The 243,793-nt window shown below is 41.9% G+C and overlaps 4 protein-coding genes across 10 annotated transcripts; 1 reads left to right on the top strand and 3 right to left on the bottom strand.

Annotated features, from left to right (window-relative positions):
- Positions 1-3,768: 3,768 nt before the first annotated feature.
- Positions 3,769-39,028, top strand: PPP2R1B (protein phosphatase 2 scaffold subunit Abeta). 3 transcript variants are annotated; one of them, XM_052653073.1, is made up of 17 exons: positions 3,769-3,901; positions 4,766-4,856; positions 5,289-5,389; positions 8,549-8,781; positions 9,072-9,219; positions 13,683-13,838; positions 14,499-14,613; positions 15,034-15,104; positions 15,450-15,584; positions 16,305-16,478; positions 19,448-19,508; positions 23,501-23,655; positions 24,017-24,159; positions 24,549-24,640; positions 28,688-28,809; positions 37,960-38,040; positions 38,900-39,028. In XM_052653073.1, the coding sequence occupies exons 1-17, from the start codon at positions 3,788-3,790 to the stop codon at positions 39,005-39,007; spliced, it is 2,100 nt and encodes a 699-aa protein (XP_052509033.1). In that variant the 5' UTR covers positions 3,769-3,787; the 3' UTR covers positions 39,008-39,028. The 3 variants fall into 3 exon arrangements, with proteins under 3 accessions (XP_052509033.1, XP_052509034.1, XP_052509035.1); XM_052653074.1 differs by lacking the exon at positions 37,960-38,040; XM_052653075.1 differs by lacking the exons at positions 28,688-28,809; positions 37,960-38,040; positions 38,900-39,028 and adding an exon at positions 25,047-27,351.
- On the bottom strand, positions 35,958-169,950 carry SIK2 (salt inducible kinase 2). 3 transcript variants are annotated; one of them, XM_052653070.1, is made up of 15 exons: positions 169,808-169,950; positions 154,253-154,369; positions 150,871-150,934; positions 78,971-79,132; positions 63,639-63,763; positions 63,104-63,227; positions 61,547-61,767; positions 59,641-59,793; positions 52,802-52,966; positions 46,510-46,738; positions 45,730-46,014; positions 45,430-45,593; positions 44,354-44,467; positions 43,100-43,191; positions 35,958-42,198 (listed from the first exon to the last, which is right to left on the bottom strand). In XM_052653070.1, exons 1-15 carry the CDS (start codon positions 169,940-169,942, stop codon positions 41,619-41,621), a joined length of 2,730 nt encoding a protein of 909 aa, XP_052509030.1. In that variant the 5' UTR covers positions 169,943-169,950; the 3' UTR covers positions 35,958-41,618. The 3 variants fall into 3 exon arrangements, with proteins under 3 accessions (XP_052509030.1, XP_052509032.1, XP_052509031.1); XM_052653072.1 differs by having other exon boundaries at positions 42,088-42,302; XM_052653071.1 differs by having other exon boundaries at positions 42,088-42,298.
- LOC128060695 (KATNB1-like protein 1) lies at positions 159,256-160,421 on the bottom strand. Its single transcript, XM_052653076.1, has one exon. The coding sequence runs from the start codon at positions 160,419-160,421 to the stop codon at positions 159,507-159,509; it is 915 nt and encodes a 304-aa protein (XP_052509036.1). The 3' UTR covers positions 159,256-159,506.
- Positions 169,951-214,806: 44,856 nt separating the features above from the next.
- On the bottom strand, positions 214,807-238,637 carry LAYN (layilin). Of its 3 annotated transcripts, XM_052652562.1 has the most exons (8): positions 238,553-238,637; positions 237,567-237,590; positions 234,218-234,515; positions 223,593-223,750; positions 219,015-219,047; positions 218,358-218,441; positions 217,274-217,373; positions 214,807-215,418 (listed from the first exon to the last, which is right to left on the bottom strand). In XM_052652562.1, the coding sequence occupies exons 1-8, from the start codon at positions 238,635-238,637 to the stop codon at positions 215,055-215,057; spliced, it is 1,146 nt and encodes a 381-aa protein (XP_052508522.1). In that variant the 3' UTR covers positions 214,807-215,054. The 3 variants fall into 3 exon arrangements, with proteins under 3 accessions (XP_052508522.1, XP_052508524.1, XP_052508523.1); XM_052652564.1 differs by lacking the exon at positions 219,015-219,047; XM_052652563.1 differs by lacking the exon at positions 237,567-237,590.
- Between the last annotated feature and the right edge of the window lie 5,156 nt (positions 238,638-243,793).

Below are 243,793 nucleotides of genomic sequence, written 5' to 3'. Positions count from 1 at the left end.
CTGGCATATTGAGTGCAGCACTTTCACAGCATCATCTTTCAGGATTTGAAATACCTCAGCTGGAATTCCATCACCTCCACTAGCTTTGTTCGTAGTGATGTTTTCTAAGGCCCACTTGACTTCACATTCCAGGATGTCTGGCTCTAGATGAGTGATCACACCATCATGATTATCTTGGTCGTGAAGATCTTTTTTGTACAGTTCTTCCATGTATTCTTGCCACCTCTTCTTAATATCTTCTGCTTCTGTTAGGTCCATACTATTTCTGTTCTTTATCGAGCCCATCTTTGCATGAAATGTTCCCTTGGTATCTCTAATATTCTTGAAGAGATTCTAGTCTTTCCCATTCTGTTGTTTTCCTCTATTTCTTTGCATTGATCGCTGAGGAAGGCTTTCTTATCTCTTGCTATTCTTTGCTATTCTCTGCATTCAGATGCTTATATCTTTTTTTTCCTTCTTTGCTTTTCGCTTCTCTTCTTTTCACAGCTATTTGTAAGGCCTCCTCAGACAGCTATTTTGCTTTTTTGCATTTCTTTTCCACGGGGAGGGTCTTGATCCCTGTCTCCTGTACAATGTCACAAACCTCTGCCCGTAGTTCATCAGGCATTCTATCTATCAGATCTAGTCGGTTAAATCTATTTCTCACTTCCACTGCATAATCATAAGGGATTTGATTTAGGTCATACCAACCTAGATAGCATACTCAAAAGCAGAGACATTACTTTGCTGACTAAGGTCCGTCTAGTCAAGGCTATGGATTTTCCTGTGGTCATGTATGGATGTGAGAGTTGGATTGTGGAGAAGGCTGAGACCCAAAGAATTGATGCTTTTGAACTGCGGTGTTGGAGAAGACTCTTGAGAGTCCCTTGGACTGCAAGGAGATCCAACCAATCCATTCTGAAGGAGATCAGCCCTGGGATTTCTTTGGAAGGAATGATGCTAAAGCTGAAACTCCAGTACTTTGGCCACCTCATGTGAAGAGTTGACTCATTGGAAAAGACTCTGATGCTGGGAGGGATTGGGGGCAGGAGGAGAAGGGGACGACAGTGGATGAGATGGCTGGTTGGCATCACTGACTCGATGGGCGTGAGTGAGTGAACTCCGGGAGATGGTGATGGACAGGGAGGCCTGGCGTGCTGCGATTCATGGAGTCGCAAAGAGTCGGACACAACTGAGCAACTGAACTGAACTGACTGAATGGTGTAGTGGTTTTCCCTACTTTCTTCAGTTTAAGTCTGAATTTGGCAATAAGGAGTTCATGATCTGGGCCACAGTCAGCTCCTGGTCTTGTTTTTGTTGACTATATAGAGCTTCTCCATCTTTGGCTGCAAAGAATATAATCAGTTTGATTTCGGTGGTGACCATCTGGTGATGTCCATGTGTAGAGTCTTCTCTTGTGTTGTTGGAAGAGGGTGTTCGCTATGACCAGTGCATTTTCTTGGCAAAACTCTATTAGTCTTTGCCCTGCTTCATTCCATATTCCAAGGCCAAATTTGCCTGTTACTCCAGGTGTTTCTTGACTTCCTGGATCATCAAAAAAGCAAGAGAGTTCCAGAAAAACATCTATTTCTGCTTTATTGACTATGCCAAAGCCTTTGACTGTGTGGATCACAATAAAATGTGGAAAATTCTGAGAGAGATGGGAATACCAGACCACCTGACCTGCCTCTTGAGAAACCTATATGCAGGTCAGGAAGCAATAGTTAGAACTGGACATGGAACAACAGACTGGTTCAAAATAGGAAAAGGAGGACGTCAAGGCTGTATATTGTCACCCTGCTTATTTAACTTCTATGCAGAGTACATCATGAGAAACGCTGGGCTGGAAGAAGCACAGGCTGGAATCAAGATTTCCGGGAAAAATATCAATCACCTCAGATATGCAGATGACACCACCCTTATGGCAGAAAGTGAAAAGGAACTAAAAAGCCTCTTGATGCAAGTGAAAGAGGAGAGTAGAAAAGTTGGCTTAAAGCTCAACATTCAGAAAACGACGATCATGGCATCTGGTTCCATCACTTCATGGGAAATAGATGGGGAAACAGTGGAAATAGTGTCAGACTTAATTTTTTTGGGCTCCAAAATCTCTGCAGATGGTGATTGCAGCCATGAAATTAACAGACGTTTACTCCTTGGAAGAAAAGTTATGACCTACCTAGATAGCATATTGAAAAGCAGAGACATTACTTTGCCAACTAAGGTCCGTCTAGTCAAGGCTATGGTTTTCCCAGTGGTCATGTATGGATGTGAGAGTTGGACTGTGAAGAAGGCTGAGTGCCGAAGAATTGATGCTTTTGAACTGTGGTGTTGGAGAAGACTCTTGAGAGTCCCTTGGACTGCAAGGAGATCCAACCAGGCCATTCTGAAGATCAGCCCTGGGATTTCTTTGGAAGGAATGATGCTAAAGCTGAAACTCCAGTACTTTGGCCACCTCATGTGAAGAGCTGACTCATTGGAAAAGACTCTGATGCTGGGAGGGATTGGGGGCAGGAGGAGAAGGGGACGACAGAGGATGAGATGGCTGGATGGCATCACTGACTCGATGGACGTGAGTCTGAGTGAATTCCAGGAGTTAGTGATGGACAGGGAGGCCTGGCGTGCTGCAATTCATGGGGTCGCAAGGAGTCAGACACAACTGACCAACTGAACTGAATTAAAATTAGCTTTATTGATAATTTTCCTTTTTTATTCATCAGACACATAAAATTACCATTTCAGACCTTGTGATCACCACAGGTAGCTATCACTCTAAGCCGCTTTTAGTCCAAAACAAAAAAAGACAGGACATTCTAGTTATTCCGTGCTGCCTGCACAAGGGTAAATGGAAACTTCCTACTAAACTTTGCAAGAACTCTTATACCTTCGGACCTCCTCCCACCGCTGCCTTTGAGGACTCTTGGAGTTCTAGAGAGTTCAAGTTAGCCTTTCTTGTACAAGCAAAGTAGCCGCTTCACCCAATTTGGAAGGATTAAAGCTTGTCCTAGTTTTGCTTGATTGTTGTACTTCTAGCATGCTAAAGACCTAAAAAATAAGAGAAAGAAAATACAACAGAAGGCAGCATTCCAGTACCAAACTGAAAAGAAACACAACAACAAGAGAGCAGCATGTTTTTAACAGCTTGCATGGAGAAAGCGGAAAAAATATTGACTGGGGAGTTTGGATAGCACTGTTCATTTTCTCTCACCGCCCGCGGTATTTGTCTTACGGAGCAGGAGCCAGATACAATTCTGGCGCACAGGCCGGAGGAAGGGGTGGAGGGGTTCTGTGGAAGCTTGTGTAAATGCCTGAGGATATAGCGGGGGAAATTAGGGCTGGAGACCCAGATGGCTCCGGGCCAGGATGAAGTCGGGGGAGGGAGGCGCTAAGTCTTTTTTCCTCCTGGCCTCGAGCATCCTCTTGGTCCCCTGAGTCCTAAGAGGGCACAGCACACGTCACTCAGGTAGGTTTCCGACGCCTTCAGATCAGCACGAGCAGGATGAATCCCTGCCCCTATTTCTTTCTCCTGGGAAAAGGACACGGGGGCTCCTTTCGCCTTCTAAGCCCACCTGTGTTTTGGAGTTCAGACCTACAGCTCCGGAAAAGGGGACCGGGCGGGGGTCTCCACCTGCTCTGCAGGCGCTCAGTTCCCGGACTCCTGCTCCCGCCGAGCCCCGGCCTTAGCCCCGCCTATCAGGGCGCGGGGCGGGGCCAGGGCGCGGGGCGGGGCCAGGGCGCGGGGCGGGGCCAGGGCGCGGGGCGGGGCCAGGGCGCGCAGCGGGCGGCGGTAACCCGGCGGAGGAGGAAGAACATGGCGGGTGCGGCGGGGCCTGCCACCGGCTCAGGGGCAGCCGGCGGAGATGGAGACGATTCGCTCTACCCCATCGCGGTCTTAATCGACGAGCTCCGCAATGAGGACGTCCAGGTATTGGAGTCGCGCCCGGCAGCGGACGCGGGCTTGGCTGGGCGCGTGGGAGGGAAGGGGGCCAGCCGGCCCCCGAGGTTGGGGGAGGCCCGGGGTTTGAAAGCCGGGACTCTGAGCGGAAACTTGACGGGGAGGAGAGGAGAGACACACGAGAGACCCATGAGGACCCGGCGGCCCCGGAGCCTGCCCCGCACGCCTTGTTCTGACCCGCTGAGGCGGCGGCCCGGCGTCCCACCTGGTCCTGGGTGCTTGTGGGGGAACCGGCTTGCCGCCCGGGCGCTCTTTCTGGGCCTGGCGGTGAGGACGCCGCGTCCAGCCCGGGGCTGGCAGCGCCCGTAGCGGGGCGAGCGGGAGGCGGGCGGCGCGGGGCCTCGAGGGGCTGCGGGACGCCGAGGCGCCCTGTGAAATGCAGGGGAATGACTGCCTTCCTCGCGGCCTACTGGAAACTGGCCCGGCTTGAGTGGAAATTAGAAATTAGGTGGGGTGGCTAAAGTAACCGAGGCGGGATGTCAGCTCTGATGGAACTTTTCTTTGAAAAGCCTGGGGTGGTACTCAGCCATCTCGCCTGCTTTACCACTGCTACAGTTCTCTCTTTAAAATTGTCTCGCTTTTCCAGATGTTGTATTTTCTTTCATTTCTTTAATGGGCCCGTCAGAGGGTTTCTCCTGAGAAATCTTACTTTAGCTAAAGAAGGCGTGTTCCCTTGTTTTTGAGGTTCCTCATAGAATAAAGTGTAAATTAAAGGTTTTTTTCCCTTCTTATCTGTATGCCATTACCTCACCTGTTTGCAGCTACTCTCTTTTGGTCTAAATCACAAGTGCTTCTTTACTTCATTCTTCTTTCTACCTTTTTTTTGTTTTAAAGCTCCGTCTCAATAGTATTAAGAAATTATCAACCATTGCCCTAGCGCTTGGAGTAGAAAGGACACGAACTGAACTGCTGCCATTTCTTACAGGTATGTGACTGTTTGAGGAAAGGCCTGGGCATTTCTGTTTTCCAATGGCTTTCAAAACTTGGACTGTTTCGAATTTGTTGCCCATAGTATTAGTAAGTACTAAACTGAGCCTGTTGTTTCTACTGTGAAGAAACAGGACAGAGCATACATTGTAATGTTGTGGCCGGACATATTCAGATATTAACTATTTGCCGGACATATTCAGATATTAACTATTTAGCTAATAGAAAAGTAATTGATGTGCAATTATGAATTTCTAGTTCCTTCTGTAAAACAAATCCATGAAGACACTTGATTGGGAAGGAGGAAAAGGCTGTTAGGATGGCGGCAGATCGTCTACTTACATATGGAGTCTCTTCCTAGTTTTGTATGAGTGTCCAGCTTTGGGCCAGCTATCCTTGTTGATGAGTACTGGGTTCTTGTCATTTCCAGATACAATTTATGATGAAGATGAGGTACTGTTAGCTCTTGCTGAGCAGCTGGGAAATTTCACTGGCCTGGTGGGAGGTCCTGACTTTGCCCACTGTTTGCTGGTGAGTATATTCTGCCTGCTCTCCTTCTAGAACTTTTGCAGTATAAATAGTACATTGTTTGGTGATAGGCACAGTGCAGCCTTTTTTTATGCAGATCTTTTTAGGGATAGTCACAGTGTTAGCTATTGAGAGAACAAATAAATGTAGGCATTTTGGACTCAACCTTTCTTATTTTTTCTGGTTGTGAATGTGGGAACTTTCTCTTTTCTGACTTGTTACTTTAGCAGTTAGGAGAAAAAGGACTGGATTGTTTCTGTTCATGATTTTTTCCCCTCTTATGGTGGAAATCTTAATTCTCATCTAACAATGCTGTGGCTTTGGAAATGTTTATTAGTTTTGTCTTTAATTTTAAGTGTAACTTTTGATTCTGACTTCCTTTGTGAATTTCATTTGAGAACCTTCTATATCAGTCACTGAAGTTACAATGTTCATGTTAAAGATGAGCATTGGGCGTTTGGGAGTGTAATAAGGCCTCTGTCCTTTTGTGTCAACAAGTAATTACTATGTGTTAGATGGAAAAATTTGAAGCACATAAAAGAGAAAGGGATTAACCCAGGGTGATGGGGAAGATCTCTTTGGGAGAGAATGTCTGAACTAGGGTGTGAAAGATGACTAGGAATTTGACAGCTGCGCAGGATGATGGGGTTGTATGCTTCAAGGCTTCAATATGGGCTGTATTATATTGCTGACTCTCATGACTTCTGTCTTTACCTCTGACCTTTCCATGGAGCTCCAGATATAGATATATGTAGAAAGATATAAATATCTGTGTTATATATATCTGCTATGGTTTTTCTACTTGGGTGTCAAACAGGCATTTCAAATTTAGTATGTCTAAAACAGAATGCAGTTTTTTCCCCAAAATGTATCCTAATTAGTTGTCCCATTGCAGTAAATGGCATCACCATCTACCCAGTTAGTTGCACAGCCAAAACCTGGAAGACATTCTTGAATCCATTTCCCCTCACTTCCCACATCGAATCCGTCAGTCACTCCTGTAGATTCTGCATGTATTCCAAATCAGTTCTCTTTCTTCCATCTCTACTACCACTTAGCTCATCTTTCCACTGGTCTTTCTAGACCACGTGGTCTTTCCTCTAGATTATTGCAGTAATCTAGTTGCTTTTCACTCATGCTTTCTGCCCACCACTCCAGTTCACTCTTCACCCAGAGATGGATCACTCACTCCCTTCCATGGTTCTTAGAAAATTCATAATTTCTACCTTAGTTTGAACCTTAGTTTATAAAATTTGCCCCTATGAGCCTATCTCATATCATATTCCCTCTTAATAACCTCATTCCATTCACAATAGTCTTCCTTCTGTTCTTTGAATATACCAAGCTTACTGCCCTGGATAGTCCCTATAATAACATGTGTTTTTGAGCTTCCTGTGACTGGCTCCTTATCATTTAGATGCCAGCTTTAATGTGTCTCAGCAATGCCTTCCCTGGCCTCTCAACCTGAAATTTCTTCCCCACTCATCCCTTACCACATCATCCTTGTTTTTACCCCCTGTTTGACTGCACCACATAGCTTGTGGAATCTTAGTTCCCCAACCAGCGGTTGAACTCTGGTCCTCAGCAGTGAAAGCACAGAGTCCTAACCATTGGGCCACCAAGGAATTCCCCCTGTTCTCTTTACAGAGCATTCAACACCATCTAGTTATTGCCCTGATGAGTTGTTATCTTTCTCCATTAGAATATAAAACTGTATTCAATGTCCTGTGATAAAACGATAATGGAAAAGAATATATATGTATAACTGAATCAGTTTGCTGTGCAGCAGAAATTAACATTGTAAGACCACTGTACTTGAATAAGTAAATCTTTAAAAAATTAAGAAAAGTCAAAAGACACCCCCCCTCCTAAAAGTAAACTAGCGCAAAGAAATCATGGCCTTATTTCTTCCCTCTCCTCAGTGCTAGAATTTAAAAGTAATTATCATTTTAAAAGAGTTTAGGAGCCTTGGAAGTGTGAAACTGGTTGATTGCAGTATAAAGTGTTGGTGCTAGAGTAGGCGGAAGTGGTGGTCCCAGGGCTGTGGGAAAAGGTCATGGAGAAATAGGCCAAATTTTAATCAAGAGACAGGAGCTTGCTCTTCCATAGTAGTGATAGAGATTATCAATGATACTGCATGAGAGGAGGTCAGAGAAGGCAGTGGACAGAACATGAAAGGCCTTTGCTTTTAAGAAAACAGTATCTTTTCAGAGGGCTTCTGAAATTTCCCTTAGGAAAGCTGAGTACCTTGTATCAAATAATTTTTGAAATGTATTATGTAGACTCCCTTGTTTCCTTTGACTCATAATTCTGTTTCACTCTCCTGGTCAGTTCTACATGTGGCTTTTGTCTTTAACATTGGCACTTCATGCTGTATCCTGAATCTGCCCGGACCAAGTGCAAACCCAGAAGAGCAGCAGTTCAGAGGATCCGCCCTCTGTACTTTTCCCTGTCTGTGCCCTGCTCACTCACTGATCCTAGTCAGGGCCAACCCCTTTGGTCTCTACTGTTTCTAAAGCTGCAGGCAAGGTTTCCTGCTGTCTCTGTACCTTTACCTTAATTGTTCTCTCATAACGTCCCACTCTGTGTCTGGCTCATGGAAAAATTCTGGGTGTATTCTGAGGAAAGTAATTTTGCACTCAGCCTTTAATAGTTTGGAAAAGTCAGTGGTGTGGAGTGAATTGACAGAGGTAGCTTCCACCTCCAGGAATGGTAGAATGATACTCCGGACGCCGTGCACTCGGTGTCCTGATGCGGGGTCCTCCTGTAATTGTGGTGCCCAGTGGTGGTCATGTTTCTGCACTCACTCTTGAGGAAGTACACATGGTTCTGTCGAATTTGGCTACACAACCTTTAAATTGAGTGATTCAGTTCACAGTGATATTAATATCGTGTCAGGTCTCTTCCACCATGTCATTCATAGACACCATCTGGGAATTGCCATCTGGGACAGGAAACCTTGGCTGTCCTACAGAAATCGTGTCTTCAGGTTGGACACAGCATATGCCATCACAGTGTGAACTGAGAGTAACTGTTTGGTGTGATGTAGCTAACATTCTGGTTGCTTGTCCCACCTCCTTTCAGTCACTTTAAAAGATGATAATCTGTATCTAACCTGATTGAGTAAGTTTTCTCTCTGGCTTTCCATTTTGGTCTATCCAGCCTCCTCTGGAAAGCCTGGCAACTGTGGAAGAGACTGTGGTTCGAGACAAGGCTGTGGAGTCCCTGAGGCAGATCTCACAGGAGCACACGCCAGTGGCTCTGGAGGCTCACTTCGTACCTCTGGTGAAACGCTTAGCGAGTGGGGATTGGTTCACCTCTCGCACATCCGCATGTGGTTTGTTCAGCGTTTGCTATCCCAGGGCTTCCATTGCTGTCAAAGGAGAAATTAGACAGTAAGATATGGTATTTTTTAGTTATTTGGGGTTATTGGGAGCTCACAGCTGACAGGATACACACTACCCTGTTACCAGTGAGTGGCTGGTATCAGGGTAATCAGATTGATGACAACAGTTACCAATGTCCAGGTGAAGGTACCAGTGGGTTTTCCTTTGTTACTTCTGTGAGTAGAAGTCTAATGCCTGATGTTGGTAGGAGAAAACCTCTGAAATTTCTGTATGTGTTGTGGGGATGCTTAATCAGTGGCATGTAACAGGAAATACCTTCATTATTTTATTTGCTGCAGGTACTTCCGTTCCTTGTGCTCAGACGACACACCAATGGTACGCCGTGCTGCTGCTTCCAAATTGGGTGAATTTGCAAAAGTTTTGGAATTAGACAGTGTGAAAAGTGAAATCGTTCCTTTGTTTACTAATCTAGCTTCAGATGAACAGGTAGGTTAACTCTTAGTAATTAAAGTACACAAATATGCTCTTACATTTGAAGAATTTCTTTGGATGTTTTGGTTCTCATGTTAGGATCACTTTTTTTTCAGAATTATTACTTAATTCTGGCCTGGCTAAAGTTTAAGATTACCCATCCCAGTGTCCTTATAGTTCTTTCTTAGCCAAACTGTGATTTCCTTTTCCATTTAGCATCTGTTGAAGGGGAGTTGAGGAATTGGGAGCCATAATTAGGAAGGAAGACCAAAGCCACATTAAAGAGTAGCTATACCTTTGGGTACTGCAGGCTGAGTTATTGTGGGACAGTAATGTTCCCTGGAATTTTGGCATTCAGGTAAACAAGCATAGCATGTATTGGGAAGGCCCTTTGACCCTCTGCATCCTCTCTATGAGTGTATGGAATAACTTTGTATGAGGGCAGTTATAAATCCAAGAATCTCCATCTCATCAGTGTAGAAATTAGCAATAATAATGGGTTTCCCTGGTGACTCAGTGCTAGTAAAGAATCCATCTGCCAATGCAGGAGATGTGGGTTCAATCCTTGGTTTGGGAAGATCCTCCGGAGAAGGAAATGGCAACCCCCTTCAGTGTTCATTCTTGCCTGGGAAATCTCACTGGAGAGGAGACTGGCAGGCTACAGTCCATGGGGTGGCAAAAGAGTCAGACATGACTTAGCGACTAAATAACAACAAAAAGCAATAATAATACGCTAGTAAGCACCCAAATGAATCTTTTTCAGCCTGGTTAAGTGGTTTACATATGTGAAGTAATTCAGCCCTTACAACAGCCCCATGAGGTCATTACTTCCATTTTACATATTTGGAAACAGGCACAGGAAATTGGAGCAAGTTGCTCATGGTTGCATAGTGAGCAGTGTTGGAGTGCAGACTTGAGTCTAGGCAGCTTAGCTCCAGAGTTGTGACCTTCATTGCTGAGCTGTAGTGCTCTTCTTATGGTGCTTTGGAGAATCAGCCCCCTGAGTTCCTGGACTCTAGAAGAACAGTTTACCTAGTTCTGCCCTCAGATCACTGTATGTGTACAGGATCCAGAGCAGCAGATACATACCTTGAATCTCATGTTCAGATTCTAGATCTGAAGATGATAAATCTTTCAAAATAATTTTTTAAATTTGTTAAAATAATATATACAAAGCAGTACAAAGTGAATATGCATCTTAAGTAATACAAGGCATGTTATCCTGTAACTTTCATCTATGAAAGGATACAGAACTTTGATAGCCATTATCCAGGAAGCCCAGCATGATCTGCCTCCCAAACACACTTCCCTCCCAGTTCCTACTCCCTACCCCCTTAAGACTGTAACACTGTATCTTGATTTTTGTGGTAACCACCTCCTTACTTTTCTTTGCATTTTTACTATTCATAAAGTATGGTTTAAAACAACACTATCTAACAGAAATACAACGTAAGCTACCTGTTAATTTGAAGTTTCACCGTAGCCATAGTTTAAAAAGTGAAAAGCAGGTGAAGTTGATTTTAGTAATGTCTTTTATTAACCCAGTATATCCAGAGTAACTGCCACTAGAATGTGTGGCGCTAGTTGCGTTTCAGGCGCTCAGAAGTAGGGAGTAAGTAGGGTAATGGTTGTCACACTGGAGAGCACAGGTGTAGACTCCTTATTTGAGATTTTGTTGATTACATTTCCCATGGTATAACTCGATGTTTTCTTTTGTCCTGGAAAATTGGTAGTTGAATCTAGAGTGGAGATTTGTGAATTTTTTCTGTAAAGGGCCCCATAGTAAATATTTGAGGCTTTGTGGACCAGACAGTCTCTGTTGTAACTACAGAGCTCTGCTGTTGTGTGTCACACACTGTCACATGCAGACTAACGGGCATGGTGCTGTTCCGGGAAAATTTTATTTACAGAAACTAGCTGCTTTCCATATTTGGCCAGTATTTGCCTCGGCCCTGATCTAGAGGCTTAATGAGAGCTGATTTGATATTTTGGGGGCAGTAAGATCACTTTGTTAGATGGAGGCTGCTTTTCATCAAGAGGCATGTCTCGTTGTGGTATTAACAGCAATGGATGCTGAAAGAATTATTTGTTTAGTTGTAACGTGTGTGTGTGTGTTCACTGTGACCACTGATAGAATTGCTGCTCCTTTCTTAGTCATTCACTGAGAAAGTATTTATTGAGAACATTCTATGAATCAGGCACTATTCTTCATGCTGGCTTTCAGTGTTAAATGAGGGACCGTGCTGTTGTGCCCTTTATATTTTAATGAAAGAAAGCACAATAAACAGATAAAATATTAGGGATCAAAACGATGATGGAGGGACTTCCCTGGTGGCTGGGAACCTGCCTTGTAATGCAGGGGACATAGATTTGATCCTTGGTCAAGGAACTAAGATCCAACATGCTTGGATCAGCTGTGGAGCAGCTAAGCCTTCCTGCCACAGCTGCTGTGCCCTTGTGCTACAACTAGAGAGTTGGTGCACTGTATCAAAAGATCCTACATGCTGCAGCTAAGACCCCAGTGCAGCCAAATAAACGTAAAAACTGATGGGAATTGGATAGGGTACCATAGTGGTGGGGCGTGATTATAAGCATTCTTTTAGACTGGCCAGTCAGAGAACGGCCATGAAGAGGTGCCATAAACTGAAACCTGAACAGAAAAATGCCGGCGACGCCCTTTCCACGTGTGTTAGAGCTCTAGGAAAAGAGAATTCCAAGAGGAGAGGACATTTAGTGTATGTAAAGATCCTGTGCTTGGAGCATAGTGGGTGAAAAGGACTCTGATAAGAATTTGGATAAGATAATCGGCTACCCACTCCAGTATTCTGTCCTGGAGAATCCCATGGACTGCACAGTCTGGGGGGTTGCAAAGAGTTGGACACGACTGAGCGACTTTCACTTTTCAATCAGGGCCCAGATTGTGGGGGACCTTTAAACAGTGTGTTGCTTTGGGGTTTTCTTTTCTAGGTGTAATGAGAACACACAAAGATTTTAATCAGGGATGTTATTTGATGTAACTTAAAATTTTAAAAGATTGTTCTGGCTTGTAGGTGGAAAACTAAATTGTAAGGTGAGGGGTGAGAATAGAAACATGAAGACAAGTTAGGCGACTTTTACAACAATCCTGACAAGAGACAGTGGTAAACTAGGGTGGCATGGTGAAGAGGGAAAGAATCTGGTGATCGGTTTGGAGGTGGTCAGTAGAACTGTGATTGAATTGGAAGAAGGGAAGACGCATCAAGATTTCTTGATTTTACTTGAGAAATTGGGTGGATACTGCTGTCACTGCTAAGATGGAGAAGATTCTGGAAGGAGTAGCAGATACAGGGAAGAAAATCAGGAGTTGTGGGAGAAGAGTAGTTGATTAGTTGAAAAAGTATTGATGGGTGTGTGTATTTACATCGATGAAAGAGCTCCTTGATTCAGCATAGTTTTTGGAATCTGAAAATAGGTGTATGACCAGTACCAAAGATAAAGTTCTGCCTTGTTTAGCCTGTTCATTTAGATAGGGTAGTGAGTATCTTGGGCGTGTAGTGGGTTATTGTTGATCTATAATTTTTAAAACATATAATATTTTGGAAAGCTGGAGGCACTGTTGCCTCTTGTGTGCTTGCGTGTGCACAGATACACACGTATAAGTATGTTACATACTTTTACAGTTTTTGTCGTTTCATCTGGGGGCTCAGATGTTTATGTATTTTCACTTCCTACTAATATATTTATGATTCCCCAATCTGTAGTCTCAATTCCTGATTTTTCATTGATCTATCTATTTGTATATTAACTACTTTTACAAAGGATATATAGATACTAGGTTGGTACTTAGCAGTTTACATTTGGGAAATTGAATTCATTAATCCCTTAACTTTCTAATTTTTTCTGCTGGGTTTTCTAGGGTTGGCTATCTCAAAAGTTATTCTGTCCTTGATCATCAGCATTTAATTTAATGTTTTTTAAAAATTACTTAAAATTTTTGTTTTTCTGTGTATTTTTCCGAGTCATTATCTCATGCCCAAACTCGCATTATTGCCATCCTAAACTGAGTGTTTTGAAAACTGAGCTTCCTAAGGAACTCCCTTACCCTTATCCCCTTTCTCTTCCTGTTCTGATCTTCTATAAACAACTGGTGCAAGCATGGTTTTCATTTTTAATGCTCAGCTTCCTAGAGTGAGGATTTAGAGACATCATTAAAATGTTCTTTTTTCACATAATCTTTACATTTTTACTTCATTTTCCTTACTAAAAATTCTGTATTCTAACCAACGTCGTTAACTTTGCTGTTCACTCAGAGAACAGTCATTTCTGCCTTTATGGCTTTGACATGCCTGCCATTTCAGCTATTTCAAGACATAAAGACATGAACTGCTTATAATGTGTGTTTTTTTTTTAAGGACACCCAAGCACTACCACAACCACACACTGCCTCATGGCTCTCAGTAAATACTGTCTGACTAACAGAAAGGAATTTTGTTCATTAGGATTCAGTGCGCCTGCTAGCTGTGGAAGCCTGTGTCAGTATTGCCCAGTTACTGTCTCAGGATGACATTGAGGCTTTGGTGATGCCTACACTTCGACAAGCAGCAGAAGATAAATCTTGGCGAGTTCGCTATATGGTAGCTGACAAATTTTCAGAGGTAAAGTAGTGCACTGACATTTTTTTAAGTACTAAAAGGAAGAAAACCCTCAGAAACCCACAGATTTGCTGTCATAACCAAAAGTTTCTGAATTGGAAGTGCTTGAGGCAGAAATATACATAGACCTTCCTGGATTCATGATGGGGTTATGTCCTGAGAAACCCACTGCAGTTGAAAGTGCATTTAATGGACCTAACCTGCTGAACAGCATAGCTTAGCCTCGCCTACTTTAAACTTTTAAAGGACACTTATATTAGCCTACAGTTGGGCAGAATACTCTAACAGAAAACCTGTTTTATAATAAAATGTGGAATAGCTCATGTAATTTATTCAATACTGGTACTTAAAGTGAAAAACAGAGTGGTTTTAAGTGTATTGGTTGTTCCCCCTTGTGATTCCACGGCTGACGGGAAGCTCTGGCCTCCCCACTCTGCCCAGCATCACAGGGGGTGGTGCTACATAGCACTAGCCCAGGAAAGGATCAAAATTCAAAACGTGAAATTTGGTTTCTAGTCAACGTGTATTGCTTTCACAACATCCTAAAGTTGAAGAATCTTAAGTTGAACAATCATAAGTTGGAGACTGTACTTGACGATTGCATTGTGCTTGTTAAGTTATTTTGATTAGAGTGCATTAAAACCTGTACAAATTCTTTTATAGCTCCAGAAAGCTGTGGGTCCCAAAATCACCCTAAATGACCTCATCCCCGCCTTTCAGAACCTACTCAAAGACTGTGAAGCTGAAGTCCGAGCAGCTGCTGCCCATAAAGTAAAAGGTTAAGGTGTCAGTTTATGTTGTAACTAGATCACTTGGGTGCATTTTTTGATGTCAGTGAATTTTGTATTTATTTTTTTTGGTCTTAGATTATGTTTTCAGATAAATAGTGATGATTTTAATGTGTTGAAATGTTAACATTGTCACATAAAGCTACTCCCTTATATATTTAAAACCAAATAACTTCTGTTTAAAAAAAAAGTATCCAATCCAGATTGGATTGGTGTGGTACACAGTGGCATATAGATTGACCAAAAGGTGCATTTAAAAGCAGCCATTTTTCTTCCTTGGAACTTATTTGCTTAAACATATGATTTGATTTAACTTGAAACTTGATAAATCTGGTTAAATTTCTTCATATGGCTCCTTGTAAATGGCTCTACATAAGCTTTTTTTTTTTCTTTTTCTTTGTATATTTTAGAACTTTGTGAGAACTTGCCTATGGAAGGTAGAGAGACCATAATTATGAATCAAATTCTGCCTTATATAAAGGTAAACCTAACTATTTTTTGTTTCACTTTGCCCTGTGTGAAGGTAAACCTGACCTCAATTTTTGTTTGTATTACCTTAAAGCTCTTTGAATTTAAACGTGGACCAGGGATGAATGGGACAGTTATATTAATGTGTGACACTGTTATTTATTACTTATTAATATTTTGTAAGTACAAAATGCTCTTTTTTGCATAGGTTTATTTTATCTGACAGATGGTCTGAGGAAACTATTGACTAATCAGTATTGAAAGAGCACTGTCTTTTAAAATTCCTTGAGAAGTCATTTGGAAGTTTCTGTTGTCTTGCAAAAAAAACTAAAGGCTTTTAATTTTTACTTTATTCTAGGAATTAGTGTCTGATACAAATCAACATGTCAAGGCGGCTCTAGCTTCTGTAATTATGGGGTTGTCTACCATTTTGGGCAAAGAGAATACTATTGAACATCTTCTACCTCTCTTTTTGGCTCAGTTAAAGGATGAGGTGAGTCTGGCTGTACATTTTGTTGTCTTTTGATAGTCGGTGATTTGGTTTGGTTTTTGTTTGGGGTGTCACTGAAAAAGTAACTTATTTTAAACCACTGATGGCATTTGGGCACAGAGTTACAAGTTCCCGAGAAAATGGGCCACTGATACAGACGTAAAAATGGCTGTCCATCTTCTCTAATTCCTGATTATATTCATTGTTTTTTTCTTATCTTTAAACTTACTGGATCTTTATTTGAAAAGTTTCATTTAAATTTAGATATAATATTATAAAAATTATCTTGTTTGCCAGGTGTGATCATCAGTGCTTTGCATGTGTTATCATTATGTGTAATTTTCACAGCAATCTTATTTTTGAGGGTTGGTCTTACTATTATTCCCATTTTACAGATGAAGAAGGTGAGGCACAGATGTAAAATAAGCCACCTGAAGTTTCAGCTGTGGTCGATATGGGATTTGAATACATGTAATTTGATTTCATAGCTTATGTGCTCTTTACATTTTATAGACTTTTCATTGAGAGTTTTAAGTCAATTAAATTTTGCACTTTGAATTATTTGTGTACTCAGTATTAAGTATTTCTTCCAAGACAATAGTTTTTTCATCCACGTCAACACTTTCGCATTTTAAAATGTATCTGCTCATCATGGTGGTAGGAGAATATTGATCAGAGAACTTGATCTTTATATGTGCTCTTTTGGGTCTTGTGTATTTGCAGTGTCCTGAAGTTCGTTTGAACATCATCTCCAATTTGGACTGTGTAAATGAAGTGATTGGGATCCGGCAGCTCTCCCAGTCACTCCTCCCTGCCATAGTGGAGCTGGCTGAAGATGCCAAATGGAGGGTCCGGCTGGCCATCATCGAGTATATGCCACTGTTGGCGGGCCAGCTGGTGAGTGTGGGCACTCTTGTGAGCTGAAGGATAGCATCACATAGTGGAGCAGACTCCCCAGGGCCAGCAGGAGGCCCACATGGCTCTTGCGGTTATGTTCATTTAGAGGCATGAGAAAGTATGGTCTCTGTCAGTTGCCTGTAGAGTGGTTTTCATTTTCATCAGTGCATTTGCATCTAACAAAAATGTATTATAAAAACACATTTCACCTCCCCACCATCTGAAAGCAAAGCCACAGAAGAATATATAATTTCTTGATATATGTCACATAGATTTTGTGATACTTAATGACTCTGTGACTTAAGGAATATTTATCTGAGAAGAAAGGGGAGTATGGTTTCGAGATTTGACTTTTGCTCAGGGAAGCTTCCCTCTCTGCCTATACTCTGAGCAAATGTCTCTGGTTACCACTTTTCTTGCATTCTGGTTAAAGGGAGTTGAGGACTCCCCGTATGAAAAAGGAGTGTTGAAGTTTGTAATGCTAATATTTTGGCCAGAGTTTGTATTATCACATTATCTGTTACTGTTTGAGATTTATGAATAGTTTTATTGATAACAAGTTAATTAAAATTTCAGTGCTGGGTTTTATAGTCACATCCTTTCCTTTCTTTTATAGCAGGTGCCCTAGTCAGTTCTGAGTTTGATGTGATGTGCCCTCATCATGGTGGCTGCACTTTACTATTAACTGTTAAAATCTAGATGAGGAGATAGACAACTGATCTCTTTTTGGGCAGGGCTGTGTTCAGTGTTTTATTTCCAGGGCCTCCCATAGTGCCTGGCATTAATCAGGCACTTAACATTTGTTGATTGTTGAGAGAAATGAATACTTCACTAGTTTTTGAGAAAGCTCACAATGTGTCAGTTTATAGCCAGTATTACTGCAATTTGTTTCGCCTCTTTTACTTTTATTCCTTTCATATCATAGCATATGAGATTTATTTTTTCTTTTCTTGGACTACTGAATTTGTGTTGTTATTTTGGTGTACTTAGTTTATGAAATTTGTGCATGTCTGTGGGATCATGTTTTATAAAACTTGAAGTGTCCCATTCTCCATAATAGATGCCAGAGATAGCAGTGTACTGGTTTCCCCACTGTCTGAAAGTAGAGCATCCCTAAGAGCGCTTTTGCAAGCTGAAGATGGTGTAAAGCAAAGAAGCAGTTACCTTAGGACACATCCTGCTAACAGATACATGAAATAGATCTAGAAAAAGCACAGATGCCCACAGACACAGTTTGGAGCAGTGGCGGCCTGATGCTGAAATGAGATGTTGAGTGTAGTGCTCAGGGAGGGAGCTTGGCTGTGCCACGCTTGCTGCTTCCTGTCTAAGGGTTCATTGGCTTCTTGCAAAATGAACACTGAACACTGTTTTCACTTTTTTTCATTAAAGGAGAAATCCAATTTAGATTTCTCTCAGTTAGTGAAGACATGTACTCTTTTACAGCTCTTTTGTAAAAGTGAAGTGATATAAAGTGAACTTTCAAAAAGTAGAGGATACCTAATGGGGTCAGACAAAGTCATCCAGTCAGTTTTCTCCCCCACTGTTGTTGCTCTTCAGTTGCTAAGTCGTGTCCGACTCTTTGTGGCCACGGACTGCAGCACGCCAGGCTCCCATGTCCTCCACTGTCTCCCAGAGTTGTTCTGCCATTCCCAAGTACTGAGTGTCATCTTCTGTTCTTAAGTGTTGGCTATCATGACTCAGAGTGGAAAGCAGCAGTGGTTAACTGGTTTGCTGAAGGTTGAAGTAACTGTCTAGAGGGGAGGGTGAATTTCAGTACCGTTTCTTTTAACCTCTGTTCCTTGGAAACAGACACTTGGTGACTTTGCTTCATGCTTGCCTAGCAGGGGTGGCATGCATCAGTCAGAAGCGTTTTGTTATACAGCTTCAACATCTGTTAGTATTATGTATTTTATTCTTTAAAAAAAAAATCCATAAAGACTTTTATTTCAGGTAGTCAATTTATAAAATTCCTTCAAGACTTTATGTATGGCCTGATTTATGGACCATAGTGAGTAAATATAAGGCTAAATCACAAGAATCAGGAAATAAAAGTTAATTAGGACTCAGAGAAATCCATGACCTGAAATGAAAAATAAATCTTTGAGAGCAGACATGGTAATCCAAGTGTATGCTAAAGCCTGTTCATAACCTGTTATTATGAAGCCATTTTATTATATTTTGAAAGCACTTGTATAACATTTCTTTATTTAAAATATATGGTCACTGGTCAGAAACTTCTTAGGTTCCAAAGAAGCTGAAGAGTGTAAACATGTAGGCATCAAGAGAGAGGTGCGGGGAAAGCCATCTCCCACACGATGTGAAGTCCACGGTGCTGGGTCTGTGTAAACCAGCTTAAGGAGCTCGTTCGTGGCCTGTGCTGGTTTGGCCACCGGTGATGGGGAGAACTGGGATGGGTCTGCCTCACCTGTAGTCCTGTATCTGCTTATTCTCTCTCTGCTTTCTCCCGTGGATCCCGGGGTGCTCTCTGTAATTGGGGAGGAGTCTATTTCTTGATGTCAAGTTCTTTATCTTTAAGGATTTATTAAGATATTAACCAAAAAAAAAGAGATATTAACCAAAGAGGGGAAAATTTGAGAATTATTAGTATTTCTTACTGGTGTTTTCCTGATGGTTCATTTTCACAGATATTCCGTGGAGATCTTTTGGCAGAGTGTCCATTCTGCATTCTTTCTGCAGTGTAGTGTCTGGTTCCAGGCCACTCTCTTCTCTCCCACTTAGCAGTCCCTGGGCCATCTCATTTACCTTTTCTTTATGATTTCTATCCAATAAAGTAGTTTTATAGATTGTAAATCAGACCTCATGGTATTATTTTTTCTGGCTGGTCCATGAATTCAGCTTATTTGGAAATAAGTGATTTTTTAGCTTTCAGGTCACTTTGGTGTAATATAATTAGACCTTGATTTTTAAACTTTGGAGACATGTATTAATGGAATCTTCTGTATCCATAGGGTGTGGAATTCTTTGATGAAAAGCTGAATTCTTTATGTATGGCCTGGCTTGTGGACCATGGTAAGTAAGTAAGTTAATGGGAGTCCTGTGTTTTTGCAAACATCCCGTTTTGTTTGTGTATTTCCTTTTCAGAAAGGAACCCTAGTCTGACCATATTTTGTTTTACCAGTGTAGGGAGGAAGACAGACTTCCATTAAAGTCCAGTTAGCTTGTTCTGATCAAAAGTTTGACATTTCTGTTTTCTACCAATTTTTCTACCTTAAACTTTATTTTCTTCATTGAACAATCTCTTTGTTCTATTTCTCACTCTTTCCCTTACATTGTTTTTAAACTTTCTCTTTCATACATGTACTCATTCCTTTCTTATCCAGAGGTCTTCTGTTCCACCATCTTTTGCCATCTTTGTGTCTTCAGCCACTGTAGACTGAGTTGGACAGGGATTGGAATCAGAAGAAAGACCTGGGGGAAGAAATGGCTCGTGGGCTCCTTTGAGGTGACATAGAGAAGCAGGTGTGCAGTGGTGCAGCACATGTGTCAGGGCATGGAAGGAAGACACCGCATGTCACCTGGGATAGAGAGGGCCCCAGTTTCTGGTTTGGGTGAGAGGCTCGCTATCTTTTCTGTGCATTTATAGCATAACTCATTTCAGCAATCAGAGAATCTTTTTCCTCTAGTGCCACATACTGTGTTACAAAAAAAAGCTGAAACTGCTGCTTATCAAAATACACAGTTGATGTTTTATATAAAACTACTTTATGTGTTCACTTGTTAGCAGTTGACTTTTGAACAAGGTTTCAGGTCTGGATGTCTGTGCTTGTCTGCTGGGCAGCGATGGGTCGGAGAGGGCCTCTCTGTACCAGTGAGGTCCAGTGTTAGCCTCCTGTCCAGACCTGGCAGCTTCCATGTGGTCTGAGATCTGTGCAGATGAGGGCCCTGAGGACTTGGAATGTTTTGTGAGCTTTGGTTCCATATTTTGGTGATTATGATGGGTATCTTGCTTCAGTTCCACAGCACCTTAGTATATACTTTAGCATATCTCTGAGGGTGTCTCTGAGACCCTCCTTTGGGAGTAGTGGGGATATTGTGTCTGCTTCTGCAGCTAGGTGGTTTTAAGGGTCAAAACAAACAAACGAAAAGAAAAAACCCAGCTCTCCTGAGTGATTTAAAAGAATACCTCCAGCGTAAAGCACAGGACTTGGTGTAGTGGGTGTTAAATAACTGTGCTGAACTGAAGCTGAATCAGTGGACAGAAATGCTAACGTCCCGGATGAAGCATCACACATTGCAAGATGTCAATCCTTGCCAAACTGATTTTTTTTGAAGAAAGTGAAAGTGAAGTTGCTCAGTCACGTCCGACTCTTTGCAACTCCATGGACTGTAGCCTACTAGGCTCCTCCGTCCATGGAATTTTCCAGGCAAGACTACTGGAGTGGGTTGCCAGTTGGATCATATGGTTAAAAAAGTGAAGAGGAGAGGTGCAAAAAATGTAAATTTCTTAAAGACATGTAAATGTAGATAATCTCATTGTTTTCAAACTAGATTGCAAAGATTTTATTTCTCTCTTTCTTGTCCTCTAAAGTTGTCTCTGTATGGCTTCATTTTTTTTCTTCTTAAACGAAACTAAGGTTTGGTGAAATCATGGGAAAGATAATCTTCTCTATTTAGAAATAAAGTGTTCATATTATTTCTGATAAATATTAATGTTAGTGAGTCCCAGCAGATTGGTCCATACTTTCTTTGAAAGCTAGTATTCTACACTTAATTTTGAGATACTTTTAAAATCCTGTTGTTCCACAAATAATTGAATTCCTGACATCTTTTCTATATAGAATTCACCCGTCAATGCAGGTTAATTAATGCTTTCTTTTTTCTCTGATTTTTTGTCTTCCGGTTTAGGAGCAGAAGAGACCCGTGTGTCTTTTTCTGCAGCAGCATACTTAAGTGGCCTTTGCAAGCATTCTTTGAACCAATGAAATGTCAGCTCTGAAATTGTTCGAGGTTTTGTTTTTGCATTTTAGATAACTGCCATGTAGTGATCAGTGATCTGTTCAATTTTTAGAAACTTTTTTTGCTTATTAAAGTACTAAGAGGATATTGTGAAAAAGTACAGAGAACTAGAAGCAAGACGGTATCACTTACCCTCTTTTCCCATGGTTGAGTGGATAGTGTTGATCAGAGAGAGGAATTTAGAAGGGGAATTTATTTTTTATATGAGGAAGGAAAAAGTACCAAAGTTAGAAATACACCACATATACACCACATATAGAGTGTTTTAGAAATTCAGAGGAACACCAGCCAGACCTTGAGGGGAGAGGGAAGAAGAAGGAGGGAGAGAGACAAATCAAGCAGAGAGGAGAGGCAGAACCGTGGAGTGGTTTGTTTGCATTCTTTTCACAGCAAAACTGAGAGGAGCCAAGAACATAGTAGGCGTCTGGCCAAGCGGAGTTGAGTGCAGTTAAGGTCTGGGTCAAGGCCGAGCGCTAGTCTCTGGTTACTCTGGCAATGAGATCCCTTCCCTATGGCAGTGGCATTAGGATGAGAAGAATCTCAAGCAAATAAACAACGAGGGGAGAAGACACAGATGGGAAGAAGTTGGTGGGGGACAGTGTGCTCAAAACAAAGACTGCTGGTGAAGGGAGGGAGTTTTTGTTAGAGTGGAACAGGTGACTTGAGCGTGTTCCTTCGAGAGTGCTGCTGAATATCCCTCCCAGGCGGCTGCTCCCACGCTCCGGTCAGGTTGCACGCTGCTAACAATCTAGCCTCTTGGCTCAGGTGTCTGGCCTGTGCTCACCAGTGGCGTCGCCTGAGAGGCTCTGTAGCCTGGGAAGAACCGGCCGTTTCCTGGCTGGGAGCTGAGTGTCAGTCTTCTGGGCTCAGAGCTGTGGCCTGGGTGCCTGTCACTCCCAGCTGTCAGCCGGGAGCGTTGGGCACCCCTGGAGGGAGGAGTAGAAGAAGGAGTCGGCACTGACCTTCCACTTGTTACCTAAGGCCAAACTTTGAGTGTATTGGGCGTGTAAGATGAAGCGTTGCCATACCTGTCTTTGTTGGCTGTTGTATGTAGTAACTAGTTGTTGAGAAGATGTGGCTCAGGCCTTTATTATCTAGATTTATGATGTCTTTGCTAAATGACCTTGTAGGGAATTACGATATTAAAGCAGGCACGTATATTCACAGAAGGCGTTTGATGTGTTGCCTCAACAGAAACATTTTTAAGGGGAGAAAAGGCAAGTCAGTCTAAGGTTTTTATTTGCTGTTGTGTAGACGACGACAGTGGCCTCTGACTAGCCTCCTTGCTGCTGTTCTCAGCTGTTCTTGCTGCTGCTGAAATAATCTTGCTAAAATACCACATTGGTCATAGGGCCACATCTTTGCTTTAAAAACCCACCATTGGTTTCCTTACAGTCTAAATTTAGCTTTCATGAAGCTCGGTCTGACTCCACCCTAACTGTTCAACCTTACAGTCTCACAGATTCCAGTTTTTCCTTTGTGCCCTGGGTAGCTTTTTTTGTCCTTTCTAGGAATTCGTCCCCTCTTCTCTCCACTTACACAAACCCTCCATGATCTTTAAGGCCCAGTGCAAGGCCTGTGTTTCCCACAGCCTTCCCAGACCTCCCTGCTCTCTGTCCTCTAAACTCCTACGCCCTCAGGGCCCTTACTGTTGCATGCTTTATTATAATGCGTCCTAGACCCCATGACTTCTCAGAACGCATGATTTTTCATTTCTCTGCTTGAGTATGTGGTCTTTGGGGGCAAGTAACTTATGCATTCTTTCTGTGACACATAGCATGTAGTTGGCACTCATATTTGCTAATTAATGATGCCTGTAATGAGCTCCTTACTTCCCTTTTCCTTGGACATTTTGAAACTATAGTCAGACCACATCAGCATATTAGAAGTCATAGCTGAGCATGCTTGCCATCGCAGTCTGACTAAATTTGGAGTGTTTACAGTTTTATTTTTGGCCCACCTTTGACGATGGCGTAAGGAAAAGTAAACCAGGTTACGCTCGTGATGTGAGCAGCATGCCAAAATCTTCTTCACCTCTTCTGCAGTGTATGCCATCCGGGAAGCTGCCACCAATAACCTCATGAAACTAGTTCAGAAGTTTGGTACAGAGTGGGCCCAAAATACCATCGTTCCCAAAGTGTTAGTAATGGCGAATGATCCTAATTACCTGCATAGAATGACCACTTTATTCTGCATTAATGTAAGTATTACATAGCTGTTTTGTTAAGCTCTGGTGTTAAACCAGTTATTCAGGACTGTATTTCTGAATCCTGAATATGTTGTCCTCTGTTTGGACTATATTTCTTAATACTGATTAAGTTGGATATTTAGGAGATGAGAGAAAACTGTCAATTTTTCAATTGGTGTTAAACTCTACAGTCAAGTCAGTTTTGAATTCTGGTCTAATTCTGGGATTCTGTTCTACCTTGTATCTTTCATCACATGCTTACACTAGAAACATTTTCCTGGCGGCCAGTTACTTTCTTAGCTCTTTAGATTTGGGGACACTTTTTTTTTTAAAAAAGGTGTATTTTAATGTGCTGTCTTATTTCTTTTTCAAGGCACTGTCTGAAGCCTGTGGTCAGGAAATAACCACTAAGCAGATGCTGCCGATTGTATTGAAAATGGCAGGAGACCAAGTAGCAAATGTCCGCTTTAATGTGGCCAAATCTCTACAGAAAATTGGACCAATTCTAGATACTGAGTAAGATTTTTAATATTCTTTTTTAAAAAGTAGATTTAAGTTTTCACCCCATGCAGGCAGAAATAGCTATAATTAGATTTGGTGATTTTCACATCACCTGAGATGTGGGTTAGGTTAAAGAAAGTAATAAAGTAATTCAATAACCAATTTTGAGGGCGTCTGCTTTATATTTAAGCTCTGTACTTGTGTAGATCATTGTCCAAAGCTAATTCTGCAGAGACTTAGAGAAATTATTTAGTACTTGTCAAGTTAATATTATAGGTGTTTTAAAATATTTAAAAAATTTTAAACTGTGAAAATTACCATAGAGTATAATATATATTACGTACCATAAAGCATTTCTCTGGCTCAGAAGACTGCCTTTCACAAAGCATACTGTTGGATTTTAGTGCTTTGCAGGAGGAAGTTAAGCCGGTACTACAGAAGCTAGGCCAAGATGAAGACATGGATGTCAAGTATTTCGCACAGGAAGCCATAAGTGGTATGTCTGTTTCTGCCTTCCAGCTTTGGCCTGGGCTCACAGAATGTGAGTGGTGTTAAGTGGGCCAGGCGATGAACACCTGGGCATGGGTGGGGGTGAGCTCCTGAAACACCGTCTCCTCTTCGAGTAGAACCTTCTTGACCCACCACCAGGCAGGCCATTTTCTCAATTCCATATCTAAGGGCTGGGTAGGGAAATGATTCTTACTGGTAGGAACAGTGTTTTGTTTGGATTTTAATCAGTTTTTCAAGTTTTAACTTTGGATTAGCCTGACAGTAAAGAAGCTGACCACTGTGAGAAGCTCTTAGTCTTGCGCTTTGGGATCATTGCTGCTGCGCTGAATATTTGCATACATAGTTCATGTACTTTCTGTACCACTAACTTGATTTTGTTTGGAATTTTCTAGTGCTTGCACTGGCATAACGTGGAACGAGGGGAAAGACTTTACTAAATTCTTGTCACAGATTTCTAGTCAATGTGTTCTTGAACTGGGTGGAGAGAAAAAAAATGGAAAACCTTCAAGACCTCATCCGAGCAAATGGCAGCAACTTACAAGAAATCAAATTTCAGTGACTTGATTCTTTCTAAAGATGAAATGGCGTTGTTTTTCACTTGTCTTCCTTGTTGGGATAATTTAAACTGTTCTTATTGTTTGACCAATCTCTGATACTTGACACAGTCATTTCTTGACTGTCTCCTAATGATTTACTTAGCCCCGCCTGGGCTCCTGCATCGTCATCGTTTAATCAGGTCCCAGCCTCTTTGATATTCCACCAAGCCTGGACGGGCTTTGGACCCAGACGTGGAACAGAGTGATTCTTTGGATGTTTACATGTATCTGTGTGTCTCCATTCCAAAGTTAAATGTACATGGTTTAGAATAACTTATTTTATAAGCACTCCACTTGGGAGACACACTGAGATTTAACTGTAGTGAAAGCCATATTCTCCTGGATAATGATGGGCCGTGTCAGTGCCTCACGCGAAAGAGGAATGTGGATGCTCAGGGTTCATGTGTTGGTTGTTTTGGTTTTTATTTGCTCAATTGTGGCTGTAATCATGTCATTCAGAAACCTGAAATGCAGATGCATCTCGCTCCTAATGTGTCGTGTTGAAACCTAACTCCATTTCTGCAGCTCCCCACTGTGACTGCATTCAAAAATACTCCTCTTTCTCCCTGCTGAGATGCTTAGTGCCTCTGAATAAGCTGTGGTTCCCCTGTATGATTGTAGACTGCAGTTGCATTTCTAATGAGTAAAGGAACCAGTGGGACAACACTGAGGATTTCCTGTTCCTTACCTGTTTCTGCTTCCAACTGGGTGAACGTTTGGTTCTCGCTATATTGTACAGTAATAGCTTTCCAAACTGAAGGTTCATTATTTTTTTGGTATGGGTGATGCTGGAATCTTATCATTTGAAATGTTATTTTACTTTTACAGTAAAACCTCGTTAATTCCTCCTGGAATTGATAATGACTTAAAGCTGAAGGGTTTGCTGAAGCAAATTAATTGTACGTAAGGAAGCCTGATGTTTCTGAACTACTTAAACGCTCTTTAAAAAGCACCCTTTTCCCACTTGATATGCCTAGTTTCTAATCACTCTCATCAATTATATTAAAGTACCGTCCATGAGGATCTTTATCCGGCCACACCTTTATTTAGATACATTGAGTTTGCTCTTTATACCTGATAGATATACACACATATTTAATGGAGGATTTACATATTTTTTCTTTTAAATTTATGAATATTTTTCACCAAATCAAACTTGCCCTGCCCTAATGACTTTTTAATTAATGAGGTTTTATTGTAGCTTATTCTTCTCTCAGTGCATCTTGCTGAGTCTGAGTCTTGCTGTAGTCTGCTTGTTTCCATTTTGGTTTTCAAATAGTTTCTTTCATTTATAGTCTCTTAAAGCCAGTGAGCCCTGTTCTGTTTCGTGAAGACACAAAGACTTCTAGGAAGCTTTGTACATTAAACCATTTCAGAAAACCAAGTTTGACCAAATATTTTAAAGTTTGTTTTACCTTAGAAAAGCAGAACATTTAAAATCAAAATTATCTGAGTGCACTTAAAACTGCCAAATGATAGTAATTTTCTGTTTTATTACTTCTGGGCTAAGGATTAAATATTTTCTTAGGCAAAAATCTTTTCTTTCCCTTAAGAAATCATTAATTATTATGCTGTAAACCATTTTTGTTTCATAGTTCTTTTTGTTTTTTTATTACCTGTAGTTAACGCTCCTCTTCATTGAATTTCATATTTGAGAGACTATTGTCTTGATTGAAACGAATTTACACAACCATTGCTTGCCTCTGGTTTGGGGGCAGACTCTTTACTGGCCTTGCGGCCCTCCTGGGGAGCACTGAAGATGTGGCACAGGGGAGACTGTGAGCCCTTTCTTTCTCAGGCTTGGGGCAGGGAGCTCAGCAGGGACCTGTGTTTTTGGGTCACCCTGTAGGGACTTCATTGTTTCTTCTGACTTCAACAATGGGGATCCACTTTGTTACTCTTCAGAGGAACTGATCTTTGGCCCATAACGTGTCCTTTTCTCCACGTATTAGTTTTCTTGCCTTAATTTCGCAGGAATGTAAGCGCCAGGAGCTCTGTAAGGGCTGGGGTTATGTTTTGTCTTCTGCTGTAACTGTACCACCAGCATCTGGGTCAGTGTCTGGTGTACATAGTAGGTGCTCAATAAAAATGTGTTCAATGAATTTCTAAAACCTGTCTTCTGTTGTGTTGTGTGTGTGGAACAAGTCACCCAAGGCACCAGACTATTCTCATTCTCCTCTTGACACAATAAAAGTCTTATCAGGAGTGGAATTCACCTTAGTGTTGTGGGGTTTAACTTTCACAGGTTTAAGAGACAAGATCTTGTTTCTCTGTCTATGCTGTCACGAAGATACGAACCTGAAGTGCATTTGGTTTCGTAAGCATAAACAGGTTAATGTATGGTTTCCAACGTGACTGTTTCCAGTCATGTTGGCGCCCTCAGGTCACAGAAATAGCGCAGCTTGGCCACTGTGATTCTAGGCCCTGGGGGTCTTTGCTGGACATCACGTCCTGAATCAACAGAGATGGCAGCCTGACCTTTGAGCAGTCTTCTCCAAGCGGCCAAGATACTGCGTGGACCTCCAGGGGAGTCAGGTCATTCCTGACCCAGTGGTTGGGCTGTGGTAACCCTGGCTTGTTGGCAGTGTTGCTAATCGCTGTGTTGTCATGGAGTTAAAAATCTGGTTCTTCCCTGAGGAAATCACACTGGTCCCTTTGCCCTGGGATCCCAGGGCAGAGTGGCCCAGCAAGTTGGATGCTTGTCTCTCACCTTTCACTTAAATTCCTCTGACGCTTGTTTTTCCTTTCTGGCCTTCTGGTCTTAAAGCCTCCTTTCTAAGCACTGCCTGGTTACAGACTGGAGGGGGAAGGAGCGGTCACCTTGTTCTCTCCAGTTAACAATGAAGAGATTGTGGCCTGATGTTATGTAATTGCTTCTCTGGGATTCTCTCATACTCCTGTTTTCCGTCCAGCTCCGTGCTCGTCCTTCCTGTTCACTCACATGTCTCCAGTCTTTTTTTGTACCTAGAACAGTCTCACTATTCCGTTTGCCTCCACGAGCCTGCTTTTTCCAGGAAATTACATAATGTTCAGTTGAGATGGAAATCTTTCTGAAGGATGAAGAGATTTTAATTACTCATTGGGTAGAAAAGCCAAGTCATTTCTTTCTTCAGCGTTGTTGTCTTAAATTGATGTCATCAGTTTTGCAAGGAGCCAAGTCTCTCCTGTCTGGCTGGGCTTCTGTAGGCTGTCAGTGACCCAGAGGTGAGGGAGTACCCGGCTGGCACCGTAGGCCCAGTGGGGTGGCACTTCCCGTGGCCCTTGAGGAAAAGGCACCTTCAGTCAGGTGCAGGGGTGGACCAGCTCCGTGCCTGGAGGCCTGTGCGCATCCCGGTCGCAGGGCTGGCGCACCTGAGGGCCCTGGTGAGGAGGCGCAGGGGAGCTCCCGGGGACGCGGCCTGGTGGGGTCCGTTACCGTCTGCTGTCTGTGTCTCTAGCGGTGGCCCAAAGGCTGAGGAAGCTAGATTTTCCTGTGACGGACGGTGAAGAGCCCAGCGCCCCTGGGGCTGACAAGAACCACTTTCTGAGACCCAGAGGGCCTGGAGAGGACACGGGGAAGGTAAGCGCCCTCACGCCGCGGGCCCGGGCCCCTCCGTCACCTGGGCTGAGGTGTGGGTGGAGGGCAGCCGGCGGCCTGGGGCTGCTGCAGAGCTTTGAGCTCTCTCCCTGAGAGGACAGCGGAGTTCCGGGGACGAGGGAAGTCTGCTTTTATATATATTACATATATTTTTTGACCTTCATTCTGGGAATGCCTTCTGAAGGGTGGGGTGGGCTTGCCAGCACCCTGCCACCCCACCCCCGACGCAGAGGAGAGAGGTGGTTTGGTAAAGGGTTGCTTATTGAAGCAGGCTATGTCTGCATACCTCCCAGAAGAGACTGTTCTTACTTGCTACAATTTGTCTCAGGTAGTCACTTCCATTCAAGGAAAAAACCATTTACCATTTTACTGGGTAATAGCCTGAATGTTTTACTAGGGACTGCCCCCCGCCCCCGCCCCGCCCCGCCCCTTGACACCACTCTGAAGGACATGTGCCAAGTTCAAGTTCAGCGAAGTTGGGGCCAGCCAGTGCCCTGGGGCTCTTTGTTCGGAGGGTGGCGTATGACTCACAGGCTCCTTCAGAAAAGCAGCGCAGAGGGGCTGGTTGCCGCGTGCTGATGCCAGGCTGCATTAGTTTATTGGGAAGGTGATGGTATTTTGTACCCACTCCAGTGCGTTTGCTTGGTGACAGTTCTAACATCAAAACGTTTGTCTTAGAAATCTTTATGCCCTTTCCTTCATGTTTTGTGAACCGGGGCCCTGAGAATCTTCTGCTCTGGCCCAGGCCCTGAGCTGCAGCCTTATGTTCGAACGTTCTCCCCTTCGTGCCCTGTGCTCCGCTCTCCCAGGGCCAGCAGCTCAGCTCTCCCTGCAGTGACTGCCTCCGCCCCGGAGGAAGGGCTGGGGTGACAGCACCCTCAGCCTCAGCAGCCTTTGGTCCTTGCCTCTGTTTCACTGAACTTGGCCTCAGGGAAAATACCACGTCTGAACAACAGTTTCGCATTTTTAAGCCTAAGCCACAGACTTCCTTGGGAAGTCCTACACATTCAGTCAGGGGCCACTGACTGTGCCATTAAATGCATGGTTTGCCTGAGATCTGCTCGAGGACTAGTTGAGATGACCCCTCTGTGGCAGACTTGCGGTCTGGAGGTGGCCCTGATGGCCACAAGCTGGGGAAACAGCATCTGCTGCCATGTCCTGAACCCCAAAACTTGGTAACTATAGACAGCTTGTCAGGCTCCCAGCAAAATCTCCCTTCGTCCTCGCAGCAGCCTTGTGTGGTGGGTGCTGGTGGCTCTGTTTCTCGGGCCGAGAACCTCCCCCCAACCCTGTCCTGTCTACCGGGGCCTCTTTTCCAGCACCCGGAGGCCCAGCTGTGTTCGGCTTCTGAGGCTACAAATCAGTCAGCCCGGTAAAACCCCTTGTCCTGACTCAGGGAGCCTTCCCTGCGTCTGTTTGACTTAAGGAAAAGGACTCGGGGTGAGATGGAAAGGGAATTGGCTGTTGCCAGGCAAGAGCCCTGTGTGTCAGGGGCCAGCAGCCAAGTGAGTGATCCAGGAAGTCATCCAGTTGCAAACCAGAAATTGTTCTTAACCCCTCACTCACTGTCGGCGGCGTGTAGCAGATTGGCCATCTGCCCCAGCGGGGTTGGGGTGAACCCCGGCTATTGAGAACCCTGGGAACTGCCTCCAGCATCCACTGGCCTCTGGGCCCTGCGGGAACCGTTCGACAACCCGGGGCTCGGTCTGCCTTTTGACCCAAGACAGGATGGCCCCGCGGGACGAGGGCCAGTTCCTGCGCTGACGGGTGCCTGCTCGGGGCCTCCCAGACTGGCCCCTGGTGGCTGCTCTCTGCTGACAGAGCTGCCGACGGGCCTCTGTCAGGCGAGGGTTAACAGAGGATTTGTTTATTGAATCGCGAAGTAGCTGTCACATGATTTTAATCAAAACACCATTTCCCTGACAACAGTGATGTCAGTCTTGTTATTGCAGGAAGGAGCAGCTGTGAGGGACAGTCAGGCTCCACGCTGAGCCCAGGTCCAGAGACTCAGAGCAAGTCAACTTGAAGCGTCATCTGTAGGGGTCGCAGGCAGCCCCCGCCCCGCGCCGCCCCGCGCCCCCGCCCCGCGCCGCCGCCCCGCCGGAACCTGCTGTCGGTCTCCTTCTGACTCGACAGCCTGTGCCCTGCAGATGCTGGCCAGGGCCCGGCCACCCCATCTCCACTGACACTGCCCCTTCTGCGCCCATTCTTCCTTCTTTGTTTTCCCTTCTGGTTTTTCCAGTTCTCCTTATTTTCCCCAAGCTCAGCGTGTCATTCATTTGGGCCCCTAGGATCTCTGACCTCTGCCTCTGGCACCTGTCTCCCCTCTGTATTTTAAATCAGCAGTTCTCGCCAGCTTGAGGTGGGGCCCTCCTGCCACTCGGGAATCTTGGCTCTCTTTGGAGCCTGCTTCCTGGAGGAGAGGGGCATCTTGGCCTGTCCTTTTCTCTCCCGAGAGCAGGTAGGGGGGCCTGGGTGCTGCCTGAGGGTCTCCAGGGCAGTTCTGAGGAGCTCGGCTGTGGACGTCTAAAGGGGAGGAGCTCCTCAAGAAAGGGCCAACCTTAGGGTAGGAGGTTGGTTCTCTTGAGCCCAGAATGACAAGAGGAGGCCTGCATCCAATCCGGAGATCAGGGCCCAGGGAGAGGGCAGCAGACCATTGCCAGGGTCCGCGGAGCAGTGTCCTCAGGGCCTGCCGCCTCTCCACACCTTCTCTCTCAGGGGTGGGGACCGAGCAGCCGTCTCTGCAGAGAAAGACTGCAAGCCCTCCAGCCCTGCTGTATCCTGAAGCTCAGTCTTAAAAATTGGAGACGGATGAGAAAAGCCTTCTAAGTGGGACATGGATTCTCACAGCTGTTCTTTTATCTGTGGTACCCATGCCTACAATTCATCACTGAAAGAAGAAATCCTAGGCAAAGTTCTTGGTTCTTTGTATTTTTTTGTTTGTTTGTTTAGTTATTTTTGGCTGTGCTGGGTCTTTGTTGCTGCGTGAGCTTTTCTCTAGTAGCGACGAGTGGAGGTTACTTTTCGTTGCGGTGCACGGGCATCTCATTGCCGTGGCTTCCTTTGTGAGGTACGGCTTCTGGGGCCTGGGGGCTCAGTAGTCACGGCTCCCGGGCTCTAGAGCACGGGCTCAGCAAGTCGTGAGGCCCTGCTTAGCTGCTCCACGGCACGTTGGATCTTCCCAGACCAGGGATCAAGCCCACGTCTCCTGCATTGGCAGGCAGATTGTTTACCCCTGAGCTACCAGGGAAGCCCTGTTCTTGGGTCTTAACCTGGAGCAGGTGCTCGGAATAGGGCAGCCACCTTAAATCTGTGACGAGATTTCATCGGCACCAAACAACTATTTTCTATGTTGAGTGCTGGGATGATCAGGAGTTAAATGAAAACAAGAGAGGTAGAAGTGACAAGCCATTGAAGGGATCTGGGAGTCTTCTGAGTGCTTCCTTGTTGGAGGGCAGGGCTAGGCCAGGCTGCACTCGAACCTCACAGTAAAGTGGTTGTTGACTCAGCTCATCTGTGTTCCCGAGTCACCATTGGGATAATGAGCCTTGGCAGTGATTTGCCCAGGTTAGCAGTAGGGCTGGGAGTAGTTCCAGGGGCCAAGTACCCAGCCAGGGGACCTTTGCTGCCTCCCAAGCTGTCCCTGGCAAAGAATGGATAGGTTCCACCCGACTGGAGGGCCTTAGTGGCCAAGTGACCGCTCCAGGGAGTGGGCGGGGAGGCTGGACTCCGTTCTCCCACACTTGCTCCTGGCTGGGCCCTCCTTGCCCAGCTCTTTCATCCCCGGAGCCTCCTCCAGCTGCTTGCCTGACCTTGGGCCCTCTCTTGGCTGGCGCAGGGGCCTGCTGAACATCGGTGCTTCTTTAGTGACTGGGGGGCAGTTCTAGTAGGCCTTGGACTGGAACCTGAGCCGCCGGCTGGTCTGTGAACTTGGGGTCCCACAGTGGGGCAATGCTTCAGGGAGAGGCCTGGGGGGCTTTCCCTCAGTTCAGTTGCATCCCACCCCTGCCCCCTAACTGTGTGGGTAATCCCGGCGTGGTGACGCGCTTCCTCCTCAGGGTCAGGGCTCCCAGTCAGGCCCCCTTTTGGTATCTCAGGCCCCGTTTATTCTCTCATCTCTGGGGCGTGAAGAGAAAGACTGAGTCAGAAGCTTTCAGAGTCTGCCTGACAGGGAGGCCGACAGCATCTCCCTCTGAGAGGCTGGATCCCCGACAACTCTTTCTTGGGGCCCAGACTTCCTGAGCTCTCCGCACAACCAGCTCGCGGGGCCACGGCTGCAGTGGGGCGTCCGCCCCTCCCGGGCATGCCGTCTCCTGCACCCGGGTTCCTCACTCAGCAGCTCAGCCCGGCACCGGCTTCTCCTGGGCAGCAGACCAGCTCTGAGTCAGCGTACCTAGGAAAGTCCCCTGGAAATTTATACAAAGGGAGCTTTCAGTGCTCCCTCGGTATTTGCAACTGTCAGTCCAGAGGAGCTCAGTTGGGCCAGCGGACTGGCACACCTGTGGCAGAAAGGCGTGTCAGGTGAGCGGCTGGAAGCACGCGCCAGCTTCGCGCTCTGCTGACCTGGCTTTGGGGCATGGCCTCGGTCGTCTGCTGCTGATGTCTGAGGTGACATCCCCCTTGCTTCAGTTGAGACCTACATGTTTCTCCCAAGGGACCCTCCAAACGATAAGCCGTGAACAATATCCCATCCATCCAGAGCTGTTCCACCCTGTCATTTCAGTTTTTAAAAGATTCTTACTAGAGTGCAGAGGATTTCTCTTTAGCTCGAACAGTAAAGAATCTACCTGCAGTGCAGGAGACCCGGGTTCAATCCCTGGCTTGGAAAGCTCCTCTGGAGAAGGGAATGGCAGTTCACTCCAGAGTTCTTGCCTGGAGAATCCCTTGGACAGAGGAGCCTGGAGGGGTACACTCTATGGGGTCAGAGAGTCAGACACGACTGAACGTTGCGTGCCAGATGTGCCCATTGGTTTGCAATGTTGTGTTAGTTTCACACGTACTGTCATTTCTGTGAAGTGGTATCACTGGGACCAAATGAAAAGGGCAGAGTGGCTGTCACCTGTGCAGGTGACACGTGTCTTGTAGCGGTGTGGTACTCAGGGCTTAGTGCATAAAGCCCAGAACTTCCTCCCGTGGTGCCCTGGGGCTGCGGGCAGGGCAGGGGGCGCTCTTGCTTTCGGGATCCACCCAGGGAGGGGTGGGAACACTCAGAAGTGTGAACCCTGCTGCTGCCGAGTCGCTTCAGTCGTGTCTGACTCTTTGTGACCCCATGGACTGCAGCCCGCCAGGCTCTTCTGTCCATGGGATTCTCTAGGCAAGAATACTGGAGTGGGTTGCCATTTCCTCCTCCAGGGGATCTTCTTGACCCAGGGGTTGAACCCAGGTCTCCCGCACTGCAGGCAGATTCTTTACCACTGAGCCACTACCAGGAGGGTAACTGAGGAGTGTTAAGGGTTGCAGACAGAGATGCTAGTGCTCTAAGTTGGGGGTTAGAAACCCCTCCAGCCCCACAAACAGGCCTCAGTGGGTCCAGGAAGCAACTCCTCCCCTGAAATTGTCTGTCTCAAGTTGTGTATATGTAGGTTTGCTCGTTGCTCAGAAGAGGATCCAGAGCCTTTTATCAGCATGTCAGAGGCATCTGTGAAACCTGTTTAAGAACTAGTGGAGTAGAAAGGAACAGATGGTCAACAGAACCCTGGGTGGGACCCTGACTGGCCGTGATGGAGATGGACTCTGGTGAGGAGCATTGCAGATGCTGCATTGCTTTGGAGGTGGGAGCACTCTTGACAAGCTCTGGACCCCAGAGGTCCTGCGTCTGGAGCTCAGGGCACCCTTGCCCCTTGCACTGAGCTTCTGGCTCACAAAGGCCATCGAACCAAGATTCTGCCTGTGAAGGTCAAGGGCTTGACCTGGGGCTAGAGTTCCGGCCAGTCTCTGCTGGCAGGGCTGTTATTTTTGCCTGTACCCTGGACACTGGGGTTGTTTTTGGCAACACAAGATCAAGATGATGGAGAAATTTGGTGGGAAAGGGTAAAGTTTGCAAAACATTGTTGCTGAAATTGAGTGCTTTCCTTCAAAAAAGAAAAAAAAAAAAAAGGCAGCTGAAAGAGTGTTACTGGATTCTCGGGCAGCCAGACAGAGATTAAGAGCTATCTGGAAGCAGGACCGAGTGCCTGTAGGTGGTGCTGGGACAGCAGGGTGGTCGGCGGGCAGGCTCTGCTCTCTTTCCGCCCCTGGCTGTCTCCTCCAGGCCTCCCCCCGCCCCCCACCAGGGCCAGCGGGTGACCCCTCAGTTTGGGAGCTGTCTCAGTGCTGTAGCATGGCTCAACTGGAATGGTCTGAGTGAAACCAAATCTTAAATTTGCTGCCAGAAAGTAGGATATATTTTTTTTCCCTTTTAATTTGGCCACACCTCACACAAGTGGGATCTTAGTTTCCTGACCAAGGGATCAACCCTGTGCCCCCTGCATGGAGTCTTAGCCACTGAACGGCCAGGGAAATCCCCAGAAAGTGGGATTTAATACTGCCCTTTCACTTGGGGTCCAGCACTGAAACAAGTGCCGAGTGAATGAGAGTGCCCCAGATGCCTCAGCAAATGGGTTCTCCAGCTCCGTGGGTACTGAGCTGGTGGTTCCCATCAGGAGGGGGCCATAGCCTGGTGCATCTGGTCCCATGGGCAGGAGGACCACAGTGCGTGTGTTCTGTAGATATGTGCCATCCTGAGGAAGTGCCAGTGTCCCCTTGGCCTGCAGCTTGCTTGTCCTGGGGCGGGGGGAGCCCGAGCTCCCCCTCCCGCTGCAGAGACCCTCGCCCGGCTCCCTCTCTGAGTCCACGAGTGAGTGCCGGCGGCAGCATCGCCCCCCTGCTCCCCAACCTGTGTGCAGACTGCGGTCAGCTGTGCTCTGGCCAGCGTTCTCCAGCACTGCCGTGTGCTCGGGTGACTTTAGAGCAAGGTATTATTTACCCTGCTGACGTCAATGAGAACACATCCAGTGTCCTTCTCTGCAGCGTGAAATGAGCACCAGAGCTCAGGGAACACAGCCACCATCAATATTTCTCAAAATTCCACCCAAGGCCTGACAAGGGAATGGCCCTGCTTCACCCGCCTGCCATTCAGATCACCCGGGCTCTTAGAAAACAAGTTGTTTTTATTTTAATTCAAGAGGGTTGGAAAGGTAGAAACAATACATTTTCCTTGCAGAAAATTACCCCATTTAAATTATGCTTGATACAAAGATCATTTATTAAACTGTATTTTAAGCCATTTTCTAACATTGAGTGACAGGTTACATTTTGATTTTTTTCACATTGGAGCTATTATGATTTGCACTCAAAATACCAAAGCTATTGAACTCACCATTTTTTCTTAGTAATTAAAAAAAAAGCACACGGAAAAAAATAACTACAATTAGATTAATTTTATCAAAAGTAACTCTTTCACAAACCAAACATCCAGCAAAGACCACCCTCCTCCCTTCAGAAATAAGCAAATAATCTTGCCCTTTCTACAAAGTGCAAATAGCTCTATCACTTTTGTTTCCTAAATTGCAAACCCCAAAGAGAAGCAAACCTCCTTTCTCTGTGGTTCTTTTGCCTTCAGAGATTTTGGTGGAGGCAGATTTCTTTTGCCATCAATAGTGGGATGGTATCACCACGTGAATTTCCTTGACTGAGCAAATCTTGAACAGATAAGCATCTCACAGCCCCTAGCAAGGCCCAGTTATCTGTATTTGCTAATGTAACATTATTCCAATCTGGGGTCACATTTTTCCAGGATGTTATTTTGTACTTCTATTTTTAAAGCTCCTCCCTACCCACCCACTTTGCCTCTGAAGACAAAAGTATTCAAAGTATGTTATTTTTTTAACTCTATGGGCCTTCACTGTAAATACACTCCACCCCCCTCCTCAGGACTGTACTGAGCTCCTGATTCTTTCCTAAGCAGGACCCTTTCTTGGGGTTGAGTCTGCTCGTCTGCAATGGTAGTTAAGCTGTGCAACTGGACCCCTTGGCATCAAGAAAGGGTGTGTGCTATTACCAGCTTCTGCAGGAAATTGTTTTATTGTGGGAGATGGAGAAACGCAGCATCTCTGGCATGAGCCTGAGCATCTGCGGTTAACTGGACACTGAGAGACGGCTCCTGTGGGCTCTGTGGCTCCCCCGGGCCTCACTCATGCACTGCTGTTACCTGGACGGCAGCTCTTCCACCAAAGCCAGGCAGCAGTCGATTTGGAACAAGGTTTTGGGGACAATGTTTATCCAGCGCTTAACCAACATGGGGGCTTTGCTTATATAGCTGTTTACTCGTGAGATGCCTCAACTGCTACTGAGGAGGGAAGAGCATCCCGAGAGCCTCCCTCAGCTCCTCTACTCCTGAGCTCTGTGGCTTGGAGAGCTCAGAGCTTTGGTTTCCTCAGCCGTAAAAAATGAGGACTAACTGCTCAACTAATTTCATAGTACTGCTGTGAGGAGTTAGCAGAGATCGCTTGTGAAAGTGCTGGGTAAATCAATGTGCGGATAGAAGCTACTGCTCCTTTTGGACAGATGAGCCGAGTGCCTGGCAGGAACCAGCTAACCTACCCTGGCTGCAGGCAGTGCTGCTGCGCCTTTCTCAATCTCTGCAACAGCAGGTGCACGCCTCTGCCCGGTGTGTTGAAATCTGCGTAAGAGACGTGGGCAAGACGGTGGTATAACTGGGGCGGCTGTGAGTCTTCTGGAATCAGCCAGGCTACCTTCACGGGGAGGAGCAGTGAAACAAAGATGGGAGGGGCACTGTGAGGCCAGGGTCTCGGGGTCCAGAGTCTGGGGGGTGTTGGGGACGGCCAGCTTGGGTCCCCTCACGCCTTCCAGGGGCCATGGGCTGACAGTGCTCCGTCATCAGCCTCCTCCCTGGGACCACAGGCCAGGGAGCGCCGAACTACCAAACCTGTCAGAAGGGATACGCGCATTTGTTCAATTCTTTTGGTCCCAGTTTAGAAAGAGAGGCAGATGACACCGTTCTTGTCTTTCACACATCACTCTGTAGACAAGTTCTAGAAAAATCTCCAGAAGCAATAAAATGATCAAAGATCCCTGTCTGTACAGTGACTCCAACTTACTACCTGTTCTCCAGGTTTTACCTTTGATTTCTAGGCACAAAGAGACCGAGTGGCTCCAGTGGCTTCCAAGGAGGCAGCAGAGACAGCCCAGTTTAGGGGTCCAGGTACAGCCAAGGTCAGCCCCGAACAGACTCCGCCACTGCTCGTGGGACCAATGTTGTCAAAAGGCCCTACGTATTGTCTCAAAGGAGAACAAATGTGAAAAATTAGCTGGAGTGAGATTTCTCTCAAGCCAACTGAAGTGTGACTCCTCATACAGGCTTTTAAATGCAATCGTGGCTGGAAAATTCTGACCCCAACACAGAACCCAGTATTAACCTGGGGCTTGACTGCGGCTGGGAGGACCCTGCCAGGGAAAGCATTCACTTCCTCATGTCCACATGTGTGAACTGCCCGCACCTGAGCAGGGCCTCGTCTTGACCACTATGCACTTGGACCTCTGACCGGCCAGAGCGAAGGCGGCTGCTTCTTACCTTCCTTTCGTATCTGGTTGGCCAGCCAGTCATGCTTCAGCTGTGATCACACCCTTCTTCCCAACTCTGGCAATTAGGCAGATTTCATTTCCCTAAGACCCACCCTTTCAGGCAGAGAGGAGACGGCCAGTGCCGCCACGAGAGGGCGCCACTGCCTCCCCGGCAGGGCGCGGGCCCCCGTCCCTCGGCGGCTCCGGCCAGCCCCAGCAGACTGGCTCAGGTCGCAGCTCCAACGCTGAGGGAGAGAGGGACGCCGACTGTCTGTCCTTGGAGGCGAGGTCTGACGCGGGGAGGGAGGAGCCCTTCAGCTCCGTCTCCTCGTCCTCCTGACGGGCCCCTCATGTGGAGACTGGAGGATGGCTGGCGTGGAGAACCTTCCTCCTCCTCCTCTGCTCCTAAGGCGGCAGCAAGGTGGCGGGAGGGTGGCGGGCGTCCGCGTGGCCGTTTCGGGGGGACCCGCCACCCCGCCTGCTGTGCTAACGTGCTTTGTTTGCCTTACAGGGACCAGCATATCAGCTGCACGTAAATACTAGAGACACACTTCCCCAACTGGACACTGCAGAGATGGTGCTTTTTCTCCCAAAGCATAGACTAATATCCCGGATTTAAAAGAGAAAGCATAAACGAAAATAAAGTACCACACATATTGCACTTTTTGCTGAATGAAGTTTTTACCTCACGTTCGTCTCACCAAAGTGTCTTCAGAGGAGCCCGGTTTACAAGAGGGTGATGCTAACGGTTATCATACAGTAGTGTACACACACTGGTGTGAGACAGACTGCAAAGGCGTCATTTTAGAGTACCTCTCTTATAAAAAGAGTAGTACAAGCCTTCTTAGTGTTACTTTAGTATTTGTGAAGAGAAAACAGCTTGGAGGCTCACACAGGTCACTAGTCAGGGGACAGAGCAAAGGAGATGGTCAGATGGGGGTGGGAAAATGCCTGACTGAACAACAGAACCAGCCTCCTCTCACCAGCTTACATTTCAGAGAATACAGATCGTTATGGAATTTATTGATTTCTGCTTGAAATAAATGAGAAAAGCAAACAGGAGCTTACAACACAGTCCAGCAGGACGGGTCATGCTCCTCGCGCGCGGTCTGCGGTCTGAACAGACCCGGGCACTGCTGGGTGCTCCCCAGGGGCCACCTCTGGGGCCGTGACACTCCCACAGCCTCTGCTGCCTCATCCGTCAGCCCAGTGGTCCTGGGCTCAGCGGCTCATGGCCTGGCCTGCAACTCTGCCATCCTAGGGACTCTGAAATGAGCGGCCCCCGTCTTCAATCTGGAAGGCATTTAATTTCATAAATATTATAGCACTTCTGTAGAACATTTTGGGAAAACATCCTTCAGTCTAAACAAATCAAGCTTGTTTTACAACTGGCTTATTTTGCAAAAACTTAGAACAGATTAGAGATCTTAACGAAAGGATCTCTTAAACGATGTTGCCTGTTTCACAAAATCATCCATCTTAAGCATGAGGAGGAATAAACAATTCGTAGAAGGAGCCTACTTCCTTCTTGGGTTTCTGCTGCGTCTTATCCAATCACAAAAACAAGTCCTCCACACCGCCCTCCCGTGCTCACACTGAGTGCAGCCCCGAGCAGAGTGCCTGCGGAGCCTCGCCGTCACAGAACCCCGCGACCCTGCGCGCTTCTCCTCGCCTGCCGGGACTCGCGCTAGAGGAAAGGCACCTTAAGGGTGTTTTCTAGATGCAGCATCAGTGCAGTCTCTCTCTTCTCTGTGCTTTAAGGGAGATGCTTTGTGCTTACGCATTCATCTGCTCACAGGACAAGCCATTCTAAGGGACAGAGACGAGAGTCTTTGTAAATAATACTGAATTTGTATCACTTGGATCTTACTGTCCCAATGACAGATTACTCATTATTTCTAGGTTACACAGTCAACTAGCTGTGGCATCTTTTTTCACGTAGTCTGAAGACTGAATTGTAAGGGTTCAGTTGTACGAGTAATATATCATATGTTTGGCAGATGAATCTGCTCAAATGGTTAACACATCTGTGGTCTTCTGAATATTGCTGTAATACTTGAACATTTCATTACACGTCAAAATTCTAAGGAAATTAAGGATGTGATTCCCACATGGTGGAAAACAAATTCTGAAGTGACTTTGGATTTAGCGTTGACATAAATGGAAAACTGTTGGTTTCTACAGAAAAGAAATTGTTAAAGCGTGATCTGGGGGAGGGGAAAGGCACAGCACTACCACTTCACATAGGAGATAAAGTTCATTTTTCCTCGTCCTTAAAATTTCTAAGCCCTATATGAAACTGTCCAAATATACAAAGCTCAATAAACAACTAGCAACACCTAGTGTAAAGTCAAAGTAGTTATTACATTTTTAAAAGAGACACAAGGTCCTCTACAGACCAACTGCCCCAAACCGGAAGTCTCCACAGAAGACCGTGCGGGAAAAGCCCGTCTTCCCCAGCCCGGGGCTGCTGCTCTTGACCGATTCTTGACTTTCCCGCCCCTGGTCTCCACTGCCGGGTGTCTCTTGGTTCCACAGGTGGCATCTTTGGGAGCTCTCAGGACACTCTGACACTCTGGAACCCAGCGACCTTCTGAGGAGGTGTGTCACCCATGCTCAGACGGAGGTGACTGCTGGTCTCAGGGGTCAGTATCCGCTGTTACTCAGTGGATCCTGAAACAGAGCTCACGCTCTACCGTTTTGAGTGGTCTCGGGAACACCATGCATCAGCAGCTCAGAACTTAACGATTCAGCGACAAAGTACAACTTTATTTCTTGTGCATCAGTTTCAATATGTATTCTTGATTTGCCTTTGAGGAACATGCTGTTGCTTGTTTCAGTGAAAAATATATTGCCTTTTTTTTTTCCTGCTTTCACCGAGGTTTCCCTTGATGAACTGATGTAGTTCTGTGTAAAACCTAGGTCTGGATGTCTTTTTCTTATGAAACTTTTCTTGGTGCCTCCGCTGAGAGCTCGCTCCACTTGACCTAAGGGCATGAGCTGCAGCCGACAACCACGTTCCAGCACTTGCCACAGAAAACCACGGTGGGACAGAGCCAGCAGGAGGTGACACCTGGCTGGCCGGCCCTCCAATTCCAGTTGGGTGACTTGACTTCTTCCGCATCAGGGAGAGGGCGGGAAAACGAGCTTTTAAATTTAAAAGGCTGGAATGAAAATAGAAAGACAACACTCTTTTCACCCAACCCGCCTCACTTCCTGTGAAGCTGAGGTTAATTTACCAGGACGTAGCCGCTGTGCTGTGGGTCCACGGCTTCCAGCATTTCACAATCAAAGAGTCCGGGGAACTCGGAGAGCGCCAGAGGGTCGTAGCCGGACGGGGCCTCCTGCAGTCCTGAGCTCCTGGGACAGTCCGGTCCATCCATGCTACTCTGCGGGGTTCCATCCGCCGGGTACTGACCGGGAGTGGGGTGCTCGGGCTCCGGGGGGCCCGCGCCTGGCAGCTCACAAGTCTGATAGAACTGTAAGGGAGCCGGGGTGCCCCCCGACTGCGGCGGCGGCGGTGGCGGCGGGGGCGGCGGGGACCCATGGGCCCCTGGCGAGGCGGGCAGCGGCTGCAGCCGCATCTCGGGGTACGGGCTGAGGAAGGGGCTGAACGGCATGTGCTCGGAAGCCGGCTCCAGAACGGGGCTCAGGGGCTGGGTCAGGCTGAAAGGCGGCGGCGGCTGGGAGGGCGGCGGCGTCTCCTGGTGGGGAAGGGGCTGTGGGTACGAGCTCTCTGCTATCTGCATCTGATTAAAATATGCCTGCAGCTGGGACTGTTTCTGGAGGAAGAGCCGCTTCTGCTGGAGTCTAAGTTGGCAATACCAAAAGAAAGAAGTTTAGGTCTTCTTCAGTGACGGCAATTCTAATGTAAATCCAGTATCAGTCATTAGCGTCCGTCCTCCCACTTCTCTCTTTCCCAAGGCAGGAAAAAAAAAACAAAAAAACAAACAAAAAAAACGGGAGTAGGAACCAGTCATGTTTGGTTTCTTAAACCCAGTCTTATTTTTTGTCTCTCAATTCTGGCTGATCCCTCAGCGCTCAAGTGAACACAGTGAATTTCTTTTCTCTAAGACCCTTGGGTTTTTCCTCCCTTTGAAGCAAGGGGCACATTCCCCATCCTCGGGTTCTGAGGCGGGGGTGGGCCTCTGGAGGACCATGGATTGGGGGACATCTACCTTGCTCAGCTGGTAAAGAATCTGCCTGCAGTCTGGGAGATCTGGGTTCGATCCCTGGGCTGGGAAAGATTCCCTGGAGAAGGGAATGACAACCCACTCCAGTACTCTGGCCTGGAGAATTCCATGGACTGTGTAGTCCATGGGGTCGCAAAGAGTCAGACATGACTGAGCGACTTTTACTTTCACCTTGGCCGAGATGCTTCTACTAGGGAGGCTGGACAGCACCTATTACTACTAGGGAGGCTGGAGGCCTTCTTTCTAGTAAAACCCACTTAAACTGCATTAGCCCCCAGGTCCTGAATGCTTAGGTTTATTCACAGACCAGAGAGGAAACACCAGGAGAAAATGAAAACAAAGCAGGCTTAGGGCTGCTCTTCTCTGACAGGCCTATATTCCACGGACAGTGGAATATCCGTGTTAGCATATGGAAACCTGTTGTCCTGGTACAGGGAAACTTGAGAGGGAAGGACAACGCACCCAGCTGAAGTCAGCCACAAAGAAAGTGACCTCTCTGGCTGACCACTGTCTCTCACCTATGTTCTTGCAGCTGCTGTTCCAGGCTCCGTGGCGGTTCTTTGCAATAAAGCTGACAGGTGTTCTGGGCTTTTGACAGAAGGCTGGGCTTCTAGAAGAGCAGAAAAAATACAAGCATGACATGCTGTCATCTAGGACACAGTCATCAGCCTATACTTCTGCCTGGAGGATGAACGCACGTGAGTCCTCCAGGAGCTGCAGGCTGCAGGGACTGACACTTGCTCACTGAGAGCCTGGGAGAGCCTTGGGTCAGCAGGCCTGGGAGAGCCTGGGTCAGGAGGCCTGGGAGAGCCTTGGGTCAGCAGGCCTGGGAGAGCCTGGGTCAGCAGGCCTGGGAGAGCACTGGGCCAGCAGGCCTGGGAGAGCCCTGGGTCAGCAGGCCTAGGAGAGCCTTGGGTCAGCAGGCCTGGGAGAGCCCTGGGTCAGCAGGCCTAGGAGAGCCTGGGAGAGCCCTGGGTCAGCAGGCCTGGGAGAGCCTAGGAGAGCACTGGGTCAGCAGGCCTGGGAGAGCCTGGGTCAGCAGGCCTGGGCTGTCTCAGTTCCAACCTGCTTCACTTTCCTGTCTCTAAAGTCCTCCAGGACCAGGAGGTTCATGGAGACTAAGAACAATGAGAAAAGTAGAGTTAAATCTCTAGCAAAGGCACCTACTGAATGAGCAAATGATTCATTCTTTATGGGATCTAATATTTTCAGGCACGAACAGAGAGCTTATGGTACCTGTTTGCTAAGTATTAAGAGGCATAAGGGCTTCCTAGGTGGCACCAGCAGTGAAGAAACTGCCGGCCAATGCAGGAGAGACCGAAGAGATCCGGGTCGATCCCTGGATCAGGAAGATCCCCTGGAGGAGGGCATGGCAACCCTATCCAGCATTCTTGCCTGGAGAATCCCATGGACAGAGGAGTCTAGTGGTCCAGGGTCACAATGAGTCGTGACTGAAACAACTCAGTATGCACGCAAGAGGTGTAAAACAGAAGCAAAGAAGCCAGAGTTCCCTTCCCTGCTGCTCAGTGGAAGTACCCTTTCCAGGGGTCTGAGGACAAGTCTTTTTCTGCTGCCAAGATAGAGCATAAGGCTAAGTCTGAACATGTTTCTAGAAACTACAAATGCAGAGTCAGACCTGCTTGCCTATAAAGGAATTAAGCAGCTACCCAAAATAAATACCAAGCAAACTAGGTTCCTGCTGTGCAGAGAGGCAGAGTGGGGATGATCACGGTGAGCCTGAGCCGGAGCGACAAGGGGGAGGAGGATCCCACCTGGAGTCGGTGCTGTAGGTACTGGGCCTCCAGGCTGTGGCGCTGGGAGAGCTGCGGGTGTGCGCTGCCCCCGGGGAGCGCAGACACGCTCTTCTGCTGCGGAGGCGCTTCCTCCTGGGGGGCGAGGGGGAGGGGACACACTTTCAGTTTCCCACGTGGGAGAAAATTTCAAATCTGAGTGGAAGCACCTTGGCAAACGTCCAAGGGGAACTCCAACTCTGTTAAGACTTAATCCTCAAGGCTTTTACGTAACTAGTAGGCTGAGGGTCAATCACTTTGCAGAAGAGGAATATGAGCTTCCCCAGATGGCTTGGTGGTAAAGAATCCACCTGCCGATGCAGGAAATGTAGGTTTAGTCCCTGGGTCGGGAAGATCCCCTGAAGGAGGAAGTGGCAACCCACTCCAGTATTCTTGCCTGGAGAATCCCATGGACAGAGCAGCCTGGTGGGCTACAGCCCACGGGGTCGCAAAGAGTCAGACCCGACTGGGCAACTGAACAACAGGACGAATGCGTGCTGTTTACCCGCAGTAAACGATGATCGAGTCACCAGCAGCTTATTCCCTTCATGTGGCATCAAATGCTCTAATACTCCTGATGTACTGAACATGGGCTCACAGAAAATGAATTACATCAACAGCCATTCTTTTTGTACTTTTAGCACAAATAACTCACAATATTTAATGATGTGATATCACATCAAAAATAAATGGCCATAAGCTTCTCATTTATGTTATTACTGGTAATCTGTGTGGGTATGTGCGTGTACACCTGCATGGTCGGGGGAGGGAGTTCCAGGGAGACTAAGAGGGAATCCATATAGAATCTGTGCGATGAGCTGAGCAAAGAGTGAGTGTCTAGGCTTCCACGTGGTACTGACCACCTGGGCCAGTGGGGGTGGGCCTACCCAGCCTGTCGGGCAAACAACAGCAACACAGAAAGCTTTCAGGCTGCGGGCTTTCCAAAGGGACATGTCTGCTCCAGGAGGAGGAAATCCTCTGAATGAGGTGACACACCTTCAGGACAGACTCATGCCTCGTTCTCACACAGCCGCGGGGGTAGGGCCCAGAGCACCCACCTGCGGGCAACTGCTGGCCAGGTCCTGGCGCTGAGCGGCGGGAGAGGCCAAGCTGGGGTCTGCCTCTGGGCCCATCTGCTCGTAGAGCAGCTGCACTTTGTTCAGCTCTAGGATGCCTTTGGTTCTGGCCAGATTCTGAAGATGCTGTCTAAATGCTACAATTCCTGAAAGAAAGAGCAGTGGCCAAATGGTTTAAATGAAATACAAGGCCTTTCAAGTGAGCACAGGTATGAAACCAACATGGCAATGGACCCCAGGGAGTCCTACAACAGAAGCGCCTAGGGCCCGCGGAGAGCGCACCTTGGGTGAGGGAGGTATCTGACGCCCGGCGGCCCTCTCTGAAGCTCACTGGAGACCTGTTGTGGGCCTCGCGCTTCTGGGCACTCAGGGCCTGCATGGTGGGGTTGGCAGGTCTCAGGCTCACGAAGGGAGACGTCATGCGGGGTGAGGGCGGGTTGGCTAACATCATGTCCTTGAGGGAAGGGTTGTCCTCAAGAAAGTGCAGGTCCCTCTGAACAGACCCCATATCATACTCAGAGTCCACACTGTCAAGGGAGGGGTTGTCACTCATGGAGAAAATTTTCCCTTGAAGAGAAAAAAACAAAACAAAACACCAAGATCACCACCAATAAACAGCATCTTCTTGGAACATGGAATACCAAGCATGGCCAGTGTGAGTTTCCACGAAGACCATGTCTTCAACCTCCAGCCAGAACGTTTTTTCAAAACTTTTTTACATGTCAACTGAATCACTTTGAATCTTGTGGGGGAAAACACTTCCAGAATTTGGGACCGTACGATCTTTGCCATTCCAGAAGAGCCAGAGTCCTTGATGCATTACGTAGCTCTCGGATGAGTCCCGGGAGTTGGGTGTGGGGGGTGGGGGGACACTCACAGACATTCCAGTTTAATCTCCGTGAGTTGCTGAGCAGGCCTAATCTCAACTCCTGCTGAAGTGCTGTCCACAAAGGAATAGGAGACAAACAACATTCCAGGAACTGGCTGGTATCACGACTGTCTCTTGCAGCAGACGACACAGATGCTGCAGAGACTCAGCCCGGTGCTTGCTAGAAATCCTACCTGAACCAGGCACCACGACCAGCTGATTGGTCACTTCCGACAGCGTGTGCCGCCTCTGCCCGCTGCGTGTGGACTGGAAGGCGTCGAAGGCCTGACTGGGCTCTTCCTCGGCTTCGCCTTCGGTCTCCAGCCCTTCATCGATGGAGGTTTCCATCATGTTGCTTGGCAGGGACTGGCACCCCTTCCTCGCCAGGACGGGAGGCACAGGGTCCAGGAGACAGCCGTTTACCTAAATGTCAGGGGCAGAGGGACGTGAGAGGAACCATCAGTTGCTGCGACATTTGAAAAATCCACAAAGGCAAAAATGTCAAGAGGCCTGAGGCCAATCAGAAATTAAGTAAAATATTAAAAATGTCCACATTTGCTACCAGTGATAACTGTGTAGACCAGAAGTTACGGCAAGTCGACTGCAGCACTGAGAGACGCAAGCCCGTTATGTCCCAAACCGGCCCTGCCTCCCAGGTCTCTGAGTCATCATTATTACAATCAACAATTTTTTTAGTGGTTTCCAGATGAATAGGGCATATTAGCTTGAAGCCTACCAGTTATTATTATTTTTAAGAAGGGAAATGAAGAGGGGGAAGATGAGATTAAAAAACATCCTACTGCATGGCTGGTTGGTAAGAAAAGAGGAGTCTTCAGCATTCTTCTAATTTCCAACCACAAAACATACAAGAAGGCTCCAGATATTTATGTTTATAATCTAAGTACCTGCACATTTGATTTAGTCTTCTTCACCTGGCTCTAGGGACCCCAGGAATGGAAAAAAGAATTCTTTAAAGATGTACATAACACAAAAAGGAGTGAAAAAAAAAAAAAAAACCCAAATGGCAACCGGCCAAAGCCTTCCATTATAGAATAACAAATGACTCACAGGCCCGGAATTCCAGCAGAGGTTAACGAGCACCAAGGCTCCGAATTCTCTTTCCCCCAGCAATATACCCGGTATCCACACTTCCTACCCCAAGGGGAAGAGCTCGGCACAGCTCCTGAGTGAGAACTCGGCCTGCCCCTGCAGTTGCCAAGCAAACCACCTCGACGCGGGCAGGAATGGCACACAGAGGAGAGTTGTGGTTTCAGTTCTGGCTGTAAAAGCCCCAGTGAGGAGGCAATTATTTACCTCATTACCTTAACCATTCCCCTGTGGACACCAATCCAGCTTTCTCCTATGAATAGCTGCTCAGGAGCAGCCAGGCGCGACACTGCGTTCCCAGCAGCACTTTCACCTGGAATACACCCGCGAGAGCTATTGTTTCCTCTGGAAGCAGGAGAGGCTCATGTATGTGAGAGGGGACGTGGAATTGACCGTGCCAGACGCAGGCAACTTTCCTCTTATGGCAACCACTCTGGAGGCGCTGCGAAGCCCTTTATTTGGAGAGGGAGACTTGGGTGACTCAGATGGCTGTTTGCTTGGGGGAGGGGACAGTTATTCCATAAAAAACTGTTCTGGGGCTGGAGCCATTACTAGGATAAGGCGGCTAATGCACTACAAGGTTTTAAAGTGACAAGTGGTCGTTCAAAGTGAAGGAAGACGGATGCTCTTTTCCTAGACCGAGATGGATCATGGCACCAGGAAACAACAGCTCTGAATGCTGGCCAGCAGCAGTCAGGCCCCCCTTCCCTCTTCCCCAGATGAGTGTTTCCTTTTGAGGACAGGACTTCAAAACACAGTGTGAGTGAAAGGTACATTTTCCAATAAAGAGCTTTTGCCTTTCCTTAAACTCGATCAATCACCTCACTTCTGATAAGAGACCTCACATGCAGTAGGCAGCATACACGTAGGAGGTCAGACCCTCAGAAACTCTACCCGTAACTAATAACACCCCTGAGCTTACCACAGATACAAGATTCTAGTACAGGAGATTGGTAGACTGCTACAGACTGAATGTTTGCATCTCCCCTTAAACTCACACACTGAAGCCGTAACCCCAGGGTGACTGTATTTGGAGATGGAGTCTCTAGAGAAATGTAATTAAATCAGGTCTTAAGGGTGGGGCCCTGATCTGGTAGGATTAGTGTCCTTACACAAAGAGACCCTAGAAAACTCTTTCTATATATATGAGAGCACAGAGGAAAGCCCACGGAAGGACATGAGAAGGCGGCCCTCTACCAGCCAGGAAGAGCCCTTACCAGAAATCATACTGGCCACAACCTTGATCCTGGACTTCCAGCCTCCAAGAACTATTACGAAAATAAATTTCTGTTGTCTAAGCCACCCAGCTTGTAGCATTTTGCATGGCAGCCTGTGCTAACACAGCAGACTAACGCATAGTACTAGCCAGTGAGTCTGGAGGCTGGAACATGCCTTATTTAATTCATATCTTAAGTGCCTGGCAAGTTTGGCATATATTGAAGAGGATTAAACCTCAGCTCTTATTAGGAAAGTTGCTTAACTTCTATAAGGCTCATTTTTTTCCCACTTGTAAAATGAGAGTAAAGTTTTCCAGGAGGGATAACTAAAGCATTGTATATATTATCATCATTTCTTGACTGAAGATAATACTTTATAACAATAAAATTGTTTAAAGCATGAGAATAAAGCAATATTTTCTTTTAAAGCATTTTTACCATCTTGAGGCAAATTAAAATAAACAAATAACCAGGTAAGGAAGGAAAGAACTGGATAACCCCAATTCTGGAAATTTATCCTCAGGAAATAATCAAAGCTAGTCAAAAATTTAGACACAAGGATATTCATATCCCTGAAGCATATATAAGGCAGCAAAAAAAAAATTAAAGTACTTGGTGTCTAAAAATAGGCAAGTAGTTAAATAAGGGTACATCTAATATAAGGCAGTTGTTAAATATAACCCATGCTTTCAAAGATGATTTCATGGTATGGAAAAAAAAATGCCCATGATATTTTATGTAAAGGCAGGTTTGAAATTATATATAATAGAATAAGATTTTGTTTTAACAAGACTACCTACGTGCTGAGTCACCCTATACTCATCCACCTACCCATCCATCTATCTATCCATCTATAACATACTCTAAGGAAACATGTCAAAAATGGGCTTACCTTTGTTTTGGGTAGGGGGATTATGAGTAAGTTAATTTTTTCCTTTATCCCTCTCTGAATTTTCTGTTTGTGATTCTGATTGATGTTTTTTCATTATAAATTAAAAAGTTCAAATTCAGAGTAATTTCTCCCCTTGACTAAGTCTTAGAGGTTAAAACTATTAAAGGTTTTTGACGATCCTTTTTAGACTCTGCCTTTCGTGTGCTACCTTTATAATTAAAATATTTAAAATGTCAATAGAGGTGGAACAGCTCTACTTCACAGTTTCACAGTTTCCTTCCACTCTCCAGCTATGAAGATGGTAACCTGGAAAATTCTTTTATTATAACCTCTAATAAAATGTTAAAAGTATCTGTGGGTGTGTGTGTGTAAAGTCCGTTATCCCCCAAAAACTCTCAAAAGAGAAAGACTAACCCTTCAGACTTGCTCTGCCCCTGTATGGGCCTCTGTGCTTCCCGGGAGTCGTGGTGACTGCTCAGAGTTGCATGACTATCTCAGAAAGGTGCTATCTTTTGCAGCAATCCCAAACCCATGCTTCCACACAGACTCCATGAAGGATTTTACTGACAGTTTTAAGGTGAAGTTGAAAACTTCCGGGAGGGAAAGAGAGGTGAAACCTCTGAGAGGCACAGTGCCTGCCACCAACTGTGAGCAGAAATGACAGGGCAACACATCAGTTACTCGGCATCTTCGAGACGACAAACAGGCACTAGAGTGAGGGATGCGAAGCCAGACCAGCAACAAAGGGCCGGTATCCGTCGGAAGGTTTTGCGTGTGTGCTTATTTATGGGCCCAGAGAGAGAGGTGCTAGGGAGGCAAGAGGCACAGAGAGCACCGCTGACATAGCTGAAACGCTCCACGAATAAGACAGCAGAAGGCTACGGCCTGGCCGGGCGCCAGGGTGGCCCTGTCAGTGTGGGTGGCCAGTTCCAGCGTGGCACTGCTCTTCCTACAAATGCAAATATGCCATCTAGCTTCTGTCTATATCTTTCACAAAATCATTCATTTCCTGTCTGTTTCCTGGTTACGGTAACAATCACAAGCTTTAAAAATAGCCTGCCCTATATAATACGGCAGACAGTGCCCAATCTGTGTTTCGGGCCTGATGCCCTTACAGCCAAGCTTTCAGCACACTGCATTTTAATTTTTTCAAGGGAATTAGATTTTAAAAAATAAATGAATCATGTTGTCCCAATTTATGTCTAAATTTCCGGGTGGGAATGTAACAGCAGTTTATGAGGATCTGAACATGCTAGGCAACCGCAGGCAGAGGAAACAGACTGTCCACAGGAAGCGGCCTTGTCCTCCGGGACACAGACGCTAACTCCTCGCGGTCGGGAACCCAGCAGCCTAGCTTCAGGCTGCCTTGATTTCGCTCTAGCTGAACCCATTACTTAACTTCCGAATCAGCTCTACCTCTGTTTCTGAAAATGGCATTCACCTTCCTGGTCCTCAGGGCTCATAATGCTGGCCTTGGTTTGGACTTCTACCAGTCTATCAGTTTTATCTGTGCAATCTCGTTTCTACCATCGCCTCCTGTCCAGTTTCACGGGCACCGTGTAGCGCAGCCTCTTATCAACCTCCCCCGACACATGCTCTAGCCTTCCACTGTCCTTGTCACCAGAATCTCTCCCACTCAAGGTAGGCTATGGACATTTCCAAGGTTATTTCTGAAGTATAACATGGATCATGGTGCTTCCTTATCAAAAAATCTTCAGTTGTTTCCTGGAGAAGTCCATCTGAGAAAAACTCTCCTGATAGTACTGAAACACGTCCCCATGCTGAGAGCCTCAGACTAGAGAGAGTCTATCCCTCGGCTTTGCCATTCAAGGCAGGCTATTTGTCTTTATTTTGTACGACTCCCCTTCATAGGCCCGCTCCCTCAGCCATGCTGAGCTCCGGCTCTGACCTGCAGGGACGGGGCTTTCCTGACATTTCCCCTCCGCCGAGAGAGCCAGCACACCCTCGTTGCCATCTATCCTGATTTTGTCTCTTAATTCCCAGCTCTGACAGTTAAACCAAAGACATTATTGATCAAACTGGAACTGTCTCCTAGTCTTGCAGCATTTTGATTTTTGTCTCTCTAAGGGACCGGTTATGTATCAATTTATTCAGTTCTCGGCATCACTGCTGTTAGTTATGCATCATGTCTCTTCTGCTAGACTACAGGCTTTGAGGCAGAATTAATGTCTGAGTCATCTTTTTATTACCTAATGAGGCTAAAAGACAGGAAACCAATATTTATTGAGTATCTACAATTTGCCTAGACTCTCATACACATTCTCTAAATTAATCCTCACAACAGTCTCATAAAGTTGGTATCCTCGTTTTACAAGAGAGAATGTAAGTTCAAAGAAATCAGTCATTTTGTCCAAGTTCACACAGCCAGAGAAGAAACGAGTCTATTTTAAACATGCTCTAAGACCTGCCCATTAATGTGATCCTCAGTATATCACTTGATGCTAAGTATATAAAACAAATAAGAAGTGGAATAAATATCCACTGGGCTTCCCAGCTGGCTCAGTGCTAAAGAATCTATCTACCAAGCCCGAGACCAGGGTTTGATCCCTGGGTCGGGTAGGTCCCCTGGAGAAGGAAATGGCATCCCACTCCACTATTCTTGCCTGGGAAATTCCATGGACAGAGAAGCCTGGCGGGCTACAGTCCAAGGGGTCACAAAGGAGACAGGACACGACTTAGCAACTAAACAACAACAAACATCCATGAAATGAGAGAAGCCATCATTGTCCATATACTAAAGGCCAACTTTATACAGCACACCAGAATAAACTTATCTCCTTTAGGTATGTTCAAACTGGACACAAAGAGATATTTAGTTGAACAAAAAAGGCTCATCATTTTGTAGCTGCAGCATAGCACATGCAAAAAAAGGGCCATAGTAACAGGCAAAGCCCAAGTCAGCACAATAGTTACGTTTTTGTTTTCAGAATTACAGTTGGCTTAAAAAAATTCAAAACCTATGAGGGATCTAGAACTTGTGAGAAGAGACTGGTTAAGGAAACAGAAGGAAGAAAGATTCTGAAAAGTACACGTGAGATCTGACGAGTTACATAATCGTGGTGAAGACAAGATGGAGAGGGAGCCGAGGTCCTCTCTGAACACGTTCCTCAGGTCTTCCGCACAAAAACAACACTCCTGAGTGCCTTGAAGAAATGACAAAGTTCAGCTAAGCCAAAGTACAATGTCTGCGGACCCAGCTGCCAGCTCCAGCCAACCTGCAAGCTTGGAGTCTCTCAAACACGTGCGTACCTTTGGAGTGTCGACACACTCTTCCTCCATGAACGCTGCCTCTGCCTGACAGCCAGATGCGGGAAACGCGAAGGCGTCCACGGCGGATGCCTGTGGGAGAAGGGCAGATCGCATCGCTCGCACGCTGGGTGAATGAACGGTCACTGGGAGCCCCACAGTCTGGGCCTGTAAATAGGGCAAGAATGGAAAGTTCGGGAACATTAATCCTCTCTCTATATACATAAATGTACAAATCCCTTGAGATAAGACGATTCTTCCTGGTGCAATGAAAGGATAACCAGTGATTTGTTGGAAACTCCAGAAAAGGTATGATGAAGTATGTACAGGTAGAGGTATCCGTCTGAAGCAGTCTCTGCCATCATTCTGAGACAGGCTGTACAGAAGTTCGTTCCTGTTCCACGGCGAGGTGCATAAGTTTCACAGATATGACAAGAAAGCTACTCTTTTCAAGGAAGGTAAGGATGTTCTTTTTTTTCCAATTCAACAAACATGTATCGTCCGTATCCTTAAATATATTACTCTGGAAAGATACAAAGAAGCATAGAACAGCCCCAGTTTCAAGGAGCAGGAGCTCAAAATGGAACCAGAGATAGATAGGCACACAACTAACTGTAACACAAAGTACACTGTAATAAGGGCTATCTACCTGCATCTTTCTGTTTTTTGGGTGGGGTGTGGGGTGAGATGGTACATATTTCTTGGCAAGGATGTGTGTTAAGAGGAAGAAGAGAGAAGCAGCAGCTACTTGGCCGGGGCAGGAATTTCCTTCTCTGAAGGAGACGTGCAGACTAAACACAGCCTGTTTGTCCAGCAGAAACAGAGATGCTTACTGCTGAGCAAGTTACGTTCATAAAGTCAGCCTACTCTAGAAAGTCCATTCTCCATGTCTCCTCCATTAAACCCTCTAAGTAAACAAGTATTACAAACTCTTCCTTTGAAAAATCATTTAAAAGAGATTTTCCTTTATGACAATGGTACGGAATGACTGGGAAGATGACACTGTTGGGTAATCCTTTCCTCCCCATCTCTTTAAAACTGGCAGAATAATTTCTTAGATCTCTTTTGAACATAACAGACATTGCAAAACATCGGAGGGAACAATCATCATACCAGTTTCTAAAAGGCAGAGGAATGGCCTCTATTTTTTCTGCCATTATCACTCCAGGAGATACAGGATGGTGAGTTTTAAATTCAAACAAATGAAAAGGAACAGAATGGTACGGTGCTAGCTTTTCCTTTCCCAAGACCTGGGTTTGATTTCTGGCTCCATCACTTACTAATTGTGTGAACTTAATCAGTTACCTAAACTCTTTTAATCTTATTTTCTTCACCTCCTGAAAAGGGCATAATATCTACTACACAGTGAAGTCAGGATTTTAACAGGCAACGTGTAAAGTACTTCACTCAGTAACGTTGATTCCTCCTTTCTCCTTCTTTCTAAAGTCTTAGATGACGACACAATTTAATATAGGAATTAGACTGCAAAATGAATATACACTTTTGTTCTCAGATACTACCTAACGGTTCTCAGTTAAAATTTCAGACTGATGGTTTTCAATAATGGGGAGTATGTTAGAAATATACTTTATCCTTGAATATACTTTGAATATAGAGTATTCTTTATATTCCAACATTAACATCATTAGATATACTGCATGAAATAAAGAATAAAATATAGCAATAGTAAAGTGTTGGTATTATATGGATGCTAAAAAAAAAAAAAAAAAGAAAATGCACTATATACATTCTGAGCATGATAAAGAAACAGCTTTTCTTCTATCACTGCTCCTCAGGTCACTTTTGAAACTAAACATTTTTTCCCCCCTTTCCAGCATTACTAATTTAAATTAACTGTTTTAGCCACAATGTAAAAATTAAACTTCCTAATAAAGTCTATTTGATATATTCTACCTGTTCTTATCATTGTCTTTTAAATCAAAGGATAAAGCTAAACTTTTGATTTCTGTTTCCTAAATTTACTTGACTGCTCCTTCTTATTAGGGCAAAGCATTACCTATAGACACTGAGCTGGAAATGAGACCCCAACATGACAACTAGGATAGGGTGTTCTTCTCACTTCCTGCCTCTTGTTAGCTGTGACTTTTTAAATGGCAGGATTGTGCTGGGCCAGGTCAAGCATAGCACATTTTTCTTGGCAACTTAAACATCCAACCTGGACTACAACAGCTTACCGTGAACTTGGTAAGGACAGAAACGTAACACATTTTATTGTGATAATCACTTCATAGGAAATACAATGACAGATTTAGAGGTCTGCTATTTAGGATTCTTGGAATCATGGAATTAAATAAATCTTTTTGGTACAAGTTATAGTATAAGTATTCAAACAGCATGCCCAACACTAAGAAGTGAACTAAATAATATGCTATTATAATAAATAGATGGTTGATTAATATCTCAAGCAAGCAGATATTACCCATTTCTTCAAGAGTGGCCATAAACACGATTGGCACATGAAAAGATTAATTATTAGAGAAATGCAAATGAAAACTACAAGGAGATGCCACTTCACACTGGTCAGAACTGGCTGTCATTAAAAAGTCTTCTCTGGTGGCTCAGACAGTAAAGAACCTGCCTGCAATGCAGGAGACCAGGGTTTGATCCCTGGATCAGGACGATCCCTTGGAGAAGGAAATGGCAACCCACTCCAGTATTCTTGCCTGGAAATCCCATGGACAGAGGGGCCTGGTGGGCTACAGTCCATAACGCTGCAGAGTTGGACACGACTGAGTGACTAACACAAACAAAAAGTCTACAAATAAATGCTGGAGAGAGTGCAGAGAAAAAGGAATCGTCATATACTATTGGTGGGAGAGTAAGCTGGTGCAGCCACTATGGAAAACAGTGTGGAAGTTCCTCAGAAAACTAAAAATAGTATTACCATATGATCCCGCAATCCCACTTCTGGGTGTATATCCAAAAAAGAAAAAAAATAAAAAACAACTATAATTCAAAAAGATACACACACCTCTATGTTCACAGCAGCACCACATACAACAACCAAGACATGGAGACATTCTAAATGTCCACTGACAGACAGATGGATAAAGAAGATGTTACATACACACAGTGGAATACTACTCAGCCATAAAAAGAGTGAAATAATGCCATGTGCAGCAACGTGGATGCAACTGGAGATTATCATGATAAAGTGAAGGAAGCTAGAAAGAGAAAGACAAACACCGTGTGACATCACTTATACGTGGAATCTAAAACACGGCACAAATGAAGCTATCTAGGAAACGGAGAGAGGCTCAGACGCACAGGACAGACTTGTGGTTATTACGGGAGAGGGGTTTGCAGGAGGGGTGGGCTGGGAGTGTGCAGACTGCAGATGCAAACTCTTACATTCAGAATGGATAAATAACAAGGGAACTAGGTTCAATATCCTAGGATAAACCACAAGGGAAAGGAATATATGTGTATAACTGAGTCACTTTTCTGTATAGCAGAAATTCACACAACATTGTAAGTCAATTATACTGTAATAAATTTTTTTAAAAAGAGTGGTCATAAATAATGACCAGGTCCACTAACTGCAATAACTTTTTAGATCACATATTTATTATCTTGAATCTCTTTCTGATTTTATGCTTTCCAGCACCATTAAAATGAAAATGCTTTCTCCCATGGGAAAAAGTCTTTAGTGCTCCTGAAGGACGGCTGAAAACTAGTAGAGAGAATTCACAATAAAAAGGCATGTTTTTAAACAGTCAATTAGATGTCATGTTTCCTGTATATTATGTGGCAAATATAAGTACCCTCAATCCATCTAAGATGGGAATCTCACTGTTTTCTAAGTAGTAATCATGGGCTATTTATCACTACACCATAAATTCACAGAGACTGTTTTCTGGGCACCTATGAAACCAGGATGGGCTGGCACTGCGTCTGGCACATAAGTGTTCTATCTGAACAGAACCGCTGGAATCAATTAACCAAGTTCATCTTTGTAGGAAACTTGTGAAGTAAGTAGGTACTGCTGTTTTCATTCTATAGTTAAGGACACTGGAGCTCAGAGATGCTGACTTGCTGACGTCACTCAGCTCGGTATGGAGCCCAAGCTCTGCCTGACTGCACCGCTCACGTGACCTCTGCAATGGGATCCTGTGACCTCCACAGTTTCTATTGCTCCATCAAGTAATACTCGATCTGCCACTTCTTTAAAAAGAGAGCAGAACATCAAAGAATTCAAGGGGATAGGCTCTACGAAAACTTTAAGCATATTTATATTCACCAAAACAGAGAAACCTATTTTTTAACAAGTTCAACACTAAACATGAGAACGCAGTCTCATAGGAAAGGGAGAACTTCAACCTAGTGCCTGCTGCTCAGCACTCAGACAGGACTCATACTCTTTAGATACATTTCAAGTCACAGGAAATAGCTTTCTATGATAATTTAGGTCAATGTATACAATGAAAAGAACTCATGGGGTGCTCGGAAATAAAAAGTAATTATCAAATAGAAGAAGCTATGCTAATACATCTGAACCTCAAGCCAAATGAAATACAACTTGAGATCGAAGGAACTTGCGTCAAATTTAGCTGCGAAAAGGAAGTCATGTGCAATAACAGACGCGTGTGCTTGGAGGGGTCGTTTATGTAACCCTCACTTGTGTAACATCTCGGAAGAACAGAGGCCTGGGAGGGCAGCTGCTCAGTGTGGGGCTTCCCTGCTTCTTATTTTCCTGCTGCAGCGTTCTCAAGAGGGAAGGGTCACCTCCATTTCCCTATTGCTGCCCCAAATTTGGAATTCTCATTTCGTCCCTGCCTCTATCTTGAAGGCAATACTGCTCCACTTTGAAGGATTACAAGTGCTCAGAGATACTTCAACCCAAATATCTGGAACTTTGGTGATACATGATTTTACTCACGTTAGTCTCAATATTCACATTATTTGAGTTATTAAAGTATGTATAACAAAGCATATCATTTGCCTATTAAAATCAAGAAGATTTCAATTTCCTTGGGTTTCTTTTTCACATACTCTGGAGAAGTCAATGCAAGATTCTATTATAATTCTATAAATTTTGTAGGACTGCCAAACAAGAAATACAAAGTGAAACCTCTTTTGTTCTTACTCCCACTTTAAACACGGTACTCACAGAAGTAGATGGAAATCCTGAAAGAGCATGTGAATGATCTGCATAGGGCATCTCCCAGTTCTCCCAGTTTGAGCGCCAGCCTCTCTCTGGGGACCCAGGTCCATTCTTCCCCATCAGCTGAGTCACCACCACTGTGACTCCCTCAGCCTTGGGCTCAACAATGGAGCCGCCTCTCCTTGTCCCTTCCTCCCCTACATTATTTATTACTATGTGCTGAACAATTACTCACTAATTTAAATGTCCCAGCATCTTATAATTATTCCCATTTTAAAGCTTGAGAAACCGAGGCACAGAAAGACCTCAGGTAACTTTTTTAAGGTGCACTGTAGGAAATTGCAGAATCTGGGATGTGTTCCAGAGACCACCATGCTGGGCTGCCTCTCCAGACCAGGGCTGAGTTCAGCCAGGGCCCACCTGGGAGTGCTCCTTATGCTCGCCCTTCCTGCCTACTTCCACTGGCATCACGTTAAGTTGGGTCTTCAGTATTTCTCATCAACTATAATCATCTAACAGCGTGCTCCAAATTTCTTCTCTCCCCCATCCAGTCTGTCCTTCACAATGTTAGCAGATTGCTTAGCTTAAAGTGCAATATAATTTTATCACTTTTTTTGCTTAATAGTCTTCAGCAGTTCCTCATTTCTTCCTGAATTATTAGTAAACTGAAGCTGAAGCACCAAATACTTTGGCCACCTGATGAGAAGAGCCGACTCATTAGAAAAGACCCTGATGCTGGGAAAGATTGAGGGCAGGAGGAGAGGGGACGACAGAGGATGAGATGGTTGGATGGCATCACCGACTCAATGGATGTGAGTTTGAGCAAGCTCTGGGAGTTGGTGAAGGACAAGGAAGCCTGGAGTGCTGCAGTCCACGGGGTCGCAAAGAGTTGGACACAACTGAGGGACTGAACAACAACTCTGTCCTGTACCTTGGCATTCAATCCTTTCACAGCATGGCTTCAACTTAACCACTCCGACTCTTTCATTTCCCTATTCTTCAATTCAAGTGAATTAATCGGGACAAGTCTACACTGGCCCACTCGAGTACTTCTGCTCACACTGCTTCTGTCTACGTGTAATGCCTCTAGCTACTGCCTCTCCTGAACAGCTGTGAGGCTCTATCTTAAATGCCGTCTCTCCCACAAAGCCTTGCCCGATCAGATGTATCTCTCTCCCCTTTGCCCTTTTTCTAAAAAACGTTCTATCACACATCTACACAAGTTCAAAATGATGACATTCATAGCATCTTCTAAATTTTGCCTTTTCATTATTTTTGAAGGATTGCTAGTCATGATGTTGTCTTATTTTGCTTCTATAATGTAATGACTCTGAGGGCACGTTTATACATCCTGAGGGTACGTTTTATACATCTTCCCTGTAGTGCCTAATAAGTGAAGCTTTCACAGTAAATCTGCAATAAAAATTTATTAAGTGAAATTGAATGTACAGACTAGTTACATGAATTCTCAACATAAATGAATGGTTTTTAAAAAGAGAGAGAAGCCTCTTAAAGAAAAAAAACCTGTCTGAAATAAAATTAAACCCTTACAAATAGGAAGATGGTAAATGAACCTAGTAAATGACAGACAGAAACTTTACAGAGAAACAAGGTGGAGAGGATGAAATCCTAGCCCTTTGTACTACACCTCGGAAAACGTGTCAAACGTCTGAACAGGCATTCGCACCGATAAGACTACTGGCTAATAGGCTGTTACCTTGGCAACTGTTTGTTCGGCGATGGTGCTCGGCCTCCGCTGGCGGGCATCAAGTCTCTGCTCCACAGGAAAACTGCTCCTGTGTGATTTCAGGCGCTCCACCAACAAGTAATAAATGGCAGCAAAGTGGTTATAGCTCTTGTTCTGCAAAGCCTGCAAGAGAAAACCAGTGCCAAAGGCAGAGAACCGTAAAAACCAATTCAGTGATTTACACCTTTCTAAAAAAGGAGGGGAAAACACAACATTAGAAATCAACTAATCTTCAATAAAATAAAAAACATAAGGGAATATATGTATACCTATGGCTGATTCATGTTGAGGTTTGACAGAAAACAACAAAATTCTGTAAAGCAATTATCCTTCAATAAAAAAATAAACTAATTAAAAAACAGAATGCAAGGAGTCTGGCTAAAATAAGTAAATAAATAAATAAATACGGGAGGGAAGATATCATGTGTTCTTAAAAAAAAAAAAAAGAGTAACAAGCAAAGTATGACTCAAAATGAAAGGTATTCCAGAATTCAGAATAGAAGACAGATAACTTCATTAATTGTATAAAGGGTGATACCTCTGAATGACTTGACTGGTCCTTTTACATTAATTGGATCCATTTATTTTTCTGCATTCAGAGAAAACGCCATCACTGTCTCATGCAGACATTCCCCAGCGCTGTCACTGTGGTCCCATCTCATGGCTGTAACTAGGCTCTAAGGTTGGTTAGCAACCTGAGCCCACAGGCTCTAATTCCACAGCCTCGACACAAGCCCAAGCATTGCTAACCCTGAAGTCAATGATTAAAGTCTTTGGGGAAATTTCTGGTGATTATTTTGGGCTGGAGAATGACATTTGGACACTAGGTTGAGAGACGCTGTGTCTCCATTCTTAGGTAATTTTTTCCTCTTGTTTTTGCAGTCCCACCCTCGTGAAACCTTGAAAATAAAGTTGCTTCCCAATTTTTCACATCCCTGGCTGGCCAGCTCTCCAACGATGCTAATGGAAAAGAAAAACAGAGGCTCCTTTGGCTTCTAGTTCCACGTGACAGGCTGCATAGGTGCTGTGCAGGGATGCTCGCATGCAGAGCACGGGCAGCAAACATCACAGGCCAAGGGAACTGTGCTCACAGCTGCCGTCACGGGCAAGGACACACAGGCCTCGCTGAGCACGTGATGTGCAAAAGCAGCGCAGTGTGGTTTCACTTATGGCTACAGCGAAGGAAAGGCGGCACAGGCCACAGGACTCTGTCTTCACCGGGGCGCGTTTTAAATTCTTGTTAGGCTTCATTCTTAAAAACACGGTTTTTGACTGCTGTGGAGGTATTAAAAATATGTATATCCTATGAATATGCTAACTATTAAAGGACAGAAAAAAGCTGATGAGCAATTTCCCAGGTTCATGACCTTCTCAGATCTGTGACCCATAAAACTTCCAAATCAGGAATCCACCTGTTGTTGCCTTCTGAGTTTCTTCAGCTCACAACTAAATCCCACTGGTTTTCCTAAACCTGATGTCTTCCCTTTTTCCTTCATGTTCAGCTCTTGCCTTGTTCTGTATCTGCACACTTATGTCCCATATAAACTAGCTTATTACCTATAAGAGTTTATGTTTCATCTTAGAAGAAACTTTCTACTTTTTATTTGTCAAGTTTCCATCACTGTCTTTCCTCAAACATACATAACGCTTCCTTTTGAATTTTTTGGCCGATGGGTAAAGGCAAGAATTTACATATTGATTAAAAGCAAACAAAAATAGAGTGTGATGAAATCTCCAGGGAACACTGAACTGCACGCTGAGGTGCTGGCTTGGCCAGAAGACCAGGATGACAAGTATAAGAATGAAATTATAAGTTACTAAGTATTGATACAACCGAGTCCTGAAATGTCTTTAGTCACATCTCCAGTCCCTTTACCTCAACGGTTTTCTGTTGATCTATTCCAAGGCCGTGCATTAATCGCAGAACCTGCTCATTAAACTCCCCGATGGACGGCTCATTTTCTTGCCCTTGTGGGTAGAGAACAGGCCTCTGAACGGGAACTTCCACGAGCATCCACTTATGCTCTTTGATTTGTGCTATGGTCAGTCGTTTGGCCGGGTCCAGGACCAACATCCTTCGAATAAGGTGCTCACAATCTACAGAAAACACAGTGTTACAGAAGTCATGTGATTCTCCTTGCACTTCGGCGTATTTACCTGACCCGTGACTTTGTACAGTGGTGATAATCTTTGTATCCTCCACAGTGCCCACTGGAAAGCAAAAGGTCAAATGAGTAACTAAAACCTGAAGGCTATTTGTATTCGTCAAGTTCACACCATGAGTGCTGACACGTTAAATTAACCATCTCCGTGAATGAATACTTAAGAAAAACAAGAGGGTATAGGTCTATTCAAATCTGTACTAAACAAACCCTTCTACTGAATGACTCAATTGAAAATATCTAGACACAGACTTAGATTTCCACTAAAGAAAAGAGGGGAAAAAAAGGCTTTTTCCTAGAACAAGCAAATAGTAATGGATCCTTCTGGTCACTTCTGAGGCTGATATACTAAGGTTGTGTGAGGCAAGAGCCCTCCAAGGGACTGTTGTTATTCTCCATATCAGTGCAACTGAGAAAAATGTAGGTGCAATAGCAGTTACTTCTGATGACACTAAGTAAACTGCACTGCTGCAATTCTGGGCACTTGCTTATCCTCTGAGCTGGCAGCACCCTCTTTACTACCCTGCCTAAGCTCACCACGCTAAGAGCTCTACACAGATGAATTTAATTAATACCTCAACACCCCTATTAGGAACTATTGTTATTTCCATTTTATAGAGTGAGGACACTGAAGCACAGAAATATAACTTGCCAAGGTCAGACCGCCAGTAAGTGGTGGACTCAGGAATAAACCAGGTGGTCTGGCTCCAAAATCCACTTTCTTAAGTACTAGAACATTACTTCTGTTACTAGGAACTGCTAAGTTGAGAATGATAAACAAAATCTAAACTGAGTGAACTTAACTGCTGCCTATGCAGCAACTCAGTACAACACTGGAAGGGACTATAGCACTTCATCTTAATTCAGTTGTTTTGCTAGTTGGTTTTAAGTTTAAATAAAAAGCTTACTTTTGTAACCTCCCACCAGAAGATATGGGAAAATCCATTTCATACTTAGAGTGACATGGTTGTAAATCTGTATCTACAAAGTGCTTCTCAAAGGCTAAAATAAATACCTAGGACATTCACAGATGAGGGCAAATGGGAAGATTTACTGTTCTTAATCTGGGACACTTTCTGTTCCAGTTACAAGTAGGAAGGCTGGAATTTCTCTCACCTACATAGAGGGGGTTGCTTATTTGTATGACTTTTAAAGTGACTCGGTCACTTTATTTGGCACCCAAACTCTTAGAAAAAGAGAAGCCTTTCTTTAGGCATTCATTTGGAGAAAAAATTCTGTAAAGCACAGTTTTAAGATAAACAGGTTGTTACCTTCTGACATGAAATATGGAATCCGGAATCTTCCTTCTAAAACTCTCTGCCTCAAAATTGGAAGAGTTGGTCCATCAAAAGGTAGAGCTCCACAGACAAGGACGTAAAGAACCACTCCCATGCTCTGTGGAAGAAAAAAAGGCTGTCATTTTTCTGCTGAGAACTTTGAACACGCTTTGTTTTCCTAAAATATCCTCAAGCTCTTAAAATTATATGGACTGAAAATTCCTGTTTGAATTTACTACTGTCTCAGAAAAAAAAAAGCTGAAATGCTGACCACTGCAATAAAGCATCCTATAATAAATACCAAAAGAACTAAACTTAATCATTTTGATTACTAAACTTTAAATCACTGCTGATAACATCTTCCCCTAGAAATTCTTTCCTAGAATCTCTACTCTGACTAATTACAGGCCAGTGGACAGGAAAGGCATGAACTACTATCTATGTGTTAGGTACCAAGAGCTTCAGAATGGGCCAGAGTACCCAGTATTATCATGACAGATGCATTTAACACAGCAAAGCAAAGAAATACCCAAATATCCAGCTGTGGTCCTTCATACTGCTGCCCTTCAAAGACTTCTGGGGCTGCATAAGGGGGGCTGCCACACCACGTTGCCAGCAGTTCACCACTTTTAAAGAAATTTCCAAAACCGAAATCTAGTGGGATGGAAATAAACGTTACTTTCATCTATGCTCTCAAACTATACTGAATTTCTCATACTAATTTTATAATATGCAGTATCGACACTACTACTACTAATTCATTCTGAGCATGGGGTGGCATGTAACTTGTGATGTTTCCTTAGCATTTAGCACAATGAATAGCAAATATTAAGCATTCAATAAATATTTCTTGAATGAATGTGTTAATGAATTAAGTTTTCTTCTCAAAGAGAATGAGTGAGAGGCTGGAAAAAAGACTTCAAATCATTTATTTTTAAGGCTGAAAAGAAAAATTCCACTGATAAGGACAACCAGCTTGAATTTGATAATTTTAGAATTTCAATGACTCCATGATTAAGAGCTCTTGAGCTTATATGGTCTCTAAAGAAACAAACAAATGAGTAAAACTCTAAGATATTTACCTAAACACAACCAAGGGACTGGCTGCTCTCACAGCCATTACTCCAAGGTAGCAAGAGGACCTTTTAAGGCAACTGAGGACAGTGTTTCCTAAGTAACAACTCTGAAGTGTTGGCTCCCACATCCTGAATAGACAGATACTCATCTGAATAGCTCATTAACATGTGATGGCTCTGCAGCTCGACCACAGGCCACTTATCATCATTATCACTTATTTACTCATTTATGTAATGTGGTAGCATTATACTTCTCAACAGTTAATGGTCTTCCCCTTATGATATCAGTCATACCGAATCTGCAGCTTTGATATATAGCATGCACTCTGGAAGCACTGTACTCAGAGGCCTTGAATACACGTGAAAGTTGCCACGGGAGACAAATGCAGTGAGCACTCTGGTGTAGATGCAAGCGTGTGCCCTTGTGCTAAGCCCTCACACAGCCTCATGTTCTCAGCAGAGGAGCAAACTCCTGTTATTTTGTAAGTTACAGCCATACTGTCTTCATGCTGCAACAGACTCCTGACTGAGGGACATGCCTCAGTGATGAGAACTGGCTCTCCTCTGGCCAGTGTCTGCGCTGCATGGAGGGTGAGCTTTCAGAGGTGCCTCCAGGGGGCTGGAGCAAGTCTCCTGCACCAGACTGACTGTGGAACACAGGCTCGGTCTTCCTGAGCCTCCAGCTCCACAGCTGTAATAGAGAAACGTGTAGCCAGCAGGTTGACGTGCAGATCCAGCAACTCACAGAAACTTAACAGAAACTCACGCTCTACTCACACCTTGAGACTATGGCGCACGTCTCTACTTATTTTTACTTTGGGCTGGGCTGGATCTCTGATGCTGTGCTTGGGCTTTCTCTAGTTGCGGGGAGGGGGTCTACTCTCTAGTTGCAGTGCATGGGTTTCTCACTGTGGTGACTTTTCTCTTACTGCAGAGCACAAGCTCCTGGCCGTGCAGGCTTCAGTAGCTGTCTAGTAATTAAAGTTATTTAACTTCCCTGAACCTTCCTTTCTGTACCTATAAGTATGGGGATAATTTGCCTACCCAGATAGGATGCTATGAGGAGTAAATGAGATTAAGAATGCAAGATTCTTGATTCCTGGAGCACAGGAGATGTGAAGTGTCAGCTCCCTTCTCTGTAAGTGAAGTCATCATTACCAATGACTGCCCTTCACAGAAATGGGTCCTGAGAAAGTACACTGGAAGGGTAAACAAGGTGTGGAGAGGGACTTTCCTGGTGGTCCAACGGCTAAGACTCCAGGCTCCCAGTGCATGGGGCCTGGGTTCAATCCCTGGTCAGAGAACTGGATTCCACATGATGCAACTGAAAGACTCCGTGTGCTGCAGTGAAGACAGAAGATTCCACATGCCTCAACTGAGACTTGGCACAATCAAATAAACAAGGAAACAAATAAATACTAGAAAGAAAAAGAGCCATGGAGAAGCTTAAGGGTTCAGAAGAGAAAAGATGGTACACATAGGGAGAGGGATGCTGTGTCTAAACCTGGAGGAACAGCGGTGTGGCCCATCCTTGGTGTCCAGAAACGCAAGGCAATGAGAACGCCGCCCTCCATCACGTGCCTGCAGTTCAGTCCTACACTTTGCTTCCCAAACTGACTCTCAGCCCCACTCTAAACCTAACAATTTACACCCCATCACAATCCGTGTGTTCATATTGACAGGTGTTTCTCACTTTCTAAAAAACTACACTCAAACCAGCCAAAGACAAGATGGTCAAACAATATCTAAAGAGGAATATGTTAATTTCAGTCACATGGAGAAGCACAAGAAGCTCTGGGATGTGTGTTTGGAGATCCTGAAATAGGTCCAATAATTGCTGTCCTTTAAACCATAATCACAGGATGAGTTTCAGCACATGTAAGTTGAGGATACTCTCCAAATAGCACTGTAACATTTTAATGTCTCAAAGAGCCATTCTCAATCCCTTCAATCTGAAACCCTTCCCCCCCATCCTGCCCCGACTCCTGTAAAGAGGGACTTGGCTGGGACTCCACTCCTCTCAGCACCCTCACTGGACGCTTCATTAGCAGGAAGACAGAAAAACTAGGAGAGCACCATGGCGCCTAGTGGCCTAGACTCAACCTCGGCTGTACCCATCTGGGACAAAGAAAGCCACCTGCTACCTTAGAAGAAGAGGGGTACTACCCAGATGTTACCTCTGTTTCCTGTAGGTATGAAGAAAACAGGAACTTGAGCCTGCAGGCACATTCAAAGAAGCACTGCAACACTATCAGGCGCATTAGAATTATTATAATAGCATTTAGGTAGATGTTGTCTATAACCCCGTCAAAGGATTAAATATTTTATTTGTAATCATGCAATCTATGGGTTAAGGAAGGCTTTGGAGTCAGGTGAATCTTGGGTTTTCCGCTTAGCTGTGTGATCTTGGGCAAATTACTTGATTTCTCAGTCTTGGTTTCCTCACTTGCAAAATAGAGACGATGTCTATGCTCCACAAAGTGACTATGAGCAGTATATGATGAGTATATGTAGGTATGTACACTTAAAGTAGATAATATATAATGCTTTAGGTATGCTATCGAAACACAGCAGGTGCTCAATAAACAGTAGCTGCTGAGTAAGCTACTCAATACGAGGGAAGAACAGCAATTCTTTCTGTTTTACTTCTCTGTCTTCCTTATCAGACTAGACTCCTTGAGAGTGCAGAAGGGGGACTGTAACCCCAGACTCAGCACATTGACAGCCGTTCAGTGAAGGATTGCTGAATGAATACATTGTCATCATCTCTTTTAAAAGTGCCAGAAGCTGATCTAAGCTTTCCTAAGATGATTTCTTCTTAATAACCCCATGAGGTATCCTTATTCTAGGAGGAAGTGAGGGTAGGATGTTAAGGACCTTGCTAGAAATTATACTAAGCTGCAGACTTGCAAGAGGAACCAAATCTGACTACAGAGCATTCACTGTTAACCACCTTTATGTCCTTCTCTGGCCCAGTGATATGTAGCTATTTTTTGAACAAGTTAATAATTATCAGGTTTAAGAAGTGGCAATGGGAAGACACTTAAAAGTCTTTTTATTTCTTACTGGAATCTGGACAACTTGCTTTGTTCACAGTCTGCAGCTTTCTGCTTAAAGGCAGATAGTGAAATAAGGGGTGAGCAAGAGGGATGAAATATGAAAACAGCAGAGCTATGCAGGATTTTTTATCGTTATTTATTCATATGGAATGGGTTAATGTTTCAGCACATCAAATTCTTTCCTTCATCAAACATCTGAGTGCATACATGTGTCAACCATTCTACAAACAAAGAAAGATAGTCTCCCAACAATAGCAAAAAATCAAAGACCCCACATTATTACCTGACTTTTGAAAAGCATGAACAGTAATGTGGGCATTCCTCTCTAAACCAGACCGAGACCCAACCCCTGTCCTGCTGGAAAGGAAACCTCCTTTTAGTTTAATGTGTTCTCTGATGCTCCGATCTGCAAGTGAATACCTCAAAGATGGCTGCTATTTCCTCAGACACTTTTTTTGACTCTTGTTTCTCTGTCATAGAATGTATGCCATGTTATGATGGATTCATTTTGATATTATTTAACTTTTAATTCTGAAATAAATTTAGATTTACTGAGGAGTGGCCACACTAAAGTAAGAAGAACTCCCTCTGTCCTTCATGCAACTCGCTCCTCTAGTATTAACATTCCATATAACTATAAATAATCAAAACCAAGGAGAATACCGATGCAACACTGTTAATTAAAACATGGACTTCATTAAGATTTCTCCAGTGGTTTCACTAATGTCCCTTCTCAATGCAGGATTCCACATTGCACTTAGTTGTCATGACTTCTTTGTTGCTGTTTAGTTGCTAAGTCGTGTCTGACTCTGCCCATGGACTGCAGCCCACCAGGCTTAGTCTTCTCTAATTTGCAACATCTCCTCAGACTTTCCTTGTCTGTCTTGACTGTGACCAGGGCAGGTCACATATTTTGTGGACTGTCTCTCAGTCTGGGTTTGCCAGGTGTTTTCTCACGATTAGATTAAGATGATTACTTTTAGAGAAGAACATCACAGAAGTGATGTATTCTTCTCAGGGCCTCATATCAGGGCGAGTGGGTATTATGCCTTAATTACAGGTGGTGTTAATCTTGATCTCTTGATTAAGGTGGTATCTGCTGGGTTACTCCATTATAAAATTATTTTTCCCTTTGAAATTAATAAATATTTTAGAGAAGATACATTGGCACTATATATACCCCTTTCTCCTTAAACTTTCACCTATTACTTTAGCACTCATTGGCAGATCTTGACTGTAGCAATGATCACTGTGGTGGTCTAATGGGAAGCTTTTGTTTCCTGTTCTTTCTACAGTATTAATTATAACTTTTCAAGAGTTGTCCCTTCTTCCCCTTTATTTATTGGTTAGATAATTTCTTTATTTTTTCCAACACTGTCAATTATGTTCATCATAAGTATTTATTTTATTCTTTGGATTATAATTCAATACTGAAAGAAGAAAGTGAAAGTTTAATAGCTCAGTCATGTTCAACTCTTTGCAGCCTCATGGACTGTAGCCTGCCAGGCTCCTCTGTCCATGAAATTCTCCAGGCAAGAATACTGGAGTGGATTACCATTCTCTTCTTCAGGGGATCTTCCCAATCCAGGGATTGAACCTGGGTCTCCCACATGGCAGGCAGATTCTTTACCATCTGAGACACCTTCTGATGCTTAAATAGTTCCAGCTTTGGCCACTAGGAGATAATTCAGGTTGGCTCCTGTATCCTTTCGACATGCCCCCATCTTTTAAAAATTTCTTTTTATTTTAAATATTTCCTTATCTTTTGGTACCAGAAGATGTAGCAGGCTCATCTTGTACTTTCCTGTCCCATCCCAGGAATCAACCACTTTTCCAAGGAGCCCTGGTTTCTTTTACAGAGAAATGGTATTCAAGAACCAAGACTAAGGCCTCAATGTACTCACTGCAGCTGGGCTGTCATCAAACAGAAGAAACATATGTATGAATGCTTATAGGTGTACACACACCCACACCCTATATTTATGTTGATTCCTTTTGATATGGATATGTATTAAGAAGAAATGTTAACCTATGAGTTCATATTGATACTTCTTACTCCAAATCAGGGTGCAGACTAGCATTATTTTGATATTCTTTTTATTCATACTTGATTGACTAAACAACTCGACAGAATTTTGAAGGTATAAAGTGTTTTTCCTCGAGGTAATCTGTTATTTGTGTGGGAGTAATTGCTTGAACTCTCACTCATAACATACCTTGAACTTGTCAGATCAATCAAGATTTTCAACATTTCCTGAGCATAGTAGGGAAAAGACAAATCTTTCTCAAAGAACTCTTAGCTTCAAAATTTTAAGATATGAAAGCATACGTTTTTGAAGCAAAATGACAACTAGTCTTTCAACATGGCATATGAGTTATAATCAAATCCAAAAATCATTTACATCTTGCCTACTTTGGACTAGGCATTACATACTTGGTATTTTTGTATATATTATCTCAATCATGAATGCCCTTACCTTACAAAGGGGGAAACTGAAGCTGAAAGTGGTTAATTGAGTTGCCCAAACTATCTACAAGTGGCTTAACCAGTATTCAAATACAGGTCCTTTGAACTCCAAGCCAGGTGGGGTTTTTTGTTTTTTATTTTTAACTGTATCACCATCACTCTTCAGAGAAGTTTAACACAACTTAAAAATGGATGTAAGGCTATTATAAAACCTGGGGAAAATTCTTTACATTGTACAGAGACAAGAGATTTTCTAATTTATCCTTCTGCTAGCAGAACTTGACAAGTGAGGGCTTTCTCGTCTCTACAATATTGAATGCTTTGTTAAAGGCATCCATAACAAATGAATGGGAATAATTAGGATGTTTACAAAGCAAATCTCAAATATACACCTACATTCATTTTAGAAATCCATATTTATTTTAAGAATGCATGACATGTTAAAATAGACACATCTTGCCCTTTTCATATGAAGATGAGTTATGGCATCTTATACTCTGAGGTATATACTCCAAGGTTTTACTGTGACGTTAGCTTTGGGATTTCCTGCTATATCCATATTTTCTCACTTGATTTTCATGTCACATAAAGGTCAATAAAGAAAGCATTTGAGGTAGAGTTTCTAACTACAGAGCAGATTAATTACTGTTGACTAGTTCGCTCAGAAATCAACTTGGCCTCACAAACTGAGTCCTCTAATTATTTATTATCTAACTAACCACTAACAGACCATGGATATATTTGAAAACAGTATTAGAACTGCTATAATTGTTTTCTGTTTTATATTTTTAAAGTAATTGATTGACCCAAATCTTCCTGATAAGAAAAAACAACGATTATTACTGTTATCACTAAGTTACATAAATTTTCATTGCCCAAACACCATTAGCAAAGGGCTAATGTTTTAGGAATAACAAGGCCTTACAAAGAGTAAGCAACCTGACATCTGGTCCCATCACTTCATGGCAAATAGATGAGGAAACAGTGGAAACAGTGACAGACTTTATTTTTCTGGGCTCCAAAATCACTGCATATGGTGACTGCAGCCATGAAATTCAAAGACGCTTGCTCCTTGGAAGAAAGGTTATGACCAACCTAGGCAGCATATTAAAAAGCAGAGACGTTACTTTGCCAACAAAGGTCCGTCTAGTCAAAGCTTTGGTTTTTCCAGTGGTCATGTATGGATGTGAGAGTTGTACTATCAAGAAAGCTGAGTGCTGAAAAACTGATGCTTTTGAACTGTGGTGTTGGAGAAGACTCTTGAGAGTCCCTTGGACTGCAAGGTGATCCAACCAGTCCATCCTAAAGGAAATCAGTCCTGAATATTCACTGGAAAGACTGATGCTGAAGCTGAAATTCCAATACTTTGGCTACCTGATGTGAAGAACTGACTCATTTGAAAAGACCCTGATGCTGGGAATGATTGAAGGTGGGAGGAGAAGGGGATGACAGAGGATGAGATGGTTGGATGGCATCACCGACTCAATGGACTGAGTTTGAATAAGCTCCAGGAGCTGGTGATGGACAGGGAGGCCTGGCGTGCTGCAGTCCATGGGGTCGCAAAGAGTCAGACACGACTAAGTGACTGAACTGAACAAAGAGTAAATAAGCTGATCCTGATGATTACTGTCTGATGGGAACAAAGCACATTAGTGAATACTGTCAGAGTGAAACAGATCAAATATTAGCATGCATACAAATCACCTGGGGAACTGCTGAAATGTGGTTCTGATTCAGGGCCTGGGGTAGGGGAGTTCAAGAGTCTGTAGTCCTAACAGGCTCCAAAGTGATGCTAAAGAATAAAACAGAGGTCGTGAAAAAGATACAGAAGATGTTGAACAGCTTGTCACTGTTTATTGTTGTGAAACAGAATTACTAAATACTTTCAGGATTTAACATTTACATGACAAAGACTAATAGAAGTCCTTAGGTAAACTATTTCAAGTCATTTTTTTAAAAAAGAAAAAAAGTAACCAAAACATTGAAAACCAGTCTTCAAGCTAAGAAAAAAGTAAATGATTTCCAGGAATCAACACAACCCAGGCAACTTTTAATCTCCAATAGTGTGTTATAATGTCTAATTTATAATTTTAAAAATCCTCCTACAGAGAAGCAGATGGCTTTAGTGTTAAATTTATCCTTGTTTCTAAAATTGCCAGTAGAATTCAGATATCCAGTCTTGCTGAAGAGTTACATGTCTTTTGCAGTTATTATAACAGGAGAGAAGAAGACAATTATGAGGAAATGAAAGCTGACAAATGAAAGGTAGTAGAGTGTGAAGCCAGACCGGACCCACTGCACAAACTGAATGCCAATCAGCCGTCGCTGACGTCAACGTGTATTTTGTTGCCCACCGGCAAGAGAAGGCCAGCTGCACAGTTCACTTCCAAACATCAGTCACCCCCTCCCTACCTGACAGGAGGACACAAGAACAATCATCACAGCTGACATGAAACGTGATCCTGCTGACCGTGGTGAGGCGTCTATTCGTCCAGTGAGAGAGTTTAGTGAGCTGGGAAGTGAATTAAATGCTCTTCCTCTGCCCAAAATGGAGTGGGGAGGAGGAAGGAAATGAAGAGCGGAGAAATAAGACAAAAGGAAACAGAAGCCTTTGAGCCACCTTCCATGTTCCAGGCTTAACGCGTGGCCAGGGCTAAGCAGGCTTGAAGGATAAAGCCAAGGCCTCACTCTGTTTGCTGATGCAAAGCTCTCTGCACATTTTACATAATACTAGGGGCAGGAGGATAACAAATGGAAGACTTTTAATAAAGACTTTCTAACAGAACCTGTTTCAGCCTATCCCACCCTCTTTTGGTTCCAGGGCAGAAAACTAGAATTATATATACAGAAATCGGATCTCCAGTTCTTCCAGTAAGCAGGAAGATTGCTAGAAGCAATCAGGAGAGACGATGGGCTACTTACAGATTACAGGTCAGTTCAGAAGGGAAGTATTCCTCTTGGGTGAAAGACAAGAGACCTGTGACGCACAGGTTAGATTTATCACGCTTATTACACACAACTAATTACACTGAAGGTCCCTCTTAGGAAAATATATTAATTTGCATCAAGCAGAAACAATTTAGAATATAAATGATAAACCTTCCTTGTACCTCTGGATTTGTATTGATAAGACTTTAAGTCTTGGTAATTAAAAAGATATGGTGGGGGTGGTACATGACTATCAATTTTTAAGATTTGTTTTCACATGGAATCAATTATACATTGAATACAAATACCTTTTACTGTTTACATGCTGCCAGGAATTTTAATTAACAATTTATTTAACAAACACTTAACTAGTACTAACTATGTACCAGGCACTGTTCTTAGAAGTATGCAAATATTAACTAATAACCACTATGAGATATGAACTTCCATCACTCCCTTTTAACTGATAAAGAAACTGAGGACAGAGAGATTAAGTAACATGTCCAAGGTCATGCAGCTAGTAAAGTGCAGAGCCAGGGTTCAAACCCAGGTAGCCTGGCTTCAGAGCCCATAATCTTACCTACAAGCTCCCTGTGTTTAACATTATCACTAATCCTTACAATGTTCCTGACAAACAGATTAATCTCTGTTTAATAGATTTGGAAACCCAGGCTCGGTGAAGTTAAATAATCAGCCCAAGATCACACAGCTAACAAATGGCACAGCTAGAATTCGCACCAGTACCGTCTGATATCAAACTCCACATGCTTTATGTGACGGCTTGTCTGACTGCTGATATTTTTTGAAAACTTTCTCTGAGTAATTCATACATATTAATTCTTATCTGAGTATTCATTGTAAGCATTTCAGATTAGGAAAGTTGAAAAATAAAACTAAGTGTTTTTCCTCAATTTATTCTCAAGTTAATGCCTGCAAGAGTCATAGCCGAAATAGCATGGAGGAAACAGTACTGCAATTATTAAAACTAATGAAAGCCAAAATTTCTTTGCATTCTGCCTCTGATTCTGAATGTCTCAACACTCGTGTTCTGTGAAGGCTGGAGGTCTCATAATTGAGGTGATGAGTATATACAGGTGTGGGTGAATCCAGGGCTCACCAGTACCTGAAGTCTTTTACCCCTTCAGTTCCGTTCAGTTCAGTTCAGTTCAGTCGCTCAGTCGTGTCTGACTCTTTGCGACCCCATGAATCACAGCAAGCCAGGCCTCCCTGTCCATCATCAGCTCCGGGAGTTCACTCAGACTCACGTCCATTGAGTCAGTGATGCCATCCAGCCATCTCATCCTCTGTCGTCCCCTTCTCCTCCTGCCCCCAATCCCTCCCAGCATCAGAGTCTTTTCCACTGAGCCAACTCTTCACATGAGGTGGCGAAAGTACTGGAGTTTCAGCTTTAGCATCATTCCTTCCAAAGAAATCCCAGGGCTGATATCCTTCAGAATGGACTGGTTGGATATCCTTGCAGTCCAAGGGACTCTCAAGAGTCTTTTCCAACACCATACTTCAAAAGCATCAATTCTTTGGCGCTCAGCTTTCTTCACAGTCCAACTCTCACATCCATACATGACCCCTGGAAAAACCATAGCCTTGACTAGACGGACCTTTGTTGGCAAAGTAATGTCTTTGCTTTTCAATATGCTATCTAGGTTGGTCATAACTTTTCTTCCAAGGAGTAAGTGTCTTTTAATTTCATGGCTGCAGTCACCATCTGCAGTGATTTTAGAGCCCCCCAAAATAAACCCTGACACTGTTTCCACTGTTTCCCCATCTATTTCCCATGAAGTGATGGGACCAGATGCCATGATCTTCGTTTTCTGAATGTTGAGCTTTAAGCCAACTTTTTCACTCTCCTCTTTCACTTTCATCAAGAGCTTTTTTAGTTCCTCTTCACTTTCTGCCATAAGGGTGGTGTCATCTGCATATCTGAGGTTATTGATATTTCTCCTGGCAATCTTGATTCCAGCTTGTGCTTCTTCCAGCCCACCGTTTCCTCATGATGTACTCTGCATAGAAGTTAAATAGGCAGGGTGACAATATACAGCCTTGACATACTCCTTTTCCCATTTGGAACCAGTCTGTTGTTTCATGTCCAGTTCTAACTGTTGCTTCCTGACCTGCATATAGGTTTCTCAAGAGGCAGGTCAGGTGGTCTGGTATTCCCATCTCTTGAAGAATTTTCCACATTTTATTGTGATCCACACAGTCAAAGGCTTTGGCATAGTCAATAGATGTTTTTCTGGAACTCTCTTGCTTTTTCGATGATCCAGTGGATGTTGGCAATTTGATCTCTTTAGAGAAGCATAAAAGAGAATCTGATTTGAAAGCCAAGATTCTGTATTTATTAAAATAAACCATGTTTGATATTTCTATTCCATTTTCTGTCTTATAAACAGAGGCAAATATTTTAATTTAAACCTAGTTTTGGTTTACACTTCTCTTTAACTTCACTGTGTGTGTGTCTGTGTGTGTGTGCACGTGCACATCAGTATGTGCTCAGGCATGTCCAACTCTGCGACCCCATGGACTGTAGCCCCTCAGGCTTCTCCGTCTATAGAATTTTCTAGGCAAGAATACTGGAGTGGGTTGCCATTTCCCACACCAGAGGATCTTTCCAACCCAGGGATCAAACCCACACCTCCTGTGTCTCCCGCATTGACAAGCAGATTCTTTACCACTAGCACCACCAGCAAAGTCCAATTTCAACATACAGCATGGCTAAAACAGTTTATTTATTCGGCCCATTTAGTAAGAGATGTTCATCAGAATAAACACAGAATGTATAACTTGAGGGAATAATTTTTTGGTATTTTATTCTGAGGTTCTGTAATTTTTCCACGGAGCCCCATCTTTCCTACATGTGTTAGGAACACATCTACACATCTGAGGGTGTGTGGAATCCTTCATGATCCCGCATGGCTACCTGTCCAGGCTCTTTTCCTATCACTCCTCACTGACGCTTCCTCTCCACTAGCTCTTGTCTGCAGCTTCCCTTCACACTGAGTTCTCTGGCCTGCCTGCCTCTGCCTGAAGCTGCCATCCCTACCTCACCTCCTCAGCTAACTCTCTTCCTTTCTCCTTCTCCCTGCCAATCCCACCACAAATGCCTCCCTCCTTAATAAAGTCTTACTAATGCCTTTCCTCATTCTTCCAGGCACAATCTTCTAGCCTCGTGGGTTGTATGACAATTATCTTTTTGTGCTGTATTCATTTAAAGGTCTGGTTCTGAACAGATTAACTCCTTGAGGTAAGAGCAGAGTTGAGCTTTTTTGTACTGCTGTTGTTTTTGCCTCGAAACACCTGAATTTCTAGGACTTAGCTGAGGAGCATAGTAGATGCTTAGTAAACATTTGCTGAAATTTGGGGTCAATGGTGGTGAGGGTGACAGAGAAAAAAATGTGGGCAGGGAGGAAATCAGAATGCTTAGCTAAACTGCATGTACATGTATGTGTGTGTATCCACTTGTGAGACACAGAATCAAGGACACTAAATCTATGAATACGGAATGAGAGAATCCAAAATTCAGTCAGTGAGCACTCCCTCAGGAATAACTGACACACCGAGCTGGTGAGCTGTAAGAAGCGCTGATACCGTGGTCAGAGAGACCAGGCTTGAACCCCAGGGCTGCTGCTTATTATCTGAGGTACCTTGGCAAGTGACTTAATCTCTCCTGTGTTTCAGCTTTTCGTCTAAAAACTGGCAATAGGTACGTAGCTCCTAGGGTTGCTGTGAAGGTTAAATGACACAAATACATAGCAGGGTGCCTAAAGATAGTGAAGGCTCAGTAAACGTTAGCTGTTACACTAGCTTCACCAGAGAAAACAACTGTAAGTTTCTGACATTTTACCTGTCTTCCAGATGAAAAGGAGAGGATTTTGAAGTTCTAGTATTCAAAAATAAAAATAGCAAAAACAAACAAATAACTAGATTTCACATAATGATAGAAATACTAAGTTTATCTACCGACAGGTGAGAATTACCAAAGACATTATTGTAGCCAGGCAAAACTTGGTATAACCTTAATGGAATATTTTGCATATTCTGTTTGCAAGTTTCTTTGGTGCTCTATTTTGACGTCTTGGTGACAGAGCACTTTGTAATTCCTATAATATATGACTCCTACCTCTAACATTTCTTTCTCTGTGTGAAATGACTCCCAGAACTCCTTTAATAAAGGTATTGTTTTCTATAGAGTAAAGAACCGCCCCCTCAAAAAAAACCCAAAAAAACCCAAGAGCCTTCTCTGACAAGGACAACTTTGGGGCAGCTGATGTTTTCAAAGAGAAGTAAACAAAAAATTCCAGTGGTGTGCACTACAGAAGGTTTGCAAAAAAAAGTGAAATGAATGGGACCAAAGGAAGGGCCACAAGAAAACGAAAAGTGGGAGAAATGAATATACATTATAAATTACAGAACCACTAATATTGCTTTTAAATTACATGAACACTAATACTACATTTTTAAAACAAAAAGACAAATCAATACAAATCTTTATATATATAATGGGAATGTAGCAAATTAATGTAAAAACGCTGTCTTATTTAGGTAATTCTATTAGAGGAAAAAAAAAATCAAAGACTACAGAATGAAAAATCCATTATTCCTCGAAACATACATAACAGTGGCATTTAATATGAATTATTAAAATTAAAATACAACAAGTAAAAAAAGTAAGTAAAATTAATTTGTTTGCCTTCCCTACATGCCTAAGACAAAAACTGATGATAAATGGCATAGAAATAGGCCAGCTAAATGCATGAATCAGAGGCTTCTCGCTTCTATTTTATACCATGATGCAGCAAATTAAGGCATTTGCTTTGTCCCTAAACTTAGTCCAGTGGGTACCCACCCAAGTTAGTCATCCATTTCTTGCTCAGCTTCTCTCGTGTGGATGTCTGTCCCTTTTTAATAAACCTAGGACAAATCGCCACCTCTTGTAACTCTGCTAAACTTTTGCTTTGTGCCCTTGATGCTCTTCCAAACTCTAACCGAAACAAACCTCTCTACTTCCCACACCTGCAGACTCTGCTGTTGCTTCTCTGGTGCACGCCCACATTTTCTTAACTGGACAAATGCATCAGATTCCTGATTTAGTCTCCTGCCCAGCCTCACCCACATCTGCCACCTGTCCGCACTCCGTGGCAGAGTGAGACATCCTTCCAAAACGCAAATCTGGTCATCTTATCCAGTCCTGCTCCACCCCCACCCCACCCGAAAAGCTCCAACAGGTTAGCTGCAGAATAAACTCTACTGTCTTTTACATGGTCTTCAAGACTTTTCATATTCTGACCGTTGCCGACCTGCTCTTCCTGTATCAACCCCCTCATGCCTACAGATTTTATATTTACCTAATAGTGAGCAATCATTCCCCACCATTTCAATCTCAATCTTTCTCTCTCTTTTACCTGTGATATTTACACAGTTGGCCTGCCTGTCTGTAATATCCTACTTCTGTTTATCTCCCTGGCAAGCTTCTGACTCATCTCTCAAGCTTGAATTCAGGTAGTTCCTTCTCTGTGCAGCTTCTTGATTTCTCAGGTAGACTGATGTTCTGACACCTGTACTTCTATTGCAGTCTGTATTACAGTTTTGGGCACGTATCATGTTGTATTTTCATTATTCTTACTTCCCCACTAGGCTTTTAAGATCACAAGAAATGACTCTTTGATTTGTATCCTTAGTACCTAGCACAGCACAGTACCTGACACACAAATACTGACTGAATGAGAGTTTTGACCATGTGAATAAGTAAACTTGGAATATAAACTATAAAAGTCTTTGTTAATTGTGAAAAGGGTAAGAGGAAAAACTAGCAAAAATAATCTTATTCTCCATGGTGTAAGTCAAAACCCTACTGTATCAGAAGGTGGCAAGATGCTTCTGTGTCCCCAGCACTCTCATTCTCCTGCGGTCACCTCCGTTGTCTTATTTCTGTCTGCGACCTCTCTCCAGCCACCAGTCATACTGAAGACAGCAGGGCAAAGCGCCGCAACCTTCGCTGCTCCTGCAGCCCCCTCGGCCTCTCCAAACACTCACACTCTCAGCGGAGCACCACAGAGGGGACTGAGCACAAACCAGACTGAGAATGCAGATCAGAGCCCAGTCGGAGTCCTGCCACGCTGCGTGTTGAGCTTAGTTCCCTTTTCTTTTTTCCCTTACTTTTCATTACACGCAGGACTAAGGAACAGATAAAATACTCTGAGAGGGGGTGACGTCCCAGGTGGGAGCACTCCTGAACCTCTGCCTGCAGGTCTGTTTGCGCACCCCGAGCGCTGCGGCTCATGCCTGACCGCGTCAGAGCCAGCAGTGTCCCAGTTACCTGCTATCTTGATATTCATGTTGTTGTCCAGCAGGAGATTTTCAGCCTTGAGGTCACGGTGCACAATCTGCCGACCGTGACAGTAATCAACAGCAGACAGGATTTGCCAGAATTTGCGCCTGGCCTCAGACTCATTTAACCGGCCATGGTTAGCAAGGTAGTCTGTAAAAGGAGAAAGAATTTAGAATTACTCACACACACCCAAACAAAAAAAAAACAACCCACTGTTAGGATCAGGATTTTTTTTTCCCCTCAAAAACTTCTTTTAATAATGAGAGTTAGGGTTGAAGTAAAACAGTTTCCAAGTTCCTTGTCCTGAGAAAAATAACTCCAATCACATTTCACTGGAGTCTGGATAAGTGGACAGAACCCAAGACCAGACAACAGCAACTGGCATAATACAGCATAATTCAAAAAGCTTCTTTAGGTTAAGAGGTACAAACTAATATGTACAAAATCAATAAGCAACAAGGATATATTTACTGTACAGCACAGGAAAATACAGCCAATGTTTTACAATAATTTTAAATGGGGTATAATCTATAAAAATATGGAATCAATATGTTGTACACCTGAAACTAACAATATTGCAAATCAGCTAGACTTCAGTAACATAACACCGTAAATCAACTAAACTCCAATAAAAATTAAAAATTAAAAACTGTACTTCCATTTTTTAAAAATGCGTTTTAAAGTCTCAACATTCTCTTTGCTCTTTGTAATAAATTTTGAATACTTTTCCTAACCATCTTTTAAAAATAAAATTTATTTAAAACAAAGAACATAAATAAATTCTTGGACTTCTCATCAGACAAGGGATATTCTTCCTTTAAACAACCATTTGTGAAGTTATTGGACAAACCATCTGTAATAGCAGATACAACAGTCCCTGGAAGTAGCTTAAATAATTCACACCTTGTTATCTTGTTCAGGGGAGCAATGCTGATCTACCCTAAAACATGCAGACTTGTTCTCAAAACCACGTCCTCTAAACAAGTATACTTTGCAAGATACATTAGCTCTTTCTGTGCAATATTATAATATCTATTAAAGTGTTTTATTTGAAAATTAATTCTATATGAGTTCAATAGAACTAAACATTACAATTTATTCAAGTTTCACCTGAAGATCTGACAGGCCTCTGACATGATCTTTTCAGGAAAATGGGGTCAACATCAAACCTGAAAGGCTTTTCAGTTTAAGATTTTTTCTGAAGTTAGGAACTGTATGAGTGCATTAATATTCACAGTCATCGTCACGTATTTTCTGCTCTAGGCTTTGTGGTTTTACTGGTTTTCTAATTCCATCTTTTTGGCTAATGCCATCCTCAACATTTACTATAAAGTTTACTAACATTTGTATAGCACTTTACAGTTTATCAAGCATGTTCATATCATAGTATCTCACTTAATCTTCCTAAAAGTCCTCTATGATAACTATTACTCTAATTCCCGTTTTGTAGATGAGGAAACTCAAGGCACCAAGTGATCTGGCTGAATTCAGACAATTGGTAAGTACATGGTTGCTCTGGTACTAGAACCTTTGAAAAACATTTTTTAAAAACTGTATCAAACTTCTTTATTAGACTCCTGCTAAAGTCCTAAATATCCTTTCAACACCCTGCTCAAACGCCACCTTGTCCTGAAAGAGTCCCTCATCTCTCAAGTGAAAAAGTGAAGTGAAGTCGCTTAGTCATGTCTGACTCTTTGTGACCCCATGGACTGTAGCCTACCAGGCTCCATCCATGAGATTTTCCAGGCAAGCATACTGGAGTGAGTTGCCATTTCCTTCTCCAGGGGATCTTCCCGACCCAGGGATCGAACCCGGCTCTCCCGCACTGCAGGCAGACGCTTTACCGTCTGAGCCATCTCTTAGGTAGTATTTAATAATCGCTCTCCTCTGGACTCCTTCTCATTTATAACACACTGGCTCGTACTTTCATTATTTGTATGTATAGCATAAACATCTAACGTGCAGACACATGCAGCCCTTATTCTAATACTCTGTGCATTAGAAAATATAAAAGATCCCTTCATTTAAGCTTCTTGAAGATAGACCCATATCATTCTCTTCTGTACTTCCCACACTGTTTATAGCACTATGCACAAAATAGCAGAGGTCAAATACTGAATACACAGCTGACTAAGGTCTTAATACAGATGGTATCATGAAACATTCCAAAAACAATACGATGAAAGTATGGAGCAGGAGTGCTCTACTCTATACGTTACAGGCTTTAAATGTGAGTGAACTTTTATATATTTTTATACATGTACTCTTAACAGACTGAGATGAGTCTGTCACAACTCCCTTTTGCCTTTACAGAGCACACAGTAGCCATTCATACTTGTAAGAGGGGAAAAAGGATCACTTAAGAACCAATCTGTAGACTTTTCAGCCAAAATGTCCAAACTATCATCAGAGTGACTCTAAATACATTGGCAAGTGAACAATGTGCTTTCTATTCATAATAGTAAACTGGAGCCTCATTTCTCTGGATGAGCAGGGACATAGGTTAATTAAGGGCAAATGCAAATTTCCAAGGGGAATGCAGTATGTTTTATGTAAGGGATTATCTTTTGACTAGTTAGTTATAACCTTCCTAAGAGTCTAGATAAATGCTACTTAAACTGAATCACTAAATGAGACAATCTTTCCACAGACAAATGACTGACTTTTCCAAACAGAATTTTTTCCTGTTGAAAATTCTGAGTCAATGTTGGATCAATGGAAAGTTTTTTTTGAGATTTCTGACAACACAGAGAAACTTAACAGATGCAATATGAATAAGTACATGTAAATATATGTAGAAAAATAACCCAAACTATTGCCTACAAAATGAGTCCTGGGACGCACAATAGAATCGACAGTAACTGATGGTTTTTGAAGTGATCAGTCCAAACTGGAACTACTATAGCCAAGGGTGTTAAAAAGCTTTGTAGCTTGGCAGGAAGGGATTGTCTGTAAAACAAAGTAGGGGTATGTCTGAAGCTACAGTCATCACATGTCAATAAACCTATAACACTGTGAGAAAAATGAGAACATTCATGTTCCAGAGAGTAAGACACCATTTACAGAGGTGGAATTTTCACTTCTTAAGCAAAAATCCCAGCAAGTATTTCAGCATATCTATGTTCTTCCCTACTCTTTATGATTTCTGCAGTGCAGACTACCCCCAGAACTAACCCCCAGAGATCAGAAAATAACCAAGGTAAAAACCTGGGACTGCAAATGATCATCCCCATGAGGGGCACTGTTATCAATCCAACTCAAATTAATGCACAAGGTTTAAAGATAACATTCAAAAAGCATGCATTTCAGATTAAAAAAATACTTAATTACGGTTACAGAAAAAACTTATAAGTGAAATAGGAATTCTCTATACGAACTACCTATGTATTTTTGATGAAGGGATAGTTCTAAAAAATTCGTTCCTAGGTTTACATTTGTTCTTGATTGTTAATTTTATGTTTTTTGGTGTTAATAACGAAACTTTAAAAGGACTTATGTATTTGGCTGCACTATGCCTTAGTTGTGGCACGTGCAGTCTTCGGTCTTTCAGCAGCAGCAGCATGCAGGATCTTTAGCTGCAGCCTGTGAGACCTAGATCCCTGACCAGAGACTGAACCTGTGCCCCCTGAGCGGGGAACGAGGAGTCTTAGCTACTGGACTGCCAGGGAAGTCCCAACAAGCCTTTTTAAGGCTATATTTTGTACGTGTGAAAGTGTTAGTCGCTCGGTCATGTTGGACTCTTTGTGACTCCTTGGACTGTAGCCCACCAGGCTCCTCTGTCCACGGGATTCTCCAGGCAAGAATACTGGAGTGGGTTGCCATTCCCTTCTCCAGGGCATCTTACCAACCCAGGGATCAAATCTTGGTCTCCCACATTGCAGGCAGATTCTTTACCATTGGAGCCACCAGACAAGCCCTATATTTTGTATGTCCTTCCCCCCAGTTTTGCTCTTATGATTGATTTTTATCGTATTTTGATAAACATCACGGTCTGTGACAGATTGGCCAATCAAAAAACACTGGTCTTTCAATACTGACAATTTGAGAAATACTGGTACAGACAAGTAAAGAGGCAATTACAATAAACTGTGGTAAAGGCTGGGCTTCGCTGGTGGCTCAGTGGTAAGGAATCCGCCTGCAATGCAGAAGCCACAGGAGATGCAAGTTCAATCCCCGGGTCAGGAAGATCCCCTAGAGGAGGGCATGGCAACCCACTCCAGTATTCTTGCTTGGAGAATCCCATGGACAGAGGAGCCTGGCAGGCTACAGTCCATGGGGTCGCAAAGAGTTGGACACGACTGAAGTGACTTAGCATGCGTGCACCTGATAAAGGCTAACACAGGAATAAATGTATCCTAGTAAGTATGTTTGGAGAAGGCAATGGCACCCCACTCCAGTACTTTGCCTGGAAAATCCCATGGACGGAGGAGCCTGGTAGGCTTCAGTCCATGGGATCGCGAAGAGTCAGACACGACTGAGCAACTTCCCTTTCACTTTTCACTTTCATGCACTGGAGAAGGAAAAGGCAACCCACTCCAGTGTTCTTGCCTGGAGAATCCCAGGGACGGGGGAGCCTGGTGGGCTGCTGTCTATGGAGTCGCACAGAGTCGGACACGACTGAAATGACTTAGCAGCAGTAGCAGCAGCAGCAGTGAGTATTTTTGCATTTGAAATTTAATTTTTTTTATTACAGAAGTTTCAAACATACATGAAAGTGGGGAAAACAGTATAATTCTCCAGATTGAAAAGTTATCAACATTTTGCCTTATTTGCTTCACTTATCCTTTTTTTCCTTCCTTTATTCTTCCTTGTGAAAGTGAAAGTGTTAGTCACTAAGTTGTGTTCAACTCTTTTTGATCCCAGGACTAGCCCACAAGGCTCCTCTGTCAATGGGATTCTCCAGGCAAGAACACTGGAGTGGGTAGCCATTTCCTTCTCCAGGGCATCTTTCTAACCCAGGGATCAAATCTTGGTCTCCCACACTGCAGGCAGATTCTTTACCATCGGAGCCACCAGGAAAGCTATTCTTCCCTGTGATATGGTTTATTTCACACTCCATCAACACTGCTTTAATGTCCCTGGAAACTTTCTCAGTTCTCATCTCTTATGACCTTTCAATTATTAGTTTATACTTAATTGGTTCTCAAAATAAACATCTCTTCCTGTTGATTCTGTGTTTGTCTGGTTTTTCTCCATCTCTTTCACTAATTGTCTCTACTTTCTCTTCAATCACATAAGACTACCATAGTATAGTTCTGGCCTTTTGCTGTTCTTTTCCTGTGCTCCTTCCCTCATAGAATTAATCTAAACTCTTACCTTTGTAGGGATAATCTTTGATCTGCTTCATTCTTTCTTTCTTTTTTTTAAAAATATATTTGGCTGCGCTGAGTCTTAGGTGTGCGATGAGATCTCTTAGTTGTGGCATGTGGGATTTAGTTCCCCAACCAGGGATCAAACCTGGGACCCCTGCATTGGGAGCAAGGAGTCTTAGCCACTGGACTACCAGGGAAGTCCTGGTCTGCTTTATTCTTAACTGGATGATTTTAGTTTTCTTTTACATGCTTCTCATTTATTGCCAGTCTCGGGGGCACTTCTTCAGTCACTTCAGTCACAATATGTTGTAACATCTGACCTGGAACTTTCTGGTCACAAATTCTATTGAGAATCTAATGAAAACTATACTTACATACAAAGACACATGTAAAATTTTATGTGCAATTTCAAGGGGGTCTATAAAATCTTAATTTATTCAAAGTTAGGAAATTCTTCCTTAAGGGATTTCATTCCCTGATTAGAACTTCCTCTAGATCTAGCAAGGGGCTTCTCTTGTGGCTCAGCGGGTAAAGAATTTGCCTGCAATGTGGGAGACCTGGGTTCGATCCCTGTGTTGGGAAGATCCCCTGAAGAAGGGAAATGCTACCCACTCCAGTATTCTGGCCTGGAGAATTCATGGACTATACAGTCCATGGGGTGGCAAAGAGTCAGACATGGCTGAGTGACTTTCACTAGATCTAGCAAGCACATTTAACCTTTCAATAACTAACACAATTGAGGACCTACATGGATTTTTTTTCTGCTACTGTGGTGTTATCAAGACTGAGTTCATTTTTCTTTTTATAAACTTCACTACCACCTTCTAAGTCACTATAACTATCATCTTACAGTCACTCAACCTCAAAATTTCAAGCATCATCTTCTACCAACCCCTGAATTAAGTATAGCTAAAGCCCCAATTGGGCTTCCCAGATTGTTCAGTGGTAAAGAATCCGCCTGCAATGCAGGAGCAGCAGATGTGGGTTTGATCCCTGGGCTGGAGAAAATCCCCTAGTGGAGGAAATGGCAACCCACACCAGTATTCTTGCCTGGAACATCCCATGGACAGAGGAACCTGGCAGGCTACAGTCCATGGAGTTGCAAAGAGTCAGACACAACTGAGCAACTGGACACGTGTGAACACAAAGCCCCAAAAAGTAGGTTTCAAGATTTAAGTCTTATATGGTATAATTAATGAAAGTTTTCACCTTGCTTTTATAGGAGTCTAGATTTCATAGCACAGTGCATGACTGTGCTCATATCTGCTCAGTAAATCTTAGCTGCTACCATCACCATGGTTGTCCTCCTCATCACCACCACCACCCCACGCGGCACCCCTTGTCTTTCCCCTGGGATAAGGAGCAGCTTTCCAAGGCTCTTATTAAAGTGGAGAAACCCAGTCAGGTGACTCTTCTCAAATTTCAGGAGTGTCAGACTCTTTGAATGACTAACATAAAGGTTAACGTTCTTCCCCCAGAAATTATTAGTATTCCTTAAAGCTGGAGCTGCGTAATAGATGAAAAGATTAATACTTTACGCAATTACATACTTAATATTATGCTAAAAGGATTTAATTTGTAATTTCATCAATCTGTAATCTGGGAGTAAAGTAAAAATGTTGATGCCAATTTAATATTCTATGGTGAAATAGCCTTTAAAAAAAAAAAAGACAAAAAACCAAATGACCTCAGATGATTAAATCCTGGTCAGACATTCCTAACCCACAAATTTACAAAGACTAAATCTGAAGACAGATAGTGTTTTATGGAATCTGACCATTATGAATCCTGAAGCTCTAACAAGGTAATCAAAATTGGTTCATTTATTCTCTTCAAAATACTCTGAAGATCCATTATCTTCAAGCCCCATATTCAAATCTTTATTCATCTTTTCCTCTAACATTCCTTTCCTTTAATCAGTACAAAGTATCACTATAAAATAAAACCATCTCACTATAAATTAGGACTCTGGTCTTTGTCAATGTAGTCTGTGCTGGTTCTAACCAATCACTCTTGGATAAAATATAATTAAGAAAGGGAGGTCCATTAAACAAAAACCCGAAAATCAGTTTTTAGCACGTTAATACTTGTACCACCTTACACTTGTAAACACGAACAGAAAATAGATTAGTCGTATGATCTGTACTGAATTAGGATAACGAGGGTTATCCTAATTTAAAATACTAGACTATAATATTATTTATACTATTAAACTACATTAAACTTTTAATGTAGACACATTTATGAATATGAAACTATAGATTTTTAAAATGTTTTGCTTTTCTCTGTTTGTTTCTGTAAGTACATAATCATTTCAAATTGGGAGTTTGTCAAAAATTAAAGGAAATTGTTGCTTGTGGTATACTCTGGCAATTTAATTGTGCTTTCAGCAATTTCCCTACATTAGACTGTTTGCATCTGTTCTTCAAGCTATGTGTAACTACTGAAACAAACCACAGTCTTCTGAGAAGATGAGCTTTTAGTTACAGAGCTGAAAGTTTTAAAGATTATTTACAGTCAACTTCTTTGACTATACATTTAAGTTTTCAGGGACGATTAAAAGCAAATATGGTCAAACTTTTCTAATGTTATTTGTAAACCCCACAGAGAAGCCAACAGATTGTGATATCTGATGACAGTAACGGACACAAGCAGATGACTTCAAAAATTGTCATATCTTTAGAAAAATACTTAAGTAAAATAAATTTCTGATTTCCTTGTACATAGGAAGACATCAATACAGCAGAAAAAGTTATGGAATCAGACAGCCCTGATTATGAATGCTGTTTCTACTTTTCACTGCTGAGTAACATTGGACAAGTTATTTAGGCCCCTGTCTACCCTGACTTTTCAGTAATAAACCTCAAATTTGTTCTTTGTGGGAATGTCCTACCTTACCTGCTCCTCAGATGAAGTCTAACTTTATTGCATAGAACCTTTTTAAGAGTATTTTATTTCCATATCTATTCTAGTCTATTGATTTCCATCTATACACAGCAATTTTTATCCTGTTGTATGAAAACATCATACTCTCTGCTGTGTCTGATATAAGTCTAGTAGTTATGACACAAAATAAGCATTAGAAAAAAATTATATTTCCAGTTTTGAAATATTTAATAGAAAAATCAAGAAAGAAGACTTGTAAAAATAAATATATACAAAGAACATGATTTGAGGTCCAGTTTCCATATATGTGTACAGATCTTCAAAAAGCACACATATACATCTCAATTATGAATCAGAATAAATTCAATCGCAAAGAATAATGAAAAGTCAAAACTGTTAGTTGCTTAACTGTGTCCAATTCTCTGTGATCCCATGGGCTGTAACCAGCCAGGCTCTTCTGTTCATGGGATTTCCAAAGCAAGAATACTGGAGTGGGTAACCATTCCCTTCTCCAGGGGATCTTCACAATCCAGGGATCAAACCTGGGTTTCCTGCATTGCAGGCAGATTCTTTATTGTCTGAGCCAGCAGGGAAGCCCAGGAATAACAAGCATAGTAGCATATGATGACATGGGCCCTCAATCATACTGATTCTTTTCAGATCAGTCTTGAAGCACAATGCTTTCTCTCTCATGGAATCAAATTAAGGAAGAAAGTCACACTTTATTGTGAGTTTAAAGTAAACAGTCATCTGTTTATTCACTCATTCAACAAACACCTTAATGACCTCTTTGTGTCAGCCACTACGTTGGCATTTTGACCTCACGAAACTTTTATTTGGGTGGAGTAAACAACAATAAATAAGGAGATAGAAATTATAATCATGAAGTATAATAAATGCCAGAGAAATAGGGTGACCCTCTGGAAAGTATCTGGGAGAGGCTACTTTATACAGAGTGATCAGGAGAGGCCTTTACGAGAAGGTACTATTTCAACTCGGGAGAAAAGCATTCAAGAACAGAAGAAACCAATCCAAGGCTAAGTCATAAAGATCAAAGAAAAGGGGGAGGCATAGGAGGAAACTGAAAAAGCAAGGTCAATAAACAACAAGATCCTACTGTACGGCACAGGAACTCTGCTCAATGTTATGTGGCAGCCTGGATGGGAGGGGAGTTTGGGGCAGAATGGATACATGTATATATTCCCTTTGCTGTCCACCTGAAACTATCACAACATTGCTAATCAGCTATATTCTAATATAAAATAAGAAGTTTAAGAACACAACAAAAAAGAAAAAAGAAACAAAAAGAAACAAGGTCAAACTCAGCAAGAATTTAGAAGCCTAAAGAGGGAGTCTATATTTAAAATATTGGGAAATTTGTAAACGGTTTTAAGTAGGTGAGAGACCTGACCTAACTCACAATTTAGAAGCACTTAAAAATAATCTGAAACTGAACTCTATGTTAATAAGCAATACAGTTCCATCAAGTAAAAAGTCAAATAAAAAATTTAAGCACTCCTATGGGAACGATCCTGATGGCTGATGCGAGAGCCAGAAAGAAATAAAACTCAGTCCCTAATAATGCAAACAAATTTACAATACACATGAGAAAAGAAGGTTAAATAATAAAAACTAGCTCTTCAAGACAATGGATGTCATGAAGTAATACTGGCTTACAGATGTTAAGATGAGATATTGTATAAAACATTATAAAGACTCTTAATATAATTTTAGAGCAATAGCTGGTTTTCTTACTGATTTTGATATATGTAGTAACATTTCATTAACTGTACCAGAACTGCTTTTAAGATTTTATTTTTTTTTAATGTCAACTGAATAGCCTAGGAAAGTGCCCAGACTCATATTTAATACTACCAGATGATGATGTCATCTCAATGGCATTAAACATTCCAGACAATTCCTTAAATAGGTATTTTCATCTCACCTATTTTTATCATCTTTACATGGCCTCAAGGTCTGTTGTGAATTATTTCTGAGTAATGAATATCACTGGACTGATAAATGAGTCACTCTAAACTGAACTACTGATGTTGTATGCTATTTACTCAATTTATGGTAGTGTTACAATAATATTTATAAATGCAATCTGGTCACACTTCTAACACATTCTTTACATAGATAAATACATCCAGATAACTAGTTTGATATGCGATTATTTCTTAAGAAGGAAAGAAATACAGGCTAAAGAACAGGCTGTGGTTTACCAAACCATGCAATTTTTAGGAATTAGGATTTAAAAGCCAAACAAACAGAATAAGATGCAGATGAGGAAGGGAAAAAACATGTTAATTTTAATATTTTGGTTTCTGTATATACATACTCTAAAGACACAAGGTTAGCACATACTTGAGATCTAAGATATTGTTGTCATTCACTTCATAAATCAAACAGCAAATATATTTATTTTTTTTTCATTGACTTCTTTGGGTGAATTGTGAGTGGAAAACAATGAAGCCAGGCTGGATGGGTTCATTCAGAAATGTACACAGAGAACTCAAGACTGTAGCTTAAACTGTGCTGGGAAAGAACAATTTTTCAAGGAATCTCTCTCAATAAAGTTAGTTACAGAGCAGACCAAGTTTCTTGGGTAAACAAGTTCAGGAAAAGTCAAGCCCCTTAATTTATCATCCAGTGGCTTGACTATAATGTATGTTTCCTGGGGCTCTACACAGGTAAGAATGACATTGTGAAGTCATTTGTCAAAGTGGAGAAAGGAGAACAGTGAAAGGGAAGAACTATCTGGAAAAAATAAGACCCTAGGCACTTGCTCAACTACTCAGAAAATCAAAGAGGACGGTTAATTCAGTAACAAACTGACATTACAAAGGTGAAATATTTCTGTGGCAGATTTTTGTTCCCGTATTTTTACTTCACCCCTGTAAAAAGATTATATGTATCTATCCTCTCTGCTGTATGGTTCCCAGTAGAATAGATGGTATATATCCTCACCCTATGGCCTTTGTGCTTGGTCACGGGAAAAGTGTGTGGTCTGACTTGATCCCATGTGTTTCTACCGAGTGTCATGAGAAAAGCATGCCTCAGAATGAGAGACATTAAAGCAGACCGAATCCAACCTACAGCCTGAAATAAAGTGATCCCAGCTGACCCACAGACAAAAAACAACTGTTGACGTAAATCACTGAGTTGTGGAGTTAGTAACATTATTATAGGAAAAATATGACTGATAAAGTTCCCAGTATTAGAAAACAGAAGTTTGCTCAGCTATAAAATGAACTATAATTATACAAAGAAATCTTTTGAATACTTTTGCCACAGAATTTATGCAGTATTTCGTGTTTCCTATTATATGTACACCTGTATTATTTTTACACATCTGAATGATTTTTTAGATATCAAAACCAATTTGATTCCCCCTGAAGAACAACTACTCACGTAGACTGTATTAGTTATTGGCTCTATTATATAAGATGATGCAAAACAGACTAGTCTGGTTTCCTGGCAGAAGCATGTCACATGATCATGTTTTCCAAGCCAGTTTGTCCATTATCAGCACCCAGCCTTGCCCACTGCCTCCTCCTTCCAGGTTCAGCGCTGGGTAAGGGGGACAACTGATTAGACATGGTTCTGAAGAACCAATTATGATTCAATTCTAAAGGAAGATAAAACAGACAGAGGGGTTAGTTAGGGCTATTCCTAAGTCAAGGAAGTAATTAAAGATATAGCGCCAAAATGGACATGCACTAATATTGAAAACACTGGACTCTATTCTCAGCTCTTATGCAAATCACTTAATCTTTCTAGGTCTCAGTTTTAAACATACTTAATACACAAAATAATTTCTAGGGCTGCTTTTTATTTTGTTTCCAGTTTTATTAAGACAGAATTGATATTCATTACTGTATAAGTTTAAGGTATATAGCGTAATGATCTGACTTAAAAACATCATGAAACAATTATCAAAATGAACATCCATCATCTCATATAGATACAAAATAAAAGAAAAAAATAGTTTTTTCCTTGTGATGTGAACTCAGGATTCACTCTTAACAACTTTCATATATAACATACAGCAGTGTTAATTATATTTATCATGTTGTACATTGCACCCCTAGTACTATTTACTTCATAACTGCAAGTTTGTATCTTTTGACTGCCTCTAAGGCTGCTTTTTAATTCAATATTAATACTGCAGTAGATATCAACTTTGTGTAAAAACGTGACTTCAAATTTCCCCGTTTTATTTATTAAAAAAACTTTTTTGTGGTAAAATACACATAACAAAAAGTATTGTCTTAACCAGTTTTAAGTGTACAGTCCTCTTGATTTTTAAAAAAAAATTTTTAATTGGAGGACAATTGCTTTACAATGTTGTGCTGGTTTTTGCTGTAAAACAATGTGAATCAGCTGTAAGTAATGCCCTTGGTTTATTTTTATTAAATCTTTTTCCTTGTAATTGATGGTATAAAAATCCTGAGGACACCTGTTTTAGGGCTGGAGAGAAGTTAGATGTATCAGGAATGTGGAAAGGACAGAATCCTAAGTGGAGATGATACCAAAAAAACAGATCAAATCCAAGACGCTCACAGGAAAGATAAAAGGTAAATGGTTAAGGTTTGGGCAGTATTCAGGGGTCTAATATAGTCAGGAAAGCTTGGATCCTTACTTCTGATAGTTTCAGATAACAATATCTGACATTTCATAAAGCTGGTAGTAGTTTGATCCCTGGGTTGGGAAGATCCCCTGGAGGTGGGCATGGCAACCCACTCCAGTATTCTTGCCTGGAGAATCCCATGAACAGAGGAGCCTGGTGGGCTACAGTCCACAGGGCTGCAAAGAGTCAGACATGACTGAAGCAACTTAGCATGCACGCAGTGTGCCAAAAAAGAGTACTCAGAGTGACAAAAAACAATTAAGGCCTCTAATCACATAGCTAATTAATAAATGGTTCTTTTTAACAAGAGACAAGAAGCTGTAAATGCTTGTGAAACTTACTGGTTTTAAGAATGTAGTGGTAAAGATCCTGAATAACAAAGGAATAGGAATAGTCTTGAGCAAAGTTCTCTCCTGTGGCCTTTGAAAGATTAATATTCCACAAGGGACATGACTTCATACAGTTGGGTGTGCAGATTCAACTCTAACATTTAATGATGTCTCCAGGTGGTTTAAGTGGCTAGCCTTGTGTTACAGGTGTGGCTAACCATAAAAGAGATCAGCATGGGTTTCTAATCATTACTATTAGGAAAACCAAACATAGTATTATCATGAACTGCTGACATACAAAAGTTTAAGCACTCTAAGATACAACTTGGTACCATTCTCACTAATCCAAAAATTTTTATTACAGTCAGAGTTTAAACTAATGATGGTCAGATCTACAGAGTTTAGAAGAGTCTGCACTCTTCTCAAAGCTCCATATCCACTAAAGTTAGAACATGGTCCCATGACTTGAAAAACATTAAAAGTCCTTGTATTCGCTCATAGGTGGTGTACATGCCTTTCAGAGCAAGAGTTTTCTGACTACCTTATTGTTGTTTAGTTAGCAGTTTCTCAACAGTCTCTGACCTATCTCTCCAATCAATCTTTTAGATCCTCTTATTCCTTTCTCTTTGAACAAAGGAAAAAAAATTAATAGTAAGCCCATTTTACTTTCTAGGAATTTGTTAAGGCACACTAAATCTAATCAGCTAGCCAATTATTACAAGAACATTAGCAATTTAGAAAGTAGATTCCCTTAATAATTCTGAATTTAAAAATTGCTACTCTGAGGTTTACTGAACATTCTAGGAACAGTCAAAGAATATCCTATTGGAGTTTAACATGTCTCATAATACTATGGACTTTTAGAGCTGTGTAACCCTGAGAGGAGCTGAAGCTAAAGCCTTGGAGAAATTGTGAGCTTGCTCTATTTTTAAAGTCCATCATGTGCTAGTATTACCAACAGTTCAAATAGGATAGATTATGTACTATTCAAATATTTGTGAACCATTAAGCTTTTGTATAAATAAGGATGTCTATTAACCAAACAAATTGGAAAAAAACAGTGAGATCTGTCAATGACCTTGGATTTGATCCTTTGAAATCTACAGGATTAAGCAATCAGTGCCAGCATGTGAGTTGCCTAAAGAAAATTTCATCACGAGGATAAATGACAAATACTAGACTGGCAACCTTTTGAACTACTATAATTAAGTTGCAGTTCATGCCATGAGAAGAATGAGGCTTTATCAAATCTGCGTATCCCCGTAACATACAGATAAAAGGCAGTAAAGATACCTTGGAAACAGAGAACGCAGAGTAGAGTTAGGAAATGTAGTCTATAGTCCGTAAGAAAAGGATAGCCAAGATCATAGAGGATGGTAGGGGAGTAAAGAAATGACGCATTCAAAAGGCAAACCAAAGGTGAGGTCTAATGACCATGAAGTCATTATGGCTGGGTGAATGACCATAGCCAGTACGCCACAAAGTGATTAATATCTTAAGTGCTAAGAAGTTTTCCAACTCAGCTTATTAGGGATTCCTGTGGGAAAACATTTTTAATTTAACATGCAAGTCAAAATGAAAAGAGGTTTTCTTTATAATCATTTTGATAAAGCAATTTCACAAAGACAGAATATGTAAAATTATTAATAGTAACTTTTTCTGAGGACCGTCATATCTTACATACAGGTAGATTCGGAGAGACATATACATATACAAATGTATTCTCCCCCCTTTTACCTCTCCAATCTATTACCAGTTTAATTCAATTCCATTCAAAACAAGACCTACTTACAAGCAGAGAGAAAAGGACAGTGTATGTGAGTCGTAATAAAGCAGTTAACTGTAATTCTGGTTCTCTTTTAAACTTTATCCATTTCCTTCCTAATTTACCTATCCATGATTTAATAAATCATTCATTAATAAAATATTGACCATGCTAATCACTAGTCTCACCTCTTAACTGCCTACTCACCAACCCACATGGATAACTAATAAGCATTTCATACTTAACATGCCCCAAATAGAATTCTTGATCATTTCTACTAAGCATGGACCTTTCCCAGTCCTCTTAAGAAGGGCTAGAACTTTCATCTGACAGTTAATATAGAGACCCCTGACAATCTGTTAGAAAATCAAGTCAACTCTAACTTTAACAAATGTCTGGAATCCTATCATTTTTCTTTATCATTTCCCCTTCAGTCCAAGTCATCATTATCTCCCACCTGAACTACTACAGTGGCTTCTTAACTAGTTTTTCTACTTCTGTCCTTGCTTCTCTATCTTTTATTCTTGACACAATAGCCAGAGTGATCTTTAGAAATACTTTTATATATCATGTCAGTCCTCTGCCCAAAATCCACTCATGGTTTCCCATATAGATGGCTTTACCTAGGGTAAACGCCAAAGTTTCACCATGGCTGAAAAAAGGCCCTAACTGACCTGAAACTGAAAAGATCTATGATTTAATCAATACAGCAGACTCAAAAATTATACAGTAAATGAAGTATGATTGGTCATAACTCAGCCCTAAGGTGAATGCTCAAATCTGTCAAAGCTATTGAAACCAAGGTCTAACCTTTGACACAGAATTACATTCACAAGTTTGCAAGGATATATGCACAAGTATGTTCAGTGGAGTATTATTTGAAATAGCCAAAATCAAGCAACAATTTAAATACCCATTAATATAGGAATGATTAAATAATTTATGGCATATAATCATACTGTGAAATACCACGAAGCTTTTAAAACCTGTGGTGAACCTTTATGTATTAACAGGAGAGAATTTCTCTCCCTCTCTGACACACAACCCTCACTTTAGTAATTCCAAACTGAGTGCAGTTCCCGACATCTGTCTGCCATTGCATCGGCTGCTGCCTCTGAATTTGTCTACAAGACTCACTGAACTAATTTCTGCACATATGTCAAGACATATCACAGTAGCACCTCCTTAAGGAAGCAGTTCCTGATGTCTCCAGTTGGGCAGGACAGGTGCTCAGGGTTTGTTGACGAGATTAAAAGGAAAGTATCTACTGATATATTTTCTCTATTCTAAAAACTAGCTTGAAACATTATTCTAAAAATTAAGTGGTATCTGTTCTCTCTTTCTCTCAAATACAATATGTTTTATAATTTATTTGTGTGTCACACATTCTACCACTGATACAGAACTATGGTCTTTCCCTAGAGATCTTAACAGCTACTCAGAAATGTGTGCAGTGAGGAATAATTTTTGTAACAGCTTTACTGAGATACAATTAGCACAAACATGTAATTTAACCATTCAAATCACACAATTCAATATTTCCTAGTATATTCACAGGGAGAATTATTATTTTTTTAACAACACTAAAAGCACTCTTTGAGTTTGGAAACAATCAATTGTGATTATCCTAAGATGTAACACAGGGGTGGTAAAAACAGAAAAAAAAGAAGCAATTTTTACATCTATGTAATCCATTTTGGGACCACATTATTGAGCTTACAGGAGTAGGAAAGAAACCTGTACTACTTTCAGTCTCATGAAATGTTTAAAAAAAAAAATCTCTCAATTCAGTTCAGTCGCTCAGTCGTGTCCGACTCTTTGCGACCCCATGAATCACAGCACGCCAGGCCTCCCTGTCCATCACCAACTCCCAGAGTTCACTCAGACTCACGTCCATTGAGTCAGTGATGCCATCCAGCCATCTCATCCTCTGTCGTCCCCTTCTCCTCCTGCCCCCAATCCCTCCCAGCGTCAGAGTCTTTTCCAAAAATCTCTAGGGCTTGATAAATATTTGTTAAATAAAATTTCCAACTATCTACTAAATATACTAGATACCATACCAGTCCTCATATTCAACACATTCTGAATGGAACTCATTACTAACTGGTTTTCTTTGTAAACTGTTAACTCCTGTTAATGGCACCAGTATTTCCTTCATAGTCAGTCTGTGACAGCTGGCTCTCCTTCACCCTGTCACAGTCTGTAGTTTTTACTTGTAAGGTCACATCTGCAAATTCACACTCAGGACATAATTCCCCCAACTACCCAGTCCACCTGAAAACTTTCCAGCTACTAGCCTCTTAATGTTTTTTTTTTTTTTTTAATTAATTTTTATTCGGTATAGTTGCTTTACAATGTTCTATTAATTTCTATTGTACAACAAAATGAATAAGCCATACATATACATATATTCCCTCCCTTTTGGATTTCCTTCCCATTCAGGTCACCACAATGCATTAAGTAGAGTTCCCTGGCCTATACAGTATGTTCTCATTAGTTATCTATATTTTACATAGTACAAATACTGAGCCTCTTGATGTGTTTGATGTGAACCACACATTTAGGTCTCAGTCCAAACTCAGTTCACTACCACAAGTATGGTCTACTGTATCATAGAACAAAATAATACTCTTTAATTAAGATAACCAACAATAGCCATTAGCAAGGGTTTTAAAAGATGCCTCTTGAAGGAGACACAAATCTCTGGTATAATCTTGTCTCTTTCTCCCTAATACTTATTATTGTTATCCATAACTAAATCTTTCTTTTTTTACTCTCCAAAATCTGATTAGAATGCTCATGTGATCCTAGAGACTCACTTTCAATAACACACATTATAGAGACTGTACTTATTTTTGGTATTGCAAATCAGTTAGCTATTTAGGAATTAGCTCTAACTCTCCTGTTCTCTCAGGCAGTACAAAAAAACAATGAACACATCTCAGAACTGTAACAGAGCATAAAAATATCATATAGTTTATTCTCTGCAATAAGTCCTAGATTCATAAGATTTTCTGCCCTTAACTATTACTGTCACCAGGAATTACTAGTTGGGTGTTTCTGGAAATTTATATTCAAGTTCATATTTTTAGCTAAATATGGCATCATAAATGTAGATTGTTTTAGAAAGAAAGATTGTTAAAGTTAAGTGAAGCTTTAATTGAAGCATTAGAAATTTATTAATCTGATGTGAAAATCATGAACATGCCCTAAAACTGAGAAAAAAGAGAACAATGGAAATAGAAATGTTTGGAATATTTAGTGCCCTAAAAAGAAACAATAAACAAACCAGATTACTGAAATTAGGAGTCTAGTCAGCCTTCAAGTTATACTGCAAAATTTGGTTGTTGCTGCCAATAGATTGAATTACTTCAGCTTTTATAAATCACCTCTAATACACAGAGTATCTTTTTTATTTTTCAGTTTCAAACATAAATGCCTATCAGAAAGCAACTTTTAGGCAAAACTATCCTCCCAACCCCACAGAGGATTTTGATTAATTTCACAGTAGATCAGTAAATAACACAGAGAAGCAATATGATTCCCTGGGACAGTCCTTAAAGAGAATGAACAGGTATCTGAAAGCCCATGTCCTTTTCATAACATCAGCATTTAATGAAAATCCCATTGCCACAGTGATGGCTTTATGCTTGTTCCACAAGATGGACTGAAATCTCTAGCTCCACCAAGATACCCATGAGGTTGTGGAGCGGCAGAGGCACCAGACCTTTAAATCTTGGAGATACAAACAGAAAGCAAACAAGAGTGTTGCTTCAGCACTGGTTGTTATGAGTCTTCATCCCGTCTAGTACATGCCAATGCAATAGTTATAGTCATATTTCTGCTCCGCTCAGTTTGGAACTCTCCAAGGTTCTGACCCTTAATGGTGGTCGGCTAACCTGGAGCACTTGGAAAACCAAAGTCCAGGCAAAATGGAACTATAGGCTCAGTGGTCCTCTGCCATTTCTAAATATTGATTCTAATATGTCACACCCACTTTGGCCTTACCCTGATCACTTCATCCCACTCTAGATGTACACCTGCCTTGCAGCACCCTGATATATCGCCAAACTCTATGAAGTTCCAAGAGCTGGAACAGATTCGACCAAGAGACACAGGTTCAATCCCTGGGTCATGAAGATCCCTTGGAGGAGGAAATGGCAACCCACTCCAGTGTTCCTGCCTGGAGAATCCCATGGACAGAGGAGTCTGGCGGGCTACAGTCCTTGGGGTCGCAAAGAGTTGAACATGACTAAAGTGACTTAGCACCAACGCACCGGATCTACTCCCTTCTTCCCGGCTTCGAACATTCTCCCAAGTCCAGTATTTTAGAAACTGGGTTCAGTGGACTGTGGAAGAAGGGTCAGCTTTAATTTAGCCTTGATTTGTTTGGTTAGATTAGAGACAAAGCAGTTGGAGAAAAGTATTTCTCTCAACATTTTAACTATTTCACTCCACTCATTTCTTGTTGGTTGGTTTCTCAGGGAAGCCGGATATACCGGGTTGGCCAAAGAGTTCCTTCAGTTTTTAAGTAAAAATAAAAGACACATTTTCATTTTTGCCAAGAGCTTTATTGAACAACGTATTCACCATTTTGTTCCATTACCTTCTGCCATCTTTTCAGGCAACTTCATAATTCCATCTTCCCAAAACTTTTTATCTTTTTGGGCAAAGAACTGTCCCAGGTGCCTTTTATAGTCTTCCAGAAAATTGAAATTTTTCCCATTTAGAGAATTTTGTAAAGACTGAAATAAATGGAAATCCGAAGGTGTGATGTCTGGTGAATGTGGGGGATGAATCAGAACGTCCTAGCCAAGCTATAACAGTTTTTGCCTGGTCCTCAAAGATACATGCTGTCTTGTGTTATCCTGGTGGAAGATTATGAAATTTTCTGTTGACTAATTCCAGATGCTTTTCGTTGAGTGCTGCTTTCAGTTGGTCTAACTGGGAGGGGTACTTGCTGGAATTTAATAGTCTGGTTTTCTGCAAGGAGCTTATAATAGAAAACTCCCTTCTAATCTCACCATATATACAACCTCACATTCTTTGGATACAGACAGCCTTTGGTGTGGTTGGTGGTGGCTCATTTCAGTTGCCCCACGAGCCCTTCCTTTCTACATTATTGTACAGTATACACTTTTCATCTCCCATCACAGTTTGTTTTAAAAATGGAACATTTTTGTTACATTTAAGTAGAGAATTTCATGTGGAAATAGGGTCAGAAATAGGGTAAAGAAGTTTGTTTTTTTTTTTTTTTTGCTTAATTTATGTAGAATCCAAATATCAAAGCCATTAACATAACCAAGTTGGTGCAAATAATTTTCAATGCTTGATTTGGATATTTTGAGTCTATCAGCTATCTCCCATGTGGTATAAACATTCTGAATTAATGTCCCTATTTGATCACTATCAACTTCAACTGGTCTACCAGACCATGGAGCATTGTCCAGTAAGAAATCTCTAGTATGAAACTTTGCAGACTTCTGCTACATTCAATCAGTCACAGCACCTTCTCCATATACTGCACAAATCTTTGTGTTTCAGTTGTTTTTACTTTTCTTGAAATAATAAAGCATAATATGATGAAATAATGACATATAATATACCATTGCTTTTTATCTTCCATCTTCACCAATTTTGATAAACTTTTTAAAAAGGCAGGCTGACGTGATGGCTGTCATGATACTACCTAACAAGACTGAAGATGAAGTTAAAGACAACTAAGTGCTAATACAGACATCTTAGAGAAAAAACTGAATGAACTTTTATTGCCAGCCTAATAGTTCTCATCTTTTTTCCTTTATAGGTGAGTCCTCTCCCTCAACCCTATGGCCTCCTTTGAAGTTTTTTTTTTTTTTTTTTAACTTTATCTTTGATTTTCTGCTGTTTGGATACAATATGCCTAGGTATAGCTTTTCTAACATTTATGCACTTTGGTGTTCTGAGCTCCCTGGATCTGTAATTTGGTGTCTAACATTAATTTGGGGGAAATTCTCAGTTACTGTTGCTGTTGCTTCAAATACTGTTTCTGTCCCTTTCTTTCTTCTCCTCCTTTCTAATTCAGTTCAGTTCAGTTTAGTCGCTCAGTCGTGTCCGACTCTTTGCGACCCCATGAATCACAGCACGCCAGGCCTCCCTGTTTATCATCATCTCCCAGAGTTCACTCAGACTCATGTCCATCGAGTCCGTGATGCCATCCAGACATCTCATCCTCTGTCGTCCCCTTCCCCTCCTGCCCCCAATCCCTCCCAGCATCAGAGTCTTTTCCAATGAGTCAACTCTTCACATGAGGTGGCCAAAGTACTGGAGTTTCAGCTTGAGCATCATTCCCTCCAAAGAAATCCCAGGGTAGATCTCTTTCACAATGGACTGGTTGGATCTCCTTGCAGTCCAAGGGACTCTCAAGAGTCTTCTCCAACACCACACTTCAAAAGCATCAATTCTTCGGCGCTCAGCCTTCTTCACAGTCCAATTCTCACATCCATACATGACCCCTGGAAAAACCATAGCCTTGACTAGACGGACCTTAGTCGACAAAGTAATGTCTCTGCTTTTGAATATGCTATCTAGGTTGGTCATAGCTTTTCTTCCAAGGAGGAAGTGTCTTTTAATTTCATGGCTGCAATCACCATCTGCGGTGATTTTGGAGCCCCCCAAAATAAAGCCTGACACTGTTTCCACTGTTTCCCCATCTATTTCCCATGAAGTGATGGGACTGGATGCCATGATCTTCATTTTCTGAATGTTGAGCTTGAAGTCAACTTTTTCACTCTCCTCTTTCACTTTCATCAAGAGGCTTTTTAGTTCCTCTTCACTTTCTGCCATAAGGGTGGTGTCATCTGCATATCTGACGTTATTTATATTTCTCCCAGCAAATCTTGATTCCACCTTGTGTTTCTTCCAGTCCAGCGTTTCTCATGATGTACTCTACATAGAAGTTAAATAAGCAGGGTGACAATATACAGCTTTGACATACTCCTTTTCCTATCTGGAACCAGTCTGTTGTTCCATGTCCAGTTCTAACTGTTGCTTCCTGACCTGCATACAGATTTCTCAAGAGGCAGGTTAGGTGGTCTGGTATTCCCATCTCTCAGAATTTTCCACAGTTTATTGTGATCCACACAGTCAAAGGCTTTGGCATAGTCAATAAGGCAGAAATAGATGTTTTTCTGGAACTCTCTTGCTTTTTCCATGATCCAGCGGATGTTGGCAATTTGATCTCTTGGTTCCTCTGCCTTTTCTAAAGCCAGTTTGAACATCAGGGAGTTCACGGTTCATGTACTGCTGAAGCCTGGCTTGGAGAATTTCGAGCATTACTTTACTAGCATGTGAGATGAGTGCAATTGTGCAGTAGTTTGAGCATTCTTTGGCATTGCCTTTCTTTGGGATTGGAATGAAAACTGACCTTTTCCAGTCCTGTGCCCACTGCTGAGTTCTCCAAATTTGCTGGCATATTGAGTGCAGCACTTTCACAGCATCATCTTTCAAGATTTGAAATAGCTCAACTGGAATGCCATCACCTCCACTAGCTTTGTTCATAGTGATGCTTTCTAAGGCTCACTTGATTTCACATTCCAGGATGTCTGGCTCTAGATGAGTGATCACACCATCATGATTATCTTGGTCGTGAAGATCTTTTTTGTACAGTTCTTCCATGTACTCTTGCCACCTCTTCTTAATATCTTCTGCTTCTGTTAGGTCCATACCATTTCTGTCCTTTATCGAGCTCATCTTTGCATGCAATGTTCCCTTGGTATCTCTCATTTTCTTGAAGAGATCTCTAGTCGTTCCCATTCTGTTGTTTTCCTCTATTTCTTTGCATTGATCCCTGAAGAAGGCTTTCTTATTTCTTCTTGCTATTCTTTGGAACTCTGCATTCAGATGCCTATATCTTTCCTTTTCTCCTTTGCTTTTTGCCTCTCTCCTTTTCACAGCTATTTGTAAGGCCTCCCCAGACAGCCATTTTGCTTTTTTGCATTTCTTTTCCATGGGGATGGTCTTGCACCCTGTCTCCTGTACAATGTCACGAACCTCATTCCATAGTTCATCAGGCACTCTTATCTATCAGATCTAGGCCCTTAAATCTATTTCTCACTTCCACTGTATAACCATAAGGGATTTGATTTAGGTCATACCTGAATGGTCTAGCATTTTCTCTACTTTCTTCAATTTCAGTCTGAATTTGGTAATAAGTTCATGATCTGAGCCACAGTCAGCTCCTGGTCTTGTTTTTGTTGACTGTATAGAGCTTCTCCATCTTTGGCTGCAAAGAATATAATCAATCTGATTTCGGTGTTGACCATCTGGTGATGTCCATGTGTAGAGTCTTCTCGTGTTGTTGGAAGAGGGTGTTTGCTATGACCAGTGCGTTTTCTTGGCAAAACTCTATTAGTCCTTGCCCTGCTTCATTCTGCATTCCGGGGCCGGCTGGCGCACTAAGTGCGGCCGAGAGGAGCTACCCCACGTCCGAGGTCGGGGCAGCGGCCTAGAGTGCCAGACTGCTACGGCGCAGGAACGGCCGAGAGGAGCTACCCTGCGTCCGAGGTCAGGGGCGGCGGCCAGGAGGAGACACCCCGCGTCCGAGGTCAGGGGCGGCTGGGAGGAGCCACCTCTCACCCGTGGCCAGGGGCGGTTACCCTGAGGAGCCACCCCGAGCCCAAGGCCAGGGGCGGCAGCTGGGAGGAGCCACCCACACCTGATGCCAGGGCCAGCGGCCGGGAGGAGCAACCCGGGAGCGGTGGCTGCGCAGGCACAGGAAGGCCTAGAGGAGCTATCCCACGCTGAAGGTCAGGAACGGTGGTGGTAAGGAGATACCCCCTCGTCCAAGGTAAGGAGCAGCGGCTGTGCTTTGCTGGAGCAGCCGTGAAGAGATACTCCACCCCCAAGGTAAGAGAAACCCAAGTAAGATGGTAGGTGTTGCAAGAGGGCATCAGAGGGCAGACACACTGAAACCATACTCACAGAAAACTAGTCAATCTAATCACACTAGGACCACAGCCTTGTCTAACTCAATGAAACCAAGCCATGCCTGCAGGGCAACCCAAGACGGGCGGGTCATGGTGGAGAGGTCTGACAGAACATGGTCCACTGGAGAAGGGAATGGCAAGCCACTTCAGTATTCTTGCCTTGAGAACCCCATGAACAGCATGAAAAGGCAAAATGATAGGATACCAAAAGAGGAACTCCTCAGGTTATTAGGTGCCCAATATGCTACTGGAGATCAGTGGAGAAATAACTCCAGAAAGAATGAAGGGATGGAGCCAAAGCAAAAACAGTACCCAGCTGTGCATGTGACTGGTGATAGAAGCAAGATCCGATGCTGTAAAGAGCAATATTGCATAGGAACCTGGAATGTCAGGTCCATGAATCAAGGCAAATTGGAAGTGGTCAAACAAGAGATGGCAACGGTGAATGTCGACATTCTAGGAATCCGTGAACTAAAATGGACTGGAATGGGTGAATTTAACTCAGATGACCATTATATCTACTACTGCGGGCAGGAATCCCTCAGAAGAAATGGAGTAGCCATTATGGTCAACAAAAGAGTCCGAAATGCAGTACTTGGATGCAGTCTCAAAAACGACAGAATGATCTCTGTTTGTCTCCAAGGCAAACCATTCAATATCACAGTTATCCAAGTCTATGCCCCAACCAGTAATGCTGAAGAAGCTGAAGTTGAATGCTTTTATGAAGACCTACAAGGCCTTTTAGAACTAACACCCAAAAAAGATGTCCTTTTCATTATAGGGGACTGGAATGCAAAAGTAGGACGTCAAGAAACACCTGGAAAAACAGGCAAATTTGGCCTTCCTAATTACTCATCTTATACCCTTTGTAGTTTTCCTACAGATTTTGGATATTCTGTTCCATTAAAATTTTATTTTCTCTTTGCTTTTTGGTTTGGAAGATTCTGTTGCTATATCCTCAAGCTTAAGAGGGTTTTCCTCAGTTGTGGCCAGTCTACTAATCAGTCCATCAAAGACATTCTTCATTTTTGTTACAGTGTGTTTTTACAAATGTGTTTTTTAAAAAATATGTATTTCTTTGGCTGTGCCAGGTCTTAGTTGCAGCAGGTGGAATCTTTAGTGCGGCATGAGGTTTTTAGCTGAGGTATGCGGGAGCTCTTAGTTAAAGCAGGTGGTATTTAGTTCCCTGACCAGGGATCAAACCCCGGGCTCCCCTGCATTGGGAGTGTGGAGGCAGCCCCTAGACTACCAGACAAGTCCTCTTGTTTTTGATAGCTACTATTTATTTTTAATTCTTTCTCAGAATTTCCATTTCTCTACTTGTATTATTCCTCTGCTCTTACATGTTGTCTACTTTTCCAGTAGAATTTTTAGCATATTAATTATAGTTGTTTAATTTCCAGTTTGATAATCCCAACATCCCTCTTATATTTGAGTCTGGTCTGATGTTTGCTCTGCTTCTTCAAACTGTGTTTTTTGCCTTTTGATATGCCTTGTGATTTTTAAAAGGAGCTCCAGTAAGTAGGTTGTAGCTGTGTGGTGGGAAGATGTGGGGGAAGGGGAAGCATTCTAGAATTCTAAAACTCTGAGAAGTGTGGAGTCCCCCACCCTGCCCCCTGAAGTTCTGAACTGTCAGACTTGTCTACACTGACCTTCCAGCTATTCACCATTCAGACTTTCCTACCCCAGTACTGGCTCCTTCAGAGGTTTCTGACTGTAGACTTCCACTCTGGTTAAGGTGTGGTTCCTTCAGAGGTTTCTGACTGTAGACTTCCACTCTGGTTAAGGTGTGGCTCCTTCAGAGGTTTCTGACTGTAGACTTCCACTCTGGTTAAGGTGTGGTTCTTCGCATTTGCCTGTCTGCTTCACTTTCGCGGAGGTGGGGTGGGGGGAGTGGGAGGTGGCGGGGTGGGGAGGAGGGCACAGGACAGTCATTTGCCTGGTGTTGATTTTTCAGTTTGTTCAGATTTTTACTTGTTGTTAGGATGATGTGATGACTTCTGAGCTCCTCAGATGCCAGATCAGAAAGCAGAAGAAAATGTTTCAAATATGTGAATTCCTAAGACTGCCTCCTCCCTCCCAGAAAGGTCTCTGAAGCCCTCAAGCAAAGGAGAAAAAAGGAAAAGGTAAGAGTAAGATGATGATCAGTAATAAGAGTTCTCCTGTTTCAATCATCAGAATCACTCTAAGTAGTCTGGCCCCTGGAGGTGAGCTGGAAACAACAGGCAGTTTACAACATCCTGACAGCTATCCCATCTCTCTAACAGAAGGGGTGTGCGGGGAGGGGATGTTTCAAAGAACTGTCAAAATTAACCCCAAAGAACACCTGGAATCTTATCTCACTCTCTCCCACACTCCAGTCTGCCCAGCACCAGTTTATGCTGCCCCAACCTTTTCCTGTGGTAAAAATAAAAAGTCAAAAAAACATGATTTCCCCTGAGACACTCTGAAAGTCTTTCAAAAATAGTTCCACAGAAAAACAAGGAAAAGGAAAAGGCTGTGAAAAATTAGCTCAAACATTTTGTAAGCAGATTAAAGAAAAACTGATTTTATTTCTAATGAAGTGTACATATATTCAGTTCAGTTCAGTCGCTCAGTCATGTCTGACTCTCTGCAACCCCATGAACCACAGCACGCCAGGCCTCCCTGTCCATCACCAACTCCCAGAGTCTACTCAAACCCATGTCCATCGAGTCGATGATGCCATCCAACCATCTCATCATCTGTCATCCCCTTCTCCTCCTGCCCTCAACCTTTCCCAGCATCAGGGTCTTTTCAAATGAGTCAGCTCTTCCCGTCAGGTGGCCAAAGTATTGGAGTTTCAGCTTCAACATCAGTCCTTCCCATGAACACCCAGGACCGATCTCCTTTAGGATGGACTGGTTGGATCTCTTTGCAGTCCAAGGGACTCTCAAGAGTCTTCTCCAACACCACAGTTCAAAAGCATCAATTCTTTGGCACTCGGCTTTCTTTACAGTCCAACTCTCACATCCATACATGACTACTGGAAAAACCATAGCCTTGACTAGACGGACTTTTGTTGGCAAAGTAATGTCTCTGCTTTTTAATATGCTGTCTAGGTTGGTCATAACTTTCCTTCCAAGGAGTAAGCGTCTTTGAATTTCATGGCTGCAGTCACCATCTGCAGTGATTTTGGAGCCCAGAAAAATAAAGTCTGACACTGTTTCCACTGTTTCCCCATCTATTTGCCATGAATGATGGGACTGGATGCCATGATCTTAGTTTTCTGAATGTTGAGCTTTAAGCCAACTTTTTCACTCTCCTCTTTCACTTTCATCAAGAAGCTCTTTAGTTCTTCTTCACTTTTTGCCATATATTGGGTGAAGATAAAAGGCACTGACCCAAGCAAGGTTTTCCTAATTCCTCCCTAGAGAGGGTAGGGGCCATGGGGACAGAATGACTTAATAGAGCACAGTGAAAGTCGCTCAGTCTTTCCATAGGAAAGTCTATCCATAGGAAAAGGATAGATTTTTCCTGAACCTATGTAAATAATACCATGGTCATGAAAATGTAAAGTAAAAGTAAATGGCACTTTGTGTGATAATCATTGTTCTGTATAGTTTTACAGACAAAGCCCGTCAGTATGTGTTACTATTTTCCTCAGAATCACTTTTCTTAGTTATTGTTTGCAACTTATACAAATATGAAATCATTATGTTGTACATCCGAAACTAAGCAAAAGGCGCTCAGTCGTGTCTGACTCTTTGCAACCCCATGGACTATAGTCCATGGAATTCTCCAGGCCAGGATACTGGTGAGTGGGTAACCTTTCCCTTCTCCAGGGCATCTTCCCAACCCAGGTTTCCCGCATTGCAGGCGGATTCTTTACCAGATGAGCCACAAGGGAAGCCCACAGGCTCTGGAGTTAAGATGCCTGGGTGCAAAACCCAGCGCCACCAAGGAAGAGCTACAGGGCCCTGGGCAAGCTACTCTTCTGTGCCTTGGTTCTCTGAGTTGTAAAACAGAGATAACAACTGTACCTACCTCACAGGTTTTTTATGAAGATTAAATAATTTGGGTTAAACACTTAAAACCTGGTGCATGGTATCATCAACAGAAACTCTTGTCAACTATTAACTTTAAAACTTGTCTTTAAGCCAACTTTTCAGCTCTCCTCTTTCACTTTCATCAAGAGGCTTTTTAGTTCCTCTTCACTTTCTGCCATAAGGGTGGTGTCATCTGCATATCTGAGGTGATTGATATTTCTCCCAGCAACCTTGATTCCAGCTTGTGCTTCTTCCAGCCCAGCATTTCTCATGATGTACTCTGCATAGAAGTTAAATAAGCCGGATGACAATATACAGCCTTGACGCACTCCTTTTCCTATTTGGAACCAGTCTGTTGTTCCATGTCCAGTTCTAACTGTTGCTTCCTGACCTGCATATAGGTTTCTCAAGAGGCAGGTCAGGTGGTCTGGCATTCCCATCTCTTTCAGAATCGTCCACAGTTTATTGTGATCCACACAAAGCCAAAGGCTTTGGCATAGTCAGTAAAGCAGAAATAGAAGTTTTTCTGGAACTCTCTTGCTTTTTCCATGATCCAGCGGATATTGGCAATTTGATCTCTGGTTCCTCTGCCTTTTCTAAGTCCAGCTTGAACATCTGGAAGTTCACAGTTCACGTATTGCTGAAGCCTGGCTTGGAGAATTTTGAGCATTACTTTACTAGCGTCTGAGATGAGTGCAATTGTGTGGTAGTTTGAGCATTCTTTGGCATTGCCTTTCTTTGGGATTCGAATGAAACCTGACCTTTTCCAGTCCTGTGGCCACTGCTGAGTTTTCCAAATTTGCTGGCATATTGAGTGCAGCACTTTCATAGCATCATCCTTCAGGATTTGAAACAGCAATTCATCTTAGGTATCATTAGAACATTCTTTTTTTTTTTCTTATACAAAGGCTTTCAACTTTATTTTTAACAAACATACATGGGACTCGATAAAGGTTACTAACTGAATGAGCTCTAACAGACAGGTTCTCTGTGGCTTTGACACACTCAGCTTCTAAATGATCAGCTAGCTAGTTAGGATTGTACACTTGGTACTTTTTGCTGTTGTTCAGTCATTCAGTCATGTTCAGCTCTTTGCCACCTCATGGACTGTAGCCCACAAGGCTCCTCTGTCCATGGGATTTCCTAGGCAAGATTATTAGATCATTCTTACTAAAACTTTGCTTTCATGTTATTTCTCTGCTCAAGAACACTCCTCTCTGACCTCAGCAGTTCTTCAATAAGCTCGGTGAGACGTTAATAGATGCTGTATCACAAGAAGGACTTGGTCATTAAGAAAGTGTGGAAAATATAGGGAGGAATTTATGTTCTTTCTCAGAGTCTTTAATATACTAATGTGCATTATAAATCTCCTGGAGAAAGATTTGACATTTCCAACTGTTTGTGACTGCAGAATGAATTCTTTTCAGGGAGCAGGTCAAGGACCAACTTTGTGAAAGATGCTGCAAGTACCTATGGCCATTTTCAGAACAGGTCATCAGGGCTCTAGGTTAAAAGGTGAAGAACACAGTTATCTTCGTTGCTTTCCTAATTCCTTTCCCCACATCCCTCTTCCACATTCTATGGGTCCTCTTTCTTACTAACAGAACTTATTAAGGGAAAAAACTCATCTCAAACCACAGATATGTGTATTGGCAAATATGTCTGAAAAGAAGAGCCTTTCTGGGCTTCTAACCTACTTTAGTTTTCATTTTGATCCATAAATAATCTTGTTCTTCAATGAACATATGTTATATTTTGAATCTTTTGCTTGCATACGGTATCAAGCAGAGCGTCTGATAGTAGATACTCAGTATTTTTAGATTCATTAGTATGCACAAATTCAGCAAGATACAGGCCATGCAAAGTGTGACACTCCATACTAAAAATTAAATCTGAAAATCATATTAGGCAACACAGCTTGGATAGTAAATCTATTAGGTTCAGGTTTTGGCAAGAATGTCTCTACTGGTACTATACTCATACTGAATGCTCATTGTGAACAAGGGACTTTCTTTAAATTATATTCCATATTCCAGACTTTGCAACAATTTTATGGGACTGAACATTTTTTTATGACAATAGTAAAAAGCACTGTTTCACTGAAATCAATGTATTCATTACTGAAAATCTCCCAGGAAGGACTGTATCTGTAAGAAATCAGAAAATGGATCCCAAAGAGGTAAAGACCTCATGTATTTCAGGGTTCTTGTCTGCCATGTCCTTTTGGGAAAGCCCTCACTCATAGTATAAAGGGGTTTTGTTTCATACTGTATATATTCTATATACTATGCCTCTCTCTCCAGGCCACTGGCTAACTGGGAAAGCGGTATATACCTCACCCAAAATAACTGTATAAACTGTCTTTCATCCTGATAGCACTTCAACTTTCTTTAGGTAAAATTTCCACAGTAAATCTCGTTTTTAAAAGAGGAGTTTATGTGTCCGTGTACCTGGACATACACCCATGTATGAAGAGACGTACACCCATGACGAGAAGGACTTTTATGGGTTTCCATCGATGGACTGTCATTCCTTTCCACTCTCCAAATTCAAGGCTTCATTTAGCACAGAGAAAAGTGACTTCTATTCCAACTCCAGAGATGGGCCTAATTTAGTCTCTGGGTGATCACGTTCCCCTTGTTAGTGATGGGGCAGGAATGATACAGTCTCACCATTTCTGTTTCTTATTAACAGAGCTTATTAACTCAAACAGATCTCTAACTGCAAATTTGGTCAATGAGACATGAGGAAAAATCTGCTCATTTCCAGAGCAGATTTTACGAAAAATTTCCTCACTCCTAAGAAAAAGCCACAGGAAGAAATGGCAACCTCCTCTTCTGAATGTTGTGTCTGGATGTGATGCCTAGAATGGTAGGAGCTATCTTACTAAGGTTAAAGCCAATCCTAAGGATGGTAGAGTAGAAGCATGAAGAGAACTCAGGGTTCTTGAGAACACTGTTGAGTCTTCAATCAACCAAATCTAAAGGCAAATTCCTTCCTCGGAACTTCCTATTATAGAAGATAATGCAGTTCCTCATTTTCAGCCAAATTAAGTCAGGTTTTTATTACTTGTGTTGGCTCATTGGTCTAGGAGTATGACTCTTGCTCAGGGTGAGAGCAGTCCCGGGTTCATACCCCAGATAAGCCCGGCCTTTAAGTTTGGGCTTCCCTGTGGCTTAGCCAGTAAAGAGAAGGGAATGGCTACCCACTCCAGTATTCTTGCCTGAAGAACTCCGTGGACAGAGGAACCTGGAGGCTACAGTCCACAGGGTCACAGAGTCAGACAAGACTGAGCAACTAATACTAATTAGCTTTATCACTTGTAGCTGAATGATTGCTGGATCAGAAAGGATATGATGACTAGGACTGAGTGAGCTGGGTGAATCAGGTTCACCTCTCTTGGGAAATACAAGAATTAAGAGACAAAGAGGGAAGCTGCCAGTTGTGAGGAACTGAACAAGTGTATAAAAAGTTGAACTTAACCAAGCCATTATAAAAGGAGTAAGGAGACAGAGGAAGCCAGCTAGCAGAGAAAGAGAACTGGAATACAGAGATGTGTAGCAATAAGCAGAGAAGCCATTAGAAAGAGTGAGACTGCTCCTTCAAGAAAAAGACGTTCTTTTCGCTTTCTAGTTCCCTTGGGGCCTACCTAAGCTTTCCATAGCTCTGAATTACCATGACATCCCTCTGACCTGACGGTGCACTAGCCTGCAGGAGTTAGTTAGGTTGAGTGTGTTCTCTGCTACTTAATAAGCCCTGTCCAAGGACACATGAGGGTTGAGGGAGAGGGGAAAATCAAATTAGACTAAAATTGTTAACTAAAAAGGGCCACAAATGAAGGACACTCAGACAAAAAATGGATGCAATGACAGCAAAAACCTAACAAATAAGATTATAAAAGAAAATTAAAAGAACAAAATTATCACACAATCAGTATCAAATAAACTGGCCACCAAAAGAGAAAAAGATCATGGGTCAAAGATATTTTATACACAGCAGAAAGGTACCCAAGACCCAGCATTAGATTCTCAAATCCTTTCCTGACACATTTTTACCTTTCATGTATTCTTATGCTTTGGAAAAGAATGCCCGGGCTTGACATTTCCTCTCCATCACCTTTCTCCCATCTGGTGCCTCTTTCTTCCACTCCCCACACCAACTGAGTTCCGCTGATATTGCCTCATATTGGTCCTTATCACAGTTCACTTGGATTATTGTAATACTGGGATTCCCTGGTGGCTCAGTGGTAAAGAATCTCCGGCAGTGCAGGAGATGGAGTTTCGATCCCTGGGTTGGGAAGATCCCCTGGAGGAGGGAATGGCAACCCACTCCAGTATTCTTGCCTGGGAAATCCCATGGACACAGGAGCCTGGTGAGCTACAGTCCATGGGGTTGCAAAGAGTTGGACACGACTGAGGACTAAACAGCAACAAACTGTAATACTTGTCAAGTACTCACCATAGCTCTGGAGTCTCCCAATTCCAATACAAAGGAATCTTTCTAGAGCAGAACTGTCATGTCATTCTTTTTAAAAATTCTCAGTAGCTTTTCCATGTTTATGGCTTTAATTAATCCCATATTACTTCTTAGCCTGCTTAGTATACAGAACCTCCATAATATACAGTTTCATCCCATTTTTACACCTTTACTATTTCCCCCTACTCTCCATCTTTCCTCCCCTATTTGCTCCAGTCAATCTGAACTGCTCTGTTCTCCAAATAAACCTTATATTTTTTTAATTTTGTACCTTAGCTCATGGTAAGAAGATTCACCTTCATCTGAATCTTACCTCCCCCCACTCTAATTCTCTTCTGCCCTTGAAGGCAGCACAAAGGAGTAATAGATTTTTAGGGATAGCAGCATAGTCTAATGAATAAAATTAGCATATGAATGGATCAGAGTAGATATACACAAAATCAATCTAAGGACTACCAAATCAGTAACCCTTTACTGAAACAGAAAGACAGAATGCAGCCAGAATGGGGTTTTGTCAGCAAGGGCAGCAGCGATCTAAGTGCTACCCAAAGGCATTAGTCAGAGAAACTAGATCCTTTCAACAGTCCTTCAAATTCCAACTCAAATGCCACCTTATTAAAGAAAAACTCCTGCCTTGCTCTTTAAGCTTTGTCATTGTTATAGGAATAAGTCTCATTTATTCCAACAGACTTGAAAAGGGAAAACCACATCTTATTCAATTTGTAGTCCACAGCACTAAGAACAATGACTTATAAGCAACAGATGTTCAATAAATATTTGCATAAATTTATTCTTAGGCTATTGGAGAACAAAAGAGACACTGAGGTTTCCTTTTCTATTGGCAGGTAAAAATATTGAAGGAACGACCTTTTAAAGGGTTCCTACTTCTCTCTCAAGGAGAATTTGAGTTAGCCAAACATCTTGTTTAAAGTATAAAAACAATGAAAATGTGTGATGATATTACACTGAGGGAGGAATAGAAGTTTTTAAGAAAAATCAAGTAAAAAATTGAATGAGAACTGAATCGGACAACAAGCTTACTAGCAACTCAATTCAGAGTTTAATAGCACAATTATTTTACTTGGAATGTCAAAATCATTAACAGTAAAGATTAAATAATACATGTAAGGAATAACACAAAACAAAATCTCAGCTCAGACATTTCAAAAATGTTAACATGCATTTCAGAATCAAATTGAATTGGTTATTTTACATTATGAGTAACTTCTGTTTCTTTCCATTAAAGAGTTTCTCTAAAAAAGAGATAAAAGGTGGTGATAATTAGTATGTCAATTATCCTCACAGAGTGGTAAAATACAAATTGGTGAGTTACACACATGGAGAATGGGTAACAAACTTGAAGTCATTTAATAACCAGGACAAAGTATCCTTATGTTAAAGGCTTATTAGCATTTGACTATACTCTGCCAACAAAGGTCCGTATAGTCAAGGTTATGGTCTTCCCAGTGGTTATGTATGGTTGTGAGAGCTGGACTGTAAAGAAGGCTTAGAGCCAAAGAAATTGATGCCTTTGAACCTGTGGTGCTGGAGAAGACTCCTGAGAGTCCCCTGAACAGCACAGAGATCAAACTAGTCAATCTTAAGGAAGATCAACCCTGAATATTCATTGGAAGGACTGAGGCTTAAGCTGAAGCTCCAGTATTTTGGTCACCTGATGCGAACAGCTGACCCACTGGAAAAGTCCCTGATGCTGGGAAAGATTAAGGGCAGAAGAAGAGGGTGTCAGAGGCCCAGTGGCCCAGTGGTTAAGACCCTGTGCTGCCAATGTGGGAGGTGCAGGTTCGATCCCTGGTCGGGGAACTAAGATCCCACATGCTCTGTGCGCAGCCAAAAGATAAAAAAATAATAAAAGTGGAGGAAATTACATAAACAAATAAGTAAAACACATCTGTGCCCCCAAGGAGTTCGAGTTGGCAGAGGAGGCAGATCTAGAAGCATGTAATTATAAAATGGCAGGTAGAGCATCTCGACGCACAGGCCATTGTGGGAGCACAGAGAAGAGACCTCTGCCTAACCTGCCTAGGGAGTCAGGAGAGGCTTTTCACACCCCTGTCCTTTCAGTAACTCCTATCACCCATCAGTCTATCACCACTATCACGATCATCATCAAAAGTCTCTATACACACCAAAAAAGCAAGCGGTAGATTCCCCACAGATTTTAAGCAAGAGCTTCCAAATGGCATAATGGTGAAGAATCCACCTGCCAATGCAGGAGACACGGGTTTGATCCTTGGGTCAGGAAGACCCTCTGGAGTAGGAAGTGGCAACCCACTCCAGTATTGTTCCCTGAGAAATCACATGGACAGAGGAGCCTGGCAGGCTATAGCCCATGGGGTCACAAAGAGTCAGACATGACTGACTGAGCACGTTATAAAAAACAGAAATGAAAAAATTACTGACATCCATTACATTTAAGATGTCAGACTTTACTAGTAGATAAAGTGACCAAAGGCAAGAAAAAAATTTTTAATTAAGAAATCTGTTATAAAAAAAAAAGGATTGGAAGAGTAAGGTAAATTGAAAAAAAAATCTATTATATATGGTAAATATGTCTAGATATGAAGGATCTGCTGATAAATCTAATAAATTGTTTGCTACATTGCACAATAATGTTTTAAATACTCTAACTTTTTCCTCAAGGGAATGTATATTCTGAAATCAGATTTCATACTCATAGTTATCTCCTAAAGGATCTGCATCTATGTGAAAAATAAAATCAGTCCTTACCTGGGAAGGGAAATTTCACCTCACATAAAAACATAAAGTCATATTCTCCATGAAGCTTTTATACTGTACTCCTCTAAAACTGTGAAGCTGATGAGTGTACAGATTCTTAATAAGACACAACAGATGGACATGGTTAGTGAAACATGGTTGAGACTGAGGAGAAGAAGCAGTTGATGACAAGCAGAAAAATGTACAATTCTCACTTGAATTTAGGTGTGGGGAACTAATTTAAAAGCTATTTGAGATGCCTGTCTTAGACTTGTAAAACAACACTTCAAAAAGTTATTTTATACTGATTCAACACAGCACAATATTAAAGAATCTATATTTCCCTTCAGTTGGGTTCTTATATAGATAGAATTATGAACAGAGTACTAAGTGACATATCATACAACTAAGTCAAGAGATAAGAAAGAGGCAGGTAAATAATACTTCTTTTGGCTCAACAAGCTGACAATGGTCAAATACTGTTTGAGTATTAAATCTTGACTTAAATCTTGGAGCATTCTATGCTACAGAGAATACAAACCTGCAGACAAGAGATTTCCAACAATCAGAGATTTCAACAAGCAAATGAAATGTGTGGCACAGAAAAGGAAATCAGCTACTCTAACCCTGATTTCTACGTTGTTTTTCCCAAAAGGATTCATCCCATTATTGGAGCTTCTCTAAGACTTTTTCCGTGTTTAATCTGCACTGAAAAACATTGAAATAACAAAGCAGAAATTCCTTTAAGAGGGAATAACAAGATCTCATGGAGCAAAAAATATTTATTAACATAGTCTTTATCATAATCATGTTTTACCTAAACAACTTTGCTTTCACCACAGTTTTCTGTTTCAAATTCTTAACAATGGACCACATCTTACAACTGACTACAGAATTCTAAAATACATGTACACGTGCCAAAGAACGGCTAGTCAATAAAAAGGAATAAAGCAAAGTGAAATCAGGAAGGTGTTCAACCTACACAGATAACCTGTAAACTGCAAATAACAAGGATGGGGATGAAAGACAGAACTGAGAAGGATTAAAGACAATCTGCACCCCAGAGACCTCCCAGCTTGCCACACAGCAACTCTAAAACCACGGGTGGAACATTTTAGCACTGGCTCTGAAATTCGATCGAGTCTACTTCCTGATATGATTCTCTGGCATAATTCTGCATCCTGTTGCTACAGCTGACCATACCTCATTGTTTTAAGTTCTTAGAAAGCTTCCGTGCAAGTCAGTATGTACATTCATGTCTGTATGTAATCTGATAGCCATCCGATGAGGAAGACAAGCCTTCATTATACCAGTGTTAGTTAGAAGCCTCTCTCTGAAAATGTCAATTCCCTTTCCCAGTGCCCTTCTATTAATATTTGAATTGTCTCTTCTCTTTCCTGCTGTTGGAACAATTCTTCTAGCGCAGAGGAAGGATGGAACAAGGGCTGAGGATCAAGTCACTGAGCATTTCAGAGCTACAGAGGAAGAACAAGAGGCTGCTTTCCTCATTCTAAGCGTCCCAGGATGACTCCAGAAATGACAACACTCAAATTCAAATCTGAAGTTCTTTTTATAATGTATACTGTGACTAAAGGATCTCCAACTAAACTGTCTTTTCAGAATTGAAGTAACAATGCGTTTTCCTATTACCTCTGTTGTTGAATATTCTCCCGTCTGTCCTGCTCTTGGGGTCACCCTTCTGGTGGAGGGGAAAGATAGCGGGTCCCACAGCCGAGGGTCAGGTTACCCAGCCCCTCTGTCAGTACTGCTGAGCAGAGGGAAGACAGACTGCTGAGACTTCCTGGAAATTTTCCTCTTGGGGCATCTGGAAAGGCTCGGGGCTCAAGCTTGGGTTAAACTTCAATAGTTGGTTCATACAAGCCAAGTCACAGTTTGAAGCTCCTGCTTGGATCTGTGGGTCTAGACAGGGAAGTGATATTTAAGGTTCTCAAATTTCTAAAAGTTGGCCCAGAAAGGATTCCAGCCCACTTGGGGCCTCCCAAAAGTTCTAAAAGAAAAAAAAAAAAGTGAGACAATCTGACATTTATTAGGGACCTGTATGTACTTGGAACTAGGTGAAGCGATGGGGACACAACAGTGAATAAAACAGAATATCTAGTCTGAAGGATACAGGTGTGAGCAAAGTGTTAAAGAAGCAGAAAATGTTGGCATCCAACTCTATTCAATCTACCGGGAACTTCCTTCTTTTCTAAAGCACTGTCCTAACCTTTAACTTAGAGTTCAAAATCCTTCAAGTCCTCTATACAAAAACAATCTATATTTTCCAGTGTTACAAATATTGCGAGTCCATATGGAGCTTATTCACATGTTCAATACCTCTTAAGTGTCATTTCTAACGTCAGAAGTATCCTTCATCCTCCTACTCACCAGTCCTTATCATCTGCATATTCAAACTTCGTACCAGTATAGTATAGAATAGTGGGTCTCACACTTTAGTGTTCGTAAGAACCATATTGGGAAGGTTGTTAAAAATGCTGAGCCCTGGTTGCCACACTCAAGAAATCTGATTCAGCAGACCTGGTAAAGGACCTAGAAATCTTCTTATATAGTTAACCAATATAATTTTTATATATTACATATAAATATATATATAGCATTAAAATATATATAACTCTGATGCCTGTTGTCAACAAAACATACTTTGAGAAAGTATGACTGTTAAAACGGTTAAAACCCCGAGTTTTTTTAAGTCAAGACACATCTGCATTTGAATCCTACCCTTTTCACCTATATTAACTGTATCACCATGGGCAAATTTTACTTTACCACTGAGTCTTCCTTTCTTCACCTATGAGGATAATGATAACATTCACCTATGTGAAGTTTAAATGAGACAAGACATACAAAGTGATTAGCAGAGTGCTTGGTGCATGGTAATGATTCAATAGATGTCAATTATTATTATTAGCATTATTAACAATCATTTCAAATCAGCTTTTCTAATCAAGGCCATCTGAATCTGGTTAGTTCTGCCTTTTTAAGTATTTACAGTAGTTAGATGCCCTGTTATACAAATTCAAGCTACTTTCATTCATACCTAAGTGATCTGTGTTTTTCATGACAATCTGTTTAAAACTAAAGTGGTGAGCCAAAGGCAGCCCACAGCTCCAAGAAGATATTAATGACATACTGTCTACCACTAGGATTCTAGGCAAAATTGTAAACTAAGTGATTTGATTTTGATGTTCCATCAATTTCTGTCATTTCCCCCTCCCTCCAGCCCTACACCATCCCACATAGGTGTGACACCCTTGACTATAAAAGGTGTTTAAAAGTCAGAGAGATGAATTTTAGTTACAGTTTCCTAGCCACCGAAAACCCCATGGACGGAGGAGCCTGGTAGGCCGAAGTCCATGGGGTTGCGAAGAGTCGGACACGACTGAGTGACTTCACTTTCACTTTTCACTTTCATACATTGGAGAAGGAAATAGCAACCCACTCCAGTGTTCTTGCCTGGAGAATCCCAGGGATGGCGGAGCCTGGTGGCCTGCCATCTATGGGGTCGCACAGAGTCGGATACGACTGAAGCAACTTAGCAGCAGCAGCCACCAATTTCCAATAGATCTACTGAATCTAATGGCAAGATTTAAAGTTACATGTGTTTTCTGCGTGAATTCAGGATTTGATTACATTGTTTTTATATACATAAAACAGTGTCATATATTTATACACACTGTTATATATACATATTCATGTTTATATACATATACACTTAGATACACCTATATATAAATAATTATCCATTTTATTACTGTGTGTTTTTCAGTGTATACTCCATAAATTTGACAGATTTATCAAGAAACGTCTAGATGAGATCTTACAAACACCCATGCATCATCTTCAATCACAAAGTTATATGGGATACATATTTGTATAAAGAGCATCTGATATTCGCTCCTTGATATAGCTAACAATTGATATAGCTAACAATTACTCTTTATGTAGTATTTATACAATACTTTTGAAGTAGCGAATTACTTCCGTTAAAATTATCCACCTACCAGATGCTACAGAGCCGCAAAGTCATCCTGGCCAGAGTAATATATTTGTCATCGATAAAGCCAAAACCATAACTTATTACACTGAAACAAATTAATCAAACTGAAGTGCCTGCCTTATTGTAGGTGTTCACTGCATATCTATTGAATGAATGAATGTACAAACAATGGTTACGTTTGTACACATGTACTGGACAAAAAAGAAATAAACATATTATTTTATCTTTAAAAAAAAAGGCACTAAAACTAAAAAGAGCAAGTTTCCCATCAGATCTCAGTTAAAGCCTATCTAACTCCTACAGAATTGAACTGGGCTTCCCAGGTAGTGCTAGTGGTAAAGAACCTGCTTGCCAATGCAGGAGACATAAGAGATGCGGGTTCAATCCCTGAGTTGGGAAGATCCTCTGGAGAAGGAGACGGCAACCCAATCCAGTACTCTTGTCTGGAAAATCCCATGGACAGAGGATCTTGGTGGGCTACAGTCCATGGGGTCGCAAAGAGTCGGACATGACTGGAGCAACTCAGCCCAGCTCCTGCAGATCACTACATTCATAACTCAAATTTAAATTACCTTTAATTTTACTTTATTCTAGTGAATTAAAAGCCAATCTTCCTTGTATGATATATGAAATATTAAGCATTTCAGCAAAGATAATATATCTTGAGGCAACTTAATATTATCAATCTAACTTGCAGAGGTGCTCTTCACTAAAGACTTACAAGATATTCAATAAAAGCAGTACAAATAAATTCCTTTTTTATACATAACATCAAAGGTAGAAAACACAACTTTTCCTCTCTGCTGAAAGTCAAAACGAAACAGTACTATTTCTAGAAAATGCATGCCTACTCAGACCAGCCATATTATTAGGTAAACATAAAAGTAGAGTTCACTTTGGTTTTAGCTTTATTGAATACAGCCTTTCTTTAAGCTTATTATTGCTACTTTCACTTACTTTGTACAGTTTTATAAAAAAGTATTTTTCTAATTTTAAACATAAAATAACATAGGGGAAAACAAGCAACATAATCAATTCAAAGAATGTATATTTTACTATTTGAATTACCAGTGGTCTGAATAGAAAAAATAGAAGAGGTTAAGAATGATTTACATGAGCTCAACATGTAAATGTTTATAATATTTTTATATATTGATGCCAAGCCTTTACTTTCCCTAAACTAATAATTATTCCAAAGATTTTATAACTTTACTAGGGTATTATATTATTATAATTTCTACAATAGGTATAAAGAAGTATTTTAGAAATAAATAAGAAGACTTTCTACTTTTTAGGGGAATACTATTTTCGTAAGAGTTTTTTTCTTATTGACTTTCAATACAGAGATCAAAATTCTTTGAACAAAGTCTTAAAGAACAGCCAGTAGAATATATAACAACTGATAATTAAAGTCATGTATTTCTACACAGATCAGAGATTTTTTTCTACTTGTTCAGTTCATAACAGAGATAGTTGAACTAAGTCATGAGTTGAAATTTAGTTACTTAGAAAAGTCAAAGAAAAGGAGAATTAATTGCTAAAGAGAATATTTAAAATATATCTAAATGAAGGCTATTAAGCAATATTTTAGTCAGACACGACTGAGTGACTGTTTGTGACCCCATGGACTGTAGCCCCACCAGGATCCTCTGTCCATGGGCCTTTCCAGGCAAGAATACTGGAGCGGGTTGCCGTTTCCTTCTCCAGGGGATCTTCCCAACCCAGGTATCAAACCTGTGACTCCTGCATCTCCTGCATTGCAGGCGATATTTTAACTGGTCAGCATACTGACATAAAGTGATACATCTACTAACTCAGTGTTTTATGAGGGAAGAAATCTACAGAATCACAGTCAAGCAATAAAGCTTTGGGGGCTAATGAACTATTTATAGTCAATGCTGAGAAGGTACGACTGTATTTGCATATACCTTGAATATGTGTTTATTAGGAAACCACTAAATGGTTATTTGTCAGCCTCTCTTCACTTCCTTTTTGCATTTTTGGACGTGCAAAGACTTATGAATGCTTCTGTGAAAGTGTTACATGCTCAGTCATGTCTGATTCTTTGTGATCCCATGGACTGTAACCCGCCAGGCCCTCTCTGTCCAGGGAATTCTCCAGGCAAGAATACTGGAGTGGGTGGCCATTCCCTTCTCCAGGGATCTTCCTGACCCAGGGACTGAACCTGGGTCTCCTGCATTGCAGGCAGATTCTTTACCATCTGAGCCATGAGTGCTCCTAGAACAGTGAAAATTGTTTTAAAAATCAAAGACCTATTCTGGAGAAAAGATCTTGTCTGCTGCAGCAGTATCTTCCTTCCACACACCCAGCACCCCCACCAGCTGTGCCATCACAGGGACTCCCACACAACAGCAAAAGCAGATGTCAGTGTCAGAACCACATCTGCACTGTCCTTACCATTTACAAAACGCTCTCGCATATATTATACTGCTTAATCCTCATGAATGACTGAATGTGAATTCCTTGTTAAGTTACCTCAACAGACAAGTGTTACTAGCCCCAAGTAGATGACATACCTTATTAAATACATCATAGAGTTAGAAATAATTACATGGGACCCTTGGTATCTAGTTAAATGACTTAGCCATTGTAGAATTATAAACATCGAGTATTCAAATACCTTCATTTGGTTACCTGGGGTTATCTTGTAGATGCTAACTGACACGAGGGCAAAAATGTGCTACATACTTGTAATAAGAATGTATTATTTTAGAACACAGTGGTCACCAGCTAAAGTGTGTACTATATGATTAACAGATTCAAAGTCAAGAGTATAGACAGATACATGCAGTATGTGCAAGGATCAACAAAATACTGTACTCACAGATGGAGAGACAAATGCGCAGAAAAAAACCCCAACTATGCGACACTCCTCTAACCAGCTGCAGTGTGCTGAATTATAATAGGCGCTGGAACACTGCAACTGACAGGCTACACAGCATATCAATTATAAAATATGTGTAGTCTGGCAGAATTTAGAGAAAGTAAAAAGTATATATTTTGCTGACTAACAATTCAAGAATACAAACACTGGCTGGGAGGCCATAACTGATAAACAAGACATATATTCCAGCAATAGGATATACTTGTCATAGCCTTCATCCAGTTGGACCATCTCCAAAAGATCTACATTCCAAAATGTCTTCTGAGCTTAACTGCAGAGCTGTCTCATACTTTTCCAAACAAAAATATACTTAATTTTTTCCCAACAGTGAAAGCTGTACATATTCATTGTGAAAAAATTTTAAACACAGAAACACACAAAGTACAAATGAAAGCCTCCCATAATCTCATACTTTTCAGCTCAAATCAAATTATCTGAATTTTGTCCTTTGTTTTGAAAATACATATATATAATGAAATAAATGTATTGTGTAAATATACTTCTTATATGCTTCATATCAATATGAAATATATAATAATATAAACCACTTTAAATAAATAATGTTAAGTAATATATATTTGAAAACCTAAATGCAAGTATTGGAGAAGGAAATGGCAACCCACTCCAGTATTCTTGCCTAGAGAATCCCATGGACAGAGAAGCCTGGTGAGCTACAGTCCATAGGGTTGCAAACAGCTGGATAGGATTGAGCGACTAACACACAAATGCAAGTATACTATATATGGTGGTTTAATTACTAAGTCGTGTCCAACTTTTGAGACCCCATGGACTGTAGCCCACCAGGCTCCTCTGTTTATGGGGATTCTCCAGGCAAGAATACTGGAGTGGGTTGCCATTTCCTTCTCCAACCATATATACTATTCTACAATTTATTTTTTTAATCTCTTAACAATTTACTGCTTAACTTTAGAGATTAACTCATTCCAAGGGTAATTGTTTTATAGCCACATTTGATTCAGACAGAAATTTAATTAACTATATGAAACAAATAAACCACTTTTAAGATTCTAGACTTATTTTCACCTATATATCTTAAAGAAAGTGAAAGAAAAGTACTTCATTACACAAAAGGAATATTTTGATGAACTGTATCTAATATATAGTTTTGACTAACTATATCTGACATAAATTTAGTATTCAAATTTAAAAATCTGATGAAGATTTAATTTGTCATGTCTAGAAGGCAATCTGTAACAAAAGCTTGAATGTCTGGCTAAGCAATTTCAATTCTAGTCCTTTATCTTAAAGAAACAATTTAGAATATATTCAAAGATTTAGTTTCAGGGACATTCGTGGTAACGTTTTTTATGATAGTGGAAAAAAATCTAAATGTCCATCTACAAAGAATTGGTTAAATACATTATATTATGTTTAACTGATGAATTACTACAAAGTGACTTACAATAATTTTATATGAATATATTTATTGATTTGAAAATATCTTCATAAGATATTAGGAGGGTACATAGGTATATTTCTTAGAAAGTTAAATATATTCCCAGCATATGATCTAGTCATTCCATCCCCTGGTATTTAACCAAGAGAAAAGTTAAGTGTATATCTATATACAGATTTGTACATGGATATTTATAGCAATTTTATTTGCAATAGCCAGAAACTGGAAACAATCCAAGAATCCATCAACAGGTGAATGGATAAACAAATTGTGGTATATCCAGACGAGGGGCTACAGATCAGCATTAAAAGGAACGAACTACTGACACACGCAACAACATGGATGAATCTCAAAATAATGCTGAGTGGTTAAATGAGACAAAAATAAAAGTGTGTGTGTGTGTATGTGTGTGTGTGTATGTTTCCATTTATATCAAATTCTAAAAGGCTCATCTACAGTGACAGAAAGCAAATCAGTGGTTGCCTAGGGGTAGGGGGTTAGGAGGAGAAACAGATGAGAGGGAAGGATTATAAAGGGATATTGGGAAACTTTGGGGGCTGGTGGACCCATTCTTTATCTTGACTGTGGTGATGGTTTCATGGGTTAATACATATGCTCAGATTTTTCCATTTTTAAATGTACATTTTTAAATGTACATTTTATTTTATGTCAATTACACCTCAATAAAGCTGTCAAATAACACAAACACACAGCACACACACTGTGCTTATGCTATCATCCCATTGCTTTGTTTGAAATCCTAAATACAAATGGCAAAGTGCTTAAAGCATGTAGTTTAATGAATTATCAATACCTGCATAAGCACCAGGGCTTCCCTGGTGGCTCAGACGGTAAAGCATCCGCCTGCAATGTGGGAGACCCGGGTTTGATCCCTGGGTCAGGAAGATCCCCTGGAGAAGGAAATGGCAACCCACTCCAGTACTCTTGCCTGCAGAATTCCATGGCTGGAGGAGCCTGGTGGGCTATAGTCCATGGGGTCACAAAGAGTCAGACACGACTGAGCAACTTCACTTTCACTTTCACAGAAGCACCACTAAGGTCAAGCAACAGAACACTTCCAGCACACCAGAAACACCTCCTCACACTTTTCTCTTCCTAATCACAACTTCCTCCCTCTCCTCAGGGGTAATCCTGACTTTTACAGCAATCACTTCTTTTAAAAAAAAAACAAACCTTTTTTACTATTTCAGTATGTATCCTCAATATAGCTTAGTTTCTACATATTTGGGGATTTTATGTAAATACAAAGAATGTATTCTTCTGTGTCTGTTTTCTTTCCCACAACAATATGTTTTTAAGAATCATATATAGTGGAGCACATTGGTTTTTACTGCTGTATAGTATTCTGTTGTATGAATATACTATAATGTATTTATCTGTCCTACAGCTACTGGACTTTTGGGTGCTTCCAGTTTGGGACTATTAAGGTAGGACTGTTATAAACATTCTTTTTGGTGCATTCTGGTTTATATGTACATGAAACAATAAAATTTCTGCCCGGATGCTCAAAGTAGCACTATTTACAATGCCAAGACATTAAAGCAACCCAAGTACCCATCAGCAAATGACTGGGTTAAGAAGATGGGGCGCGCGCACACGCACACACACACACACATAAATACAGATTAAAATGGAATATTACTCAGCCATAAAAGGGCAAAATACTGCCATCTGCAACAACGTGAAGAGTCCAAGAGAGTATTTAGTGAAATAAGCTGGATAAAGACAAATATCACTTATACATGAAATGTGAAAAAAAACCCAACACACACATGAGTGTGTATGCAAACAGAAACGGATTCACAGATATAGAAAACGAACTTGCAGTTATCAAAGAGGAGAGCAAAGGGGTGAGGGACAAGTTAGGAATATAGGACTAACAGATACAAACTATTACATGTTAACTAGATAAGCAATAAGAATAAATTATACAGCACAGATAATTATATCCATTATCTTGTAATAATCTATAATCTGCAAAAATTCTGAACCACTATGCTGTACACCTGAAACTAACACAATATTGCAAATCAACTATATGTCAATTAAGAAAAGAGACCCTCCCCACAGAAGAAATTTCTGGGTCACAGAGTATTTTTTACTTCATAATTTACACACTACCAAGAGCATGATGTCATGTAGCTTCATATCCATGTATTATCTTCATAGCACTTACTGCTGCCTGAAGATTTGTTTACTTTTGTTTGTTTAATATTCGTCTTCCCCCAGTGTAGACTGTAAACTCCAGGAGAGTGGGGACTTGGTCTGTCTTGTGTACTCCTCTACTCCTAGTACCTAGAACAGTGACTAGATCGGCGACACGCAACAGGGGCTGAACAAATATGTGCATTACTAAATTAATATGCAAAAATTCTAGCCCATTAGCAATTTCATCTGGGACTAAACAGAAGGACAACTGGCCTTGCTCAGCAACTTATATGTTATACAATAAAAATAATTATATGCTATACAATAAAACATAGATATATAATAACTTAAATAACATGATTCTAACTATTAAAAACTATGTGTATATACAGAGAATAAAAGTTGAAGGAAACAAACCAAAGCTTAGGAATATTTGTCTTGGAACACTGAAGGGTCTTTTTCTCTCTTTGCCCCCACCCCACCCTTACGTTTCATGTTTTTCCAAAATTTCTTCAATAAATGTATTATTCTGGTGAAAAAGGTAAATTTAAAAGAATGAACTACTGACACATATAGTAATATGAATGAATCTCACAGACATAGCTTCAGTAGAAGAAGCAGACATAAAAGAGTATTATTTTATTTATCTGAAATTAAAAACAGGTAAAACTAATCTATGTGACAGAGATCAAGCTAATGCTTATGCTGTGGGGATACTGACTGTGGGGAAGGAACACGAGAGAGCTTTCTAGGGTGATGGAATATTCCGTATCCTGTCTGAGGAGATGTCTACCTAAGGCAAACCAGAAGTAGAAAATTCATCAAGCTATAAACTTAAGATTTGTGCACTTTATTGTGCATAAATTATACTTCAATTTTTTTTTTTTTGGCTGCACCGCATGGCTTATGGGATCTCAGTTTCTGGACCAGGGACCAAATTCAGGCCCTGGCAGTGGAAGCACCAAGTCCTAACCACTGGACCTCCAGGTAATTCCTAATATACCTCAATTTTAAAAAAAGGAAAATATGCAAAAGAAGAATGTCTGGGTGGGAACAAAAAAATGGAAATGGGTTTTATGGTTTTCTGTAACCATCTCTTCTAATTAAAATAAATAACAGAGGTCCAAAAAGCTTTTCAGTATGTTAGTCAAGAAAGTAGTATTAGATTTGTAAATCAAACTCCTTAAACCATGGAGAAGCAAAACCTTCCTATGACAGTTTATGAGTCTTTTAGTTTTCCCTTTTCTGTGGATTCCTTCAGTTTTTGCAGCATAAGACATACTGTACATTTAGAATATATGTTTGGAAATAAACAAGTGAATGTGTAGCAGAACTTTTCTCACTCCAAAACCCTGAATTTTCCAAAATCAATGACAATAACACCACTCTCAAGAGTAGAAGTCCTGAGAGCAGTCACCTAAAAAGGGAGATACATGCCAAGTGGCTAATATGTTATGAAAAATGCCTCCTTTTTTCTCAGTTCCTTTTGGGAAAACAAGATGTTTACATTTGTTTGACAATGGCAGATGTTAAATACTCTGTCTTACTATAATGCCAATTGATGGGTTTTTTCCTATTTTATTTTCCTATTTTGTTTCTCAAGGTACTGCCTACTTTTCATGAATCAGTAAAATCAATATTCAAGAATTATTAGTCTATTATCAAAAAGTTGCTATTGAAAAATAAAACCTATTCATACATTTGTAATGACAGCCTGACTACTCTACACTTTAAAAATGGAATATACCTTAAAACCAAAACAAGCCCTACCCCATTCATTTACCTACTGAGTGCCTGCTATGCCTCAGACACTTTACCAGGTGCTGAGGACACAGAAAATGAATAGATATTGATCCTGCCCTCAAGAAAATCAGAGTGGAGTAGAAGAAAGATACATAAACTGCAATGGTACTTTACAACAGACAAAACCATATGTGAATGAATTAGTTTTAGATTAAACTGGCAACTAACTGTGTACAGGACAGATTGGAAAGGGAAATACTAGATCGAGAGAGCACTTGGAATGCTAATCATAAGCTGGAGGCGAGTTAATGAGAGACGAAATGAAGGTTAAGGCAATAGAAATACACACTAAAGAGCAGAAATGAGAAATACTTTAAAGAAAAAATCTGTAAGACTCAGCAACTAAATAGATAATAACATAAAGAAGTGTGAGTCAAAGATACAGAGTGGTGATAAGATGGTGAAACTGATGAGAGAATTTGGACACAGGAAGAGCTTATTTAGAAGAGGAGGTAATATGCTCAGTTTTTAAATTTATTCTCCAGATATCAAGGTAAAAAGCAAGGATTTGGAGGTAAGGCTAATGAAAAGGCTCAGATCTAAAATCTGAGAATCATCTTGGAGGCACTGAAGGCTTCAGAAGAGAGGAGTTCACAGTAAGAGAATGTACAGAAGCCCTCCTCTTAGGGAGTAGGAAAACGAGACAGGTAGACAGGTCTTGAGCAGGAAAAGAAACCTGTCCCAGAAAAGAATTTCCAAGAAAAAGAGAGTGCTTGCTAAGTGTCAAACTGCTGCAGTGAAGACAAAGAATGAGGACTAAAAAGAAGCAAGTATATTTGGCCATGAGGTCATGTGTGCATGCATATTAAGTTGCTTTAGTCGTGTCCGACTCTGTGCAACTTATGGACTGTGGCCTACCACGCTCCTCTGTCCATGGGATTCTCCAGGGAAGAATACTGGAGTGGGTTGCCATGCCCTCCTCTAGCGGATCTTCCCAACCTAGGGATAGAACCTGCATCTCTTAGGTCTTCTGCATTGGCAGGCAGGTTCTTTACTACTAGTCCCACCTGGGAAGCTGAGGTCAAGGAGGCCAAGAGATCAGTCACTGGTAAACCCTTTCCAAATTACCAGCAGGTTGGTGCAAAAGTAATTCCGGTGTTGCATTATTGAACTTTGCCACTTGATATTGGAATATATTCTTAAGTAAACATGGTTATGTTATACATTATTTTAATACACGTTTCTCACTTTATTTTACTTTTTTGCTACTGACATTACTTGCTGTATATTTTATATTTATTTTAGACTAGGGAAATGTTTAGGCAAAAAGCAAATTTGAGAGATTTTCTTATTCAAGTTCAAAATGGGTCATAAAAGCAGCAGAGACAACTCGTAACATCAGCAATGCATTTGGCCCAGGAACTATTAATAAATATACAGTACAGTGATAGTTCAAGAAGTTTTCCAAAGGAGATGAGAGGCTTGAAGATGAAGAGTGCAGGGGCCAGCCATTGGAAGTTGACAATGACCAATTATAGGATCACTGAAGCTGATCCTCTTACAACTACACAAGAAGTTGCCAAAAAACTCAAAGTCAACCATTCTACAGTTGTTTGGCATCTGAAGCAAACTGGAAAGGTGTAAAAGCTCAATAAGCAGGTGCCTCGTGAGTTGGGCAAAAATAAAAAATATCATCATTTTTAAGTGTCAACTGGTGGCTCAGATGGTAAAGAATCTGACTGCAACACAGGAGACCACGATTTGATCCCTGGGTCAGGAAAATCCCCTGGAGAAGGGAATGGCAACCCACGCCAGTATTCTGGCCTGGAGAATCCTATGGAGAGAGGAGCCGGGCGGGCTGCAGTCCATGGGGTCACAAAGAGTCAGACATGACTGAGTGACTAACACTCTCTTTCTTTACTAGTTCTATGAAACAACAAAGAACTATTTCTCAATCAGATTGTGATGCGTGATGAGAAGTGGATTTTATACAACAATCAGAGACAACCAGCTCAGTTGTTGGACCAAGAAGAAGCTCCTTTAAAGCACTTCCCAAAGCTAAACTTGCACCAAAAAAACGTCGTGGTCACTGTTTGGTGATCTGTCGCACAGCTGATCCACTACAACTTTCTGAATCCTGGAGAAACCATTACATCTGGGAAGTATGCTCAGCAAATGGATGAGATGCATCAAAAATTGCAAGGCCTGCAGCTGGCATTGGTCAACTGCTGCTGCTGCTAAGTCGCTTCAGTCATGTCCGACTCTGTACGACCCCATAGATGGCAGCTCACCAGGCTCCCCTGTCCCTGGGATTCTCCAGGCAAGAACCCTGGAGTGGGTTGCCATTTCCTTCTCCAATGCATGAAAGTGAAAAGTGAAAGTCAAGTCGGTCAGTCATGTCTCACGCTTAGCGACCCCATGGACTGCAGCCCACCAGACTCCTCCGTCCATGGGATTTTCCAGGCAAGAGTACTGGAGTGGGGTGCCATTGCCTTCTCCAGCATTGGTCAACAGAAAGGCCTAATCCTTCTTCACAATGCCTGATCTCACAGTCAACGCTTCAAAAGTTGGACAAACTGGGCTGTGAAGATTTGCCTCATCCTCCATATTTACCTGACCCCTCATCAACAGACTACTGCTTACTTCTTCAAGTATCTTGACAACTTTTTGCAAGAAAAATGCTTCCACAGCCAGCAGGAGGTGGAAAATGCTTCCACAACCAGCAGGAGGCAGAAAATGCTTTCCAGAGTTTGTTGAAGCCCGAGGCAAAGATTTTTATGCTACAGGAATAAACAAACTTATTTCTCATTGGTAAAAATGTGTTGATTGTAATGGGTTCTATTTTGATTAATAAAGATGTGTTTGGAACCTAGTTATAATGATTTAAAATTCACGATCTGAAACTGCAGTTACGTTTGCACCAACCTAATATATGGTTACCAAGTTTAACTCCTCACGCTGCAAATATTGTCCTTGCTTGTTATGACTGCTTTGCCCTGACTTTCTACAGAACTTTTCTTGTACTTACTAATAGCACTTATCACATACCATATTCTTGCATAGCTGTATCTTTAATTCTCTCTTTAGGCAGTACCCTCTCCCTCAAATATCTAGGTAAGACATCTGATAATTATTTCTTAAGTGAAAGTTACTCGGCTGAGTCCAACTCTTTGTGACCCCATGGACTATACAGTCCATGGAATTCTCCAGGCCAGAATACTAGAGTTGGGTAGCCTTTCCCTTCTCCAGGGGATCTTCCTGACCTAGGAATCGAACTGGGGTCTCCTGTATTGCAGGCAGATTCTTTACCAACTGAGCTATCAGGGAAGCCTAATTATTTCTTAATCGACAGCCAAATAAATGGCCCAAAATAGGACAAAGAAGAAAAGAAAAAATGTTATAAGACTCATTGCTTACTTTGCTAATAGTGAACTGACATACTTTGTTTTTAAAATCCTGATATTTAATGAAAAGCAAGTCTATTAAAAATTATTGAACACAGGACGAAAAGAGATTATTCTACTGGCTTCAGGACGGTAAACTGAGAACTGGCCAGTTTCCCCTTCCTACATCAAATCCTGGAAATGAAAAAAAAAATTAATTAGTGGTTAATTGAAGAGTTAGAAACTGGAAATATTCTGTGATTGACAACAGACTAAATCAAATTAAAAAGAAAAATCAAGGGTAAGATCAATATGGATCTTCAAAGGTAACAGAGACACGAACAGCCACAGAATTATCAGTGTGCCATGCCCAAAGGTGGAATATAGGAATAGAAGAGGCCAAGGGACCATCAACAGCATTATGAGCTGGAATACTACAGTGGGAATACAACAGCCTGTATTCCTGTGCATTGTGTTCCTCTGTATTCCCCTGGCAGTGACAGAGGGTATACGACCCCACAAGGGAGTAATCTGTATAAGATCTTAAAGAGACAGGGCAGTGTCCTGGGAGAATGGTGATATCTAGAAAGAAAATGAAGTGTTCATTCCCAGTAGATCAGCCACAAGGATATTTAGTCCAGAAATATTCTATCCACTCCTTAACTCTCACAGAAAATTGGGTGAAAATTCCCAACGGCAGATTTTAGCCCTTTTCTCAAGCAAGCTGTGTAAACAGAGGCAGAAAAGAATCTAACAAGGAATTTCAATGATAAAAATACATATGCAATCAAAGAATGAGCAAATGCATGAGGAATTTAAATCTCATTTAAGATATAAAACAAGCTCAATGAACACACCTAAAGAAAGAGTTAAAAATATAATCGGAATAGAATTTTAAAATAAATACATTTACTTTTGCTTCTAGCCATAAAAAAATAACAGGGACCAGATGTACCCTTTATTTATAACAACTAGAAAATCGGTCAAAACATATAAAACAACTGTGTTCAGACACAGGACTACAGGCAACGTAAGCCTATGATTCCTAAGAGGGGAAGCAAACGAGCTAAGGCCAAACATCTTCTAACTTTCTGTGTGGAGGTACACACTGAACTTCACAGCAGGGGCAGACATCCCAAGCAGAGCATGGATGTCTTGCAGAGTAGAGGAGACAGAAATGAGAATTCAAGAAGTCTCAGGTTTCTGGAAGATGCAGGGTTCAGTTCTGGAGAGAAGGGAGTGATGCAGAAGAAAAAAGAAAAAATGCTCACAAATCTGCTATTATGTCTTTGTTAAATTCTAAGATATGTGTGTACAGGATGAAATTCTACAAGGTTGGGCAAGGAATGCCTGGGGTACTGTGAGCTAAATAGTTCCCAGAGCCACATAGGGCTGAGAATCATTCAAATTCCCAATAGCCGAAGTGGAGAGTTCTCACTGATCATTCAAGGCATTCAACTAGGGACCTTAGTCATTAGGCTAAACTGTCTCTGGCAAAAAGGTTATATTCTAAAACCCACTCTTAACAAAACTTGGAAAGAGCAAAGAGAACTGTAACTAACATAGTTGTTGTCCAGTCACATAGCTGGGTCTGACTCTTTGTGACCCAATGGACTGTAACATGCCAGGCCTCCCTGTCCCTCACCATATCCTAACGTTTCCCCAAGTTCATGTCCATTGTATCAGCAATGCCATCCAGCCATCCTCAGATGCCCTCTTCTTCTTCTGCCCTCAATCTCTCCGAGCCCTGGGGACTTTTCCAATGAGTCTACTGTTCGCATCAGTTCAGTTCAGTCGCTCAGTCGTGTCCGACTCTTTGCGACCACATGGACTGCAGCCTGCCAGGCCTCCCTGTCCATCACCAACTCCCAGAGTTTACTCAAACTCATGTCCATTGAGTCAGTGATGCCATCCAACCATCTCATCCTCTGTCATCCCCTTCTCCCGCCTTCAATCTTTCAAAGGGTCTTTTCAAATGAGTCAGATCTTCACACCAGGTGGCCAAAGTATTGGAGTTTCAGCTTCGGCATCAGTCCTTCCAATGAACACTCAGGACTGATCTCTTTTAGGATGGACTGGTTGGATCTCCTTGCAGTCCAAGGGACTCTCAAGGGCCTTTTCGGTTCAAAAGCATCAATTCTTCGGCACTCAGCTTTCTTTATAGTCCAACTCTCACATCCATATATGACTACTGGAAAAACCATAGCTTTAACTAGACAGATCTTTGTTGGCAAAGTAATATCTCTGCTTTTGAATATGCTGTCTAGGTTGGTCATAACTTTTCTTCTAAGGAGTAAGCATCTTTTAATTTCATGGCTGTAGTCACCATCTGCAGTGATTTTGGAGCCCCAAAAAATAAAGTCTGTCACTGTTTCCATTGCTTCCCCATCTATTTGCCATGAGGTGATGGGACCGGATGCCATGATCTTAGTTTTCTGAATGCTCAGTCTGAAGCCAACTTTTTCAGCCTCTTCTTTCACTTTCATCAAGAGGCTCTTTAGTTCTTCGTTGCTTTCTGCCATAAGGGTGGTGTCATCTGCATATCTGAGGTTATTGATATATCTCCCAGCAATCTTAATTCCAGCTTGTGCTTCATCCGGCCTGGTATTTCACATGATGTACTCTGCATATAAGTTAAATAAGCAGGGTGACAATATACAGCCTTGATGTACTCCTTTCCCAATTTGGATCCAGTCTGTTGTTCTATGTCCAGTTCTAACTGTTGCTTCCTGACCTGCATACAAATTTCTCAGGAGGCAGGTTAGGTGATCTGGTATTCCCATCTCTTTAAGAATTTTCCACAGTTTGTTGTGATCCACACAAAGCCTTTGGGATAGTCAATAAAGCAGAAGTAGATGTTTTTCTGGAACTCTCTTGCTTTTTTGATGATCCAACAGGTAACTAAAATACTGGAGCTTCTACTTCATTATCAGTCCTTTCAGTGAGTATTCAGGGCTGATTTTCCTTAAGACTGACTAGTTAGATCTCCTTGCTGTCCAAAGGACTTTCAGGAGTCTTCTCCAACACCACAGTGCAAAGGCATAAATTCTTTGGCATTCTGCCTTCTTTATGATCCAGCTCTCACAACCATACATGACCACTGGGAAGACCACAGCCTTGACTAACGTAATTGTCTACCAAATCTCAGCACACTTTTAAAAAAAAGAAAACAAAATTCAGAAAATAGATAATGTAAAGTTCACAATGTCTAGCATCCAATAGAAGAAAAAAAAAAAAAGCATTAGACATAACAAAAAGCAGGAAAATGCAACCTATAGCCAAGAGAAAAACATGAGAGAAAACAGACCCAGAAGTGATATAAATGATGGAATTATCAAACAGTAACAATAAAAGGGTTATTTTAATTTGCTCAGGTATTTAAAGGAAAACATAGTGATGAGAAAAAAAGTAACACTGAGAGGAAAGTATATAGGTTTAAAATCTTTCCAGACATAAGGCAATAAATCACATCTAAGAAAAAAGAATCGGAGATGGGGAAAAGAACCCATTATATTAATAGAACTTGGAAACAAAAAGTCTAATTGTTGAATTACAAACCTCCACTGACTGGAGACACCTGAAACCTCAGCAATGGAAAACACCTTGAATGAATATAACTGACCCATAAGAATTCCCCCCAAATTCTTGAACTGATGGCACAAGGAACTCTGAAAGTTGGTGTGAGTGAAGCTGAAACAAAGGTGATCAGTTGAAGATGTTTTAAGAAGCAATTCAATCCCCAAATCTTCTCATTCTCTACTCCAGTAGAAATCTAGAGGCTTAGTCTCTTAAAAGACTAAAACAGAGGGCTCCTAACTGTAAGGATCCTAGGCCTAGCTGAGGACAGGGATACCACATTGCGAATGTGGTGGTCCTTTAGTCACTAAGTCACGGCCAACTCTTGCGATCCCACGGACTGTACTGTAGCCTGCCAGGCTCCTCTGTCCATGGGATTTCCAGAGTACTAAATAAACAGATGACCACTGGATACTGACAGGCCTTAGACTTCCTTACCCATGAGGTAACCAGGTTTTTACCTTGTGGGTAAAAGACTGGAAGAATCTTCTCATGGGACGCTGTCAACTCAGGAGTGAAAATATAAACATCGGGTATCTCCAATAAACGACACATACAGAGACTGGAGAAAAACTCGTAACTGACAAACCCCATCCACTGGCTTAGTTTCCAGTCAGCCTCTTAGTTCCTTGTTCTTGTCAGGAATTGACAACTAAGTATGTCTAGTAATCATCTAGAAAAAGTTTCCTAACATCAAATATATAGACCAAAACTTACAAACCAACAGAAGAAAGTCAACTTAAGGGAAAAAAGAAGAAAATACACTAAAATTATTGTTGCCCTCAGAGATCTGAGGCATTGCAAAATCATCAAATAAGAAATAGGTGTTCTTTTTAAAAAACAATCAGGGAAAGAAATAAACATAAAGACATTAAAAATATGACAGCAAAGGAAGAGTTGGAAGAAAACGTGTAAAATCTCCCAGAATGCAGAGCAAAAAGGACAAAAACATTAGTTTTGGGAGAATAAAAAAAAAGCCAAGGGCCAGTTCAGAAGGATTAATATCTGATTAACAGGCAATTGTGAGAGAGAAAATCAGGGAAGAAAATTATCAACTAAGTAATTCAGAGCAATTTCCTAGAACCCAAAGCATATGAGTTTTCAGGTTAAAAGGGCCCACCAATAGCCCAATACTAAGAAGTGGGCTTCCCTTGTGGCTCAGGCAGTAAAGAATCTGCCTGCAATGCAGGAGACTCAGGTTTGATTCCTGGGTCGGTAAGTCCCCTGGAGAAGGGAATGGCAACCCACTCCAGTACTCTTGCCTGGAGAATTCCATGGACAGAGGAGCCTGGTGGGCTACAGTCTATGAGGTCGCAAAGACTCAGGCGTGACTTAGCAACTAACACATGAAGTAACACAGACTTACACTAGGGCGCATCAATGTGAAATTTCGGAAGACTAGGGGTCAAGAGAAGTCTTACAAGCTCACAGACAGAAAACAAAAATTCTCAACAAAGTATCAGGAATTGGATCACTCAAAGTTTTTCAAAAGCAATCCTGGAAACTACAAGATAATGGAACCATGCCCTCATTACTCTGAAGGGAAAGTATTTAATTCTATTCCAAGACAAACTATTAAAAATTATGGCAGACATGCAAAATCTCAAGGCAAGTAAAGTGAAAGTCACTCAGCTGCGTCAAGCTCATGCGACCCCATGGACTATACACAGTCCATGGAATTCTCCACGCCGGAATCCTGGAATGAGGAGCTGATTCCTTCTCCAGGGGATCTTCCCAACCCAGGGATCAAGCCCAGTTCTCCCACATTGTAGGTGGGTTCTTTACCAGCTGAGCCAGGCATGTATGGTTTCAAACAATTTACTATACACTCTTTCTTTAGGTTTCCGCTCAAATATGTATCAGAGAGGGTTTCCTGGACCACCTTTCATAAAAGAACAAATCTAACCCTAACCCTATGCACCTTACCTTCTCTCCCAACCTGAAACACTCTCAGTAAAATATAAGGTTCAAGAGGGCAAGGACTATATGTTCACTGATGTGTTCTGAGCACTTAGAACTCCATCTGATATACAACAGACTCTCTCTAAATAATATATTGCTCTGACAGAAACAAAAAAATAAATTTTCAGAAGTGGACAATAGAGCAACAGCAGTCAGACTACCTATTCATATAAGAGGATAAAACGTAGGCATTTTCAGAAATACAAGGTCTCAGTGGTCTCTTTCAGCGACCTCTTTCTGAAAGCAGAAAGATGTTCTCCAAAAGGGGAAGGGAATATCACTCTCTACGTAGACTACGGTTTCCCCATTTATCCTAAGTAGGAAATCTCTCTCTCTTTCCTCCTAATCAGCAAATAAATCTACTTCTAATGTGAAGTGTTACTCACTCAGTCGTGCCCGACTCTGCGACCCCATGGACTGCAGCCCACCTCTGACCATGGGATTTTCCAGGCAAGGATACTGGAGTGGGTTGCCATTTCCTACCCCAGGGGATCGTCCCGACCCAGGGATTGAACCCGGGTCTTCTGCACTGCAGGCAGATTCTTTACCATGTGAGCTATGAGGGAAGCCACCAAATCTCTCTCTGGTTCTCCCCTTTTACAAACAGCTTTCTCTGAATTAATTCAATCTTATTGAAATTCCTGAAAACAACGATTCCCACTTAAAAGAAATTCATGCTTAAAGAAACAGAAAACACAGACTGCCAAAAGCCTCACATTAACAGGAATGGGCTGGGTATGGTTCTGGCCAAGATCAGGACAGCCGATGCTTCTCTCTCCCTGCACTGCACTGTAGCTGAGCTGCGGCCACAGCTGCCAGGCATGAGCGAAGCTCACTGCTCACGACACAGAAGGTCAGCTTTGAGCCATAACTAAAGGCAAGCTGCCAATAATCAGCAGGAGATAGCTGAAATTAATATAGAAGTTAACAGGAAAACTGGACTGCTTTTCAGAAACTCGTCTATTCAATTAAGGCCTGTTACACTTCTATTTCCAAATATACGAAGCTTAAAAGCAATTTACTTAATCATCTCTGACAAATCCATTTCATTCATTAAATGCTCTGAAAACTGTTTCTTAAGATTCACAGACATCAGGTTTTAGACCCAGAAAAATGACTGTTCACTCTACTGCAGTGGTCAAGGCACTTATTTCTTTTTTCTTTTTCAATTCCCTGGACAAGTTACAGTACTGAGCATGCAGCACTTGGTAAACACACACAATCCCCTCATTTCTGGATGACGCCGAGTTTCTGAAATGTTACATGGCTTGCTCCACGATGTTTATATTGCAAGTTAGACCTGGGATTAGCACACAGACCTCACTTGGGATTTTTCTTTTAATGTCTGACCAAATTTTAAAAAGGTGATGGGAGACAAACAGCAACTTTTTGAATTATGAATCATGCTGACTCTTTCATGCAGTTAGTAGTTCCTAAAAGTTAACTAGAAAAATGTACAAGTAATCCAATTAGATAAGGTAACTATGTTACATGAATCAAATAAAAATCCAAAAGAAAATATCCTAAGTTTTATATCCAAGGACAGGCTAACTTTATCTGTCTGAACTTAACATTTGCATACCCCTTCTGAACTGTATATTGGTTTAATATCTTTCTACACTGACATCTACCATCCTCAGGTACATGAAAGCAACATTTGCCTATACATCTGCATAATAGAGTATGTCCAGTTAATTAAGCTCATAAAACACATGATGAGCTGCGACTGCAAAGGCAGACAGGGGGCTAAATCATTATATCAATTCTATATGAACTCTTGATTTTACACACTGAAGGCAATGGGGAAGAACAGAACTATTTTAAGCAGAAAACTGACAAGGATCAGATCTGCATTTTAGAAAGATCATTCTGACAGCAACATGGAAGATGGATTAGAAGAGGGACAGATTTGGAGGCGAAGAGACTTTAGGCTGCTCAAGTTATTAAAGTGAGAAATGATGAAGGTCAAAAGTAAAGCCCTGATGGAAGACACTGGAGAGGTTAAGGACACATTTAAGCACTACTGCACCTGGGACCGTAGTTAATAATTTTAAAACCCAAAGAATGAAAACTTAAATTCTGGAATTATAAAGTAAGGAAAACCTTCACAATTTATTTAAACCTATAATAAAAGGCAAATGAACAATTTGTAAAACATTACCTTTATGCTGTTAAGATAACCAAAGGCTGCAAAAATTGTCACTTAGGGTATCTGAGTAATCACGTGTCTAAAGGTATTTTGGCTAAAACAAAGCCCCCTTTCAGTCACCAGAGCCAGGATCCTAATACATATCCACTGAAAGGGAAAGACAGGAAATGAATCAATAAAGCTCAGGCATATGCTTGGCCTAGAAAGATACAGAATACCAAGGAGCAGAAATCTGAAAACAAACGCCCTGAATAATTTAATTGCTGCTGCTGCTAAGTCACTTCAGTCGTGTCCGACTCTGTGCGATCCCATAGACGGCAGCCCACCAGGCTCCCCCGTCCCTGGGATTCTCCAGGCAAGAACACTGGAGTGGGCTGCCATTTCCTTCTCCAATGCATGAAAGTGAAAAGTGAAAGTCAAGTCGCTCAGTCGTATCCGACTCTTAGCGACCCCATGGGCTGCAGCCTACCAGGCTCCTCCGCCCATGGGATTTTCCAGGCAAGAGTACTGGAGGAATAATTTAATTACCAGGCCATAATCTGCTGACTGCTGGTCTAATTGTTTGAACAGTGCCCAAAGTGTCCGACAAGGTGACCACCCTAAGATTTTGCACCTTTTTCTGCGGATGAACAAATGGACAAACATGAGAAACAGTTCTGAAGAATGCAGGAATCTTGAATAACTTTCATTAATCACACACATAATTCCAAAGGAAAATTTCAGAGTCAAAACTTTATATTTATAAATAACTCTAAGCTCTTTTCAGCAAATTCATTTGCCATTACATACTTCACCCTGCTAGATTAAGAAAATAATATCCTTCAGAGGTGTGCACTAACTGCTATATAAAAATTACTCAGATTAAATTTTTTAGCTCTTATCATTTTACTCCCAAATGGGTTATTTTAGGGACGTGGGAGTTGGAAGAAAGAATGTAACTGTGGGGTGGCAACTACCAGTAAGCACTCAAAAACTGCTCAGTACACTAGAGGAAGCCAATTTTCTCCCTTGATTCAGTTAGCATTTCCTCATTCATGTTTATCTCTTAAAGAGTAGTCCAACAGCAAACTTCTTTCAAAATCTGAACAAAGAAGTACCTTCAGACTACTTCACCTGGCAGTGTTCTCCTGTTGGCTGCACTGAGTAAATAAGGTGTATAAGGTCAAAGTAGACTATTACAACATTCATCCGACAGGTGTTTATAGAATGCTGGGTATTGTGCTAAGTCCTCAACAGGAGCTCACAATCTAGCAGAGATAAAAAGATACACAAGAACTCCTGAATAATAATGAAAGGCAGTATGTAGGCAAATTTTAAAGTGAGTTATACAGGAAAGAGAATGAAATGCTTTCAAAAGAGGAAATCAGTATGGAATTTCAACTAGGCCTTTAAAAAAGACAAGACTTGAATATATAGAGTGAAAAGAATGTTCCTGGGCTCCAGATCAGCAAGAACACAGATCTGGAATCAGAAATTCACACGTTCTGAGAATCAAAATGAAGATTAGCCTAGTTATGGGTTTTGTGGTCATTAGATTAGATTTGGTCATTAGAGCTGGTAAGAAGTCCACCAGCCAGTTTTCCAAAGTACTGAAGACAAGGGTTCAAATTCTTCCTACTTCCATTAAAGGCAAGGAGGGAAGATGGGACCAGAACAACACAGAAGCTCGATCAAGGAGAACAGTTCCATACACTATTGTGGACAAACTGTTACACGCTTTGCCTGTTTCTAGTTTTAACGATCATTTAATTAATTATGATTAAATCAATTATATCCTTCAAGATTCAATTAATTGACATGCTTAAGGGGATGAGGGGGAGGGCTCAGAATCCTTCAGGCAGAAGAAACAGTAATGTGCAATGACACTGTGACAGAAGAAGCTTGTTAAATTCAAAAAACTTTCAGCAGGCACATAACCAGTTAGCACAGTGGGGTCATTCACAGCCCAGCCTCTGAAGTCAGGCTCCGTCTTCAAGCCTTGGTTATATTGGTTATTTGCTCGTGTGCTGTGTGACTTGGGCAAACTGTGTAACCTGTTTCTCAGTCTCCTCTATCGTAAGATGGAAATATTCGCGGTCCCTATCTGATAAGGTTTTTGCGAGGACAAAGTGACACAGTAAATGGACAGCAGAATGTCCAACACATGGCAAGTGTTCAAGGAACGATAGTCTTTGTTGTGAATGTTCTTAAGGCCCAGACAAATCATCTTTACGGGCCTTGTTCAAGTTCCTGCACTTTATTCCAAAAACAATGGAAGCCTCTGAAAAGTTTTATCAGTTCTAATCGGATTTTGGTTTTAAAAAGATGGCTTACTTAGTACCCGCTATTAGAAACCTCAAAGGAAAATTTTATTCTAGAATTTATTACTGAGAAAACGGTTTTCTTTCTTTAAAGAATAGGCATCTTTTTCTTAGATAAAATTCTGTAGATGGCTACATCTTCTTTTCATTTGACAGCCAGAAAGCTTAGAGCCTAACCTGAAGCTCTTAGGCCCTTACTGCTTCTGTGTTCTCTTCCTTCACTTTCCATAGCTGTTTTCTACTCTTATATGTATTCTCTGATTCAGTCCTTTATTCTTGCTTCTATTTTAGAATGATTATTTTTGTATTATTTTCATTTAAAGCTTTTTCAATCATCTGCAGAATAAGGTGCAATCTAATCAACCAAACAAAAATTAAGGGCATAAAGACCGTAGCCTCATAATGCAGGAATCATGCACTGTAGATGCATTCTCAGCATGCCACCAAAATCACTCTTTTGGCCTAAACCTAGTCAGATGAAGCAAGAAAACCAGATGGCGCAGGAAACCTCTCTCTATGCAAAGGAGTGGGTGAGGAGAGATGAAGACCCGAGGCCTTTCCTGAATGAGCAGGGCACAGTCAGGGCAGTCAGCACCAGAAGCACAGGGAACCTGCAAGCGGCGAGGTGTAGCAAGCTACGCACAGACTCAAGGTTAGAGTTTTAATTTTTCATATATGCATGGTTTTTTCCCAAAGTACTTCACCCTCGTCTTAACCTTCAGCTGCTCCACTGCTGTTTCTCGGCTCCTGAGACTCCTTTGTTGCTTCACTCATCTCGCTCCTGAACTCGGATCTCACGGTTAGCCACCACTGGAACGTGTGCGGGCCTCTGTCCTCGTCCCCTCCCAGCATCCAGCCTGGCTCATTCACGGTGTCCACTGTTTCCCCTCCTGGGTTGGAAAGCACTGCTCATTGGGAGTCTACCATGAATGCCCTCCCACAGAGCTAATGATCGATGCTTTCATTCATATGAACACCACCAGCTGCTCTGAACCCTTCCCCACACCACAGTGTCTAATGGATCATTCTTTCCCTGATGCCTCACTTGCTACACTACAGAATTAAGTCTGTTCTATACAAACAAACTCATCTTCCTTCTATGTCCCCCAAAGTGCCTTTGTAGCCATGTCCTTGGCCCAAGCTTTAATTCTCACTGAGCGTGCACCCCTGCACACCTTCTCAGAGAAGGAGGAATTCCTCCCCTCTAAGCCGACCATTCCCTCTGTGCTCCTGATCCCGCTGTTTCTTGTCTAACCTTGGACCTTGTTTCACCAACTGTTTCTTCTTTCCTATCTATATTCTTTTCTTTCCTAGCATCTTCAAACACTAAGACCACCACCACAAACCGTGACACATACTGAATTCCACAGACCCCAATTTACCCCTCAGTTTTTTCCTTCTCTCCTTTCTACCTTAAAAAAGCCTCAAAATAAGTTTCATAATACCTTTCTCCCTTTTCTCACCATCTATAAGCCCATAACCTTTTGAAATTTGGCTTTATTTCCCAATTTATTGAAAAGTACTCTCTTCAAAGCACTGATGATCTCTCTTTTCCCGTTTTTGACCAAAAACATTTTACAAAATTGGCTTTCATCTTCATCCTTTCAAACTTATGCCAAGTAAAAACTAAACATCACACACACATAGATTAGTTTTTCCCAGCTTTGCTGTTGTTGTTGTTTAGTTGCTAAGTCATGTCTGACTCTCTTGCGATCCCCTGGACTCTAGCCCCCAAGGTGTCCACGGGATTTTCCAGGTAAGAATACTGGAGTAGCTTGCCATTTCTTTTTCCAACTGATGATCTCTTAATGACCAAACATATTCCTCTTCATTCTAAACTTCTCTCTTGTCTAATAAGGACAGAAGCTATCCTTCACCAAGTCCTTTTTGCCAACTTGCCTTCATAATCAAAACTCAATTTTTAGCTGCCTTCTCTCTGAGGTCTCATTATTAATTAAAGCTTCGCTCATACTTCTATAGATAATTCTCAAATATATACCTATGTTACTAAACCCCCCCCTTTTTTTTTGAGAGAAAATGATTTAGTGAGGTATAATCTGCATTACAACAAAGTGTAAATTCTTAGAAAGTGATTTAGATGAGTTCTGATCATGGTATACTCTGTATAACCACTACTCAAAACAAAAATCAACATTTCCACTACTCGAGACGGTGGCCTCTTACCCCTTTCTAGTCGATTTTCCCCTCTCCCCAGAAACAATGAAAAGAGACAACCACTTTTCAACCTCATTAACATTGATTAGTGTTGCCTGTTCTAGAACTTCACATGAGGAGGACCATAACAGTATAAACTCTTTTCTGTCTAGCTTCTTTTGCTCAGCATAACGTAGGATTTGTTTATGTTGCTGCATGTATAAGCAGTTCATTCCTTTTTATTGCTGTGTCATCACCCACTGTATTCCTATACATAATTTGTTTTGGATACATTTTCTTCTAGATGGACATTTGGGTTGCTCCTGTTTGTGAAAAAGGTTGCTATGAATATTCTTGTACAAGTCATTTTACGAACATTTGTTTTCATTTTTCTAGAGTAAATACCTAGGAACGGAATGGTTCAGTAACAGGGTAGATATATGCTTAATTTCTAAAAAACCGAGAAATAGTTATTCTGATTTGCTATACATCACATTAGACTCTCATTGCCAATATATGAGAATATTAGCTCCTTCATATTCTCACTAGTGGCTGATTTTATTTTTTGGAGCTCCAAAATCACTGCAGATGGTGACTGCAGCCATGAAATTAAAATATGCTTGCTCCTTAAGAAAAGTATGACCAACCTAGATAGCATATTAAAAAGCAAAGACATTAACTTGCCAACAAAGGTCCGTCTAATAAAGGCTATGGTTTTTCCAGTGGTCATGTATGGATGTGAGAGTTGAACTATAAAGAAAGCTGAGCGCCAAAGAATTGATGCTTTTGAACTGTGGTGTTGGAGAAGACTCTTAAGAGTCCTGTGGACTGCAAGGAGGTCCAACCAGTCCATCCTAAAAGAGATCAGTCCTGAGTATTCATTGGAAGGACTGATGTTGAAGCTGAAATTCCAATACTTTGGCCACCTGATGCCAAGAGCTGATTCATTGGAAGAGACCCTGATGATGGGAAAGATTGCAGGCAGGAGGAGAAGGGGATGACAGAGGATGAGATGGTTGGATGGCATCACCGACTCAAAGGACATGAGTTTGGGTGGACTCCGGGAGTTGGAGATGGAGAGGGAGGCCTGGCGTGCTGCAGTCAATAGGGTTGCAAAGAGTCGGACATGACTGAGGGACTGAACTGAATTGAACTGATTCTCACTAACATTTACTATAATCTTTAAAATGTAAGACATTCTAGTTGATATGTAATGTTATCTCACTGTGACTTTTAATTTGCATTTCTCTGGTGACTAAATTATGTTGAGAAATTTTTCATGTGCTTATTGACCATTAATATATCTTCTTTTGTGAAGCGCTTGGTTCTAGTCTTTTGCACATTGTTAAATTGGGTTGTTTGTCTTTTTTCTGTTGAATTTAAGCTCTCTTTTGAATGTCATTTGCTTCTATATCTTCAACTGCCAACAGCTCACATCAAACTAGATGTCCTGATGTTATCTCTGACAGCACATTTAAAATCTAATTTGTAATTTTCTAGTTGGGAATCAGGTCTCTCTGTTGCTGTCATCCACACCACAAATATTCTTCAATTATATCTGCTTTAAATCGTAACTCTCTCTATTTTCCTCTCTTGTGAACTGACAGATTATAATTATTAATGTACAGACTCAGGAACTGCATGGTTCAAATTCAGACTTCCCCACATATTTGCTGTGTGACTTTGGAAAAATTACTGAATCTTTCAGTGCCTATCTTATTATAAAAGGTTTTTGTGAGGCTTAAATAAATAAATCATATAAAGTACTTTAAATAGCACCCAACGAAAAGGAGTACTCAATAAACGCTGTTATTTAGGAAATATCTCTTGCCTAAAATCTTTTCTCAAGAATCTGACAGTTCAGTTCAGTTCAGTCACTCAGTCGTGTCCAACTCTTTGCGACCCCATGAACTGCAGCATGCCAGGCTTCCCTGTCCATTAGCATGCCAGGCTTCCCTGTCCATTATACTCAAGTCCATTGAGTCGGTGATGCCATCCAACCACCTCATCTTCTGTCGTCCCCTTCTCCTCCTGCCTTCAATCTTTCCCAGCATCAGAGTCTTTTCCAATGAGTCAGTTCTTTGCATCAAGTGGCCAAAGTATTGGAGCTTCAGCTTCAGCATCAGTCCTTCCAATGAATATTCAGAATTGATTTTCTTTAGGATTGACTGGTTGGATCTCCTTGCAGTCCAAGGGACTCTCAAGAGTCTTCTCCAACACCACAGTTCAAAAGCATTAATTCTTCAGCGCTCAGCTTTCTTTATAGTACAACTCTTACATCCATACATGGCTACTGGAAAAACCATAGCTTTGACTAGACAGACCTTTGTTGGCAGAGTAATGTCTCTGCTTTTTAATATGCAATCTAGGTTGGTCATAACTTTTCTTCCAAGGAGCAAGCATATTTTAATTTCATGGCTGCAGTCTGCAGTGATTTTGGAGCCCCCCAAAATAAAGTCTGCCACTGTTTCCACCGTTTCCCCATCTACTTGCCATGAAGGGATGGGACTAGATGCCATGATCTTAGTTTTATGAATGTTGAGCTTTAAGCCAACTTCTTCATTCTCCTCTTTCACTTTCATCAAGAGGCTCTTTAGTTTTTCTTCATTTTCTGCCATAAGGGTGGTGTCATCTGCATATCTGAGATTATTGATATTTCTCCTAGCAATCTTGATTCCAGCTTGTGCTTCATCCAGCCTGGCATTTCGCACGATGTACTCTGCATATAAGTTCTGCATATAAGAATCTGACAATTAACATCTTAATCTAGGCATTCAGCCTCCTATCTCTAGACAATAAAATAATCTCCTAAATCGCTTCTTTCCTCCGTTACTTTACACTACATACCCTTGTTGGATTTATCTTCCTAACCAAGTCCTCACAAAGATAATTACCTTTTGGCTCATCTTCACCTTTTGGCTCACAGACGCCCACTCTAACAAATCATCCTAAGCCTTTATCAAAACACTCAAGGTTTTTCACAACTGACTCTACACACCTCTCTAACATATGCTACTTACTTATAGGAGTAGGTAAAGAATTCAAGAAGTATTCAAAAAACTGTGCCTTAAACAGAAAAAGCCAGAAGCTGCAATATAATCATATTACTTAGGAAAATGGAAGCAAATCTGAATTAACCAGCTGAAAGAAGTACAAGTGGCAGCCCCTGTGAAAGGGAAATAGGGGTGGGGAAGAGGATGGGAAACTGGCATTTTTTGGTAACAAATCTGGCAGAATTGTTTAACTTCTTACCCAAGTACATGTTTAACTTTTGTAAAAATAAAAACTTGTAAGATAGAAAGATACAGACCAAGAAAGATGGAAAGAAAGAGACTGAAGAAGGGAGGAAGGGAAGAAGGAAAGAAGACTAATTATTAACTGAGGCAACTGGTTATCCATAACTAAGGATCATCTGTGGACCTATGTAAGGAATAATTGGGCACATTCATTTACTTAGTGGAGCACCCTATTTGCAGACTGAAGTTTGAATTTTATCCAGTAAGTAATACGAAGGTAAGTAAAGGTTAATGAACACAGTGGTAATATAATAAAAATAATAGTTGGGAAAGATTAAATAGGAAATATATCAGAAATGTACTTGACTGGAAAAGAAATAGAGGTGGTAAAATATGAGGTTTTCATAATTGAGATGAGGTGATGAAAGTCTAGATAAAGGTGATGACTGTGGAAAACAGGATTTAATTTTCAAGTTATTTTCCAAGAACACAAAGTATGACTTGCTGATAACCTAAACTAAAGGAATGGGGAAAAAAAAAAGGTGTGTGCTGGGGGGAGGACACAGGGACTTCCCTGGTGGTACAGTGGTTAGAATTTACCTTCCAATGCAAAGGATGTGGGTTCGTTTTCTGGTCATGCAACTAAGATCCCACATACTGCAGGACAACTAAGCCCGTGTCCCACAACTAGGGAAAGCCTATAGGCCCCAATGAAGACCCATCAACAGCCAAAACAAAGGAAAAAAAACCCCACAATGCCCTCCAGCACAGAGGAGGCACTAAAGGTATTTGTAAAGAGTAACCTCAATAATATAAACATGAACAATAGATTTTAACATATAGTTCTTAATACATAGTTGAACATTACATTTGTGTCATCTAAAACAGACTGAAAAGATTTGCAGCTCAGAATCTACTTGGAATGTTACATATACATTTTCACTACTTGATTAATATTCTGTGCACTTCATCTTCTCACTTTCTATTTTACTGTCCTTGTGGTTACCACATCAGAAATTGGCTTTGCTTGCAACTACTTAAATCTACAGCTTACTGTGTCTTATCTTCCACATTTACTCTGGCCGTTTTATAGTCAAAATAAACTTTTTATATTAAAAATCTCAAAATTATGCTTCAATTTATATAAAACAATGTGACCCAACTTTAATCATCAAAGGTCTTAGCAAGAAGGAGTAACAGAATTTTCCATTTTCATAAAAATGACATCTAACACATAATAGCCATTTCTCTCTAGTTTATCGATAAAATTGCAGCCTGAAGCTTGAAAAAGTATTCCAATGAATAAAGACTTCAAAGGCCTTCCCCTGACCCCACTGCCCTTCTCAACTACCTTACCCCCCCTTTTTTCCCCTCTCTTTGTGAAGAAGAAATCCTTTTAAGAGCTGTGTATTTGGCTCTCTCTGGTTTTCTTCTCTCATTTGCTCTTGAACATAGCTTTGGCCAATTCACTCCACCAAAACTGCTCTTACCAAGGGCCAGATACAATGGTTAAACGTCGCTCCTCATCCTTCTTGACTACCAGCAGCATCTGCTACAGACGCTCACCCTGTCCTTCTGAAAACACTTTCTTCATGTGTTGGTTTTCAGGACACTGCATTCTTTTGGTTTTCTTCTCTTCTTCTTTGCTGGTTCTTCCAAGTTTTAAATGTTTGACTGCCTCAGGGATGAGACATTGGTCTCTTTCCTAATATTCAATATTTGGGTGGTTTTCATCTGTCAAGAAATCCTACTGATTCTACTCATCCAAAACATACCATTAGCATACTTAGCACCATGCGCACTTCTGCTACCCTGGTCTGAGCCATCATTCTCTCTCCTACCTGGGCTCCCATTTCCATCCTTGCTCACTATCATCTATTGCTCACTACTATCTCTTCATCGCAGCCAGTGATGCTCTAAAAATATTAACTTAGGGACTTCCATGGTGGTCCAGTGGCTAAGACTACGTGCTTCCAATGAGGGGGCATGGATTTGATACCTGGTTGGGGAACTAAATCCTATAAGCTCTTGTTGTTGTTCAGTTGCTCAGTCATGTCTGACTCTTTGAGACCCCATGGACTGCAGCATGCCAGACTTCCCTGTCCTTCACCATCTCCCACAGCTTGCTCAAACTGATGTCCGTTGAGTCAGTGATGCCACCCAACCATCTCATCCTCTGTTGTCCCCTTCTCCTCCTGCCCTCAATCTTTCCCAGCATCAGGTCTTTTCAAATGAGTCAGCTCTTTGCATCAGGTTGCCATAATACTGGAGTTTCAGCTTTAGCATCACTCCTTCCAAAGAACACCCAGGGCTGATCTCCTTTAGAATGGACTGGTTGGATCTCCTTGCAGTCCAAGGAACTCTCAAGAGTCTTCTCCAACACCACAGTTCAAAAGCATCAATTCTTTGGCACTCAGCTTTCTGTATAGTCCAACTCTCACATCCACACATGACTACTGGAAAAACCACAGCTTTGACTATACAGATCTTTGTTGGGCCATAAGCTCTGGGATGCAGCATTAAAAAAATATATGTGTGTGTGTGTGCATATATATATAGATTAGATGCAATCACTTCTTTGCTCAAATACCTCTCTAATGGTTCTCTAATTTTGTTGAAGGGAAGAATCACATTCCTTACGTGGTCTGCAAAGCCCCCAAATCTGCCCCACTGCTGCCTCACCTCTACCTTTCTGATCTTGTCTGACCTTTCTACTGTTCCTCCTTGCTGGCTCTTCCCTGTTGCTTGCTTCTTTCCAGTTGCACTGGCCTCCCTGCTACGCCTTGAACATGCCAAGCACACTGCTGCCTCAGTACCTTTGCATTTACTCTTTCCTCTACTGGGATCACTCTCATTTCCCTACATCTTCCACTCTGCTTTCAAGTCTTGGTGCAAATGTCAGCAAGGCCTTTCCTGACCACTCTGTGTCAGACCACAAACAACTCTCCCACTCCACATGCCCCCTTCCTTTCTTTCTTATTTTTATAGCATGTACTGCCACCTAGTATACTATATACAATTTACTTATTTTGCATATTGTCTCTCTCCCCACAATAAAACCTAAGGTTCCTGAGATAAGGAATTTTTGTCTGTTTTTCTTATTGAGGAATTCTTCCCACACAGAAAAGTCTGCGGTATACAATCAGTTTTCAATAAAGATTTCTTGAAAGACAATTAACATGGGGTAGCCAGCATTGTAAACTAGACTTTTTTGGCTTCAAGCCCACACAATTCTACTAAAACATCAGTTAAGAAGCCTCTAGTTGAAACAAATAGCTAAAGAATTTAAATAACTTGAAGACACAGAAATAATAATAGCTATCCAAAATGAAATGCAGAGAGAAAGAGGAATTTTCTAAATTAGAATCAGTGAGCAGTGGGAGGACTTCAAAGAGCCTAATATATGTGTAATTGGAGTCTCTGAAGAAAAGGCCAGAAGTATAATGGCTGAAATTTTTCTGAATTTCACGAAAACTTAACATTCACAAATTTAAGAAGCAACAAACAGCAAACCTAAGAATCATGAAGAAAACCATACAAAGGCACATCATAATCAAACTGTTAAAAACAGTGATAAACAGAAAATCTTAGGAGCAGCCAGGGAAAAAAGGGCACTTTATATACGATATATAAAGGAAAAAGATGACAGCAGATTTCTTGTCAGAAATAATGCAAAAGAGAAGACAGTGGAGCAATATCTTTAAAGCACTGAAGGAAAAAAGTCAACCTAGAATTACATATCCAGTACAAGTGTCATTGAAGAATAGACAAAATAAGGATTATTTTAGATACACAAAAGCTTAAAGATTTCATCATCAACAGACCCGCTCTGTAAGAAATGCTAAATGAAGTCCTTCAGGCAGAAGAAAAATGATGCCAGATAAAAGTATGTTTCCAAATAAAAGAATAAAGATGAGAAAACAGGCATCCACATATAGGGATATGTCAACGGTAACTCCACTAGTAAATGCATGAATTTTAAAAATAATGAAATCTCTTTAAAACATAATTAACTTTTTAAACAAAAAGAACAACACTGCATTTTGTGTTTCATAAAACAGGTATAAATAAAATGTATGACAAGACAATAAAGGCAAGGAGGCGTTAAACAGAAGTATATCATCAAGGACTTCTCTGGTGATCCAGTGATTAAGAACTTGCCTTGCAATGCAGGGGGTATAGCTTCGATCCCTGGTCCAACTAAGATTCCACCTGCCATGGGACAACTAAGTTTGTGTGCACAACTACTGAGTCCACGTGCCCACATGACACAATGAAGATCTCAGGTGACACAACAAAGACCTGACACAGCCAAAGTAATTAACTCATTAAAAAAAAACAAGTATATTATTTTAAGGTTCTTGCTAGTGGTAAAGAACCCGTCTGCCAATGCAGGAGATGCAAGGGATATGGGTTCAACCCCTGGATCAGGAAGATCTCCTGGAGGAGGAAACAGCAACCCACTCCAATATTCTTGCCTGAAAATCTCATCAACACAGGAGCCTGACAGGCTATAGTCCATGAGGTCACAAAGAGTTGGACAGGACTGAGCGACTGAGCATAGTAATATATACTATATGTTAAGTGGTGAATATTATTTGAAGGTAGTCTCTAAGTTAAAGACTTACACATGAATGTTCACAGCAATTCGTGTGTAGTAGCCAAAAACTGCAGCCAACTGAAATGTCCATCCACACACAAATGGATAAGCAACCTGGGGTATATTTACAAAATTATATACAACCTACAATAAAATGAAATGATACGCTGGTATGTCCAACTAAATGGAAGGATCTTAAAATAATTATACTGAGAGAAAACAGCCAGATGAAGAAAAGGTACAGACTACATGAGTACCTTTAAACTGCCGAAGAAATAATCTATAGTGACAGAAAACACATCAGTGCTTGCCTAGTGGTGAAGTGGGGCAAGAGAGATTACAAAGGGTTATGAAGAAACTTTGGGAAGTGATGGTTATCTTGATGGCAGTGATGGTTTCTTTCACACGTGTGTCTGAAAACTTATTAAACTGTTCACATTAAGTACACACAATTTATTGTATGTGAAGTCCTCAATAAAGCTGTTTCAAAAACAATTTTGGACTTAGGTTAAAAAACAAAATATTTAGACTATTTATGGTGTTCTTATTCCATAAAGTAACAATAAAATAGATGAAAGCTAGAACCAATAAAATAGTTATAATTTTTAAGAGTTAGAATAGATCATATAAACCAATTAATCAAATATTTTTTATTAAGAAATAAAGAAACTGAGAGTCCCAGAGAGGTTTAGCAACTTCCCAGAGATCTACAGCTAAAGTTAACAGCGTACTAAACCGTAAAATCCACAACAGCAGGGACTGTTATTTAGGTCACCACTGTATCCCCTACACCTAGTACAATGTCTGAGACATAGTACAAGCTCAATAAATATTTGTTGACTTATCTTTTACCCTGTAAAAAGAGTAAAAAGGAAGATTAAAAGAATCTCCTTTGCAGTATGACTGAAAGTTTCCCGCAACTTTGATTTTCCAATCTCTTCAACACAGATGAGAGACTTAAGCAATAGCTTTAATATCATAAATATAAGAGAACAAATTATATTCTATCTTTTTAGCTTACTGTATATTTTATTATAATATAATACTTTAAAATTTCTAATTCACATTAGCAACTTTTAAGCAAGCAGGAGAATTAATAGAAAATACTCTATTCAAAAAGCTTACTGACATTTTTCAAATTAAAATATTAAAAGAAATGTGCTTACCAAAAATTTCTCCATTTTTGGCATATTCTGTCACAAGGTACAACATGCTTTTGGTCTCCATTACCTATTGATAAGTAATTCCATATTAGTTTGACAGGAAAAGATTGCTATTTACTACAACATTCTGTGATATTGTTGTTGTTTAGTCACTAAATCATGTCCAACTTTGTGACTCCATGAACTGTAGCTCGCCAGGCTACTCTGTCCATAGGATTTTCCAGGCAAGAATAATGGAATGGGTTGCCATTTCCTTATCTAGGGGATCTTCCTGACCCACAGACTGAACCTGCGTCTCCTGCATTGGCAGGTGGATTCTTTACTACTGAGCCACCAGGCAAGACCTCTATGGAATTACCTAAATTAAAACAACTAATAAAAGTGTCAAGTTATGGACGATTCAGAAGCTGGTGATGTTTATAAGACTGACAATATCCTTATCCTAATACCTTTGTGAAAACTCTAGATTATGCGTCTTCCCAACGTGGTTTACAACCAGCAGCAGCAGCACTGCCCCAGACGCCTGTTAGAAGCGTAAACTCTCAGACCCCACGCCAGATCTACTGACACAGATTTACACTTTCACCACACCTTCAGCAGACTACCATTCTTATTCAAGTTTGAAAAATACGGATATAGGTAATAGGAGTTTTGAAGAACAACTTTTTAACCTCCTCAGTGACTTTTCTAGCTGTGTTATATGGTAGATTCTGATTAAGAAATGAATAATAGAGCTGTTAATCTGGCCTGTAACCTAGCTAATCTGTCACAGTGTGGTAATCCTCTTACTACACTTTCATATTTTTACAAAGTACTGTTATTTTAAAACATTGTTCAAAATCTTCTTCCACAGTTCCACTGCAATACATTTTTATTTAAATTAGTTTTTCTAAATCTAGAAAGGAACATACATACTGGCACATGCTAGTAAATGTAATATTTAACTACTATCTACTGAAAGGCTAAAAACCAATTCTGCTCTAACATTCAGATTTAAGACTGTTCTAAAACATGCTAGAAAACTAAGGGCTACCTACAATTTGGGTCTAAACAAGTCAAAGAGTAAGTCAATGTAACTGATTACTGGAGTTCAAATAAGCACAGAATTATCATGTGAATCATGGCAGCTTTTGGTTTGTTTGCTTTGTTTATTAACTGAAGTATAGTTGAAGAATCAGGAGAAGGCAATGGCACCCCACTCCAGTACTCTTGCCTGGAAAATCCCATGGATGGAGGAGCCTGGTAGGCTGTAGTCCATGGGGTCGCTAAGAGTCAGACACGACTGAGCGACTTCACTTTCACCTTTCACTTTCATGCCTTGGAGAAGGCAATGGCACCCCACTCCAGTACTCTTGCCTGGAAAATCCCATGGATGGAGGAGCCTGGTAGGCTGTAGTCCATGGGGTCGCTAAGAGTCAGACACGACTGAGCGACTTCACTTTCACCTTTCACTTTCATGCCTTGGAGAAGGCAATGGCACCCCACTCCAGTACTCTTGCCTGGAAAATCCCATGGATGGAGGAGCCTGGTAGGCTGTAGTCCATGGGGTCGCTAAGAGTCAGACACGACTGAGCGACTTCACTTTCACCTTTCACTTTCATGCCTTGGAGAAGGAAATGGCAACCCACTCCAGTGTTCTTGCCTGAAGAATCCCAGGGACGGGGGAGCCTGGTGGGCTGCCATCTCTGGGGTCACACAGAGTTGGACACGACTGAAGTGACTTAGCAGCAGCAGCAGCTGAAGAATCACGGTAGTTTTAACCTCACTTTGGGCTATGGTTCATCAGACTTCTAAGCATGTGATTAGTTTATTACAAGCATCCTCTTTAGGGGAAAAAAAAAAGCTTAAAGGGAGAAGTACTCTGATATAAATTTGATCTAAGAGGCCCTCCACAGTTTTAGAACCTTAGGAATTGTTTTGAGTGGCACATACACCGAGTCTCTCATTCTCAGCTAACGGAAATGCTCTCCAACAGTCTCCACAAGGTTTAAACTAAAAATCTCTCTCAATAATGCCAAATATGTATGTATATGTATGTATACATGTAAATGTATACATACACACATATGTAGATGTGTTTATGAATACATACATGCAGAGACACAAACTGTATACTTGTGCCATTTTATAAATACATACATTATAAAATGAACACAAGAAGATAAACAAAAAAGATAAACAGACTTGGAAGTTCTAATTTTTTTTTACTATATCCCGAGGGACACTTGTGCTAACCAATCTGAGCGCACAGAGTAGTGTTCTGGACTTCCAAGGGGGTGCTAGTGGTAAAGAACACACCTGCCAATGCAGACGTAAGAGACGTGGGTTCCATCCCTGGGTCAGAAAGATCCCCTGGAGGAGGGCACGGCAACCCACTCCAGTATTCTTGCCTGGAGAATCCCATGGACAGGGGAGTCTGGCAGGCTACAGCCCATAGGGTCACACAGAGTCAGATGTGACTGAAGTGACTTAGCATGCATGCATACAACAGCGTGCTAGCTCCAGCTCACTGAGGGAGGGAGAAAACGGCTCTGACTTTTAAACCAATTTCTGCAGAGTAAAAATACTCCTACCATCACTGATTTTGAGCTATTAGCATGTTAACTGACTCACAAAACTTCTGAAAATTTGACAATCAGCTCCCACAGCAAGTATAGGCTGAGCACAGCACATCTCTAAGGTCACACACTGCACTTTGGAGAGCAAAGTCATAGACTAGCAAGCACACTATAACATTTTAGCTTAAAAATAGTTTTCTAACATAAAAATTTTAAATATTAATGAATAGAAATATAAAATGTTTTGTATTACATTACCATTCTGAAACATAAATTTAGAAATCTGAGAAAAATCTTCCTTTTTAAAAACATGGCTTATACTTGAAACTCATGCAGTTTATTTTATGAAAATTACACCTTAATAAGGTTATTTTTTTTTAATGAATGATTTGCTTTACCTGATAAAAGAACCCTCCCTTAAATAAAGACTTGACTTTAGGTATTATAATGTATGTCACTAAAGTAAGTCTATTTTAGCCTTTGTAGTTTATATAACATAAACAGCATTATTTTTTAAATAAGCAAAACTGTTGTATCCATTAAACCACCCACCACTAAAGCCAGCAGGTTTAAGCAGATTATCATAAATGCACAACTACAAACTTTGAAAGTAAATAACTTACAGTCTGAGAAACAACTTAAAGTTAAGCTGGTAGTAGTTTTTATCTCCTAATTTTTAACTATAGAGAAATGGAAGCATTCATATTAATAAAGGCATATAATTATCTTTTTAGAGACTGAAAAAACTAACATAAAAGAGAAAAATGATGATGTAAAATAGAGTACTGAATGTGAGAAGCATGTAGAAGTATAAAGTTAAGTCATACCTGATAAAGTTTGATTATGTGAGGGTGGTCTAACAGTTTCATTATTTTGACTTCTCGGTAGATTTTCTCAAGGTTCACTTCATCCAGCTGAGATTTGTCTATTATTTTTATCGCCACCTGCATCCCAGACACAAATAAATACAATTAGTATAAAATGGTTAACATTTTCCAGTTACAAATTTTTAAAATAAATGACATCTAAGACTCTACCAGTACGTAGGTCCCCATGACAATGATGATAACTAGCTTAAATTCAATGCTCATTCATGCATCTTATTATGTCTCAAACATCTGCCATGTTTAAGGTGCTGTGGCAGATTTTGTTTGGGAGTGTTTTTAATGTGGTATGATGAATAACCCTTTAAAGCTTTATTTTAATGTGTTATGAAGAAAAATAGCCCTTTAAAGTTTTACTTTAATAAAACATAATTCTCTTTTGCTACAACTGTTAACTCCTTACTCCATTTAAAAACTGAAGAAATAAAGTCTCAGCAATTTCAACAAGTTGTCTTTCAATGCAAAGTACCTATAAACAAATCATCAACCAAATAGAAGATAGCTTCTATGATAACTGAAATACAATTTGTCTAGAAAAGCAATGGACGGGTTCCAAAGTATACTGACTTATTTTTCTGGGAAAAAAAACTGAGTATAAAAATCTAACTACTTGAAAAATGCCAATTGGATTAAATTTTGTTTTAAAAATCAAGTGCAAAACTTCAAATGTTAGTAATTATATGAAATTTTTACTTAAAGGAATATGATTTTCAAAAAACATGGCCTCTTCCTGTCATAGCTAGACAGAATAATTTGAAGGTGATGCATCTGAAGGTGAATAACTAGGCAGTCATAAAACAACAACTGTGCAATTTTTTTCATGGAACCAAAAATAACTATTTTTTTTTAATTCAGTAGGCATTTAGTTAGGAAATAAGTCATTCTGACTTAAATAAAACTTTCAGATAATTGGGAACCACCCAAACTTAATTATAGTAAGTTCTGAAGAAATTCTGAAATGTACTTCACATTCTACCCAAAAGCATTCTGAACATAATTCAGGTTTTATGTTGTTGTTTCAGGATAATTTTTAGTATCAATTCTTGTACTGCTGGCTTCCCAGGTGGCGCTAGTGGTAAAGAACCTGCCTACCAATGCAGAAGACGTAAGAGCTGTGGGTTCAATCCCTGGGTCAGGAAGATTCCCTGGAGGAGGGTATGGCAACCCACTCAAGTATTCTTGCCTGGAGAATCCCAAGGACAGAGCTCAGTGGGCTACAGTCCAGAGAATCACACAGAGTTGCACACGACTGAAGTGACGCAGCACAACACTCATTTTATTGCCATAACATTTATAGTTCAATACTCCTACAAAGTAACCAAGATAATTGGACTCAACTTGTCAATTCACTGATTTGAATTCACCAGGCTGATTCCTTAGTGGCTCAGACAGTAAAGCGTCTGCCCACAAGGCAGGAGACCCAGGTTCAATTCCTGGGTTAGGAAGATCTCCTCGAGAAGGAAATGGCAACCCACTCCAGTATTCTTGCCTGAAAAATCCCATGGACAGAGGAGCCTGGTAGGCTACAGTCCAGTTCAGTTCAGTTCAGTTACTCAGTCATGTCCAACTCTTTGCGACCCCATGAATTGCAGCATGCCAGGCCTCCCTGTCCATCACCAACTCCCGGAGTTGACCCAAACTCATGTCCATCAAGTCGGTGATGCCATGCAGCCATCTCATCCTCTGTGGTCCCCTTCTCCTCCTGCCCCCAATCCCTCCCAGCATCAGAGTCTTCCAATGAGTCAACTCTTCACATGAGGTGGCCAAGTATTGGAGTTTCAGCTTTAGCATCATTCCTTCCAAAGAACACCCAGGACTGATCTCTAGAATGGACTGGCTGGACCTCCTTGTAGTCCAAGGGACTCTCAAGAGTCTTCTCCAACATCACAGTTCAAAAGCATCAATTCTTCGGCGCTCAGCTTTCTTCACAGTCCAACTCTCACATCCATACATGACCACTGGAAAAACCATAGCCTTGACTAGATAGACCTTTGTTGGCAAAGTAATGTCTCTGCTTTTCAATATGCTATCTAGGTTGGTCATAACTTTTCTTCCAAGGAGGAAGTGTCTTTTTAATTTCATGGCTGCAGTCACCATCTGCAGTGATTTTGGAGCCCCCAAAAATAAAGTCTACACTGTTTCCACTGTTTCCCCATCTATTTCCCATGAAGTGATGGGACTGGATGCCATGATCTTTGTTTTCTGAATGCTGAGCTTGAGGTCAACTTTTTCGCTCTCCTCTTTCACTTTCATTAAGAGGCTTTTTAGTTTCTCTTCACTTTCTGCCATAAGGGTGGTGTCATCTGCATATCTCAGGTTATTGATATTTCTCCCGGCAATCTTGATTCCAGCTTGTGCTTCTTCCAGCCCATCGTTTCTCATGATGTACTCTGCATAGAAGTTAAATAAGCAGGGTGACAATATACAGCCTTGATGTACTCCTTTTTCTATTTGGAACCAGTCTGTTGTTCCATGTCCAGTTCTAACTGTTGCTTCCTGATCTGCATACAGGTTTCTCAAGAGGCAGGTCAGGTGGTCTGGTATTCCCATCTCTTGAAGAATTTTCCAGTTTATTGTGATTCTCACAAAGGCTTTGGCATAGTCAATAAAGCAGAAATAGATGTTTTTCTGGAACTCTCTTCCTTTTTCCATGATCCAGTGGATGTTGGCAATTTGATCTCTGGTTCCTCTGCCTTTTCTATTTTTTTTTAAATTTTATTTAAAATAAAAATAAAATTGCCATACATTGACATGAATCCACCATGGGTGTACATGCGTTCCCAAACATGAACCCCCCTCCCACCTCCCTTCCCATGACATCTCTCTGGGTCATCACCGTGCACCAGCCCCAAGCATGCTGTATCCTGCATCAGACATAGACTGGTGATTTGATTCTTACATGATAGTATACATGTTTCTGGTTCCTCTGCCTTTTCTAAAACCAGTTTGAACATATGGAAGTTCACGGTTCACGTATTGCTGGCTTGGAGAATTCTGAGCATTACTTTACTAGCATGTGAGATGATGCAATTGTGCGGTAGTTTGAGCATTCTTTGGCATTGCCTTTCTTTGGGATTGGAATGAAAACTGACCTTTTCCAGTCCTGTGGCCACTGCTGAGTTTTCCAAATTTGCTGGCATATTGAGTGCAACACTTTCACAGCATCATCTTTCAAGATTTGAAATAGCTCAACTGGAATTCCATCACCTCCACTAGCTTTGTTCGTAGTGATGCTTTCTAAGGACCACTTAATATCCAGGATGTCTGGCTCTAGGTGAGTGATCACACCATCATGGTTATCTTGGTTTTTAATTCCCTTAGACTCCTGTTAATACAATTAATTCTTTCTTCTTCCCTTACAGCTCTCTGTCCTGTGCTGTCAAAGTCCTACTGTAATGTTTATTTCTTACCGTTCTCTATTTCTATTTTGCCGTCCATAGCTTGTTGCCTAATTTGAATTAACTGTAACTCACAGAACTCAAGCTTCCCAAGGGAAGTCAGATTACTAAATATAATGGGTAAAATTAAATTTATTGCCTAAGAAGAAAGGTGGTAGCTCCTTCTTTAAGCAGTAAAGTTTGCAGGTTTTGTGACAGTTTCATTATGTTTGGTGGAGAAGGCAATGGCAACCCACTCCAGTACTCCTGCCTGGAAAATCCCATGGACGGAGGAGCCTAGAAGGCTGCAGTCCATGGGGTTGCGAAGAGTCAGACATGACTGAGCAACTTCACTTTCACGTTTCACTTTCATGCATTGGAGAAGGAAATGGCAACCAACTGCAGTGTTCTTGCCTGGAGAATCCCAGGGAGAGCAGAGCCTGGTAGGCTGCCGTCCATGGGGTCGCACAGAGCTGGACATGACTGAAGCGACTTAATAGCAGCAGCAGCATTATGTTTGGTGGTATTTTATTTATTCCCATGATCAAAATATTCTAGAAAGTAAGACTGCTAGATGAGTGACTGATTAATACTGTACTTACTATTAGGAACCTTATTGGACCCCCTTCACCTAATTAAGAGTATGACAGAATACAGTATTATCAGTTATTCTGGGTAACTTGGGGTAAAAGCTGTCAGATAAAAGGGTAAGTGTATATTTTATTATTCTCAATATTCGTTAGGAAGGTAAGATGGAGGTTTACAGACATGCATATTTTTTTTTAACATTTCTAAAGCATTGTATGTAATTCTTTAAACATATGTAGTGAAAAAAAGTAGAATTCATATAAAATCAGAACTTAAAAAAGCAAAAAATAGAAATATTTAGTCAATTTACTCAAATGAAGAAAACTTTAAATGATACAGAACTGAAAATATCAGAAATTTATATACAATAAAAAGTGAATATAAATTAGTCAATTCCATAGACATTTCCAGTTAAGCATTCATACAAATACAGATTCGCCTTTTTCTTATATATAGGAGTAACACATATATACATACATGACATGATTCTGGCAAAAAAAAAAATCAGAGATACTAAAAATATTCTCAAGTTTTAAGAATGGTGTAGAATAAGTTTTAACAACATTCTACATGAATGGAAACCCCTGATTTAATTCCATGATTTTATCATGCCAGAAGCATGGTTGCTTTTAATTTTCTTAAACAGATATTGTTATCATACACATTGGCTTATTAATAATTAAGGCATTTTGCATACACAGTATCTCAGTGTGAACAAAAAACTTTTAGTACTGATTATTTGCTATAATGGTTTAAACTTTCAAAGTCTTTTCAACATAAGAAAATAGTAGCTGCACACATATAAGTGTTTTCTTATAAAACACAATCTTAAAAAAAAGTAATGATGATTGGTCTCTGTGATTCCTAGTAATAAGTCCTGTCTTATTTTTCACATAGTATAAATTATATTCTTATGCAGGATTGCATTAAGACCCAGTAGTTCTTAAACAATGTTACCATATAACCATATAAATCCCAAACGCAGCAGAGGTGAACAATCTTCGTAGTGCACTTTCACCTCATTGAAGCTGAAGCTGCTCCTTTTGGATCTTTTTCCACTTCAATGTGAAGCAGATCGGTAGCATTTCATTAGTGGTTTCATCATACGTTTCTTTAGAGGAAAAAATGGTTTTGATTTCTTCCATAGTTCACAGTTCTCAGATGAGATATTTTTGGGGAAATCATATAGTCCAAGGATGTTTTGAATAGCCAAATGCTATAGATGAAGTCTTTCAATGCAACTGTAATAAATAAGCATCTACATCCTTGGCTATATTACCAGTATATCCTGGAACCAAAGTAAGATGGTTTTCCTGCTCCCACAACCCACTTAATTGCTGTTTTAAAATCTGAATATTTCCATCATTCACAACTTCTGTTTTGGATGATAGTTCTGACCACCACCTTTTTATGACTGCTTGAAGCCAGTTTAAACCAACTATTATATATTCTTCAAATCTGCTTTTAAGTAGTGACTTTACTAGAGGCAACAAATCTACACAGCAGCCAAGTGAGATATACTGTTTTTCCTCCTGTAAACTATTGGTGAGCACGGGAAGGCAATCTACCACAACTCCAAGGTCCTCTATCCTTACTAAATATGCTACAAGTTCACTAATACTTCTCTTTCTCCAGAAAGTTAAAGCTACATTCAGTCTCAAATTCCTGCTGAACAAAACCTGTGCCATTGCTTCATGGTCCTGAGAAACCTCAGAAAAAAAGCCACTATATTTTGATGATGGGCTTTCTGTCTGTGAAGAACCAGAATCACTGGAGTTAATCAAATATGTTCGACTCTCATGCCGTAATTTTTCAGGGAGGTGGCCTGCACAAGCCAGTTCATTTTCTTTATTTGCCATGACACAGCCCCCACTTTTAGGGGACTGCTTTTTTCTGTAACAAGGATTTTGAATAGGATGATGAACTTTCTTTCTTCTATAGATCACCTTACGTAGTTTATCTGGGCTTTTCACAGCTTGTCCAACTGTTCTAGTTATGTAAGCAGCCAACTGTTTTGGAGATTTCTTAACCTCCTTCATGTTCTTATTAGTGAAATTAGAGATCCTTTTTCTAGGAAGATCAATGGAATGATCCTCAGTATTATTACAAAAGTTGCGTTTTTTAACATTGTGGGTTTCAGATGCCATAATCTCTTAAATACCGGCGCCTCATGGTACCCCGGCGCCTCCGCCAAGCCCAGGCGCTGACCGACTGCGCCCGGCAGCCCAGACTATCCCTCGGCTCCCCGGCCGAGATCCAGGAACGGCCATTCAAACGCCGCCGCGCGCGCGGCCCCGACATGCATATTTTGAAGAAAATTTCTTGCCCTACAATTTTTGGAATACATCTAGAGATCAGCAGTTCCTCCCAAACAAAAAACTTTTATAATGAAATGAGTCATAAATATCTACTAAATAGAAAAATAATAGAAAGGAACAATGTTTAAAAAAATTTTAGCATGATTACTGTCATTAAGAAATTTATTGTATATAACATCTTGAGCATCATATTTAATGTTCAAGAAAAAGTTTAAATACTAAATAACAATTAAAGTATTACCAAAAAGATATCTCCTCTTTGACACTCTTTTGGAATCTTAAGAGATAAGATAAATTTTATTTTTTTCTCAATTTTTTGAAGTAAATGGAACAAGCAGTACACTGATGAGTTGATGAAACTGAGGTTGAAAAGATACTACATACTCTACAAAGGTCTTAAAGCTCAAGTGAATTAATGGGGAAAAACAGTCACAGGCCTTCTAACTTCAAGTTGCATCTTTTCACTACTCATTGAACATATTAGTCACACATTTATTGAGCACCTGCTGTATGCCTAGAATTATGCCTAGGATACAAAAATGAACAAGGTATGATTCCTACCCTCAGAGAACTTAATAGGTCTATAAGAAAAGGGGGAAGACATTTTGGAAAACAAATTTTATGAACAAACAAAAGAAATCTGCATTTGGGGATTTCCCCAATGTTGTATGACGAATTTACAAAAGAGTTGTGCTCCACTAGTCCAGTACTCTTGCCTGGAAAATCCCATAGACGGAGGAGCCTGGTGGGCTGCAGTCCATGGGGTCACTAAGAGTCAGACACGACTGAGCGACTTCCCTTTCACTTTTCACTTTCATGCATTGGAGAAGGCAATGGCAACCCACTCCAGTGTTCTTGCCTGGAGAATCCCAGGGATGGGGGAGCCTGGTGGGCTGCAGTCCATGGGGTCGCACAGAGTCGGACATGACTGAAGCGACTTAGGAGCAGCAGCAGTAGCAGGTCATTTTAAAGGTAGCTATGAACTTAGATTTCTGGGAACTTTCTCTCTGCATCCCTTCTCTACTTAGTTCCATAGTACCAAGGACAAAATCTGCATGGTCACAACAAAGTCATGCAAGGAACTCTAAAAATCAAAGTATCTTTTCTTTGTTGTTGCTCATCTAAACTAGGGCTTCCCCAGTGGCTCAGCAGTAAAGAATCTGCCTGCAATGCAGGAGACACAGATTCAATCCTTGGGTCAGAAGATCCCTTGAAGAAAGAAATGGCAACCACTCTAGTATTCTTTGGAAAAGACCCCAATGCTGGGGAAGATTGAGGGCAGGAGGACGCGACAGAGGATGAGATGTTTGGATGGTATCATCAACTCAATCGACATGAGTTTGAGCAAACTCTGGGAGATAGTGAAGGACAGGGAAGCTTGCTATGCTGCAGTTCATGGGGTCACAAAGGGTAGGACATGACTGAGGACCCTGGTGGGCTATAGAACATGGGGTCGCATAAAGCTGGACATGACTGAGCAACTGAGCACTAATTCTTAATTATGCATGAAATATCTTTTTTTAAAAACCTTCAGTGAATTTATACAGCAATAAAAAAATTAGTATTGCTTCTGTTGGGATACAAAAGGAAAGTTTTCTATATAACTCTGGAAACTAGGATAAATACTATCAACTAAATCTCATGTAAAACAGCAACACTGGATATTCAATCTCATAAACAGGAAAATGTATATATACCTAACATAATGTGACATGTCAACAAAATCTCAAAAAACATTTTTCACTTCTTCATAAAGATGAAAAAGTGAGCACCCTTGTGAGCTGAAGTTCAATGAGAGGCTTTATATACATATATATATATACACACACACACACACATATGTATTGCTAGTAGGAATATAAAATTGATTATAACTTTTCTGGAAGGTAATCTGGCAGTCTTTACCAAGAACCTTAAAAATCATCCATCCCATTTAGAAATTATTTGCAGGAAATAATCTGAAATGATGATCAAGATTTATGTGTCAATATATTCAAAAGTATTTTTTATAATGTTAAGAAACAGAAAACAATAATTGGGAAATCATTACATGACTTATGGTATATTTATGACTATTACATGGCTTTTAAAATAGTTCCTTTTAACAATATGAAAAATGAGACAAAAATATTAAATAAAAAAATGAGAATAACAGTGCAGTTTCAACACAAAGTATACATAGAAGAAGACCAATAAAAACTAGATATAAATATGATGAAAATGTTATCAGTGGGTGAAAAATCATGATTTTATTTTCCTGATTTACTTTTCAGTGCAAGTTTTCTTCAATGAGCATGAATTACTTTTCTAATTAGAAAACATGAAAAGTGAAATAGTTATATTTATTATACAGGCTAACTTCTCCATCTGCGAAATACTGGTCATTTTCATTTTCTTGTTTTCTAAGTTCTCTATAAATGGCTATATTATTTAATAAGATTTAAATCTTAATTATGAATAAAAATGTTTCCAACAAGATTAAGTTAAAAAAACATGTAAAGTACAAATTTGCAAGAAGACAAAGGATTAAATATAAGATCAGAAATGAAATGGTGTTCAGCTGATGAATAAAAGGGATTCTTTTCATTTTTCAAAATGTAATTTAATGGTAAGAGTTCACTTTCTGATACTTTTAAAAAATTATTTCACTTCTCATAAAAGATATATTAATTTCTTGCACTTAAAGAAACCACACACAAAACTGGTTTGGGGGGACTTTACAAAGAAGTTATACAATAAAGTTATTCTTCTAATGAAAAATCAGAAGGCATTAATAAATGTTTGTCGTCTCAGGTAACATCTGCTTCAGTGTTATTTACTACTAATACATTAATTATACATTGTCCTTCTGAAATACCAAGTAGCAAAATCCTTACCATATAGTGAGGCCTTTGAAATTAAAACATAAACACACTTTTCAAGTTCACACATCAAATCACAGGTAGAATCTGAACATACCAGCCTATCATTTGATTGAATAGTGACTGTGATTGAGTGGTCTACAATGAAACGGTTTCTGAAAATAGTAAACCGCTAACTGCTAAGTCGCTTCAGTAAAAGTCAGTAGCAAATGGAGTTCTCCAGTTACCCTTTAAGAATAAATGAATTTAACTTTTTTCCCAATTTAAAATTTGACTTGTAATAAACACATACTCCTTGACCCAGGAATTCCACTGCTATGGGATTATTCTAAGGAAATAATCAGATAGATACACAAAGATGTATATAACATGATTATTCTCTGAAATACTATTTTAGAAACAGCAAGAGAGAGAAATGATCTAAATGTTCAATAACAGGAATTGATTAAAATAAAATATAGACGGTCAAATTCAAGGATACTATTTAACTACGCTTTAGACATTTTTCTGTAAACTTGGGGAAATGTTAACAAACATACTAAGTAAAAAACAGATTTTATGTATAGGTGACATCAATTTTATTACATACATATAAAATATGTGTGAACAGCTAAGAGGATAGGAACCAAATATTAAGTGGCTATCTCTTGGTCTGGATGGTGGATTAAAATAAGAATGTTTTTATTTTCTTCTTCAAGTTTTTCAATACTGTCTACAAAGGACATGCATGTATTTTGTAATTGGGGAAACACACACAAATACTATGTTTACTTTGAAAAAGAAAAAACAAATTTTACCATCAATTTTCAGTTTAATTCATCCAAGATTCATCTCTTAACCTGTTTAAAGTATTTTTAAAATGAAAAGTTTCTGATGAAATTCCCAAATGTAACTGTCTTTCATTCTTGTAATTATCTCAAACTGGATATATGGGCTATTTCTCTTTAAAGGGTGGGAAAGCATTGTCCACAAATGTCCTGTATAAAGAACTTTTACCTAAATAACATATTTCAAATATATGGAGGTGGAAGGTAGAAGAGGCACATTAAAGAAGAAAGAAAGAAATCTTAATGAATTTCTGGAACCCATTTGGTTCCAAGGAAGTGAATTTGCCATCAGCATTGCCCATGAATCAAATATCATCATGTGAATCCAGGAATCAAGGCCAGTTTCAGTTATTTCCAAATAAATGTTTTCTTAATTGCCTGAGACAGAATTTCCCAGTGGAATTAAAAGCAGAATGCTTTAAACTCTGGTAAGCATTTCTACAGAATATGAACATTTATACAACTTATTTTCCACATTTGTCCCCCCTCCCCAAAGAACAGATCATTTTGAACAATATTTTGCAGAATAAAGTTGGCAAATTTTACTTGTCTGGGTGCCAAGAAACTAGAGAACAATTTCAAGCAAAACATATATGTTCCATGAAAAATCTAATTTTTATTTCAACACACAATTAAAGATCATACATAGACTTAGTTACAAATATTAGTGATTAAGTTATTTGGTAACAATTCCTCTTGTTGAACATAGTATAGTTGCTTCTTGACATCTGGAATATTTCACAGAACAAGATTAATAATATCAAGTTACAGAGAGGAGACTTAAAATTTTAAAGTAAAATATAAAACTCAAATGTATTTAAAAAATTGAGTTATCCTCTTCAAGAAATTCCATAATCAGGGAGTAATATGCTCTTCTCTTGTTTCTACCTTTGCTCTAAAAATGCAATTTTGTACTTTAACTATTTGGAAAGCTTTAAAAATACTTACATTTTAAGGCAATACTTAGTTTACAAATTATGCCTAAATATAAAAACCCCCAAGCACACAAAGAATTGTTTTCAGTGAAAAAAAACAGCTTCCCAATGTCCTTGCTATCACTTTTATATTCCAGATTTTTTAGATAAGTAACACCTACATGCCATTTCAATAAACTAATTTTCAGAACCTGTATGAAATATCTTTAAGAGCCCATGGACCAAACATTTAGAGGCTCTTTAGCCAAGTAAAACAAGAGGTATGGTATTGAGGAAAACAATTACCTATTACAGAAATGGTCTGAAAATAACTAATGATGGTTATCTTTGGGTGGTAATATTATGGTTAATTCATTTTATTTAGCTACACTTCTTAAAATGTTCAATAATAAACATGATAGATTTGATAACAGAAATACATTATTTTTTAATGTAAAAATAATGCCTTCTCACTTAGTAATTTCCCTTCTAGGAGTTTATCTCCAATCACTCCTTCCTAAAATAACTGAAAATGCAGATACAGAGTTATATACATAAAAATACACTGCAAATTATTTCTAGTAAATGAAAACTTGAACCTGTATAATGGTAAATAAGAAAACTGTTAAGTAAAACAGGATTCATCTACAAGGAAGAACACTATGCAGCTATTAAAAATGTTTAAGAGACTTCCCTGGTGGCTCAGTGATAAAGAATCCATCTGCCAATGAAGAAGACATGGGTTCAATCCTTGATCCCAGACCCCTCATGCCGCAGAGCAACTGAGCTGGGGTTCAACAACTATGGAGCCTGTGCTAAACAGAGCCTGCAAATTGCAACTACTGACTACACGTGCGGCAACTACTGAAGCCCCTGAACCCTGGAACCTGTGCTCTGCAGTAAGGGAAGCCGCCGCAATGAGAAGCCCACACACTGCAACTAGACAGTAGCCCCTGCTCCCTGCAAATCGAGAAAGCCTGTGCAGCAATGAAAACCCAGCACAGCCAAAAATAAATAAATAAGTAAAATGTTAAGATGTTTAATAAAGTTATATACAAGAAGCAAAATGTCAAGGCTATAATGATAAGTGGAAAAAAGGATACAGTTTATACAAGTGTATCTACCATGTGATGTCATCTGTGGAAAAAAAGCATTAAAGAAAGACTAGAGGGAAATATGCTATAATGTTAATGATTTATTTCTACTGAGGGAGGAATTACACATGTACTTTTTTGTGCACTATATTCTTTATATTTTCTACAGTAAGACTATATTTATTTAACAGTAAGAGACAAAAACATTTAAGGGCACAAATGACTTTTCTGAAATCTTACTTGATGGACAATAAAACAACAAAAAACTAGTCATACGCTTAGTTAGAAGGAAAAAGTTCTTTACTAGTGCAGTATTAATAAAATACACTTCTCAAGGACACTCAAAGCATAGCAAACTAGCAACCATGACTGCCTAAAATAGTTTAATAGTCTAAATGCTACTATTCTTTTCCATTATGCTAATTTTATAAAATTAGCTACTCTAATTCATAAATCACAAACAAATACTACAAAGCTTTTATGAAGTATTATACTAAGAAGCTGGGTTCTACCACCACCTGTCTTCCCTTTTGTGTGTAAAATTTACACAGAGATCTAACATGAGAACACTGCTTCAGATGGTGATGCAATTGTATTTCTTAAACAATGTTAAGCTATTTGATAGATTAGACTGAAATGAAGATCTCTCGTCAACTGATTTTTTTTTCCACCTAAAAAAGCAAACAGTCTTGGATCTCCCAAGCTCTGCAAAAATACATCATTTTGGAGATATAAAACAAGAGATGGAGAAAAGTCAATTTTAAAAAAAGGGGGGCCCAAATGCTCATTGCTTAAATATTTAAACTAAACCCTATAACTTGCCTGATGTTCAAACTTCGGAAAAAAGACCTCTACGTTTTAAACTCACAAACTTACATTGATGCTAGTGCATACTATATTGAAGAAACTTTTCTAAGCAGTAAGTATAATCATGATATTTTGCCAATATTGTTCTTTATGCCATATTAATTGTTTGCTGTAATTAGTATGGTTAGCAACGAGACCCTCAAATGATGTTAAATAACACTTAAAAGTTTCTACTAGCCATATTACTTATAATAGCTGAGGAAGTTGTTGTGCTTACCAAAGATACACATTCAGTGAATAAAAACAACAAATACTGCTTTAAAAATCCTCATTAACAAATAGCATACTACAGTAAGGAACAACTGTATCTGTGCTAAATAATTCTTAAGACAAATTACCACAAAAGTTCACAGAGCAACTTAATAAAACTTGAGATTTACAGGAATTTTTCTCTTCATTAATGCCTTGCTGTTTCCCTCACTCCTCTTATCTGTAATACTTCGTTACACCAAATTACCACACTCATACTCACCCATCTTAAACTTCACACTTTTTCTTTTTATATGTTAAGAACACTTTCTTTAGAAAAAGCAACAGTAAAGAGGTTCTATGTACTAGAAAGTTAGCTTTTACCTGAAATGATTTTACAAATGTAAACAATGCACACAGTTCAGGATCTGAGTGCTCTTTCTTGATCTGACCTGTGCCTTCAATTACAAATGCCTTGATCTCACCGATAGCCAAACCATACTACTCCACACTGCCCCCTAGCTCTACAAGAGAGATCAGTTTAAAAGTAACACGGTTTGAGATGACAACCTCAAGAAAGTGTCAGTCACTCATAGCTCTACTTAAGTAATTTTTAAATAGATACTATATAGTAATATATACTATATACTAATAAGTAACAGCTGACAAATCTTTCAACTAACACTGATAAGAGATGATGGGAAAAAAGTAATATGAGCTGATGGGTCTGGAATTCAACCACTAAACAATACAGTTTAAAAGTTTTGTAAAAGCTCTTCCTAACTGTGAAATCGGTTTAGTTTTTAGAGTCGTTAAAAATGTGTACTTATACAAAAATACACATTAAAAATGTCTTCTTTTCATGTAACTAAAAGGCAAAGAGCATGGCATTAAGCCATGTTTCTTTAGAGGAATGGAATCAATTTCTTCGTTTTTAAAAATACTGGGGTCAGATTAAGTAATCTCACTACAGTCACATTATTTACATTAAAAACTTAAATTGCTAACTCTGGTAAATTTGTGAGAGGAAAATTTGTGACCTTGGCCCTGATGCTAAAAAAGAAAAAAAAAATATGGTCGGAATTCGTCTGCCTCAGTCAGGATCAGCAGGGCAAGACGAAAAATGAGGATGACACAATGACAGATGCCCCTTCTTTTTGGAAACGGACTTCTTCACAGTAAGCAAAACTTCTAAGAACAACAGCTACAAAAATCACTCAAGTTTTCCGATGCCCTTCACCTTACACAGGCATTCTGAAAAAGAATCCTGTTATTTCATATCCAAACTCTGGTATCTTCGCACTAACAAGGAGAAACCCTGAATAGGATGAAAAGTGGAAAGGGAAAAAAGAAAAAGAAAAAAAAAAAAAAAAGGAAAGGATGAAACTCCAGAACAACTACAATGAGGCAGAGTAGAGTACGCCAAAAACACAAGGTTTTATTCTAAAGAATGGTTTTGTTTCTACCGTTTTTCTAAAGTATTTAATTTGCACGTCTTAAAATAGAGACCCTGAGGAGAGCAGCTTGAGGCGGTGAAAGGAAGGGGGGGCGGGTTAGGTAAGAACAGAGACGTGCGAGAAAATATGTGCGGTGCGCGAGAATGTGCCATGGAGGGCGGGGGGACATGCTGGCTTCCCCGTCAGGAAGCAGTCGAGGGCTTTTAGAGTAGACAGGTAGAATCTGACGCGGCTTAAGGAACGCCAGAACGCACACCTGGTAAAGAAATCACCTAGCATAAGAAAGACCGAACCAACCCACCAACTGTGCGAATGCCCAGATGACCATTTTAACCGGCTCTATTGTCTGGAGTACTAAGGTGGAAATGCCTCAGGCACGAGATCCAGCGAGCCTGACACCAGGTCAGAGATACTGTCTGGCACCAGGAGCGGAGAGAAGATGGGACCGGGGCGCTCCGGGCATTCTCGGCCCCCGGGGCCCCCTTCCTCGAGCGGCCGGGGAGCGGGCGCCGCGGTTCCCCCGGAGCCTCGAGGAGCACCCCGTCCGGGGCGTCGGGGCGCAGGCGGTCCCCTCGGCCGGGCTGGCGACGCCTCTCATCGCGCAGCCCAGGAGCGCGGAGACTTCCCCTCCTACCCCACCCCCAGCTGAAAGCCGGGAAGACGCGGAACTTGGGCTCCGGAGCGGAGGCCCGCAGACCAGGTCACGGCCCCGGGTGCGAGGCTCTGGGCGAAATTCCAGGGGGCCCCCAGGGATGGCCCAGAGAAGGCAAAGCGCCTGGCTCTCCAAATCGGACGACACCCGGTCCGGGCGACGCGGCCCCGGTCCCCGTGGTGCTCACCGACCCCTGGAGCTCCCCGGGTCCTCACACTCCCAGGCCCTCTCGCTTGAGCCGGTGACCCGGCCTCTCGGAGCTGCCCAGGCCCCCCGCGGCAGCCGCCCCTCTCGGCCAACAGCTCGTCTCCCGAACCCTCGCCTCGGACGCTCCCGCCGAGCCCCGGGCCGCACCTCCGTCCTGGTGATCCGGTGTCGCCCCAGCTTCACCACGGCGAAGTTGCCCTTGCCCAGCGTGCCCTCGATTTCGTAGAACCCCACCCGGACCGGCCCGCGCTGCAAGTGCCTCGGGCCATCCGCCATGACCATGCTGGGCCCCGCTGCCAGGCACGGCGGACTGGAGCGCGGACTGGCCGGCGGGCGGGCGGGCTGGCGGGCGGACGGGCTGCGCGGCTCCGCTCGGGCGACTGCGGCTCCGCTCTCTCCTGCGCTCCGTCCCTCCCGCTCCGCAGGGCCCAGCCAGGCGCGCGCCGCCGCTGACGTGCGCCGACGTCAGGGGGCCGGGACAGAGGGGCGGGGGCGGGACCGGGCCTCGATTGGTCACCATGGCGACCGGAGCCCCGCCGACGTCGGCGACGAGCGGCCGCGAGGGAGGGCAGGTGGGCGGGGCCTGGACGGCGCGTTCCTTCCGGGCTCCGGCGCCCTCCGAGCTCGCGGCCGCCTAGCTGAGGAGCGGGGCGGGGTCGCCGCCTGGCCCGCCCCGCTCCTCGGCCACCCAGCCGAAGGGTAAGAGCGAGCCCTGGTGGGCGGTGCGGAGGGCTGCAGCGACTGGGGCCGGGCCTGGGTCTCCTTCCCCCGCCCCCGGCATCTCCTTCCCCGGCCCAGGCGTTCCCCGCCCACCCGTGGGACCTTCCCGCCAAAACCTCTCACCTATGACTACTGTTCTTCCTAAATTTGGCACGGGCGAAGAACTCTGGCTGAGCAATGCATTGCTCACAGGCTCCTTTCTTTGTATCTTTTTCGCATCTGTTTATATATAAATCCCTCCAAATTTGATGGGTTCATTGTGACATCCGCACGGACCCTTACAGTATATCAGCGGTGAAGTAGACCTTGGAGATCACCAAATCCAGGGATTTGGAGCCTCAAATGGGCTTTGGGGCTCGAAACCCCTAAAATGTGTGCAGTTTTTTTTCTTCTTCTTTGAGCTTGCCTCTGGGAAGATGGGAATATAGCTTTTAAATGTGTTGGTGACCACGAAAAGCTTAAGAAATACCTAATCCAGTTTCTTTTCAGGTGAGGAATCAACCCCTTGGAAACAAAGGAAATTGCCAAGATCACACTGGTAATGCTAAAGTTAGGATAGCAAATCACCATACTGATCTTTCATATGCTGACCCAGGGAAACAGGTACAGCGTTATTTTAATATTTTGAATAAAAGGAACCAGACTCTGGAGAAATGGCTTTATTCCCAGACAGAGAGGGAAAGTATAAAATGCACTTGAAAGGTCTTGTCCCAGAAAGCAAGATTTTCAAAGAATGCGGACATGTCAAAAGGAAACAGGAGCCAGTTTGTAGTTACCTTCACTTACCCATCTGGGACAATGTGAGCATCATGAATGGATACTAATGGAAATGGACTATAACAATGAATTCTAAAAAACAATCCACAGGTGCTTACTTATTCTTACAGTGTTTCAGCTCAGTTCAGTCACTCAGTACTACCTGACTCTTTGCGACCCCATGGACTGCAGCACGCCAAGCTTCTCTGTCCATCACCAACTCCCAGAGTTCACTCAGACTCAGGTCCATTGAGTCGGTGATGCTCTCCAACCGTCTCATCCTCTGTTGTCCCCTTCTCCTGCCTTCAATCTTTCCCAGCATCAAGGTCTTTTCCAGTGAGTCAGTTCTTCATGTCAGGAAGCCAAAGTATTGGAGTTTCAGCTTCAACATCAGTCCTTCCAATGAATATTCAGGACTGATTTCCTTTAAGATTGACTGGTTGGATCTCCTTGCAGTCCAAGGGATTCTCAAGAGTCTTCTCCAATACCACAGTTCAAAAGCATCAATTCTTGGGCACTCAGCTTTCTTCACAGTCGAACTCTCGCATCCATACATGACTACTGGAAAAACCATAGCTTTGACTAGATGGACCTTTGTTGGCAAAGTAATGTCTCTGCTTTTGAATATGCTATCTAGGTTGGTCATAGCTTTTCTTCTAAGGAGCAAGTGTCTTTTAATTTCATGGCTGCAGTCACGATCTGCAGTGATTTTGGAGCCCCCCAAAACAAAGTCTGTTTATTATAAATAAACACCATTCCCACTCTTTCCCCATCTATTTCCCATGAAGTAATGGGACCAGATCCCATGATCTTCATTTTCTGAATGTTGAGCTTTAAGCCAACTTTTTCACTCTCCTCTTTCACTTTTATCAAGAGGCTTTTTAGTTCCTCTTTGCTTTCTGCCATAAGGGTGGTGTCATCTGCATGTCTGAGGTTATTGATATTTTTCCCGGCAATCTTGATTCCAGCTTGTGCTTCATCCAGCCTGGCATTTTGCATAATTGATATTTCTCCATATTTCTCTGCATGTTAAGTTAAATAAGCAGGGTTACAATATTCAGCCTTGATGTACTCCTTCCCAATTTGGAACCAGTCTGTTGTTCCATGTTCAGTTCTAACTGTTGCTTCTTGACCTGCATACTGATTTCTCAGGAGGCAGGTCAGGTGGTCTGGTATTCCCATCTCTTTAAGAATTTTCCACAGTTTGTTGTGATCCACACAGTCAAAGGCTTTGGCATAGTCAGTAAAGCAGAAGTAGATGTTTTTCTGGAACTCTCTTGCTTTTTGATGATCCAACAAATGTTAGCAATTTATCTCTTACAGTGTTAAATAAGTATAAAATGGGGAGAAATGGCAATTTTTCTTGATAGTGGAATGTTAACTAATACGCGTAGAAGAAATGATGAAATTAGAAAATCACCATTTTGCAACCATTATACTACTAATTGATTCAGATAATTCTGTCTGAATTATCAATAGATTTAAAAATCATTGGGTGAAAATTTGCTGGGGAACATGATATTTACACAGTCTGAAAGTATCCTCAGATTTGTTATTCATTACAAATGGATAAAAACAGTACTTCCACAGTGGAGAAATCTGACAGACAGCACCATAACTAAAAGATCAAAGTTAACGTCACCAATTAACAATTAATGGGATAAAATGACATGATGTACCTCTTGGATATGAGGTACTGAGAAGGATACAGTATCTCTTTTGTAGTATTCCTGTCAAAGATACATGTTCTGAAAATAATCACGAACAAACTATCAGAAAAAAATGCAAATTGAGAAACATTCCATCCAACAACTGGCCTGAATCAATGTCCTGAAAGACTGTGGAACTGTTCTAAATTTAAGAGATTAAAGAGACATGTCACCAAAGGCAATGTGTGACCCTGGATTGGGAGAAAAGTGTTAGAAAGAAATATTTTCAGGACAACTGTTAAAATTTCATAGGGATTGCATATTAGATAATAGTATTATTTAAATATTATTTAACAAACATAAACAGCATATTAAAAAGGAGAAACATCACTTTACCCACAAAGATCCATATAGTCAAAGCTGTGGTTTTTCCAGTAGTCATGTATGGATGTGAGAGTTGGACCATAAAGAAGATGAATGCTGAAGAGCTGATGCTTTTGAATTGTGGTGCTGGAGAAGACTCTTGAGAGTCCTTTGGATGGCAAGGAGATCAAACCAGTCAGTCCTACAGGAAATGAGCCTGAATATTCATTGGAAGGACTGATGCTGAAGCTGAAGCTCCAATACTCTGGCCACCTGATGTTAAAGAGCCAACTCATTGAAAAAGACCCTGATGCTCGTAAAGATTGAGGGCAAGAGGAGAAGTGGGGGACAGAGGATGAAGGTTGGGTGGCATCACTGACTCAATGGATATGAGTTTAAGCAAACTCTAGGAGACAGTGAAGAACAGTGAAGCCTGGCATGCTGTAGTCCATGGGGTCACAAAGTGCTGGACTCAACATGGGACTGGACAACATTATTTAAATGTTAAGTGTTTTGAATTTTATAATTGTTTTGTGGTTATGGAAAAGGGTACCCTTATTAAGAGATACACACAGAAGTATTTCGAGATAAGAGTTTTGATATATGCAACTTGCTATCAAATGGTTTAGCAAAGATAAGGTAAATGTGGCCAAATGTTAAATTGATAAATCTAGGTAAAGGGTATATGGCAGTTCATTGTATTGTTCTTGCAACTTTTCTATACTTGAACTTTTTAATTAAAATTAATATATTTCTGTATGTATAACATTTCATTTCATAATTTTATGTTATTATTTTATTTTCCTTGTATGAGATTGTCTGGCTCTTGGAACCTCCACTTGCTCACTGTGCTTCTGCCCTTCACTCTCCCAAAGCAGTACCTTATTCTATTGTGAGTTATGTCATTTGTAAAAGTGAGAAGGAAATTGGGGCTGGAGGAGGGGGAAGGTTTAAGATTAATCATTGCTGAGAGTAATATATTAGGGTTCATCTAAGTAGACTAGGAGCCCACATATGTACCCCAGTCAAAAATAGTTCCCATATATATTTTTTCTAGTTTGATTAATGTGTTTTAATTACTCTGTGAATGGGTTCTTCTGGGAATCTGATGAAAAACCACTTACTTAAGAACCAGAAAATACACATAGAGATCCACTAGAGCTAACAACCTCCTCCTTTAAAAATATATCTTTTGGACAGAAATTAAGACTCATTTCTATCTGATTATTTTAATCAGATAATTAACTTCTGCAATCTAGGAATACCACTTGGTTTAGGGATGGATGGAAAGAAGATAAAGGATTGGTGGGGAATATCAAAAGGTTTCTGGCAAGCCAGAGGTCAGTGTGAGGGTGCTGAGTGTCTAGAGGTTAGAGAAAAAGAGCCTTGAGGTGGGGGAGAAGTAGGAGGAGCTGGCCAAAAAAAGGAAAAACTTTGGCCACCTGGAAATGCAGCAAGGGTGCCACTGAAAATCACTGGTAGGTTGTCAATGTAACCCTGAAGAAATACATGAGGACTAAGTCAGAATATTGCAACCTTGGGATCCCTGATTCAGCTCTGTTTCCTGGGTCCAAAAGATCTACTTCCCCTCTCCATTTTTAACCCTGTACATCTCTTCTATACTTTTGCTTCCATTAATTGATAATTATATACATTGCAGCAATTACTAATACTATCCATGTCTTGCCTTTTTCTTTCCCTCTTTTTTTTTCTCTTCTAGCCTCTTTCTCTCTCCCTATTCCACCCTCCACGCTCCACAGGCACCACCACCCTGCCCCTCAGGAAAAGAACTAAAAGGAAAAAGGGAGAAAAGAGAAGATAAGAAAGGCTTTGTACAATTCCCATCTTTTTCATCTCCAGTTTATATTGGTGAGGTAGAGTGCTCTAGTCACCAAATTTCCTGCTTGCTTGACCTTTAAAATGCAGCATTCCCAACTCAGGCTGTAAGTCCACTATACTTGCCAGTTGCTTAAAAAATATTCCAGGTAACACTTCAGAAAGCAAAAGCCTGTACACACAGAAGGAATTAAGAAAATGATGACAGTTTGAGATAAGAATTAGTTCTATAACATACTTAACTTAGAATAAAGCAGACATAGATTGGGAATGTGGAATGGGAAGAGGAGGTAACAGAGGTAATGGAAGAATAATTTGAAATGTGAGGAAAGAAAACTTTATGGCTCAGTGCTGTACATCTTTTGCTGAAGCAGATCCCATGAACTTGAAAAATAAATAAGTACCATATGTTTCCTTTATCATAAACAACCTCTGCATTTTTGCTGTTTTATCTTTTCAGGACTGAAAAAAGTCAATACACTGGTAGGCTCAGGGCAGAATTTAGAGTTAGTTCAAATAAAAAATTGGTAAAGTCTTAATTAAAATGACTTTGCTTAGAAAAAATAGATTACAAAGTTAGAATGACTACCTTGCTTTTAATAGTACAAAAAGCAGAAAGTACATCAGAAATTCCAAATCATTGACCTGGGTCAATTACAAGTACTTGTTAAGGTGTTATTATGGAAACAAGCTAGAGGATTAACATTATGTAAAGAAAACTTTCTTTGGCTCTTTTAAAGGATGGGTAGCCATGTCCTGGTTTTAATTTTTTTTTTATTTTTATTTTTACTTTATTTTACTTTACAATACTGTATTGGTTTTGCCATACATTGACATGAATCCACCACGGGTGTACATGCATTCCCAAACATGAACCCCCCTCCCACCTCCCTCCCCATAACATCTCTCTGGGTCATCACCGTGCACCAGCCCCAAGCATGCTGTATCCTGCGTCGGACATAGACTGGCGATTCGATTCTTACATGATAGTATACATGTTAGTTATAGCTGTGATGGGTCTTCTCTAAATGAAGAATGTGTGGTCCTCTCTAAACTTTTGAAATAATTTGAAAGATTTTGTATCTCCTCCCAGATGACAGATTTCCTTAGGATCTTTAATTTTAAAGGGATCTTAGAATCTTTTGAGTCCATCTTCCCATTTGATACAGAAATCCCCAGATACTTGACAGATGGCATCAAGCCTTGGTTTACTGCTTCATGCTTCACTGCCTGTCTCAGTAAAAAATATTCTTTCTTCAGTTCTCCAGGCAAAACATTCCCGAATTCACTAGGTAGCTGACAATATTTCTATCCCTTTACTCTTTCTTCTTATGCTTTTCTGGACTCTGGTTGTCAAAGCGTCTCTTAAAATATTGTTCTTAAAACTGAATGCAGTAGCCCGGATGTAGTATCAGTGGCTTAGAACACGGGCCACTGAGTAGTCCCTACTTTGATTCAGACACTCTACTCATAAGAACTCAGCCAAAGATTGTGACAGCTTTCTTTTCTAACAGCCACAGCCTATAGTTAAGATTAAAGCCAACTAAAACCTCTGGCTTTTTAAAAGTAGCAATTAATATTACCATTTTGGGGAGCAATTCCTTTGTTAAAAATGTAAATGGAAATTCTGATAGTTAAAATGTCATCTTGTTGATTTTAATTATGGTTCCAGATAATAAAATTTTTTGGATTTTTCACTCTGCTGTTTTTCATGTTGCCTAATCTTAGTTCTTGGCTGCTGCTGCTAAGTCGCTTCAGTCGTGTCTGACCCTGTGCGACCCCATAGACAGCAGCCCACCAGGCTCCCCCGTCCCTGGGATTCTCCAGGCAAGAACACTGGAGTGGGTTGCCATTTCCTTCTCCAGTGCATGAAAGTGAAAAGTGAAAGGGAAGTCACTCAGTGGTGTCCGACTCTTCATGACTCGGAGTCATCTGCAAATTCAAAGCATGCTTCTATGGCCTTACTGCAGTTATTATTCTTTGTATCACTGCTCCTAGTACAAGTGTGTGATTCGTAATAGGTTCATAACTAGATTGATAAACTGGTAAATAAGGCAAAGCTTGGGTCAGAATTTTAGAGCTTGTTACTAGACATCTAATTTAACTTCTAACAATTTATGGGTCAACATTCATTTGATTTGGTTTTTCATATAACTGTGAGTTCCGGGAAGATTATATGTCTAATGCTGCTTGTTGTTGTTCAGTCATAAGTCGTGTCTGACTCTTTGTGACCCCATGGACCCTCCAGGCTCCTCTGTCCATGAAATTCTCCAGGCAAGAATACTGGAGTGATTTGCCATTTCCTTCTCCAAATGCTGCTGGGGTAATATTTAAAAGAGGGTCCTCAAAAGTCTAATACCAGTGTTTCAATATATAAGCTACCATACTCTCGGTTACTTTCCCTTTAGTTCATTTCTTTCTTTTATTGTAGTATTTTACTAATCTTCCCTAACTCCTCTAAGTTGTGCACTTCTTTGAGGGTAAGGATCTAATCTTAATCATTTTTTAATTTCCTTACCTTTTCAGCAGAATTCTACAAGTGCAGTTTCTTTTGACATTTATTGCATTCATGTGCCTAGGCACTATGGCAGACACTGGGGATGCAAACATGAATAAGGTATGGTCTCCCTTCTTGAGAATTTATGGTTTAGAATGGGAACTCTGAAATCTATAACTGAGGAGTGAATTGTGGGTCTACCTTGGGAAAGTTGCTTAACCTTTTTCTGCCTCAATTTCTCATCTGTTCAACAGTGCACCTGCCTCAGAGTATTACTGTGGTCAGGGTAGATACATAAACAAATACTTAAAGAGGTGAGAATTAAGAGGTTTGCACAGGGAGCTCAGAGGAGAGGTGATTAGCTCAGTTTAAGGGTTCATAAGAGAGCCTTCCAAAAGATGAAAGTTGAGTAGAGTTGTAAATCCTAAGAGTCAGACAGCTGAAAAATGATGGGACAAGCATTTGAAGACAAACCTGTGTGAGCCATGGTCACGAAGGTAGGAAGAGACAAGATGTGCTCAGGTAACTCCCATCAGTTGTGAATATCAAGACTTAGTGATGAAAGTGTTGACAGATAAAACAGGAAGATACATAGGACCAGGTGGTGAAGGGCTCCTTCTTCCCCTTCTAGCCAAACTGCTACTCCTAAACCTTTACACAGAGAAATTATGAAGTTGCAACTGGGCAGGAAGCTGCAGGAGTGATGGATTCCAGCTGTGGCGGTGATGAGATGTGAAGGACCAGAGAGAGATGTTGAGGATTACTACCAGGTTTTTGAGAGGAGTGAAGAGATACAATCAATTACTGAGAGTTTACTATGTGTCATCACTCTGTTGGGAACTAAGGTGAGTGAAATAAGGACCTGGCCTTCAAAGAGCATATAATATTTAAGTCCTTATTTCTTATCTATCTATCTATTTATATTTATATACACACACACACACACACACACACACTGAGAGCCTGTTAAATAATTTGTAGAAATCAATATAAATTATGTTTGTCTACTGAGACAAAATGAGTTGTGCTAGGAGTCAGATGGGGGCTTTCCAGGTGGCCTTAGTGGTAAAGAACCTGCCTGTCAATGAAGGAGACATAAGAGACACGTGTTCGATCCCTGGGTCAGGAAGATCCCTGGAGGAGAAAATGGCAACCCACTCCAGTATTCTTGCCTGGAGAATCCCATGAACAGAGGAGGCTGGTGGACTACAGTCTGTAGGGTCGCAAAGAGTCAGACAAGACTGAAGTGACTTAGCACACATGCAGGAGTAGGATATTTTGTGTTGCTATTTGCAAGTTCTGGACACATAATTCTGGAGCTTGGTGAGGAGATTTAGGGTGAAAATTTAGAGGTTGATAGCACTGATCTTTGCAGTCAAGTGTGTGGATGGTATCATGCAATAAAGATATCAAGACTGAAGGAAAAGATGTTGCAGCTACTTATTGCCTTCTGCTAGTCTAGGAGCTTGTTTCAGCTCTGGGAGATAAACTCACAGATTCATGGGGGCCAGGTTTTGAGTTTTTGCCATTGTGACTCACCTCTTAAGGGAATAAACATTACAAACATTATATTGTTGTTCTTTTCTCATCTTCAGTCTTGTAAAGAGTGTTATGTTATGAAAACTGGCACTATGGTAGACTCATTTACTAGTGGACCTGTTCTTTTTGGTCTTGTAGATATATTTTGGGAGCTGTGAATATGTAAATTTCAGTTTTTTAATACAATCATCCAGTTTTGGTGACTATTAATTTTAACTTAGTCTTAGCAGTTACTTTTAGATTAAGTGTTTGTTGAATTTAAGCTTCTTATATTTGTAACTGCAAAAATTATTTTAAGATTTGTATTTATTTTTGGTTTTCCAGGATGAGGAATATATCCATTTGCTCAGTTCACTGACCTAAAGATAATAAAATACAAAAACAAACCAATTAAAAACTGCCCCTACCTCCCCTTCAGAAAAGAGTGAAGGAGAAGATAGAATCCTACAGCATTTGTTTTGCACTCACAGGAGTGAGCAAATGGAGAAATGCAAAAAGAAATGCAAGAAGGCAAAGTGGTTGTCTGAGGAGGCTTTAAAAATAGCTGAGGAAAGAAAAAAGAAGAGAAAGGCAAAGAAGAAAGGGAAACATACTCAACTGAATGTAGAGTTCCAGAGAATAGCAAGGAGAGATAAGAAGACCTTCTTAAATGAATAACACAAAGAAATAGAGGAAAACAATAAAATGGGAAAGACTAGAGATCTCTTCAAGAAAATTGGTGATATCAAGGAACATTTCATACAAGGATGAGCAGGATAAAGGACAGAAATTATAAGGACCTAACAGAAGGAGAAGAGAGTAAGAATAGATGGCAAAAATACACAGAAGAACTACCCAAGAAAGATCTTAATGACATGGACAACCACACTATGGTGTGGTCACTCACCTAGAACTGGACATGCTGGAGAGTGTGAAGTCAAGTGGGCCTTAGGAAGCGTTACAACAAACAAAGCTAGTGGAGGTGATGGCATTCTAGCTGAGCTGTTATAAATTCTAAAATATGGTGATGTTAAAGTGCTGCACTCAATATGCCAGCAAATTTGGAAATCTCAGCAGTGGCCACAAGACTGGAAAAGGTCACTTTTCATCCCAATCACAAAATGTGGCAATGCAAAAGAATGTTTCAACTACTATACATTTGCACTCCTTTCACATGCTAACATGATAATGCTCAAAATCTTCCAAGCTAGGTTTCAGCAGTATGTGAATCGAGAATTTCTAGATGTACAGGCTGGGTTTCAAAGAGATAGAGGAACCAGAGATCAAATTATGAACATTCACTGGATCATAGAGAAAGCAAGGAAGTTCCAGAAAAAGATATGCTAAATTGATTACTAAAGCCCTTGACTGTGTGGATCACAGAAAACTGGAAAATTCTTAAAAAGATGGGAGTACCAGACCATCTTACCTGCCTCCTAAGAAACCTGTATGTGCATCAAGAAGCAACAGTTAGATGGAGAACAGTGTGGAGATTCCTTAAAAAACTGGAAATAGAACTGCCATATGACCCAGCAATCCCACTGCTGGGCATACACACTAAAGGAAACCAGCCTTGAAAGAGACACTTGTGCCCTAATGTTCATTGCAGCGCTGTTTACAATAGCTAGGACATGGAGTCAACCTAGATGTCTGATGACCGACAAATGGATAAGAAAGTTGTGGTACATATACACAATGGGATATTACTCAGCTGTTAAAAAGAATGCATTGAGTCAGTTCTAATAAGGTGGGTGAAACTGGAGCCTATTATACAGAGTGAAGTAAGTCAGAAAGAAAAACACCAATACAGTATTTTAACACATACACTCCAGTGTTCTTGCCTGGAGAATCCCAGGGATGGCAGAGCCTGGTAGGCTGCTGTTTATGGGCTCACACAGAGTCGGACATGACTGAAGTGACTTAGCAGCAGCAGCAACAGATATATATGGAATTTAGAAAGATGGTAACGACGACCTGTGTGCAAGATGGCAAAAGAGACACAGATATAAAGAACAGACTTTTGGACTCTTTGGGAGAAGGCAAGGGTGGGATGATTTGAGAGACTAGCATTGAAACATGTGTATTACCATCATGAAATAGATGACCAGTCCACGTTTGATGCATGAAACAGGGCATTCAAAGCCAGTGCACTGGGATGACCCAGAGGGATGAGATGGGGAGGGAGGTAGGAGGTAGGAGGTTTGGGATGGGGGACACATGTAGACCCATAGCTGATTCATGTAAACATATGGCAAAAATCATCACAATATTGTAAGGTAATTAGCCTCCAATTAAAATAAATTGATAATTAAAAAAAAGAAGCAACAGTTAGAACCAGGCATGGAACAACTGACTGGGTTAAAATTGGAAAAGGGATATGACAAGGCTATATATTGTCGCCCTGCTTATTTAACTTACATGCAGAGCACATCATGCAAAATGCCAGGCCTGATGAATCACAAGCTGGAATCAAGACTGCCAGGAGAAAGACCAACAACCTCAGGTATGCAGATAATACCACTCTAATGGCAGAAAATGAGGAAGAACTAAGGAGCCTCTTGATGGGGGTGAGGGGAGAAGAGGAAAGTGAAAAACTGGCTTGAAACTCAACATCAAAAATAAAACTAATATAATGGCATCTGGTCCCATCATTTCCTGGCAAATAGAAGGGGAAAAGTGGAAGCAGTGACATTTTATTTTCTTGGGCTCCAAAATCCAAAAAGTGACTGCAGCTATGAAATTAAAAGTCACTTGCTCCTTGGAAGGAAAGGTATGACAAACCTAGACAGTATATTAAAAAGCACAAACATCACTTTGCTGACAAAGGTCCTCAGAGTCAAAGTTATGGTTTTTCCAGTTATGTACAGATGGACCATAAAGAAGGCTGAGCACTGAAGAATTGATGTTTTTGAATTGTGGTAGAGAAGACTCCGGAGAGTCCCTTGGACGGCAAGGAGATCAAACCAGTCAATCCTAAGGAAATCAATCCTGAATATTCATTGCAAGGACTGATGCTGAAGCTGTAATATTTTGGACACCTGATATGAGGAGTCAACTCATTGGAAAAGATCCTGATGCTGGGAAAGACTGAGTGCAGAAGGAGAAGGGGGCAGTAGAGGATGAAGTGGTTGAATAGCATCGAAGACTCGGTGGACATGAATTTGAGCAAACTGTGGGAGTTGGTGAAGGATGGGGAAGCCTGGCATGCTGCAGTCCACGGGGTCACAAAGAGTTGGGCATGACTGAAAGACTGAACAACAATGACAAAATACTTCTCCACCAAGAGAGGCCAGAGAAATAAAAGGAGCATGGATCAAGAGGGAAAAATATTTTTTAAATCTAGGGAAAATTGAGCTTAAAGGAGGAGAATTTCAAGGAGGGAGTACTTTCAATCCCTGAAAAGATGTCATGCAAGATCAAGATGAAAAGAAATCTTTAGATTTAGCCATGAAGAGATAATGGATGATCTTTGCAGAGGATTTCAGAGTACTGAGGGTGGAAGCCAAACTAGTGTGAGTGGGAAGAGGTGAGGAAAAGTGAGTATAGACTGTTCTTTCAAGAAATTTGTCTGTGAAGGAACGAAGATAGAAGAGAATGCAGAGTCAAGAAAAGTTTGGTGTTTTGTTCTGTTTTCACTGGTGGAAGTTGAAGCATTTTTGGGGAAGAGTAAGAAGAGAGAAAGATTGAAATAATGTGATTAGATCTCTACAGAAGGCAAGGAAATTTGAATGCAAGAGTCAGGAGATGACATGCCTCCTTTACTCTGGGGGGAGGGGAGGAAGCAGGGGCAACTTTGGCTGCGGGTAAGTGGGTAGTTGGCAGTCCAGGAAGTTTCCTCTGTGAGGTAGAAAGCAGATTATCTGCAGAGTGAATGTGGAGGCATAGAAAGGTATCACCGAGTTGTGAGTGTTTGAAAATCTGCTCTGAGAATGAGAGAGGAAATTGATTAGGACACATAGAAAATTTCCTGAGCAATAAGAATCTCCAGTTGAGGTGCAAAAAACCATGACTTGGAAGAGACATCAATCCACATGGTCATGGGACTTTGTTTTCTTTAATTAATTAATTCATTTTTATTTTAGTTTTTATTGCGCTGGGTCTTTGTTGCTGCATGTGGGCTTTCTCTAGTGGTGGTGAGTGGGGGCTACTCTTCGCAGTTTCACTGGCTTCTTTTGTTGTGGACCACAGGCTTGGGGCAAGTGGGCTCCAGTTGCGGCACACAAGCTTAGTTGCTCTGAGGCATGTGGAATCTTCCTGGACAGGGGATCAAACCCATGTTGTCATGGGAATTTTTGAAAATACGTTTGGTAGTGTGGTTGTCAGATTGATACAGGGCTTGAATTTGCTGGGTAGATCTGACAGAATGTCAAGGGAGTTGAGGATTTGGCAAGAAAATTGCTAAAAACGATTATCACGTAGTCAGGATATATAGGAAAAAAGCAGGAGGACTGATGGGCAAATGGAGGGCTCAAGAGTTTGGAGCATAAATGAGATGAGAGTCAGTACAGGAAAGATCTTGAGGAGATATGTCTATGCTGATATATTTAAGCTAGATGTTGTTTTAGATGAGCCTAGGATCCAGGGGATATCCTCAAGAACGGGTGATTAGAGTTAGGAGAAATGGTCTGCCTCTTTCCTCACTGTTTTCCCAATTACTTCACACAATGCCTGGAACACAGTAAGTTTTCAATATACGTGTGTTTGAAAAAGCAAATACAAATTCTTTATTTTCTATTCCCAGTATATTATACCAATTCTCTTCCTCATATACTTCATTGCTGCTACTGCTGCTGCTAAGTCACCTCAGTCGTGTCCGACTCTGTGCAACCCCAGAGACGGCAGCCCACCAGGCTCCCCCGTCCCTGGGATTCTCCAGGCAAGAACACTAGAGTGGGTTGCCATTTCCTTCTCCAATGCATGAAAGTGAAAAGTGAAAGTGAAGTCGCTCAGTCGTGTCCGACTCTTAGCGACCCCATGGACTGCAGCCCACCAGGCTCCTCTGTCCATGGGATTTTCCAGGCAAGAGTACTGGAGTGGGGTGCTGTTGCCTTCCCCCACATACTTCATTAGTTAACTATAATTATGATAAATTCTCTGAAAGAAAACTACTGCTTGCTATGAGATTGTATAACATGGGGTCCTGATTTAGTCTGGGAGTGGGGGTCAAGAAGTTTTCCTAAGGAAGTGATATTTAAGGTAGGATCTGAAGAATCAGTATGAGTAAGTCAGGGAATAACAGATGGGGAGAATCCTACCACTGAAAGTGAAAAGATGTCTAAATATCTTGAGGTGGGAAAAAGCTAAAATATTCCAACTGAATAGTAAGAATGGAGATAGAGGAATGGGCCTGAAGGGGTAGGTTAGGATCATATTATGTGAGGTCCTATATATATAGATCTTGAAGTACATTTTGATCCATTAGACTTGAATTGGGAAAAGTTGACATGCTATTGTTGTTAGCTTATAAATATTTAAAAGAATTATAATGTTATATGGATGTGTGATTATACACAGTGAAATTTGAAAGCTGAAAGATTATATTTGTTTAAGAAGTCTCCCTCCAGCAGCCACCACTTCCTTCTACACCAACTTATTCCTTTGAATTAAACAAAGCACATGAGATAGCCTTCCAAAAACCACTATCAAAATGCACTTAGGTTACCTGGAGAGAAAGTCTCTAGGGCTTCTTTGCTATTTTTATTTCCCACTAGCTTTCATGATTGGGTTAATTAGGTTTTTGCATAAGGAAAAGATAAGCATATTGATGGAATGCAAAGAAGGCAAGGAGGAGCAGAGACCTTTGGCTGACTATGGGGAAGTGAGGCTCAGGTAGGCAAGCATTGTTAACGGAGATTTTGAATTTGGGGCTGTCCTGTTGAAGCTAAAGTTTCAGGGAATACTTGTTTTCACAATTTTATCTAATATAAATCTATGTAACCTGATCCATTTTGGAGGAACTATAGGAAATAACGGAAAAACTCCAGAGAAATTCCGGTTTAGAACAGATGTGCACACGTGTGTGTGTGTGTACACCTGAAGCCTGGGGCAGAATACTTGTGTGGAAATTAGCAAAGGAGTCCCAGACCTCTGGTGTAAGTATTTTCAAGTATAACAACCAGGGCAGAACAGAGGCCAGAGTATAGAAAACTGGTGGAGACTGACTCTGAACATTTACTCACATCTCCCTCTGCTCCCCACTCTCTCTAGCACCTAGGAGTACTTCCTTTTAAGGCTGCTTCTCCTTTTTGGGTGCAGGGCGGGGTGAGTCTAAAAGTAGGGAGCTGGTCTTAAGAGTTACTTGGCAGCATGGTACCCAGCCTAAGCAACTAGTTATGTAGTCTGGCGCTTGGAACTCTCTGACCCTAAGGTTACCCCTACCTCTCCCCTTGATCTTGCTGGATGTTGACCCAGACTGGAATCTACCCTTTGGTCTTTTCTCATGCCAAATGTGAAGACAGAACAGCTGATACCATCAGAGAAATATATGCTCAAAGGCCAAATCAATGAGATATTTCAAGAGCATAACTATGTCAAAAGAAAGTAACAACCTGGATTACAGATGCCACCAGAAGAAAATACATTAAATCCAATGGTTAACAAACACAAAATAAGCATACTAAGTAATTTATAAGGAAATCATAAAAGTCAAGAGGAAATACTGGACGTGAAAAATATGTATGTAATAGTAGAAGGAACAGAATAAACGTAGCTAAAAAAAATTACCTAGAAGGTCAGATTAAGAAACTCTTCTGGAAGGAAGGAGGGAAGAATAAAGAAAAACATAAAAACTAAGAGATAAAGAAGACTATTGGAATGCGACCTTCAACTTACACAAAATAGGATTGTCAGAAGAGAAAAATAAAAGTGGAAAGGAGGAAATATTTTAAGAAATGTAAAAAATTTATCAGAATTAAAGAAAGATGAAAGACCTTATATTTATGCAGTTCCAATAATGAAATGGAGGTTTAACAGGCAAAAATAAAATTCTAGAAGTTTCTAGAGAGATGGAGCAGATCGACTACAAAGGAACAAGAATCACCAGGATCTCAGGTTTTCCAAGAGCAACAGGAGATAATGGTGATATTTTTAAAGTATTGAAAATATATCCAGCCAAATTGTTATTTAACTTTGAGGGTATAATAATATTTTCAGGCATATTAAGCATCAAAAGTTTGTCACAAAAGACCCCATATTGAAAAGAATGTTGGAAAAAGTCCTCAAATAAGGAAAGAAGCAAATCCAGGAGATGGTACTAGAAGTGTATGAAGTAAAGATAATTAAATACCTGGATAAAGTTTGGTGTTGTATTTTAAAAATTACCAAGACCAAAGAAAAGAAAACGAGAAGGTATGTCTACCATCTGTTCAGTTCAGTCGCTCAGTCGTGTCTGACTCTTTGCGACACCATGAATCGCAGCACGCCAGGCCTCTCTGTCCATCACCAACTCCCGGAGTTGACTCAGACTCACGTCCATCGAGTCAGTGATGCCATCCAGCCATCTCATCCTCTGTTGTCCCCTTTTCCTCCTGCCCCCAATCCCTCCCAGCATCAGAGTCTTTTCCAATGAGTCAACTCTTCGCATGAGGTGGCCAAAGTACTGAAGTTTCAGCTTTAGCATCATTCCTTCCAAAGAACACCAAGGGCTGATCTCCTTTAGAATGGAGTGGTTGGATCTCCTTGCAGTGCAAGGGACTCTCAGGAGTCTTCTCCAACACCACAGTTCAAAAGCATCAATTCTTCGGTGCTCAGCTTTCTTCACAATCCAACTCTCGCATCTATACATGACCACTGGAAAAACCATAGCCTTGACTAGACAGACCTTTGTTGGCGAAGTAATGTCTCTGCTTTTCAATATGCTGTCTAGGTTGGTCATAACTTTTCTTCCAAGGAGTAAGTGTCTTTTAATTTCATGGCTGCAATCACCATCTGCAGTGATTTTGGAGCCCAAAAAAATAAAGTCTGTCACTTTTTCCACTCTTTCCCCATCTATTTCCCATGAAGTGATGGGACCAGATGCTGAGATCTTAGTTCTCTGAATGTTGAGCTTGTGCTTCTTCCAGCCCAGCGTTTCTCATGATGTACTCTGCATATAAGTTAAATAAGGTGACAATATACAGCCTTGATGTACTCCTTTTCCTATTTGGAACCCGTCTGTCGTTCCATGTCCAGTTCTAACTGTTGCTTCCTGACCTGCATACAGGTTTCTCAAGAGGTTTCTTAAAACTATTGAGATTCATTAAAGAAATCGTAAGGAAATGAAGAGCAATACTGTGATATATATTTCTTATTTCTTAAATGGAAAAAACTTTAATATTGTATTTCAATTCTCCTCATATTGGCTCATAGACTTACTGCAATTCCAATAAAAATTTCAGTAGAATTTTAATGAAACTTCATAGTTTATTCTAAAACATACGTATAGTGTGATGTGCTTAGTCACTTCAATTGTGTCTGAGTCTGTGCTACCCTGTGGAGGCACCCTGCCAGGCCCCTGTGCCCCTGGTATTCTTCAGGCAGGAATACTGGAGTGGGTTGCTACGCCCTCCTCCAGGGGATCTTCCCAACCCAGAGACTGAACCAGCATCTCTTGTGTCTCCTGCATTGGCAGGTGGGCTCTTTACCACTAGTGCCGCCTGTGGTACTTGTTCAGAAAAGTTAACTTTGGGGCAGGTAAAAACTCAGAAGCTGGCCCATGTACTATATATATGGTACTTCCGTATATGATAGATGTAGCATGACAGAGTAATGGGGAGTGGAGAAACTGTTTAATAAATATATTTGTAATAACTAGTTACTTATAATTGATTCCTATCTCATGTCATTTGAAAAAATTGAAATCCAGATAAAAAGACTTAAATGTCAAATGTTAACTTTTATAAGTTTTATTGGAAAATATAGGTAAATATATTTCTGACTTTGAGGTAGGGAAGCATTTATTAAAGACACATAAAAAGCCTGTAACCATAAAAGAAAAAAATCAATAAATCTGGCTGCATTAATATCAAGACCTGAACACCAAAAGATATCTTACAAAAAGGAAAGAGAGAAGATAGCAGCTGGAAGAGGATGTCTGCAACCTAACTAACCAACAAAGGATTAATAGCAAGAGTATATAGAGGTTTCCTCAAATTAATGAGGAAACCCAGACAATCCAATAGAAAATGGGCAAGAAATACAAATAAGAATTTCACAGAGGAGAAAACACAGATTATCAATAAATCATTATGAGAAGGTCAACTTCATTATTTATTGGAGAATATTATTTATTAAAACCACAATGATACCAACTTATACCCATTCGATGGGCAGAAATTAAGAAATGGGACAATGCCACATATTGGAGAAAATGTGAATTAACTGGGTGTTTTATACAAACTGTTGGGCGTGTAAATGGGTATTAGCACTTTGCAGTCTGTCATTATCTAATGTTGAAGACTTCCACATCCTGTAACCCAGCAATTCCACTGTTAGGAGTATACCCAAGAAAAACTGTACAATAGGAGAGTTAAACAAGAAGGTTCCCAGCAGCACTTACTATATTCTTACTACTAGTATGATAAATACCTGCAACAACCCACATACTTCTCAGTAGAAAATAGAAAACTGTGGTAATTTCACAGAATGGCATGTTATATAGCCAATAAATAACTGCAAGCAAAAATATGAATAACCTGAGCAATACACTTTTTTAAAAAAGGAAATTCCCTAAGATTTTATAGAACTGACACTTTTATAATGTTGAAAGTTAAAAAATTAAAAGACATAATTATTAGGAAATACATATATGTGATAAAGCTATTAATTTCAAAAGAAAGTTATAATAATAACTGTAAGATTCAAGAAAGGGGAAGTGGAAGAGTAGATTGGGGTGAAGTCCAAAGGTGGGCGTAAATGATTCTTGTATTTGGGTGGTTGGTTCATATGTGTTTCTCTTATTGATAATAAACAAACTCATAAATGGATACATAGTTTATATAAATAAAAACAAAAGAGGACAATTTTTAGACAGTGATGAGCTATGAATCAAAGATAATCCACTTCTGGTCAGCTGAGTGCATGAACCACACCAGCTCCCTCACTATGTTTTGCTTTTGTTGTTAGTTATCAATAATCTGCCTGACAATCCTATTTTGGGTTACTACTATGATCTCCTTTTTATGGATGCATCAAGCTAGCACGTGGTAGATTCCAGAACTTGAAAACTCATCTGTTTGACTCTAGGGCCCAGCCCTTAACAACAGGGTTAGGCTCCTGGTCATGAAGATTGTTTTAATCACTAGGATACTGACCTCGAGTAATTGTTCTGCTGAGGATAACAGTCTCTATATATGTGAAGGTAAGAGTTCACCAATGAGTTCATTTAAGCGTTTTGCCAGAGTATGCCATGGCAAGTTGAGGAGTTTCAACATGTATGTCATAATGGAAAAACTATGTTAAAATGAAGTATCCTTGAGTAAGAAGAATTTGATTGCAAGAGAGCTCAAGTGAGAAATGTCATGCACTGTTGGGAGTGATTCATTCCTCTAGTCTGCACAATGTTCCTTTCTCTTATGCCCACGCAGGAATGTAAAGATACAGAGAGAATGTTCACAAAGCCTTTTAGTAGTTGTCAGTGCCCTCTACACCTAATTCATTCTGCTTTGTGACCTCACCCAGGTGCCCTTCTTTCTGGTTTCTTGTGTTTTTGAAGAATATCAAATATGAAGCCCAGGCCCCCTCTACTGGTCAGTCACATTTTGACATATTGAATAAATGTCTTCCTAAATAGGGATCCATCCATCCCCGTGAGGGAAGATAATTTGATGCTTATTTCTAGTGCCCTGATTTTTTTGGAGGGCAGAGCTAACAGTGAGAAAGAGAGAGGAGTCTATATATTTTTTGCGAAGAACATAGAATGTCACCAAGAAGCTGGCTTGTGGGCAGATGTCATAGAATGACTTGTAGAAACTTTGGGGGAAGAAGATTGGAGGTGTGGAGATCAGCTTTAGAGGCAGCAGCTGTAGTCTTTGCTTTTCCCTTTAAAAGTGTATTAATTTTCTTTGACTCATCATCAAAGTTAAATTTATTAGGTAATCCCACAGACAGACATGTTTTTTGGGTATATCTCTACCCCATTGCCCTTGAGACTGGTGTTCTCCTCTCCTTCCTGTGTTTACATGCCAAATCTATTCATCAGAGTAAAATAAGGACTTCTGAGGGCAGAAATCACATTTAATTTTCTGTCAGGTTCAGCCCCTAACTCCCAAATAGTGCATACCACATGGTAAATAACAATTATGCTACTTAGCTACCCTTCTCAAATTGCCATGTAAGGACAGAAAACATCCCCATCCAGTAGCCCAGGGAAATCCAAATCAGAAGGATGAAAGAAGATGCTGACCACTCCCCAGAAGACTAAATACAGTAATTTTATTTTTGGGCCCATAATCACTATTTGACCGGAAACATTTCAGGATATGTTAGTTCCAAGATGTCGAAGTTCAATAATCAAATTCAGAAAACATCTATTAAAACGACTCCCTTTTTCCCCACCCCTGAACCTCCAAATCCTTAAACACTAAAGAGGGAAAAACAAGGTGGTTCTTTTATTCTTTTGGATTCACAAGACCCTGACAGAAATTCAGAAGCAACTCTGAGCATCAAGAAGCAAACAGAAGGCTGCAGGTTCTGTGGGCCAGGAGCCAGGAGTTCTGGGTTCTGGTCTCAGCTCCACCAAATGGTGGCGAGGTTAGCACTGGAGAATCACCTTGGTTTCTTAGTGCCTCTGTCTCTTTATTGGTAAGCTAGGAAATGGCAACTCACTCCAGTGTTCTTGCCTGGAGAATCCCAGGGACAGAAGAGCCTGGTGGGCTGCCGTCTATGGGGTCGCACAGAGTCAGACACGACTGAAGCGACTTAGCAGCAGCAGCAGCAGGAATAACCATATCTGCTGTATATACCAACCTCACCTGGTAGGTAGGTAATGAGTGAGCAGGCATCTTGTGAACTCTGTTCCTAGGCTCTCTTCTCATTCTGTGTTCTCTCTGGAACAGAGTGGAGGGGATCATGTGACACCCACTCTACTCCATCATGTCTACATACTGGAGACTTCTGACACCTCTCAGACTGGGCCAAGTGAGGTCTACCCTGGCTTTCGGAACCTCAGCCCCACCATAAATTATTAAAGAACACATGGCACTCAGCGTTGACTTAGCATGGCCATAAACCTACATATTCACTTCAAAATATTTTTATTGAAGTAAAGTTGATTTACAATGTTCTGTTTATTTCTGCTGTACAGCAAAGTAAATTAGTTATATATATACATACATACATTCTTTTTCTATTTTTTTTTCCCCAAATAAGCCATTACAGAGTATTCAGTAGAGTTCCCTGTCCTACACGGTAGGTCTTCGTAAGTTATCTATTTTATATCTAGTACAGGTATATGTCAATCCCAACCTCCCAGTTTATCTCTCCCATATCCCCCTTCCCCTAGAAGTTTGTTTTCTACATCTGTGACTCTACTTGTGTTTTGTAGATAAATTCATTTGTATCCATTTTTTAAGATTCCACGTATTAATGATATCATATGACACTGGTCCACCCTAAATATCCACTTTTATAACTAACACTGTTTGTGTGTGTGTTTGTGTGTTAAATCAGTCATATCCAACTCTTTGTGGCCCATTGGACTCCTCTGTCCATGGAATTTTCCAGGCAAGGAAAATTCACCATTTCTTGCTCCACAGATTGAACTTGCATCTCCTGTGTCTTCTGCATTGGCAAGTGGATTCTTTACCTATAGCGCCACCTGGGAAGCCCAACTAGCACTGTTTGTCCCCAGGAATATGTTTTCTGACATCTCTTGCCTTGTGTCATCACAACAGACTATGGTTCCCTTGGAATGTTAGGAAGGTTTGTGGGTTGTGCTTTTCCAAAGATGGGGTCCCACAGTGCTGGGAAGTGTGGGGAGCATTGGGTGATGGAAATACTTGAATAAGAGGAAATACAAATTAATAAATTCTTCAGACTTCTCTTTCAACAAGAATGAATACATTTTTTCATATCCAATTCAGTTCAGTTCAGTCACTCAGTCATGTCCGACTCTTTGCTACCCCATGAACCGCAGCACGCCAGGCCTCCCTGTCCATCACCAACTCCCAGAGTCCACCCAAACCTGTGTCCATTGAGTCAGTGATGTCAACCAACCATCTCATCCTCTGTCGTCCCCCTTCTCCTCCTGCCCTCAATCTTTCCCAGCATCAGGGTCTTTTCAAATGAGTCAGGTCTTCGCATCAGGTGGCCAAAATATTGGAATTTCAGCTTCAACATCAGTCCTTCCAATGAACACCCAGGACTGATCTTATAGGATGGACTGGTTGGATCTCCTTGCAGTCCAAGGGACTCTCAAGAGTCTTCTCCAACACCACAGTTCAAAAGCATCAATTCTTCAGCACTCAGCTTTCTTTATAGTCCAACTCTCACATCCATACATGACCACTGGAAAAACCATAGCTTTGACTAGATGGACCTTTGTTGGCAAAGTAATGTCTCTGCTTTTGAATATGCTGTCTAGGTTGGTTGTAACTTTCCTTCCAAGGAGTAAGTGTCTTTTAATTTCATGGCTGCAGTCACCATCTGCAGTGATTTTGGAGCCCAAAAAAGTAAAGTCTGTCACTGTTTCCACTGTCTCCCCATCTATTTGCCATGAAGTGATGGGACCATCTAGTCAAAGCTATAGTTTTTCCAGTGGTCATGTATGGATGTGAGAGTTGGACTATAAAGAAAGCTGAGTGCTGAAGAATTGATGCTTTTGAACTGTGGTGTTGGAGAAGACTCTTGAGAGTCCCTTCGACTGCAAGGAGATCCAACCAGTACATCCTAAAGGAGATCAGTCTTGGGTGTTCATTGGAAGGACTGATGTTGAAGCTGAAACTCCAATACTTTGGCCACGTGATGGCCAAAATGTTTTCTGAATGTTGAGCTTTAAGCCAACTTTTTCACTCTGCTCTTTCATTTTCATCAAGAGGCTCTTTAGCTCTTCTTCACTTTCTGCCATAAGGGTGGTGTGTCATCTGCATATCTGAGGTTATTGATATTTCTTCCGGCAATCTTGATTCCAGCTTGTGCTTCCTCCAGCCCAGCATTTCTCATGATGTACTCTGCATATAAATTAAATAAGCAGGGTGACAATATACAGCCTTGATATACTCCTTTTCCTATTTGGAACCAGTCTGTTGTTCCATGTCCAGTTCTAACTGTTGCTTCCTGACCTGCATACAGATTTCTCAAGAGGCAAATCAGGTGGTCTGATATTCCCATCTCTTTCAGAATTTTCCACAGTTTATTGTGATCCACACAGTCAAAGGCTTTGGCATAGTCAGTAAAGCAGAAATAGATGCTTTTCTGGAACTCTCTTGCTTTTTCAGTGATCTAGTGGATGTCGGCAATTTGATCTCTGGTTCCTCTGCCTTTTCTAAAACCAGCTTGAACATCTGGAAGTTCACGGCTCATGTATTGCTGAAGCCTGGCTTGAAGAATTTTAAGCATTACTTTACTAGCGTGTGAGATGAGTGCAATTGTGCAGTAGTTTGAGCATTCTTTGGCATTGCCTTTCTTTGGGATTGGAATGAAAACTGACCTTTTCCAGCCCTGTGGTCACTGCTGGGTTTTCCAAATTTGCTGGCATATTGAATGCATCACTTTCACAGCATCATCATTCAGGATTTGAAATAGCTCAACTGGAATTCCATCACCTCCACTAGCTTTGTTCGTAGTGATGTTTCCTAAGGCCCACTTGACTTCACATTCCAGGATGTCTGGCTCTAGGTGAGTGATCACACCCTCATGATTATCTGGGGCCCGAAGATCTTTTTTGTACAGTTCTTCTGTTCAATTATTGGTCTCTAATACTGCTAAGTGTACACGTGTCTTCTTTTGTGGTCACAGATTTAGGGTGATTTCACAACTATTCCACATGGTGGCTGAGAAATATTTTGCAACATTATGTGATTTATATCCCTCTTAAATTGTATATATGAAGGTCTAATTAAAACATTTATGAAGGATGATACAATAATTTGCATTGGCAACTAGATGGGCAATCAGTTCAGTTCAGTCGCTCAGTCGTGTCCAACTCTTTGCGACCCCATGAACCGTAGCATGCCAGGCCTCTCTGTCCATTACCAAGTCCTGGAGTCCACCCAAACTCATGTCCATCAAGTCAGTGATGCCATCCAACCATCTCATCCTCTGTGGTCCCCTTCTCCTCCTCCCCTCAATCCTTCCCAGCATCAGGGTCTTTTCAAACGAGTCAGTTCTTCGCATCAGGTGGCCAAAGTCTTAGAGTTTCAGCTTCAACAAGGGCAATAAATTCTGAATGAAGAATCATTTTATAAACCATTTAGTGAAATTTAATTACATTTTAAAATATTAAATTTAAAATACTTGATTTAAAATGTTGACATTGGATATTCCCTTGCAGTCCAGTAGTCAGGACTCTGTGCTCTTACTGCCAAGGGCATGGATTCCACCTGGTTCAGCAGCTAAGATCTTGCAAACACCCCCCCAAAAAGTTTACATTTATTCTTTTCAATGTATGTTTTCACGTTAATAGATGCTTTTGAATATTTTAGAAGAGATGATAACTTGTTTGATAATATATGAAAAATAATTCTACATTTTTATTCTTACAGTTTTTTAGTTTACATTTATAGTGAAAATACAGTAACATACAGTTTGAACACACTTACATTTTACTTTTATGTCTTTATTGTCAAAAAGCACAAATCTTGTGAATATCTTCATTATAACAGCTTAGTGACTTTACTAAAATGAGAGCAAGAAAAATAATAGATGCTTCATAAAGATTGACTTATGGAGTAGAAATAATGCAAATTAAAAAATAACAAATCACCATCAAGAGTATGAATTCTGCCTCAGAGCAAAAATCTACTTTATAATTTTCTCAAGTGGAGTTTTTCCAAGTGGTAATGTGAGAGATATTCCATGATTGAGGAGGGGGAAGATTTTTCTTAAAGTCTTTCTTAAATAGACGATATCTTCAGGAATACAAATTTTCCCTTTAAGGTTTTATTTATATATCAAAAACAGAGTAGATATGAAATTTAAACAAGTAAGATAGACACAGGACTTTGGAGAATGTTTATTTCCTAAAGATTGTGTTGGGCCATTTTCCCAGGGCTGTGCATTTGCACACGTGTGTGTATGTTTGCATGTGCGTGTGTGTGTGTGTGGTGCTATGTGCATTTTCAATGGAAAGGTTTAAGAAGCTCTGAAAGGGATAATAACTGATAGTTGGACAAAGTTAGTATGCCTGGGGAGGGACTGACAAGATTCTCCTAAAATCCTTCATTTGAAGAGGAGTGAGGAATTACACCGTGTCACCAGCTTGATGGCTTGTTTCTTTGTGTGGCGCAAATGAGACCAGCTCATTAATTCTCTTGCTAAGGGGGTTGGCTAGTTGAACTCTTCTACTCTGCTGAGATGGCCCTACTTTGGCCAACCTAGTGTGAGGCTGCCTGGCTATTGGCAAAAGGGCCGGAGGGAGGACACGGTGCTCTGGAAGAGCAACCAGATGAGTGTTTTCTACTGAAGGCGGGTAAGTAGTTCTTCCATTTACTCTTCAGGGGGAAGCAAAAACATTGCAGGAAAGTGCTCAAAAATAACCCAAAACATTAGAATTAGAAGGAAACTCTAGGGATCATGTAGACACCAAAACTCTCATTTATAAATGAGGAAAGGGGGGCCAAGCAAAGTTCAGTGAATTTGTGCAGGGTTTAGTGGAGGTGATGGAATTCTTACTGAGCTATTTCAAATCCTGAAAGATGATGCTGTGAAAGTGCTGCACTCCATATGCCAGCAAATTTGGAAAACTCAGCAGTGGCCACAGGACTGGAAAAGATCAGTTTTCATTCCAATCCCAAAGAAAGGCAATGCCAAAGAATGCTCAAACTACCACACAATTGCACTCATCTCACACTCTAGTCCCCACTCCAGTACTCTTGCCTGGAAAATCCCATGGACAGAGGAGCCTGGTGTGCTGCAGTCCATGGGGTTGCTAAGAGTTGGACACGAATAGGCGACTTCACTTACACTTTTCACTTTCATGTATTGGAGAAGGAAATGGCAAACCATTCCAGTGTTCTTACCTGGAGAACCCCAGGGACAAGGGAGCCTGGTGGGCTGCCGTCTATGGGGTCGCACAGAGTCGGACATGACTGAAGCAACTTAGCAGCAGCAGCAGCACACGCTAGTAAAGTAATGCTCAAAATTCTCCAAGCCAGGCTTCAGCAATACGTGAACCGTGAACTTCCTGATGTTCTAGCTGGTTTTAGAAAAGGCAGAGGAACCAGAGATCAAATTGCCAACATCCGCTGGATCATGGAAAAAGCAAGAGAGTTCCAGAAAAACTTCTATTTCTGCTTTATTGACTATGCCAAAACCTTTGACTGTGTGGATCACAATAAACTGTGGAAAACTCTGAAAGATGGGAATATCAGACCACCTGACTTGCCTCTTGAGAAATCTGTATGCAGGTCAGGAAGCAACAGTTAGAACTGGACATGGAACAACAGACTGGTTCCAAATAGGAAAAGGAGTATATCAAGGCTGTATATTGTCACCCTGCTTATTTAATTTATATGCAGAGTACATCATGAGAAATGCTGGACTGGAAGAAACACAAGCTGGAATCAAGATTGCCAGGAGATATATCAATAACCTCAGATATGCAGATGACACACCACCCTTATGGCAGAAAGTGAAGAGGAACTAAAAAGCCTCTTGATGAAAGTGAAAGAGGAGAGTGAAAAAGTTGGCTTAAAGCTCAACACTCAGAAAACGAAGATCATGGCATTCAGTCCCATCACTTCATGGGAAATAGATGGGGAAACAGTGGAAACAGTGTCAGACTTTATTTTTTGGGGCTCTAAAATCGCTGCAGATGGTGACTGCAGCCATGAAATTAAAAGACGCTTCCTCCTTGGAAGAAAAGATATGACCAACCTAGATAGCATATTCAAAAGCAGAGACATCACTTTGCCGACTAAGGTCCGTCTAGTCAAGGCTATGGTTTTTCCTGTGGTCATGTATGGATGTGAGAGTTGGACTGTGAAGAAGGCTGAGTGCCGAAGAATTGATGCTTTTAAACTGTGGTGTTGGAGAAAACTCTTGAGAGTCCCTTGGACTGCAAGGAGATCCAACCAGTCCATTCTGAAGGAGATCAGTCCTGGGTGTTCTTTGGAAGGAATGATGCTAAAGCTGAAACTCCAATACTTTGGCCACCTCATGCGAAGAGTTGACTCATTGGAAAAGACTCTGATGCTGGGAGGGATTGGGGGCAGGAGGAGAAGGGGACGACAGAGGATGAGATGTCTGGATGGCATCACTGACTCGATGGACGTGAGTCTGAGTTAACTCTGGGAGTTGGTGACAGACAGGGAGGCCTGGCGTGCTGCGATTCATGGGGTCGCAAAGAGTCGGACACGACTGAGCGACTGAACTGAACTTAACTGAAGGCAGAGCTGGGGGGAAGCCACTTAACTCCTAACATGCTTGTTTTTTTTCCTGACTTATCCCTAGGGTTACCACTCTCATGTTGCAGAACTGATAAAATGGAGCAGAAAGGAACAGAAAGAAGAATGGAGCTCACTTAGGATGTCATAGTGCCTCAGAGAAACTGAGAACTCAGAGCACAGACCTGCACAAAGGGAGCACTGCTAACTTTTAATCTGTACCTTTTAGCTGTCCTTAAGGCATCTCTTACTTCTGGTGTCAATTCCAAGTTTGGAGATTCCCGGGGCTTCCCTTGTGGCTCAGCTAGTAAAAAATCCGCCTGCAATGTGGGAGACCTGGATTCAATCCTTGGGTTGGGAAGATCCCCTAGAGATGGGAAAGGCTACCCACTCCACTATTCTGGCCTGGAGAATTCCATGGATTGTATAGTCCATGGGGTTGCAAAGAGTCGGACACACCTGAGCGACTTTCACTTCAAAAGGACCCTTATTGTTCAGTCCCTAGGTCATGTCCGATTCTTTGTGACCCCATGGACTGGAGCAATGCTTGGCTTCCCTGTCCTTCACTATCCCCCAGAGTTTGATCAGACTTATGTCCATTGGGTTGGTGATGCCATCCAAACACCTCATCCTCTGATGCCCCCTTCTTCTGCCCTCCATCTCTCCCAGCATCAGGATCTTTTCTAATGAGTTGGCTCCTCACATCAGGTGGCCAGAGTATTGGAGCTTCAGCTTCAGCATCAGTCCTTCCAATGAATATTCAGGGTTGATTTCTTTTAGGAGTGACTGATCTGATCTCCTTGCAGTCCAAGGGACTCTCAGGAGTCTTCTCCAGCACTGCAATTCAAAAACATCAATTCTTTGGTGCTCAGCCTACTTTATGGTCCAACTCTCACATCCATACATGACTATTGGAAAAACCATAGCCTTGACTAGATGGACCTTTGTTGGCAAAATGATGTTTCTGATTTTTAATATACTGTCTAGGTCTGTCATATTTCCTTCCAAGGAGCAAGCCTCTTTTACCTTCATAGCTGCAGTCACCATCTGCAGCAGTTTTGAAGCCCAAGAAAATAAAACCTGTCACGATTTCCAGGTTTCCCCCATCTATTTGATGGGGCCTGATGCCATGATCTTATTTTTTTTTTGATGTTGAGTTTCAATCCAACTTTTTCACCCTCCTCTTTTACTCATCAAGAGGCTCTTTAGTTCCTCTTCTCTTTCTCCATTAGAGTAGTAGTATCTGCATATCTGAGGTTGTTGATATTTCTCCCAGCAATCTTGATTCCAGCTTATGATTCATCCAGCCCAGCATTTCGCATGATATACTCTGCATAGAAGTTAAATAAGCAGGGTGACAATATACAGCCTTGTCATACCCCTTTCCCAATTTTGAACCAGTCAGTTGCTCCATGCTGGTTCTAACTGTTGCTTCTTGACCCACATACAGGTTTCTCAGGAGGCAGGTAAGGTAGTCTGGTATTACCATTTCTTTAAGAATTTACCTCAGTTTGCTGTTATCCACATAGTCAAAGGCTTTAGTATAGTCAATGAAGCAGAAGTAGATATTTTTTGGAACTCCCTTGCTTTCTCCACGATCCGACGAATGTTGGCACTTTGATCCTTGGTTCTTCTACCTCTTCAAAACCCAGCTTGTACATGGGAATTCTTGGCTCAAATACTGCTGAAGCCTAGCTTGAAGGATTTTGAGCATAACCTTGCTAGCATGTGAAATGAATGCAATTGTATGGTCGTTTGAACATTCTTTGGCATTGCTTTTCTTTGGGATTAGAATGAAAAATGACCTTTTCCAGTTCTGTGGGCATAGCTGAGTTTTCCAAACTTGCTGACGTATTATGTGCAGCACTTTCACAGCATCATCTTTTAGGGTTTTAAATAGCTTAGCCGGAATTCCATCACCTCCATTAGTTTTGCTTGTAGTAATGCTTCCTAAGGCTTACTTGACTTCACACTCCAACATGTCCAGCTCTAGGTGAGAGACCACATCATCGTGGTTATCCAGGTCATTAAGACCTTTCTTGTACAGTTCCTCTGGGTATCGTTGCCACCTCTTCTTAGTCTCTCCTCCTTCTGTTAGGTCCTTACCATTTCTGTCCTTTATCCTGCCTATCTTTGCATGAAATGTTCCTTTGACAGCTCCAATTTTCTTGAAAGATCTCTAGTCTTTCCCCTTCTGTTGTTTTCCTCTATTTCTTTGCATTGTTCATTTAGGAAAGCCTTCTTATCTCTCTTTGCTGCTCTCTGCATTTAGTTGGATATATGTTTCCATTTCTTTCTTGCCTTTTTCTTCTTTTCTTTCCTCAGCTATTTTTTAAAGCCTCCTCAGATAACCACGTTGCCTTTCTTGCAATTTTTTTTCTTTGGAGTGGTTTTGGTCACTGCCTCTTATATAATGTTATGAACCTCCATCCATAATTCTTCAGGCACTATGTCTACCAGATCTAATCCCTTGAGTCTATTTGTCACTTCCACTCTGTTATCATAAGGGGTTTGATTTAGGTCATACCTGAATGGCCTAGTGGTTTTCCCTACTTCCTTCAATTTAAGCCTGAATTTTGCAAGAAGGAGCTCATGATCTGAGCCACAGTCAGCTCCATATCTTGTTTTTGCTGACTGTACGTGTATGTTATAATGTTATGTTAGAGTAAAATGAACGTGTTTCAGCAATCCTGTGTCTTCAGGATGAATAGAGCATACTCATGCTCATGTGCAAAAACCAGCATGATAACTGTCAACAAAATTTATCACAGCTTTTTATCTATTTTAAAACACACTTCAAGGGATAAATTAAAGAGCCCTAGAGATCTGTCAATGCCCCAATTGTCCATACTATTACTACTTTCAGGGTGATTGTTGATTAAATCCCTATAAAATATTTATGCGTTATGTCTCACTTGCCTTCTTGTAGATACTGTTAGTTATTATAGTACTTTAATCCAAGCCATTCAGTCTTGTCATGAAGAGATGTTTTCCTCTTTCCTTAACAGTTGTCTATACCCCTGTTATTACGCTATAGACCAGTGATGGAATCTTCTGGGAGAAACGTTGAAAGAATCACAACCTCAGGAAAGGCCTGCAGGTGTACTCTTCACTATTGATACTAAACGGAATAGATTCACAGGTATAGGCTATCCACCCTGATGTCACCAAGTGTGTGATTAAATGATGACTGAGGATTTCTGGACTTTTTTTTTTTTTAGGTCGAAAGCAGATGATTTTGTGACAGTAGTTGGCCAATTATACATTAAGATTATAAAATAAAAAATTAATTATCTAGTTGCTGTTCACTGCTCAGTTGTGTTTGACTCTTTGTGACCCCATGGACTGCAGCATGCCAGGCTTCCTTGTCCTTCGCTATCTTCTGGAGTTTGCTCAAACTCATGTCCATTGAGTCGGTGATGCCATCCAACCATCTCATCCTCTGTCACCAACTTCTCCTCCTGCCTTCAATCTTTCCCAGCATCAGGGTCTTTTCCAATGAGTTGGCTCTTTGAATCAGGTAACCAAAGTATTGGAACTTCAGCATCAGTCCTCCCAGTGAATATTCAGGACTGATTTCCTTTAGGGTTTATTGGTTTGATCTCCTTGCTGTCCAAAGGACTCTCTAGAGTCTCTTCCATCTAGGATGGAAGAAAATTAAGATGAAAAGCTTGCTTGTGGATAGTGTTCTATTTTCTATTGGGCAAATAAGAACATCCCTTTCTTCTCAATTTATCACTAATTTTTGATTTAACAAGTTAACTTTGTTCAAAGTAGAACAAAACATTTTTAAGGGCTGTCTTATTGCCATTGGTCTCCCAGAGTTCAGAAAAAAATCTATAAAATATCTTAGAAAATGGGTAATATAATAATAAATCAAGAGGAAAATCTAAGAAAAATATTTTTAAAGTTACAGCATTTTATTTTATTTATGTAAAAGATTGAAATATAATTGGCACATAACATTCTATTAGTTTTGGAGTACAACATAATGATTTCATATTTGCATAAGTTGCAAAATAATAACTAAAAAAAGTGATTCTGTGGAAAATAGTAACACATACTGATTGGCTTTGTCTGTAAAACTACACAGAATAATGATTATTACACAAAATGCCATTTACTTTTACTTTACTTTTTCATGACCATGTCATTATTTACACAGGTTCAGAACAAATCTATCCTTTTCCTATGGGGATTTGATAAAAATTTGTAACCGAAATGTCACATTCAAAACCAAATCTCATTTAATTAGGTATGGTAGGCTCACTATTAAGCAACAAGGACTGCTCTGGAATATTTGGAAAAGATGCCTACAGAATCTTTCCAGAAAACTTTCCTTGTTCATGCTATGACTAGTGGAATCTCAGCCTTACGGTTAATGAAGGATGTCACCTCCTGGACTTCCTTGGTGGTCCAGTAGTTAAGACTCTGTCTGCCAGTGCAGGGGACACGAGTTTGATCCCTGATCTGGGAGGATTCCACAAGCCTCGGGGCAACTGAGCCTATGCTCCACAGCTACTGTTCTAGAGCCTGTGCTCTGCAACAAGAGAAAAGGGAAAGGGAAAGTCGCTCAGCTGTGTCCGACTCTTTGTGATCCCATGGACTATATGGTCCATGGAATTCTCCAGGCCAGAATACTGGAGAGGGTAGCCTTTCCCTTCTCCAGGGGCTCTTTCCAACCCAGGGACTGAACCCAGGTCTCCCGCATTGCAGGCAGATTCTTTACCAGCTGAGCCACCAGGGAAGGCTACAACAAGAGAAGGCACCACAATGAGAAGCCCACAAACTTCAACAAAGAGTAGCCCCAGCTCAGTGCATCTAGAGAAAGCCTGTGCGTGCCTGCGTGCTGAGTGTCTTCAGTCGTGTCCGACTCTGTGTGACCCCGTGGACTATAGTCCGCCAGCCTCCTCTGTCCACGGGATTCTCCAGGCAAGAATACTGGAGTGGGTTGCTGTGCCCTCCTCCAGGGGATCTTCCTGACCCAGGGATCGAACCTGGATCTCTTATGTCTCCTGCATTGGCAGGCGGGTTCTTTAGCACTAGCACCACCTGGGAAGCCCAGAAACAGCTCAAGCACAGCCAAAAATAAATAATTAAAAAGAAGGCTACTTCCTGACAGGCCAGAACACTAGCTAACTTGGAGATCTCAGAGGACTCTCACCCCAGTTATACAGCTATTGCAGGTAAAGATTGCCAGAGGCAAACGGGGTGCCTTTTGTTTTTAGACATAGACAGGGCAAGAGGATAGCAGCGGTTCAAATACTTAACACTGATAGGATCAAAATACGACTAGGGGCTTTATGACGCCTCTAAAGTGCAGTCGCTCAGTTGTAGCTGACTCCATGTGACCCCACGGACTGTAGCCTACCAAGTTCCTCCGTCCATGGGATTCTCCAGGCAAGAGTACTGGAGTGGGTTTCCATTTCCTTCTCTAGGAATTCTTCCCAACCCAGGGATTGAAGCTGGGTTTCCTGCATTGTAGGCAGACGCTTTTACCATTTGAGCCACCAGGGAAGTATGATGCCTCTACATAGACGTTAGTTCACCACAAGGCTTTAGTTCTTTTGGACCATACAATAAGGAAACCTTTTCATATTAATCAACATCTCTTGTGTGCGGGGTGAGCTTAGCTATGTCCAATTCTTTGCAACCCTATGAACTGTAGCCTACCAGTCTCCTCTGTCCATGGGATTCTCCAGGCAAGAATACTGGAGTGGGTCACTATTTCCTCCTCTGGGGGATCTTCCTGACCCATATCTCCTATGTCTCCTCTCACTGGCAGGAAGCCTCACACCTCTTATGAGTCCTATATAAATTAAACTGGCCAAATAGGAAAAATCCACCAAGTTAATGACGTGAATCAGAAAATCACTGGACAAACCTGTATGCTCCAGTTTATGCTTCAGAGGCAGGAACTCGCCAAGCAAGCAGGAGTAATACTCGTCCTGCTGGTCTCTTGACTTAGCACATCATGTACCATAGTCACAAACTCATCCTCAAATAAATCAAAAAAGAAATCCTGAATATTTGGCATTCTTAAACTAAAAAAAAGGCAGAATATCCTAACAGTATCCTCTGAATGAAGATCTAAGTAAGCCCTTCTTGTAAGCTGCTAAGAACCTAATGCAAACAACTTTATTCCTGATTTTTACAATATTGATATCCACAGATCAGCGATAACACTTGCAATATGATACAAACTGATAGTAATCTTGGCAACTTCTCATTTTTAATCTAGATACCTGCTATGTTGTTTGTTTGGAGAACACGTTTGTTATGAAGTATCGTCTCTCTTACTAAATAGTGGAAGCGAAAAGTCTTTCTTTAAGGGTTCTATGTCTTGAGTTCTCCTTTCACAATTGGTAACTGTTGAAGCTGGGCAAATGAATTCTCCCTGATTTGGTATATGCTCTTGAAGTGTTAGTCACTAAATCGTGTCTGATTCTGTGCGACCCCTTGGACTGTAGCCCGCCAGGCTCTTCTGTCCATGGGGTTTCCCAGGCAAGAATACTGGAGTAGGTTGCCATTCCCTTCTCCAGGGGATCTTCCCAACCCAGGGATCAAACCTGGGTCTCCTGCATTGCAGGCAACACCTGAGCCACCAGGGAAGCCCTGTATATGCTCTTAGATTTTCACAATAAAACTGTGCAGAAGGGCTATACACCACATTGAAGAGATATTGTCAGTGCTTTCATGCAGAGACACAGGGCTTAGTCGAATGTTAGCTAGTTTCCAAACTTGAAGGCTACTTGGAAGCTGTGTCCAATTGTAAAGCACATGCTGCTGGTAGAAATGACAGATCATCACAACGATGGCACCGGAGTTGGCATCCTGGATCCAAGGAAAGCTATCTTTGTGGTTGTGAAACTGGTGTTTTCTAACCTCACTAGTGAGGTTAGGTTCTTTAATGTCAAACAAAAATGAAAGGAGCCAGAGTTTCCATATTATTTTCTTATGTTCAGTGTGCTTGTCAAAAATATATCCCAAAGCTATGGCAACTGCAAAATATTTGTTTTAATCAGTGTTTGGGAAACAAATGCTGGTAGTTGGCTTTAGGATTGGCTTCTTCAGCATTGATATTGGCAGATTCAATTCACAATAAAGTCCTACAGCACTTGTGTTGTTTTTTAAAATCCCATATGGACTTACTCTGTAAAACCTCTTGGCACACTTGCTCATTTTTGTTTCCTGGAGGTTTCTTTGGATTTGTTTGGCTTGGTATCATGATTATTTATTATATTTTCCCTTGAAATACAAAAAGAAAGAACAAACTTGTTACATTTTGTGATCTGTATGTTTAACAAGTTTTTTATTGATCTACTGTGTACAAGGCTTTATTCTTGGCACTCTGGAAAGATATAAAAATCAATCAGATAAATATTGTGATCCCAAGGTACTTTCAGCCCAGTCAGGAAGCCAAGTTATGAGCCAGGCATTCAACTAGGTGCTGGGAATGGCGAGGTGAACATATAAAGTTCCTGACCCTGTGCCGCTCCACATAATTAAGACAGAGAGCATAGAAATCAGAAAAGGCCTGGTGGAAAACGTATCCTTGATGACAGAGTCTTAAAAGACATAGAGTTAACTGGACAAAATTGCGTGGGGTGGAAGGCGTTTTTTAGGGAGAGGAAACAGCTAATATGTAGAGAGGTCGTGGGATGGAGAAGACTCAGTGTCATATCTTTGCAGATCTAGAATCCGGACCCTCCCTGGGTTTCACTTGTCTCAAGATAACCTTTCTGCTTGGTTGGCTCATTTCAGTAACCAAACAAGGTCCTCACAGTTCCTTTTAGCTAAAATTCCAATCCAACCCATTACCTCACAGGAAATATTCACTATGCTCTCTTTATCATACACACACAAAAAAGGCAGTTCCAAGTTCCCCTAACAGCTGACAGCCTCCCAGCCCATCCAACGGGGCCAAGTCCCTTCTCCGAGCCTGAGGAAGGGATGATTTGGGGTGAGTTCTGTGTCAAGTGTGGCAACCTGCTGTGCTGCCTATTCCAGCTCACTTTATTCAAGACTTTTAAAATGTAAATGAAATTAAATTACTTTGGGGTGTGTTGGGTCTTTGCTGCTGTTCAGGCTTTTCTCTAGTGATGGCGAGTGGGGGCTACTCTCTGCTTCTAGTGCACAGGCTTCTCATTGCGATGGCTCCTTTTGCTGCAAAGCACAGACTCTGGGGCATGCAGGCTTCAGTGATTACGGCCCCCAGGCCCTACAGGACAGGCTCAATAGCTGTGGCACACAGACTGAGTGCTCTGGGGCAAGTGGGATCTTGCCAGATCAGGGATCAAGCCTGTGTCTCCTGCATTGACGGGCAGATTCTTACCACTGAGCCACCAGGGAAACTCTATTCAAGACTCTTTTGTTCATTGTCTCTGGGGTAGGGATTGGGGTGAAATATTGAGGAAATATGTGGACAGGGGGCTCAGGGGCAGTTCTTCAGCCTTCATACCACCTAACTGATCACAATCTTTAATACAATTGGTTTTTAGAGATTTTAGATCTCGACAAAAACAAACAAAACAAAACTACCACCAAGCTTCTTTGCCCCTTTCCCTTTCCCAGCCTTTAGAGAATAAAAGGAAATGATCAAAATTCATGGCCTGAGATGAAGAGGGATGCTACAATTATTAGATTCAACTTTCCAACCAGCAAAGGGAGGACCTCTCTGGTATGAAGAACTAACACCTTTATAGCGCACGCCTGAGAGTCTCAAAACCATAGAGCTCCAAATCCTGACCCTCCCAAGGGGTCATGTGCCCTCTGTGTGAGCTTCCTCAGAGAATGAAGACCTTACATATCTCATTGTTAGCAGCTATCCTACTGTGTTTCACTGAAATTCCCCTCCCTGCTCTCTCTTGCTCCATAGAATGTCTTGATTTGGGTGGTATGTGTGTGTGTACGCAGGATATATTCAATAAATCCATGACAGCTGGAAAATGCACTTTGTAGCAGAAACAGTCTTGTTGCCTCCTACAATTATATTAGAAGTGTTCAGCGCTCCTAACAGCTGATATGCATTAGTCCTTTTTCACATGCTGTTCATGTCCCAGGGCTACTGTAACGAAGTGCCACCGGCCGGGAGGCTTAAACAACAGGTAATTATTGTCTCCCAGTTCTGGAGGCTGGAGGTCTGAGATCAAGGTGTTGGCAGGCTTGGTTTCCTCTGAGGGCTGTAAGGCAGAATGTGCTCCCTGCCTCTGCCCTAGCTCCTGGTGATTGCTGGCCATCTCTGGTGGTCCTTGGCTTACAGAAGCTTCACCCCAAGTCTGCCTTCCTCTTCACATGATGGCCTCCCTCTGTGAACGTCTGTGTCCAAGTGTCCCCTTTGTATGAGGACACTGAGCATACTAGATTAGAGTCCACCTGAGTAACTTTGTTCGTGTGAACTAATTATGTCTCCAGTGACCCCATCTTCAAATAGGGTCACAGTGTGAGGCCCTGGGGACTAGGACTTCAACGTACAAATTTTGGTGGACACAATTCAACCCATTAACATATGTCCATGCTTTGCATATATTTGTGATTTTATTCTCACAACACTTTAAGGTAGGTAATGTTACCCTCACCCTTTCCCTTACTGTTTCAGAAAGTTACTTGTCAGAAACCAATACACGTTAGCTGCTGCTGCTGCTGCTAAGTCGCTTCAGTCATGTCTGACTCTGTGCGACCCCAGAGATGGCAGCCCATCAGGCTCCCCTGTCCCTGGGATTCTCCAGGCAAGAACACTGGAGTGGGTTGCCATTTCCTTCTCCAATGCATGAAAGTGAAAAGTCAAAGTGAAGTCACTCAGTCGTGTCCGACTCTTCGCGACCCCATGGACTGCAGCTCACCAGGCCCCTCGGTCCATGGGGTTTTCCAGGCAAGAGTACTGGAGTGGGGTGCCATTGCGGTCTCCGATACACGTTAGCAGCAAGTAGAATTTCTATGATATCCTAACACTGCCATCTGGTGGTGGAAACAATTAAAGCAGCTTCTAACTTCCTAGCAAAAGCTGTTCAGTTGCTAAGTCGTATCTGACTCTGCGACTTGCCTTACAAGAAATGTTCACTGACTTTTTTCTGTAATTGCAACAGTTCAGCCAAATAAGTATGAGTTTTGCTTGATGTTGCTTTGTATCAAACAGAATCCATATGAGAAAAATTAAGAACGGAATAGCACAAATTTTGAGTCCTTAATGGGCTCTAAATTTTGGTAATTAAAATGCATAGCTCATTATAGAAAACTATTGAGTGACTAGCCTGTGATAATATATATTCAACAGCTTTGTATTTTTGGAAAAACCTATTTTGAAAAACTGGTTTCTCCTGATGCCCTTCCTCTGGTGAGTCAGTCTAGACAGTATTTCATTCTGCTGTTCAAACTCAGAATTCAAAAATAACTTTAGTTAGCAATTATTGAACTTCCCTGGTGACCTAGTGGTTAAGATTCTGCACTCCCAATGCAGAGGGCACAGGTTTGATCCCTGGTTGGGGAACTAAGATTTCTGCATGCCTCATGGTGAGGCAAAAAAAAAAAAAAAAAAATTTAGTAATTTCTAACCATTTACTGCTATTTAAAGGAAAAAAAGAGGCTGTAAAGAATGGACTTTTTGCTTTTCCATCTCTGGGTGTATTATTTCCTAGGCCTTCATTTGGTACCTCTCTCTGCAGTTTGCTCTCCATATATCAGGTTATTCATTTATTATTTTATACCAGTGTGGTCTTCTGTTATCCAATGGGTTATAATCTATCACTATATTTATTTATTTAATGCTTAAATTATCCCACATTTGGCCAATGCTGGCTGCGGGAAACTGGCTACTGTCACCTATGACACAGGCCCCTCATTCCTGGCTGCTTCTTTGCTTTCCTGAAAAAAATATTTTTTCCCAAGCGAATCAAGTATTTTTCCTACTCTAGCCATGGAATCAGGCATTTTTTTCAAGGACCCCTTTTGTAAATCAGCTATACTTCAATTTTAAAAAGGAACCCTGGTGTATTTTAGTGGAGAATGTTATATAGAAGTCAGCTAGAGAATATATGTATGTGTATATATACGGTACATTGGAAATCATGAGGTCACGCTGGTATTTCAATCTAATACAAAAGCCCAGTCCAGTTTTTCTCTTTTTTTGTATCTGCAACTGTCTCCTCTTGTAGAGAGAAACCGGGCCCTTCTTACCGCTCGTCTGCTTATTGATTTCATCACCGCCCTGTGCAACCTACTGCTCATTGTCCCTGCTGCTCCACGGCACGTGTGGATGGCCTCCTCACCACTCAGGCCACACCTGAGCCACGTTTCTGCTCTGGATTGACCTCTTTCTTATCCTGCTTCAGCCTGACACTCCAATCTAAGCCACCAAGTCTCCCCATGTCCCCGGACATGGATGCTACCTTCTTCTGATTTACCTAATGGCTTTAGGACCAAAGTGCTCAAGAATAGGAGAGAAAGGAAGAGGAGGGAGACCAGAGGGTGCTGCACACAAGTAAAAAAAAAAACACACAACAAATTATAGCAAATTCTCTTTCACTCACTTGTGTTCTGATGTAGCTTCATCCCCTGCTGCTGCTGCTAAGCCGCTTCAGTCATGTCCGACTCTGTGCGACCCCAGAGATGGCAGCCCACCAGGCTCCCCCATCCCTGGGATTCTCCATACAAGAACACTGGAGTGGGTTGCCATTTCTTTCTCCAGTGCATGAAAGTGAAAAGTGAACGTGAAGTCGCTCAGTCGTGTCCAACTCCTAGCAACCCCATGGACTGCAGCCCACCAGGCTCCTCAGTCCATGGGATTTTCCAGGCAAGAGTACTGGAGTGGGGTGCCATTGCCTTCTCCGAGCTTTGTCCCCTACTAGAATGTAAACTCCATGAGAGGGATGTGTATCTGTCTTACTTACCATTTTATGCCTAGCACTTAGCATATATCCCGACACAAATAAGTATGTGAAAGCATTCAGAATACAGGAATGAATGAATACCATGAAAAAATAAAGAACTTTATAGCTACCATGCTGGGAAATGTAAATAATTACCAACCAACTTGTCTAAGCCTTAGTCTGACATCTGGCTGTGTGTCATGTCTGGCACAGTGTGTGGCAGGCACATAGTAGGTATTCAAGAAATTATTTTAAAAATAAAACCAAAGTTTTTTGGTTGCACTGTGTCTTCATTGCTGTGCTGGGGCTTTCTCTATTTGCGCCAAGCGAGGGTTACTCTTCATTGCAGTGCACGGGCTTCTCATTGTGGTGGCTTCTCTTGGAATTATCTGATATATTCATTTTGTCCATTGTGTTTCACAGTGAAGAAATAGCTGGGAACTACAGATTTTAAATGATGAAACAGATCAACTAAAATTTCAAACAATACCAGGATGAGTAAGCTCAATGTTCAATTTTTTTCAAAAGACTTTTTAACGGACTTCTCAGATGGCAGAGCAGTAAAGAATCCTCCTGCCAATGCAGGAGATGCCAGACTTGGGTATGATCCCTGGGTTGGGAAGATCCCCTGGAGAAGGAAATGGCAACCTGCTCCCAGTATTCTTGTTTTGAAAATTCCATGGACAGAGGACCCTGGTAGGCTATAAGACTATGGGGTCACAAAGAGTCAAACATGACTGAGCATGCAATTACACAAGATTTAAAAAATATATTTATTTGACTGTCCTGAGTATTTCAAATCCTAAAATGTGATGCTGTTAAAATGCTACACTCAATATGCCAACAAATTTGGAAAACTCAGCAGTGGCCACAGAACTGGAAAAGGTCAGTTTATATTCCAATCAGAAAGAAAAGCAATGCCAAAGAATGTTCAAACTACCGCACAATTGTACTCATCTCACACGCTAACAAAGTAATGCTCAAAGTTCTCCAAGCTAGGTTTCAACAGTACGTGAACTGAGAACATCCAGATGTTCAAACTGGATTAGAAAAGGAAGAGGAACCAGAGATCAAATTGCCAACATCCACTGGATCATAGGAAAAGCAAGAGAATTCCAGAAAAACATCTACTTCTGCTAATTGACTATGCTAAAGCCTTTGACTGTGTGGATCACAACAAACTGTGGAAAATTCTTCAAGAGATGGGAATACCGGACCACCTTACCTGCCTCCTGAGAAACCTGTATGCAGGCCAAGAAGCAACAGTTAGAACTGGACATGGAACAACGGACTGGTTCCAAATTGGGAAAGGAGTATGTCAAGGCTGCATATTGTCACCCTGCTTATTTAACTTCTATGCAGAGAACATCATGCAAAATGTTGGGCTGGATGAAGCACAAGCTGAAATCAAGATTTCTGGGAGAAATAACAATAACCTCAGCTATGTAGATGACACCACTCTTATGGCAGAAAGTGAAGAGGAACTGAAGAGCCTCTTGATGAAAGTAAAGAGGAGAGTGAAAAAGATGACCTAAAACTCAACATTCAAAAAATGCAGATTATGGCATCCGGTCCCATCACTTCATGGCAAATAGATGGGGAAATGATGGAAACAGTGACAGACTTTATTTTCTTGGGCTCCAAAATCACTACAAATAGTGACTGCAGCCGTGAAATGAAAAGACACTTGCTCCTTGGAAGAAAAGCTATGACAAATCAGGATAGCATATTAAAAAGCAGAGACATAACTTTACCGACAAAGGTCCTTCTAGTCAAAGCTGTGATTTTTTCAGTAGTCACGTATGAATGTGAGAGTTGAACTATAAAGAAAGCTGAGCACCAAAGAACTGATGCTTTTCAACTGTGCTGTTGGAGAAGACTTTTGAGAGTCCCTTGGACAGCAAGGAGATCAAACCAGTCAATCGTAAAGGAAATCAGTCCTGAATATTCCTTGGAGAAGCTGAAACTCCAGCACTTTGGCCACCTGATGTGAAGAACTGCCTCATTGGAAAAGACCCTGATGCTGGGAAAGATTGAAGGCAGGAGGAGAAGGGGATGACAGATGATGGTTGGATGGGATCACCACCTCAACAGACATGAAACTGAGCAAGCTTCAGGAGTTGGTGATAGACAGGGAAGCCTGGCGTGCTGCAGTCCATCGGGTCTCAAAGAGTTGGACATGACTGAACGACTGAACTGAACTGAAGCAGGTATTAGCTATGGGACACATGGGACTTTTAGCTGTGGCGTGTGGGATCATTTTTTTTAGTTGCAGCAGGCAAACTCTTAGTTGCAGCATGTGGGATCTAGTTCCCTGACCAATGCTCAAACCCAGGCCCCAGCATTGGGAGCATGGAGTCTTCACCACTGGATCACCAGGTAAGTTTCTCAATGTTTAATTTGAACATAACACTTAATATTTAGCAAGCCCTTGTTAAATTTGCATGTGTGCCCACTCATTCAGTAGTGTTTGGCTCTTTGCAACCCCTGCTAGGCTCCCCTGTCTATGGAATTTTCCAGGCAAGAATACAGAGGTGGGTTGCCATTTCCTTCTCCAGGGTATCTTCCCGACCCAGGGATCAAACCTGTGTCTCTTGTGTCTCCTGCACTGGAAGGATTCTTTAGCACTGTGCCTCCTGGGAAGCCTGCTTTATCAAGGAGGCAAAAACATAAAAACAGGTACAAACTTTATTATTAGGGACATAGCATTATCTGTCGTAGAGCGCATACTGTGTGCTTAGTCCCTAAGTCATATCTGACTCTTTGTGACCCCGGGGACTGTAGCACGCCAGGTTTCCCTGTCCTTCACTATCTCCAGGAGCTTGCTCTAACTCATGTCCCGTGAGTTGGTGATGCTATCTAATCATCTCATTCTCTGCCCCCTTATTCTCCTTTTGCCTTCAAACTTTCCCAGCATCAGGGTCTTTTCCAATGAGTCAGCTCTTGGCATCAGATGGCTAAAGTAGTGGAGTCTTTCCAATGAATATTCAGGGTTGATTTCTTTTAGGATTGACTGGTTTGAGCTCCTTGCAGTCCAAGGGACTCTCAAGAGTCTTCTCCAACACCACAATTCAAAAGCATCCATTCTTTAGCACTCAGCTTTCCTTCTGTTCTAGCTCTCACATCCGTACATGACTCCTGGAAAAATCATAGCTTTGACAATGTGGACCTTTGTTGGCAAAGTGATGTCTTTGCTTTTTCCTTCCAAGGAGCAAGTGTCTTTGAATTTCATGGCTGTAGTTACTGTCTGCAGTGATTTTGGAGCCCAAGAAAATAAAATCTGTCACTGCTTCTGCTTTTTCCCCTTCTGTTTGCCATGAAGTGACAGGACCAGAAGCCACAATCTTTGTTTTTTGAATGCTGAGTTTCAATCTCGCTTTTTCATTCTCCTCTTTCACCCTCATCAAGAGGCTCTTTAGTTCCTCTTCCTTTTCTGCCATTGAAGCAGTATCATCTTCATATCTGAGGTTGTTGACATGTCTTCTGGCAATTTTGATACCAACTTGTGATTCATCCAGCCTGGAATTTTGCATGATGTACTCTGCATATAAGTTAAATAAGCAGGGTGACAATATACAGCCTTATCATACTTGTTTCCCAATTTTGGACCAGTCTAACTTTTGCTTCTTGACCTGCATACAGGTTTCTCAGGGGGCAGGTACATTGGTCTGGTACTCCCACACTGGCTGTGTATAAACACAGAATAAGAGATCTGAGAGTCCCAGTAGAGCTGAGACACTAATGAAAAAGGGAAGATGCAGAGGGTTATCTCTGATTATAACCTTAAGACTGAATCCTCATTTTAAGGTTTAGTGACATACGTGTGTATGTGCACACATGCTCAGTTGTGTCAGACTCTGTGCCACCCCATGGACTGTAGCCTGCCAGGCTCCTCTGTTCATGGGATTCTCCAGGCAAGAATACTGCAGTGGGTGGCCATTTCCTTCTCCAGGGGATCTTCCTGACCCAGGGATCAAACCAGTGTCTCTGGCATCTCCTGCATTGGCAGGCAGATTCTTTACCACTAGTGCCACCAAATCAGTTGTTAGTTCACCAGCTTCTGTTTACTTGTTCCTATGCGTCCATCTTCCCAGGTAGTGGGAGTGCTTTCCAAACTAAAATAACTCAATTATCTTCCCCCAACACCAAGGTGGAGTGTGAAAACCATGTCCTCCAAACTTTCAAGCTGAAATATTTCGATGGATTGTACTTTACTCTGAAAGATTTAACTGTTCATCCATCCAAGAAGTATTGATGGTTTACTCTGCTCACGGCACTGCCTCGGGTGCAGGAAATACACGTCTTGCTGGGTGGATTGGACTCCAACCTTCTTGGAGCTTGCAGTCTAGCAGGGACCAGAAGACAGGGGGGAAGGGGAGGATAAAGAGACACATCACAGAGCCAGGAAGTTTGATGCAAAATAGGAACTTGGATGTTTTGGGCAATGGTTTGGTCTTTCAGACCATATGCTTACCCTTTTTTTTAAATTTAACTTTTTACTTTATATTGGCATATAGCTGGTTAAAAATGTTAAGATATGGTCACTCTTTTTGCTTGAAATAGTGTTAACTGAACTGAACACACTTCCCTGAAGCAGGCATGAATGATGTTTTGTTATCCACCCTGCTCTCCGCCTTGGTAAGTCAGGCAATTGGCCATGATTAAAATCTACTACATTTGATACCCAGACGAGTTTACTCTGTCTAGTTTGGGGCTCCATGTGTTAAGCAAAGTTACAAACCATTCAGAAACAAGATACAGAAGGAATGGTGAAAATAGTAGAATCATTAAGCTGATGGCAGGATGTTGCTGGTGTTTTAAATAATGGCCTTCAGAATTTCGTATGGTCAATGGTATTAGGCCACATTTCTCTGCATTTGAGTCTTAAAGTGTTTGAGATAGTCTGCTCCCCTAAACATAAAAAGGTAAAATCATTTGCATTATTTCTAATATTAATGTTGAGGCTGCAGTGAGACAAACACACAAACAGGACAGTGTGCAATGTCAGGATTGGGAACACAGTTAAGCCGAGGAGCCTAGATTCAGACTTCATTTTTAGTTTCTAAATTGTTTCCAAGTTACATATTTCCAAGTTTGGATGTCAGGAGAAAGAAAAAAGGTCCCCCGAGGCCACCCGCAGAGGAAGGATTGTAGACACAAACTGACTAACATTCTGCTTCCTGCTTTTGGTTTGATTTGATTCTTTGGGAAAAACAAAACAAAACAAAAGACAGATATAAGAATTGCTATGTGTAGGCCAGCCCGATGCTAGCATACGCCGGCTTTGAAAAGCTTCTGGGATTTCTGGCTCCTTGTAATGATGTTTGCCGCTGTACTGAAGAGGAACAGAACCCAGACGTGGTTTCCCAAGCTCCACAGCACGCCCGCCAAGGAAAGCACTCTCTCTTGAAAGTCAGTTATAACAATCAGGTATTTATTTTCGACCACGTGCCAGCCCTTGGGCAAGGTGCTTCTTAGAGGTTCCAGCCAGGTGAGGGGCTGGGTTAAGTGACACAGCCCAAACCAGGGCTCCAGCGGGGGCTCAAACCGTCTCATGCCCACCCCCAGGACCTGATCTGAGCCCTTTCAGAGACCACCTGCGTGTTTCCCGTATAGGAAAATTGCTTCTCTCTCCCTTCCCATTCTTGTCGGTTCAGGGTTCCTTCGAGCCTCCTAATAACCATAGATTTCATTTTCCACCCATCCGGACTCCTTGCTCCTCCCCGCTCGGCCCGGGGAGAACTCGTAAACGTCGTTGGTGACGAAGCCACTCTCCATGCTCGCCAGCGTCACGAACCCGCTCTCGGACGGGTTCACGGCCACGTTTTCATAGTCACAAGACACGGCGTCGGGCGTGGCCTCTCCCGAGCGCGCTCGGAACGAGATGTTCTTTAGGTCCGGGCGGGTCTCGGCCAGATCAGCTTCGCTCTGCTTTCGTATGACGTTGTAAACCTCCAGGTCCGGGCTGTTCCCGGGCTGAGGAGCCGGCCAGGTGGGGCGCTGCTCCTTAGTGCTGGGGTCCGGCTGCCCCCGTTTCCTAGGAAGACGGAGAACCAGGGCTGAGCAGACAGGGGGCCTGAGACTGTCCCCAGGCCCCTGTCCAGGCAGGAGAGGGTCATCCCTGCGCGGTCACTAACGCTGCGCTTCTCATCTGTGTCAACCTACAGGGCAGGGATTCGGGTGGGGCAGGAATGAACCAGGAAAGTATTCTGTCATTCACCACGGCCTGAGCACAGAGCAGATCTGGTGATCCTAGGGACCCTAGAGCCCCCAGAGGGTCTATGGAGAGAACTGCATGCGGGAAAAAATGCCACATTAAAACAAATCCATCTCTAAGGGAAACTGTCCTTCAATTCTGAATGTGGGCAATCAAGCTGAGTAGAATTAGTTAATATCTTTGACTTGCTCACCAACGGAAATCATAGATATTTTCATATCACGGTTATTGTTTAAGATGCCCTAAAATATTTTATGCTCATCTCTGCTTCAATATTATGATAATTATACCTAAAGAAGCATTAATAAAGAAGCTCATGTATTACTGTTTCACACACATTTTTGGAAATATTTTGCTAGTATTTTTGTGTCTGTGGCACAAAACGATTAAAACTGTGAGTAGACTCCAGCATCAAAGTTACAATTCCAAGATTGGGGTGAGCTGCCCAATGGGTAGATAAGGAAGGGAAATTAAGAACCAAGCACAGAGTAAGCAGTTAGAAAACATATTAGCAATTTTTTAAACTGAATTCTGGTTTTTTGGCCATACCAACATTTTTAAAATTAAGATATATTTATTTTTAATTGGAAGATAATTGCATTACAATATTGTGTTGGTTTCTGCCATATAGCAACATGAATCAGTCACAGGTATACCTATGTCCCCTCCTTCTTGAATCTCCCTATCACCTCCTATGAACTGAATTCTGTTGATATTTTGGATTAAAAGGAATTAACTAATAAAAATGATTATAGGAAGAGATATTTTTGAGTGCTTATAATATACTCACTCTGCATGTATTAACTGCTTTAATTCTAATAATTCTATAAGGAAATTATTATTTTTTTAACCTTTTGGCCACGCTGCATGGCATGTGGGATCTTAGTTTCCTGACCAGGGATTGAACCCCTACCCTCTGTACCGACAGCACAGAGTCTTAACTGCTGGAACACCAGGGAAGTCCCTAAAGAATTATTATTAAATGAAGTAGGTTCTACATTGAAATTTTATTAGTTTGTCTTAAATTGGTCATCAAAGGGAGTCAAGTCTTAAAATGTACCTTTGCTTTCCTGTTGTGAAGTGGCAATGCCACCTTCTTTTATATGGACCGTGATGATGGGGAATAAACAGGTAGCTGAGAAGAGCTCTGGGTACCTGCAAAATGGTGGCTCCATGACCCACTAACACAGGTGCTCTACGCTACTTAAGGTAGCTATTTTGTAGCCATCTATACTTGAGTATTCAAGTAAAAGTCAATTAAAAAAATTTGGCTATTTTATTTTGAATGAAGTACTTTAGTTTCAGAGGTTTGCCAGGAGGCTTTGGAACAGTCATTTTCATATTTCACTATTTACTCCTTTACTCACCCAAAAAACATTTCTGGAGTGAGAATGTACATGCATGAGAAAACTTTGCTGAGTGATGTGTGGATGCACAGGTGAATAACGCAGTCTCACCCCTCAAGTCATTTAAAATCTTCCACACTACAAAGTTAAAGAATGTAAGATCACTCTGTTAATTACAGCTGAGTACAAATGCTTAGTCCTTCTGAGTGCCCCGAACCCATCAGAAGATTTATTCTCAAATCTGCAGAAGAGATTCTCTTGGAGCTGCCTTGCCTTTGAAGTCCAAGTTCAGAAAACACAAAGGTTTACAGGATCAGTGTTTTACTTGCCTCCTTCTACAGATCCAAACCCAACATACACCTGTGGTGACCACAAGGAGGAGGAGAAGAATGCTGGGGATTAGGATGTAGGCAAGATTCAAGGCAGCTTCTGAAAAGAAAAGCGCAGATAAAATGTAGTTATGGGTATGGTGTTTTTCTGAGTTCTATAAATAGTTCTAGTGAATTACTGAATGTGACTCCCTGGAATTGCAGTCAGTTGATTAGAAGTGCGGGTGGCCTGGGGACCCCCGATCTTGTGGCTGATATTTGCAGCAAGGGCAGTCTGGGTGGGCACTGAGCCCTTAACCTGTAGGGTCTGTGTTAATTTGAGGTGGCTAGTGTCATGGCTGAATTGCAGTACTTCAATATCCTACTTCATTACATGGACACAGTAGATACTCTTAGGTAGGTGAGAAAAATACTGTTACTTCTATTATGTAAATAACTAAACTGAAAAATTGTGCTTGTTTTCTTAAAGTTACCCAGTGACAAAAACTCAGATCTTTCTCTTTTTTTGTTTTAATTGAAATATAGTTGACGTACAATATCATGTTAGTTTCAGATGTATCCTATATTGATTTGACATTTACACACATTATTAAGTCTTAACTACCAGCCCAGATCTTCCTCTTGAAACTCAAGGTGAGAGTTGAGGTTGAAAGTCCATTAGCATTCCAGTTTATCACCCCATTTTCGTTTATCTTTTATGTCCATTTTCTCTATTTGTCTTGTAAAGAAATATTAATCATGGCCTGGGTCTTTCTGTTCTTATTTCTCAACATTCATTCTCAGTTCCCACCCCCTCCCCCCAAACCAAACAACTTCTGGGAGGTTCTCAAGTCTCCGACTGTCTTCCTGAAGACTTTCTACCTCTTGTCTCATCTAATCGCCCCAACTGTCTTAGGAAAACTCCCTTTGTATATTTCACTGACAAAATCTAACATTTCATACAGTTTTTACAAAGCCTGAGTGCCCTGTCTGTTTTCATTTTTAAGCAGCCATGGGAAGAACAAAGCAGGGTATGTAACCATGGGGAATTTGTAGTCAGGAGAGTCCCACTATCTATTTTCCCCTGGGAGAGTTTTGTATATACCTTTGCTTTCTTTCAGTATTTCTGTGGTATCTTCTTTCTCTATGTCTTCTGGAAGGATGGGTGTTGCTGGCTCTGTCTCTTCACCTGGAGAGAGACATATATACTTAGACCTGGAGAAAAGCATTAACAACCAGATATTCTCTGAGGTCCTATCAGCTTCAAGGGGGATGTCAGAAAGCACTAGCAAAGTGATCAGTGCAGTTTATAATCACAGAAAGTGAAGAAGTGAATTTGCTGCCCAAGAGGTCTACTTTTCGTGATCTTTCTGGTATGACAAGAACAACCAGCAGGCAGCTGACATCAAGGCCCGTGAAGTACTGCAGAACGCAGGCGAAGGGGCCGATGACTCACTTTTAGGACCACAATGATCAGTTTGACTCACTTGTCTCGTTAGATTGAATTATTCCTTTCATATTGTCAATAAGGATCCCAAACTGATTTGTAACTGTTCCTTTTCTCATAGTTGAAAGGCAGCCCTAGAGAGTGAGATGAACGAATCACGTGTGGTGTCTCGGTGTGACATGTACCCATCCAAAGAGTCAGTGTCTTTCCATCGAATAATCTGGTCTAAAGAGCAAGTGACTCTCAACCTATGGAGAGGTTCTAAACCTGTGTGAAACAGCCCCAGTGAACTCGAATCTCCAATGACAGTCTTACCTCCAGTCCTTGTAGAAGGAACTGTTGGCTTCTCTGCAGCAGAAAGGGATAAGAATGAGAGTAACAGGTAAATTGCCATACCATCTGAGTGAAACTGGCCAGGGCACAGCTTCCATTTAGTTGCTCATTCAGTCTTCCAACAAACTTCATTTCATGCTACCAGACTCCAAAACCTGGTTAGTAAGTCCAAAGAATCCCTTCTGCACAAAGACTAGCCTTTCCCCAGCTTTGCTTGGACACTTTTTTAAAAAAGCATTAAAACTTTTAAATATGAGAACTTCCAAATATACACAAAAGTGGAAAGATTGGTATAATGAGCCCCTATGCAGTGTCAACGCTTATCAACATATGGCTAATCTGGTTTCAGCAATAATCCCTATTCCTCCCTGGCTACACCGAGGCCTGAAAATTCCATTCTATTCTATTAGGCTGCACTGGGTCTTAGCTGTGGCATGTGGGATCTATTTTCCCTGACCAGAGATGAAACCCAGGCCCTCTGCATTGGGAGCATGAAGTCTTAGCCACTGGACAACCAGGGAGGTTCCCTGAAGTGTTTTAAAGCAATCCAAGACATTTTATCAGTTCCTACTGGGGATGTTTTAGAGCAATGAACACCAACCTCCAAGCAGTGGAGGTGGCTGGGGACTAAGTAGACTATGGCCCGCCCCAAAGCAGGGCTGTGATCTAGAACCTGAGCTATTTAAAATAATTCTAAGAGCCTCAGGATAGTCAGGCTCCACAGACAACCTACAGTAATGTTTTTACTTCTGGCTGAAATTGTTATCAGTCTTTTGTACTGGCAGGGACTCTTATGCTGATCAGATACTCTGGGATCATAGAGTCAGAGTCTTTAAGGTCAAAATTTTATAATTCATAGTCCTATGGCCGGGATGGGCTTCCCTGGTGGCTAAGACGGTAAAGAATCTGCCTGCAATGCAGGTGACCTGGGTTCAATCCCTGATCCCCTGGAGAAGGAAATGGCAACCCACTCCAGTATTCTTGCCTGGAGAATCTTATGGACAGAGGAGCCTGGCGGGCTACAGTCTGTGGGGTCGCAAAGAGTCGGACTGAGCGAATGACTCTTCGAATGACTGAGCGAATAACACGCACACCCAAGGCCAGGATGTCAAAGTTATTCTGAAGTTTTATTCAGAAGGGAAACTTTTAATCATATATATGTGTGTGTGTGTGTAGAGGTGATTCAAATCCATTTATTTATTAAAAATGTCTGCTGATGATAGAAACACCATCATGTTCTAAATGTTTTTATAAAAACAAACAATTTATCCTTGTAACAGTCTTGTGAGTAAGTGCTATTCTGAATTTGTTCACAAGGAGACTCAGGTACAGGGAAATTACGCAACTTACTCAAATCTCACGGCTAATAAGTAGCTGAACTGGGATTTGAATTTAAAAAATTGAAATGAAAATTTAAGATCACAAGGAGACAAACTCCATGTTAGATATTAGAGATACACTAGCAAATAAAAAGCCGTCCCAGCTCTCTAAGGAACTTACACTCTACAGGATGGCAATAAATTATAGAATTATAGGAGAATATTTGTACATATTAATTTTGTGATATTATATTACAATACATCATATATTCAATGACATTACAGAAAATGATGCAGTCATTTTGTTGTCCCTCCACAGTTCAATCCACTGGGCAAAACTGCAGAGGACATGGCAAATTAATGCGGCATTTCCATCACAGCCGCAATGGTCTGTGACGTTGCCTCAGATGATTTGTCTCTGATCTCCACTGACTGTGTCTATGCTTCTAGCCCACCCTGCAAGGAATCAAGTGTTCAGATCTGGCTGGCATGCTACCTACTCTATGTGGTCATGTTGTCAAATTTAGTTTTAGATGCTGTCTTTCAACTGGTCGCTTGCCCTCTGGTATAAAATGATATTGTGCCATAAGGTTGGAGCCACACTGGGTGACCTTCCCCTAGTCCATCAAGTGCAGGGTCAAACATGTGTATTTCCAGACCTCATGCCAACCATACAGTGAAGTGGACAAACTTGTCAACAGGCAGTATATGTACTGTGTGTGTGAGGTGTTATGAGCCTCATAGGAGGAACACTTAACCTAGTTTTGAGGTTAAGCCCTGGAATGCTTCCCAGAGGAAGTGATTTTTTTAACTTATTTGGAAATAATTTAAAATTTATGAAAATTTGCAAGACTACTGCGAAGAATTCCCATGTATCCTTCACCCAAATGTTATCATTGTATTACATTTCATTTATATAACTATTCTGTCTCTTTCTCTTTATATATATCTCCATATATTTATATCTATGTATCTGTATCTAAATCTCTCTATATACACAGACACATATCTATATTCACATACAGACACATGCATAACTTTTTTTCGGAGAATAAGTTGTAGCCATAGTTACCCTTTACTCCCTAAATACCTCAGTGTGTATTTAAAACAGGACTGGGAGGGGCATACTCTATCATAACCATAGTACAATTATTGAAACCAAATTATCAACATTGCTATGTATAGTATCATCCAATCTACAGATCTTATTCAAGTTATGCCAATTGTCCTAAAAATGCCCTTTATGGGAAATTACCATTGTCATCATCAAAGATACAATCCAGGACCATCTATTGTTGTTATGAGAGAAGCTGATGCTTAACCTGAACCTGAAGGCTGAGAATGAGTTGACTGGGAAAGAGGGAAGGATGGTCCAAGCACTGGAAACAGCAGTTAGGAGATCATGGGGAACTTCACAAAACGCAGAAGGGAACTAGCTTGGGGAGGGAAAAAAAGTGGTGAGAACTGGGGCTGCAGAGAGGCAAGGGTCTGATCAAGCCAATGCTTTCGTGGTGTGCTGAGGGACGTGAACTTATCCTGAGAAGGAGGGGGTGGTCTACAGGAAGGCAACGTGTTCGTCTTCTCCCATGTGCCCACATCCCTCTGCTCAATCTGTTCTTGGTCCTTCTCTGTGTCCTGGGAGGCTGACCTCTGGGGATGTGTCCCAGGGCTCCCTTGTCCTTTGGTTCTTGATTGGACTTAACTAATAGGAGGCAGAAGCAGGAGATTTGAGGGTAGAAGAGACAGGTCCTAGTAGTATTCCCCAGACCTCTCTCCCACATCATGGTGGTGTGACAGTACCGTGTTGTCTGGTTACAGCTCCTGTCAGGTGGCTCCTCTTGCGTGACTCCAAGATTTCTCTGGGTTCTGCTAAAACCATACCCTCCCTCCGCTCCTTGAAGCCTAGGGGTAGTAAGTCTCCCATTGCAGCTGGTCCCTTGGGCACATCACCATCTCATGCACCATGTCCACACTTTGGTAAATATCATTTTATTATACTCTTCTCATTAAACCCTTTGAGTGTGCCATCTTTTCCCTGCTCAGGACTCAGGCAACAGCACAATTAATAAACAAAAATTATTTTTTAAAAAACTGACTGGTTCTAACCCCAAAATAAAAGGCTATGTGAACAAGCGCCCAAATCTCACATTTCAAAAAATGTTTAAGGTACAAAATTTTAAATCATGGTGATAATAGGATATAATAAACAAAAGTGATGGGCAGCCAGTTTGTCATAAGTGCATTCCTTTCATTGCTCTAAAAAAGTGCCCTGCAAGTCAGCCTTGATCCTTGCAACCTCCCTGTCTGAGACAACTCTATGGTGGGGAAGACCAGGTCTCTGGAGAGAAGAATTCGTCTGAAGGGGTGAAGAGGGAGGAAAAACAACTTTAGCAGCGAAGGCACAGTCAAGCTCCAACAATTTTTAAATGACAGGATTGTTTAGTCCCCAACTAGATGCAACTAACAAGTCATTCGGCTCCTGTCAGGAAAAGACGCGGAACTGAGATCAAGCAGTTGGCGTCAGGGTGGCGAAAAACGTCAGTAACAGATCAAAAATCACAGCGTGTTTAGATTGAAGTCCATCAAACGGAGGAATTTGGGAAAGCCCAGCACAGTGAGATTACAGGCTTGTAGCCAATTCAAAACCCTTAATAGATCTAGAAGAAAAAGCTAGTTAAATTTGCAAGGCATGTATATAGAGGGTGGCCTAAGGAGTTTACGCCTGCTCATCAAAGTGACTGCTATCTGCCCAGCGTCAGTAAAATTGGCATATTTTATCATTTGCCTCCTGTGGTCATTATCCTGTTTCCTTAAAGCCCCAGAAAATGGCCGGCAGGAGATATGCAAGAAACATGGCCAGCTTCTTTTCCTATTTCTTCCTTATTCCAAGCTCCTACAGTGTACAACCTCACATATGGAGGGAAGAGGAACTGTAACTGTCCACCTGGAAGGCTTTTTATTGCTTGAAGTTCTCATAATTCTTGCCTTATCATCCATAAATTAGACCCTTTCATTTCTTCATCTCTTAGCATCTAATACCCTCTCCTTTGCTAGAATTACTCCTCAGTGAGGAGGTATCAGGTCATCTCCCTTTACAAGAATTCCCAAAGTTTACCACTGCTGGCATTTGCAACAAGCTTTCTCAGAGACTAGGTAACAAATTCTTGGAACCAGCAGCTGATTATGAAAGGAGAGAGGAGGCTGAGAATGCAGCCACATAACTTGGGAGAGGATTCATTACCATCAGAATATTTGCAGATGAAATTGTTCTTCATGGTACATCGGTCGTCATTCCACTGGAACATGTAAGGCCCCCCGATGCCGGCGGGGGCCGACGGCTGATGATACATGACCACGCAGACCTCGCTGCCGCAGGAAGGCTCATCCACATACCAGTTCCTGAAGGAAAAGGGTCAACAGTGGAGGCAACTGGAGAAGGATCTCGCAAGACTTCAAAGCCTCTGCTTTCCTATCAAGTTCCACTGAGCCAGGAACTTAAGAGAGAGGGAGGAATTGAAGTGCTGCCAATAAGGAGAATATGGACATCACAATCAATCATCTGACATTTGCCACAGCCTCTTTGCAGGGAGGAATATATTACCATATGATGTCTGTAAAGTTATTAAGAGAAAAGGCAGCCAGCAGGGCCAGTCTGGACAATCTTATTATTATTATTTTTTTTGCTTTTGGCTAACTGGGTTTTGTTTCTCTTTTTTAGGAAATCAGATGCACTGGGAGAGACATGGCTTATTGCCTCCAGAGCTCACCCTGCTTCCATCTCCCCGTGCTTTTCAGTAGCCGCAGCTGCCTTCTGAACTCTGAGGAGTGGATAGACTATTCAAGCATCTGAGGCTTCAAAGCAGGAGCCAGAGTTTGGGAAAAAGCAGAAGGCCCAGCTAGTCTTTTTCAGTGTTTAAGTTGTTTCTACTTCATCGGGCTGATGAGACCTTTTATTAGCCTCCGCTGCCTGATTTCTTGTCTTTGTTTCCCAGTTTCCTGGATGGGGTGCACTGCAGCCCCAGTGGTACTTGGAATTAAATGGTGCTGCTGCCCAGTTAGATCTGTGGGTGCCAGGTTAAAGCCTTGGATTCCGTAGGTAGTTTAGATGCTGTGAGCACCCAGGCCGTGTGCTGACTCAGGGCTGGGCTTTGTACTCTGCCGGGTTACTCACCCAAGCAGGTTGCTTCCAGGCCCCAACTCTGCCCTGATGCTCAGACTGCTTGGATGAGCCCTGCTGCTCTGCCTATCTCTTGTCACAGCCCCTCCTTATGGACACCTAAGAGACAGCTCTCCGTGTACTACCCCAGGAGAGCTCTGCTTGAGTCTGGTGCTGAGGGTCAGCAGAAGGAAAATCCTCTGCTGAACTCATTGGGTTGAACTTGCCTGGAAGATAGCTGAGCTTGCAACGCTGCTTGGACACTGTCTGGACAGCTGGGGTTCCTGACCGTGGCTAGGCTCTGCACCTCACCAGTCACCTCCAGGCAATTTTCCAACCTTGTTGATGGGGCTCCCACTTGTCTGTTCTCCTCCCTACTCGCCTTATGGCTTCATGTTAATTTATTTCACAGATAATGGAATGGATGCCTGGCTTCCAATATGATGCCTGGAATCTAGTTTCTGGACTTGAGCCAGCTTTTAGGCTTGGAACTCACTGCTAGAAAGAGGAAGGACCCTGCGACACCCCAGTAGATGCAAGCTGGTGCATGTGAGCTAAGTTGCCTTGGTCATGTCCGACTCTTGACCCTATGGACTCTTGACCCCACCAGGCTCCTCTGTCCATGGGATTCTCCAGGCAAGAACACTGGAGTGGGTTGCAGTGGGTTGCTGTGGCCTCCTCCAGGGATCTTCGCACCCCAGGGATTGAGCCTGAGTCTCCTACATTTCCTGCACTGTCAGGTGGGTTCTTTACCACTAGCACCACCTGGGAAGCCCCAGGTGCACATGGTACTCTCCTCTATTCTCCCCAAGGGACCTAGGACCATATATTCAAGGAACCATACACTGGGGGAAGAGGAATACCCTGATATTACGAAGGCTGTTGGACAGGGTGTGCGAGTTAACACCGCTACCCAAAGACTTGAAGTGCCATTAAGGTTACCCATTCGAGTGGGAGCATATTGAGGCCAAGTATTAGATTGAGTTCTGCTTCAGGACTGAGGTAGGAGATAGATGGGCCCCCAGGCTGAACAGCTGGTGTTTGTCAAGCAAAGTTGTGCTTGCTTGAGGATGTGTTCTCACCCAGACACTCCAAGCACAAAGCTAGTGGCAGAAGCTACGCTCTGCTGGAATAAAGAGATAAGATGACCACTCTTGAGGTCAAGGAAAAGTTCCCTGTCTGCCCACGGAAGGCTCATTGGGGTGGGGGGTCAAAAAGGAAGGGGGCTCATAATAAGTAGGTGCGTGGGGGACCACATGCACCTACAGGCATCTGTGGTAAGATCCATCTTAATAAAAAGTTGTGTGTGTATCTTGGGGAGGGTCCTAGGACCTGTCAGGTGTGAAAAAAGAAACAAGATAACTGGCCAAAGGTAAATGAAGACCCAGAAGGATTATCCTATATGAGTGATTTAAATCACCTCTTTTCTTCACCCCTCCTCTTTAGAGAGGACTCCCATATCTTTTCTCTCCAGGTATGTAGTTCTGCCTAGCTGCTGACTGAAATAAACAAATTGCTTCTCTGTCTGTTTACCCACGCTTCCGTGGTGGCTCAGCGGTAAAGAATCTGCTTGCAAGGCAGGTGATGCAGATGTGGGTTGGATCCCTGGGTTGGGAAGATCCCCTGGAGGAGAGAACGGCAACCCACTCCAGTATTCTTGCCTGGAGAATGCCATGGACAGAGGAGCCTGGCGGGCTACAGTCCACGGGGTCACGAAGAGTCGGACACGACTGAGTGACTGAGCATGCACCCCTGTGCTCTCCCACGTGCTATGCTGTGTTTCTAATAATACACTTTGTACCTGTGTTTATCTCTGTGAGAAATGTATTTTTCAATGGGTCAGGGGAACTTTGCTTTTAGCCTCTAATCCCTGGTGCACTAGTGGCTAGGATTCCTGAGTCGGACACAACGGAGTGACTGAACCGAACTGAACTGAACTGATGCAGGTCCTATTCCTGGGTAGAGAACTAAGATCTCTCTCTTCAGGACTGCTCAATGCTGTCTCTCTGAGAAAAGGACCAGCTCACAGTGGGACCCATCCAGTGGTCATTCTCCAGTTTCAAAATATATGAATTGAAAACTGATGGGGTAAGAGTTATAATAGTGCAGAAAGTCAAGTGGAAGCCTTGAAAACTGCATTCTTCCCTGTCCTCTTCAAGACAGTAAACAGAAAACAATACCTTATCCAGGCAAACGTGACAGAAAGTAGTGCCACCTCCAAAGACCTAGAAAATGCCAGGATGGTATTCCCCGTCACATCTCTATATAATTCACTAGTCTGGCCCCTGCAAAAATCAGGCAGATTCTGAAGGATGACACTGGAGTAGCACAGACTCAACCAAGCAGAAGCCTCCATTGCAGCTGCTTTGCCATATGTGGCAGCTTTGCTAGAGCTGGTTAACATGTCCTTGGGTACCTGGTATGAAGATTTGGGGAGTACATTCTTTTTCATCTGTATCAGAAAGAGAATCAGAAACAGTCTGCCTTCCTTTGGGATGGACATCAGTATACGTTTATGGTCTTGCCCCAGGACTATACTACTTTTCCTACCTTCTTGTCATAATATGACGTGAAGACTTCCCGGACACCTTGCACAAAATCACCTCGGTTCACCATATTGTTGAAAGTGAAAGTGAAAAGTCTCTCAGTCAAGTCCTACCCTTTGTGACCCCATGACTATACAGTTCATGGAATTCTCCAGGCCAGAATACTGGGATGGGTAGCCTTTTCCTTCTCCAGGGAATCTTCCCAACCCAGGGATTGAACTCAGGTCTCCCATGTTGCAGGCAGATTCTTTACCAGCATAGACACAAGGGAAGGCCAAGAATACTGGAGTGGGTAGCCTATCCCTCCTCCAGGGGATCTTCCTGACCCAGGAATTGAACCGGGGTCTCCTGCATTGCAGACAGATTCTTTACCAACTGAGCTATCAGGGAAGCCCCAAGGTTGGAGATAAATGCTATGAAGATTCAGCGGCCGGCTACTTCATGAAAAGTAGGTGTAGGTGTTTTGTAGTCTAGGGAATGCCACAACACCTCTTTCAAGTTAAGGTTATTTCATCTCACAATAATTTGAAGCATCCTGCAATCATTTGAAGAAGGAAGCCTAGCATGTAGTAGGTCCCTTTGGGCTCTAGAAGTGGCTATTTCATATCTGGTCTATATACCTGTTGACATCAAAGGCAGCTGTCTCAGACTTCCCACCTGGGCCATATGATCCATCAGACCCCGTTGTTAGAGGGATCGGTGGTGAGAAAAACAACACCATGTAGCATCCGCACAAGCTCCAATGAGAGACTCACAATGCAAACCGTTAAGATTCTGTAGCAAGGCCATATCTCCTGTAGCTGAGGAAAAAATCACCTTTTGCAAGGAACTCTGGCTTGCTACTAGGCAAGGAGTACCAAGAGACCATACAATCCAACTTACTCAGTGAGAGTGAGATACTGTCAGACTCACATAGTCAAGAGATTAGGCAGGAATCAACTCATTATAGGATGGAAGAGGTATATTTAGGACCAAAGGGCATGTACAAACAGAGCAGACCGCCATGACATCTTCCTCTATTGTACCAGAGTCTACCCCTCAGCTTATACCTACAGCTGCATGAGGGAGTCCCTTATGACCAGCTGACAAAGGTAGTCTTAGGTCGCCAAGCATGCGGGGACAACTCCCAGTGGGCAGCACCTGTACTACAGTTCCACTCAGACGTGGTTTTGAAAGGTCTAGTGCTGAAGAGGCAACCTCCCAAAGGCCAGAGCTTTGTTGATGTGCCTGCTTAACCACTTGGTATGGAAAGAGAAGTTATTGGACATTAGACTAAGGCAAAGGGCTTGGTCAGCTGATCAAGAGTCTAAAAGGAGAAAGAGTGGGAGGCTGAGGACAAGGACCTCTCGGATGGAGTGACGTGAACAGACATATGGGAGTAGGTATAAAGTATGAAAATCTACCATATGTTAAAGCCCAGCAAAAAGCCTTTAGCACAGAAGAGGCACTGACTAACCAGGGAGACAAAACAGCTCAACCCGTGAGCAGCTGCCCCTGTGCTGATGTAACAGGCGTATACTAGAGTGGCCGTGGTGGCAGGAGGGAGGCCACGCGTGGGCTCAGCAGTAGCTGTTCCCACTAACCAAGGCTGATCCAGCTACTGCCAAATCCAGCCTGCCAGGAGCAGAGACTGGCCTAGCACTTGATGGCAACTAGATGCCACTGGACTCTTTCACCCTGAAAGGGGCGATGATTCATGTTGATAGGAAGAGTTAATCTGGGCATTGGTTTGCCTCTCCTACGCCAGGGCCTTAGCATCACTATCCGAATACTTACACAGTCTTTGATCTACCAGCTCAGGATTCTAAATAAGATCTAATCAGACCAAAAAACTGAGTTTCTAGCAAAGGAGATGTAGGAGCAGGCAGGGGATTTACTAGTCGGACCACACACTTCGCTCTCTTAAAGCTGCCAGTCTGACAGAAGGATGAATGAGCTTGTTGAAAACACACCTGAAGCACTAACTCCATGGCAATACTTGTGAGGAGGGGGCAACATCCTCCCAGATGCAGTGCAGACTTTGAATCATTGACCTTTCTGTCATCCTGTGTCATGCAAGAGTATTCTGGGGTCTGGAAGCCAAGGGGTGTAGAAGAAACACTGGGAGCTAACAGAGGTTGATTCATGAAGTTAAGGAAAGAAACTGTCTCCATAACATAAAAGTGCATGGTGAAGCTGTAGATGCTGCTTAGAAGCTGAAGCAAGTTATCCAGATCTAGCCAAAGATAACTCACAAAGGTGGCCTCACTAAACAACAGATTTTCAGTGTAGAATAAACAGCCTTTTAATGGAAGATACCATCTAGGATTTTCATAGTTTAGAGAGGAGAAGTCAATGTTTGGCTTCAAAGCTTCAAAGAGCAGGATGACTGGAGGGGATGTATGCGTGCATATCTGCTCAGGCTCCTCTGTCTGTGGAATTTTCTAGGCAAGAATACAGGGGTGGGTTCCCATTTTCTAAACCCAGGATTGAACCTGACTCTCTTGCATCTCCTGCACTGGCAGGCAGATTCTTTACTACTGATGGCACCTGCTGCTGCTGCTGCTGCTGCTAAGTTGCTTCAGTCGTGTCCGACCCCATAGACCGCAGCCCACCAGGCTCCCCCGTCCCTGGGATTCTCCAGGCAAGAACACTGGAGTGGGTTGCCATTTCCTTCTCCAATGCATGAAAGTGAAAAGTGAAAGTGAAGTCGCTCAGTCGTGTCCAACTCTTTGAGATCCCATGGACTGCAGCCCACCAGGCTCCTCGGTCCATAGGATTTTCCAGGCAAGAGTACTGGAGTGGGTGCCATCGCCTTCTCCGACTGATGGTGCCTAGGAAGCCCGATATATGTACACTTACAGCTGATTCACTTTGTTGTATAGTAAAAACTAGCACAACATTGTAAAGCAATTTTAGTCCAATAAAAAAGATTTTTAAAAAAAGTTGACACAGGGAATTTGCTGTATGGCTCAGCAAACTCAAACAGGGACTCTGTATCAACCTAGAGTGATGGGATGGGAAGAGAGGTGGGAGGGAGCTTCAAAAGGGAGGGGATATATGTATACCTTAAAGGAGGGGATATATGATTCACGTTGAAGTTTGACAGAAAACAGCAAAATTCTGTAAAGCAATTATCCTTCAATAAAAAAATAAATAAACAGTAATTTTAAAAAGCTGACACAGCCGATGACTTTAAGTGGAAGCTAGTTTTCACCGAACATTTTGAAAATTCTAGGACCCTTAAGAAATACGCTAAATCTACTTGGCCTTTGCTGTATAAGTGGGACAACAAAGCCTGGATGACAGTGCAACTGTTCACAGCATGATTTACTGAATATTTTAAGCCCCCTGTTGAGACCTACTATCAGAAAAACGATTCCTTTCCAAGTATTACTGCTCTTTGACGATGCACCTAGTCACCCAAGTGCTCTGATGGAGATGTACAATGAGATGATTGTCATTTTCCTGCCTGGTAACACAACATCCATTCTGCAGTCCATGGATAAAGAAGTAATTTTGATGTTCAAGCTTTATTCTTTAAGAAATACATTTCTCAAGGCTATAGCTTGCAAAAGGAGGAGAACCCTTGCTTACCATCCCTGGCAGTACCCACTTGGGGAATTTGTGCTTCTTGTCTCTGCAATGTTGAGGCCTGTGGGTTTAGAGGGCCTGGTACCCAGAGGAGGAATCCTTCCACCAGAAGATACACCACGAATGTTGTTGAACCAATGGCTGCCACTTGGACACCAAGGGATCCTTGTGTTCAGGAACCAGCAGGCAAGAGGAGGAGTCATTGTCTTTGCAGGAAGTACTGACCCTAATCATAAGGTGAAGGTATCTCTGCTGTTATAGGCAGGGGGATATGTTAGGCACTCAGGTGTCTACTTGGGTACCTGTTGGTACCCATGCGCTCCATTTTGATGGTAAATTGAAAAGTGAAATCACCCCAGACTCAGAAATTCAAGTTGACTAGGGCTTCACATTCCTCAGGGATAAGGGTCTGGGTCTTGCCACAAGGTAAGCAAGCCACTGAGGCTCCCTGACAAGAGGGGAGTGGAACCTCGACAGGATGGAGGAGCTGAGAGGGGCTCAGTAAGTATAGGTCATGGCTCTGGGGACCAGCTGCACTGGTGGAGAGGGTAGTTCATCCTGCTAATCTTCTGTTTTAAAATTTCTCCCAGGAGTACTTCCCTGGCAGCCCAGTGGTGAAGAATCATGCCTTCCAATGCAGGGGACACAGGTTCGATCCCTGTGGGGGGACTAAGATCCCACATGCCACAGGCAGCTAAGCTTGCCCCTGGCAACTAGAGAGCCTGTGTGCCACGACTAGAGAAGCCTGAGTGCCGCAGTGAAGACCCAGAGCAGACAAAAAAGTTTCTCCTGGGAAGAGAGGCCCATGAGAATCTCAGAGGAGACACTCCTGGAACTTAGATGAAGGTGTGGATCAGAATAGCCAAGTGGGTGGGCTTTGATAAATCTGACACGCTGTCTTAAATGGAGTAGGTAAAAAGAGAGAAATTCTTATCTTCATTCTTTTGATTGAAACTGAGTTTAAACTTTTTCCCCATACAATTGTTTACCAGTTAGAGTGTCTATTTTGTGAACTGTTTGCTCAGGTCTTTTGCTTATGGGTTTTATTGACATTAATCTGTATGCAGGCCAGGAAGCAACAGTTAGAACTGGACATGGAACAACAGACTGGTTCCAAATAGGAAAAGGAGTACGTCAAGGTGGTATATTGTTACCCTGCTTATTTAACTTATATGCAGAGTACATCATGAGAAACGCTGGACTGGAAGAAACACAAGCTGGAATCAAGATTGCCGGGAGAGATATCAATAACCTCAGATATGCAGATGACACCACCCTTATGGCAGAAAGTGAAGAGGAACTAAAAAGCCTCTTGATGAAAGTGAAAGAGGAGAGTGAAAAAGTTGGCTTAAAGCTCAACATTCAGAAAACAAAGATCATGGCATCTGGTCCCATCACTTCATGGGAAATAGATGAGGAAACAGTGGAAACAGTGTCAGACTTTATTTTTTGGGCTCCAAAATCACTGCAGATGGTGACTGCAGCCATGAAATTAAAAGACGCTTACTCCTTGGAAGAAAAGTTATGACGAACATAGATAGTATATTCAAAAGCAGAGACATTACTTTGCCAACTAAGGTCCCTAGTCAAGGCTATCATTTTTCCAGTGGTCATGTATGGATGTGAGAGTTGGACTGTGAAGAAGGCTGAGTGCCGAAGAACTGATGCTTTTGAACTGTGGTGTTGGAGAAGACTCTTGAGAGTCCCTTGGACTGCAAGGAGATCCAACCAGTCCATTCTAAAGGAGATCAGCCCTGGGATTTCTTTGGAAGGAATGATGCTAAAGCTGAAACTCCAGTACTTTGGCTACCTCATGTGAAGAGTTGACTCATTGGAGAAGACTTTGATGCTGGGAGGGACTGGGGGCAGGAGAAGAATGGGACAACCGAGGATGAGATGGCTGGATGGCATCACTGACTCAATGGACGTGAGTCTGAGTGAACTCCAGGAGTTGGTGATGGACAGGGAGGCCTGGCGTGCTGCGATTCACGGGGTCGCAAAGAGTCGGACACGACTGAGCAACTGAACTGAACTGAACTGAAACATTTAGTGTTTTACTGATTTATACATACTATTTATTATAAAAAGATAGAAACTGTTAAATCTGTTAAAGCACATTTCCCGTCTTAAGTCTGCCTTTCAATTTTGATATTTGTTGACGTTTTTCCATGTCACTGCTTTTCTCAGGGAGGGATTATGGCAGTGCCAAGGTGCCAGGGCAAGTATGTGAAGTGAGTCCAGTATTGGAGGTTTAGAAGGGTTCTGCAAACCACAGGCTTCTTTGTGTCCCCTCTTGGCCAATCCAGAGAATTAGATCTGGCTCTAATTTCTTGCCTGTCATCATAATTCCAGAGAAGGCAATGGCAACCCACTCTAATACTCTTGCCTGGAAAGTCCCATGGACGGAGGAGCCTGGTAGGCTGCAGTCCATGGGGTTGCGAAGAGTCGGACATGACTGAGCAACTTCACTTTCACTTTTCACTTTCATGTGTTGGAGGAGGAGATGGCAACCCACTCCAGTGTTCTTGCCTGGAGAATCCCAGGGACAGGGGAGCCTGGTGGGCTGCCATCCATGGGGTTGCACAGAGTCGGACATGACTGAAGTGACTTAGCAGCAGCAGCAGCAGCATAATTGCTTGTTGTCTAAAGCCCCCTAGGCCTTTAGTCTCTACTGGGCCTGCAATCACACTCCTGGGCATATATTCAGAGAAAACCATAATTCAAAAGTATACATGCACCCCAGTGTTCTCCGCAGCAGTGTTTACAGTAGCCAAGACGTGGAAGCAGCCTAAATGTCCATCAACAGAGGAATGGATAAAAGATATGGTACATATATGCAATGGAATATTACTCAGCCACAAAAAGAACAATTGCAGCAACATGGATGAACGTAGAGATTGTCACACTGAGTGAACTCAGTTAGACAGGGAAAAACAAATATCATATGACATTATTTATATGTGGAATATAAAAAAAATGATACAAATGGACTCATTTACACAATATAGAGTCACAGATGTAGAAAACAAACTTATGGTTACCAAGGTGTAAGAGGGTGGAGGGAGGGATAAACTGGGAGATTGGGATTGACATATACACACTACTATCTATGAAATAGATAGCTAACAAGGACCTACTGTGTAGCACAGGGAATCTACTCGGTACTCTGTAATGGCTTGTAAGGGAAAGGTCTTAAAAAAGGGTGGATATATGTATATGTATACATTCACTTTGCTGTACTAACACAATGGAAATCAACTATAATAAAAATGAAAAAATCTCTCATTAGGGATCTAGTCCAAAAGGCCAGGTAGCCAGAACCGCTGACATCATGCATTGTGTGCTACTGAAGCAATGCTTCTGGGCCACCCTCTTGGGCAGAGCTCTCTGGACATGAGCTGGGCCCAAGTTAAGGCTGATTTATCACCCCTTGCCACACTGCGTCGGTCCCTGGCTGTGCCAGTGCCGCTATCCCCTTGGGGCTCTGCCCAGCTGGGCTTCTCTTCCTCCCTGACTGGCACGGGGGATCTAGCCTGCCTCTTTCTTGAGCTATGTCAAGTGAGATAGCCGCTGTGAGTTCCGCTCACTTACCTAAATGCTGCTGTGCTTCCATCGATCCAGGCATAAAGGTCCTGGCAGGCTGTGCCATTGCTTTGTTGGTCCTCACGCCTCCTGAGCCCAATCCAGAAATCGCCATCAGAAGCCAGGAGGTTTTCAATGAACTTCACTATCAGTCTCTGTTCATCTTCAGACTCAATGCTGACTAGCTGGCTCCCATTCCTCCTGCAGGCTGCTCTGGCTTCCTCAAAGTTCAGTCTTTGAGAAGCATCACGGAAGTAAATGACTTCATAACAAGGCTTCTGGGTTCCTAACCGGCAGACTGGCTGGCCTGGAGAAGAAAAGAAGCCTACCTATTTTAGTGCCCCCCAACACACGCTCAGATGGTACAGAATCTGCCTGCAATGCAGGAGACCTGGGTTCGATTCCTGGACAGGGAAGATGACGTAGAGAAGGAAATGGCTACCCACTCCAGTATTCTTGCCGGGAGAATTCCATGGACAGAGGAGGCTGGTGGGCTCCAGTCCATGGGATTGCAAAGAGTTGGACCCAACTGAGCAACTAACACTTAAAATATACCAGAGCAGAGATGCTTGGAGACCTCTGAATGGAGGTGGGCAGGAATTCTGATTACTCATCAGTGGACTGTTTTAGTGTCATTTAGGCTCTCAGAGCAAATTAACACCCCTTCCAGGGTGGAGATGCAGTGATTTAGACTCTGATGGCTAAATTGTGTAGGATCTCCATGCTTTGTTTATTCCATTACAGATGATTGAAAAGCAGACATTTAAAATTAATCTTTAAAAGAGCGGTGGGTGAAGATTTATTGTTTCACTTAAAGGCACGCAAACAACACTTTCATGCCATTTGGGAGTCTCAGGAGATAGTGTGGCTTAAAGTGAGTTACTTCTGTTTGGGGTTTCCTTCAGGTAAAAGAGGCATTCTGAAGTCCGGTGTGGGCTTCTCAACCCTGGAACCCTCTGCCTAGGTAGCAGGACTGAGAATTCACCCAGTCTATGGTATAAGCAGAAGCTATGAGCATCAGATCCAAGGGGATTTCTGTTACTGGTCTTGCTTAAAGACAACAGCTAAGGTTTAGTGAACTTTTACTATGTGTCATGCATTACGCTAAGGGCTTTTACATTTACATACATACCTTATCTCACTGAACACTCATAGTAATCCTCTGCTGTAGGCGTTTGTTTATGCCTCATTTTACAGATGAGAAAATTGAGGCTCAGAGAAAGGTCATTGCTTGGCTAAGGTCACATATGGCCTCCCAGGTGGTGCTAGTCATAAAGAACCCGCCTGCCAGTGCAGGAGACATAAGAGACATGTGTTCGATCCCCCATCCCAAAGAAAGCTCAGGTTGCACCAGGGGCCTATGTAATGTGTCTCATCTGACTGACACCTGAAAGGCTGAGGACAAAGACAAATGGATGGGACTCTACTGAGGACAGATTACAAATCCTTCACCAGTACACACCACCCTAGCTTGTGTCTGGGCTCCTGAAGCCATTTCTGATCTGTTCTGTTCAGTCACTAACTCAGGTTCGACTCTTTGCAACCCCACGGACTGCAGCACGCCAGGCTTCCCTGTTCATCACCATCTCCTGAAGCATGAATTGCTCAAACTCATGTCCATCGAGTTGATGATGCCATCCAACCATCTCATCCTCTGTCATCTCCTTCTCCTGCCTTCAGTCTTTCCCAGCATCAGAGTCTTTTCCAATGAGTCAGCTCGTCGCATCAGTACTGGAGATTCAGCTTCAGCATCAGTCCTTCCAATGAATATTCAGGGTTGATTTCCTTTAGGATGGACTGGTTTGATCTCCTTGCAGTCTAAGGGACTCTCTAGAGTCTTCTCCAACACCACAATTCAAAAGCATCAATCCTTCAGTGGTCAGCCTTCCTTATGGTCCAACTCTCACACCTGTACATGACTACTGGAAAAACCATAGCTTTGACTATATGGACCTTTGTCAGCAAAGTAATGTCTGCTTTTTAATACACTAAGTTTGTCATAACTTTTCTTCCAAGGAGCAAGAGTCTTTTAATTTCACAATTGCAATTCTGCATCCAAAACATTAGCCTCATCGCTCCTTTGTCCAGTCAATATGTACTGAGTGTACACTTGGTGCCTGGTGCTGTGCTAGGTGCTGGGAATACAGAAACATATATGCTTCCGAGCCCACAGGAAGACACAGCATATGTTTCTGGATCCAGCTGTACAGTGAAAACCAGACTTCAACAAGGAGAATCCCTTGCAATGGAGAGCCAGTTGTTGGGCACTAGATGTCAATTGCTGCCACAGAGTGAGGAATTGAGGATTTGTGTTTGGAAAACTCTTTCCAGCTCTCATAGAATGTTCTCATTTTCCTAACTCGTTTTGCAACTGTGCAGGGAGCCAGACAGCATTTGTTATTCGCCAAACTGCCCAGAGTACAGGGCAAAAGGCCGCAGACAGTGAACTGCATTTTCAGTGCTTAAATGGGAACAGAGCCCATACAGATAATCCAGGGAGCTCTTGTGAATTCTTATTTTCAATTTCTTCTTTCATTGCTTTTGTAACTAAATTCTTAAATAAAAAACGTTGGTTTTTCATTTTCCATCTTCTCCCTTTCTCTGCCATTTTTCTCCTGTTGCTGAATAGAGAGACTCTAGCAGGACTGCTCCATCAGAAAATTAGGTGGCCTCCTAAGAGGAACATTCTCACTGAGGAGGTATTCTGGAGACCTGAGAGAAGGCTGGGCCAGCTCAGCTTTTCTGGGTCCTTAAAGATGGCTCCAGATGAGGAAGCAGAGGAAAAACAAATGAGTCCCAAGAACCCCAAATCTGGAGGTGAATTTACTGGCAGCCTCCATTTTTTTCCATCGCTGGATCATCAAGGTGATCATCGTAACACCCTAACGAGTTAGTTTCCTGTATGGCCCAGCCTGGCCACACATCCCCAGTCAGCCAGTGAGTGCCAGAGTGACCCAGAGCTGGAAGAAGGCCCAGGGCTCATCTGGTCCCCTTGCCTTCAGGAAATGTCTCTCGTCTCTCACTTGCAGGAAAGGGAAGGGCGGGAGGGACTTCTGTTCCTCTCCATGGAGGACAGAGCCCGGGGATGCAGTCACCCGAACAGCTGAATTCGGTTACCCTCCCATTTTGTCGCTTGGCACCCCACCCCATCCTGAAATCAACTTTAGAGTCTCTCAATCAACTTTCGAAGCATAGATAACTGAGCGGAGGTTTTCTTTCTTCTCCATCCCCGTGGCCCATCTGTTGCCTGCAAAGGCCACGAAGGAAACCCGAGAAGGGACACGGACATCTCCCTCCCGCCGGCCCCCGCCACGACATGCGGAACAAATGCAAGAGGCAAGAAGCCAGAGCACTGTACCTCCTCTGAAGTCCAAGTCCGCGGCTGCAGTCACACGACAGGAGGAGAGAAGCCGAGAGTCATCCCCCGCCAGTAAGGCGGGGCTTGTCCCGCGCTAACCAGGCTGCTTTCTCTAAGCGCTCTGATTCCAGGCGCAGGATCCTGCCGCCCTCCCTGCTGCTGCTGCTAAGTCGCGTCAGTCGTGTCCGACTCTGTGCGACCCCATGGACTGTAGCCTACCAGGCTCCTCCATCCATGGGATTCTCCAGGCAAGAATACTGGAGTGGGTTGCCATTTCCTTCTCCAATGCATAAGAATGAAAAGTGAAAGTGAAGTCCCTCGGTCTTGTCCGACTCTTAGCGACCCCATGGACTGTAGCCTACCAGGCCCCTCCATCCATGGGATTCTCCAGGCAAGAGTACTGGAGTGGGGTGCCATTGCCTTCTCCGCCGCCCTCCCTACCCCCCATCAGAAGAGACCAGGAGTAACAGGCTGGGTTCCCACGGCACAGCTGAGCTAGAATCGCTACTGTACGCCCCCCCGCCCCCGCTCCCAGAGCCCCACCCCGTCCCCGGGGACAGGAGACCTCCTCGGTGGGCAGGACAAGGCCTGTGTGGGGGTCCTGGGGTCTACTGAGACTCGCTCAATGGAGCGGGCCGAGGGGCGCCTCCTGGAGCCTTTTGCTCACTGTCCCATCTAGCCTCGGTCTCCCGGTATCCCTGGGCGGGGAGTGGACGTCGAGCTGTCCAGGACACGCAGGGAACCGGCGCTGGGCTCAGCCGCCCGGCGATTGCTCCTCTAGAAGCATAGGTAGCCGCTGGGGCTGAAGACGGGAAGCCACCGGGGAAGCCACCGGTGGGGCGGGGGCGCCACCCCTCCGCCCTCTCCTCAGAGGGCCAGAGAAGAGGCGCCGTGGCCCTGAAGACGGTCAGCCGCAGCCGGGGTGCCGTGGGTGCCGCAGCCGAGCGCGCCTGGGAACCAGCCCCCGCCCCAGCGCGCGCACTCACCGCTGAGCAGGCGACCCGTCGCGCCTCGGAGCCCCGCCAGCAGCGCGGCCAGCAGCACGGCCCGCGGCGCCGCTCCCCGCGGCATGGCCCGGCTCGGGTGCGCCTTCGGACCCCGGGGCGCTACGGCGGCGGTGGAGCGGGCGGACCGGCAGCGGCGCGCTCCGCAACGCCAACGGCGGGCGGCTGCAGCATCTCCCCAGCCCCGACGGACCCGGCACCCGGAGGAGGCGGGGAGGGCGAGGAGCCAGCCTGTCGCCCCTCCGCCCCCGGGGACGTCACTGCGGGGAGGGCAGCCCCGCCGGCGGGCCCGCCCCCCGGAGCCTCCTCCAGCGCGCTCGGCGCCAGACACCCGGCCCGCCCCACTCGGAGCTTCCCAGGGACATCCTGCGTTTGCCCGGGGCGCAGAGCCGAGGAAAATCCCGGTCTTTCTTCTCCGAAATCCAATGAAGACGGCACTGGCTAAAAACCGGCCGTGTCTCGCCCCAGCTCCTTCTCCCAGCGTCCTCGGCTCCGCCTTTGGGCCAGCGGGAGAAGCAAACTCCGAGACCTGCCGGGGCTCAGGAGGCTGCTGTCCAGGCCTTCAGGGCTACGTCTAAGAAAGAAGCGGTGGACGCAGAGAACAGACGCCCACCTAGGCGGGGTGCCCACTGGCCAGGCAGGTTATGCTGCAGCGCGGATACCGTCCAGCGGAGGCTACGTTGGAGTTCTGGCTGAGGAACTCCCAGAGCGTCCTTGAGACCAGCGAGGAAATAATACCGCTTTCTGCAGAGCACATGGGTGTGGGTGATGGTTCGGTCTTGTGGTAGAAAGGAGGCGACCCTCTCCCCGTCCCCCCAGGAAAGAGGGACCCTCGTTTCCTGTGGCAAAGCTTTCCTCAGGAGCCCAGCCTCAACGTGTGCTCCTTCTTCCAAACTCTCACAATAGTCCTGTTTTAATTTGCACCTTGTTGTAAACAAAATGTCTTCAAATATATTCAAATAATAAAAGCAAGACTCCTGTCCAAAAGCTAAAGGTTTTGGCTGAGTGCTGGAAGGTGGGTCTGATTTGCATACTCTCCCCCACCCCCCTCCCCAGCCCTATCTGGTCCACTGACTTCTGAGTTTGGGTTTCAGTTGGAGCCGTTGCAGTTTGAGACAAACAGGCCAGACTGATCACAGGGTGGGGCATCTGTTTTCAGTATCAGCTGACCTTTTGGGAAGCTCTGCTACTGCAGAAAGGACAGCATTAGCAGGAGGAGGGCTGACCTTTAAGGCAAGTTCATTTACAGCCTGTCCTTATGCCTGAATTAGAATATTTCATGTCCAGCACACATTCTTTCTAGAAATTCCTGATTATCAAAACATCCAAAGAGTGGGCTGATATGGTGAGTAGAAGCAGTTGATTCGGCAAGTCAACAAGTCAATTTCAAACATTTGAAATTGTTTCTGGTTCTGCTTTTTTTCGCTTAATGTCTCTGTGGACTCCAGCAAGTTTTTTTGCCTACATTTAAGTTAACTCTTGGTAACAATAAAAATCACTTTAACTTGTGAAGTTTTGATAAGGCATGTGGGTATGTAAGTGTGCAGATAGCTGGACACTTAATGGCAATTAGAAAGGATTTATTTCCAATCTTACAGCATGTATTACAGCTTAGAGAAGCTGTTTAACCTTGGCGCAAATAATTGAATTGTGTCCTGAGTTCTCCCTTGGGTACCCTGGCCCTTGGTCCAGATGGACATTGTTGAGGTATGCAGTCAATCTAATGTAGATTACAATAGTGACCCCAATTCTTCACCCTGCCCTATATCCATACCCTTTAACTAGGTGAATTTGCAGTTCTTCTTACTAAAGGTGCAGAGTACATTGCCCCCTCCCTTGTCCTTGTGTTCGACCAACAGAATGAGCTTAGACTGGAAAAGGCCTCATGGTTCTGTTTGTTCTCTTGCTTCTCTGCCACCCTCTGAGAGCTCAGATATCTCACTTGTCCAGGTAGATCCCAAAGAAGACATCTAGGGCAGAGCAGCCTCTGTCAATCAGCAGACATATAGTGAGAAGCAGAGCTGCCCTGCAGCCAGAAGCTGAGCTATCTGGCCAGACTTAGACAGTCAAATCCTCAGCTGACCTCCAGATATATAAGCAATAATAAATGTTTTAAATCACTTTGTTATGCAATGCTGTTGCAGCAATACCTGACCATTACACCTGGTAATACAGAGCGATGCTGCTGGTTGCTGAAAAAGCTCTTAAAATGGAATTTTTCTTGGTAAAATTGTCTTGGTCCAGGCTCCAATCCTTAGTTTGACAAGCTCAAGCCCAATCTAAGAGACTGATATATTCATCCATTGAGAAACATAGTCATCAGATAAACCAAAGTTTGCCTTGGTCTTTTGAGTACATACTCGCCTTCTGGAGGGAAAAAGATTTCTCAGTGAGCATGGCATCAGGACAAAGGAAATCAGTTATACAATTTGAAATTTAGGCTTTGATAACCAGCTATGTCCATCTTCACGATAAGAGAGCTATCCGGCAGACAAACACATCATCCTGAGAGGGTAATTTTTAATCTTGATAATGCTGAGATGAGATTGCCAACTTGTAACCTTCTAAATTTCCCTTCTCTAGGTCTGATTACCTTTCTTTTGTTCAAAATGTTTTTCTCCAAATAGTGTCACAGCAGAAATGCTAATATCCACTCTCCACTTCTTTTAGTGATAGAGTCCTTGAATTCCAACTAGGCGGATATCCCCTCATCCATCCCCATTAAAGACTGTTTCCTAGCCTCCCTTGCAGTTTGGTGTGCCCTTAATGATTAAGTTCTGACCAGTGGGTCACCCGCTCTGCTGCTGGCACTGTGGATGGAAGCCGCCCTGTGCGAAGTTTATTTTCAGGAGTTGCAGGTGGAGGCTTAGGAGCAAAGTGCATGGTGCTTCTAAATAGAGCTGCAAGCTCTGGAATCTCATGTACAGTCCTGAGTAGGCCTGCCAGTTGGGCAATACACAAGGGACAAAGTCTTAACCTTCTCTTTTCCAGTGTATCCCACCTTTGTAAGTGAGGTAGGTTAGCACTGGGATTATGGACATGTGTATAAGACATGGGGATGTTGAGCCAGCTATTCACAAAACTGGAAGCAATTCACTGCTGACTTCAGACATGTCCCAGAAGCTGAATAAACCAACTTGTGGATAATGGATTTTTTTTGTATATATAGCAAGAAGACTTTAAAGTTTTCAGGACTGATTTTTCATCTCTATTTCCTTATTGTTTTTACTTCTGTTGAATATGTAGCGCTTTTGTGCTGTCGCTCAGTCGTGTCTAATTCTTTGCAACCTCAGGGACTGTAGCCTGCCAGCCCATGGGATTTCCCAGGCAAGAACACTGGAGCAGGTTGCCATTTCCTCCTCCAGGTGATTGTCCTGACCCAGAGATAGAACCCATGTCTGCTGCACTGGCAGGTGGATTCTTTACCACTAGCACCAGCTGGGAAGCCCTTGTTTATATGGTGGTCTACAAGTTGAGGCACATAAAGTCCCTGTTTTTTGTTTATCTGGTATTCATAATATAGATCAAATATAGCAGTTCTGGAAATACCCTTCAAATGAAAGGAAGATAAGTTGGAGCCTGAGAATATATAAAATGAGAGAGATGATAACTGTGTGGTATCAAATGCAGTGGTTTTCAATAAGTAAAACAGACCCAAGTACTCAATAGCTGGTACTCCTAGAAGTGCTGCGTATTTAACTTTTATTTCTTGGTCTAATTTAATTGATTCCAGTGATCCTGATGTAAGAGCCAGTTGTTTCAAAAGTGAAGATCTAAGTGAGCCATCCTCTCCCAGCTGTCAATCAGATTAGTCCAAGGCTTTGACTTCTTCCTGGTCTTCTTTATCTGACTTTGAAATCACTTTCCTGTTGGCAGTAACATGGATCAGTTCAGAACTCTGTACAGAACTCTGTAGTTGTGAACACAATGTGGCATGAAAACAACTTTTGAAAGTTTCTCCAATAAAAATTTACTATGTTGGATTCTAACTATGGGTTAGATTTTGCAACCAAGTATAAATTTCTGTGTGGGAGGAACAGTCATTCCACTGTGAAGTGACTTGAAAGGTTTGGGAGTGGACCTCCTAAAGGTAAATATAATGCGTTCACCTAAGAGTCAAACTTCTGAGATTTCATCACTGGTGACTGATTTCTTTGGATTACCCAGTATTCCTTCTACTCAGCCGTCTTTTAAAATGCAAATATTCCTGGGTGGATAAAAAACATAATGCCACTAAAACCTTACTGTGTTCACACTTTTTTAGTTCTTTCTTTCTGACAAAATGGGACCTGGAGTACTCTAAGATCTGGTGAAGGAGTGATGGTACAGGCAGACCTGTTTATGTAGGGAAGTTTTGGGTAGACAAGAAAGGATGGAGGGAGAGGAAAGGGGGTAAAATTAAAATAAAATTAAACTTTAAAATAAATTACAATAAAATCTTAAGATATTTCACAATTTAAAATTGTTCACAAACTAATGTACAGTATAGAAATACTACTTTCTAAATTAGCTAATGCTGGACAACAGGACATTTTTTTAGCTAAAACTTTTTGTTACATGGAATTCCCTGGTGGTCCAGTGGTTAGGACTTGGCATTTTTCACTGCCTGGGTCCAGGTTCAATCCCTGGTTGGGGAATTGAGATCCCAAAAGCCACATGGTGTGGCCAAAAAGTTTTATTTTAGTTTTTTACAAATATTTTCTGAATTCCTACAGGGAGGCAGTGTGTTAGGCATTTTGTGCTAGACCCAATTTCTTTTGGAGCATACAATACAGACAAGTGAAAAATAGGTGAAAAGTTAAATAACAACACAGTAAAGAAGAGTTGAATAATTATCAAATATGGGCACAAAGTAGTGCATGACTAATTGCCAAAAGAACAGTGCAGACACAGATTCTTCTGTGTAAGAAGCTTAGAGGAAGATGTCGCAGTGAAACAGAATGAAATTCAAGGCTTTAAGACAGAGGAGAAAGGCCAAGCAGGTATACAGAAGGAATTAGGTTAGCACTTATATCATTAAGAGAATTATCTGTCCAAGTTGTGAAATAATGTTTTACTCTTAAGTGAATCCACATGTGTAGTAACAGGACTGTTCTGATCATCCCAATAAAAATGTGCACAGAAATATAAGGTACCCAGGGCTTGCCTGGTGGCTCAGACGGTAAAGAATCTGCCTGTAATGCAGGAGACCTGAGTTCCATCCCTGGGTTGGAAAGGTCCCCT

Source organism: Budorcas taxicolor, chromosome 15 (assembly GCF_023091745.1).
Source record: "Budorcas taxicolor isolate Tak-1 chromosome 15, Takin1.1, whole genome shotgun sequence".
NCBI classification, from domain to species: Eukaryota; Metazoa; Chordata; class Mammalia; order Artiodactyla; family Bovidae; genus Budorcas; species Budorcas taxicolor.
This window is presented reverse-complemented; position numbering and strand designations above follow the sequence as displayed.

Bases quoted from the DNA above. Each gene is read 5' to 3' on its own strand.
- PPP2R1B (XM_052653073.1), top strand. From the start codon at position 3,788: ATGGCGGGTGCGGCGGGGCCTGCCACCGGCTCAGGGGCAGCCGGCGGA. The intron at 3,902-4,765 runs GTATTGGAGTCG...TTTGTTTTAAAG, and splicing joins TCCGCAATGAGGACGTCCAG to CTCCGTCTCAATAGTATTAA. The intron at 14,614-15,033 runs GTTAAGGTGTCA...TGTATATTTTAG, and splicing joins TGCTGCCCATAAAGTAAAAG to AACTTTGTGAGAACTTGCCT.
- LOC128060695 (XM_052653076.1), bottom strand. From the start codon at position 160,421: ATGGCATCTGAAACCCACAATGTTAAAAAACGCAACTTTTGTAATAAT.
- SIK2 (XM_052653070.1), bottom strand. From the start codon at position 169,942: ATGGTCATGGCGGATGGCCCGAGGCACTTGCAGCGCGGGCCGGTCCGG. The intron at 45,594-45,729 runs GTGCGCTCTCCG...TCTTTCTTTCAG, and splicing joins AGATACCTCCCTCACCCAAG to GAATTGTAGCATTTAGACAG. The intron at 43,192-44,353 runs GTGGGATCCTCC...CTGCTCTTCTAG, and splicing joins ACCTACAGCACCGACTCCAG to AAGCCCAGCCTTCTGTCAAA.
- LAYN (XM_052652562.1), bottom strand. From the start codon at position 238,637: ATGCCGCGGGGAGCGGCGCCGCGGGCCGTGCTGCTGGCCGCGCTGCTG. The intron at 237,591-238,552 runs GTGAGTGCGCGC...GTGTGACTGCAG, and splicing joins GACGGGTCGCCTGCTCAGCG to CCGCGGACTTGGACTTCAGA. The intron at 215,419-217,273 runs GCAAGTAAAACA...CCGTCTTCCTAG, and splicing joins GTTTGGATCTGTAGAAGGAG to GAAACGGGGGCAGCCGGACC.